The sequence below is a fragment of the Sinohyriopsis cumingii genome, chromosome 12, assembly GCF_028554795.1.
Source record: "Sinohyriopsis cumingii isolate HCF-2022 chromosome 12, ASM2855479v2, whole genome shotgun sequence".
Taxonomy (NCBI): Eukaryota; Metazoa; Mollusca; class Bivalvia; order Unionida; family Unionidae; genus Sinohyriopsis; species Sinohyriopsis cumingii.
Window position 1 is genome coordinate 122463739 of NC_142972.1, and position 265907 is coordinate 122729645.

Consider the following 265907-nt stretch of genomic DNA (forward strand, 5'->3'; position numbering starts at 1 on the left):
TTTAGTACTAGAACAAAAGGAATTACCGGAACAAAACTGAAATTACCTAAGCAAAGAGATAGTAGTCGAACATAAAAGATTAAAAATTTTGAAAAACTTATATATATATATATATATATATATATATATATATATATATATATATATATATATATATATATATATATATATATATATGGAGGGGGGTAAGGTCCGGGCCTGACGTCCCGCTTTCCAGGTGTAGTGATCGCCGCGAGACTACTGTCTGACTCTGCAGGGCAGGAGGTTACTTGCGTATGGCCTCCTCAACACTATTGTGTCCACAGCAGCACCTTCACGCGGGGCCCCCTGTTTACACAGAGCCTGCTGTGTGGCGCGACCGAGTGTCTGGCGGTGGGTGGACAGACTGGGCTCGTTAACCTTGACAGGCAGCAGTAGTGAAGGGGGACAGATTAGCGTCAATGGGAATTAGCATTACAGACCCCCCCCCCCCGGGACGGTTTAGCGTCAATGGAAATTTAACATGGAGAAAAATCGTGGGACTGTTTAGCGTCAAGGGAAATTAACATGGGAAATAGATTTTGGGACTGTTGAGCGTCAAGGGGAATTGAACATGGGAATATGGGACTGTATAGCGTCAAAGGAATTTAAACAGGGTGGGACTGTATAGCGTCAAGGGAAATTGAACATGGGATTTTTAAAAAAAAAAAAAAAAAAAAAATAAAATAAAAAAAGGGATAGGCAATCGAAAGTCAATCTCTTTTCGAGACCTATGAGTGGCCCTGAAAAGGGCCTTTGGGTTTATGTTAATGTATCCATTAACATAAGTGGCACCGCATTGGTCTTCTTCTTGTCCTTAGGCTGCGCCTCACTGTAGGACCGTAAATCAGCACTCTTTTGAGGCATCCTTGTCTTTCTACGTATATCCTACGTATCCACAGACTGGTGTCTGTCCTGTGGACAACGGTCCACTTGGATCGGACATACATTAGCATGTCTATCCTAAACATCATTGAAGACACAAGGGTGGATGATTCAACTGTGGTCCACATCTCGAGGCGACGAGAACAGGTGAATCAATGCAGTGAACTGCGCTTATTTATAGGTAGAGGAAGGATTGAAACGGATTGAGTTCATTCACCAATCCGAACACGCGTTACAAAATTCAGTCAGCCCGCATCCAATCCGAAGACAGCAGTCTGTGACGTCACGTGGTCTATATAGATTCGCTAGCGCCTGTGTGCAGTCAATCTATGCGACAGTGATTCAACATGACGGAAACTCAGAAAACGATCCATTGGGGTGCACCAGCAGTGGAGACCGCCCAAGGGAACCCGGACTTACTTTCAGAAGAGGTAAATTGGGATTTTGTGGATTTTCTTACCTCGCAAGAATTTGTTCCGGAACCTTCCTTGCCTTCTTCATTACCGCAAGTGGAGAATTTTAGACAGAGACAGAAAGAAGAATTGGAGAAATTTATACAACGACAAAAGGAAGCGGAACAAGCTTTTCTCCTACAGCAACAGCAGCAAGAAGAAGAGGTAAGAAAAAAACAACAACAAGAAGAAGTAGCAGCAAAGAAACAAGAGGGTGAAAATCAAACGGTCACGGTACTGTTGGACATTTTAGCGGAGTTAAGAAGTCTGAAACAAATGTATCAGACTTCTTTATTACGACCGAAGAGAATACGACCTTCCCGAGCTAAACACGTTAACCCTGTGACTAAGCTTGTTGTACCACCCTTAGTGATTTCAACCCAATCATCATCATCAACAGTACGCAGTCCAGAAGTAGGCCTTGGCCGTGGCAAAGGCTTAAGGCAGTTAAAGTTGATTGCTTAAACTCACCCCTACACCAAAAAAGGCCCTTTTCAGGGCCACCCACATTTCTCGAAAAGAAATACAATTTCAATTGCCAATAACTCAAAAAAAAAACAAAAACATTTTACCCCTATAGTACGTGTATATGAGTGCGTGAGTGTAGCTTCTTATTTTAAAATCAAAACTCAAAGACACTTACCTTATATAATTAATTTATTCTTTTATCCATAGTTACAATCCAATTCACAATTCACAACAGAGCACTTTAAAAAGTTCATTGACTTCTTCTATCTCATTGTTTACTCTCTCTGTTTTTTCAATTTCTTCACCGTCACAGTTTTTTCCTCCTCTTCCTCCTCACTTTCTTTCCTTCTTCTTTTCTTCTCCTGTTTCCTTTTCTTTACCTGGCTGCTTTCTTCCTCAGAAGAATCCCTCTCTTCCTCTGAAGAATCCCTCTCTTCTTCTGAAGAATCCCTCTTTTCTTCTGACTCCTCTTGTTTCTTTCTTGGGCAATCTGGAGACCAATGTCCTTTTTCTTTACAATAATAACAGGTATCTTGACTTTTGTCTTTTCTAGCCCCTTTTTTTCTTTTTTGATGGTCTGGACACTCTGAAGACCAATGCCCTTTCTTCTGACAGATATAGCAAGTATCTTGACTTTTATCTCGAAAGGAAGGACAGTAGTCCGTCGGCTGGTCTGAAGAGAATTTTCTAATGACCCCTCGCAAAGCTCTGATGAAACGTTCCATCTGGGTAGTCTCTTCCATCGTTGTACTCGGTTTGAGAGTGAAATGAATAGTGAAAGGACAAGACACACACCCTTTTATATACGCTGGTCTGCCATGACTATAAATTAGTCCATGGTGTTTAAACTTGAGTCATTTCACGTTTTTTACTCAAGATGAAACGATCTAATTCATTCGAGAAGAAAGAAGAAGAAAGTAAGAGGCAGAAACGTGATCTATCGCCTCGTACCAGGGCTGAAGTCTTGGCACAAATTCATGCCAGTGATTTTGAAGAGGACATGAGTGAACCAGAATCCGAACCCTCTAAACAAAGTTCACCACCCTTAGTCAACTCTGAAAAGTACTATTCCATTCGAGAGACGGAAAAGAGCTCCTCTAGAAAATTTAGAACCACGGCTTACAAATACACAGTGAAGTTTAAAGATTTCATGGCTGAAGTACCGTTAGAGAAAGCAGAAGGGTTCATCACTGGGGTGTGGGATTCTTTGCTCACCTCACTCAAGCGACAATGTCAACCCAAAGAAGACGATCGCTTGAGACTTTCCATACAACACGACGGTTTGAAATCCACTGTTTGGATTGAGTTTAGCACCCCTGCAGAATTGACCGCTTCCAAAGTCATGGACAAGATTCAACAGGTGCAACAATCTAATGACCAGTTTGACATCACCGATGGAAAAGCCGCACTGGACATGACCCACGTCTCTCCTCCCCAAGGGACCGGACAACGCAATAAGGTGTTACTGGTGAACGAGCTTCGCAGCACCAAAAAGAGTCTCGTCCAAATTCACAATTCTCAAGACCAGATGTGTTTAGCCCGAGCCATCGTGGTGGGACGAACCTATGCCAACAAGAACGACACGGCAGAATGGAAAAGAGCCTGGAAAACTATTCAACAATCGGACCGAGCCAAACAGCGAAACGAAGCAGAACTCCTGTTGCAACAAGCTGGCATATCCAAAGACACACCCTGTGGCATTCCTGAAATGCAAACATTGCAAGATGTCCTAGCTCCACGATACACCTTGAAAGTGCACCCTCAAGAAATGCGCGGGCCTCTGTTGTTTCGAGGGAAAGACTTTAAGGACGGAAAATACATTCATGTCTATTATCACGATGACCATTTCGATACCATTACCAGTATCACTGCATTCCTGGGATACGGTTATTACTGTGAGAAATGTGACCATGGTTATAATAATCGAGAGCAACACAAACATTGCGGATTCAAATGCTCAGGATGTTTGGCCTCTCCACCCTGTCTGAGCGAAGGACCAGTGCCTTGTTCAACTTGTCTGCGCACGTTTGTCAGCCCTACCTGTTACCAACAACATTTGAAGACGCAAGGTTCACAGCAGAAATGTGCTTGTCAACTGCAAAGATTGTGCCCTACGTGTGGACAAGGCATATGTACCAATAATGCCAAGGCACACATATGTTCAGGAAAGAAAAAATATCACATTTGTCATCACATCGTGGACTTGGAACACCAATGCTACGTGCAAATATACCAACCCCCACCAGAGAAAGAGGACGGTGAAAAGAAGAAAGGCAATTTCATCTTTTTTGATTTCGAATGCATGCAAGAGACCGGCATTCACGTTCCTAATTTCTGCGTGGCTCATCGAGCGTGCGAGAAGTGCATTCAAGAACCTATCTTCAGTCATTGCCCTCACTGCAGCAAGATTCCTGGAGGGCGTGAAAAAATCTTTCGAGGACCGAACACGTTAGCCGATTTTGCCCAATGGGTTTTAGACCCCATCAACAAGACGTGGAGCCAAGAGGACATCGAACGTTACGGAGATTGTCATCGTCATGCCACGGTGATGGCTCACAATTTCTCCGGATACGATGGACAGTTTCTTTTGAGATACTATACGGAACAAGGCACCGAGCGTCCTAAAGTCACTTTGAACGGAGCCAAAATCATTTTCATGCAAGTGGGACAAGTACAGTTTAAAGATTCGATGAGTTACTTGGCCATGCCTTTGAGCCGAATGCCTAAAACGTTTGGAATGACAGAAATGGCTAAAGGGTACTTTCCACACTTTTTCAATACGGAAGCCAATCAACATGCCGTTCTACCCCATTTACCTGAGGCTCACTATTACGACCCCGACAACATGCGTACCGAACAACGAGAAGCTTTCTACGCTTGGTACCAGGCTCACGCCTCAGACCCTTTCGACTTTCAGGAAGAAATGTTAAAGTATTGTCGTTCCGACGTGGACATTTTACGACGTTGCTGTGGAAAATTTCGAGAACTGTTCATGGAACACGGAGGGGTTGATCCTTTGAAAGAAGCTTGCACCATTGCCAAAGCGTGTTCCTTAGTGTACCGGCAACGATTCATGCCTGAAAACACCGTAGCTGTCATTAGTCCTCAAACGACCCACTATGTCAATCGTCAATACTCGGTCAAAGCCCTACGCTGGTTACATTACTTGTGCGACAAGGAAGACAAATGGATTCAGCATGCCCGCAACGGAGGGGGCGAAAAGACCATCGGAACGCATTCGGTCGATGGCTGAGACTTAGAAAACCCCAAGATCGTGTACGAGTTTAACGGTTGCTTATTTCACGGATGTCCCGTCTGTTACCCTGACCGTGGCACTAAAAATCAGTTTTTACAACGAACCATGGAAGACTTGTACCAGGCCACTTGTCAGCGACGCCTGAAGTTAGAACAGGAAGGATACCAAGTGGTGGAAATGTGGGAACACGAATACGATCACCGTTTGAAAACCGATCCCGAATTTAAACGCCTCGTGGAAGGTTACCAGTTCATGGACCCGCTGAATCCGAGGGATAGTTTGTACGGAGGAAGGACCAATGCCACCTGTTTGCTGTACCAAGCCGACGAAGAGAAAGGAGAAGAAATCAAATACTTGGACGCGTGTTCGCTCTATCCCTACGTGTGCAAATATTGCCGCTTTCCTGTAGGGCACCCACAATTGTTGACGGAACACATCGACCTGAAAAACATTCGACAATACGAAGGTCTGATCAAGTGTAAAGTTTTGCCTCCCACGGACTTGTACCATCCCGTGTTACCTCACCATTGCCAAGGCAAACTGATGTTTCCTTTGTGCCGTACTTGTGCCGAAACGTGCAACCAAGATCAGCCTTGTCAGCACACCCAGGAAGAACGGGCTTTGACGGGAACCTGGGTCAGCGTAGAATTGTTCAAAGCTCTGGACATGGGATACCAACTGTTAGAAGTGTACGAAATTTGCCACTTTCCCAAGACACAACAATACCACAAGGGTGACCCCAGTCAGAAAGGCATTTTCGCCGACTACGTGGATGCCTTTTTGAAACTGAAGCAAGAAGCCAGTGGCTATCCGTCCTGGTGTCACACTCCCGAAGACCAAATAAAATTCAAAGAGAAATACTATGAACAAGAAGGCATCTCTTTAGACCACATCGAGAAAAACGAAGGCAGGCGATCGTTTGCCATAGTGACGTTAAATTGCTTGTGGGGTAAAATGGCACAACGACCGTGTTTACCCAAGACGGAATATTTGACAGAACCTTCCCGCTACTTCCAGATGATTCACGACAAAACCAAATACATGAAACACGTGGACGTCGTTCGCGAGGATTTGATCTTGGTCAATTACGAAGAAGATCTGAACTTTGTCCAAACGACCCTTTTGGAAATGTCATCATTGCGGCTTACGTGACAGCTCATGCTCGCTTAAAATTGTACGAAGCTTTAGAACTGTTAGGGGAACGCGTCCTGTACTTTGACACGGACAGTTGCATTTACATCCATCACCCGAGTCAACAGCACCCTGACATCGAAGGAGACCGTTTAGGAGCCTGGACAGACGAGCATCCCGACGACAAGATTCTAAGTTTCGTCAGTGGCGGTCCCAAAAATTACGGCTACGAATACCGGGACCCACAAGGAGAAGTGCACACGACGTGCAAAGTGAAAGGATTGACTCTGAATTATCGTACCAGTCGAGTGGTCAACTTTGGGGTATTGAAAGAAGCCTTGCAATCCGGAGAAGATGAACACTTTAAAGTGACCACCTATCAACCCAACAAGATTGTACGTTTACCCACTCACCACATCGTCAGTCGACCCTTGGAAAAAGTCTATCAAATCGTGTACCAGAAGCGAGTGCGACTTCCCAATCATTTCACCCTGCCGTATGGACACGTCGGTATTGGTCTGTATATAAAAAAGAACCCTAGGCAAGATCGATAGTTCATTGTGACTACCAAGACCAAGCGAACAAGATGAATACTTTCAGAGAAACACAGAACAAGTTCAGACAGGTACACTTCAAGTGTGGGACTTCTGAAGTGGAATGCGATTGTGAGCCTTGCGATGGGTACGATGCTGTACGTTGTGACCTTAGCGATGCCGTAAAGCATCATGGGAACTTTGTTCTCACTACCCCTATCATGGAAAGGGATGCTGTGCGTGTGAAACCTGAGGGATGCGAAAGCGATGCCGCTCGTCCTCTTGGACATTTTACTGGGTTTCGTTTTAAAGGGGAATGTTCACCTTCACATCTACCCCCCTACGGATGTCATCCAGCTCTGAACAAACTCCTGTCCATGTCACCCAACCCTCATCGAAACGAACCTGTGAAAGACGAATATTCGTTTCCTGTGCGTTTGTCGGAATACTGCGACTTTGAAAATCGTCTTCAATCGTTCAAAGGAAAATGGCCTAAGTATCTGGGAGAACCAACCCCAAAGAATTAGCCAGAGCCGGATTGTTCTACTTGGCCGAAGGAGATAAAGTCAAGTGCTTCAGTTGCGGTGTGTCACTTCACCACTGGGAACCACAAGATTCGGCCTACGTAGAACATGCTCGATGGTCACCGAATTGTCATTACTTACCCTTAGTGGGACCGAGACATTAAAGTAACTTACCATGTCGTTGACGAAGAAGAAACCAGTTTGGCTAGGAGTCAAATGTTGGACATCACCGAGACCAGTATTTAAACTTCATTTCAAAAACGATATTGAATCATTACCTAAAGAACTGCAAGAGAAGATTTACAAGGAAGTTTGGCAGGGACTTGCCAGAGTGAAATCTCAATGGGTGACTGTAGAACTTTTGTGCCGTGAAATTCACAAGAGGAAAGTGAAAAAAAGTCAACTAGTGTGTTAGATTTCTTTGGGTCAAGTGTGCATTCGTCCTATTGTATTACTCTAGACCCTTTACATCAAAAGAGTTCAGTGACATTCTTGGACGTTACCCTGAATGGCAGTGGCCAGAAATTACTCACTATGTGAATTACTTTTGCTCTAGGAGAAGATTGTGAATTGTACGGACTGACCTATTCATGGATACTTCACAAGAGAACATTCGTGCTTTGCCTGTGGAGTTGAGAAAAAGGATTTACCGAGAGCTGGTGAAAATACAAGCCAAACGTAAAGACCAATTGCATCCGTTACGTCACCAGATCTTTAACCACTGGTACCTGAATGGTATAAGAGGACTGATTCGTCAGAAATTCTTTCAGTGGTCAGACCTTGTTGAACACTTTCAGTTTGTGAATGAACTAAACGTTCGTAATTTTGGTTACTTCGAGATTCACCTACTGCAACGTATTGAGGAAGACGAGTTAAAGGATTACCAACATATGTTACGTGGAATCTGCTTAGCGGAAGACGAAACATCTAGACAAACTCTGACGTTTCGGTTACAGTATGTAACATTTAAATTCCCTACTGGAGAACGAAGATGTCTAGTTAGAAATTACCTTTATTGCTTCCGAAACAAAGAGACTATAAAATCAGGCTGCCATGAAACGGATTATGTCACATATTATTGAACAGATTCCGTGGAAGGAACTCAAGGACCATATTCAAACCGTGGATCATTACCATCGATTATTACAAGAACTGTATCCATTCAATTTAGGTCGACAAGTGGTGTGTGTCTTAGTGACTTGTTTTCTGGGATTTCGTTTACCAGCCGATTCTTTGGGGACTCTTTACGATCAGTACTTACCACACCACCCATGGCCTTAAATGGTCACGAAAAACTCCTTCTGCTCAAAGCCTTGCGGTTTCATCTGGATACTTCTCGACCTCTACGGGAAAAAAAGATTCGTCAACTTTTAGCTACCCAAGACGTGTATGACGATGTGTGTGTAGCTTGTGACTTACACCCCCATTGGACAGGTGTCCGTGCCTGGAAAGAATGGGATTTTAAGGCATGGACCCAAGAAGTGGCCCAGTATGCACGAGAGTTGTTCAAGGAAAAAAGTTACTTTTCAACCAGTGTTAGTGACGGTGCCAGAAGAACCCGTCACCCAGGACGGGACTGTCGTGGACAGACCTGAAACACCCTTTCGGGAGGACACTTGTGTGACCTTACCCTCTACTATAGAACTGGTCAGAACATTACCCAAAACATGTTGTACAGACACTTGTGTTTATTCCACGTTAATGGTTATCATGTGCCTTTTATCCTTGTACTTAAGCCTTTGGCTTTTATGTATTTTTGTCTTTAGTATTCATGCTTAAAACATTCAATAAACGTGTTCTGAAAAAAGTATATAAACTCTCGTCTTGTTTGTTTTCGTGTCACAAGTGACATTCCTAATACTATGGCTACCTCTGCCGTCTCTGCTCCCTCTTCCTCTACTGTCAAAGTCATCGACGAACACTTAGATCGTGCCAGTTGGGAGGCTTTGTATCTTCGCCATCCCTTTAACATGCTCATTGCTGGACCTAGCGGTTCAGGCAAAACCGAATTCGTCAAACGTTTGATCGAACATAAACATCATTTGATCGATCGGCCACCTCAGCGGATCGTGTGGTGTTACAAAGAGTGGCAATCGGCGTACAGCCTCTTGCGAGAAAGTCAAAGCGATTCCATCGTGTTTGTGGAAAGAATTCCTAAAGAAGACGACGGCATCGTCTCTGACTCCCGTCAAACCCATTTGGTCATTTTTGACGACATGTTAGGAGAAGACGAAGAAGAAATTAAACTGTGGTTCACGCGCAAAGGGCATCACCGTAATGCCAGTGTCGTTTACATCACCCAAAATTTGTTTCAACAAAGTAAAGCCCATCGCACCATCAGTCTCAATGCACATTACGTGGTCTTGTTTAAAAGCCCTCGAGATAAATCGCAAGTGCAAGTCTTAGCCAAACAGTTAGGAACGCCTTGGCTGACTCAGGCGTACGAAGATGTCACTCAAACGCCACACGCCTATTTACTCGTCGATTTGAAACCTACGACCCCCGAGGATTTGCGATTTCGTACCCACTTGTTTCACCACTGGTGCCAAGACGGAGGGCCTGTCCTGTACACGTCTCCGTCTTCGACTTAATTTCACTCCACAAAAAAAAAATCTATAAAAACCTCAGACCCTTTTTCGTCTGTCTCACACAACGTCAACATGACGTCCCTTCAGTCGCATCTTCCCGTCAAATTGATTCGTGCCTTGTATGGCGTCAGTCGAGAAAAAAATCCACAAATACGAGCTCGTGTCTTAGAAGCTAGTCTCAAAGAAGTCTTACGGTGGTTCACAGTGACGGCACGTCAATTACTCCAAGGAATCATTCAGATTCCTCATCAAACCAAACGCTTTTTCGATCGAAACAAAGTCGCATTGACCCAACTGGCCGATCCCCGCATCGACACTCAAACCAAAAAACAAATCATTTTGAAACCTGGAGGGAGCGGTACTCTAGGAGGGGTCATCATTCGCTCTCTCTTAAGATGGGATCCTAATGCCCCAAACTTCTCCCCAAGAAAAAAGTCAAACGAAGCTCCAAGAAGAAGAAGAAAAAGACCAGGTCCCCAAGAAGAACTTTTCCAGTGGCGGGACCCTCCTCTTACCAGACACCACCCCAGAAAAACAAAAGAAGCCCCCAGAAAAAGAAACAGAAAAAGTCCCCAGGAAAAGAAAAGTCCACAGAAGAAAACTAGTCGCAAGAGAGGCACTTCTTCGGCCAGGACGCAACCTTACACTCGCAAACCACGACCTGCCACGGCGGTGACTGCGTCTCCGGCAGCCTCACGTTCATCCACTTCTCCGTTGATGACACCAAGAACTGAAGAGTACTTGGAGACGTTGATCACACCAAGAACTTCTCCGTTGATGACCCCAAAAAGAACTTCCCCAGTGGCAGGACCCTCCAATTTAGTGGCAGTGGCTGCTGCTCACAAAGTACCTTCTCCCAAAATCAAAGTCCAAGAAAGATCGGGCATGTTACAAAGTTTACTGGATTTGTCCAAGCAAGAACTGGCTCGATTTAGTCCGTTGCGTACCCCTGCACGACGTGTCATGCCTGTCCTCAAACTGATACGACGTAAAGACAATCAGTAGCGACGCGTTCCAGTATAAAAAGGCCTGTGACCAAGTCGGGGGTATCAGTGTTTTTGGTGCCCCTGAAGACTCAAAGATGTCACCCTCCAGAAAACCCCAAGGAAAGAAAAGGAAAGGACTGCCTCCTCGTTTAGTCAAACATGGGGACATGTTATCTATCCTGTCCAAAGCTTCTCCACCTCTACGAAAAAAACTCATTCAATCGGCCTCCAAAGAGGTCATCGATACCGTGTGCGAATGTTGTTTGAACGTCTTGAAAGGCACGATCCCTTTGTCCAAACACCAGAAACAATGCTTAGGCAAACATCGTCACGTTCTTCGCCAAATGGTTCAAAAGAAAATTCTCATTCGTCAAAAGAAGAAGATGTTGGTCCAACGTGGAGGCATTTTCCCCTCTTGTTAGGCCCCTTACTGCAAGGAGTCTTGGGAACCATGTTGGGAGGACTGGTGGGAGCAAGATAAAAAGACCCTCGGAAGTCCCAAGATCTCAGAATCGACCCCTGACAACCCCATGGAAGGACAAAAACTAGCTTTAGTGCCTTACAAACGATGGATGGAATACCATCGTTGGAAAGAACAACGCAACCCGCAGTTACCTCCCAATCCCCATTTGAGCGAGATGTCCCAGGTACAACACGAATTTCAGTCCTTGATGGATCGCCAAGATTTGTCCGAAACAGAAAAATCGCAAAAGTACGGTCAACTCTTGCAACGACTGCAACTCTTTCACCAGAAAGCTTTAGACGAAACAGCCCTACCCACTCTGAAAGATTTTAAGACCTTGATGAAAAGTCCAGCACCATCACCAGTACTAGTACCAGTACCAGTACCACCACTACCAGTGACCAAGACAGAAAAAGGAGAAGAAGAAGAAGAAGGGTTTCAAACTCCACCAGAAATAGTACGCAAGTTAACAACACCACCTACCTCCAGAATTGGCTGGATTAAAAAGATGATGGCCACCCCTTCTTCATCACAAGAGAAAAAGAAAGTGAAGACAGAAGTGAAGACAGAAGTGAAACAAGAACCGATATCCCCCACTCAGACATACTCCTCTTCAACACCTATTGCCGGTCGCACACGCAAAGCATTGCAATCCAAGAAAGTACCCCAAGAGAAAAAGAGCAGCATCTTCCAAGAGTGGGTGCCTTATTAACACACAAACACAAAAAATGGAAAAAGTCTTAGCCAGCATTTACTACGATCCCTCCCATCCTGCAGGTTACGCAGGAGTTCAAAAATTGTATCGTGCTGCCAAAACTCGACTGAAAAGTCTCCGTTTACCTCAAGTGCAACGATGGTTACAAGAACAAGCTACCTACACTTTACACAAACCCATTCGACGCAAGTTTGCCAGAAGTCGCACCCGAGTGGAAGGCATCGATCATCAATGGCAAGCCGATTTAGCCGAGGTCTCTCATTTGGCCAGCTACAATCGTGGCTACAAATATTTGTTTTGTGTCATCGACGTCTTTTCCAAATTTGCCTGGGTCGTTCCCTTGACTTCCAAATCGAGCAGCGAGTTAGTGCGAGCCCTGCAACGGGTGTTGAAACAAAGCGGTCGTCACCCTCTTCGATGGCAAACGGACAAAGGCACCGAATTTCTGAACCAAGCTTTCCAAAAAGAATTAAAGAAACGTGACATTCATTTTTTTTACCACCGAGAATCCTGAAACCAAAGCCAGCATCGTGGAACGTTTTCAACGCACTTTGAAAGAACGCATGTAGAAATATTTTACGCATCACCACACTCTGAAGTACATCGACATCTTACCGCACCTGGTGCAAGCGTACAACCAATCTTACCATCGAAGCATTGGACGTGCCCCGCAAGAAGTGACTCCCGAGAACGAAGTGTTGGTGTTTGAGCGCCTGTTTGGTACGTCCCCGACGAGGACTGTCCCCAAGAAAAGTGGAATGTTGGTTCGTAGGAGATTGGGTGCGCATTGGCAAAACTAAACGCACTTTCGACAAAGGTTGCTTACCTAACTGGACGACCGAATTGTTTCGTGTCACTGGACGAGTGCATGACCGTCATCCTGCCGTCTATAAATTGGAAGACATGAACGGAGAAGTGCTCAAAGGAACGTTTTATTTGCCCGAGTTACAACGTGTGACCAAAAAAGAAGACGACGTGTACGACATCGAAAGCATTCTCGAACGCAGAACCCGTAAAGTAGGCAAACGACGTGTCAAAGAAGTCAAAGTACGTTGGAAAGGCTATCCACCCAGTTTTGATTCTTGGATCGACGCTTCGCAAGTCATCGACTATAAAAAGAAGTGACCATCATGCCCTTTCACACAGACGTAGCTACTACGGCTACCAATCCTTCACCCAGTTCTTCTCTACAAGATTTGCAAAAACAACCCTTGTGGGTGTGGTGCGGAGAACGTGTGCCTAAAACGCAAATCGTCTTTTTCTGCCAAATCTTCGTGGTGTATTGTGTCATCGGGGCAGCCATTGCCAATTTGAGTTTGCAACAAGGAGACAAACAATTGTGGACCATTTTATTGAACAGTTGCATCGGTTACCTGCTTCCCAATCCCTCCCTGAAATTCTCTTCGATCGGAAACCACGGGAACCTTGTATCCAGTGCCAGTGCCAGTCACCACTCCAATAACAACAACAACGACCCCATTTTAGGCGGAGACACGCCTCTGACGTCCAGTAACCCCTCGGACAGCCACAGAACTCTGGAATTATGAGTCACCAAAACCAATTTTACTTAACCTTACCCAGTGACAGCTCCATGGAGGTGTTTCCCAACAACACGTTGTGCTGTTACACGGCCAAATTACCTCAGGCCATCCCATTAGATCACGAAGCCCATTGGGAAGTGGCTTTAGTAGAAATCATTCACCCAACCCAAGTCCTCAATGTCCTTCACAATCAAAATGTTTTTCATGTGGAAGTTCACGACGAACAATTGCAACAGTACTTGGATACCTATGGCAAATATGACAAGAAAACCCCTGGCACAAAAAATCAAAAGTACACCACCTATCACTTGTTCATTCCTCCAGGCTATTATTTTAGTGGTCAACATTTGGTCAGCACCATAGCCTCCAGGTTTAATGTCGTGTTTCTCAAAGCTTTGGAAAGTGTCAAAAAAAGTGTCACCATGGAATACCACAAAGCAGCTCGTCGCTTCTTGATGAAATTTGACGGGAGTAAAATCCTGTCCATTTTATTTTGTCCTGAATTGTTTGACATGTTGGGCGGAGACATGGACATGAGAATGGCGATGATCAAGAAAAAGGAATTACCAATCATTGACGACAACGAGTCTTTTAGCAAGTTATTTCGTGCCCCGGTAGAACTGAACCAAGGACTGAATTTGATGTTCGTGTACTCCGATGTGGTGGAGTACAACGTGGTGGGACACACCTCTGTGCCGTTACTGCGTGTCATTCCTTTCAAAGTGGATTCTGCCACGAACGCTGACGAGGAAGGTGGAAACACTTATCACGTCCACTGCGAATTTGTACATCCTCACTATTTGCCTGTCAGCAAGTCGTATTTGGACACGGTCAACATTGCTATAAAAGGAGATCTGGGACAAAATATTCCATTCACCAAAGGAAAAGTCACGGTGAAACTCCATTTTCGAAAACGGTTCTCTCACGACTCGTAAGTCATGTATCCAGTGTACTGAGGGGTTGCTCGACAACGAGGACACGGTTTTAGGAGATATGTTAAAATCGGCCTTTCGTTCGGTGGCCCCTGTGTTGAAACCGATGGTGACACGCGGATTGCACGCCTTGAAAGATGCGGCACTGACGCAAGGCAAAGAATTTCTCCAAAATGTCATCATCGACAAACAAAACCCTAAAGAAGCCTTCATGAGGGCAGGCAAAAATGTCTTGCTGCAAACGGGCAAAGACCTTTTGGGCCGCCGAGAAACACCTATAAATGCCCTGCACGCTACCGAGTCAGGCATTCAGCAAGGACAAAGCAGAAAGAGACGACGAAGAAAATACCCTTTCACCAGATTTCACACTTCTAAAGCGAGAAAGGCAAAGAAAAGAAGTACCGTTCGAGACTTAGACGTTTTCGATTATTGAGACACAGAACAAAATGATGCACCGAGAATCTTGCGCTTGTTCCAAGTCGGAACTGGATCTGTTTGCCATGCCCCCCACCATGATGACGATGCAAGAATCCCAGTGGGTGGAATTTCATCCCGTCTCCTCATTGACCGATTCCGCTCCCATCGAGTTTGAAATCAAAGGACAGCCCGAAGATTACATCGATCTGAATAGCAGTTACCTATACTTGAAAGTGAAAGTGATCGAACCACCCAACGCTAACCTAGACAATGATGATGCAGTAGCTCCCGTCAACAATTTCATGCATTCCTTGTTTAGCGAAGTGGACTTGTACTTGAATAACAAACTGGTCAGCAGCAGCATGGATACTTACCCTTATCGAGCGTACCTGGAAAATCTCTTGACGTACGGAAAGGAAGCCAAGAACACTCATCTGGATGCTTGCGTTCTATGGAAACCTGACAAAGCGACTAAGTTCAACGGCCTTACACTTGCCGGGGATGCTTCAAATACAACGGGATTTGTAGAACGACGAACGAAAATTCATCTAAGTCGTAGTTTAGAACTGATGGATCGCTTGCATTTGGACATGTGGTTACAAGAAAAGTATTTGCTGAACGGGGTGGATGTCCGCCTGACATTGAATCGCAGCAGTGCCGCTTTCCATTTGATGGCTGCTGATGGTTGCACTTACAAAACCATCATCCAAGAAGCCAGACTCTACGTGCGTCGTGTGGAAGTGTTACCTAAAGTGGGAAACGACGTCAGTCAGACGTTGAGCAGAACGACCGCCAAGTATCCGATACGTCGCGTGGAAGTGAAAACCTTCACCATTCCTGCTGGACAGCGATCCATGATCGAAGATCATCTGTTCCAAGGACAGTTACCCAAGCGTTTGATTGTTGGTATCGTCAAGAATTCAGCCTTCAACGGAGCATACCATGAAAATCCTCTCAACTTTCATCATTACAATGTGTCCAAGATTGAAGTCAGTCGCGATGGAAAGACCTTGTGTACCCGACCCTTTGAGCCTAACTTTGGTGACAGGAATTATTTGAGATCGTACTTGTCGCTGTACGAAGCCACCGGACAGTTAGGAACCAACACTAGTCACGGTATTACGTACGAGGATTATGCAGGAGGCTATGCTTTGTGGGGTTTTGATTTCACTCCAGACCAAGGCAGCGACGAGGGACATTTCCACCCTATAAAATACGGCCAAATTCGTTTGGAAATTCAGTTTGCGAGTCCACTGGATGCAGGGAACACAGTGAACGTCATCATGTATCCAGAATTTGATAATACGATAGAAATCAACAGTTTGAGAGAAGTCATTCTAGACTATTAGAAGCCATGGAAGACTGTTATCCCTCTTTACCTAGTGGAGAAACTTTGGACATGAAATGTGAGGAGACTGTGGAAGAAGAAGTTATCATGATGAAGTCAAGATGGCCAGAACAAGAAGCCCATTTAGTCTCCTGTTTTGCCAAACACTTGGTCGAAAAAATGACGGAATTGATCAAGAAAAATGGCTATGGATGTCAAAACGATCATCCCAGTCAAATTCAACACGATAAATGCCTGATGCTGAGTCAAGAAGAAAAATTGGACGAGTATCTGGACGAAGCTTGGAGTCTCATCTCGGACGAAGTCGTGTTGCATCAGTGGTATAAAGACTTGCGTGAACATTCTTGTCCACCATTAACCACTCAAGAGATCCATCGTATCGAAGCTCTCCTGAATCAGAGTGAGGAGACGAAGCGAAGAAACGGTTATTTGTCAGACATTTTCAAGCAAAAAGTCAGGATCGAATTGATGACTTATTATTACCTGTGAAGAAGAAAAAAAACCACACAAATGGATACCTGGGAACTTTATTACCTTTTGAACCACAGTTCGTACACTGCTTCTTGGAATCCTGTCGTCTGTGCTAAAGATGAACTCCCTCATCGCAAACCTCAAGACCATCTAGCTTATGTCATCAACACGGACGACAGCCATCTCCCAGGAACCCACTGGGTAGCCGTCTACTTTCCTCAAGAAGGATGTGTGGAATATTTCGATTCGTATGAATTGCCCCCTTTGGAAGACGATATCATTGACTTTATGAGAAGAAATGCTCAGACCACCCGATTCAATAATGTGAAATTAAAAGGCACAGATTCCTTGGTGTGTGGACAATATTGTGTGTATTTTCTGCATCATCGCAGCCTGGGGTATTCCTTAGAAGATTTAGTGACTCATTTTGATCCTCGTTCTTCTTCTAGAAACGATGTGAAAGTAGATCAATGGTTTTGTGACCGTTATGCTTATCTTTTGTCTCAAGCTAGGAAACGTAGTGTCCATCAATGGCCTAATGACTTCCAACAATGGAAATCACAATTTCATACACAACGTTCCCAACCCTGTCCAAAATAATGTGTAAATTGAAAAAAATGTTTGATGTTATATGGTTGGATTATTGTTAAAAATGTTAGAGTTGTTGGTTAGTGTTAAGTGATTTTGAATAAAAAATGTGTTTTGAAAAAAATGCCTTTGTCTTTTGTTTGGCTATAAGAATGTTGATTCATGCTCTTTGAGTTCTTACTATCCCTCTCATGACACTCATTGAACGTTGCGGCTCTAAAACCGTAGAGGGATGTTTTCCTTCACGTCCGCTCTTTGACTTTAAGAACCGGGGAAGTTTCCAGTCTAACCATCCACTGTCGACTCATCCTCCTACGAAGATGTGCTCCAAACTAGCTAAGCTAAACGAAGCCTACGTGAATTTGCATAGGGTCAGACACAGTCTGATACCGAAGCCAGAAGAGATAGAGAATGTGAGAATGTTAAAAGTCACTGAAGACCTGATAGAAGAGCTCTTCAGAGAAGAAGTGAACAGGGAGAAAGAAGAATGGACAGAGAAGTACAGACTTCAGAGACAGCAGCAACAGCAACAACAACAACAACAACAGCAGCAGCAGCAGCAACAGCAACAGCAACCTGAACCTGACAGAGGCTTTGTCGATTGTCGTATCGACACCAAAGAGTTCTTCTTCTCTTTCCGAAGAAGCAGACCTATCGTCAGAAAGTCTATCCTCAGAGGACGTCGCATTCTTAGAAACTATTTCTACTAACATACTCAGCCAAATCCAGGCAATGTTGGCAGACGACACTGAAGAATTTGAAACTTCCACGCTGGCAGCGGCCCTGGAAGTATCATCATCCAGCGGCGATGAAGCTGATGAACCTGCACCACCTAAACAGAGTGGAAAAAAGGAAGGCTCTGTCTACCGGAATATCGGACTGGGAAAGGCAATTGATGATATCAAAAAAGAGGGCCACTTCGTCAATGCCACAAGACCGGGTGTCCTAATGTGACCTCATCGCTGCCGACCAATCGTGGCGGGAGTCACATACTGCTTGGTTTGACACCTGGGGCATTTCAATCCAACTAAGAAACACGAGTGTGTGGTGTGACTATTCCCACTCATGTCTATTAGCCTTTCAGTCAGGTTGTTAAGGACTAGTTAGTCCTACACCTGAGTGGCTAAATTAAAAAGTACTCTTTGAGTACATAAAAGCCTGGGGGATGAGGCTCCTTTTCCTTCCCCCAGGAGTAATTAAAAATCACGCAGTGCGTGAATAAAAAAGTGGTACATGTTCAAAAGAACGAAAACCACTATAATCCAACTAACTAACTAACTATCAATTTTGTTTTTAGGGGGATGTTTTCCATCACGTCCGCGCTTTAACTATAAAACTAACAGTGTTTGCCATTGGAGCCCATTCTACGGAATAAGTAAACAAGAAGATGCCATCAGCTTCAGCTTTGTATAACAACCTTATGGGAAGTTGGTATTGGATGGTGGATGGATTGAATGTAGCAGAAAGGCTTGAACAGGAATGGAGGCATGCATTGTCAAAAGACTTCGTCTCAAGACAAGTAACCAGCCTCCACTTAGCCATCGATATTGTGAAATAAATGATAGAGGATGAGGAGAAGAGAATCAGAGGTTTCATTAACCCACCGTATGTGAAAGTGGGCAAGTTGAAAGAAGCCATAGTTTATGTGACGAGTTTAAGGTGTTTTTTAGAAGACATTGTAGAATGGACAGATTGGTCTTTTGTGAAGTGGGGCTTAGACAAGCTTAAAAAAGCGGAAGAAGTAATGAGGAATGTGCTGACCGAAGAGGTCAAGAAGATCAAAGAAAAGTGGTCAAAGGAAAGAAAAGAAGAAGAAAATAGAAAGAAAAAGGAAGAACTAGAGAAACTAAACGCTAACTGGATGAAAATCCAACAGAAGTTCCGAGCCATGGGTCACCCGGACTGGATGCCGGAAACAGAAAAGAAGAAGAAGAAAGGAATGATGGAAAAAATAAGAGAATGGTGGAAGAAGTTAAGGAGTTAGAAGAAGAAGAAAAAAACCCAAAGGCCCTTTTCAGGGCCACTCATAGGTCTCGAAAAGAGATTGACTTTCGATTGCCTATCCCTTTTTTTATTTTTTTTAATTTTGTTTTTTAAAAAAAAAATCCCATGTTCAATCTCCCTTGACGCTATACAGTCCCACCCTGTTTAAATTCCTTTGACGCTATACAGTCCCATATTCCCATGTTCAATTCCCCTTGACGCTCAACAGTCCCAAAATCTATTTCCCATGTTAATTTCCCTTGACGCTAAACAGTCCCACGATTTTTCTCCATGTTAAATTTCCATTGACGCTAAACCGTCCGGGGGGGGGGGGGGTCTGTAATGCTAATTCCCATTGACGCTAATCTGTCCCCCTTCACTACTGGCAGCCAGTCTAAGAGAAGGATAACTAGTTGTTAAGGGAAGAAAACAAACATACACACAAACATACAAGCACTTTTTTGTTAAGGGATAAGTTTCTTGCCAAGGGAAGAAAACAAACAAACAAACAAATACTATCTTACGAAGCCAGAGAAACGAAGTGTTTATAGGCACATTTATATTTTTTAACCAAAAAGCACAAAGACACACTAATAGTTTGGTATTTTGACTAGTATCTCCTTTCTAGATGGTTGCGGGTAGCCCTGAAAAGGCATGTTTTGTTAACAGGGTTATGACAATCTTTTATTGTCTAAGATTGTGTCCACGTCTGGCTGCAGGCTTTCCCACAGGATCTGCTTCTTGGGAAGGAGAAGGAGAACTCTTTTGTGTCCACACGGCAGTCTACCAAACCTCTGTCTGGCTCCTGCTGTTGTTGCCTCTGTTACTGTTTCTGAAGTCTGTACTTCTCCGTCCATTCTTCTTGCTCCTTCTCGATTTCGTCTTTAAACACTTCTTCTATCAGGATTGGGATGCTTTTAACATCCTGACATTCTCTATCTCTTTCTGTTTGGGTATCAGGCTTTGCCTGACACAAAGTAAATTCACGTAAGCTTCATTTAGTTTAGCTAGTCTTGAAGTCGTCTTGATAGGCTGATGAGACAACAATGGATGGTCAGACTGGAGACCGCATAGCTTTATATGGATCAAGCGCTCACGCGATAGAAAACATCCCTACAGTATTTAGGGATGGGACGCTATAGCTTATCTCATGGTGAGGGATAGAGAGAGAAGTCAAAAAGCATAGATAGTGATTAAAAAAAAATGTAAAACAAACCACCAACAATTATATTTTTCATAACATTTTATTCAATCAACCATTAACCAACACATAACATGACAATTCATACAAAATATTAAAAAAAAATATTTTTGACAAGGTTGACAACGTTGTGAGGTCAAATTAGACTTCCACTGATGGATACTTCCACTGAATGGACCCTTGATGTGCACTAAGTTTCCATGCTAAAGATAAGAGATATCCATAATGGTCACAAAACAATCGATCTACTTTGTCTTTGTTTCTCGAAGAGTCACGATCAAGTCTTCCATAACTTCTAATAGTCAAGAATGACTTCTCTCAAATTGTTTATTTCTAGAGTGTTCTTGAATTAGGCATACAAGATGACGTTCACCGTCCCGATTAGAGCTTCTGCAAACTGAAGTTCCACACGCAGTTGACTGGATTTTACGAAATGTCGTGGCTGCCGTTGGTCCCTAACTGTCCCGTTGCTTCGTACAGGAACACGTACGATCTCAAGTAATTCTTCTGTCAATCCTTTCACTTTACACTCGGTGTGCACTCCTTCTTGTTGGTCGCGGTATTTGTAGCCTTAACTTTTGGGACCACCACTAGCAAAGTTTGGACTCTTGTCGTCGGATTCCCGTCCGTCCAAGCTCCTAAACGGTCTCCTTCGATATCAGGGTGACGTTGACCCAAGCGATCGATATAGATGCAACTGTTCCCGACTCAAAATAGAGTACACGATCTCCTAATTGGTGTAAGGTTTCGTACAGTTTTAAGCGAGCATGGGCTGTCAGTAGTATATAGGGACGATTCAGGGACTATGGGAGTTATCATTAAAAACACCCCTGGGACGATATAGGGACTATGTAAATTTAACATGGAGAAAACCCCTGGGACGATATAGGGACAAGGGGAATTAACATTAGGGAATAGTTCGTGGGACGATATAGGGACAAGGGGAATTAACATGGGGAAAAATCGTGGGACGATATAGGGACAAGGGAAATTGAACATGGGAAATAGATCGCGGGACTCTCTAGGGACAATGGGAAATTTAACATTACGGAAACCCCTGGGGGATATAGCCTCAAGGGAATTTAACATGGGAAAAAGTCTTGGGCAACTCTAGCCTCAAGGGGAATTTAACATATGGAAATTGAACATGGTGGGTCTGTATAGCGTCAAGGGGAATTGAACATGGTGGGACTGTCTAGAGACAATGATGGTCGAGGGTCAAACACAACAGAGACAGAGACATACATACACTAGTACAAGCGTGAGATTTATATATAAAGCATTACCAAGACCTGAAATCTTGCTGCGGTGTTCAAAAATTTGCATAATTGTAATGATGCTATAAATAGCTATAATCACGGAAATGCTCAACGACAAAATGGATGTGACTAAAAGTAACTCTAAAATGACGAAATTGTCCCAGAATTTAAAGGAAAATAAACATATCCCCGAAAATTAAGTTACAATGGTTTAGACTAAAATGGATAAAATTAGTAACTACTTACAATATCAACTTGTGTGACGATCGTGGATAAGCACCCATGTATCTATTTATAGCTATAATCAGCTTAAATTCCTATGAAATCTCACTATCTATTTATACTACAACTTGTGGGTTATTCCTTTGGAAAATTCCACTATCTTTTTATAGCCTTAGCTTGAGTGACGTTCCTGTTTATGAACTCTAGTACATATGTATAGCTACAACTTGTGGAAATCCCCAAGTCCATATTTATAGTCTCGAAAATTCCAGCGTCAGTGACGTCACTGTACTGAACACTAGGGGATAAATGTCAACAGTGTTGCAAGTGGCTGACCTGAATACACGCTACTGCAGGTAGGTAGGTAGAGTGTATCTGATAGGGATAAAGTGAGTTTTATAGGGACAAACAGAGACCAATACACACACACCCACATACACGCAACGTACGCGCGCAGACATACGCACACACACACACACACACATACACACACACACACAGAGGGAAGAGGAAAAAACAAACCCCAAATATACTATCAACACAGAAGGGAGATAATACAAACCCCAAATAAACTATCCACACAACGTCTCTAACGCATACAAACCCCAAATATACTATCCACACTAGGGAGGAAGAAGAAAAAAACAACCAAATATACGATCTACACAACGTACGCGAACACACACACACACACACAAACACACACACACACACACACACACCACAGAGGGAAGAAGAAGAAAACCATTATACACTATCCACACGGAATGAAGAAATAACCCTTTATATATACTATCAGCAGAGAGTGAAGAAAATAACCCATTATATTCCATCAACACAGAGTGAAGAAGAAAAAGTGTTTTGAAAGCACCTAAGCCCTCACCTGCAATGACCAACTCTGCCAAACACCTACACCCCAACCCCCACTCCCAACACTACAAAACCCATTTAACCCGTTATTTTATGGCATCAGTGTGTGATTTAGGAAACATCAAGACACAAAATGATGGATGAATAGACTGACTATTGTTTACCGACTTGCATGCCTAAAGAGCGTGCGTGAAGGAAAACATCATTCTATTTCAATTCTAACTAAAACATGATCCAGAGGGATAGAGAGAGGTGAAAGAGCACAATTTCATAAAGTGTGAGTAAAAACAAAACACGCCATCCTTATTATACAATGTCAAGACCAAGAGACACTTACGTGTTCTTTCTGGTCTATTCTCTTTTAGAAGGTAGTATGAAATTTCACATCAGGGCCAACGCATCGGCTCACATTGTCAATTTTTCCATTTCCATGTCTTTACTGGCACAAGTTCTTCATCATCTTCAATTTCTTCTTCTTCTGAATCCCTCTTCTCTGTTTCGTCTTGTTTTTGTTTCTTCTCTTTTCTCGTAGTGCACTCTGAATTCCAGTGTCCTTTCTCCTGACAACGATATTAGGTATCTTGACTTTTGTCTCTCTTTCTTAGACGAAGCAGGTATTCTGGAGACAAATACCCATTTACCTTTGCAGATATAGCAAACTTCATTAGCACTTACACACTTTCGTATGACTCTCATCAAATCAACGACCAAAAGCGTAAGTTTTGTTGCCACTTTCGCATGTGAATTATGCTTTCGTATGACTTTTAGCAAATATTTGACCAGCAGGTCGATCTGTGCTGACTCTTCCATCTTCTTGATCGTTTGAGAGTGGAATGAATACTCTGACGCTAAGACACTCTCTTTATATACAGGGACCTGCTGCGTATGAAACCTAGTCAAATGTAATTTTGCAATAAGATGAAACGATTTCATTGAGGAAGTAAAAGGCAGTGATGTACCGTATCGCCTCACACAAAACCTGAAGTGTTAGTTCAAATCCGTGTCAGCGATTTCGAAGACGACATAACTGAGCTTTAATCAATGCTCTCCAATTATGCCACAAAACCACGCCAAAAGAAATTTCGTTCGGTCCATAAAAAATAGTATCACATCTGAGAAACGTAAAACGAACTTCCAGAAAACTCAGAACGACGGCTTACACCTACAACGTAACTGTATGAGTTCAAGTAGTGCGTAAAACTTAGTCAAATTAATTTTTTATAGTCAAGACGAAACGATCTCTTTTCGAAGAAGAAAGCAGACACCAAGCGACAATGACGATCCGTGTCACACAACACTTTTCAAAATGTATATTATCAGAGGTTTGTTCTAGCGATCTACACGGTTAAATTCAATGTTGATGTATTTTGCAATAAGACGGACACAATTTCCATGGGATCGCCCATGGTACGAATGTTCGTGCATTAGTTTAATTTTTAAAAATATTTTTTTATATAAATCGCCTATAGGATAGACCCAGTAAAGCATGGCCATTCTCGTCACTGTGTGAATAGCTACTCAAGTCAATTCGAAGCGAACGCGGTAAGAAAATAAGTATAACCAATGAAATGGCTTACAACGGGTGATGCATTGTTTTGTTCTAGGACTGTGTGGCATAATAATCCCTATGTTCTTGCGTTGTTACCATTACAGTGCAGACAGACTGAAATGTGAACTTACAAGCCCTCTTTGTGTGTGTTGTACCATTTCTTCTTACCACATCAAAATACTGAGCGTCACAGTATTGGTTCGCGTTTTCAAGCTGACCATTTTTTTATATCTCACTTAAACATTTTAACATAAAGACTCACACTCACATCGGTAGAGTCAGAACAGACGTGTTACAGTATTGAGGGGCATGTTATCTTTTTTTTTTTCTAACTAATAAATTTGGGGTTTGTATGAAGTAAAGAACCGAAAGTACAGTGAAACTCAAGGATGATGACCCAATCTGTCTGTCTATTGATGCGTGTATTTACTTAAGAAGAAATATGACCTCTAAAACACAAAGAGATACGGCAAACATGATTAGATTAAACACAACGATGTTTTCCTTCACGCCCGTGTAATTTAGAGTTTCAATCCTCTTTGAAGACAAACTTGGTCTCCTTTTGTAGGGCTTGAAATAATAAAAAAAACTGAAAAATCTTAAGCACTTTGCTATAGATAATTTCATCAACAGACTAAACAACATAAATACCGTTACAACACTAGAAAGCCTTAAATCTTCTATCAAAAAGAAATGCATCAAAAAAATTAAAGATTAACGATAACTAACCAATGAAACCGAATTTAACAAAGGCAATGACATGTGAAGAAATGCCTCTCACTTTGGAAAGGTAGGCGAATGTAATCTGTCATGCACCATCAACTTGAAAAAAATTATAAACAGAGAGAAACCTGAATTCAAAATTCAGTTGTTTTTTTTTTCTACAAAATTGTTTCGTTTCTTTTTTCTTTTTTTTTTTGTTGGAACAAATCTAAGCACTAATATAGAGTGGAAAAGGGAAAATGCACATACAAGCTTTGATATTTCTGAAAAAATGAGGGGATATTCCTAACGTTCATAACCACCTATATATGCTTGGACTTGTCTGTGACTTATCCACAAAACAAGATGTACATATTTCTGGTCAAGCTGCAAGTGTGTGCGTGTTTTGGAAAATGGTAAAAATTGGATATACAATTTTCTCGTGACACTTATAAAGTGAAGAGTCTGTGCAAGTGTCAAAAGCCAAAGTCATATAAGTTTTGTATTTTGTACGGCTTGTAAAGATTTCCACTTTAGAAAATGTGAAGTATCACAAGTTATTATCACAAACAGAAGTGGAACATAGGGGCTTGCAAGAAAGAAAATAACCCAGACTGTTGGTGTCATCAAGAGTGCTAGAGACGGTACCCGAACTTGCTTGCTTGCTTACTTGAATTAAAGTGATTTTCGCTCTAATGGAGCATGTATCACTGGTTTAATCACGCACCGCGTGATTTTTAATTACTCCTGGGGAAGGAAAGAGAGCCTCATCCCCCAGGCTTTTATGTACTCAAAGACTATTTTTAAATTTAGCCACTCAGGTGTAGGACTAACTAGTCCTTAACAACCTGACTGAAAGGCTTTAAACATGAGTGGGAATTGTCTCACCACACACTCATTTTTCTGTCCGAGCGTGGTAAAGGAGGAAAAAGGTGCTCAGCAAGACAGCCATGGATGTTAAGTACTCACCAAAACGCTAGCCCGTACTTATTTCAAATCAAGTCGTGTCACCAAAAAAGACGACGTGTACGACATCAAAGGCATTGTCAAACGCAGAAACCGTAAAGTGGGCAAACGACATGTCAAAGAAGTCAAAGTACGTTGGAAAGGATATCCGACCAGTTATCATTCTTGGATCGACGCTTCGCACGTCATCGACTATAAAAAGAAGTGACCATCATTCCCTTTCACACAGATTCAGCTACTGCGATCACTCCTTCACCCAATTCTTCTCTGCAAGATTTACAAAAACAACCCTTGTGGGTGAGGTATAGAGAACGTGTGCCTATAACGCAAATCGTCTTTTTCTGCCAAACCTTCGTGGTGTATTGTGTCATCGGTGCAGCCATCGCCAATATGAGTTTGCAACAAGGAGACAAACAATTGTGGACCATTGTATTGAGCAGTTGCATCGGTTACCTGCTTCCTAATCCTTCCCTGAAATTCTCCTCGAACGGGAACCACGGGAACCTTGTGTCCAGTGTCATTGGCAGCCACCACTCCAACAACAACTACATTTTGGGCGGAGACACTCCTATGACTTCCAGTAACACCTCGGAGAGCCACAGAACTCTGGAATTATGAGAAAAAAAGAAACGAAACAATTTTTTAAAAAAAATGAATTTTGAATTCAGATTTCTCTCTGTTTATAATTTTTTCAAGTTGATGGTGCATGACGGATTACATTCGCCTACCTTTCCAAAGTGAGAGACATTTCTTCACATGTCATTGCCTTTGTTAAATTCGGTTTCATTGGTTAGTTATCGCTAATCTTTAACTTTTTGATGCATTTCTTTTTGATAGAAGATTTAAGGCTTTCTAGTGTTGTAACGGTATTTATGTTGTTTAGTCTGTTGATGAAATTATCTATAGCAAAGTGCTTAAGATTTTTCAGTTTTTTTTTTATTATTTCAAGCCCTACAAAAGGAGACCAAGTTTGTCTTCAAAGAGGATTGAAACTCTAAATTACACGGGCGTGAAGGAAAACATCGTTGTGTTCATTCTAATCATGCTTGCCGTATCTCTTTGTGTTTTAGAGGTCATATTTCTTCTTAAGTAAATACACGCATCAATAGACAGACAGATTGGGTCATCATCCTTGAGGTTCATTGTACTTTCGGTTCTTTACTTCATACAAACCCCAAATTTATTAGTTTGAAAAGAAAAAAAGATAACATGCCCCTCAGTACTGTAACACGTCTGTTCTGACTCTACCGATGAGAGTGTGAGTGTTTATGTTAAAATGTTTAAGTAAGGTATAAAAAAATGGTCAGCTTGAAAACGCGAACCAATACTGTGACGCTCAGTATTTTGATGTGGTAAGAAGAAATGGTACAATACACAAAGAGGACTTCAAGTTCACATTCCAGTCTGTCTGCACTGTAATGGTAACAACGCAAGAGCGTAGGGATTATTATGCCACACAGTCCTAGAACAAAACAATGCATCACCCGTTGTAAGCCATTTCATTGGTTATACTTATTTTCTTACCGCGTTCGCTTCGAATTGACTTGAGTAGCTATTCACACAGTGATGAGAATGGCCATGCTTTACTGGGTCTATCCTATAGGCGATTTATTATAAAAAATATTTAAAAAAATTAAACTAATGCACGAACAATGGTAGCATGGGCGATCCCATGGAAATTGTGTCCGTCCTATTGCAAAATACATCAACATTGAATTTAACCGTGCAGATCGCTAGAACAAACCTCTAATAATACACATTTTGAAAAGTGTTGTGTGACACGGATCGCCATTGTCGCTTGGTATCTGCTTTCTTCTTCGAAAAGAGATCGTTTCGTCTTGACTATAAAAATTTAATTTGACTAAGTTTTACGCACTACTTGAACTCATACATTTCACGTTGTAGGTGTAAGCCGTCGTTCTCAGTTTTCTGGAAGTTCGTTTTGCGTTTCTCAGATGTGATACTATTTTTTATGGACCGAACGAAATTTCTTTTGGCGTGAATCAGGACTCGTGGTTTTGTGGCATAATTGGAGAGCATTGATTAAAGCTCAGTTATGTCGTCTTCGAAATCGCTGACACGGATATGAGCTAACACTTCAGGTTTTGTGTGAGGCGACACGGCACGTCATTGCCTTTTACTTTCTCAATGAAATCGTTTCATCTTATTGCAAAATTACATTTGACTAGGTTTCATACGCAGCAGGTCCCTGTATATAAGGAGAGTGTCTTAGCGTCAGAGTATTCATTCCGCTCTCAAACGATCAAGAAGATGGAAGAGTCAGCATAGATCGACCTGCTGGTCAAATATATGCTAAAAGTCATACGAAAGCATAATTCACATGCGAAAGTGGCAACAAAACTTACGCTTTTGGTCGTTGATTTGACGAGAGTTATACGAAAGTGTGTAAGTGCTAATGAAGTTTGCTATATCTGCAAAGGTAAATGGGTATTTGTCTCCAGAATACCTGCTTCGTCTAAGAAAGAGAGACAAAAGTCAAGATACCTAATATCGTTGTCAGGAGAAAGGACACTGGAATTCAGAGTGCACTACGAGAAAAGAGAAAAAACAGAAACAAGACGAAACAGAGAAGAGGGATTCAGAAGAAAAATAAATTGAAGATGAGGAAGAACTTGTGCCAGTGAAGACATGGAAATGGAAAAATTGACAATGTGAGCCGATGCGTTGGCCCTGATGTGAAATTTCATACTACCTTCTAAAAGAGAATAGACCAGAAAGAAAACGTAAGCATCTCTTGGTCTTGACATTGTATAATAAGGATGGCGTGTTTTGTTTTTACTCACACTTTATGAAATTGTGCTCTTTCACCTCTCTCTATCCCTCTGGATCATGTTTTAGTTAGAATTGAAATAGAATGATGTTTTCCTTCACGCACGCTCTTTAGGCATGCAAGTCGGTAAACAATAGTCAGTCTATTCATCCATCATTTTGTGTCTTGATGTTTCCTAAATCACACACTGATGCCATAAAATAACGGGTTAAATGGGTTTTGTAGTGTTGGGAGTGGGGTGTGGGGTGTAGGTGTTTGGCAGAGTTGGTCATTGCAGGTGAGGGCTTAAGTGCTTTCAAAACACTTTTTCTTCTTCACTCTGTGTTGATGGAATATAATGGGTTATTTTCTTCACTCTCTGTTGATAGTATATATAAAGGGTTATTTCTTCGCTCCGTTTGGATAGTGTATAATGGTTTTCTTCTTCTTCCCTCTGTGGTGTGCATGTGCGTGTGTGTTTGTGTGTGTGTGTGTGTGTGTGTGTGTGTTCGCGTACGTTGTGTAGATCGTATATTTGGTTGTTTTTTTCTTCTTCCTCCCGGGTGTGGATAGTATATTTGAGGTTTGTATGCGTTAGCGACGTTGTGTGGATAGTATATTTGGGGTTTGTATGAGTTAGCGACGTTGTGTGGATAGTATATTTGGGGTTTGTATGCGTTAGCGACGTTGTGTGGATAGTATATTTGGGGGTTTTATGCGTTGGCGTACGTTTGTGTGGATAGTATATTTCGGGTTTTTTCGTGTTAGCAACGTTGTGTGGATAATATATTTGGGGTTTTAATGCGTTAGCGACGTTGTGTGGATAGTATATTTGGGAATTGTATGCGTTCGGGTACGTTTGTATGGATAGTATATTTGGGGTTTGTATGCGTTCGTGTACGTTTGTGTGGATAGTATATTTGGGGATTTTATGCGTTTGCGTACGTTTGTGTGTATAGTATATTTGGGGTTTGTATGCGTTCGCGTACGTTTGTGTGGATAGTTTATTTGGGGTTTGTATTATCTCCCTTCTGTGTTGATAGTATATTTGGGGTTTGTTTTTTCCTCTTCCCTCTGTGTGTGTGTGTGTGTGTGTGTTTGTGTGTGTATGTGTGTGTGTGCGTATGTCTGCGCGCGTACGTTGTGTGTGTGTGTATTGGTCTCTGTCCCTATAAAACTCTCTTTATCCCTATCAGATACACTCTACCTACCTACCTGCAGTAGCGTGTATTCAGGTCAGCCACTTGCAACACTGTTGACATTTATCCCCTAGTGTTCAGTACAGTGACGTCACTGACGCTGGAAATTTCGAGACTATAAATATGGACTTGGGGATTTCCACAGGTTGTAGCTATACATATGTACTAGAGTTCATAAACAGGAACGTCACTCAAGCTGAGGCTATAAAAAGATAGTGGGGTTTTCCAAAGGAATAACCCACAAGTTGTTGTATAAATAGATAGCGGGATTTCATAGGAATTTAAGCTGATTATAGCTATAAATAGATACATGGGTGTTTATCCACGATCGTCACACAAGTTGATATTGTAAGTAGTAACTAATTTTATCCATTTTAGTCTAAACCATTGTAACTTAATTTTCGGGGATATGTTTATTTTCCTTTAAATTCTGGGACAATTTCGTCATTTTAGAGTTACTTTTAGTCACATCCATTTTGTCGTTGAGCATTTCCGTGATTATAGCTATTTATAGCATCATTACAATTATGCAAATTTTTGAACACCGCAGCAAGATTTCAGGTCTTGGTAATGCTTTATATATAAATCTCACGCTTGTACTAGTGTATGTATGTCTCTGTCTCTGTTGTGTTTGACCCTCGACCATCATTGTCCCTAGACAGTCCCACCATGTTCAATTCCCCTTGACGCTATACAGACCCACCATGTTCAATTTCCATATGTTAAATTCTCCTTGAGGCTAGAGTTGACCAAGACTTTTTCCCATGTTAAATTCCCTTGAGGCTATATCCCCCAGGGGTTTCCGTAATGTTAAATTTCCCATTGTCCCTAGACAGTCCCACGATCTATTCCCCATGTTAAATTTCCCTTGTCCCTAGACAGTCCCACGATTTATTCCCCATGTTAATTCCCCTTGTCCCTATATCGTCCCACGATTTTTCCCCATGTTAATTAGCCTTGTCCCTAGACAGTCCCACGAACTATTCCCTAATGTTAATTCCCCTTGTCCCTATATCGTCCCAGGGGTTTTCTCCATGTTAAATTTACATAGTCCCTATATCGTCCCAGGGGTGTTTTTAATGATAACTCCCATAGTCCCTGAATCGTCCCTATATACTGCTGCTGTCACATAGGCTGCAGTAATGACATTTCCAAATTCGTCGGCCTCTACAAACTACAGTTCTTCTTCGCAAGTGACTATGATCAAGTCTTCACGAAGGACGTCCACGTGTTTGATGGTTTGTGGTTTGTGGTTTTAGTTTAGTCGTGAAGCTTCTGAAAGTAGCGGAAAGGATCGGACAAATATTCTGTCTTGGTTAAACACGGTCGTTGTGCCATTTTACCCTGTAAACAATTTAACGTCACTTTTGCAAACGACCATCTTCCTTCTTAGGAATGTTGTAAATTTACACACTTGTTGTACACTTCTAGCAATTCGTATCCCAGGTCCAGAGCTTTTAACAATAACATGCTTACCTACGTTCCTGTCAAGGCGCGTTCTTCCTGGGTGTACTGACAAGGCTGGTATTGGTTGCACGTTTCGGCACAAGTACGGCACAAGCGAAACATCAGTTTTCCTTGGCAATGGTGGGGTAAAACGGCATGGTACAAGTCCGTGGGAGGCAAGACTTTGCATTTAACCAATCCTTCGTATTGTCGAATGTTGTCCAAGTCGATGTGTTCCGTCAGTAATAGCTGGTGCCCTGCGGAATAGTGACGATATTTGCACACTTAAGGATACAGCGAACACACGTTCAAGTATTTGATTTCTTCTCCTTTCTCTTCGTCGTGACAAGCAGAGTAATGCACTCCTTCTTGTCCTTCTTCCAGACAGGGTTTAGAGGCCAAACATCCTTATCATTTCTCACAATAATAACTGTATCCCAGGAATCCGGTGATACTGGTAATGCTATTGAAATGTTCATCGTGATGATAGACGTGAATGTGCTTTCCATTTTGAAATTTTTGCATCGAAACAACTTCTTAAGGGTGTACTTCCAACGTGTAGCGTGGAGTCAAGACGTCTTGCAGTTTTTGCATTTCAGGAATGCAGCATGGTGTGTCTTGGATAGGCTAGCTTGCTGTAACAGAAATTCCTCTTCTCTTCGTTGTTTGGCTCGGTTCGATCGTTGAATAGTTTTCCAGGCTCTTTTGCATTCTGCCGTGTCGTTCTTGTAGACATACGTTCGTCCCACCACGATGGCATGGGCTAAACACATCTTGTCTTGAGGGTTGCTAATTTGAACGAGGCTCTTTTTTCGGTGCTGCGAAGGTCGTCTACCAATAACACCTTTTTGCGTCTGGTCCCTTTGGGAAAAGACACGTGAGCCATGTACAGTGTCGCTTTTCCATCGGTGATGTGAAACTTGTCGTTGGACTGCTATACGTGCTGAATCTTGTCGATGACTTTGGAAGGTGTCAATTCTGATGGCCTGCTAAACTCGATCCAAACGGGGACTTTAGGCTGTCTTGATAAATGGAAAGTGTCAAGCGATCGTTTTCTTTGGTTTCACGTTGCCGTTTCAGTGCGGTTAACAAAGAATCCCACAAATCGGTGATGAACCCCTCTGTTTTCTCCAGCGGTACGTAGGACTTGAAATCTTTAAATTTCACCGTGTACGTGTAGGCTGTCGTTCTAAATTTTCTAGAGGAGCGTTTATCCGTCTCTCAAATGTAGTAGTAATTTTCAGGGGTTACCGGGGGCGGACTTTGGTTTGACTCTGACTCTCCGGGCCTGGATTTTGGCTCACTCATGTCATCTTCAAAATCGCTGGAATGGATTTGAGCAAAGACTTCAGCTACTGTGCGAGGCGATAGGTCACGTTTCTGCCTCTTATTTTCTTCTCATTTCTTGATTGCAAACTTGCAAATTACTAAATTTAAGACGCAGCGGAGTCTCTATATATCAGGTTTGTGTTTTGAAGCTATAAATTTACTTGGGTTTTTCCATATGAACTTTTGGTGGTGTAAGAGATAATCTTTTTGTGAGAGCTAACACAAGGCATTTGGAGTGTGTGAGTGTGTGTGTTTGTGTTTGTGTGCGCGCATACGTTTGTGTGTATGTTTGTGTTTGTGTGTATATGTGCACGCGTACGTTTGTGTGTGTGTGTGATTTATTTGTTTGCGCACGTACGTTTTTATGTGATTGTGTGTTTGTTTATTTCCTTTAACATAAAGGTTATCTCTTAACAAAATAGCGTGTGTATCTATGTGTTTTTATATGCACGCGTTCGTGTGTGTTTGTGTATGTATGTATGTATGTATGTATGTATGTATGACTCCTTAAGAAACAAAAACTTGTCCCTGCTCAATGTGTTTGTTTTTCTCTTTAAAAAAACTTTATCCCTGCTCAATGTGTTAGTTTTTTCTCTTAACAAAAGTCTTAACACTAAAGTTAGTGTGTGTATGTGTTTTTGTTCTCGTTCGTTTGTGTGTGTGTATTTGTTTGTGCGTGCACGTACGGTTGTATGTGTTTGTGTGTTTGTTTTTTTTGACTTAACTATAAAAACCTTGTCCCTGCTCCATGTGTTTGTTTTGTGTGAATGTTTAGTAGTGTAACTATAACCACTTACTCTTTTGCTGAGGTGATTGTATGTGTGTTTTGCACGATTTAGGTCAGCCCCTTACAACATTGTTGCAATATCCAGTACCGTGACGTCATCATTCCCATTTTCTCACCCATGCGACAGAGAAATCTACTTGTTTTGCTAACTTTACTTTTCTTGTCTCAGTCTAGTCATCTCAGACCAGTCGTCTCAGTCAAGGTGTCCACGCACTCAGAACTACTTTTAAAAAAAGAAACCCTTGTTGTCTTCTGCTGTGCCTGACGTAGTTGTACTACAATTATACAACAACAACAACAACAAATATATAACAAAAACATAGTAACCTAAGTTAAATCCATCTTTGAGAACACACCATACAAAAACAATTCGAGAGAGACAACAATAAACGCATATGATGTCGAGCTTTTTGGTATTATGCTTGTTCGTTCCACATAGCATGGTCAATTTTATCCTATATGCAGGCCTAGCTCAATACATTTTTAAATCAGCGTCATTAAATGTAGCTAAAGTTACCTAACTAGTTTTAAATACTTTGTGTGAAATAAATTATATACTGTTAGCTACATTTAATGACGCTGACCTGAAAATAACTGTGCTACAGATAGGATAAAATTCTCAAAGCTGTGTGAAATGAATAATATAACAGAAAACACTTATCCATGCATATATATATATACTATAGACCTATACACTTCATAGCTTCCCTACTCTCTTAACAACTACGAAAAACTTAGTAACAGCCAGAAAAGTGTTATATAAAACATGCTTTTTGTTCTAATTTTGTCAAGCATCTCCAGTGTGCCCCGGTTGAATCAAAAATATACCTACAATATTTAATGACAAAGAATGCACTTACCAGCCAGAAGGAATCATTTATCCGTCAGTACATTAATCCATAAGCAAATTTCACTGTAGCACTTGCCATATTTCCAGGACAGAAAAATAAATGTTCAAAGAATCCGTGAACTTGAAAGTTTAGCACATGTTTATCCGCTAGAATCCGTTTTTGGAGGGTCTATTATACACGGGAGTAATTTTATAATCAATATTAAGGACAATACAAGTATGACACACACAGTTTCACCTCCTTCAAAGAAAAGAATAGTTATATACGATTGTGACACAGATCTCTAATTACCCATGAATAATCTAAAGAAAGATGTTACTCTTCGTTACAGCTTGTACTAAGTATAAGTACAGTACAGCAGAGCTGAGTAGCCAATATCGTTTTATTATTTACAATATAACTTTTCAAAATTGGAACTGATGAAAATAAAACAGTTTCTTGCAATAAATATTAATTATTTATTGTCAATTTCATATAACATCCATATATGAAATGTGATAATACCTCATTATTATGTAACGTTTTATGTTGTTATTTTTCTTTGCTCACGCGAATAAACTGTGTACTTCGGACGCAAGTGTCACACCACAGCCCTCATTAACATATTTATATTATTGCGCCGCATGTAAACATTGGATGTGAGCGCTAGTGCAGAATTCTTTTTACTTTAAAGGAAACTGTTGAGTGAGAAAAGTAATCTGCGTTGGGGTTTGGACCGAGACAAGGAAATCCCAGTCGCGGGTTTATATTATATATCTCCCCATTCGGGTAAGCCTCGTGGGGAGACAAATAATATAAACCCTTGACTGGAATTTCCTTGTCTTGGCCTAAACCCCAACACAGATTATGTATGTCCCTATACAAACCCAACCTATGCTAAAGTCCCATTATCCCTAGAGTGGATTTAAAATTCCCTATGTTAAATTTCCACTTGAGGCTAGAGTGGATATACCCCTTGTTAACATAGAGGTCCCATCGAGGCTAGGGTGTCCCACTCCCTTGTCGCTATGTTCAATTCCTCCATTGCCTCTATGTTAAATTTCTCCATGTTAAATTCCCATTGTCGGCAGAGTGGACATACCCATTTTTAACATTAAGTCGCAAGTGTCCCACATTACTACTTATGTTTCAAACAAGTATACAAATGATAATTTCCGCGTATGTTGCGATATATACAAGGAGTGTATTTCGATGTATTTAGGGTTTCTTGAGTGTATTTCGGCGTTTCTATTAATCCCTTCGAAACGTCCGCAATATTTGTGCTAATTCAAAAATTTGTATTGCGTTTATGAAATATTTTAATTCTGCGATTATAATGAATATATTTCCTTTGTTCCCGTAATTTCATTTTTGTTAAGATAATTCATTTTGTTTTCTTTTGTTTCAGTAAATCTAGGACTAAATAAAATACAAATCAAACATTACCAGCGTCTGGCGCAGAGAACACAATAATGTTAAGAAATTTAATAAATAACGACACAAAGGTACAGTGTGTTCAAATCAATAGTTTCCACAGAGATTATATAAATATTTAATAAAGTTTAACATGAAAACAGCAGTTTCGGTATCAAGGTTCCATGCATTTGGAACATCCTCATCTCTTTCCGATGCAAACTCGGAAAGAAACTAGGAGCTTATTATAGTGATAGGTCCTGAACTGGTAGGTTTTTGGTGGAAGTACATTCGGCAAGATCTGAAAAGAACAGATTCTTCGAAGAATCTGTTCTTTTCAGATCTTGCCGGATGTACTTCCACCAAAAAGAATGACACAGGATGACTAGCAATAAGTGAATATCTGCATTTTGATATTTGATGTTATTCCTGCAGCTTTGTAAAAAAAAATGAATAAATCACTAAGTGTCAATATCACTAAACGATGTTACTGTTAATGAATACGTATCATATAGTCATGTGATGTTAATAAAATATTGTGTGACGTAACAACAATCAATAGCACGAGGGCATTTACAAAAAAAAAACAAAAAAAAAACAAACATTATTTATATCGGAGATTTGTTTGTGGTTTTTTTTCTTCTTTCTTTTTTTCTTTCTTGCGTGCGATAGAAAAGGCCCCGAGGATGTTCTAAGGATACTTGTTGACAAGTTTGGATAGGATAAAGCGAGGTCAAAGTTGTTGCTGTACATCCTTCAAGTTTGAAGATTACAATGACATCACTAACTGGTTTGGTTTATCAGAGTACATGAGTGGCTGATCAGGTCAATTCGTGCTCTGAACTGTGATAAGTACACCTAACAGCAGGGACGTCAGTTTTTTTTTTTTCGGGGGGGGGGGGGAAGGGGCATTTGCCCACCCACCCCCATTGGCATGTGCTGTAAAATGTAAAATTGCTGTTGCCTATATACGAAAATTAACAAGCCCGTCAAGTCCCCCCCCCCAATCAGTTTTTGCCTTAACAGGAGATGCCGCTTGGGTTTGCTTGATCAACAAGGCGTGCTGAAGTTCGAGATCAACACTGCTCGCACTTCTGCACTGCCTCTACAATACTGCACCAGGTAGAGCGATCCTGTGCGAAATCTTCTGAAGACTCAGGGTCACTGTTAAAGTGTTTCAAGGATGACTTGAGGGAATAGTTGAGGCGTTTCTTCTAACCACTCTGAGATCACTTTCCCTCATTTAATTCGTCGAATAAGATCTTTTTGTTTTTGGTAGATGCTCTTCTGACATCAAGGTGACATGGCCGGCTCATGTCATCTGTGATTTCATCAGCAGAGTGTGGATGCTCGTAATACCTGCCCGTGTGAGAAATGTCCATGTGACCCTGTTCTGCCCTCTTCCAATGCAGAGTTGGTAGTCCATTTGCTCTGAAGACTGTCTCTGCGCTTCTACTTGCTTGCCAAGGCCGTTGTTATGTATATTTGATTTAATTATATCTGATTTAATATATATTTATTTCAATTGAATTGTTTGTCAGTTTTACTTTTTTATTTTTCATTTTATGACATTGTAATGTAAATTTACTCACTAGAGATGATACCTTTTTTCAGAAAATAGTTTGACCTTGACTGTTAGTTTATAAACACCAGGTGTTGATCTAATTCCTGACCTTGTTTCAAAATTTGTAGCAACCATCGTAAACAAGTTCTATCTTTATTTTTAAATGATTGGTTCTTGTGGAGGTCATGATGGGACTTGGTCTTTAAGATGTAAACAATTGTTTTTATTTTTTTTATTTCTTAGAGTAAAATGATTGGTTTTCGTCAGGGTCACACTGGGTAAACGTGATTGTTATCAAGTATGTAGTTTCTATAGCCTTCGAGAAGATGATCACGTGACCCCTTGTTTATGTTTTTGAAGACCATATAGCCTCTATTTTGGAAAAGTATTCTCAGTAGAAGCTGGGCTGTTAAACTGTTAGCTGTATGTTGTGCTGTTTGGAGTTATTTCAAATTATTTGGTTTGGAGTTATTTCAAATTACTTGGATTCAAAAGGATTAAATATGTTTTTGTTTCTTGACAATACGTCTGGTCATGTAAAATTGTTCAACAAGGACAGTTTTTGTTATAAAAATGTATTCAGCTATCAGAAACCGGAGTGATAATTCTTGTTTCTACAAGGAACTGTAGACTTCAACACTACATATTACAGCATACGTCATCGTCTTCCATCTTGGATTTTCGTCGGGATTCGAACTTGAAATCAGTAGAACATTTTGTTATTAGGACTTAAAAATATTTATTCCTGGATTATTCGTGGATTATCTTTGGATTTGATTCTATAAAACTGTAAGTTCATATTTTTTAAAATATTTTTACAGAATATTTCCAGGGAAATTAATGTATTTTTCAAAGCTTGTTGTTTTCACTCTTTCGTGTTTTTACTGTTTATTCGCGCCTAAACAGGTAACATAAGAACCGTACTTACGGTATTGGTTTGATCATCGATGTGGACTGCATGTGACAGTTTACTGCCGAGATAGGTAAACTTGTCCTCTATCAGGAAGGTTTGGCCGTTTACCGTGATGGTAGGAAGACATTTACAAAATCCCTTCATTCCTTTTTCCTCTTGTGACATTTTCAATACAAGTGTATTTTATCCTCAATTATAGGTCCAGCTTCTTTTACCTGACCATCAAACTACTGCCTAGTGTGTACATCGATATTTCCTCAGGTCACTTTTAACTTTGGCTTGGAACTGCAATACCTTCATTTTGGTTTAATAACAGTGAGCTCTAGAAGATATTAACAGTGCATATCCTCCCCAGCTGGGTATGCATATTCAGTATCTTCATTCTTCAGCCTAATATGACCAATATCCCCTTTCCAGTCATTCAGTGTCTTCGTTCTTCAGCCTAATATGACCAATATCCCCTTTCCAGTCATTCAGTGTCTTCATTCTTCAGCCTAATATGACCAATATCCCCTTTCCAGTCATTCAGTGTCTTCATTCGTCAGCCTAATATGAACAATATCCCCTTTCCAGTCATTCAGTGTCTTCATTCGTCAGCCTAATATGACCAATATTCCCTTTCCAGTCATTCAGTGTCTTCATTCGTCAGCCTAATAAGTTCAATATCCCCTTTCCAGTCATTCAGTGTCTTCATTCTTCAGCCTAATATGACCAATATCCCCTTTCCAGTCATTCAGTGTCTTCATTCGTCAGCCTAATATGACCAATATCCCCTTTCCAGTCATTCAGTGTCTTCATTCTTCAGCCTAATACGACCAATATCCACATTCCAGTCATTCAGTGTCTTCATTCTTCAGCCTAATATGACCAATATCCCCTTTCCAGTCATTCGGTGTCTTCATTCGTCAGCCTAATAAGATCAATATCCCCTTTCCAGTCATTCGGTGTCTTCATTCTTCAGCCTAATATGACCTATATCCCCTTTCCAGTCATTCAGTGTCTTCATTCTTCAGCCTAATATGACCAATATCCCCTTTCCAGTCATTCAGTGTTTTCATTCTTCAGCCTAATATGACCAATATCCCCTTTCCGGTCATTCAGTGTCTTCATTCTTCAGCCTAATATGACCAATATCCCCTTTCCAGTCATTCAGTGTCTTCATTCTTCAGCCTAATATGACCAATATCCACATTCCAGTCATTCAGTGTCTTCATTCGTCAGCCTAATATGACCAATATCCCCTTTCCAGTCATTCAGTGTCTTCATTCTTCAGCCTAATAAGATCAATATCCCCTTTCCAGTCATTCAGTGTCTTCATTCTTCAGCCTAATATGACCAATATCCCCTTTCCAGTCATTCAGTGTCTTCATTCTTCAGCCTAATATGACCAATATCCACATTCCAGTCATTCAGTGTCTTCATTCTTCAGCCTAATATGACCAATATCCCCTTTCCAGTCATTCAGTGTCTTCATTCGTCAGCCTAATAAGATCAATATCCCCTTTCCAGTCATTCAGTGACTTCATTCTTCAGCCTAATATGACCTATATCCCCTTTCCAGTCATTCAGTGTCTTCATTCTTCAACCTAATATGACCAATATCCCCTTTCCAGTCATTCAGTGTTTTCATTCTTCAGCCTAATATGACCAATATCCCCTTTCCGGTCATTCAGTGTCTTCATTCTTCAGTCTAATATGACCAATATCCCCTTTCCAGTCATTCAGTGTCTTCATTCGTCAGCCTAATATGACCAATATCCCCTTTCCAGTCATTCAGTGTCTTCATTCTTCAGCCTAATAAGATCAATATCCCTTTTCCAGTCATTCAGTGTCTTCATTCTTCAGCCTAATATGACCAATATCCCCTTTCCAGTCATTCAGTGTCTTCATTCTTCAGCCTAATATGACCAATATCCACATTCCAGTCATTCAGCGTCTTCATTCTTTAGCCTAATATGACCAATATCCCCTTTCCAGTCATTCAGTGTCTTCATTCTTCAGCCTAATATGACCAATATCCCTTTTCCAGTCATTCAGTGTCTTCATTCGTCAGCCTAATATGACCAATATCCGCTTTCCAGTCATTCAGTGTCTTCATTCGTCAGCCTAATATGACCAATATCCCCTTTCCAGTCATTCAGTGTTTTCATTCTTCAGCCTAATATGATCAATGTCCCCTTTCCAGTCATTCAGTGTCTTCATTCTTCAGCCTAATATGACCAGTATCCCCTTTCCAGTCAGTGTCTTCATTCTTCAGCCTAATATGACCAATATCCCCTTTCCAGTCATTCAGTGTCTTCATTCTTCAGCCTAATATAACTAATATCCACATTCCAGTCATTCAGTGTCTTCATTCGTCAGCCTAATAAGATCAATATCCCCTTTCCAGTCATTCAGTGTCTTCATTCGTCAGCATAATATGACCAATATCCACATTCCAGTCATTCAGTGTCTTCATTCGTCAGCCTAATAAGATCAATATCCCCTTTCCAGTCAGTCAGTGTCTTCATTCGTCAGCCTAATATGACCAATATCCCCTTTCCAGTCATTCAGTGTCTTCATTCTTCAGCCTAATATAACTAATATCCACATTCCAGTCATTCAGTGTCTTCATTCGTCAGCCTAATAAGATCAATATCCCCTTTCCAGTCATTCAGTGTCTTCATTCGTCAGCCTAATATGACCAATATCCCCTTTCCAGTCATTCAGTGTCTTCATTCGTCAGCCTAATATGACCAATATCCCCTTTACAATCTTGTTTACTATAACTCAGAGTGCTAGCATTGTTTTTGATAGCTCCTCTTCTCAAGATATGAACTCTTTGGCCATCTGGTTTTACACAATATAAAGTTTTACTTTACTTTATATATTCTAAAATTGTCGTTGTCTTGTTCTATAGTTCTTTCTTTTCTTTCTTTTTTTTGTTTCTTTCTTTTGTATTGTTACATATATTAGATTTAATTTATATTTAATTTAAGTTGTGTTTGATTTGATTTGATTGTTGTGGGTTTTGGAATCTTTTTATTTTCTTTACATGTCAATATAATGTAATTTTGTTTACTAAGAATTTGATATTTTAAAGAAAATTCAGTTTGACCTGAGTTTTCCTTAGATAACTAATAACATAAACATTTGTTTCTATTTCTGACTTAGTCCCTGGCCTTGTGTGAGAGTCAAGTTGTTCAAAAAGATTCCAAAACCCACAAACAATCAAATCAAATCAAAGACAACTTAAATCAAATATAAATTAAATCTAATATATATAACAGTATTTTGCTTTCTTTTCTTATATTTTTTCATGCTGCACTGTAATTAATTCATGCCAAGGACTCTATTTATATTTGTACAAGTTGAGAACTTCACATTAAACACTGGGTCATCGAAATGAAGTAAAATCTTCAGTTGGTGATGTTTGACTGAAATCATATGCAAGATTTACAGTATCGTCGATTGTAAGTACAGCATCGACAATGTAATCGTTAACTTTATATAAAGGACTTTAAAATTTATAATCAACTCATTCAGCAATTATTCATTTATTATATCGCTCAGGAATGGACAAAGCACGGCTGAGAAAGGAACTGGAAATTTGTCGAAGACAATAAACAGCTCAAACCCCATTTCTTCTGAAATCGAAAAGTACAAACAGGAATCAGTTATGGCTAATGTATGGAGCATACAAAGAGATAATGGTAACACTTTAACTTAAGAATTAACTAAAAAAACAGATGAGAAATTAACCAATCAATCATTTTAAATCTTTGTCATTGGTACAGCTGCTAACTTTTTCAAATCACTCTCAGTTGTTGTAATTTATACAGGGGCATTATTCATTAGCATGTTTATTCCATTCAACAACCTTATTTAAAAATGAACTGAAAGAGGACTATAGTACATCTAAAGGTACCAGATACTTTGCTGTACTTTTGCCATTCACGCTAGGATTGCCTCTGTCTACATTTTATAACTTGACTTTGTTTAGTATGTATGTTTCATAATGTTGCTGGATGTAATCACCTACAATTGGGACCTGTTTGCTTTGACATGACTGGTGTAGAGTCTTAGCCTACCTCAAAAGGTATATCAAAGTAAAGAAATATCGACTGCTTATTTATGATTCCAAAATAATAAAGTGGGAAAATTACAGAGATTTCATTTCAGGAAAGAACGCCAAACACGATTAAATCCTACACTTGAAGTCGTATTGAAGTCAAATAATGCAAGCATACAAACGTTCTTATGTTGTGATTTTATTTTAATAATATTGACATGTCGTCCTGCGTATCAACATATACTGGGGACTGATTTATTGGACTATATTTGCTGCAGATCTGGAAGTAAAAATATCAATAGATATTTTATTTTCGAATTTTAGATTTTATTTGTGATTGATGTTCAGCGGAAGTTTAACTTTTTGTGATGTTCTTTTGTAGAGACCTAAAAACAAAAGATAAACTTTTTCATTACATCTCCAGTGACACTGTCTCATCTATGACAAAGGCGGAGGGAGGCGAGGATACAGCAATGCGGACTAAAACACAAGCACGAAACAACCGAAACATTTCCTAGAGTAAGTTTTCTTTACAGTTAGTAAAGCAGTTAAAATATGCCCTGGACATGCTTAGAATGCAGGAGCTTCCGGGGTCTCCCTGTCTATGTAGACCTACCGCCATTTCCTGTCCTCTAGCGCCGACCACAGAGCAACTGAAAACAGGACTGTCCGAAACTAATTGCCACTCTAACTGTAGGCATTACATTTAAAAATAGAAAATGCTTTATCATGCCTCCTCCTAAGACCATCTCTAGCATATTCAATGATGAACTAAATATTTCCTCGATAATTGTCTGTCTGAATCACATGTTTCACGCCAATCTGATTAAAATCAGATCTTCACTGTCCTCGCAGAGAAGTGATTTTAATCAGATTGGTTTCATCGCGTGACAATAGTAAACCGTTTCCTAAACCATAGCCAACCAGATCTCAGACTGAAGTAATCCGTATCATGCGATTTTTCACAACTGTAGTAAACTATACATGCGAATAATGTTAGATTTCCCATTAATTCTGGTATATTAGAGTGTGAAACACATTCATATTAACAATAACGTTGTACTTTGTGTGATCAACGCTGTAACAGCGGCGAATCCCCCCCCCCCACCTCCACCGCAAACAATTTAAAACAACTGGCATCACGTCGAATGAACCGATATTTCTGTTTTGCTCTTGGAATTCAAACAATGTTCGCCTTTCTTAGTGTAAGAAAGGCATTCGAAAAATTCTAAGAATCTTGTACAGAAAACGGAGAAAAGTTTACTTTCATACATGTCAAATTTTGTACCTAAGAAACCCGTATCTATCCGGAGTTAACCGAACCTGGCGGATACAGTTTACAGTGGTAACTACATGTACCATCTGCCCGTGGTTATTATAATGCGTACACAACTGTAGTGTAAGCTTTAATCTAATTAGCTTTTAAATACCACTTAACAGTAAAAGTAATCAGTATTCCAAACTGGAGCAGAACTGAAATATACTAACAGCTGGTTTATGTTATACATTCATTAGGGTTTATGTTTCATGGGAAAAATACTTTCAGGGCAGTATTTACTCCCCTTCCTAACTGTACTGGTGTTTGTATTTAATAAATAGTATAGTCCGCCTTCAGCTGTTATTCTTAAATACCAAAAAAAATTACATAATGGTAGCATTAAAACAGGGAATTGAAATTATCAGAGTTGAAAATGGCTTCATTTCAATTTACAAATCCGGACAAATTTTACTTTTCGAGACCTGAAACTTGCAAAAAGTGGTTTCAGCGATTTGTGCGCTTTCGTCAAGCATCAGAACTTAGTGAAAAAGAGGAAGAAATTCAAGTAAATACCTTGATTTATTCCAAGGAAAGTAAAGCTGAAGACATTTTGTCTTCGTTCAACCTGACAGAATAAGAAAAAAAGAAGTAGAAGCCCGTGACAGATAGATTCAAGCGATATTTCATTCCAAAGAAGAATGTAATTTTTGAATGGGCAAAATCTAATCAAAGAAAACAGGAAGAAGGTAAACAGTGGACAGTTTTGTTACAGCTATATATGTGCTAGCAGATAATTGTAATTTCGGGCCACTAGATGATGAAACGATCAGAGATCGACTTGTAGTTGGACTGCGATATTGAAAACGGTCGGAAAAATTGCAGTTAGATGCAAATCTAACTATAGAGTCAGCCATTAGTCAAGCTCGACAAATTGAGGCTGTGAAAAAGCATCAATCAACTATACAAACCACAGGAAAACGAATGACTGAAATTGATGCAGTAAAATCATCTTCACTGAAATATGGGAAGCAGAAACATAAAATCCCAAAACTGCAACAGAATAATGTCAGCAGAAAAGGATGCATGAAATGCGGAAACAAAGTTATTCATTCTCGAGACCAATGTCCAGCAAAAGAAGCAGAATGCTACAAGTGTAAGAAAAGAGGACACTATGCAAAATTCTGTCTGTCAAAATCAGCAGTTCGCACAATAGAATCGAGAGCGGAACCTTGATTTCTAGGGACTACTAGCACAAACAACGCGTCTGAGATTGAACAACGGTTCACTTTTATTCAAGTCTGACTGTAATTCCTGAGAGTAATTTACGAAAAATCGGAGACCAAAAACTATTGAAAACTGCGTTCAGAGTACAAGACATATTTATTGTAAATGGATTGAATCAGGTACTCTTAGGCAGGCCCGCGATTCAGGCTCCCAGTATAAAAACTCACAAAATGCAAGCAGAATTCACAATAAATCTATAAATTCAAATAAGGATTATCGCGAGAAATTCCAGAATTTGTTTAAAGGTCTAGGGAAAACAAAATGGTTCTTTAACATAACTCTGGACAAAAATGCCGAACCTTATCTACTCCGAGAAATGTTCCTATTCCTTTATTGAATAAAGTTCAAGAATCCCTTGCAAAACTAACAGGTGCGAAGTGTTTCACCAAAACGTGATGCAAACCCAGGTTTTTGGCAGATAAACCTGTCAGAAGATCCCCGCCGCCTTACAACTTTAGTTATTTCTTTTGGTTGGTTTTATTTTAATCTTCTTCCATTCGGAATCAGTTCCGCGCCTGAATTTGTTCAGAAAAGGATGTCAGAAACTCTGGAGCAACGTGGGGGAATACTCTGTCACATGGACGATGTTCTTGTTTTGGGGAAAACGTATAAACAGCATGACGAAAGACTAGAAATGGTCAAGAAATCAATTCAAAACGCAGGCGTCACCTTGAACGCTGTAAAGTGTGAATTTTCGAGACCATCATATAAGGTTTCTTGGGTTTGGTGTCGATGAAAATGGTTGCCGACCTGATCCGGATAAAGTCAAAGTTATAACTGAAATGGAAACACCAAAATGCGTAACAGAGATACGACGATTTCTCGGTATGGCAAATCAGCTTGGCAAATTTAGTCCAAATTTAACAGAAAAATCAAAATTATTAAGTGAGATTTTGAAAGGTAAAAACTCGTGGACTTGGGGTCCAGATCAAGAACAACCTTTTAAAGATATCAAGCAAGAAATATATCTTCAGAAACATTATGATCCAAACCGAGAAATAGTTGTATCTGCAGATGCATCTTCATTTGGACTAGGTGCTGTGCTACGGCAGAAGCACGGTAGCACTCTGAGACCGGTGGCGTTCGCATCACGAGGTATGTCAGAAACTGAGCTACGCTATGTTCAAATAGAAATGGAGGCCCTTGTGATCACTTGGGCTTGTGAACGTTTCAGTAGCTATTTAATTGGGTCACAATTCAAAGTTGAAACTGACCATAAGCCATTAGTACCATTAATGAGCACACAAATCTTGGGAGATTTTCCTCCCTAGAATTCAACGCTTTAGAATGCTTTTGATGATATTCAACTTTTGCGTAGTTCATGTTGCTGGCAAAAATCTATTATCTGCTAATCCGCTATCCAGAGCATCTTTAAGCTACCACTCTGAGGGTGACAGAGAACTTCACTCTGAAACTAACGCCTATATTGATTTCGTAGTTAGTAATTTGCCCGCATCAAATACTCGACTTGAACAAATAAAGTCTGAATATCGAAATGATTCGATTTGCAAACAACTTATACAATTCTGTGAAAAGGAGTGGCCAGATAAATCCGCTATTGACGGAAAACTTCAAACGTACTGGGCAGATAGAGGTGAATTTACAATTCAAAATGGTCTTTTAATGAAAGGTACACGCCTGGTCGTACCAGAATCACTTAAAAAGGAAATCCTAGAGAGAATTCACTATGGTCACCAAAGCATAGTTAAATTGCGAGAACGCGACAAAACGTCAATTGGTGGAAAGGACTAAGTACTCAGCTATAACACTTGGTAAATTCTTGCCAATATCGCATAAAAAAACTCAATCGATTAAGCTGAACCAATGATACCAAATGAATTTCCAAGTCGACATTGGCAAGGAGTCACTTCAGATATGTTTGAACTAAATGGTCATACATATCTCTTGGTGATTTATTATTTTTCACGATACATCGAAATAGCAAAATTGCAAGGCACAGGTTCAAAAGCAATTGTCAATCATCTCAAATCAATCTTTGCGCGACACGGTATACCAGAAGTAATAGTTTCAGATAATGGTCCGCAATATACATCCATAATATTCAATGAAGTTGCGACAAATTACGGATTCAGGCATATTACAAGTAGTCCAAAATATCCACAGCAATGGTAACGCCGAAAGAGCTGTTCAAACAATTTAAAGAATGCTTAAAAAGCAAAAGATCCTTACATAGCTCTTTTGACATATCGCGCAACACCATTACCGAATGGATACAGCCCTGACGAATTACTGATATGAAAAAAATTACTAACCATTGTGCATATGGCACCAAAAAACTTACAACCGAAATAGCCGGATTTAAAGAAACTGAAGAAATCGGAAAATCTATCAAAGGCAATCTCAAAAGAGAAATTATGATTGTCGACATTGCGCCAGAAATCAGGTAGGGAATAAAGTATGGATTAAAGATCATTTTTCTTCAGGCATTGTGAAATCTGAAGCATCTACATCTCATTCACACATGGTAGTACTAACTAGGGATATATACGGTGTAATAGGAGAAATTTAATTCCCGTGCCTACCACACCATCGGAGCCTCTCAGAGTGGCTTTTTCAAATCCTGATACGTTAAGGAACGTTTCACATAATCGGGAGTATTGTCAAAACCACCATTAGAGACTGAACTTGTAAAAATGAAGCTTAGGTAGCTTGTTTTGAAATGCGGTCATCAGATCACGTTTCGTTTTAACATTAACTTTCTCAGGAGGGGAGATGTAGTGTAAATGTAAGCCTTATTCTAATTAGCTTTGAAATATCACTTGACAGTAAAAGTAATCAGATATTCCACAATGGATTAGAACTAATATAAACAAATAATCTGGTTTATGTTATACATTCACTAAGGTTTATGTTCCATGTGAAAAATACTTTCAGGGCTGTCTTTACTCCCTATCCTAACTGTACTGATATCTTGTATATAATAAATAGTATAGAACGCCTTCTGCAGTTATTCTTCAATAACATTACAACAACCATTGAATATTATGACTATAGACTGTATGTAACCATGGTGACCTACTTTCTCTTATAGTTAGTAGTACCCTACAAGAACAACGTACCATTTAATGATAACTCGAGAGAATTGGTGAAGTGTGACTTGAAATTTCGTACATGAGATACCACCGATCTGATTTTAATTAGACTATAGATTCCGCAGCTCCATTTGACAAATTTAATAAAATGCAACAGTATACAGTGTATGTATGCTAAATACACAGTCACACTATCGCGTGTTTTGAGATAATGTGGTTGTGTGTGTTTATTACATGTCGATATTACCATTACAATGCAGCATGATGAAACTAAGCACAAAGGTATCGACCATTTAATTTTCGAGGGGGAAGGGGTAGATTGATGGAAGGGATCAAACCAGGAATTCTTTTAGCTCAAGATAATAGAAACTACGATAGATTTTTCACTCCCTGGTAACCATTTTTCAGTATCAACTCGGAGTTACCGTCTGTCCCGGAAAGATCTTACTTCACTATGATCAAAGGACTAAATAACCTTCTTGTGTTACTGTGTCGTGAAGCACCAAACAAACTGATGAAAGGATGCCTTCATCGCGGATTTATCTGACTTATTGTACGATTCATTGAAATAACAGTGCCAAGCTAAGATCACGATTGTTTGAGACTATCGCTGTCTCATGAAAGTTTATAATCTCTTGTGTGAATCGGGCTTAGTACACCTGGAGAATCCATTTCTTCCAAAGTCTTCGACAAAATTCAACACGTTTAACAGCCCAACGATGAGTCTGATATAACCGATGAAAAAGTTACTATTCATCTTCAAATGGCAGGGGACGGGTTTTATTAGTGGACCAACTCTGTAGTATCAAACAAAGTATCGTTCTAATGAACAAATATCAAAGTCATGTGTTTAGCCCATGCCATCGTAGTGGATCAAACTTATGCAGGGAAAAACGATATAGCATAGCGGAAACAATTATAGAGAAGCATTATCTAATCAGACAGAAACAAACGAGAAGTTGAAATTCTTTGGACCGAGCTGACATTTCCAAACAGACCGTGTGTGGCGTTCCCACTCAAGTCTGGAATGTGGTCAAACATCAAACCGCTTTTGTCGAAAATATAGTCAAAAAACAAGTCCAAGAACACTTGGACAAAAATTATCCTGGCTTTTACAGATCCAAAAACAATCAGCAACGGATCTCTGATTGAATATTTATGCAATGAAAAGTCCTTCTGCGTATATATATATATATATATATATATATATATATATATATATATATATATATATATATATATATATATATATATATATATTGAAGCTCGTTATCTCGTGAAAACGATTTCAACTATTTTCAATGATCAGTTTGGCAAAGAACGGAATAAACTTCACCTTAGTGTACTGATCGAGTACCATCCAATTTATCATCTCAAATTATTTTTTTCCATCGGCAAATCGCACTCCATTACTTTTTCTCCCTGTCTGTTTGCCATTCTGGATGGAAACATATCTTGTTCCAACCCAACACTCATTTTGTTAAAATCCCCTTTTGAATTCAATGCAGAACATAATCTGAGGTTTGTGTCGTCGAGTAGAACTTAGTAGAAAATATAGGCTGTTCCGTTGTTGAGAGTCATTTCATTCAAAGTGGATTCTTCCGCAGCTGCTTACGATGATGGAGGAATCATGTTAACCGAGAATTAGTAAATCCTCATTATCTTCCTGTAAATCTTATTTTGACAGTGCCAATATTAGTATAAGCAGAGGTCTTGGACTCAATGTTCTATTCGCCAAAGGAAAAGTCATCGTGAAACAACTTTCGAAGAAGATTGTCCAGTGAACTGTACCAGATCTATCTTGTTTACAGAGAATCTCGATAATGAGGACACTGTATAGGCGATATGTTAAAATCTGTTTTTCATGCGGTAGTACTCATCTTTATGGTCACACGAGGATTGCAAGTTTTAAAAGGTACAGATTGGACGGATAAACAAGAATTTCGCCTAAACGTATTCATCGACCAATAAAGTCCAAAAGAAGCCTAAATGAAAGCAGGAAACACATATTGATTCAGTCAGAAAAAGAACCCTTGGAGAGCCTAGACCCCCTAAAAGAACCCTTGGAGAGCTGAGACCCCCTAAAATTTCGCTTTACGCTCCAGTTGAAGCCTTTACTATTTCCTCTACGCTCCAGCAAGGACAAGGGAAAAAGAGATACAGATGTCGTAAACCCTTCAAACCTCATAAATACGCCCGGACAAAGAATAAGAAAAGAACAACAGTAAGAGAGTATGACGTTTTTGATTACTACAAGAAAACTATCCACAGGAAAAGAACTCCTGGGTTGTCGAGACCCCTATAAATTCGCTTGAACGCATTAATTCCTCCTCTTTCCCACAGCAAGGAAAAGGCGTATATGTCAATTGCGTTACGTGTTGTGGTGGTAAAAAAAAGAACGTTTGAGTTTGATTTAACGGTACGATACAAATTTTGGATTCCTCCGTAGCCAGCGGCATGAGCAATATGATAGTAAATGCTGACTGACTTGTATCTATTCGGTTTGCCGATACTGCCCTTAGGTTGTTCGTGTCGTATTTCGGATTGTGATGCTTGACATGTCCTTAGGTTGTTCGTGTGGTAATTAGGATTGTGATACTTAACATGTTCGTCGTAATTAGGATTGTGACGCTTGACATGTCATTAGGTTGTTCGTGTCGTAATTAGGGTTGTGATGTTTGACATGTCCTTATGTTGTTCGTGTCGTAATTAGAGTTGTGATGTTTGACATGTCCTTATGTTGTTCGTGTCGTAATTAGAGTTGTGATGCTTGACATGTCCGACGAGCGATAGGAGTAGAAGTCATCGGTTCTTTGGTTACTTTTTCTTGATTCCTTTTTCCACTTCTGTCTTTCCTTCTTTCGTTTTGCTGAAGTGGGTGTCGACATCATCTTTTTATTCCAAGCTTTCATTTCTTCTCGGCTTGGAGCACATGAAGGTGTCAACAAGGTTATTATTACGAGGAAGAGTACGAAAAGGAGCAGACGGAGTTTAAAACAATTCTTTTGTTATCTTCTTTTTCACCATATGGATGTTTCTGTCGTCATCGTTTGTTGCTTTTATATTTCGCTTTTTAAGACATTTTTGAAATCTCGCACTGTGTGTTTAGCGATTTCGTCTAAAACTTTCTGGTGAAAATGTTGATTATCTTGCAATAATTTTCCATACGGTGTGATTCTATTCTCTTCTAACACATGCTTGATCCATCGAGGGTTGTAATTTTTGTTGTATGTCTAGTGATCCTGTCAGCCTGGCTAGGAATCCTCCATGTTGAACGAGCAAATTGTTTTCTTCTTTTGATTAACAGGCATTTTCTTTTTCACCCCTGGGCGAAGAAGATGACAATACTTTCCTAATCGTTGTTTCCGTATCTTGTTCAAAGGCACGGTTCCTTTAAAAAAACATAAGCAACATTCACACATGGTATCGATTTCTTTTGGTGCTTTTTGAATGGTTCTGTTCTCATCCGAATATTAGATCTGTTAAGTACTGACAAAACATAATAGTGTTTGGCCAAACGAGTTGGGAATCTCTTTTAGTTTTCCTATTTGGAAGGAAGTTTCTTTGGACGTTGTCGATCATGATGGTGTAAGCTTTGTGACATCCTTGTTGAAGGAGGAAAAAAAACGAAAGAATCTTTCCAACACTTCTTAGTTTCGTATATTGGAATTCGTCTCCACTGATTGTCGGAACGTCGTACCAACTTAATCACGGGCACCATTCAATGATTCAACGGATTAAACGTTGCCAGTTCTTGTTTGGACAAATCCAGTAAACTTTGTAACATGCCTGTTCTGTCCTGTACCTTTGTCTTCATAGAGGCCACTTTTCTGTCTGCAGCAGCAGCAGTTAAAGCACCAGAATACGCCGACGGAGTAGACGTTCCATTTGAAATGGGTATCCGTTTTTTCATCAAATTGGGAAACACTGGTCCTAAATCAGGTTTGGCTGGCATCAACATAAACGGAGAAGAAGTGGAAAGAGTGGGTGAAGAAACCGTCACAGAGCGAGGTTGTATTGAATACGCGCACGTTCTAGCGACAATACCTCTTGTTTTGCAGATTTTCTTTCCTTGGGGCTTTTTTTTCTCTTTATTATTTCAGTGTGAACTTGCTGCATCATCTCTCTTAGGTTACTTGGCTTTTTAGCTTTATCATTATACTCGCATTTTAAAAGTGAACAAATAATAACACACACTAAAAACCCACTTTCACCATGACTATCGAACAAAGTTTGATTTGAGTTCAATTAAAACGTTTGATATATTCAGTTTTGCCCAACCGACTTGGTCCAGCATTCATTATGTTAAAGGGATGGCGAAGACACAATGCCTCCCAAATTTGACTATCTGACTCTTCGTCAGTCACACTGAAAACAGAGGATGCAGCCATAAGAATTGTGTTTGGAATTCTGAGATTTCATCAACGACACAAGACATTTTATACACGTTTCAAGTTTTATTGTCACAGTAGTGCAGCACAACAAAATGTATTTACATTTCAAAAACACACAAAGTTCATGTTTTATATTTTCTTTAATCAGCAAACCACACAAACACGTAATGAAATAACAGGGCATAAAGCAATACACAAATAAGATACAAATTAAAGTCACCAAACATGAATAAAAACAGATTCGAAAAATATTCTCCATCTATCTGCGTTACATCTAATGTAAACTCTCTAACTCAATCGTTCTAGTCTCTTTGGAGTTAATAGGAAATGACCTCACCTGGAATGCCATCCCATTATTTTCTATCTGCACAATCTCATTCTCGTAGATTACTAGTATTTCTTTATATGTTTCTTGTGCTTCTTTCACTGTTTTAAGTCAGATTCCATCAGCTATTGTTCCACTTAATCTGAACTAATAAACAGCACTGTAATTCCAACGAATGATTAAATAAAATAAATAAATTCCTCTCAATGAATAACTTCCAAGATTGGTGATTTAGTACTAAGAATGCCCAATTCAACATTATAATTATTCAATATAGACTAATAAAACGCAATAGAGGAATGTTATAGGAGGCATGAATGAATCATAGTTGCATTTCAAATCACTCTATCAGTAAGCAGAACGGCTATTTTAAAACCGACTAATCAGGAATTAGGTCAGCTTGACCTCTCACCAGAACTCATATCCTTGTCGGAGTATGTGATGTTTACTTGTATTATTAGTATGACTCGACCATGGAACTATATGAATTAATCTACGCACTTGATACATGTCTCATCTTTAAAGTGCAAACCACGATCATACGATATTTGTATTGAAGAACGTCATTTATTAACTAAAAGATCCTTAAAAAAATATTATTATGAAACTAATGCGCATAATATAGATATACATAACATTATACTCCCATTCACGGGTATTCACATTCACAACAGAAATACTATACTTGGTCTTCTCGTCCGAAGTAGAAAAATCCTGCTTTGCTTAAAGTTTTTGAAGTGTCTAGTCCATCCAAGTATTTGGGTTATTGCTTGAACGCGTTCAACTACAATAGCTAGAAAAAAGCCACAGGAAACGTGTATTCTTCCTTAACTGCAAATCTGAACGACCTATCGGTATCCAGAACAGTTGATGAGATTCACATGTAGGCTCACGAACGACATTAATTTCGCTAGTAAAACGGAAAGGTCGTACTATATTGATGATGTCGCTGTGAATACGTGGATGACATTCAAAGGTAGGTGCACGCACGGCGTCGCTTTCGATACTAGAACGGCAAGCTTGCGCTGCATCGCTTATGTCACAGGGTACAGCATCGTTCTGCTCGTATGGCACAATCGAACTGAGTTCATAGATCTTTGAGTCACGATTGGGTTCCTCACGCTGCTACGGTGTTCAATACATCATTCTAGGTCAGCGCTTTTACTTACAACGATATTTCTGTCTTGGAACTCTCCCCTATTTTATACTGGAGATCGGCATGTCATAGGTAACGTGTTGTGGTCGTAAAGTAGTATTCGTTTCTGGTATACAATCTTAAATATTTTCTCCAGAGGTCGACTGACGAATTAGTAATTATGCCAATGTATATTTTTATGAGGCTCCAACGTTTTCACGCGAATGTCTTATCTTGACCTGACTTTAAGGCTTCTTTTAGGATGTCAAAGTTAACCACTTGACTGCAAAGATAGCTGAATTTCAGCCTTTTCACTTCACATTTGGTATGAAGTTGTTGCTGTTTGTCTCGGTACTGGTAGCCGTAATTTTTGGCCCAACACTAGGAAAACTGTAAATAGTTGTTTAGGATGTTCGTCGGTCCAAGATCGTAAACATTTTGTCTTCAATGCGTGGGTGACAGCTTCCTGGGCAATATATGTACATGTAACTATAGGTGTCAAGTAAAGAACTGGATCTAATAAAGGTTCCAAGACAGAAGATTTTAAACGGGTATTGGATGTTACGTACTCTGCAATGATGACATTACCAAACTAACAGCGGGTGCAAACTCTTCAACATCTTCGCAATTCACTAAGATCAATTCTTCACGTATGATGACCACGTGTTAATTGTGTTTTCTGTTACGTCGATAATTTGAAAATATCGACTTGGATCTTCCAAATATTCCGCCTTTGTCAATATCGGATATTGAGCTAGTTTTCCCCACAAACCATTAAGCATAATTCCTGCAAACGATCGTCTTTCTTCGCTCTTTTCCACGTATTCCAAAGTGATGCCTTCTAAGTATTGTTCATTGAATGCCCCTTGTCTTCCTGAGTCTGACACCAAGAAGAAAATCTGCTAGCTTCTTGCTTCAATTTCAGAAATTCGTTGATGTAGCCCGAAAAAAATCCTTTCGCTGGAGTCGTCCTCATCATCTTGTTGGTATTGCCCTATGGCAGGAAATTACCAAATTTCTAATTTTTATCACTTCGCATCCACGATTAAGAGCATGAAACAATTCAACATCATCCACGTTCCTGACAAAGCTCGTTCTTGATCATCGTCACTAAAGATCTGATCTTGATAACATTAGATTATACGCTTCAACACACATGCGGTGTGACGGGAACAGCAGTGATGTGGACAACACGAAGATACAAGTTCGTTGGTGCCAAACCTTTGGATTTGATCAAACCTTCGTATTAGCAAGTATTTTCCATGATGACGTGTTCTGTCAAGATTTCATGGTGACCGGTGGTGGGGAATCTACCATAAGCACAAGGATACAAGAAACATCTATCGATATATTTGATTTGCTCTCCTTGCAATTTGTCCACTCCGTTAAATAGGGTGTTATTGGTTCGTCCTCCTATTAAACATGTTTAAAATATCAGTCGCGTAGATTTAATTGTCGTCATACAACTTTTCCACGGAGAACTGTGACTTTTAAGGACTGAGGAAAACATGTAGAACACCCTTGAAACTGAATATCTGTTGATTTTCTAAATATCGGCCATCTAAGGGCGGAGTTCCAATTTTCTTTTCTCCCTGTTCCTAACATGCTGTGTCCACGTGTCTTCAGTTTCACACAAGCGATGAAGCCAGCGCAAAGCTTTTGATATTTATCGACGGCAGACGGAAAGATAGGACCCAGGTGGGATGATGGCTAGTTTGTTCTCATCTATTATTAATTTTCGGCACACTCATCCACTTGGTTTAGCAATCGTAGAAGCTTCCTTAATAGATTGATACCTCCGTGATCCAAAAGTAGTTCTCGAAATCTTGCACAACAGCGTCGTAGAATGTCCACATAGGATCGGCAATATTTCATTTTTTCTTTTTGAAAGTCAAATAGTGTAAAGATTGGTGTTGGTACCAAGCGTTGAATGCCATTCTTTTTTATGTGTTGGGGTCGTAGTAACTAACTTCAGGCAATGAAAAATGTGTCATTATTTTTTCACCATTTTGTCATCTAAGCCTCATAACAAGGTCTACAATAACTGTTTTGCTGAGCTCAGTTATGTCATTTATTCTTTGCGTCTAGGACACGTTGCGGTATCCATCAATCCATCCTGAATTTTATTTCAATTAGTTCCTTCTTCTAACGTTGACTACTGTTATCTTGAAACAAAATTTAAATATATTTTAAATCGATATAGAGTTTATTTGAAATATGGTGTTGAGTAATTACAAACTAACCTTAAAGTCATGTTTACATTCATATGACGATTTAATGTACAATACATGGAAGTGTCGACAGAAATAAAATAAAGTAACGAGTAAATATAAATGAAAGTCTGTTCAGATATATTAGAGCGACTTATGATTTATCGATTACTAATTTAAACGACTAAATAAAATGGTTAGGGATCCGACTTTACAATTTCTCAAACATGAGTTCTGGAATAAAAATAAGAGAAAGGAGACAGCAAAGAATGTATTTGTCAAGAAATGATGATAATATTGACGTGGTATAAGGTATCATTGACGAAGTATACAAAAGAATCCAACGAAAGAGAAAAGATTATACGCCTATAGGACTTTTGAACATAAAAACAGTATCAAAATGCGTTACTATTAAATACAACAAATGGGAACAGCTGCAGTAATCATTTGCGGTGCAATAGATAACGATCTAACATTCACAGGAGGCAAATATCTGTTCAAGTGATTGTAATGGATCTGAGAGAGAGAGAGAGAGAGAGAGAGAGAGAGAGATGTCTTAAGCATCTTAGTCCAAGACAGCATTACATTAGAAACACTCATCCAGTAGCCTCAATCCTGAACAAATACTTCAAGTAGTTTATGTTTGAGCTTAGTGTCATGACTGTACCTGAATCATTTTTTCGTATCGTTTGATGTAAAGCCTAGTGTCATGACTGTACCTGAATCATTTTTTCGTATCTTTTGATGTAAAGCCTAGTGTCATGACTGTACCTGAATCATTTTTTAGTATCGTTTGATGTAAAGCCTAGTGTCATGACTGTACCTGAATCATTTTTTCGTATCGTTTGATGTAAAGCCTAGTGTCATGACTGTACCTGAATCATTATTTCGTATCGTTTGATGTAAAGGTTAAAGTAGATGCTAATGCAGTGGTATACTGTTTGATGCAAAGGTTAAGGTAGATGCTAATACAATGGTATACTGTTTGGGAAGAGTGCATATTAAGACATAACCATTTCTTATGACTGTGGTCTGTGACAAAAAAACAAACAAACAAGAGAGTAACTTATCATGAATGAAAAACTGAGAACGTTAAGTACATGAGCGGTTATTCCCAATTAGTAAAAAAGCAGTTCGATTTTAGTATGCAGAAAAAATGTTGAAGTACCTCTTGATTTGCAAATATCAAGCCAGCATCTGTTCTTCCTCAGGAGCTTAGATTGACCATAACACTGAAACGGCCTTATGAGTTATAAACGGTGCTAACCATGGCTATGAGTTTGAAAATATTTGTCTCCAGCGTGATACGATTACTTCTGGTTGAACAACACAACCAATGAACGAACAATACAGCAACAGATTTCCTGTTCATACAACTATGCCATAGGAGAGAGAATTACTGATGTCGTACCTAATGCAACTTTAAGAAATAACATACGTGATTCTCCATGAACGTGTTTAAAACGGAGTATTGATAATGATGAAGGTTGTAAATAAAACAAAAAGGCACAACATCACAACTTTGCTAAAAATTAAAAAAATACATATAACACAATGTGTTAACTTTAAAAAAATGCCTATTACACAAAGTGCTATAAACAGGTGTATAAATACTGTATAAGTAAAAGGGAAATGAAATCACAGAAGAAAGGTTTGCCACTTGTGCAAGTATTACAGTTATTTGCTGATTTTCTGAAAATCAGATCCGATGAACAAAATCATGAACTGTCCCTTTGTTTTAGACAATATATTATCTTTGTACGAATATCTACAACAAAAACCCATCCATATACAAAGAAGCCTATCATACGTCAAACTGAAACCAATTACTATTGGATGAATTTCATGATTATGATAAGGCGTGAAATACCACTTTTATGACAGCGAGAGAAACCAAATCATAGAGATTACTTCATAGGTCCCAAAAATTCTAGTTTAGGCACACTACATAATATTTCTTTGAAGAGTCCATGTATCTGTTTATTCATTTGTGGAACATCGAATATATTATTTTTTATTTAATCATAGAAGCCATTTTTAAAAAATCTTTCTACAAGTTATCTGTCCCTGTCTCTACACGAATACGTCATGAATCTGTATTTGTCATTAACAGCTAATTTTATTAATATATTGATCTGCAACCTTGTTTTATCAAAAGCCATAGATCAACCACTAACTTACTTCTAATACTATATAGCCACCATACATTTTGTTTAGATACAGTTTGCACGTATTGGGGTGGGGTTCTTCCAATATAATTTAATTAAATTATGATGAAAGTTCCACCCTGGCTCGTGAGGTTAGAAAGTTAAATTAGTGACGAGGTAGTTTTACAGCTCTGAGCCCCCAGTCAGCAATGCCGACGGTTAAATTATAGAGAACACTAAGATGAAATTCAATCAATAACAATTTAATAAATGTGATAATTTAAAACGATAACTTCCAATCACTCGTCTTTCCCTCGACCAAGTGACAGCCTAATTCATCCCGTGATTTACAGTGTGAGTTCGATTTTCCCCCTGTCCTTGCATCTACTCATCTATTTCTTTCCCGCTGATTCCTTCCTTCTTTCCGTTCCTCTAACTCCTCCTTTGTCTCCGTTTCCCTCTCTACCATCTCCTCCTACAATTTCGCTCCCAGACTTCAACTTCTCCTGACTTCTCTCCTTTCTTCTCCTTTCCTCCGTCTCTACTATCTCCTCCTCCAATTCGCTCCTAGACTTCAACTTGTCCTGAGTTCTCTCCTTTCTTCTCTTTTCCTCCGTCTCTCTATCTGAGACTACGGGACCAAACTATAACTGGTCTGTCCCTCAAAGCTTCCTTATTTGAAGCTTTCTACTTAGAATTTCCTGCTCTAAGATTTTCCCGCCAATAACGAATGGCTATTCGGAGTTACGCTAACCTCCACTCTGGGTAATTTCTCTCAGCGAACTAACTCTTGCCGGAAGACGCGGGGATAACATTCTACCCAAATCAAGTTCTCTCCCCTATCTCGATTCTGATTGGGTGGCGCTGTGCCCCTGTCCAGTCGTCTTAGCAGCCAGTTCAACCTGTCTGTCTGTTTGCAGGGAAAGAAGTTAAGACACTCCCACTTCTTCAGGCAACTTCTTTTGATCTTGGAAAACATTTCGACACCTAGGTGATAATTGGCTATCGGGCGGCCTCGCAACTCCTATGTCCGGCTCTTCAATTCTAGCCACAACAATCTTACGTAACGGATTAGTGCTAGCCTCCGGCAATGTTTGACATCAAACAATGGCCTGTCAAAATTACCTTGATTATACATGTTTCAAACTGGGCTACTCTGGGTCGGGGTAAACATGACACAGTACTTGGATTTTCTCGTTATTTAAAATGACTGACACCAAATCTATGGGCAGCCGTCGCCGCCAAAATTACATTAATCAAATGATCTAGTATGAAATCAAATGATTTAACCTAGCAAATGAAATGATAAATCCAGATTCCAAATGATGTGGTGTCACATGAAATGATTTAACGAACAAATCCGAATGATGCATTTAGATTTCAAATGACGTGGTATTAAATGAAATGATGTAGAGTGAAATGAAATGATTTAACCCATCAAACGGAATGATGAATTCAGATTCCAAATGATGTTGTGTGATATGAAATCATATAGCATGAAATGAAATGATTGAACCCCAAAAATGAAATAATGAATTCAGATTTCAAATGATATGGCGTTAAATGAAATGATCTGGCATTAAATAAAATGATTTAAAGAACAAAACGGAATGATGATATATGCTTCCAAATGACGTGCTATTAAATAAAATGATGTAGTCTAAAATGAAATGATTTAACTCAACGAATGAAATCATGAATTTAAATTCCAAATGATCTGGTATTAAATAAAATGATTTAAAGAACAAAACGGATTGATGAAATCTGCTTCCAAATGACATATTATTAAATGAAATTACGTAGTATGAAATGAAATGATTTAACTCAACAAATGAAATGATGAATTCAGATTCCAAATGATCTGGCATTAGTTGAAATGGTCTGAAGAACAGAATGGAATGATCAGCTCATATTCCAAATGATGTGGTATTAAATGAAATGTATGGAAAGTAAACGGTCTGATCAAAGTGTAAATCAACTAGCGTAAATCCAAACAAACACAGGGGGGCGCTGTTATCTATGACTTATGATGTCAGCACGCCGAAACATAATCGACGGGCGTATTTACAGCATTCGGCTGAGAATTTTGCAGACGACAGTTGGACAGCAAAGCAAGGGTAAGTGTTTTTTTTCGTATTTTATAAACAAGAACCATGTTTTCCAATTAGCATAAAGTGATTTTATCCACATTAATGAATGTGCGTGTATTTTTTTTTTTCAAGTTCTGCCCTGTACTGCGCGAGTTTCTTAGGCTTCAACAAAGCGAGATCTATCAACTAAAGAGATTAAATCTTGATTTTATTTGATCATTATTAATTACCATGTTTAATGACCTTACACACTAAGCCAAAAATGTGTTTCCCGTCACTTTTGGTATATTTTACATTACCGGCCCTAAGTGCATACGCATTATTCGTCCAAGGTCTATATGTTATCATTTCTTTTTCCGCCATTGAATCCAGTTTGCAGCGACATATTAGTGCTTTTTTTCTTCTTTTATAATTCCTCTTTGATATCGAATATAATTTTTCTTAGAATCCCTTATTCACGATTCTTAGTGTACCGCAAACACCCCACTCTCCTTTCCAAACGTATTGGAAATTGGGGGGGGGGGGGGAGGGAACTTGGTCATATATTTTGAAAGAATAATACGTGAACAGAAAACAGTGACCTCCTTTGGAGTGTTTTATGACGAAGAAGAAGCACAGATCATGTTTGAATAAACCCACACTTTAGCAAATGATGTATGAAAATAACAAGAAAAGGCTATGGATTCTATCAGAATTTTCACAGAAAAAACATCATCCGCGATTTGTAAGTGATACCACGTAGCCCTTAGGGTAAAGACGTTCTCTCTCTCTCTCTCTCTCTCTCTCTGCAATAGAACGGTCGAAGCTTGTACTTTCTGCTTTCTGCTGACTGCTGGACCAATGCTAGATTTTACCTTATATCCATCGATTTAAGTAGTATCTATTTGGTATTTATTTGTACTTAGCTCAATTGCCTGTTTCAACATAAAAAAATTTTCAAAAAGTAAACAAAAGAAAAATAATAATGGGATGAGCAAATTTTTAAAAAAAATTGAATTTAAAAATACAAAAAGGTGTTTAAAAAATTGCGACCTCTTGTTTGGCAGCCTGACACTTAGAAAGATAAATGTGGGTATCAATATAAAAAAAAGCCATTCATTTTCAAGATAAAAAATTTAAAAAAGAAAAATTGGGATGAGCGAATTTGAAAGAAATGTAAAAAAAGGCATTTGCAAAAAATTGGGATGCCACCGCGAGTTTCGAACTCTCGACATCTTGTTTTACAGAAGCGAGGCATATTTTATCACTTTTCTACTTTGATGTCATTGGCAGTGCCAACAAGAACAAAATATCAAAATTAATAATAATAATAATAATAATAATAATAACAATAATAATAATTATTTGTCATGTCAAAAGTAACAAATTGTCATTGCCACAAGAGCAATGTTTGTTTTAAAGCATAAATACATTCTAACTTTGCATGAAAGCAGTGGCGTAAGCAGTGGCGTACTAAAGGTAAATGGAGTCGGGACGACGATGATAGCCCAAGGGGGTTTTGGCGCCACAACACCTCTGGCGCCCATCCATGGTTTTGGTGCCCCAATGCCACTAGCGCACGGAGCAAACACTCCGTTCGTACCCCAAACCCTCCTTCACAACACTAATGCATGCAAGTTTATATTATCTACTTCCTTCTCCTGACATCATAGACCTAAAATCGACGTTTCTTAATCGTATGCTTCCAAATATAAGTCAAGTCCAATAGCTCAGTGGAGCCCACCCCCATCCCAGGTTTGATCTCCTTGTTATGCCACTTAATATCAGATAAAATGAATGAGCGATATTAGTTTATACTAAAATAGTCCATTTTAGTCAGAAGAGATTCAAACTTAGAACTAAAGTAGGACATTATCATCGTTGTGTATTCCGAGACGATGAAACGTAAGGTAGCTAGGGTATATCACCCTTAGCTGATGATGTGATAATCAGTGGAAGTGAGAAAAAATAATTGACACTTTTGTGTAATTGTGTCACAGATTCACAAATATAAAAACCAATTCCACAAAAGCACTGTACCTCTTCATCAAATATTTAAGCCCAATTTTCATCGGTTCCCAAAAGTGTTTTAGCAGAAGAGTTTATTTTTAGATGATCACAAATATATACAATCAGGTTAAAAATAATGTTGAAGCAAAAAATAAGCAGCCTCCAGCTCATCATCATTACCATTAGCAGCACTATCATCATTGTTGTCATCACCATACCATTATATCAGTTTTGATAATTCATTTTCTTCTTGTTCTTGCTCTTCTTCTTCTTCTTCTTCTAATAATAATAATAATAATAGGAAGAAGACGAAATAGATTTATTTATTTATTTATTTATTTATTGTCATGGTAGCTTATAACTTTTCAGTACTGACTAATTTTAAGATCAACCAATAACAGCGTTGTCTCCAAAATTGTATAATCCTGTCTGTTTTACAGGCTTCCACATATCAAGAAACTCTGTGTATATGTTGCTTTATTTCTTATTAATTGGTCACTATAAAGGAGGCTGTACTTTAGGCATGACATTGTTTTTTGGCTATATTTTAAATGTATTACCAGTAAACGGTAATAATATATGATGCATGTATATTAGAAGTAACACTGAAGAAACTATGGCCATTAAAATACTAAAATATTAAATTAAAATAAATAATTTAAAATAAAAATAAAAATTAAATTAAAATAAAAGTTTTGAAATGATATTAACATGGAAGTTTATAAAAGTTTATGATTAAAATTTAAACGAACCTTGTGCATGCAACATTCGTGCAACAAGTTTTATCAATCTGCATAATAATTAAATAGTTATTCTTTTGTAGTTTCTATTTCTGTCCACATTTCATCTTTTTTCATAAGCCAAACTTTTAGTCTTTTATCTTCCAATGTATATAAAACCTGGTACCAAAATAATAACTTTGTATTTTATAAGAATATCTAGTTTGAATGAATTATTAATGTCAGGTAGTTTCATAATTCCATTCCAGTTTCCATCTGCACATTATTTCTGGTGCGTCTACATTTTTAATAAAAACGAAGATGGAAGCTTCATGGTAATATATGGTTTTGTAAAGTTCCTTGAAAAATTGTGAAAATAAAATATTTTACAAGAATCATAGAGACATGATCCTTGGATAATTCAGAAAGAAGAAAAGAAATTGATTCCATTGCTGTCTTTCTTTCGATATATGTTTCAACACTACAAGGACTTCCATATTTGTAAAGTGGTATGTGATGAGCCCTTAGAAAGACAAACGGTCCACATCTCCAAATAGATCAAACAAATCAACATGGAACGTGTATCAACAATTAGCATCTCTTGATACTTTAAGTTTGGGTCTATATGAAGTGTTACAACTTTATAGTGTTAAACTAAGTAACAGAAACAAGCGAAACCGTAAAGTTTAAGAAAATCTAACTTTCTTCACCATCAACAGATTTATTATATCAAGTAAATTCTTCTTCTTCTTCTTCTTCTTCTTCTTATTATTATTATTATTATTATTATTATTGTTGTCGTTGTTGTTGAACATGACATTTGTGCTGCTGGTGTCTTTAATTTATTCTCTTTATATTGTTTTATTGTGGTGCTGTAGACACCTACAAGCACTTCTCCGCATTTTTCTGACATGACTGGAGGCGCCACCAGTTATTGGTCTAAGTGGTGCTAAATAGTGATGGTGATTGTAATGTTTTGTTATTGAAGAATAACTCCAGTAGCGATCTATAACTTTTCTCATAGATTTTATTCAATAAAATATGTATATATGTCAGCAGTATCACATGCGCAGGCGCGCACTGAGAAAATATATTGCGAAAAGGAGAGCGATAGATGCATTCCAATCAATATGTATGTACAGCAAGTATGACTTAGAACGAGATGAGAATAATGATAGCGTATGACATGAAATTAATATTACGTATAAATATGAGTGACAACATCATACGTGGTAATTTTTCTAAAAGAAATTTGTTAACAGTATAAAGACTTAGTTTCTAATGATTTGACGCCAAACTATATAAACAATATGTTCAGTAAAAGGACAAATAATGTCAATATAGTTTCTGGTCTATCGATACTACTCTCTATGCCAAATTATAACTTTCTTCTTTCTAAGCCCGAAATGGAATTGTATAAAATTAGTTTGGGTCCAATCATTTGGAACTGTCTACCTATAGATGTTAAAGAAGAACCATCAGAGCATTCCTTTCGTCACAGGCGCTTGAAATGGATACAATCTAAATAATGTCTATAACCGGTTATGGTCAGCTTTCCCCTATGTGTGTGTGTGTGTGTGTGTGTGTGTGTGTGTGTGTGTGTGTGTGAACGAAAAAGCTTTCAATCATGCATGTTGGTGTACACAATGCTTTCTGTGCTATATCAACACTTAATTGTTCCTGTGTATATCAATCAAACCTTTTCTGTATGATGTTTGTTTCTCAACTGTATTTTATATATTTACCTCTACATATGTAGATAATAAAGTGCCACAAGTGAGGTTAGTTTCGGTACTAATTGTGTTACCATCATCACATAAGACTATTATTATTATTATTATTATTATTACAAAATGCAAAGAGAAATTAACATTGAACCAAAGGTGGAAAACAAAGAGAAACGCGTGAAATTAATATGTAAATCTCAGGCGTGGATATGAGTTACGCGATCAGTGAAGTATGCAAGTAGTGAATAGGGATACCCTACGGACAATGGGAATTAGCATTACAGAACCCCTTGGGACAATCTACGGACAATGGAAATTTAACATGGCGAAAAATCGTGGGACAATCTACGGACAAGGGGAATTTAACATGGGAATAAATCGTGGGACAATCTACGGACAAGGGGAATTTAACATGGGAATAAATCGTGGGACAATCTACGGACAAGGGGAATTTAACATGGGATTTTTTTTTTTTTAAATTTTTAAAAAAGGGGTAGGCAATTCAAAGACTATCTCTTTTCGAGAAATATGGCTGGCCCTGAAAAGGGCCTTTGGGTTTTCTTCTTCTTCTAATTTCTTCTTTTCCTCCACCAAGTTCTTATTTTATCTCCTACACTCTTCTTCTCTTTCTTTTTTTTCTTCTCCTCCTCCTGTTCTTTCTTCTTCTCTTCCTCCTCTTCTTTCTTCCTCTTTTCATTTTCTTCTTCTTTTTCAATTTTTTCATTCCATTCTCTCATCCTTATCCTTTCCTCTTCATCCTCCTTTTCCTCCTTTATTTCTTTTAACAGATCACTGATGATTACCTTCATTTTTCGTAAATTGTTTATCTCCATCTTCACTCTATGGGGACTATATGAGTAGTGATCCTCGTTTAGGTTAACCAACATTTGCTCAAACATTCCTAAATTGTCCATGACGTTTTGCAATTTTTCCATTTTGTTAAGGTGGTTTGAAGCCATCTTCTTTTTTATTCTTTGCAGAATGGTTTGAACCACGAATACTGTGGGTTCTTATACAAAAAGCGCGGACGTGATGGAAAACATCCCCTAAAACATAAAATGGATCTTACCTATATCATAACCTAACAACGTGCGGACGTGAAGGAAAACATCCCCACTTTTCTCATTTCATATAATCAAACCCTAACTATACTCTCCACATACTCTAAGAAACAATAAAGAAACCCATAATCTACTATTCACACCAACCTACTTCATCATTTACAAACACAAACTCACAAACACATACACTTCCACTATTAATAAAGAGTTAGTGTTTATTTTCACACTACTCTACCTACACACATTGGCAAATCGATAGTTATTTCTTTTCTAGAGTATTGGGTAGCCCTGAAAAGGGCTGTTTTGTTTGGAACTTCATGGGCACCTGGTTAATGGTGGCACCTTCCAGGCCTGGCGCCACATACACATCTTATCCCCCAGTTACTTTTTACCTTTTTGGGGGAGAGAGCAGAGGCAGGATATGTCGCTTCAGAATCCCAATTTTCACTCTCTGGGATTTTGAAATTTCTTCTCTCCTTTTCCTCCTCCTCTTCTTTGTTTCTTCTTTCCTCTTTATATCTTCTTTCTTCTTCTTCTTTTTTTCTTCTTTCCTCCTCTCTTATCCTTCCCTCCTCGACAATGGCTTCCGCGGCCAGTTCATTTAATATGCGCCTGGCATATTCCAGATGCACATGAAGTTCCAACAGTTTCTCCAGTCTCGTGTTCATTTTTGGTGTTGATCAATCAACAAGGGTAGCTGGACTGCCGAACGAGTTTCATTTTATACTGAAAGCGCGGACGTGAAGGAAAACATCCCCTAAAAACATAAAATGGATCTTACCTAGATCATGACCAAAAAACAACAACAACGCGCGGACCTAAAAGAAACACTCACTCACGTTTTTATGCTACCCATCACTTCAATAGACTATCCACATACGCAAGGCAATCCAATCTAACCCCAAATATACACCTCAAGCACCCCCAAAAAAACAAACAAACATCATTTTAATCTACTATACACATCAATCTATTTTTTCACTTACAAACACTAACACACCAACACATACCCTCAAAATTTTTAAGAAAGAGTTAGTGTTTATTTTCACACTACTCTACCTACACACATTGGCAAATGGATCATTACTTCTTTTCTAGAGTATTGGGTAGCCCTGAAAAGGGCTGTTTTTTGTTTTGCTATGGCATTCTTTTTTAGTTTCTAAGAATGCGATGTCCTCTGAGGATAGACTTTCTGGCAATAGGTCTGCTTCTTCGGAAAGAGAAGAAGAATTCTTTGGTGTCGATACGACAATCGACAAAGCCTCTGTCAGCTTCAGGTTGTTGCTGCTGCTGTTGTTGTTGCTGCTGTCTCTGAAGTCTGTACTTCTCTGTCCATTCTTCTTTCTCCTTGTTCATTTCTTCTCTGAAGAGCTCTTCTATCAGGTCTTCAGTGATTTTTAACATTCTCACATTCTCTATTTCTTCTGGCTTCGGTATCAGACTGTGTCTGACCCTATGCAAATTCACGTAGGCTTCGTTGAGCTTAGCTAGTTTGGAGCACATCTTCTTAGGAGGATGAGTCGACAATGGATGGCTAGACTGGGAACAACCCGGTTCTTAAAGTTAAAGCGCGGACGTGAAGGAAAACATCCCCACACGGTTTTCGAGCCGCAACGTTCATGAGAGGGATAGTAAGAAATGAAAGAGCATCAATCCAATATTCTTATAGCTAAACTAACCACAAAGGCATTTTTTTCAAAACACAACATTTTTATTCAAAAATCACTTAACACTAAACAACAACAACTCTAACATTTTTTAACATTAATCCAACACTATAACATCTAACAATTTTTTTCAAATCACAAACATTTTTTTCTTCAAATACCATCTACTTTAAACAAGGCTGACAACGTTGTGAATGAAATTGTGATTTCCACTGTTGGAAATCATTAGGCCATTGATGGACACTACGTTTCCTAGCTTGAGACAAAAGATAAGCATAATGGTCACAAAACCATCAATCTACTTTCACATCGTTTCTAGCAGAAGAACGAGGATCAAAATGAGTCACTAAATGTTCTAAGGAATAGCCCAGGCTGCGATGATGCAGAAAATACACACAGTACTGTCCACACACCAAGGAATCTGTGCCTTGTAATTTCACGTTATTGAATCGGGTGGTTTGAGCATTTCTTCTCATAAAGTCGATGATATCGTCTTCCAAAGGGGGCAATCCGTACGAATCAAAATATTCCACACATCCTTCTTGAGGAAAGTAGACGGCTACCCAGTGGGTTCCTGGGAGATGACTTTCGTCCGTGTTGATCACGTAAGCTTGATGGTCTTTAGGTTTGCGATGAGGGAGTTCATCTTTAGCACAGACGACAGGATTCCAAGAAGCCGTATACGAACTATGGTTCAAAAGGTAATAAAGTTCCCAGGTATCCATTGATTTGTGTTTTTTTCTTCTTCACAGGTAATAATAAGTCGTCAATTCGATCCTGACTTTTTGCTTGAAAATGTCTGACGAATAAACGGTTATTCGTTCTGTTTCCTCACTCTGATTCAGGAGAGCTTCGATACGATGGATCTCTTGAGTGGTTAATGGTGGACAAGAATGTTCACGCAAGTCTTTATACCACTGGTGCAACACGTCTTTGTTTGAGATGAGACTCCAAGCTTCGTCCAGATACTCGTCCAATTTTTCTTCTTGACTCAACATCAGGCATTTATCGTGTTGAATTTGACTGGGATGATCGTTTTGACATCCATAACAATTTTTCTTGATCAATTCCGTCATTTTGTCGACCAAGTGTTTGGCAAAACAGGAGACTAAATGGGCTTCTTGTTCTGGCCATCTCGACTTCATCATGACAATTTCTTCGTCTTTGTCTTGGGATTCTCCTTCCACGGTCTCCTCACATTTCATGTCCAAAGTTTCTTCACTAGGTAAAGAGGGATAACAGTCTTCCATGGCTTCTAGTAATCTAGAATGACTTCTCTCAAACTGTTGATTTCTATCGTATTGTCAAATTCTGCATACAAGATCACGTTCAACGTTGGATCAGCAGGGTCTCGATTTGCAAACTGAATTTCCACACGAATCTGGCCAGATTTTATAGGGTGGAAATGTCCCTCGTCGCTGCCTTGGTCTGGAGTGAAATCGAAAGCCCACAAAGCGTAGCCTCCTGCATAATCTTCGTACGTAATACCGTGACTGGTATTGGTTCCTAACTGTCCGGTGGCTTCGTACAGGGACAAGTACGATCTCAAGTAATTGTTCTGGGCAAAGTTAGGCTCAAAGGGTCGTGTACACAAGGTCTTGCCGTCACGACTGACTTCGATTTTGGACACGCTAGAGTGTCGAAACTCAAAAGGATTTTCGTTGTGAAGTCCATTGAAAGCTGAATTCCTGACGATACCAACGATCAAACGCTTGGGTAACTGTCCTTGGAACAGATGATCTTCGATCATGGATCGCTGTCCAACAGGAATGGTGAACGTTTTCACTTCCACACGTCGTATGGGATACTTGGCGGTCGTTCTGCTCAACGTCTGACTGATGTCGTTTCCCACTTTAGGTAACACACGGCGTACGTAAAGTCTGGCTTCTTGGATAACAGTTTTGTATTCGTTGGCATGGGCCATCAAATGGAAAGCGGCAGTGCTACGATTCAGTCTCAGGCGAATATCAACTCCGTTCAGTAAATACTTTTCTTGTAACCACATGTCCAAATGCAAACGATCCATCAGTTCTAAACTACGTCCTTGCAAAATTTTAGTTCTACGTGTGTTAAACCCCACATTGTGAGGATTGTCATCTTCTGTCAGGGCTGTGTCGCTAAACGTGCCTGCACCTGCCGTGTCAGGTTTCCATACCACGCAAGCATCCAGATGAGTATTCTTGGCTTCTTTTCCGTACGTCAAGAGATTTTCCAAGTAGGCACGATATGGGTAAGTATCCATGCTGCTGCTGACCAGTTTGTTATTCAAGTACAAGTCCACTTCGCTGAACAAGGAATGCATGAAATTGTTGACGGGCGCTACCCTATCATTGGCTCCAGGATTGGTGTTGTCAGTTTTGATCACTTTGACTTTCAAATACAGGTAACTGCTATTCAGATCGATGTAATCTTCGGGTTGTCCTTTGATTTCGAACTCGATGGGAGCGGAATCCGTCAAAGAGGAGACGGGATGAAATTCCACCCACTGGGATTCTTGCATCGTCATCATGGTGGGGGGCATGGCAAACATATCCAGTTCCGTCTTGGAACAAGCACATGACTCTCGGTGCATCATTTTTTCTGTGTCTCAATAATCGAAAACGTCTAAGTCTCGAACGGTTCTTCTTTTCTTGGTTTTTCTAGCTTGAAGTCTGGTGAAAGGGTGTTTTCTTCGTCTCTTTCTGCCTTGTCCTTGCTGAATGCCTGACTCGGTAACGTGCAGGGCATTTATAGGTGTGTCTCGTCGGCCCAAAATGTCTTTACCCGTTTGCAGCAGGACATTTTTGCCTGCCCTCATGAAGGCTTCTTTAGGGTTTTGTTTGTCGATGATGACATTTTGGAGAAATTCTTTGCCTTGCGTCAGTGCCGCATCTTTCAAGGCGTGCAATCCGCGTGTCACCATCGGTTTCAACACCGGGGCCACCGAACGAAAGGCCGATTTTAACATGTCTCCTAAACCGTGTCCTCGCTGTCGTGCAACCCCTTGGTACACTGGATACATGACTTACTTACGAATCGTGAGAGAACCGTTTTCGAAAATGGAGTTTCACCGTGACTTTTCCTTTGGTAAATGGAATATTTTGTCCCAGATCTCCTTTTATAGTAATGTTGACCGTGTCCAAATACGACTTGCTGACGGGCAAATAGTGAGGATGGACAAATTCGCGGTGGACGTGGTAAGTGTTTCCACCTTCCTCGTCAGCGTTCGCGGCAGAATCCACTTTGAAAGGAATGACACGCAGTAACGGTACGGAGGTGTGTCCCACCACGTTATACTCCACCACATCGGAGTACACGAACATCAAATTCAGTCCTTGGTTCAGTTCTACTGGGGTACGAAATAACTTGCTAAAAGACTCGTTGTCGTAAACGATGGGTAATTCGTTGTTCTTGAGTATGTTCATTCTCAGGTTCATGTCTCCGCCCAACATGTCAAACAATTCAGGACAAAATAAAATGGACATGATTTTACTCCGCTCAAATTTCATCGAGAAGCGACGAGCTACTTTGTGGTACTCCATGGTGACACTTTTGTTGACATGCTCCAAAGCTTTCCCAAACACGCCATTAAACTTGGCAGCTATGATGTTGACCAAATGTTGACCACTGAAATAATAACCTGGAGGAATGAAAAAGTGGTAGGTCCACTTTTGAGTTTTCTCATTATAGGTTTTATTGTCATATATGACTTTCTTATTCAACTCCTGTTGCAATGACTCGTCATGAACTTCCACATGAAAAAAATTTTGATTGGGAAGGACATTGAGGACTTGGGTCGGGTGAATGATTTCCACTAAAGCCACTTCCCAATGGGCTTCGTGATCTAAGGGGATGGCCTGAGGTAATTTGGCCGTGTAACAGCACAACGTGTTGTGGGGAAACACCTCCATGGAACTGTCACTGGGTAAGGTTAAGTAAAATTGGTTTTGGTGACTCATAATTCCAGAGTTCTGTGGCTGTCCGAGGGGTTAGTGGATGTCAGAGGCGTGTCTCCGTCCAAAATGGGGTTCTGGTTGTGGTTGTGGTTGGAGTGGTGACTGGCACTGGCACTGGACACAACGTTCCCGTTCGAGGAGAATTTCAGGGAGGGATTGGGAAGCAGGTAACCGATGCAACTGCTCAATAAAATGGTCCACAATTGTTTGTCTCCTTGTTGCAAACTCAAATTGGCGATGGCTGCCCCGATGACACAATACACCACGAAGATTTGGCAGAAAAAGACGATTTGCGTTTTAGGCACACGTTCTCCACACCACACCCACAAGGGTTGTTTTTGTAAATCTTGCACAGAAGAACTAGGGGAAGAAGGACTGGTCGACGTAGCTGCGTCTGCTGTGTGAAAGGGCATGATGGTCACTTCTTCTTTTTATAGTCGATGACTTGCGAAGCGTCGATCCAAGAATCGAAACTGGGTGGATATCCTTTCCAACGTACTTTGACTTCTTTGACACGTCGTTTGCCCACTTTACGGGTTCTGCGTTCGAGAATGCTTTCGATGTCGTACACGTCGTCTTCTTTTTTGGTGACACGTTGTAACTCGGGCAAATAAAACGTTCCTTTGAGTACTTCTCCGTTCATGTCTTCCAATTTATAGACGGCAGGATGACGGCCATGCACTCGTCCAGTGACGCGAAACAATTCGGTCGTCCAGTTAGGTAAGTAACCTTTGTCGAAAGTGCGTTTGGTTTTGCCAATGCGCACCCAATCTCATACGGTCAACTCTCCACTTTTCTTGGGGACAGCCCTCGTCGGGGACGTACCAAACAGACGCTCAAACACCAGCACTTCGTTGTCGGGAGTCACTTCTTGCGGGGCACGTCCGATGCTTCGATGGTAAGATTGGTTGTACGCTTGCACCAGGTGCGGTAAGATGTCGATGTACTTCAGAGTGTGGTGATGCGTAAAATATTTCCACATGCGTTCTTTCAAAGTACGTTGAAAACGTTCCACGATGCTGGCTTTGGTTTCGGGATTCTCGGTGGTAAAAAAATGAATGTCACGTTTCTTTAATTCTTTTTGGAAAGCTTGGTTCAGAAATTCGGTGCCTTTGTCCGTTTGCCATCGAAGAGGGCGACGACCGCTTTGTTTCAACACCCGTTGCAGGGCTCGCACTAACTCGCTGCTCGATTTGGAAGTCAAGGGCACGACCCAGGCAAATTTGGAAAAGACGTCGATGACACAAAACAAATATTTGTAGCCGCGATTGTAGCTGGCCAAATGAGAGACATCGGCTAAATCGGCTTGCCATTGATGATCGATGCCTTCCACTCGGGTGCGACTTCTGGCAAACTTGCGTCGAATGGGTTTGTGTAAAGTGTAGGTAGCTTGTTCTTGTAACCATCGTTGCACTTGAGGTAAACGGAGACTTTTCAGTCGAGTTTTGGCAGCACGATACAATTTTTGAACTCCTGCGTAACCTGCAGGATGCGAGGGATCGTAGTAAATGCTGGCTAAGACTTTTTCCATTTTTTGTGTTGGTTGATGTGTTAATAAGGCACCCACTCTTGGATGAGGCTACTCTTTTTCTCTTGGGGTATTTTCTTGGATTGCAAGGCTTTGCGTGTGCGACCAGCAATAGGTGTCGAAGAGGAGGATGTCTGTGCAGGGGATATGGGTTCTTGTTTCACTTCTGTCTTCACTTTCTTTTTCTCTTGTGATGAAGAAGGGGTGGCCATCATCTTTTTAATCCATCCAATTCTGGAGGTAGGTGGTGTTGTTAACTTGCGTACTTTTTCTGGTGGAGTTAGAAACCCTTCCTCTTCTTCTTCTCCTTTTTCTGTCTTGACCACTGGTACTGGTACTGGTACTGGTACTGGTGATGGTGCTGGACTTTTCATCAAGGTCTTAAAATCTTTCAGAGTGGGTAGAGCTGTTTCGTCTAAAGCTTTCTGGTGAAAGAGTTGCAATCGTTGCAAGAGTTGACCGTACTTTTGCGATTTTTCTGTTTCGGACAAATCTTGGCGATCCATCAAGGACTGCAATTCGTGTTGTAACTGGGACATTTCGCTCAAATTGGGATTGGGAGGTAAATGCGGGGTGCGTTGTTCTTGCCACCGATGGTATTCCATCCATCGTTTGTAAGGCACTAAAGCTAGTTTTCGTCCTTCCATGGGGTTGTCAGGGGTCGATTCTGAGATCTTGGGACTTTCGAAGGCCTTTTTATCTTGCTCCCATCAGTCCTCCCAACATGGTTCCCAAGACTCCTTTCAGTATGGGGCCTAACAAGAGAGGCAAAATGCCTCCACGTTGAACCAACATCTTCTTTTTTTGACGAATGGGAATTTTTTTTCGAACCATTTGGCGAAGAACGTGACGATGTTTGCCTAAGCATTGTTTCTGGTGTTTGGACAAAGGGATCGTGCCTTTCAAAACGTTCAAACAACATTCGCAGACGGTATCGATGACCTCTTTGGAGGCCGTTTGAATGAGTTTTTTTCGTAGGGGTGGAGAAGCTTTGGACAGGACAGATAACAGGTCCCCATGTTTAGCTAAACGTGGTGGCAGTCCTTTCCTTTTCTTTCCTTGGGGTTTTCTGGAGGGTGACATTTTTGCTTGTGGGTTCCGGGACATTCACCGAACAGACACTAACGTCGATGACTTAACGCACACCCTTTTATCTTTTTTTGGGGCTATCGCTTTGTCATAAAGGTGACAATGTTTTTCCCAAAATCGCCAAGGAATCCTCCCCTTTGTTGACGCCTCTTTTTCTTGGAACGACTGTGTCTTTTCTTAGGGTAATGTCGATGCTTGGCTAAGCGCTTTGTCGGATGACGCGTCTGCCTTTGTCTCTTTCTTTTGTGGCTTCTTGGAGGTGACATCTTTTACAAGTTCACTGATACCCCGACTTGGTCACAGGCTCTTTTTATACTGGAACGCGTCGCCACTGATTGTCTTTACGTTTTATCAGTTTGAGGACAGGCATGACACGTCGTGCAGGGGTACGCAACGGACTAAATCGAGCCAGTTCTTGCTTGGACAAATCCAGTAAACTTTGTAACATGCCCGATCTTTCATGGACTTTGATTTTGGGAGAAGGTACTTTGTGAGCAGCAGCCACTGCCGCTAAATTGGAGGGTCCTGCCACTGGGGAAGTTCTTTTGGGGGTCATCAACGGAGAAGTTCTTGGTGTGATCAACGTCTCCAAGTACTCTTCAGTTCCTGGTGACATCAACGGAGAAGTGGACAAACGTGAGGCTGCCGGAGACGCTGTGGCAGGTCGTGGCTTGCGAGTGTAAGGTTGCGTCCTGGCCGAAGTGCCTCTCTTGCGACTAGTTTTCTTCTTCTGTGGACTTTTCTTTTTCTGGGGACTTTTTCTCTGTTTCTTTTTCTGGGGGCTTCTTTTCTTTTTCCGGGGTGATGGTGGTGGTGTCTGGTAAGAGGAGGGTCCTGCCACTGGAGAAGTTATTCTTCTTGGGGACCTGGTCTTTTTCTTTTTCTTCTTGGGGATTCGTTGGACTTTTGTCTTGGGGATAACTTTGGGGGCATTAGGATCCCATCTTAAGAGTGAGCGAATGATGACCCCTCCTAGAGTACCGCTCCCTCCAGGTTTCAAAATGATTTGTTTTTTGGTTTGAGTGTCGATGCGGGGATCGGACAGTTGGACCAAAGCGACTTTGTTTCGATCGAAAAAGCGTTTGGTTTGATGAGGAATCTGAATGATTCCTTGGAGTAATTGACGTGCCGTCACCGTGAACCATCGTAAGACTTCTTTGAGACTAGCTTCTAAGACACGGGCTCGTGTTTGTGGATCTTTTTCTCGACTGATGCCATACAAGGCACGAATCAATTTGACGGGAAGATGCGACTGAGGGGACGTCATGTTCACACTGTGTGAGACAGACGAAAAAGGGTCTGAGGTTTTCATAGATTTTTTTCATGGGGAGTGAAATGAAGTCGAGGACGGAGACGTGTACAGGACAGGCCCTCCGTCTTGGCACCAGTGGTGAAACAAGTGGGTACGAAATCGCAAATCCTCGGGGGTCGTAGGTTTCAAATCGACGAGTAAATAGGCGTGTGGCGTTTGAGTGGCATCGTCGTACGCCTGAGTCAGCCAAGGCGTTCCTAACTGTTTGGCTAAGACTTGCACTTGCGATTTATCTCGAGGACTTTTAAACAAGACCACGTAATGCGCATTGAGACTGATGGTGCGATGGGCTTTACTTTGTTGAAACAAATTTTGGGTGATGTAAACGACACTGGCATTACGGTGATGCCCTTTGCGCGTAAACCACAATTTAATTTCTTCTTCGTCTTCTCCTAACATGTCGTCGAAAATGACCAAATGGGTTAGACGGGAGTCAGAGACGATGCCATCGTCTTCTTTAGGAATGCCTTCCACAAACACGATGGAATCGCCTTGACTTTCTCGCAAGAGGCTGTACGCCGATTGCCACTCTTTGTAACACCACACGATCCGTTGAGGGGGTCGATCGATCAAATGATGTTTATGTTCGATCAAACGTTTGACGAATTCGGTTTTGCCTGAACCGCTAGGTCCAGCAATGAGCATGTTAAAGGGATGGCGAAGATACAAAGCCTCCCAACTGGCACGATCTAAGTGTTCGTCAATGACTTTGACAGTAGAGGAAGAGGGAGCAGAGACAGCAGAGGTAGCCATGGTGTGAGAAATGTCACTTGTGACACTAAAAACAAACAAGACAAGAGTTTATATACTTTTTCAGAACACGTTTATTGAATGTTTCAAATATGAACACGAAAGACAAAAATACATACAACCCAAATAGTGATGTACAGGAATATAAAACACAGCAAAACAATCAAAGTGAAATATAAACAAGTGTCTGTACAACATGTTTTGGGTAACGAAGATGTCCTAGGGACAGTGTGTAATGTTCTTACAGTCTCTACTTGAGGTATTGTCACACAAGTGTCCTCCCTGAATGACCTTTCAGGTATGTCCATGACAGTCCTGTCCTGAAGCGAGTGGTTGTTCTCGGTGACGGGTTCTTCTGGCACCGTCACTAACACAGGTTGAAAAGTAACTTTTTTCCTTGAACAACTCTTGTGCATACTGGGCCACTTCTTGGGTCCAAACCTCAAAACCCCCCTTTTTCCAATCACGAACATCTGTCCAATGAGGGTGTAAGTCACAAGCTACACACACATCGTCATACACGTCTTGGGTCGCTAAAAGTTGACGAATCTTTTTTTCCTGTTGAGGTCGAGAAGTATCCAGATGAAAACGCAAGGCTTTGAACAAAAGGAGTTTTTCGTGACCATTTAAGGCCATGGAGGTGGTAAGTACTGATCGTAAAGAGTCCACAAAGAATCGGCTGGTAAACGAAATCCCAGAAAACAAGTCACTAAGACACACACCACTTGTCGTCCAAAATTGAATGGATACAGTTCTTGTAATAATTGATGGTAATGATCCACGGTTTGAATATGGTCATTGAGTTCCTTCCACGGAATCTGTTGGATGACATGTGACATAAACCGTGGCATGACAGCCTGTTTTTATATTCTCTTTTTTTCGGATGCAATAGACGTACTTTCTAGCCAGAGATCTTCGTTCTCCAGTAGGGAATCTAAATCTTGCATACTGTAACCGAAACGTCAGAGGTCGTTTAGGTGTTTCCTCTTCCTCTAAGTAGATTCCACGTAAAATATGTTGGTAATCCTTTAACTTGTCTTCCTCAATGTATTGCTGTAGGTGAATCTCGAAGTAACCATAATCATGAACATGTCGATCATTAGCGACCTCAAAGTTTTGAACAATGTCTGACCATTGAAAGAATTTCTGACGAATCAGTTCTCTTATACCATTCAGGTACCAGTGGTTAAAGATCTGGTGACGTAACGGATGCAATTGTTCTTTACGTTTCACTTGTATTTTGACCAGCTCTCGGTAAATGCGTTCTCTCAACTCCACAGGCAAAGCACGAATGTTCTCTTGTAAAGTATCCATGAATAGGTTATACTAAATTCTCTTTGGTCTGACACAAGAAATGTACTCTTTGCACAAACATGGTTTCACTTCAGTGTCGAATTTAAATCGTTGAGTCACTAATCTACACATTACAATTCGTTCAGAAGTTTCCTCTTTCCCCAAGTTGACATTGTGTGAAAGATGTTGGTAATTCGTTAACTCTTCCTCTGGAATTCGATGCAGTACGTTTACAATGTAGTAGATAAAATCGTCAATACCAAACCATTCCTTTTTATAACCTGGAGGTCGTTGATCAATGTCTGTCCAATGGAACACTTTCAACTCAATCAGTCCTTGTATAGCCTTCAGGTACCAGTGGTTCAAACACCGGTGACGTATCGGATGCAATTGTTCTTTACGTTTCACTTGTATTTTGACCAGTTCTCGATAAATGCGTTCTCTCAACTCCACAGGCAAAGCACGAATGTTCTCTTGTAAAGTATTCATGAACAGATTATTATGGTAAAAAAAGTTACTTCAATGTCTCGGTCCCACTAAAGGTAAGTAATGACAATTCGGTGACCATCGAGCATGTTCTACGTAGGCCGAATCTTGCGGTTCCCAGTGGTGAAGTGACACACTGCAACTGAAGCACTTGACTTTATCTCCTTCGCCCAAGTAGAAAAATCCGGCTCTGGCTAATTCTTCGGGGGTCGGTCCTCCCAGATACTTAGGCCATTTTCCTTTGAACGATTGAAGACGATTTTCAAAGTCGCAGTATTCCGACAAACGCACAGGAAACGAATATTCGTTTTTCACAGGTTCGTTTCGATGAGGGTTGAGTGAAATGGGCAGGAGTTTGCTCAGGGCTGGATGACATCCGTAGGGAGGTAAACGTGAAGGTCGACATTCCCCTTTAAAACGAAACCCAGTAAAATGTCCAAGAGGACGAGCAGCATCGCTTTCGCATCCCTCAGGTTTGACACGCACAGCATCACTTTCCATGACAGGGGTAGGGGCACTAAAGTTCCCATGATGCTTTACGGCATCGCTCAGGTCACAACGTACAGCATCGGTCCCATCGCAAGGCTCACAATCGCACTCGTCTGCAAACTCCGTTACGCAATTACAATGGTAACCACATGGACAATCGCAGTTTCCTTCCGGACATTTTCCGTCGCAATGCATGGGTCTTATCCATCCAGTATTAGTCACACTAGAGGAAGATACAGCTTTTTTACAATCCCCAAACTGGAACGATGTCTTTTTCAAAGTATTCATCTCGTTCGCTCGGTCTTGGTAGTCACGATGAACTATCGATCTTGCCTAGGGTTCCTTTTTTATATAAAGACCAATACCGACGTGACCGTACGGTAAGGTGAAATGATTGGGAAGTCGAACTCGCTTCTGGTACACAATTTGATAGACTTTTTCCAGGGGTCGACTGACGATGTGGTGAGTGGGTAAACGTACAATCTTGTTCGGTTGGTAAGTGGTCACTTTAAAGTTTCCATCCTCTCCCGATTGCAAGGCTTCTTTCAATACCCCAAAGTTGACCACTCGACTGGTACGATAATTCAGAGTCAGTCCTTTCACTTTGCACGTCGTGTGCACTTCTCCTTGTTTGTCCCGGTATTCGTAGCCGTAATTTTTGGGACCGCCACTGACGAAACTTAGAATCTTGTCGTCGGGATGCTCGTCTGTCCAGGCTCCTAAACGGTCTCCTTCGATGTTAGGGTGATGTTGAATCGGGTGATGGATGTAAATGCAACTGTCCGTGTCAAAGTACAGGACGCGTTCTTCTAACAGTTCTAAAGCTTCGTACAATTTTAAGCGAGCATGGGCTGTCACGTAAGCCGCAATGATGACATTTCCAAAAGGGTCGTCTTGTACAAAGTCCAGATCTTCTTCGTAATTGACCAAGATCAAATTCTCTCGAACGACGTCCACGTGTTTCATGTATTTGGTTTTGTCGTGAATCATCTGGAAGTAGCGGGAAGGTTCTGTCAAATATTCCGTCTTGGGTAAACACGGTCGTTGTGCCATTTTACCCCACAAGCAATTTAACATCACTTTGGCAAACGATCGCCTGCCTTCGTTTTTCTCGATGTGGTCTAAAGTGATGCCTTCTTGTTCGTAATATTTCTCTTTGAATTGTATTTGGTCTTCGGGAGTGTGACACCAGGAAGGATAGCCGCTGGCTTCTTGCTTCAGTTTCAAAAAGGCATCCACGTAGTCGGCGAAAATGCCTTTCTGACTGGGATCACCCTTGCGGTACTGTTGTGTCTTGGGAAAGTGGCAAATCTCGTATACTTCTAACAGTTCGTATCCCATGTCCAGAGCTTTGAACAATTCTACGCTGACCCAGGTTCCCGTCAAGGCCCGTTCTTCCTGGCTGTGATGACAAGGCTGGTCTTGGTTGCACGTTTCGGCACAAGTACGGCACAAGGGAAACATCAGTTTGCCTTGACAATGGTGAGGTAAGACGGGATGGTAGAGGTTCGTGGGAGGCAAAACTTTGCACTTGATCAAGCCTTCGTATTGTCGAATGTTTTTCAGGTCGATGTGTTCCGTCAGCAATTGCGGGTGCCCTACAGGAAAGCGACAATATTTACACACGTAGGGATACAGCGAACACACATCCAAGTATTTGATTTCTTCTCCTTTCTTTTCGTCGGCTTGGTACAGCAAACAGGTGGCATTGGTCCTTCCTCCGTACAAACTATCCCTCGGGTTCAGCGGGTCCATGAACTGGTAACTTTCCACGAGGCGTTTAAACTCGGGATCGGTTTTCATACGGTGATCGTACTCGTGTTCCCACATTTCCACCACTTGGTATCCTTGCTGTTCTAACTTTAGGCGTCGCTGACAAGTGTCCTGGTACAAGTCTTCCATGGTTCGTTGCAAAAACTGATTTTTAGTGCCACGGTCAGGGTAACAGACGGGACATCCGTGAAATAAGCAACCGTTAAACTCGTACACGATCTTGGGGTTTTCTAAGTCCCAGCCATCAACCGAATACGTTCCAATGGTCTTTTCGCCTCCTCCGTTGCGGGCATGCTGAATCCATTTGTCTTCCTTGTCGCACAAGTAATGTAACCAACGTAGGGCTTTGACCGAGTATTGACGCTTGACATAGTGGGTCGTTTGAGGACTGATGACAGCCACGGTATTTTCAGGCATGAATCGTTGGCGGTACACTAAGGAACACGCTTTGGCAATGGTGCAAGCTTCTTTCAAAGGATCGACCCCTCCGTGTTCCATGAACAGTTCTCGAAATTTTCCACAGCAACGCCGTAAAATGTCCACGTCGGAACGACAATACTTTAGCATTTCTTCCTGAAAGTCGAAAGGGTCCGAGGCGTGAATCTGGTACCAAGCGTAGAAAGCTTCTCGTTGTTCGGTACGCATGTTGTCGGGGTCGTAATAGTGAGCCTCAGGCAAATGGGGTAGAACGGCATGTTGATTGGCTTCCGTATTGAAAAAGTGTGGAAAGTACCCTTTAGCCATTTCTGTCATTCCAAACGTTTTAGGCATTCGACTCAAAGGCATGGCCAAATAGCTCATCGAATCTTTAAACTGTACTTGTCCCACTTGCATGAAAATGATTTTGGCTCCGTTCAAAGTCACTTTAGGACGCTCGGTGCCTTGTTCCGTATAGTACCTCAAAAGAAACTGTCCATCGTATCCGGAGAAATTGTGAGCCATCACCGTGGCATGACAATGACAATCTCCGTAACGTTCGATGTCCTCTTGGCTCCACGTCTTGTCGACGGGGTCTAAGACCCATTGGGCAAAATCGGCTAACGTGTTTGGTCCCCGAAAGATTTTTTCACGCCCTCCGGGTATCTTGCTACAGTGAGGGCAATGACTGAAGATAGGTTCTTGAATGCACTTCTCGCACGCTCGATGAGCCACGCAGAAATTAGGAATGTGAATGCCGGTCTCTTGCATGCATTCGAAATCGAAAAAGATGAAATTGCCTTTCTTCTTGTGACCGTCCTCTTTCTCTGGTGGGGGTTGGTATTTTTGCACGTAGCATTGGTGTTCCAAGTCCACGATGTGGTGACAAATGTGACATTTTTTCTTTCCTCGACATACGTGTGCCTTGGCAGCATTGGTACATATGACTTGTTCACACGTAGGGCACAATCTCAGGAGTTGACAAGCACATTTCTTCTGTGAACCTTGCGTTTTCAGATGTTGTTGGTAACAGGTAGGGCTGACAAACGTGCGCAGACAAGTGGAACAAGGCACTGGTTCTTCGCTCAGACAGGGTGAAGAGGCCAAACATCCTGAGCATTTCAATCCACAATGCTTGTGTTGCTCTCGATTATTATAACCATGGTCACATTTCTCACAGTAATAACCGTATCCCAGAAATCCGGTGATACTGGTAATCGTATCGAAATGGTCATCGTGATGATAAACATGAATGTATTTTCCGTCCTTAAAATCTTGGCCTCGAAACAATAGAGGTCCGCGCATTTCTTGAGGGTGCACTTTCAAGGTGTATCGTGGAGCTAGGACATCTTGCAATTTTTGCATCTCAGGAATGCCGCAGGGTGTGTCTTTGGGCAATCCGGCTTGTTGTAACAAGAGTTCTGCTTCGTTTCGTTGTTTGGCTCGGTCGGAACGTTGAATAGTGTCCCAGGTTCTTTTCCATTCTACCGTGTCGTTCTTGTTGGCATAGGTTCGTCCCACCACGATGGCACGGGCTAAACACATCTGGTCTTGAGGGTTGTTAATTCGGACGAGACTTGTTTTGGTGTTGCGAAGGTCGTCTACCAATAACATCTTTTTGCGTCCAGTCCCTTGAGGAGGAGAGACGTGGGTCATGTCCAGTGTGGCTTTTCCATCGGTGATGTCAAACTGGTCATTAGATTGTTGCACGTGTTGAATCTTGTCCATGACTTTGGAAGCAGTCAATTCTGCAGGGGTGCTAAACTCGATCCAAACAGGGGATTTCAAACCGTCGTGTTGTATGGAAAGTCTCAAGCGATCGTCTTCTTTGGGTTGACATTGCTGCTTGAGTGAAGTGAGCAAAGAATCCCACACCTCGGTGATGAACACTTCTGCTTTCTCTAACGGCACTTCAGCCTTGAAATCTTTAAACTTCACCGTGTATTTGTAAGCCGTGGTTCTAAATTTTCTAGAGGAGCGCTTTTCCGTCTCTCGAATGGAATAGTACTTTTCAGGGTTGACTAAGGGTGGTGAACTTGGTTTAGAGGGTTCGGATTCTGGTTCACTCATGTCCTCTTCAAAATCACTGGCATGAATTTGTGCCAAGATTTCAGCCCTGGTACGAGGCGATAGATCACGTTTCTGCCTCTTACTTTCTTCTTCTTTCTTCTCGAATGAATGGGATCGTTTCATCTTGAAAGCAAAAAGTCAAATGACTCAAGTTCAAACACCATAAACTACTTTATAGTCATAGCAGACCAGCGTATATAAAAGGATGTGTGTCTTGTCCTTTCACTATTCATTTCACTCTCAAGCCGAACACAACGATGGAAGAGACTGACCAGATGGAACGTTTCGTCAGAGCTTTGCGAGGGGTCATTAGAAAATTCTCTTCAGACCAGCCTACGGACTACTCTCCTTCCTTTAGAGATAAAAGTCAAGATACTTGCTATATCTGTCAGAAGAAAGGGCATTGGTCTTCAGAGTGTCCAGACCGTCAAAAAAGAAAAAAAAACAGGGGATAAAAAAGACAAAAGTCAAGATACCTGTTATTATTGTAAAGAAAAAGGACATTGGTCTCCAGATTGCCCAAAAAAGAAACAAGAGGAGTCAGAAGAAAAGAGGAATTCTTCAGAAGAAGAGAGGGATTCTTCTGAGGAAGAAAGAAGACAGGTGAAGAAAAAGAAACAAGAGAAAAAAAGAAGAAGGGAAGAAAGCGAGGAGGAAGAAGAAGAGGAAAAGAGTGAGACGGTGAAGAAATTCAAAAAAGAGAGAGACTAAACAAGGAGAAAGAAGAAGTCAATGAACTTTTAATTAAAGTGTTGTGTTGTGAATTGTGAATTGAATTGTAAAAAATGGAGAAAAGAATAAATGAATGATATAAGGTAAGTGTCTTTGAGTTATGATTTTAAAATAAGAAGCTACACTCACGCACTCATACACAGACACGTACTATAAGGGTAAAATGGGTGGGTTATTTTTTTTTTTGAGTTATTGGCAAATTGAAATTGTATTTCTTTTCGAGAAATGTGGGTGGCCCTGAAAAGGGCCTTTTTTTCTTCATGGTGAAGGAGTGAGTTTAAGCAATCAACTTTAACTGCCTTATGCCTTTGCCACGGCCAAGGCCTACTTCTGGACTGCGTAATGTTGATGATGATTGGGTTGAAATCACTAAGGGTGGTACGGTAGGCTTAGTCACAGGGTTGACGTGTTTAGCTCGGGAAGGTCGTATTCTCTTCGGTCGTGATAAAGAAGTCTGATACATTTGTTTCAGACTTCTTAACTCCGCTAAAATGTCCAACAGTACCGTGGCCGTTTGATTTTCACCCTCTTGTTTCTTTGCTGCTACTTCTTCTTGCTGTTGCTGCTGTTGTTTTTTTCTTACCTCTTCTTCTTCTTGTTGCTGTTGCTGTAGGAGAAAAGCTTGTTCCGCTTCCTTTTGTCGTTGCATAAATTTCTCCAATTCTTCTTTCTGTCTCTGTCTAAAATTCTCCACTTGCGGTAATGAAGAAGCTAACGAAGGTTCCGGAACAAATTCTTGCGAGGAGAGAAAATCCACAAAATCCCAATTCACTTCTTCTGAAAGTAAGTCCGAGTTCCCTTGGGCAGTCTCCCCTGCTGGTGCAGCCCAATGGATCGTTTTCTGAGTTTCCGTCATGTTGAATCACTGTCGCATAGATTGACTGCACACAAGCGTTAGCGAATCTATATTGACTACGTGACGTCACAGACTGCTCTCTTCGGATTGGATGCGGGCTGACTGAATTCTGTAACGCGTGTTCGGATTGGTGAATGAACTCAATCCGTTTCAATCCCTCCTGTCCCTATAAATAAGCGCCGTTCACTGCATTGATTCACCTATTCTCGTCGCTTCAAGATGTGGACTACAGTTGAGTCATCCACCCTTGTGTCTTCCATGATGTTTCGGACAGACTTGCTTATGTATGTCCGATCGAAGTGGACCGTTGTCCACAGGACAAACACCAGCCTGTGGATACGTAGGATCTACGTCGAAAGACAAGGATGCCTGAAAAGAGTGCTGATGTACGGACCAACAGTAAGACGCAGCCTAAGGAGAAGAAGACCAATGCGGTGCCATTTATGTTTATGTTTATGAATACATTAACATAAACCCAAAGGCCCTTTTCAGGGCCAGCCATATTTCTCGAAAAGAGATAGTCTTTGAATTGCCTACCCCTTTTTTAAAAATTTAAAAAAAAAAAAATCCCATGTTAAATTCCCCTTGTCCGTAGATTGTCCCACGATTTATTCCCATGTTAAATTCCCCTTGTCCGTAGATTGTCCCACGATTTATTCCCATGTTAAATTCCCCTTGTCCGTAGATTGTCCCACGATTTTTCGCCATGTTAAATTTCCATTGTCCGTAGATTGTCCCAAGGGGTTCTGTAATGCTAATTCCCATTGTCCGTAGGGTATCCCTATTCACTACTTATGCAATAATAATAATAATAATAATAATAAACTATCTTTAACGAGGATAACACATTTGGTCATGGCTGACCCATCTGCCGTGTGGTCCTCAGTTTTTGTAATCGGCTTTGTTAAAAAATTTTTTAAATATTTAAAACAAAATAAGAAAGAAAAAAAATACACAAAATAAAAATATAAGATCATGCACATAACCAGGTATCGTCGCACGCTCATTCTGACTGTGTGACTATACTGGGAAACATACAACTATGAACAATATTCAATACACACAATACACAGGTACATACATTTCAGCACAAGTCTTATTATATATATATATATATATATATATATATATATATATATATATATATATATATATATATATATATATATATATATATATATATATATATATATATAGAATAAGATCTGGATATATCAGTCATGGATATGATTATAAAGTTTTCTATTCAGAGCTTTTAATATGTCATTCCAGCTGGTCTAGAAAGAATTTCTTTAATGATATTTTAAAAGAAGCGAGGGAAGTTGAATTACGTATCCTCATTGATAAGGAATTACAAACAGTAGGTGCTGATATAAAAAATGAGCTTTTGTAATGATTGGTTTTCGACCGAGGAATCTGGAGATCGTTGTTAGTCGTCGATCGGAGATTACGCTCAGTATTCGATGATCTTAGTTCAATTATGTTAGAGATATAATCTGGAGAAAGACCGTTGAAAGACTTGTATATCATGATTCTTTTAAAATAAAGAATACATTTTTGTATAGGTAGCCATTTCAGACGTGAAAACAAAACATTTGAGGAAGTCATAACAGAAAGTTTCAGTATTATTCGGGCTGCCCTTTTCTGGAGTCTATCAATTCTGGACAGATTATAATTTGATGTGTTTCCCCATATGGTACAGCCGTAACCTATCAGTGGTAGTATATAACCCGAAAAATAAATTTCAAGTGATTGTGGAGGTAGAAATTTTGAAAGCAATTTTAACAGTAATTGTTTTGACTGTCATTGCTCATAGGTTATCGATATGCGCATTCCAGCTGAGGTGTTGATCAATGTAGATACCAAGAAGTTTCTGATTTTTGACAATAGATACGTCTAAGCCATTTTGAGTTAGAAGTAAATCCATGTTAGTAGATAGACGCTGCCTTTTTCCAATTGTCATACATTTCGTTTTAGAGATGTTAATATGCATTTTGTTTTGATGACACCGAACTGATATATTGTTGAAGTCGATTTGAAGTTTATTTTTAAAGGAGTCTAGTGATTTACCAGATAAATGCAATGTAGAATCATTGAATGAAAGATGGGATATAGAATATGGGGCGATTATTAACTGGGAAGGTACGGTACAGTGTGAAAGAGGTAAAGTATGTGGTGGGGAATTATGATTTATTATAGGCTGCTATCAATTACTAGTTCGAAGTTATATATGAAACAGAATATTCCAGGTGAGCACCATTTATCAATGAAGGGTGAACCAGACTCAGTCGGTAAAAGACGTCTTTTATTCTGCATACTAACCTGGATGGTAAAAAGGATAACAGTGCCTTACTGGATATTTGCTTCCTTATGATAATATGAACTAATACGTTTAATCTATATGGCGTATTTGTATTAAACGCATACTAATTATTTATTAATTACAAGACACTAGTAAAGCTGCGGAGACATGATTGCCCTCAAACTATTTTTCTCATTGATCTTAAACCCTGTGAGGGCATAACATTAACCAGCTGTTGATGTAAATCAGTTCTAGTCCAGTGTAGAATGTCGGATTAATTTCTTTGTCAAGAACAGTTGAGTGATATTTAAAGCTAATTAGAATTAGGCTAGCGGTACATCTCAAATCCTGCGTATGTTAACATTTAAAATCAAACGTGACCTGGTTCTGTCTCTCATGTGGGTTTCACAGTCTTCCCAAACGTGTGAAATATCAAGTTTGCTTGATAGAAGCTGATTTGCTTTCATCAAGAGTCAAGTATCAGGGTTTTTAGAAAATCACTCGGACAAGCTCTGATACTGTTAGTAGGCATGAGCATTAAATGTCTATAGTTTTCCGATTTCTTCAGTTTCTTTAAATCTTGCCATTTTCTGCTGCAAGTTTTTTGGTGCCGGTGGCAAAGTAGCTAGAAATTTTCTTCCCATCAGTAATTCAGCAGGGCAGTATCCATTCAGTAATAATGTTGCACGATAATGTCAAAATAGTTTTGTAAGGATCGTCTGTCTTTTTTCAGCATTCTTGTCATTATTTGTATATGTGTTGTATACATACATACATACATACATACATACATAGTGTTTTGATTTCTTTCAATACCAACTTGTTTACAAGGAACAATTTACCATAATTTAATAAATAAGAAAAATATAATTAACAAGGCTAGGAATTAACCTTTCATTACTAAGTGAAGGATAATATTTATGAATTTCTTATGTATGCGATTTACTGTATGCAGTTGACCAACAATCTTTCTTATAAAGTTTAAATCCTTCGTGTCCACGTCTAATTATGCATAATTTCAGCATCAAGACCCGACTAACATGTTTTATAGGAAGAATCTTAGTAAAACAAATCAAAAGTCGCCGATGCCTTTACTCTGTGCATTGTATCAGACAACGCTACAACTTGTCCGCATCATTACATTATGCCTTAGGGTTCGACAGCATTTACACAAGATAGTTCATATGTACCTTTGTGTAACTGTCTTCAGGAGCTTTATTCATTATGTAAAGCATTTATATGCTGGTCTCCTCAATCGTCGAAAGTCGATGCCATTTTGTTCACTACAGTAACTCAGAGTTACCTACAGATTCCCCACTTCCAAGACCTCACGTTTCTAGCCATGAGCACTCCATTTTTGAAACTTTGTCTACACTATTCTACGTATTTACTATCCGATTTGATAGACATGACGCTACACACACACACACACACACACACACACACGCATGCACACACACACACATGCACACACACACACACATGCACACCCACAGACGTACATACATACATACATACATACATACATACATACATACATACATACATACATACATACATGCATACATACATACATACATACATACATGCATGCATACATACATACATTATTACGACTCCGTGGTTTTAAATATGTAATAGAAAAGTGCGAGAAGCAACAGACTGAAAAATTCAACAAAGATTTTATTTCCCTAGATTACAAAGTGAAAATAAAGAGAAAGAAATTATGGTATTGCGAATTAAATCGCAAACTAATCATATAATTGCAGACACAAGTTTCGACGATAAAAGGTATGAATAAACTTTAGTGGAAATCCAAATTAAATCCAACGCTGAAAGGGTTGATGTGCCTTCGATGGCTCGTAAAGTGTTGTTTTGTCAACAGTCTTTTGTTGGATTACAATAATACAATCCGGGATTATATCCTTTTTTTGTATTTCACTATAAATCCAAGTCTCTGTTTCCAAGAATGTTATCAGAGCACGTTTGTATTTCCAGAGAAGAAGTAATTGGAATAACTAAAATTCCAGCCCATATGAACTACTGGTCACAGCAATAATACAGACTAATTCTACTAAGATTTTAAATCACAAATGAATAATTTTTCCAGTGACAATTAATTATATAGTCCACTACTTGACCTCCGGTCACAATTAGCTTTTTGTCATACAAACCCTTACAGAAGGCTCCTAATGTTTACAAAATAAAATCTTAGTTGTAATTATGTATAACTATTTCTAAAATTATAATACAAAATGTAGTAAACAACAGGAAAACCTGGCAATTTATGGGGAATTTCCAATAACCTAGACCCAGACCCAAATAAGCATGTCTACTTCTATTATTGATAGGGATTTTAATATCAACCCCATACACAAAGAGAATATTTTAGTCATGTATTAGTTGTTCACAGTCTTTAAAAAAAAATCAGTGATTAAAGTCGAATATAAAATGAACTTGAATTTTTACAGGGATAAGTCCAACATACAATATTACATTACAATAGTATAAAGTGAAATACATTTTTTAAAACCAAACTAACAAGCAAACAATGCAAATTTAAACATACATACATTCATACACACATGCATACACACATACACATACACATACACACACACACACGTATTCCTCATTGTGACAACCAATTCACTGATATTACAGAACAGAAAACGATTCATACAAGCAGCTTGCAGGCAAGTACTGTTTATGGCGTTCGATAAATATTGCCAATTTTGTTCTTAATTCAGACATGAGTACAAACCTTGATGATGCCATATCTATCTTGAGGAGGGTCGCAGACCAGATTTCCTCCACCTCATCATCTCTTACATCCTCTGCATCTGGTTCATCTGCGAGTCAGACATCATCTTCATTGGTATCGGAGGAACACAGGTGCTTGTTTAGTAGAACAATGGTATATAATTTCAACAAACGTCTCCTTTTTGCACTGTTTAATTCCATGAGCTACATCATTGTCATCACGATGTTTCGTCTTTCTGTCTGTCATCCTGAGTTGTTGATGCCACGAAGATTTTAAAATTGAATTTTAACTTAATTTTATGCAACTGTTCCATTTAATCAATTTAATTAAGTTTAGTGGATTCAACAGCCACTAAACTGAATTAAATGCTATGCGAAAAACAATGAAACTATTAACATCGACTAACTTATAGTTTTGCCTTTCCGTAACTTGCTAATGTCCTATTGCTAATGTGTAAAAATATAATATCCACTAAACTTTAATTAAACGTTATGATTCATAAAGTGTGTTTCCGTACACATAAGCCCTATAACATTCATAGAAGCCTAGTGTATCAAATAGGTCTTATTTCAATAGAAGAGTAAACGAATATCACCATGAAATGTTATTGATTTCCCCCAAAATATAATGACCTAGGCATCATCTTTTGTTATATGAGAAAAACCCACATCATCTTTTTTTCTGTACATTTAGACTTGTCACATGTTCTTTTTGTTTTGCACAGAGATTAAATCCATATAGGTCAAGAACTGGTAGGACTGATAACAATTTGGTCAGGATTGATGGGAGAAGAAAAGGTACCCTTCATTATCACTATATATCACTATTTTATATAGTTGCTTTATTTCTGTTTTGTTTTGTTTTTTTGCCATATTAAGCACTCAAGACATCACTTATGAATGGAAAAATACATTTCATACAATGCATCTAATAGAACGTATACACACAGACACACAAATACTCTCACACAAATAGGTTATCCCATATATATAGTCAATATATAGCCTTTATTGTCTTGATGTGACACCAGCACCACATCACTTCAACATTCAAGTTAACCACTAGAACAAGGCACAATGTTTGTTTCTTTTTAAATATTCTGTACTAGTATTATTTTGAATATAAAATAAATACCCAACTATTGTATTGACTGTCTGCGTGATGTGTGTCTGTCTTACGATGCACAAATGTTACTATGTGTTTGTTTCTCCCCTCTTATGTTGTTGTTGTTTTTGTTCTGCTATGTCTTTTCGTTAGTGTGTTTGACGATTCACATTTTTACATTGCTCGATTTTGATGAAATGCCTACATTTAAAATTTACAAAATGGAATTTGTCACATTTTTTTCACACAATTGCAACAGAGAATATGAAACCTAAGTATGATTTATAAATACATGCATATTTATTTATTACTTGAATTTGTGTCCAACAGGAACGTGTGGGCATCCATGTCTCACAAACACATAGCTAGCTGCTTCACTCATGCAACATAAACTTATATAAATTTTTAGGAAATATTGCTTATTTTTATGTCCTGATTCTAGTCACCAAAACAAGTAAACTGCGGTGATACATATTTCTATTTTAGGTCGCACTATGACTCGATCTTTTGTTTGTCTGAGTTCCAATACTTCTACTACTATTCCACCTCTGGAAGAAAGGAGAATCCTACGTAAAAATGGCTTTGGGGAAAAGAAAGTTATTATTCCTGCTGATGCTTTGCATGACCAAGTGAGACAGGCCATACTAAGGTAATTATGTTTTCCAAAAAGTAATGAAAGGTGATCGGCAAATTTTTGAAATGAAGGAAACGAGTGAAGTGCATGTGAATAAATGCTTGTATGTTACGTTCTAAATCTGAAGAGAATGAACTGTAAAAAAAAAACAACAACAGCAGGTAGGCACTGTGCAACTCGGTTTCCGCCTCTAGGTTGCTCATCTAGTTACAGTTGAAGTCATAATAGAGAAGATACACCATCGCTTTTTGATGTGAGTTATATCTACTGTTTTTCTTGATGCAAATGTCTCTTTCAAATTGTATCTCTATGTGCACTTCTATTTCACAATATACAGATGTGTTGAGTCATAGAAATTAACTTCCTCTCAACAATGCGAACATGTACAAATTCCCATCTTCAAGTTGTTCCAAGCCTCAACATGAAAAGAATATTCCAGCTCGAAATGTTTTTCTCTAATGTTTACTTAGAATATTGTTTCTTGGTAAATCAAACAATTAAGTACTTATTGCTAAACCATCAAGCTTATGTGTGAGTGGGAGTGGTGGAAGCTAATATTTGTTGGACCATAAATTATGCGTTAAGCTCCTATTGCATTTTTAAATAGAATATTCCACAAAATAAAAGTTCAGAAACACTATGTAAAATTTGAAATGTACAGATTTAGTAGATATTGTCTATTTTATTTATAGACTTAACTGTATCCCTTTTTGCGATTAGTTTTAATACTGTACTTGTAAAACCAGGTGTTTTTCTTAACGTTTACGGGGACAAGTAAGATTTGGTTGAACAAGCTATATCCTACGGTTTACTTGTCAAAATCAAGTAAAAGTATAAACCAAATTTTAGATACGTTCACAAAACAATATTATCTGAGTAAAAATACTTGAATGATATTCAAGAAATTACTGAAATATAAGACTCGATGGCGATTCCTCTCAGTACTCAACATCATCCATTCAATATTTCCAGCCTGAACCAACCTTCTAAATAAATTTAACCATATCTTTATTCCTGAAATCCTAACGCCAAACAAACACATTACATAATTGTTTTAAAATTGAGTTTAAAAGTGAACATTGATATAAAACTGTTATCCGTACTCGAAAATAAAAAAATTTATTATTCATTATCTGTTTTCCAGCTCTTTTCCGGCTTTAGATCAGTGTGGTGGTTTTGAGCTGTTAACGCTAAAAAGCAACTCCAAAAAAGTTTTAACCACAGTAAGTCACGGAAGATGCAGTGCAGAAGACATTAGGGAGTTCGGTACAGGTCGCATATACATCAGGCCGATTCAGAAGAGTATCGCTATAATTGACCTAGAAGACTCCTTTGAAGAGCAAGAAAAGTGTTTGTCTTGTTCAAGCATGGTACCTATAAAGGACCTGAGAGAACACATGCAAACTTGTCAGGTAAGGTAGTCTGATTATCAGTTAATTGTATCAAGTATTTTGCTCATGTTAAAGCTTTAACATTAATCCAACAGTATGTTACCTCCGTTTATATACAATTCATGTATATTAGACAAAGGTGCAATTTCTAAGGGCTGTCACCTTCGCAAGGCAAGGTTCCGATATGATAACCTATCACCGCCTCGGCGTATCGGGCAGATATTTCTGTGTTTCATGTCTATGAATTTCACTGGATGCAACGTCAAGCCACCGCATCCAATCAAAATTAAGTTGTTCAAATGTGAACACTGTTCCTACATGATCGGGACAAGGGGAGCACACAGCTAGAATGGACATCTGATAAGTAAGCAATTTTCAAGTCCCTGTCCGTGTTTGCACAATTTCCTTTCTCTCAAATACAACTGTAATGGCTTCACTCTGGTATATAGTCATACTTTCGAGGTTAAACATCCAAAGTATCCTTTTAGGTCAATTGCCTCCATTATTTTCGGCCAATGTAGAATGCACCACGCTATTGGTTCCTTGGCATTATGTACGATGGGAGGCAGTTCAGGAAATCCAGTAGATGTCGCTAGGACAAAGCACCAGTATATATGTTCGATCCGCCAAGGTGTAGATAGGATTATCATATCGGAAGCTTGGCTAGCGAAGATGAAGTGCTGTGTAAATGAAGTTTTGCTTTGCTTTTCTGTTGAGAGAATTTTTTATAAACTTTACTGATGCCTAGACAGAATCAAACGGTATGCATTTCGTTTGGTTAGAAAGTGCCTGTTGTTTAGATCACTAAATTTATACGGTGGTATCATGTGTGCAGAGTATTTACGTAATGTTGGGGATTGAGAGTGTTACTGCTAAAAACGTCCCCACATACTTTTTATGATTTTCAGAAATCAGGAGAAGATGCAGATTGCATTGAAATTTTCAAGTAAGTTGTATGTCTTTGAACCTAGGTTTTAGATCTACTTGACTCAGGACTAGACAATTTGTGTCCATCCTTCAGAACTTGATTATTTGCCTTAAATGATTCATATTTGTGTAGAGTGTATAACTAACTCCCTGTACATTTGATAAATGATTCATATTTGTGTAGAGTATAGTATAGTTGCATGTACAACTGATATATGATTTACATTCGTACAGTTCCTGCAAACTTGATATGTGATTTACTGGAAGTAGACTGCATATAAATATATGGAATCCACTAAACATCACAATAGAGCATCACTTTAGTGAAAAAGAAAGTGAGGCTCCAGTGCAGATTGATCATGCATTATACATTGTCCCCTTTACTCAGTCCACTGGTCACTACCCATGTAAACTAACTAAATGTCCTGTTGGTGGATTTTTACGCGATGTTTTGCTTCATTGTCAATCCTCTTGCATGTTACAGAGTCTGCTGATGGAATTTAGTCATCCTTGATTAATAAATAGGCCACTTCACAGTCATTCCAGTTGTGTCCTACATAGATTTCAACTTTTACAGTACAGTTCTTATCTAAAATATATGTCTTGTAGAATGCTATGCTTTTTATGAAACTTACAGGACGACATAAATCTGAATCGATCTATGATCATCTGATTTGTCAAATGTTGTACATATATTTGTGCTTTCAGCGATGACCCAGCTAACGTTAGTGAGCAGCCTAGTGTTCTAACAACACACAACAACACCAGTACTGCAGACCCACTTCTCAACACTGGTGAAATGTACAGTAATGTACCCAAAATTCCAAATATCAGACAACAGGATACTGTCTTGGCTACGTTTCCCAGCTCTGGGACTAGCGAGCATGCTGGTATAGCAGCAATAGTACACCGTACCAGCAAAGAGCATGGTGCTGGATCAAGAAACACTGAACATCATAATGACGTGACCGGACATCCCAACATTGGTGATCTGCATCATACTGTAATGACAAATTACAGGTCTTCTTGTTTAGTTGACAACATGGCTGTGATTTTGGAAGAAGTGTAAGATGTTTTTAAAAAAATTTTATTTGGAAAGATCCAATTATGAGATGCCATGTTGTATGGTTGCTGTATACATTCATGCTTAGAAAATTTCCTTCTTGAGGCCAATCTGTGCCTTTTCAGCGATATACTACTTTATATGAGATAGTGGAAATTCTTTTGTCTAGATGGGTCATAATAACGCATAATAAGATGCAGGTAACTCTGATTAGTTCATTTTACATGCTGGACTATGTATTTTTGTGCCAAGTGACATGTTTATATTTCCATCTGCAAAAAGGTAATTATTTTCTTAATATTAAAGACTGGTTTAACACAAACACACGCACACCGATAAGCACCGATTGCTAATATATCTGTTAACTAGTTAATCTTGTTGGATATCTTCTGCTTTGTTATCCAAGTAAAATATATTAATTCATGTATATAGCTTGACTTCAATTACATGTTTTCAGTGGATATCTTTATTTCCCACTGCCACATGCATATGAATGAGTGTTTGCCCTTTGAATTAGGAAAGTTAGATACAACTGACAAATTTTAATATTCTTAGACTCCGTTGCTTTTCTTTTCTCTTGTTTCAGTATATATTGACGCCTTCTTAGTTTACAAAATTCCACCTGAATTCAGTAATTTAAGTACCTTGACTTGCTCTTTTTTTGTTGCTACAGCAAGGACATTCATGACCCAGTAGCTGTCTTGCGCTATTTTCAAAAATCTGTAATGACTGGAAGACAATTAGACCAAACATCATTAACAGAACCGCTGGAGAGTGAAACCCAACCCATCTATGTGTCGCGGATGAATATGTTTGCAACAGGAATGGAGGAGATCTTGGAAGTGTCAAACCTTTTGGTACCCCTTGAGATGACATATTATGGAGAAGAGGCTTCCGACCTAGGGGCACCAAGGAAGGAGTTCCTCACTCATATGATGCAAGAGATAATAAAAGAAGAATGGAGACTTTTTGAAATGACTGAGGAGGGTGCATACACACTGAAAGATGACTCCGGTGGACTTGAAAGGAAATACTATTTTGGTGCAGGACTAGTTTGTGGTAAGTGTTATATTTTCGTTACTTGCTGTAGATTTAATTTTTACTATGCTGGTCATAATTCGGCTATCAATGGACAACATATTTGCGATGTGAATATTAGGCAGAGCACAATATGCTTTCATGTTAATTTTTGTGGTAAATAGCTTTGGTCTGCAATTTGGTAAGCAATTGATAAAGCAAATCTTTTGTCGTGTAAATGAATGATATAGGTCTTTCATTATGTTATTGAATGAAAGTATACTCTCTCTCTCTCTCTCTCTCTCTCTTGGCATATAAAGCGATCCTAACTGTTTTAGCAAAAATATTTTTGACATTCTTTAACTCCTATACATCAGTTTCAGTTTACACGACATTGTTGCATGCATGGTCAATACATTGCTATTTTTGGCGTGCATTCATGCGTCACGCGTATTTTAACACCTAGTAAGATGTGCTTGTGATGACCCACATTTCTTGCTTAACAGGCTGTGACTCGTTTTTGGAGTTAATAAGCGTGAAACAGAAAAATGATTTATTTGGTTTAAATATATCTTTCATTTAATATCACACGCGCGTTATTCTATTCTTGTTAACAATATGTTTAGGTTTGTCATTGATGCAGAACGGGCCTCTACCATGTTTCCTAACAGAAGAAGAATTGGAAACGCTTCTGTCCCAAAACTTAACACCATTTCAGGCACAATTTAGAGATGGCTTAAATCGGCTTGGTTTTGTTGATGTAAGCATAAATGAGTATCTAAACTTTCCCAAACCTGTAACCCGGACCTATAAAACTCTTGTAACCTGTTATCATTATACACTAAAAATCTTGGCAGTGATTTTGGGACCACAATATACAATATAGCTTGTTTATTAAATAAGGATTGTAAACATTGTTAAGGTTATTTTAAAAGTATAAGTTTATCATGTATTAGATTATGTGAATATCAGCTAATCTCATCAAGCTTTATAAATTTAGTACCCCTCATATTTTCCAATTCTTGAGAGGTAAACTGAAGATGCGCATAACTGGATAAGAATCAAACTGATAATAAAGTCTTATGTGCAAATAGGAGTCATGGTACAAAGTCCCTTTTGTTATTGCAACCTTGCCAATGAAACAGTTTGGGTCAATTACAACTTTTTATGTATTGAAATGTTACTTTTCAGTTAATGCGCCGAAAGCCGTGTATTAAATATCTCTTCAGGCCTTCTGCAAGGTCAACTCTGGCACAGAGAAAATTGATCCATATCCTAAAACCAGTATTCTCTGATATCGGATCTAACAGAAGATTAAAGGAGGATGGTACATATCAAAAATTCTTAGCATGCCTTAAAGAAGTTTCAGGTAAATATATAACATCTGTAAAGATAACAAGAAAGAGGTCGTTCTGATTGCATAGATTATAAATATACATTTATCAAAATGAAATATGGGGTAAATGTTTTTCGTTTGCGCCATGGTTATAATTGAACTAGTTTCTTAAAGATTATTATTAATATAATGATATTACATGTTTACTCCTGAATTACTCCATACTATCTAAATTGTATCTGTGTTCAGTCCGTTGTACCTATGTTGTATTAGATTAGCATGATTACTAGGACTCCAATATATACACATTTTGAGAGACGTTCGATGCGTAAGGTTTATAAAGAGAGGTGGACATTTTCTTCTTTTACATTCACATTTCTACGACTTATTGTAAAACAATATGTTCAGTCATTCTTTGTGGCAGCTAGCGGAATGGCCACATAAAGTTGTTATATCAAAGAAGATCATGCATTATAAGGTTTGCATAAACGATAAACACACACACACACACACACACACACACACACACACACATATATATATATATATATATATATATATATATATATATATATATCCTTTTCTATGTTAATACCGGTTATATATCTCATTGTGTAGTATAAAAAAAAGTGACATTTCCATTTCAGCGAGCTTGAAGTCACATGTTCAAATATAAAATATATTGCTTTTTGTTTCACATGAAATATATTCGGTATTAACACATGAAAACAACATTTTAATTTTATTAAATACAAACTTGCTGTTATGTCTATTGTATGAAACCTACTCCTGAACAGAATACTAGAAGAATCACTCTTCAGCACGCAACCACCATCCCCTATTTTTGTATTCACCGCACTGTGAACGGCATTCAGGATCAGCGAGCGGCTATTGGCGCATCAGCACATTCAAAACTGGAATTACACTGTAATTCACTTCGATTAGTCTATATCTTTGGCCTTGTGATAAAACATTTATGACTATTTGGCATCCATTTCACTATACTGCAAGTTTTCTCTTTTAAATTTTCATTTCGTATTCAAGGGAAGTAAATTAGTTGTTAAATTTTACAAAACTTGCTGGTTTTCGCGTTGTTGTGTCACTTGGTTTAAGACAATATATATATATATATATATATATATATATATATATATATATATATATATATATATATATATATATATAATTCTATTGCTTTTTATAGGTGGTAGAAGAGGAACGGAGAAAGCCAAAGTTACATTGGAGAAAATAGTACAGTTTGTGACGACATCTGCAAAGATGCCAGTTTGAGGATACTACATGCCACCCGAGATTGAATTTTTTGATGATGGAAGTATGCTTCCTAGAAGTTCTACTTGCATAAATATCCTTTATTTACCTTTGGGACATTTACCAGATGATGCCGCATAGGATATATATTTTTAATAATATCCTATCTTCTTATACTTTCTACTTGGTGAAAGTTTTGCGTTATGAAATAATTCAATTAATTTGGAAAAAATGCACTACATGACTATATGTGGAATAAAGAATCATGCAAACAAACCAAAGAAAACACAGTTTCTCTTATAATGTACGGTGGTAAAAGTATCGATTGTAGAATATCATGTGAAGTCTTTGACAGTACTATGTATTAAATTTCAATACACGGTTCTTTAAGGACTAAAATATTCGTACATGCTCCCATTTATTTGCAAACCTCCCAACACACACACACACACACACACCGATGTTAAAACGAAAAGGCATCAAAGATAGCAAAAAAATTCACAAAACTTAGTCATTTTATTCATAATTTCTAACCTGATTGTCACCAAAGAGTCCCATGCACTGTCATTTTGTTGGCGTTTCGAATCAAACGGGAGTTTTGTAATAACATAGTCGCCATATTTGCGTAGGCAAGTCTATGTTTTTAGCAACAGGGGTAATGTAGTTCACCGTCTTTGATAATTTCAGTAATTCCGGAAATTTTTTGTGTTACATGTCTCATATGTGTATACAAGAGTTGTCCTTTTTATTTGCTCAATTTGGTCACGAAATATTAAACATAGACATTTTTAATGAAATGGACTGTTCTATAAACCAGAAAAGGTCGGTGAGCAATCTGTCGCTTGTTTATATCGAGAGATTCCGATTGCTTTGAAATGCCAATAAGTCCGCAGTGTTAGGGAACTATTATCAACTGTAAGTTAGAAATTTTAAATCAGTGAATGAAATTACTTAATTTCGTGCATCTTTATGTCCTTGATACTTTTTTTTTTGTAAAATTTGTAACGGGGTACAAACAAACGGGGTGGTGTGCGAATAATATACTCGGTGACATTACCTAACTGATGTTTACCATTTATCATTCCTAAGTGTTGTTGCATAAACAGCTTAAATACCGATACCTTATGATATTCAGGATAACAAAATCATTTAGCCAGACGGACAGATAAAGATACTCAAGAAAGAATGTCATGTCTTACAATATTGAAAACTATCAACGCTTTAAAATGACACCTCTATGATTTGCTTGCATACGGAAGCATTATCGAATATTGTGCATGAACATCAGAAAAATAAAGAAGTTGGAAGCAGTAAACACTGCTTATGTGTTAGGGGATAACAATGGAACATGTAAATATAATATACAGCATGTTAGTGTGTCAGTTGAGTTAAGAAATTATCGATGAAAAATTGTAGTTGTTCCTTTCTCAAGTCATAAAGAAGTCTGCCCCTATGCCCAGTATAGACTTGCGAGGCTCTGCACTGGTGGTCTTCGCTGACTGGCATAGAATTGATATCGGTTTTGTCAAGGATACTACGAACTTGTCCAAGTAGCTCAATCACTTCGACAGGCACTGATACATCCTGCAGGGTGTCCTCCATTAAAATCTCAATTCCACGTACCTGAGTCATTATAATGTTCTCTGCTTCCATCCTATTTGACATGCGCTCTTTACACTTTCTCAATTCTTCCATGATAAAATTTACTAACGACACCAATCCTGTTGAGCCAGAATACATTTTTGTGGTAACATATCATCAGAGTGAAATGGAATTCAAAAGTACCCCATTATCAAGAATGGCAAAACTGTCTTTAGAGTCGATTGCGTTCATTTGTCTTTTCATGCAATGGAGTTGTGTTGATTTGAAGAGGCAATGAACTGAAAGTGATAAAATGTTTAAATAGTTATAAAATCACACATTCATCGCAAGTAGTGAAGCTATTACATGTGGATAAAGCGTTGTTCCTGGAACAACGAGTGAATAATTGTGAGAAATGCTAAATATTACGGTGTTATTTCCAATTCAACATATTTAATCACTTTCGTATGTTATTTTTAAAACATCACTTTTAAATCACGAGATTGTTGAAAACATAACTCCAGACTATGCGAAATGCTATCTATGCTATTATACGTAACATCAATTGAAATTCTAAGTATAAGAATAAGACTAAATAGGAAAATTGAAGGTATTACAGTTCCAAATGTAAAAGACGAAATAAAAATGCTACAGCATGCAGACGATTGTACGAATTTTATTAAAGACTAAAATTCCTTTAAACACCTAGAGAAGGAATTTTAAAAATTTGGTAAGGCCTCTGGGTCAAAAATAAATCTTGAAAAAACTGAAATACTGAAAATAGGGAGCTGGAGAGGAAATCACTCAGGATTACCACCACGCCTAATTAAAGAAAGAGTGAATGCATTGGGCATTTATTTTGGGATAAGAGAAGAACAAGAAAACTAAAAAAATATGAAACAGAAATTAGAAACGAATGTGAACACCTGGGCACTTATGCCATTATGTCTAATGGAACGGGCCCAAGTGGCCAAAGCGTACATGTACGCGAATATAAATTTTATTACCAAGTCTATTGACATAGAAAATAAAAATTTAGAAAAACTAGATAAGGAGATTATTAATTACATATGGGATTTTAAGACCCACTACGTCAAGAGGGAAACTTTATATAGAGCAGAAGAAAGGGGGGACTAGCACTCTCCAACCCCATTTGGATAAAGACTGCAAATATTATAAATAGATTTAAAAAGATTAAAGCAATACCAACATCACCATGGGAGGGAATATACATCTACTGGTTTGGGTTCACATTGAGAAACAGGGGGGACATTTATAAAAATAATTAACTTGTAAAAAAAACTAGAAATACCAAGAAAATTTAGACATATCAAAGAAATACCAACCAAATATAGAGATATAAAAAGTTTATGGGACCAGGAGGAAAACTAACATATAGATACATTAGAGAGGAAATAACAAAAGAAAAACTAAAAGTAAAGTAGAACAGGAGAACATAGAGATTAACTGGAAAAGAGCATGAGGGCACTGGATCCAATTACGCTCCCTAAAAATGCATTATTCCTATATATGGTGCAGCACAATAAGATGTAGATACAGTACAGCACAATACGGTGTATATACAGTACAGCACAATAAGGTGTAGATACAGTACAGCACAATAAGGTGTACACACAGTACAGCACAATAAGATGTAGATACAGTACAGCACAATAAGGTGTAGATATAGTACAGCACAATAAGGTGTACACACAGTACAGCACAATAAAGTGTACACACCGTACAGCACAATAAAATGTACATACAGTACAGCACAATAAGGTGTACACACAGTACAGCACAATAAGATGTAGATACAGTACAGCACAATAAGGTGTAGATATAGTACAACACAATAAGGTGTACACACAGTACAGCACAATAAAGTGTACACACAGTACAGCACAATAAAATGTACATACAGTACAGCACAATAAGGTGTAGATACAGTACTGCACAGTAAGGTGTACATACAGTGCAGCACAATAAGGTGTACATACAGTACAGCACAAGATGTACATATAGGTGTATATACAGTACAGCACAATAAGGTGTAGATATAGTACAACACAATAAGATGTAGATACAGTACAGCACAATAAGGTGTAGATATAGTACAGCACAATAAGGTGTACACACAGTACAGCACAATAAAGTGTACACACCGTACAGCACAATAAAATGTACATACAGTACAGCACAATAAGGTGTACACACAGTACAGCACAATAAGATGTAGATACAGTACAGCACAATAAGGTGTAGATATAGTACAACACAATAAGGTGTACACACAGTACAGCACAATAAAGTGTACACACAGTACAGCACAATAAAATGTACATACAGTACAGCACAATAAGGTGTAGATACAGTACTGCACAATAAGGTGTACATACAGTACAGCACAAGATGTACATATAGTACAGCACAAGAAGATGTACATATAGTACAGCGCAACAAGGTGCACATATAGTACAGCACAACAAGGTGTAGATATAGTACAGCGCAACAAGGTGTACATATAGTACACCACAACAAGATGTACATATAGTACAGCGCAACAAGGTGTACATATAGTACAACACAACAAGGTGTACATATAGTACAGCACAATAAGGTGTACATGCAGTGCAGCACAATAAGGTGTACATACAGTACAGCACAACAAGGTGTACATACAGTACAGCACAACAAGATGTACATATAGTACAGCACAACAAGATGTACATATAGTACAGCACAACAAGATGTACATATAGTACAGCACAACAAGATGTACATATAGTACAGCGCAACAAGGTGTACATATAGTACACCACAACAAGATGTACATATAGTACAGCGCAACAAGATGTACATATAGTACAGCGCAACAAGGTGTACATATAGTACAGCACAATAAGATGTAGATACAGTACAGCACAATAAGGTGTAGATACAGTACAGCACAATAAGGTGTACATACAGTGCAGCACAATAAGATGTAGATACTGTACAGCACAATAAGGTGTACATATAGTACAGCAAAATAAGGTGTACATACAGTAGAGGACAACAAGGTGTACATATAGTACAGCACAATAAGGTGTACATACAGTACAGCACAACAAGGTGTACATACAGTACAGCACAACAAGATGTACATATAGTACAGCACAACAAGATGTACATATAGTACAGCACAACAAGATGTAGATATAGTACAGCACAACAAGGTGTACATATAGTACAGCACAACAAGATGTAGATATAGTACAGCGCAACAAGGTGTATATATAGTACAGCACAACAAGGTGTAGATATAGTACAGCGCAACAATATGTACATATAGTACAGCACAACAAGATGTAGATATAGTACAGCGCAACAAGGTGTACATATAGTACAGAACAAGAAGATGTACATATAGTACAGCGCAACAAGGTGTACATATAGTACAGAACAAGAAGATGTACATATAGTACAGCGCAACAAGGTGTACATATAGTACACCACAACAAGATGTACATATAGTACAGCGCAACAAGATGTACATATAGTACAGCACAACAAGGTGTAGATATAGTACAGCGCAACAAGATGTACATATAGTACAGCACAACAAGGTGTAGATATAGTACAGCGCAACAAGATGTACATATAGTACAGCACAACAAGGTGTAGATATAGTACAGCGCAACAAGATGTACATATAGTACAGCACAACAAGGTGTAGATATAGTACAGCACAACAAGATGTACATATAGTACAGCACAACAAGGTGTAGATATAGTACAGCGCAACAAGATGTACATATAGTACAGCACAACAAGGTGTAGATATAGTACAGCGCAACAAGATGTACATATAGTACAGCACAACAAGGTGTAGATATAGTACAGCACAACAAGATGTACATATAGTACAGCGCAACAAGGTGTAGATATAGTACAGCACAACAAGATGTACCTATAGTACAGCACAACAAGATGTACATATAGTACACCACAACAAGGTGTACATATAGTACAGCACAACAAGATGTACATATAGTACAACACATTAAGATGTACATACAGTAGAGCAAAATAATGTGTACATATAGTACAGCAAAATACATGTATTAAAGTTAGGAGCTACCACGACTAATAATAATAATAATAATAATAATAACATTAGAAGAAGAAGAAGAAGAAGCATAACAGAATTAGAAATAGATAAAGCGATTGACCAACTAACTAGGAATAAAGCTCCAGGGTTAGATGGGATAACGCCCGAGTTTTATCAAAAGTTCAATTCCAATAATGAAAAATCTCTACAATACTATTTATAAAAAATCAAGAAATGATAGAAAGGAGGAAAACAGGAGTTATTACACTCATCTTCCAAAACAAAGGCTAGACTTCAGACCTAAAATATTGGAGACCAGTCTCGTTACTTAATATTGAATGCAAAATACTCAGTAAATATTTAGCAAATAGAGTTAAACCAATACTAGGGTACATAAAAGATCCAAACCAAACATATGGTGAAGAAGGCAGAAATATGCAGAATAATATACTTCCAATAAAGACAATAATAAATTATATGGAAACATCTAATATTGATGGCGCTTTAATCCTCATTGATCAGGGGAACGCCTTTGATAGGGTAGAAATGAGTTATATTTTGCAGATACTGCATAAATTTGGATTTGGAAACGTATTCCAAAACTGGAACAAAACAATTTATAAGAATATAAAGTCATTGGTACAGACCAATGGTGCAAAAACCAATCCGTTCTCAATAAACGGTTCAGTAAGACAGGGTTGTCCACTATCTATGTTACTGTACGAAACAGGGATAGAGGCACTACATAATGAAATCCAAAATCATAAAAGAATCCGAGGAGTAAGAGTAACTAACATGAGGGAGGAGTGTAAAACCTTCCAACATGAGGACGATTGCTCCAACTTTATAACTTCAAAGCGATGGTATAAGTATTTAATGCAGCAGTAAAACCTTTTTGGATTAGCCTCGGGTTCAAAGATAAACCGAATTAAAACTGAAATACTACTTATAGGCAAATAGAAGGAGAATTATCAAGGGCTCCCTACAGAACTCATAAGAAATCAAGTTAAAGGACTAGGAATAAATCAAGGGAAAGTCAGTAAAATGCTAAATTTTCTACAAATTAGGAAAAAATTAGAGAAACATGCTATAATATGGAATGATAGGCAAATAAATTTATTTGGAAAAATACAAATTGCGAAATCGTATTTATACAACTCGATTTGGTACGAATTTGACGTATCGGACTTTGAATTTATATATCTAAATAAATTTGAATCGTTAATAATAAAATTTATGCGAATGGGATCCACAAATTACCAAAATACACATTATAAAAAGATATGAAAAAAGGAGGACTCAGTCTCATGGACTTGAGTTAAATAAGTAGTAAATTATACTTCCAGATTGAATAAACGTCAGGAAAATCCAGAATATCACTGGCAGGGCATATACCTTTACTGGTTTGGCTTTCTTCTATCCAGTAAGCCTGCAATTTATAGGAATAATAGCATGACAAAATTGCTAATTCACCCCAAAATAGCGTAAAGAATAACACAAACTATACAAAATTACAAAACAAGCAAAGAATATTGGACAATGTTTAATAAGAATGAATTGGAAAATATGATAAAACACAATACAAAGTAAAGCCAAAAAAGGTGGAAACACTAAATTTAGAGATTGACTGGAACATAGTATGAAAATCATTGGAAAAAAACAAAAGAGATAAGCAAACAAACGAACATTTACTAATATCTACATGATGTAGGGTGGACAGGTGAAAATGCCCACCAGAGACACCTTATCTCGAAGATCCCTTCTTGCCCCGTGTGCAAGGGACCACATAGTAAAAAGCATAATTTTATACTACAGATCTTTAAATAAATAAAGACAAAAATAAAAAATAAAAGTATAAGCAAACTAGGCAATTTTGAGCCCAAAAAATCATCCTTATACCCATAAAATAACACAAAATTTTGTACAGAGAAGTGATAGACTTCATTTTTAATGCTATGTAAAATATAAGATAACAGCTTTGGATTACTGAATTATATACTCTGGAAAGTCAATAAGCGGCTAGCAAAAACTCTACCAGAAAAACAAACTAACTTTGAGAAACTAACGCCCGGAAAAGCCACTTATAATGAGCTTGCTATAGGACACACGGTACTAATTATACGGAAGAACTGTGAACCAGTCTAGAAATGGGTGAAGAAATAATAGAGTATTTACAGGTTTGGTGGTCCATAATTGGTTAATAATGAAAATTAAAATTTTAGGAAAAATATCTTTTGAGAGCTTATCCTATGTGTAATGTAAAAAAAATATTGACAAATTTCTACTGATGCAATTTTAGCATTTTTACAGGCTTGACTCAGGAGTACTCAATACTGAAAGTAGCACCTGATTCATTTGGTGCAGAATCAATAACACGTGTTTCATGCACATGTATGTAAACAAATTGCCGCGGGTCATATGGTGTTCTCCACACATAAGCTTGCACCAAGGTTAGATGTGCAGGAAACATTATTGGTGTCATTATCAGCACCCATAAATTTTAAGTTATTGAATTTTGAATATGACAGTGTTTCCATATGTTTACCATTGGAGTGGAATTAGTACCGTGAGTCTTATAAGGACACCGACAGACGCTCCCCCCCCCCCCCAACTCAACAGGCAAGGACCCGACTTCGGCATTTGAAACCCAGCAAACCTTAATACATGTAACAAATGTAGCCGAAATAGACTCGTTAAACCAGACTATTAGAAATTAATTTCAGACAGAGAGATTTACCGTTCCTCTAAAACAAAGTGCGGGAGAAACTGGACCGAAATCCCGCCAGCTGATGACAGATAGAAGACAGCAGGCGGTGATTAAATTACCAAACAAGACCGAAAAGCGTGCCCACATAAACCTGCAACGTAATAAGAAACGGTTAACACAGAAGGGACTAACATAAGGACAAGTAATTCATATTAAATACCACAGGGGAGAATTAGCAGTAAATGACCAGGAAATAGAGCAAAAAAAAAAAATACAAAATAATTATTAAACACAGGGCAGAACAAGAGCTAATGAAACTTAGCCAAAATTTTTCCTTATCATGCCTACAAAGAAACAAACCAAAAAATCATCTTGTCTCCGGAAAGCCATCTTAGGTGGCTAGTAAAACTACACCAGAGACTCTTTTGCTATGCATATTTTCCATCACGTCGCGTGATGGAAAAATTTAATCCCGTCCCAGGGCAAAAGCAACCGAAGCTTGCTATCTAAATAGAACCCACATGAGTTGATGTAATTAATAACAATGTCATAGTGGCCAATTTGGCTCGTGCATAACTACATGCCAAGCAAAATATTTGAAAAATGAAAAATCAGGAGCAGGACTCCCCGAAAGTGAGAGTCTTGAAACTGTAATACAATAGAAGAAAATAAATGGTAAAATATAGAAATAAAGAAATAAAACAATTTGTGACATAATAGTAAACGGAAGCAGGACTCTACAGTGAACAAGCCACTTAGAAGTGGCACGCCAATGAGATTTTATGAAAGAATTCTGCAACCGTCCAGTTGAGAACTAATGCCATAAATAAGCAAAAATGACATATCTTCCCCATGACGATCTCAATATGGACATGACGACAAACTGATGACAATATCCACTTTAACAAACATTTTTTCCATCACGTCCGCTTGATGGAAAATTTCAATCCCTTTTCGGGGAGAAAGCAACGAAAGTTTTGATCTATAATAGAACACACATATGACGATTTATTAACGTTGATGTATTACCATAAGGGTATCACTTACAAATCGGTGATGCTGTTTTATTTTTAAAAATTTGATAGAATCCATCGCCTTTCGTTGTTATTTTCATACATCATTAGCTAAATTTTCGGTTTATTCAAGCATCATCTGTGCTTCTTCTTCGCCATAAAACACTCCAAGAAGGCAACTGTTTATTGTTCACGTATTAGTTTTTCAAAATGTATGACTAAGCCCCCCCCCCCCAGTTTTCAATACGTTTGGAAAGGAGTGTGGTGTTTCAAATGCAGTAAGAGTCACGAATCAGGATTTCTGATAAAATTATATTCGATCTCCCAGAGGAAAACTAAAAGGAAAAAAAAAACAAACAATAGTAATATGTTAATGTAAACTAGATTAAATGGAGGAAAAAGAAGAATTCTTACACACAGAACTTGGACGAATAATGCCTATGTACGTATGGCCGGTAACAAGAGACATACAAAAAGTGGCGGGCAACCAACTGTTGGTTTAGTGCGTATGCTACGTTAGGTCATTAAACATGGTAATTACTAGTGATCAAATAAGATGAAGATTTAATCTGATTTAATCTCCTTAGCTGATAGATCTAGCTGAGATGAAGCATTGAAAACTCGTGCAGTACAAGGCAGATTTTAAAATAAAACATACACAGACATTCATTAATGTGGATAGTCACTTTATCCTGATTGGAAAACATAGTTCTTGTTTATATCAAATGAGAAGAAACACTAACCTTAGCTGTTAAATGTCGTCTGCACAAATCTCAGCCGAATTCTGTAAATACGCCTGTCGATTTTAAGTCTGCCTAACAGCGCCCCCCCACCCCACCCCACCGTGTTTGTTTGGATTTACGCTAGCTGATTTACATTTTGATCAGACCGTTTACTTTCCATACATTTCATTTAATACCACATCATTTGGAATATGAGCTGATCATTCCATTCTGTTCTTCAGACCATTTCAACTAATGCCTGATCATTTGGAATCTGAATACATCATTTCATTTTTTGGGTTAAATCATTTAATTCTAGACTACATAATTTCATTTAATACTACGTCATTTGGAAGCAGATTTCATGAATCCGTTTTGTTCTTTAAATCATTTAATTTAATACCAGATCATTTGGAATCTGAATTCATCATTTCATTTGTTGAGTTAAATCATTTCATTTCATACTACGTAATTTCATTTAATAATATGTCATTTGGGAGCAGATTTCATCAATCCGTTTTGTTCTTTAAACCATTTTATTTAATACCAGATCATTTGGAATTTAAATTCATGATTTCATTTGTTGAGTTAAATCATTTCATTTTAGACTACATCATTTTATTTAATAGCACGTCATTTGGAAGCATATATCATCATTCTGTTTTGTTCTTTAAATCATTTTATTTAATACCAGATCATTTCATCTAACGCCACATCATTTGAAATCTGAATTCATTATTTCATTTTTGGGGTTCAATCATTTCATTTCATGCTATATCATTTCATATCACACAACATCATTTGGAATCTGAATTCATCATTCCGTTTGATGGGTTAAATCATTTCATTTCACTCTACATCATTTCATTTAATACCACGTCATTTGAAATCTAAATGCATCATTCGGATTTGTTCGTTAAATCATTTCATGTTACACCACATCATTTGGAATCTGGATTTATCATTTCATTTGCTACGTTAAATCATTTGATTTCATACTAGATCATTTGATTAATGTAATTTGGGCGGCGACGGCTGCCCATACAAATCTTTCTTTCTGATCTTTCTGCATACTTATAACAGTCACATAGTTCTTTCATCAGTTGATATTTTAACACTTTTTTCTGTGTTGACTATCCGCATACTTACCAAACACATACTTATTCATAAGCTTGAATAATCTTTTTCAAAGCCATTGATTTGTTTATTCTCTTAGAGTGCTATTTAGTTCTATGTAAGTTCTTAGCTAGAGTTCTACGGATCATTCGGATGTATGAATATCTAACCATGTTAAATTTAGTTGTAGAACTTGAAATCACGATAGTGGATAATATATCTTTCTTTGTTCTTTATCATGCACAATAACTAAGGTATTAAATGTTTTGCACCAGTTTTCTCCTCTATAAATTTCTTTTGTAACGGTGATAATTCAAATTCTTGTACAATTAGTTTTTCTTGTGCTAAAAGATGGTCTTTGAAAAAGTCGTATTTATATGTTGGTAAATCTACTTCTAACATACCACCAAAAACATTATCTTTATAATGCATCAGACTGTCTCGGATGACTTGATTTTATGTTCAGTTGCCACATAAATGTCCTAACAAGCATTAATAACACATGGCCCTAGCCTGCAAATGATTTATCCACTACGTATATGAATACGTGTGATCTATCGTATTCTCCATGAATTCTTATCGATCCATCTATATGTACGTTATTCTCGTGATTTCCTTCAGCATGTCTGTTTGATATCATACTAATTCCTACCCAAGTCCTGATTAAAGCATTAGGAACATACTAATATCATAGTTTATATGTATTTCTAACTCTACTTTCCTTATCACTAAACTAGCATCATGTCAAGGTGTGCTGAAATAATGTGCTGGATCTAGGTTGTAATTAGTCATGCTGTCGCTTGCAACTCTTCAGAAATATCACACATCATTATAATATTTTACTTTACGTCGTATTGAATTCAGTTACATCCTTTTCGTACAGATAATCATCATCTAGTATTGCCTGATCCTCAGAGAATGGTTTAAAATATATCGATCTTGGTAACTCCGTTACCTTGAGTGTTTTAATGGTATTCATGTTCTCGTATGGATAAATGTATTTTCTCCAGTGTTTGGGTTAATTTGTCATTATTTAGATTCTTTGCAAGTTGTTCTAACAACTGTCCCCAAAAACCGAAAGATATCTAGGAATCTGATTGTCACCTTTATGACAACTTCTTTCTTGTATTCCATTGCAAATGTATGAACTAGAACATCCTTACCAAACAAAACGTATTTCCTCTCATTATTTGGTACATCCTTATTCGGTATTTATCTTCAATTCCTGATCCAGCTCTTTTATCAATAAAGTCTCGATAATCAGATGAAAATCATATATTGTGGATACATATTAATATATACTTTTAATGTCTGTAAGGAAAATATTGGTATATACTTTTAATGTCTGTAAGGAAAATATTGGTATATACTTTTAATGTCTGTAAGTAAAATATTGGTATATACTTTTAATGTCTGTAAGTAAAATATTGGTATATACTTTTAATGTCTGTAAGTAAATAATGGTATATACTTTTAATGCCTGTAACTAAAATATTGGTATATACTTTTAATGTATGTAAGTAAAATATTGGTATATACTTTTAATGTCTGTAAGTAAAATATTAGCATATACTTTTAATGACCTCTGTGATTACCTATTAAATGACCATGATTTCTAACTTCGTCGGTTCAGATTCCTTCTCATAAATATGGCCTATGTTGGTGGAATTAAAATATGTATCTTCTTCTTGTGTGGCATTCAAATTAATGTAGCAGCGTTTATGGATCTAAATTCTTTGCATTCAGTTTATTCAATTTTAGGCAAATGCTAGTAGGGCTTTTGGACGCTGTCTCCCTCCCTGTTTATTATAGGCTCATAGTTTTGTGAACCGGTTTAATGTTCAGATAAAATCGTGATGATATATGTTTTGTATTGTTCACGGAAAGAGGCCTAGAAATAGGAATCTAATCAAGTACATAGCTATCAAAAACAAAGAATAACCCTAATTAAAAATTATAATGTATAACGATTTTCATCGCTGAGGGTCCAAGAGGTGTTCACATACAAACATGTCTTGTCCAGGAACTATTTGTCTTTTTTGGTTTTAATATACTTTTAAAAATCACAATTGTAGAACGTACTGAACTTTTAGATTGCAGTTTTCAAATTTAGCAACACAGCTCTCTTCTTGCATTATGCATATTATGTTTTCTACTTGATTGTCAAAACTTTTTTGTTCGTTTAATTTTATATAGATATTAAAGTATTTAGACACTTCTCGACAAGCATTTTATTGGTGTACTTGTTAACTTGAGATGACACTAATCTTGACAAATCCATTCTTCCACAATACTGGTATTTGTCTCCATCAAGAACAATGAAAATATTCACATGACTGTCCCTCTTTGTTTCTGCCACTTCAACTGGTTTTATTAGTATCTCTAGAATTTCATATACATTAATAGATACGTTAAATTCATATACATTAATAGATACGTTAAATTCATATACATTAATAGATACGTTAAATTCATATACATTAATAGATACCTTAAATTCATATACATTAATAGATACGTTAAATTCATATACATTAATAGATACGTTAAATTCATATACATTAATAGATACGTTAAATTCATATACATTAATAGATACGTTAAATTCATCTTCAAAGTCAGTAGCATCTTCTACTTCACTGTGTAACAATTTATTTTTGTTCCTGGGTAGTATTTTTGTTTCCTACTTGCTTATGCCTCAAAAGTATAGAAAATGTCGATTATTCCCCATAAACTTTGCTTTTGTGATCAGAACAGTGATATTTTGAAACTTACCCATTTTCCAGAACATTCCAGATAGATTCAGTGCTGAGTAAACTTGGAGTAACTTCTAGAACTTTCCAGTAATATAAATAGGACTATAAGTACAGTGACCTTAAGCCTCCAGTTCAGTTTAGTTTTAGCTGCCTAAGTTGATAGATGTCTGCATTTTTCTGAGATGGCATCAAAAGGCAGCATGCATCCGGGAGACGCATTTTGCTATGTCTGCGGACAATTTATGAAGACAAGAGCGAAAAAGTACTCCGTGGAAGCATCTGCTAAGATATGTGAGACCTACAAGACATATTAAGGCATGCCTGTCGGGCATCAAGACAATCCCTGAGCACCTCATTCCACCTGATAGCACTGCAAAAAACAATCTGGAAGGTATGATGGACAATTGTCACTCGGGAATTTTATGTTAAAAAATTTGTTAAAATTTTTAAAATTGTAAAAGTTTTTAGTTTTAAAAATCTTTTACAATTTTCAGTGTTATTGAAAAAATATACCATATATGACAAGTTTTGCGAGAATCTCTTCCACATTAGTCATGCGTGAAATAAATGTATTTTTGTAGGATGGTACAGAGGAGAAAAGAGAGTCATGAAGTTCACTATCCCAAATAATTTGGCGGGAAACCACTGACCACTCAAGCGAATGCTACTTCTGCATGGTGGACTCTTCCAAACGTAGGACTGGCAAGAATGCACATGCTATCACGTATCCGGACCTTCCTTCATCCATCGTCCTGGTGCCAAACTGCCCTGAGCTCCCCGTACCCACTCATCCGGAGAGAGAGTAGCCGTCTTTAGAAGAGATCAGCAAGTCAGAGAGCGAGGAATACGTTGTAGATCCAGATGACAATTTCAGAGGTGGAGCTGAAGAAAGAAACACATACTATCCCAACCAAAAAGACCTCAACGACTTGATCAGAGATCTTGGTCGCACCAATTCCAATACCGAGCTTTTGACGTCTAGGCTCAAGCAGTGAAACTTGTTGGATGAAAGTGTGCAAGTCGCAAATCAGAGGAACCGTCACCAAGCTTTTTTCTCCAGCTTCTTCACCGGTCATGATGGACTCTGCTTAAGCCACAATGTGACCAGTCTGTTCGATGCAATCAGAATCGCATGTAACCAGAATGAGTGGCGACTCTTCATTGATAGCTGATCCAGGAGCCTCAAAAGCCATGCTGCTACATAATGGTAACAAGTACCCGTTCTTCCAGTGGCTCACTCGGTGCACCTCAGAGAGGATTACAACAGCATCAAGACCTTGCTGGACGCCTTGAAATATGATGAGTATCGGAGACTTCAAAATGGTGGCATTCCTGGTGGGTCTCCAAGGCGGTTTTGCCAAGTTTTCCTGCTATCTTTTCCTTTGGGATGGCAGGGACACCAAGGCGCACAACCACAAGCGGTACTGGCCACAGCGGACTGACTTCTCTGTTGCAAGGAACAATAACATGCAGGAGCCACTTGTGGACCCCCGGAACGTGCTGATGCCACCACTGCACATCAAACTGGGCCTTATGAAACAATCTGTCAGAGCTCTAGATAAGGAGTCGGCAGCCTTCAAGCACCTTCAAGATTTCTTCCTTAGCTGTCTTAGGCAAAGGTCAAAGCTGGTGTCTTCGTTGGACCACAGATAAAGAAAATCCTGGAGTGCAATGAATTCCCCAAGAAGCTCACTAGTAAGGAGAAAGCAGCTTGGAACAGCTTTGCCGAGTGGCTCGGGGCTTATTGGGCAATCACAAGGCCGAAAACTATGTGGAGCTGGTTGAGACCCTGGTGAAGAACTACAGCACAATTGGCTTCAGGATGTCCCTCAAAGTCCATATCCTTGATGCTCATCTTGATAGGAGCGTACTCGGAGGAGCAAGGCGAGCGCTTCCACCAGGATATACTGGACTTTGAATGCCGTACAAACGACAGTATAACGAGAACATGATGGGAGGCTACATTTGGGGGCTGATTCGTGAAAGTGATTTACAGTATAATCGTAAATCTCGAAAAACTACTCACTACTAAATCTTTTGTGGTCATTTTTGTATTATTTTAGTATAAATACATGTTAATTTTGCTTCATATGGTTTTTTTTTCTGACTTTATGTGAACGAAAAGACATAAATTCGCCCGTTTTCTCACTGGAACGAAGTAAATTTCAAAATATCTCTGACCTGGTCACAAAGGCAAAGTTTCTGGGGAATAATAGCCATTTTCTATACTTTTTATGCATAAGTAATTACGAAATAACACTTTCTACACAGAATCATAAATTGTGTTGCATAGTGTTTTTGTTTAGGCAAATATGAAACTGATGTATATAGCAGTTAAAGCCACATGTTAATGGCCTGTACGGATATCTGTTGGTGGTTTCATGCCCGGCCTTATAGTTTGCAAGGTCCATGGCGCCACGCTGGCAGCAGAGTCTGTGCCCTAGAAGAAGTTGCGCATGCCTGTTCTAAACGATACGCATAGAGTATTTCCACATCAAATCCGGTGTTCGGCGACTAGCAAATCCGCGTGGAATAGCACAACTCTCTGTAGTGTGGCCATTTTGAATTTCGCGCTAGATAAGGTTATTACCAACTACAGGTGTTCAGACAGTACGCACGGGTGTTCCGAAAAGATTGGCATGCAGAGAAGTTGCACGTTTTAAATAAACAGATGATATCAGACCAACAAACGGTCTATCAGCATCAACACAGATTTGGAGGGATGACTTATCGGACTACGTGATACGTAACTCGGTATATTCAGAACTACGACGGTATTTCGCGGTACATGATTTTTCGTGGCCATGGTTCCGATAACCCTATGTTTAGCACCCAGCTATGAACAGTACTTTGTCACATACTTCCTGAAAATTATACCGTGGTAAACCCTTACACCAGTTATATCGAGTACTTCTAATGGATGATTCGGACCAACTTAGAGCTGATACGGACCAAGTGCCAGGTTGTTCGGACCATGTGAAAAACTGTATAATAAATTAAGAAGAAAAAACGGTGGTTTTTAGATGTATCATTTTATTTTATTGAAATTACTAACACTGAAAAATATCGTGGAAACAGGGCCATTGCAGTAACTTTTTTCTGTATATTGGTACGAATGTATTAATGCTTTTGTTAGATTTATGTTAAGTTATCTTTATCCTATATATTGTAATATTGACTAATATTGCTAAATAAAATTTACATACTAAAAATAATGAAACTTGGGTCCTGTCAAATTTATGATTTAGTTCGATACATTTTCATATTTGAATATCATACGTCTATATCCTGCTAATCTTGCAGACCTCGAGGTAATTATAACAAAGAAAACGATAGAGTAATGAAAATGGTGGTTTTATCTTAGTCCGATAAATCACCCCCGCCCCCCAAATCTGTGTTGATACTGATGGAGAGTAGTAAGGTGGGATACCGTAGCCTCAATGGGAATTAACATTACAGACACCCCTGGGAACGTATAGCCTCAATGGAAATTTAACATGGAGAAAAATCGTGGGAACGTATAGCCTCAAGGGAAATTAACATGGAGAAAAATCGTGGGACGATATAGCCTCAAGGGAAATTAACATGGAGAAAAATCGTGGGACGATATAGCCTCAAGGGAAATTAACATGGAGAAAAATCGTGGGACGATATAGCCTCAAGAGGAATTGAACATGGGAATATGGGACTGTATAGCGTCAAAAGGAATTTAAACAGGGTGGGACTGTATAGCGTCAAGGGAAATTGAACACGGGATTTTTTTTTTTAAATTTTTTTTTAAAGAAGGGGTAGGCAATCGAAAGTCATTCTCTTTTCGAGAAATGTGGGTGGCCCTGAAAAGGGCCTTTGGTTTTCTTCTGCTTCTAATTTTTTCTATTTCTCCACCAACTTCTTATTTTCTCTCCTACACTCTTTCTCTTCTTTTCTTTTTTTTTTTTCTTCCACTCTTCTTTCTTCCTGTTCTCATTTTCTTCTTCTTTTTCAATTTTTTCATTCCATTCTCTTATCCTTATCCTTTCCTCTTCATCCTCCTTCTCCTCCTTTATTTCTTTCATCACACCACTTATCATGTCCTTTGCTTTTCTTAAGTTATTAATCTCCATCTTTACTCGATGTGGACTATAGGAATAGTGGTCTTCATTTAGTCTCACTAACATTTGTTCCATCATGCCCAAATTGTCTAGGACGTCTTGCAATGTTTGCATTTTATCCAGGTGGTTTGAAGCCATCTTCTCTGTAGAATGGTTTGAACGACGAATACTGTGGGTTCTTATACGAAAAGCGCGGACGTGATGGAAAACATCCCCCTAAGACATAAAATTGATCTTACCTAGATCATGACCAAACAACGCGCGGACGTGAAGGAAAACATCCCCTACTTTTCTCATTTCATATGATCTACTATCCACATACGTGAACCATCAATAAAGAAACCCCTAATCTACTATTTACACACGCAAGTAGTAAGGTGGGATACCCTACGGACAATGGAAATTCCAGTCAAAACACCCCTGGGACACTCTACGGACAATGGAAATTTAACATGGCGAAAAATCGTGGGACACTCTACGGACAAGGGGAATTAACATGGGAATAAATCGTGGGACACTCTACGGACAAGGGGAATTTAACATGGGAATAAATCGTGGGACACTCTACGGACAAGGGGAATTTAACATGGGATTTTTTTTTAAAAAAAATTTTTTTTAAAAAAGGGGTAGGCAATTCAAAGACTATCTCTTTTCGAGAAATATGGCTGGCCCTGAAAAGGGCCTTTGGTTTATGTTAATATTCCCTTAACATAAAGGGCATTTGCGACATCTTCTTTTCCTCAAACTTCGTCTTACAGCAGGGCCATACATCAGAGTCCTCTTGAGGCAACCTTGTCTCTCTATATAGACTCTTCTTATCCACAGGCTGCTGTTGGTCCTGTAGACAACGGTCCACTTGGATCGGACATACATGAGCATGTCCGTCCTGAACATCATCGTTGACACAAGGGTTGAAGATTCAACGTCGGTCCACATGTTGAGGCTCCGAGAATAGGTGAATCAATGCAGTGAACGGCGCTTATTTATAGGGACAGAAAGGATTGAAACGGATTGAGTTCATTCACCAATCCGAACACGCGTTACAGAATTTAGTCACCCGCATCCAATCCGAAGAGAGCAGTCTGTGACGTCACGTAGTCAATATAGATTCGCTAGCGCTTGTGTGCAGTCAATCTATGCGACAGTGATTCAACATGACGGAAACTCAGAAAACGATCCAGTGGGGTGCACCAGCAGGGGAGACCGCCCAAGGGAACCCTGACTTACTTTCAGAAGAAGTGAATTGGGATTTTGTGGATTTTCTCTCCTCGCAAGAATTTGTTCCGGAACCTTCGTTACCTTCTTCATTACCGCAAGTGGAGAATTTTAGACAGAGACAGAAAGAAGAATTGGAGAAATTTATACAACGACAAAAGGAAGCGGAACAGGCTTTTCTCCTACAGCAACAGCAACAGCAAGAAGAAGAGGTAAGAAAAAAACAACAGCAAGAAGAAGTAGCAGCAAAGAAACAAGAGGATGAAAATCAAACGATCACGGTACTGTTGGACATTTTAGCGGAGTTAAGAAGTCTGAAACAAATGTATCAGACTTCTTTATCACGACCGAAGAGAATACGACCTTCCCGAGCTAAACACGTTAACCCTGTGACTAAGCCTACCGTACCACCCTTAGTGATTTCAACCCAATCATTATCATCATCAACATTACGCAGTCCAGAAGTAGGCCTTGGCCGTGGCAAAGGCTTAAGGCAGTTAAAGTTGATTGCTTAAACTCACCCCTACACCATAAAGAAAAAAAGGCCCTTTTCAGGGCCACCCACATTTCTCGAAAAGAAATACAATTTCAATTTGCCAATAACTCAAAAAAAACTTACCCATTTTACCCTTATAGTACGTGTCTGTGTATGAGTGCGTGAGTGTAGCTTCTTATTTTAAAATCACAACTCAAAGACACTTACCTTATATCATTCATTTATTCTTTTCTCCATTTTTTACAATCCAATTCACAATTCACAACACAACACTTTAATAAAAAGTTCATTGATTTCTCCTTTTTTAGTCTCTCTGTTTTTTGAATTTCTTCACCGTCTCACTCTTTTCCTCTTCTTCTTTCTCCTCGCTTTCTTCCCTTCTTCTTTTCTTCTCGTGTTTCTTTGCCTCATTTAAATAGAATTGTCTTTTTTCTTCCTCTTCTTCCTCTGAAGAATCCCTCTCTTCTTCTGAAGAATTCCTCTTTTCTTCTGACTCCTCTTGTTTCTTTTTGGGGCAATCTGGAGACCAATGTCCTTTTTCTTTACAATAATAACAGGTATCTTGACTTTTGTCTTTTTTATCCCCTGTTTTTTTTCTTTTTTGACGGTCTGGACACTCTGAAGACCAATGCCCTTTCTTCTGACAGATATAGCAAGTATCTTGACTTTTATCTCTAAAGGAAGGAGAGTAGTCCGTAGGCTGGTCTGAAGAGAATTTTCTAATGACCCCTCGCAAAGCTCTGACGAAACGTTCCATCTGGTTAGTCTCTTCCATCGTTGTGCTCGGCTTGAGAGTGAAATGAATAGTGAAAGGACAAGACACGCACCCTTTTATATACGCTGGTCTGCTATGACTATAAAGTAGTTTATGGTGTTTGAACTTGAGTCATTTGACTTTTTGCTTTCAAGATGAAACGATCCCATTCATTCGAGAAGAAAGAAGAAGAAGAAAGTAAGAGGCAGAAACGTGATCTATCGCCTCGTACCAGGGCTGAAATCTTGGCACAAATTCATGCCAGTGATTTTGAAGAGGACATGAGTGAACCAGAATCCGAACCCTCTAAACCAAGTTCATCACCCTTAGTCAACCCTGAAAAGTATTATTCCATTCGAGAGACGGAAAAGCGCTCCTCTAGAAAATTTAGAACCACGGCTTACAAATACACGGTGAAGTTTAAAGATTTCAAGGCTGAAGTGCCGTTAGAGAAAGCAGAAGTGTTCATCACCGAGGTGTGGGATTCTTTGCTCACTACACTCAAGCGACAATGTCAACCCAAAGAAGACGATCGCTTGAGACTTTCCATACAACACGACGGTTTGAAATCCCCTGTTTGGATCGAGTTTAGCACCCCTGCAGAATTGACTGCTTCCAAAGTCATGGACAAGATTCAAAACGTACAACAATCTAATGATCAGTTTGACATCACCGATGGTAAAGCCACACTGGACATGACCCACGTCTCTCCTCCTCAAGGGACAGGACGCAAAAAGATGTTATTGGTGGACGACCTTCGCAACACCAAAACGAGTCTCGTCCGAATTAACAACCCTCAAGACCAGATGTGTTTAGCCCGTGCCATCGTGGTGGGACGAACCTATGCCAACAAGAACGACACGGTAGAATGGAAAAGAACCTGGGACACTATTCAACGTTCCGACCGAGCCAAACAACGAAACGAAGCAGAACTCCTGTTACAACAAGCCGGACTGCCCAAAGACACACCCTGTGGCATTCCTGAGATGCAAAAATTGCAAGATGCCCTAGCTCCACGCTACACCTTGAAAGTGCACCCTCAAGAAATGCGCGGGCCTCTATTGTTTCGAGGCCAAGATTTTAAGGACGGAAAATACATTCATGTTTATCATCACGATGACCATTTCGATACCATTACCAGTATCACCGGATTCCTGGGATACGGTTATTACTGTGAGAAATGTGACTATGGTTATAATAATCGAGAGCAACACAAACATTTTGGATGGAAATGCTCAAGATGTTTGGCCTCTCCACCCTGTCTGAGCGAAGAACCAGTGACTTGTTCCACTTGTCTGCGCACGTTTGTCAGCCCTACCTGTTACCAACAACATTTCAAAACACAAGGTTCACAGAAGAAATGTGCTTGTCAACTCCTGAGATTGTGCTCTACGTGTGGACAAGGCATACTTACCAACAATGCCAAGGCACACGTATGTCGAGGAAAGAAAAAATGTCACATTTGTCACCACATCGTGGACTTGGAACACCAATGCTACGTGCAAATATACCAACCCCCACCAGAGAAAGAGGACGGTCACAAGAAGAAAGGCAATTTCATCTTTTTCGATTTCGAATGCATGCAAGAGACTGGCATTCACATCCCTAATTTCTGCGTGGCTCATCGAGCGTGCGAGAAGTGCATTCAAGAACCTATCTTCAGTCATTGCCCTCACTGTAGCAAGATTCCTGGAGGACGTGAAAAAATCTTTCGGGGACCGAACACGTTAGCCGATTTTGCCCAATGGGTCTTAGACCCCGTCGACAAGACGTGGAGCCAAGAGGACATCGAACGTTACGGAGATTGTCATCGTCATGCCACGGTGATGGCTCACAATTTTTCCGGATACGATGGACAGTTTCTTCTCAGATACTATACGGAACAAGGCACCGAGCGTCCTAAAGTGACTTTGAACGGAGCCAAAATCATTTTCATGCAAGTGGGACAAGTACAGTTTAAAGATTCGATGAGTTACTTGGCCATGCCTTTGAGTCGAATGCCTAAAACGTTTGGAATGACAGAAATGGCTAAAGGGTACTTTCCACACTTTTTCAATACGGAAGCCAATCAACACGCCGTTCTACCCCATTTGCCTGAGGCTCACTATTACGACCCCGACAACATGCGTACCGAACAACGAGAAGCTTTCTACGCTTGGTACCAGGCTCACGCCTCGGACCCTTTCGACTTTCAGGAAGAAATGCTAAAGTATTGTCGTTCCGACGTGGACATTTTACGGCGTTGCTGTGGAAAATTTCGAGAACTGTTCATGGAACACGGAGGGGTCGATCCTTTGAAAGAAGCTTGCACCATTGCCAAAGCGTGTTCCCTAGTGTATCGACAACGATTCATGCCTGAAAACACCGTGGCTGTCATCAGCCCTCAAACGACCCACTTTGTCAAGCGTCAATACTCGGTCAAAGCCCTACGTTGGTTACATTACTTGTGCGACAAGGAAGACAAGTGGATTCAGCATGCCCGCAACGGAGGGGGCGAAAAAACCATCGGAACGTATTCGGTCGATGGCTGGGACTTAGAAAACCCCAAGATCGTGTACGAGTTTAACGGTTGCTTATTTCACGGATGTCCCGTCTGTTACCCTGACCGTGGCACTAAAAATCAGTTTTTGCAACGAACCATGGAAGACTTGTACCAGGACACTTGTCAGCGACGCCTAAAGTTAGAACAGCAAGGATACCAAGTGGTGGAAATGTGGGAACACGAGTACGATCACCGTTTGAAAACCGATCCCGAGTTTAAACGCCTCGTGGAAAGTTACCAGTTCATGGACCCGCTGAACCCGAGGGATAGTTTGTACGGAGGAAGGACCAATGCCACCTGTTTGCTGTACCAAGCCGAGGAAGAGATAGGAGAAGAAATCAAATACTTGGACGTGTGTTCGCTGTATCCCTACGTGTGCAAATATTGTCGCTTTCCTGTAGGGCACCCGCAATTATTCACGGAACACATCGACCTGAAAAACATTCGACAATACGAAGGCTTGATCAAGTGTAAAGTTTTGCCTCCCACGAACCTATACCATCCCGTCTTACCTCACCATTGTCAAGGCAAATTGATGTTTCCCTTGTGCCGTACTTGTGCCGAAACGTGCAACCAAGATCAACCTTGTCAGCACAGCCAGGAAGAACGGGCCTTGACGGGAACCTGGGTCAGCGTAGAATTGTTCAAAGCTTTGGACATGGGATACCAACTGTTAGAAGTGTACGAAATTTGCCACTTTCCCAAGACACAACAGTACCGCAAGGGTGATCCCAGTCAGAAAGGCATTTTCGCCGACTACGTGGATGCCTTTTTGAAACTGAAGCAAGAAGCCAGCGGCTATCCTTCCTGGTGTCACACTCCCGAAGACCAAATACAATTCAAAGAGAAATACCGGGAACAAGAAGGCATCACTTTAGACCACATCGAGAAAAACGAAGGCAGGCGATCGTTTGCCAAAGTGATGTTAAATTGCTTGTGGGGTAAAATGGCACAACGACCGTGTTTACCCAAGACGGAATATTTGACAGAACCTTCCCGCTACTTCCAGATGATTCACGACAAAACCAAATACATGAAACACGTGGACGTCGTTCGAGAGAATTTGATCTTGGTCAATTACGAAGAAGATCTGGACTTTGTACAAGACGACCCTTTTGGAAATGTCATCATTGCGGCTTACGTGACAGCTCATGCTCGCTTAAAATTGTACGAAGCTTTAGAATTGTTAGGGGAACGCGTCCTGTACTTTGACACGGACAGCTGCATTTACATCCATCACCCGATTCAACATCACCCTAACATCGAAGGAGACCGTTTAGGAGCCTGGACAGACGAGCATCCCGACGACAAGATTCTAAGTTTCGTCAGTGGCGGTCCCAAAAATTACGGCTACGAATACCGTGACAAACAAGGAGAAGTGCACACGACGTGCAAAGTGAAAGGACTGACTCTGAATTATCGTACCAGTCGTGTGGTCAACTTTGGGGTATTGAAAGAAGCCTTGCAATCGGGAGAGGATGGAAACTTTAAAGTGACCACCTATCAACCGAACAAGATTGTACGTTTACCCACTCACCACATCGTCAGTCGACCCTTGGAAAAAGTCTATCAAATTGTATACCAGAAGCGAGTTCGACTTCCCAATCATTTCACCTTACCTTACGGTCACGTCGGTATTGGTCTGTATATAAAAAAGGAACCCTAGGCAAGATCGATAGTTCATTGTGACTACCAAGACCGAGCGAACAAGATGAATACTTTGAAAGAGGCATCGTTCCAGTTTGGGGATTGTAAAAAAGTTGTATCTTCCTCTAGTGTGACTAATATTGGATGGATAAGACCCATGCATTGCGACGGAAAATGTCCGGAAGGAAACTGCGATTGTCCATGTGGTTACCATTGTAATTGCGTAACGGAGTTTGCAGACGAGTGCGATTGTGAGCCTTGCGATGGATACGATGCTGTACCTTGTGACCTGAGCGATGCCGTAAAGCATCATGGGAACTTTAGTGCCCCTACCCCTATCATGGAAAGTGATGCTGTGCGTGTCAAACCTGTGGGATGCGAAAGCGATGCTGCTCGTCCTCTTGGACATTTTACTGGGTTTCGTTTTAAAGGGGAATGTTCACCTTCACGTCTACCCCACTACGGATGTCATCCAGCCCTGAGCAAACTCCTACCCATGTCACTCAACCCTCATCGAAACGAACCTGTGAAAAACGAATATTCTTTTCCTGTGCGTTTGTCGGAATACTGCGACTTTGAAAATCGTCTTCAATCGTTCAAAGGAAAATGGCCTAAGTATCTGGGAGGACCGACCCCCGAAGAATTAGCCAGAGCCGGATTTTTCTACTTGGGCGAAGGAGATAAAGTCAGGTGCTTCAGTTGCGATGTGACACTTCACCACTGGGAACCGCAAGATTCGGCCTACGTAGAACATGCTCGATGGTCACCGAATTGTCATTACTTACCCTTAGTGGGACCGAGACATTGAAGTAACTTTTTACCATAATCATCTGTTCATGGATACTTTACAAGAGAACATTCGTGCTTTGCCTGTGGAGTTGAGAGAACGCATTTATCGAGAACTGGTCAAAATACAAGTGAAACGTAAAGAACAATTGCATCCGATACGTCACCGGTGTTTGAACCACTGGTACCTGAAGGCTATACAAGGACTGATTCAATTGAAAGTGTTCCATTGGACAGACATTGATCAACGACCTCCTGGTTATAAAAAGGAATGGTTTGGTATGGACGATTTTATCTACTACATTGTAAACGTACTGCATCGAATTCCAGAGGAAGAGTTAACGAATTACCAACATCTTGAACACAATGTCAACTTGGTGAAAGAGGAAACTTCTGAACGAATTGTAATGTGTAGATTAGTGACTCAACGATTTAAATTCGACACTGAAGTGAAACCATGTTTGTGCAAAGAGTACATTTCTTGTGTCAGACCAAAGAGGATTTAGTATGACCTATTCATGGATACTTTACAAGAGAACATTCGTGCTTTGCCTGTGGAGTTGAGAGAACGCATTTACCGAGAGCTGGTCAAAATACAAGTCAAACGTAAAGAACAATTGCATCCGATACGTCACCAGATCTTTAACCACTGGTACCTGAATGGTATAAGAGAACTGATTCGTCAGAAATTCTTTCAATGGTCAGACATTGTTCAAAACTTTGAGGTCGCTAATGATCGACATGTTCATGATTATGGTTACTTCGAGATTCACCTAGTGCAATGCATTGAGGAAGACAAGTTAAAGGATTACCAACATATTTTACGTGGAATCTACTTAGAGGAAGAGGAAACACCTAAACGAACTCTGACGTTTCGGTTACAGTATGCAAGATTTAGATTCCCTACTGGAGAACGAAGATCTCTGGCTAGAAAGTACGTCTATTGCATCCGAAAAAAAGAGAATATAAAAACAGGCTGCCATGCCACGGTTTATGTCACATGTCATCCAACAGATTCCGTGGAAGGAACTCAATGACCATATTCAAACCGTGGATCATTACCATCAATTATTACAAGAACTGTATCCATTCAATTTTGGACGACAAGTGGTGTGTGTCTTAGTGACTTGTTTTCTGGGATTTCGTTTACCAGCCGATTCTTTGTGGACTCTTTACGATCAGTACTTACCACCTCCATGGCCTTAAATGGTCACGAAAAACTCCTTTTGTTCAAAGCCTTGCGTTTTCATCTGGATACTTCTCGACCTCAACAGGAAAAAAAGATTCGTCAACTTTTAGCTACCCAAGACGTGTATGACGATGTGTGTGTAGCTTGTGACTTACACCCTCATTGGACAGATGTTCGTGACTGGAAAAAGGGGGGTTTTGAGGCTTGGACCCAAGAAGTGGCCCAGTATGCACAAGAGTTGTTCAAGGAAAAAAGTTACTTTTCAACCCGTGTTAGTGACGGTGCCAGAAGAACCCGTCACCGAGAACAACCACTCGCTTCAGGACAGGACTGTCATGGACATTCCTGAAAGGTCATTCCGAGAGGACACTTGTGTGACAATACCTCATGTAGAGACTGTAAGAACATTACACACTGTCCCTAGGACATCTTGGTTAACCAAAACATGTTGTACAGACACTTGTTTATATTCCACTTTGATCGCTTTGCTGTGTTTTATATTCCTGTACATCACTATTTGGGTTGTATGTATTTTTGTCTTTCGTGTTCATATTTGAAACATTCAATAAACGTGTTCTGAAAAAGTATATAAACTCTTGTCTTGTTTGTTTTCGTGTCACAAGTGACATTTCTGACACCATGGCTACCTCTACTGTCTCTGCTCCCTCTTCCTCTACTGTCAAAGTCATCGACGAACACTTAGATCGTGCCAGTTGGGAGGCTTTGTATCTTCGCCATCCCTTTAACATGCTCATTGCTGGACCTAGCGGTTCAGGCAAAACCGAATTCGTCAAACGTTTGATCGAACATAAACATCATTTGATCGATCGACCACCTCAACGGATCGTGTGGTGTTACAAAGAGTGGCAATCGGCGTACAGCCTTTTGCGAGAAAGTCAAGGCGATTCCATCGTGTTTGTGGAAGGCATTCCTAAAGAAGACGACGGCATCGTCTCTGACTCCCGTCTAACCCATTTGGTCATTTTCGACGACATGTTAGGAGAAGACGAAGAAGAAATTAAATTGTGGTTCACGCGCAAAGGGCATCACCGTAATGCCAGTGTCATTTACATCACCCAAAATTTGTTTCAACAAAGTAAAGCCCATCGCACCATCAGTCTCAATGCGCATTACGTGGTCTTGTTTAAAAGCCCTCGAGATAAATCGCAAGTGCAAGTCTTAGCCAAACAGTTAGGAACGCCTTGGCTGACTCAGGCGTACGACGATGCCACTCAAACGCCACACGCCTATTTACTCGTCGATTTGAAACCTACGACCCCCGAGGATTTGCGATTTCGTACCCACTTGTTTCACCACTGGTGCCAAGACGGAGGGCCTGTCCTGTACACGTCTCCGTCCTCGACTTCATTTCACTCCCCATCAAAAAATCTATAAAAACCTCAGACCCTTTTTCGTCTGTCTCACACAGTGTGAACATGACGTCCCTTCAGTCGCATCTTCCCGTCAAATTGATTCGTGCCTTGTATGGCATCAGTCGAGAAAAAGATCCACAAACACGAGCCCGTGTCTTAGAAGCTAGTCTCAAAGAAGTCTTACGATGGTTCACGGTGACGGCACGTCAATTACTCCAAGGAATCATTCAGATTCCTCATCAAACCCAACGCTTTTTCGATCGAAACAAAGTCGCTTTGGTCCAACTGGCCGATCCCCGCATCGACACTCAAACCAAAAAACAAATCATTTTGAAACCTGGAGGGAGCGGTACTCTGGGAGGGGTCATCATTCGCTCACTCTTAAGATGGGATCCTAATGCCCCCAAAGTTATCCCCAAGACAAAAGTCCAACGAAGCCCCAAGAAGAAAAAGAAAAAGACCAGGTCCCCAAGAAGAATAACTTCTCCAGTGGCAGGACCCTCCTCTTACCAGACACCACCCCGAAAAAAGAAAAGAAGCCCCCAGAAAAAGAAACAGAGAAAAAGTCCCCAGAAAAAGAAAAGTCCACAGAAGAAAACTAGTCGCAAGAGAGGCACTTCGGCCAGGACGCAACCTTACACTCGCAAACCACGACCTGCCACGGCAGTGACTGCGTCTCCGGCATCCTCACGTTCATCCACTTCTCCGTTGATGACACCCAGAACTGAAGAGTACTTGGAGACGTTGATCACACCAAGAACATCTCCGTTGATGACCCCCAAAAGAACTTCCCCAGTGGCAGGACCCTCCAATTTAGTGGCAGTGGCTGCTGCTCACAAAGTACCTTCTCCCAAAATCAAAGTCCAAGAAAGATCGGGCATGTTACAAAGTTTACTGGATTTGTCCAAGCAAGAACTGGCTCGATTTAGTCCGTTGCGTACCCCTGCACGACGTGTCATGCCTGTCCTCAAACTGATAAAACGTAAAGACAATCAGTGGCGACGCGTTCCAGTATAAAAAGAGCCTGTGACCAAGTCGGGGTATCAGTGAACTTGTAAAAAAGATGTCACCTCCAAGAAGCCACAAAAGAAAGAGACAAAGGCAGACGCGTCATCCGACAAAGCGCTTAGCCAAGCATCGACATTACCCTAAGAAAAGACACAGTCGTTCCAAGAAAAAGAGGCGTCAACAAAGGGGAGGATTCCTTGGCGATTTTGGGAAAAACATTGTCACCTTTATGACAAAGCGATAGTCCCAAAAAAAGATAAAAGGGTGTGCGTTAAGTCATCGACGTTAGTGTCTGTTCGGTGAATGTCCCGGAACCCACAAGCAAAAATGTCACCCTCCAGAAAACCCCAAGGAAAGAAAAGGAAAGGACTGCCACCACGTTTAGCTAAACATGGGGACCTGTTATCTGTCCTGTCCAAAGCTTCTTCGCCCCTACGAAAAAAACTCATTCAAACGGCCTCCAAAGAGGTCATCGATACCGTCTGCGAATGTTGTTTGAACGTTTTGAAAGGCACGATCCCTTTGTCCAAACACCAGAAACAATGCTTAGGCAAACATCGTCACGTTCTTCGCCAAATGGTTCAAAAGAAAATTCCCATTCGTCAAAAAAAGAAGATGTTGGTTCAACGTGGAGGCATTTTGCCTCTCTTGTTAGGCCCCATACTGAAAGGAGTCTTGGGAACCATGTTGGGAGGACTGATGGGAGCAAGATAAAAAGGCCTTCGAAAGTCCCAAGATCTCAGAATCGACCCCTGACAACCCCATGGAAGGACGAAAACTAGCTTTAGTGCCTTACAAACGATGGATGGAATACCATCGGTGGCAAGAACAACGCACCCCGCATTTACCTCCCAATCCCAATTTGAGCGAGATGTCCCAGTTACAACACGAATTGCAATCCTTGATGGATCGCCAAGATTTGTCCGAAACAGAAAAATCGCAAAAGTACGGTCAACTCTTGCAACGACTGCAACTCTTTCACCAGAAAGCTTTAGACGAAACAGCTCTACCCACTTTGAAAGATTTTAAGACCTTGATGAAAAGTCCAGCACCATCACCAGTACCAGTACCAGTACCGGTACCAGTGGTCAAGAAAGAAAAAGGAAAAGAAGAAGAAGAAGAAGAAGGGTTTCAAACTCCACCAGAAAAAGTACGCAAGTTAACAACACCACCTACCTCCAGAATTGGATGGATTAAAAAGATGATGGCCACCCCTTCTTCATCACAAGAGAAAAAGAAAGTGAAGACAGAAGTGAAACAAGAACCGATATCCCCTGCTCAGACATCCTCCTCTTCGACACCTATTGCCGGTCGCACACGCAAAGCCTTGCAATCCAAGAAAATACCCCAAGAGAAAAAGAGTAGCCTCTTCCAAGAGTGGGTGCCTTATTAACACACAAACACAAAAAAAATGGAAAAAGTCTTAGCCAGCATTTACTACGATCCCTCCCATCCTGCAGGTTACGCAGGAGTTCAAAAATTGTATCGTGCTGCCAAAACTCGACTGAAAAGTCTCCGTTTACCTCAAGTGCAACGATGGTTACAAGAACAAGCTACCTACACTTTGCACAAACCCATTCGACGCAAGTTTGCCAGAAGTCGCACCCGAGTGGAAGGCATCGATCATCAATGGCAAGCCGATTTAGCCGATGTCTCTCATTTGGCCAGCTACAATCGTGGCTACAAATATTTGTTTTGTGTCATCGACGTCTTTTCCAAATTTGCCTGGGTCGTGCCCTTGACTTCCAAATCGAGCAGCGAGTTAGTGCGAGCCCTGCAACGGGTGTTGAAACAAAGCGGTCGTCGCCCTCTTCGATGGCAAACGGACAAAGGCACCGAATTTCTGAACCAAGCTTTCCAAAAAGAATTAAAGAAACGTGACATTCATTTTTTTACCACCGAGAATCCCGAAACCAAAGCCAGCATCGTGGAACGTTTTCAACGTACTTTGAAAGAACGCATGTGGAAATATTTTACGCATCACCACACTCTGAAGTACATCGACATCTTACCGCACCTGGTGCAAGCGTACAACCAATCTTACCATCGAAGCATCGGACGTGCCCCGCAAGACGTGACTCCCGACAACGAAGTGCTGGTGTTCGAGTGCCTGTTCGGTACGTCCCCGACGAGGGCTGTCCCCAAGAAAAGTGGAGAGTTGGCCGTAGGAGATTGGGTGCGCATTGGCAAAACCAAACGCACTTTCGACAAAGGTTACTTACCTAACTGGACGACCGAACTGTTTCGCGTAACTGGACAAGTGCATGGCCGTCATCCTGCCGTCTATAAATTGGAAGACATGAACGGAGAAGTACTCAAAGGAACGTTTTATTTGCCCGAGTTACAACGTGTCACCAAAAAAGAAGACGACGTGTACGACATCGAAAGCATTCTCGAACGCAGAACCCGTAAAGTGGGCAAACGACGTGTCAAAGAAGTCAAAGTACGTTGGAAAGGATATCCACCCAGTTTCGATTCTTGGATCGACGCTTCGCAAGTCATCGACTATAAAAAGAAGAAGTGACCATCATGCCCTTTCACTCAGCAGACGCAGCTACGTCGACCACTCCTTCTTCCCCTAGTTCTTCTGTGCAAGATTTACAAAAACAACCCTTGTGGGTGTGGTGTGGAGAACGTGTGCCTAAAACGCAAATCGTCTTTTTCTGCCAAATCTTCGTGGTGTATTGTGTCATCGGGGCAGCCATCGCCAATTTGAGTTTGCAACAAGGAGACAAACAATTGTGGACCATTTTATTGAGCAGTTGCATCGGTTACCTGCTTCCCAATCCTTCCCTGAAATTCTCCTCGAACGGGAACGTTGTGTCCAGTGCCAGTGCCAGTCACCACTCCAACAACCACAACCAGAACCCCATTTTGGGCGGAGACACGCCTCTGACGTCCAGTAATATCCCCTCGGACAGCCACAGAACTCTAGAATTATGAGTCACCAAAACCAATTTTACTTAACCTTACCCAGTGACAGTTCCATGGAGGTGTTTCCCAACAACACGTTGTGCTGTTACACGGCCAAATTACCTCAAGCCATCCCCTTAGATCACGAAGCCCATTGGGAAGTGGCTTTAGTAGAAATGATTCACCCAACACAAATCAAAAACATCACTGAAACTCAAAACACTTTTGACGTCGAAATTCTGGACCCAGCACTGCAGCAACAGATAACGGGCAGTCCTCAACATAAATCACATCTTGCAAAGGACCTATTACCCCGCAGCAGTGACTCTTCTCCTCCTCTTTTCGTTTATCACTTTAAAATTAATTCAGGCCATTATTTTAGTGGCCAACATCTGGTGGAAGCCATCGCTGACAAATTCTATGCAACCTTTGACAAAGTTCTGACCACAGCAAAAAAACGTGTCACCATCGAGTACCACAAACAGTCTCACCGTCTACTCATCAAATTTGAAAGTGAGGAAAGAAGTATACGTATTAAATTTTGCCCTGAATTGTATGACATTTTGGGTGGAGACCTCAATATGGTCACGGATAAGCAGACCAAAAAAATTATTAAAATGGCAGAGATTGACAACGACATGCATTTTGCAAGGTATTTTCGTTTCCCGGTAGAACTGAACCAAGGACTGAATTTGATGTTCGTGTACTCCGATGTGGTGGAGTATAACGTGGTGGGACACACCTCCGTACCGTTACTGCGTGTCATTCCTTTCAAAGTAAATTCTGTCACGGTCACTGACGAGGAAGGTGGAAACACTTACCACATCCACCGCGAATTTGTCCATCCTCACTATTTGCCTGTCAGCAAGTTTTATTTGGACACGGTCAACATTGCTATAAAAGGAGATCTGGGACAAAATATTCCATTCACCAAAGGAAAAGTCACGGTGAAACTCCATTTTCGAAAACGGTTCTCTCACGACTCGTAAGTAAGTAAGTCATGTATCCAGTGTACCGAGGGGTTGCTCGACAGCGAGGACACGGCTTAGGAGACATGTTAAAATCGGCCTTTCGTTCGGTGGCCCCAGTCTTGAAACCGATGGTGACACGCGGATTGCACGCCTTGAAAGATGCGGCACTAACGCAAGGCAAAGAATTTCTCCAAAATGTCATCATCGACAAACAAAACCCTAAAGAAGCCTTCATGAGGGCTGGCAAAAATGTCTTGCTGCAAACGGGCAAAGACATTTTAGGCCGACGAGACACACCTATAAATGCCCTGCACGCTACCGAGTCAAGCATTCAGCAAGGACAAGGCAGAAAGAGACGACGAAGAAGAAAACACCCTTTCACCAGACTTCAAGCGAGAAAGGCCAAGAAAAGAAGAACCGTTCGAGACTTAGACGTTTTCGATTATTGAAACACAAAACAAAATGATGCACCGAGAGTCTTGCGCCTGTTCCAAGACGGAACTGGATCTGTTTGCCATGCCCCCCACCATGATGACCATGCAAGAATCCCAATGGGTGGAATTTCATCCCGTCTCCTCATTGACCGATTCTGCTCCCATCGAGTTTGAAATCAAAGGACAGCCCGAAGATTACATCGATCTGAATAGCAGTTACTTGTACTTGAAAGTCCAAGTTCTAAAAAAAGATGATAAAGGAGTAGAAGACGATGATAATATAGCTCCCGTCAACAATTTCATGCATTCCTTGTTCAGCTCAGTGGATTTGTACTTGAATAACAAACTGGTCAGCAGCAGCATGGATACATACCCTTACCGTGCCTACCTGGAAAATCTCTTGACGTACGGAACAGATGCCAAGACAAGTCATCTCAATGCCTGTGTGCTGTGGGTAGATGACACACCAGACAAGTTCGACGAAATAGATCCAAGCAATTCCGGCTTTGAGGCAAGAGAAAGCAAAATCTTAGACAAGAAAAGTTTAGAACTGATGGATCGTTTGCATTTGGACATGTGGTTGCAAGAGAAATATTTGCTGAACGGGGTCAATGTCCGCTTGAGACTGAATCGCAGCAGTGCCACTTTCCATTTGCAGGCTGCTAATCTTGATAAGGCTCCTAAAAGCATAATCCAAGAAGCCAAACTCTACGTACGACGCGTAGAAGTGTTACCCAAAGTGGGTAACGACATCAGTCAGACGTTGAGCAGAACGACCGCCAAGTATCCCATACGACGTGTGGAAGTGAAAACGTTCACCATTCCTGCTGGACAGCATTCCATGATCGAAGATCATCTGTTTCAAGGACAGTTACCCAAGCGTTTAATCCTTGGTATGGTCTCGAATTCAGCCTTCAACGGAGCAATCAAAGAAAATCCTTTCAACTTTCAACACTTCAACGTGAAGAAAATCGAAGTCAGTCGCGATGGCAAGACCTTGTGTACCCGACCTTTCGAACCTGACTTTGCCAACAAAAATTACTTGAGATCGTACTTGTCCCTGTACGAAGCCACCGGCCAGTTAGGAACCAACACCAGTCACGGCATTGAGTACGACGATTATGACGGAGGCTATGCTTTGTGGGCTTTCGATTTCACTCCAGACCAAGGCAGCGACGAGGGACATTTCCACCCTATAAAATCTGGCCAGATTCGTGTGGAACTTCAGTTTGCAAATCCTCTGCCAGCAACAGTGAACGTCATCCTGTATGCCGAATTCGATAATACCATAGAAATCAACAGTTTGAGAGAAGTCATTCTAGATTATTAGAAGCTATGGAAGACTGTTATCCCTCTTTACCTAGTGAAGAAACTTTGGACATGGAATGTAAGGAGACCGTGGAAGGAGAAGAATCTCAAGACAAAGACGAAGAAGATATCATGATGAAGTCGAGATGGCCAGAACAAGAAGCCCATTTAGTCTCCTGTTTTGCCAAACACTTGGTCGACAAAATGACGGAATTGATCAAGAAAAATTGTTATGGATGTCAAAACGATCATCCCAGTCAAATTCAACACGATAAATGCCTGATGTTAAGTCAAGAAGAAAAATTGGACGAGTATCTGGACGAAGCTTGGAGTCTCATCTCGAACAAAGACGTGTTGCACCAGTGGTATAAAGACTTGCGTGAACATTCTTGTCCACCATTAACCACTCAAGAGATCCATCGTATCGAAACTCTCCTGAATCAGAGAGAGGAAACAGAACGAATAACCGTTTATTCGTCAGACATTTTCAAGCAAAAAGTCAGGATCGAATTGACGACGTATTATTACCTGTGAAGAAGAAGAAAAAAACAACACAGAAATCAATGGATACCTGGGAACTTTATTACCTTTTGAACCACAGTTCGTATACGGCTTCTTGGAATCCTGTCGTCTGTGCTAAAGATGAACTCCCTCATCGCAAACCTAAAGACCATCAAGCTTACGTGATCAACACGGACGACAGTCATCTCCCAGGAACCCACTGGGTAGCCGTCTACTTTCCTCAAGAAGGATGTGTGGAATATTTCGATTCGTACGGATTGCCCCCTTTGGAAGACGATATCATCGACTTTATGAGAAGAAATGCTCAAACCACCCGATTCAATAATGTGAAATTACAAGGCACAGATTCCTTGGTGTGTGGACAGTACTGTGTGTATTTTCTGCATCATCGCAGCCTGGGCTATTCCTTAGAACATTTAGTGACTCATTTCGATCCTCGTTCTTCTGCTAGAAACGATGTGAAAGTAGATAGATGGTTTTGTGACCATTATGCTTATCTTTTGTCTCAAGCTAGGAAACGTAGTGTCCATCAATGGCCTAATGATTTCCAACAGTGGAAATCACAATTTCATTCACAACGTTGTCAGCCCTGTTCTAAGTAGATTGTTAATTGAGAAAAAAATGTTGGATGTTATAGTGTTATATTATTGTTAAAAAATGTTAGAGTTGTTGTTTAGTGTTAAGTGATTTTTGAATAAAAAATGTTGTGTTTTGAAAAAATGCCTTTGTCTTTTGTTTAGCTATAAGAATGTTGAATTGATGCTCTTTCATTTCTTACTATCCCTCTCATGAACGTTGCGGCTCGAAAAAACCGTGTGGGGGATGTTTTCCTTCACGTCCGCGCTTTCACTATAATAACCGGGGTTGTTTCCAGTCTAACCATCCATTGTCGACTCATCCTCCTAAGAAGATGTGCTCCAAACTAGCTAAGCTCAACGAAGCCTACGTGAATTTGCATAGGGTCAGACACAGTCTGATACCGAAGCCAGAAGAAATAGAGAATGTGAGAATGTTAAAAATCACTGAAGACCTAATAGAAGAGCTCTTCAGAGAAGAAGTGAACAGGGAAAAAGAAGAATGGACAGAGAAGTACAGACTTCAAAAACAGCAGCAACAGCAACAACAAGAACAGCAGCAGCAGCAGCAGCAGCAGCAGCAACCTGAACCTGACAGAGGCTTTGTCGATTGCCGTATCGACACCAAAGAGTTCTTCTTCTCTTTCCGAAGAAGCAGACCTATTGCCAGAAAGTCTATCCTCAGAGGACATCGCATTCTTAGAAACTAAAAAAGAATGCCATAGCAAAACAAAAAACAGCCCTTTTCAGGGCTACCCCAATACTCTAGAAAAGAAGTAATGATCCATTTGCCAATGTGTGTAGGTAGAGTAGTGTGAAAATAAACACTAACTCTTTCTTAAAAATTTTGAGGGTATGTGTTGGTGTGTTTGTGTTTGTAAGTGATAAAGTAGGTTGGTGTGGATAGTAGATTAAAATGATGTTTGTTTGTTGTTTTTTTTTGGGCTGCTTGAGGTGTATATTTGGGGTTAGATTGGATTGCTTTGAGTATGTGGATAGTCTATTGAAGTGATGGGTAGCATAAAAAAGTGAGCAAGTGTTTCTTTTAGGTCCGCGCGTTGTTGTTGTTTTTTTTGGTCATGATCTAGGTAAGATGAATTTTATGTTTTTAGGGGGATGTTTTCCTTCACGTACGCGCTTTCAGTATAAATTGAAACTCGTTCGGCAGTCCAGCTACCCTTGTTGATTGATCAACACCAAAAAATGAACACGAGACTTGAGAAACTGTTGGAGCTTCATGTGCATCTGGAATATGCCAGGCGCATATTAAATGAACTGGCCGCGGAAGCCATTGTCGAGGAGGGAAGAATAAGAGAGGAGGAAAGAAGAAACAAAGAAGAGGAGGAGAGAAGATATAAAGAGGAAAGAAGAAAGAAAGAAGAAGAGGAGGAGGAAAAGGAGAGAAGAAAAAATTTCAAAATCCCAGAGAGCGAAAATTGGGATTCTGAAGCGACATATCCTGCCTCTGCTCTCTCCCCCCAAAAGGTAAAAAGTAACTGGGGGATAAGATGCGTATGTGGCGCCAGGCCTGGAAGGTGCCACCATTAACCAGGTGCCCATGAAGTTCCAAACAAAACAGCCCTTTTCAGGGCTACCCAATACTCTAGAAAAGAAAAAACTATTAATTTGCCAATGTGAGTAGGTAGAGTAGTGTGAAAATAAACACTAACTCTTTATTAATAGTGGAAGTGTATGTGTTTGTGTGTTTGTGTTTGTAACTAATGAAGTAGGTTGGTGTGAATAGTAGATTATGGGTTTCTTTATTGTTTCTTAGCGTATGTGGAGAGTATAGTTTGGGTTTGATTATATGAAATGAGAAAAGTGGGGATGTTTTCCTTCACGTCCGCACGTTGTTAGGTTATGATCTAGGTAAGATCAATTTTATGTTTTAGGGGATGTTTTCCATCACGTCCGCGCTTTTTGTATAAGAACCCACAGTATTCGTGGTTCAAACCATTCTGCAAAGAATAAAAAGAAGATGGCTTCAAACCACCTTAACAAAATGGACAAATTGCAAAACGTCATAGACAATTTAGGAATGTTTGAGCAAATGTTGGTTAACCTAAACGAGGATCACTACTCATATAGTCCCCATAGAGTGAAGATGGAGATAAACAATTTACGAAAAATGAAGGTAATCATCAGTGATCTGTTAAAAGAAATAAAGGAGGAAAAGGAGGATGAAGAGGAAAGGATAAGGATGAGAGAATGGAATGAAAAAATTGAAAAAGAAGAAGAAAATGAAAAGAGGAAGAAAGAAGAGGAGGAAGAGAAGAAGAAAGAAGAGGAGGAGAAGAAAAAAAAGAAAGAGAAGAAGAGTGTAGGAGATAAAATAAGAACTTGGTGGAGGAAAAGAAGAAATTAGAAGAAGAAGAAGAAGAAGAAGAAAACCCAAAGGCCCTTTTCAGGGCCAGCCATATTTCTCGAAAAGAGATAGTCTTTTGAATTGCCTACCCCTTTTTTAAAAAATTTTTTTTTTTAAAAAATCCCATGTTAAATTCCCCTTGTCCGTAGAGTGTCCCACGATTTATTCCCATGTTAAATTCCCCTTGTCCGTAGAGTGTCCCACGATTTATTCCCATGTTAATTCCCCTTGTCCGTAGAGTGTCCCACGATTTTTCGCCATGTTAAATTTCCATTGTCCGTAGAGTGTCCCAGGGGTGTTTTGACTGGAATTTCCATTGTCCGTAGGGTATCCCACCTTACTACTCACGCAAATCATTATAACTAAATCCATAATCTACTATCCACACAATCTTACGTGAGCTTTTACAAAACCCTAACTATACTCTCCACATACGCTAAGAAACAATAAACAAACCCATAATCTACTATTCACACAAACGTACGTGAGCGCTTACAAACACAAACACACAAACACACCCTCACACAAAAAAGAGTCAGTGTTTATATTCACACTACTCTACCTACACACATTGGCAAATTGATGGTTATTTCTTTTCTAGAGTATTGGGTAGCCCTTAAAAGGGCTGTTTGTTTTTGAACTCCAGATGCACCTATCTAATGTTGGCACCTTCCTGGCCTGGCACCACACACGCATCTTCTACTCCAATCTTTCCAGTTGACTCGTTTGACTGGGAGTGCAGAGGGAGGATGATTAGCTTCATCACCCCAATCCTCTGTCTCTGGTATCTTGTAAGCCATCCTCTCTCCTATTTTCTTTTCCTCCTCTTCCCTCTGTCTTCTCTCCTCCTCTTCCTTCTTTATTCTTTCCTCTTCTACTATAGCCTCCGCGGCCAGTTCATTTAACAAGCGCCTGACATATTCCAGATGTATCTGGAGTTCAAGAAGTTTGCTTATTCTGGTATTCATTCTGGTGTTGATCAATCAACAAGGGTAGCTGGACTGACGAGTGACTTTTAATTTATACTAAAAGCGCGGACGTGAAGGAAAACATCCCCCTAAAACATAAAATTGATCTTACCTAGATCATGACCAAACAACGCGCGGACCTAGAAGAAACACTCACTCACTTTTTTATACTACCCATTCCTATTCTAAAAGATTTTTCATTAATCACTTCAATATACTATTCACATACGCAAAGCAATCCAATCAAACCCCCAAATCTACTCTCCCCACACCTCTAACAACAAAAAAGACATGATCTTAATCTACTATCCACACCAACGTACGTTAGCACTTACAAACACACAATCTTATACACAAACACATACACTCACACTATGAAAAAACGAGTCAGTGTTTATATTCACACTACTCTACCTACACACATTGGCAAATTGATGGTTATTTCTTTTCTAGAGTATTGGGTAGCCCTGAAAAGGGCTGTTTTTTGTTTGCTATGGCAATCGTTTAGTTTCTAAGAATGCGTCGTCCTCTGAGGATAGACTTTCTGACGATAGGTCTGCTTCTTCGGAAAGAGAAGAAGAACACTTTGGTGTCGATACGACAATTGACAAAGCCTCTGTCAGGTTCAGGTTCCTGCTGCTGCTGTTGTTGTTGTTGTTGTTGCTGTTGCTGCTGTCTCTGAAGTCTGTACTTCTCTGTCCATTCTTCTTTCTCCCTGTTCACTTCTTCTCTGAAGAGCTCTTCTATCAGGTCTTCAGTGACTTTTAGCATTCTCACATTCTCTATCTCTTCAGCTTTCGGTATCAGACTGTGTCTGACCCTATGCAAATTCACGTAGGATTCGTTTAGCTTAGCTAGTTTGGAGCACATCTTCGTAGGAGGATGAGTCGACAATGGATGGTTAGACTGGAAAACTGCCCCGGTTCTTAAAGTAAAAGCGCGGAATTGAAGGAAAACATCCCTCCACGGTTTTCGAGCCGGAACGTTCAATGAGTGTCATGAGAGGGATAGTAAGAAGTCAAAGAGCATGAATCAACATTCTTATAGCCAAACAAACGACAAAGGCATTTTTTTTCAAAACACAACATTTTTTATTAAAAAATCACTTCACACTAACCAACAACTCTAACATTTTTTTAACAATAATCCAACATTACAACATCAAACATTTTTTTCAAATGACAAACATTTTTTCAATTTACAGTCTTCTTTAAACAGGGCTGACAACGTTGTGAATGAAATTGTGATTTCCACTGTTGGAAGTCATTAGGCCATTGATGGACACTACGTTTCCTAGCTTGAGACAAAAGATAAGCATAATGGTCACAAAACCATCGATCTACTTTCACATCGTTTCTAGAAGAAGAACGAGGATCAAAATGAGTCACTAAATGTTCTAAGGAATAGCCCAGGCTGCGATGATGCAGAAAATACACACAATATTGTCCACACACCAAGGAATCTGTGCCTTGTAATTTCACATTATTGAATCGGGTGGTCTGAGCATTTCTTCTCATAAAGTCGATGATATCGTCTTCCAAAGGGGGCAATCCATACGAATCAAAATATTCCACACATCCTTCTTGAGGAAAGTAGACGGTTTCCCAGTGGGTTCCTGGGAGATGACTTTCGTCCGTGTTGATCACATAAGCTAGATGGTTTTGAGGTTTGCGATGAGGGAGTTCATCTTTAGCACAGACGACAGGATTCCAAGAAGACGTATACGAACTGTGGTTCAAAAGGTAATAAAGTTCCCAGGTATCCATGTTTTTTTTCTTCTTCTTCACAGGTAATAATATGTCATCAATTCGATCCTGACTTTTTGCTTGAAAATGTCTGACAAATAACCGTTTCTTCGTTTCGTTTCCTCACTTTGATTCAGGAGAGCTTCGATACGATGGATCTCTTGAGTGGTTAATGGTGGACAAGAATGTTCACGCAAGTCTTTATACCACTGGTGCAACACGTCTTCGTCCGAGATGAGACTCCAAGCCTCGTCCAGATACTCGTCCAATTTTTCTTCTTGACTCAGCATCAGGCATTTATCGTGTTGAATTTGACTGGGATGCTCGTTTTGACATCCATAGCAATTTTTCTGGATCAATTCCGTCATTTTTTCGACCAAGTGTTTGGCAAAACAGGAGACTAAATGGGCTTCTTGTTCTGGCCATCTTGACTTCATCATGATCACTTCTTCCACAGTCTCCTCACATTTCATCTCTAAAGTTTCTCCACTAGGTAAAGAGGGATAACAGTCTTCCATGGCTTCTAATAGTCTAGAATGACTTCTCTCAAACTGTTGATTTCTATAGTATTGTCAAATTCTGCATACAGGATGACGTTCACAGTCTCAGTTAGAGCTTCTGCAAACTGAAGTTCCACACGAATCTGACCAGATTTTATAGGGTGGAAATGTCCCTCGTCGCTGCCTTGGTCTCGAGTGAAATCAAAAGCCCACAAAGCATAGCCTCCTGCATAATCCTCGTACGTAATACCGTGAGTGGTGTTGGTTCCTAACTGCCCCGTGGCTTCGTACAGGGACAAGTACGACCTCAAGTAATTCTTCTTGTCAAAGTTAGGTTCGAAAGGTCGGGTACACAAGGTTTTGCCATCGCGACTGACTTCAATCTTGGACACTTTGTAATGTTTAAACTCAAAAGGATTTTGATCGTGGACTCCGTTGAAGGCTCTATTCTCGACCATACCAAGGATTAAACGTTTGGGTAACTGCCCTTGGAACAGATGATCTTCGATCATGGATCGCTGTCCAGCAGGAATGGTGAAGGTTTTCACTTCCACGCGTCGTATGGGATACTTGGCAGTCGTTCTGCTCAACGTCTGACTAATGTCGTTTCCCACTTTAGGTAACACTTCCACACGACGTATGTAGAGTCTGGCTTCTTGGATGATGGTTTTGTAATTGTCACTATCAGCCACTAAATGGAAAGTGACGCTGCTACGATTCAGTCTCAGGCGAACATTCACCCCGTTCAGCAAATACTTTTCTTGCAACCACATGTCCAAATGCAAACGATCCATCAGTTCTAAACTCTGGCCATTTTTGATTTTGTCTCTTCGTTCTACAAATCCCTCACTGTAGTCTTTTTTTGTATCAATTTCCAATTTGTCAAACTCGCTTGCATCGTCAGCTTCCCATAACACACAAGCATTGAGATGAGTGTTTTTGGCGTCTATTCCGTACGTCAAGAGATTTTCCAGGTAGGCACGGTAAGGGTAAGTATCCATGCTGCTACTGACTAGTTTGTTATTCAAGTACAAGTCCACTCCGCTAAACAAGGAATGCATGAAATTGTTGACGGGAGCTACTGGCTCGTCATCTATTACACCACCTGTTTTATCAAGAACTTTGACTTTCAGGTACAAGTAACTGCTGTTCAAATCGATGTAATCTTCGGGCTGACCTTTGATTTCAAACTCGATGGGAGAGGAATCCGTCAAAGAGGAGACAGGGTGAAATTCCACCCATTGGGATTCTTGCATGGTCATCATAGTGGGTGGCATGGCAAACATCCAGTTCCGACTTGGAACAGGCGCAAGACTCTCGGTGCATCATTTTTTTGTGTCTCAATAATCGAAAACGTCTAAGTCTCGAACGGTTTTTCTTTTCTTTGCCTTTCTAGCTTTAGACGTCTGAAGTCTGGTGAAAGGGTGTTTTCTTCGTCGTCTCTTTCTGCCTTGTCCTTGCTGAATGCCTGACTCGGTAGCGTGCAGGGCATTTATAGGTGTTTCTCGTCAGCTCAAAAGGTCTTTGCCGGTTTGCAACAAGACATTTTTGCCTGCCCTCAGGAAGGCTTCTTTGGGGTTTTGTTTGTCGATGATGACATTTTGGAGAAATTCTTTGCCGTGTGTCAATGCCGCTCTTTCAAGGCGTGCAATCCGCGTGTTACCATCGGTTTCAAGACTGGGGCCACCGAACGAAAGGCTGATTTTAACATATCTCCTAAACCGTGTCCTCGCTGTCGAGCAATCCCTCGGTACACTGGATACATGACTTACGAATCGTGAGATAATCGTTTTCGAAAATGGAGTTTCACTGTGACTTTCCCTTTGGTGAATGGAATATTTTGTCCCAGATCTCCTTTTATAGCAATGTTGACCGTGTCCAAATAAGATTTGCTGACGGGCAAATAGTGAGGATGTACAAATTCGCGGTGGACGTGATAAGTGTTTCCACCTTCCTCGTCAGCGAGCGTGGCAGAATCCACTTTGAAAGGAATGACACGCAGTAACGACACGGAGGTGTGTCCCACCACGTTGTACTCCACCACATCGGAGTACACAAACATCAAATTCAGTCCTTGGTTCAGTTCTACTGGGGTACGAAAGAACTTGCTAAAAGAATCGTTGTCGGAAATGACTGGCAATTCGTTTTTCTTCATCATGGCCATCCTCATGTCCATGTCCCCGCCCAACATGTCAAACAATTCAGGACAAAATAAGAAAGACAACATTTTGTGCCCCTCAGGAAATTTCATCAGGAAGCGACGAGCAACTTTGTGGTACTCCAGGGTGACACTTTTTCTGACACTCTCCAAAGCTTTCAGAAACACGACATTAAACGTAGAGCTTATGGTGCTGACCAAATGTTGACCACTAAAATAATAGCCTGGGGGAATGATCAAGCGATAGGTCATCTTTTGAGTTTCTGGGTTATATATTTTGTGATCATATTTGACGTGGGTATTCAAGTACTGTTGCATTTGCTCGTCATGAACTTCCACTGAAAAAAAATTTTGATTGGGAAGGACATTGAGGACTTGAGTCGGGTGAATGATTTCTACCAAAGCCACTTCCCAATGGGCTTCGTGATCTAATGGGATGGCCTGAGGTAATTTGGCCGTGTAACAGCACAACGTGTTATTGGGAAACACCTCCATGGAACTGTCACTGGGTAAGGTGAAGTAAAATTGGTTAGTGTGACTCATAATTCCAGAGTTCTGTGGCTGTCCGAGGGGTTACTGGACGTCAGAGGTGTATCTTCGCCCAAAATGGGGTTATTGTTGTTGTTGGAGTGGTGACTGCCACTGGCACTGGACACAAGGTTCCCGTGGTTCCCGTTCGAGGAGAATTTCAGGGAGGGATTAGGAAGCAGGTAACCGATGCAACTGCTCAATAAAATGGTCCACAATTGTTTGTCTCCTTGTTGCAAATTCAAATTGGCAATGGCTGCCCCGATGACACAATATACCACGAAGATTTGGCAGAAAAAGACGATTTGCGTTTTAGGCACACGTTCTCCACACCACACCCACAAGGGTTGTTTTTGTAAATCTTGCAGAGAAGAACTAGGTGAAGGAGTGGTCGACTTAGCTGCGTCTGTGTGAAAGGGCATGATGGTCACTTCTTTTTATAGTCGATGACTTGCGAAGCGTCGATCCAAGAATCAAAACTGGGTGGATATCCTTTCCAACGTACTTTGACTTCTTTGACACGTCGTTTGCCCACTTTACGGGTTCTGCGTTCGAGAATGCTTTCGATGTCGTACACGTCGTCTTCTTTTTTGGTGACACGTTGTAACTCGGGCAAATAAAACGTTCTTTTGAGTACTTCTCCGTTCATGTCTTCCAATTTATAGACGGCAGGATGACGGCCATGCACTCGTCCAGTGACACGAAACAATTCGGTCGTCCAGTTAGGTAAGTAACCTTTGTCGAAAGTGCGTTTGGTTTTGCCAATGCGTACCCAATCTCCTACGGTCAACTCTCCACTTTTCTTGGAGACAGCCCTCGTCGGGGACGTACCAAACAGGCGCTCAAACACCAGTACTTCGTTGTCGGGAGTCACTTCTTGCGGGGCACGTCCGATGCTTCGATGGTAAGATTGGTTGTACTTCAGAGTGTGGTGATGCGTAAAATATTTCCACATGCGTTCTTTCAAAGTGCGTTGAAAACGTTCCACGATGCTGGCTTTGGTTTCTGGATTCTCGGTGGTAAAAAAATGAATGTCACGTTTCTTTAATTCTTTTTGGAAAGCTTGGTTCAGAAATTCGGTGCCTTTGTCCGTTTGCCATCGAAGAGGGTGACGACCGCTTTGTTTCAACACTCGTTGCAGGGCTCGCACTACTCGCTGCTGGATTTGGAAGTCAAGGGTACGACCCAGGCAAATTTGGAAAAGACGTCGATGACACAAAACAAATATTCGTAGCCACGATTGTAGCTGGCCAAATGAGAGACCTCGGCTAAATCGGCTTGCCATTGATGATCGATGCCTTCCACTCGGGTGCGACTTCTGGCAAACTTGCGTCGAATGGGTTTGTGTAAAGTGTAGGTAGCTTGTTCTTGTAACCATCGTTGCACTTGAGGTAAACGGAGACTTTTCAGTCGAGTTTTGGCAGCACGATACAATTTTTGAGCTCCTGCGTAACCTGCAGGATGGGAGGGATCGTAGTAAATGCTGGCTAAGACTTTTTCCATTTTTTGTGTTTGTGTGTTAATAAGGCACCCACTCTTGGAAGATGCTACTCTTTTTCTCTTGGGGTATTTTTTGGGATTGTAATGCTTTGCGTGTGCGACCGGCAATAGGTGTCGAGGAGGAGGAGGAGGAGGAGGAGGAGGAGAATGCCTGAACAGGGGATATTTTTTCTTGTTTCACTTCTGTCTTCACCTTCTTTTTCTCTTCTGATGAAGAAGGCGTGATCATCATCTTTTTAATCCATCCAATTCTGGAGGTAGGTGGTGTTGTTAACTTGCGTACTTTTTCTGGTGGAGTTTGAAACCCTTCCTCTTCTTCTTCTCTTTTATCTGTCTTGGTCTCTGGTAGTAGTAGTGGTGGTGGTGGTGGTAGTGATGGTACTGGACTTTTCATCAAGGTCTTAAAATCTTTCAGAGTGGGAAGAGTTGTTTCGTCTAAAGCTTTTTGGTGAAAGAGTTGCAGTCGTTGCATGAGTTGACCGTACTTTTGCGATTTTTTTGTTTCGGACAAATCTTGACGATCCATCAAGGTTTGCAATTGGTGTTGTAACTGGGACATTTCGCTCAAATGGGGATTGGGAGGTAAATGCGGGGTGCGTTGTTCTTGCCAACGATGGTATTCCATCCATCGTTTGTAAGGCACTAAAGCTAGTTTTCGTCCTTCCATGGGATGTCAAGGGTCGATTCTGAGATCTTGGGACTCCAGATGGCCTTTTTATCTTGCTCCCATCAGTCCTCCCAACATGGTTCCCAAGACTCCTTTCAGTAAGGGGCCTAGCAAGAGGGGTAAAATGCCTCCACGTTGGACCAACATCTTCTTCTTTTGTCGGAGGGGGATTTTCTTTTGAACCATTTGACGCAGAACGTGACGATGTTTGCCTAAGCATTGTTTCTGGTGTTTGGACAAAGGGATCGTGCCTTTCAAGACGTTCAAACAACATTCGCACACGGTATCGATTACCTCTTTGGAGGCTGATTGAATGAGTTTTTTTTTCTTAGGGGTGGAGAAGCTTTGGACAGGACAGATAACATGTCCCCATGTTTGACTAAACGAGGAGGCAGTCCTTTCTTTTTCTTTCCTTGGGGTTGTTTAGAAGAGGGATGTTTTCTGCAGGGTGACATCTTTGAGTCTTCAACACCAAAATCACTGATACCCGACTTGGTCACACACCTTTTTTATACTGGAACGCGTCGCCACTGATTGTCTTTACGTCGTATCAACTTGAGGACAGGCATGACACGTCGTGCAGGGGTACGTAATGGACTAAATCGAGTCAGTGCTTGCTTGGACAAATCCAGTAAACTTTGTAACATGCCCGATCTTTCTTGAACTTTGATTTTGGGAGAAGGTACTTTGTGAGCAGCAGCCACTGCCACTAAATTGGAGGGTCCTGCCACTGGGGAAGTTCTTCTTGGGGTCATCAACGGAAAAGTTCTTGGTGTGATCAACGTCTCCAAGTACTCTTCAGTTCTTGGTGACATCAACGGAGAAGTGAATGAACCTGAGGCTGCCGGAGACGCGGTCACCGCCTTTGCAGGTCGTGGTTTGCGAGTGTAAGGTTGCGTCCTGGCCGAAGTGCCTCTCTTGCGACTAGTTTTCTTCTGTGGACTTTTCTTTTTCTGGGGACTTTTTCTCTGTTTCTTTTCCTGGGGGCTTCTTTTCTTTTTCCGGGGTGGTGTCTGGTAAGAGGAGGGTCCCGCCACTGGAGAAGTTCTCCTTGGGGACCTGGTCTTTTTCTTCTTCTTGGGGCTTCGTTTGACTTTTTTCTTGGGGAGAAGTTTGGGGGCATTAGGATCCCATCTTAAGAGAGAGCGAATGATGACCCCTCCTAGAGTACCGCTTCCTCCAGGTTTCAAAATGATTTGTTTTTTGGTTTGAGTGTCGATGCGGGGATCAGCCAGTTGGGTCAAAGCGACTTTATTTCGATCAAAAAAGCGTTTGGTTTGATGAGGAATCTGAATGATCCCTTGTAGTAATTGACGTGCCGTCACCGTGAACCATCGTAAGACTTCTTTGAGACTAGCTTCTAAGACACGAGCTCGTGTTTGTGGATTTTTTTCTCGACTGATGCCATACAAGGCACGAATCAATTTGACGGGAAGATGCGACTGAAGGGACGTCATGTTGACGTTGTGTGAGACAGACGAAAAGGGTCTGAGGTTTTTATAGATTTTTTTATGTGGAGTGAAATTAAGTCGAGGACGGAGACGTGTACAGGACAGGTCCTCCGTCTTGGCACCAGTGGTGAAACAATTTGGTACGAAATCGCAAATCCTCGGGGGTCGTAGGTTTCAAATCAAAGTCAGCCAAGGCGTTCCTAACTGTTTGGCTAAGACTTGCACTTGCGATTTATCTCGAGGGCTTTTAAACAAGACCACGTAATGCGCATTGAGACTGATGGTGCGATGGGCTTTACTTTGTTGAAACAAATTTTTGGTGATGTAAACGACACTGGCATTACGGTGATGCCCTTTGCGCGTGAACCACAGTTTAATTTCTTCTTCGTCTTCTCCTAACATGTCGTCGAAAATGACCAAATGGGTTTGACGGGAGTCAGAGACGATGCCGTCGTCTTCTTTAGGAATGCCTTCCACAAACACGATGGAATCGCCTTGACTTTCTCGCAAGAGGCTGTACGCTGATTGCCACTCTTTGTAACACCACACGATCCGCTGAGGTGGTCGATCGATCAAATGATGTTTATGTTCGATCAAACGTTTGACGAATTCGGTTTTGCCTGAACCGCTAGGTCCAGCAATGAGCATGTTAAAGGGATGGCGAAGATACAAAGCCTCCCAACTGGCACGATCTAAGTGTTCGTCGATGACTTTGACAGTGGAGGAAGAGGGAGCAGAGACAGCAGAGGTAGCCATAGTGTCAGAAATGTCACTTATGACACGAAAACAAACAAGACAAGAGTTTATATACTTTTTTCAGAACACGTTTATTGAATGTTTTAAACATGAATACGAAAGACAAACATACATAAAAGCCAAAGGCTTAAGTACAAGGATAAAAGGCACATGATAACCATTAACGTGGAATAAACACAAGTGTCTGTACAACATGTTTTGGGTAAAGTTCTGACCAGTTCTATAGTAGGGGGTAAGGTCACACAAGTATCCTCCCGAAAGGGTCTTTCAGGTCTGTCCACGACAGTCCCGTCCTGGGTGACGGGTTCTTCTGGCACCGTCACTAACACAGGTTGAAAAGTAACTTTTTTCCTTGAACAACTCTCGTGCATACTGGGCCACTTCTTGGGTCCAAGCCTCAAAATTCCATTCTTTCCAGGCACGGACATCTGTCCAATGGGAGTGTAAGTCACACGCTACACACACATCGTCATACATGTCTTGGGTAGCTAAAAGTTGACGAATCTTTTTTTCCCGTAGAGGTCGAGAAGTATCCAGATGAAACCGTAAGTCTTTGAGCAAAAGGAGTTTTTCGTGACCATTTAAGGCCATGGGGGTGTGGTAAGTACTGATCGTAAAGAGTCCACAAAGAATCGGCTGGTAAACGAAATCCCAGAAAACAAGTCACTAAGACACACACCACTTGTCGACCCAAACTGAATGGATACAGTTCTTGTAATAATCGATGGTAATCATCCACGGTTTGAATATGGTCATTGAGTTCCTTCCACGGAATCTGTTGGATTACATGTGATAAAAGTCGTGGCATGGCAACCTGTTTTTATAGTCTCTTTGTTTCGAAAAGAATACACGTACTTTCTAGCCAGAGATCTTCGTTTTCCAGTGGGGAATTTAAATGTTGCATACTGTAACCGAAACGTCAGAGATCGTTTAGAAGTTTCCTCTTCCACTAAGTAGATTCCACGTAAAATATGTCGGTAATCCTTTACCTTGTCTTCCTCAATGTATTGCTGTAGGTGAATCTCGAAGTAACCAAAATAATCAACACGTGGATCATCGGGATCATGGAAGTATTGAACAAGGTCTGGCCACTGAAACAATTTCTGACGAATCAGTTCTTTTATACCATTCTGGTACCAGTGGTTAAAGATCTGGTGACGTAACGGATGCAGCTGTTCTTTACGTTTGACTTGTATTTTGACCAGCTCTCGGTAAATGCGTTCTCTCAACTCCACAGGTAAAGCACGAATGTTCTCTAGCAAAGTATCCATGAATAGGTCATACTAAATCCTCTTTGGTCTGACACAAGAAATGTACTGTTTGCACAGACATAGTTTTAATTCATTGTCGAATCGAAATCGTTTAGTCACTAATTTACACATTACAATTCGTTCAGAAGTTTCCTCTTTCACTAAGTTGACATTGTTTAAAAGATGTCGGTAATTCGTTAACTCTTCCTCTGGAATTCGATGCAGTACGTTTACATTGTAGAAGATAGAATCATCAATAGCAAACCAGTCCTTTTTAAAACCAGGGGTTGTTGATCAATGTCTGTCCAATGGAACACTTTCAACTGAATCAGTTCTTTTATAGCATTCAGGTACCAGTGGTTCAAACACCGGTGACGTAACGGATGCAATTGTTCTTTACGTTTCACTTATATTTTGACCAGCTCTCGGTAAATGCGTTCTCTCAACTCCACAGGCAAAGCACGAATGTTCTCGTCTAAAGTATCCATGAACAGATTATGGCAAGTTACTTCAGTGTCTCGGTCCCACTAAGGGTAAGTAATGACAATTCGGTGACCATCGAGCATGTTCTACGTAGGCCGAATCTTGCGGTTCCCAGTGGTGAAGTGACACACCGCAACTGAAGCACTTGACTTTATCTCCTTCGCCCAAGTAGAAAAATCCGGCTCTGGCTAATTCTTCGGGGGTCGGTCCTCCCAGATACTTAGGCCATTTTCCTTTGAACGATTGAAGACGATTTTCAAAGTCGTAGTATTCCGACAAACGCACAGGGAACGAATATTCGTCTTTCACAGGTTCGTTTCGATGAGGGTTGAGTGACATGGGTAGGAGTTTGCTCAGGGCTGGATGACATCCGTAGGGGGGTAGACGTGAAGGTGAACATTCCCCTTTAAAACGAAACCCAGTAAAGTGTCCAAGAGGACGAGTGGCATCGCTTTCGCATCCCTCAGGTTTGACACGCACAGCATCACTTTCCATGATAGGGGTAGTGAGAACAAAGTTCCCATGATGCTTTACGGCATCGCTAAGGTCACAACGTACAGCATCGTACCCATCGCAAGGCTCACAATCGCATTCCACTTCAGAAGCCCCACACTTGAATTGTGCCTTTCTAAACTTGTTTTGCATTTCTCTGAAAGTATTCATCTTGTTCGCTCGGTCTTGGTAGTCACAATGAACTATCGATCTTGCCTAGAGTTCCTTTTTATATACAGACCAATACCGACGTGTCCATACGGTAAGGTGAAATGATTGGGAAGTCGAACTCGCTTCTGGTACACGATTTGATAGACTTTTTCCAAGGGCCGACTGACGATGTGGTGAGTGGGTAAACGTACAATCTTGTTGGGTTGGTGAGTGGTCACTTTAAAGTTTCCATCCTCTCCCGATTGCAAGGCTTCTTTCAGTACCCCAAAGTTCACCACTCGACAGGTACGATAATTCAGAGTCAGTCCTTTCACTTTGCACGTCGTGTGCACTTCTCCTTGTTTGTCCCGGTATTCGTAGCCGTAATTTTTGGGACCGCCACTGACGAAACTTAGAATCTTGTCGTCGGGATGCTCGTCTGTCCAGGCTCCTAAACGGTCTCCTTCGATGTCAGGGTGCTGTTGACTCGAGTGATGAATGTAGATGCAACTGTCCGTGTCAAAGTACAGGACGCGTTCCCCTAACAGTTCTAAAGCTTCGTACAATTTTAAACGAGCATGGGCTGTCACGTAAGCCGCAATTATGACATTTCCAAAAGGGTCGTCTTGTACAAAGTCCAGATCTTCTTCGTAATTGACCAAGATCAAATCCTCGCGAACGACGTCCACGTGTTTCATGTATTTGGTTTTGTCGTGAATCATCTGGAAGTAGCGGGAAGGTTCTGTCAAATATTCCATCTTGGGTAAACACGGTCGTTGTGCCATTTTACCCCACAAGCAATTTAACATCACTTTGGCAAACGATCGCCTGCCTTCGTTTTTCTCGATGTGGTCTAAAGTGATGCCTTCTTGTTCATTGTATTTCTCTTTGAATTGTATTTGGTCTTCGGGAGTGTGACACCAGGAAGGATAGCCACTGGCTTCTTGCTTCAGTTTCATAAAGGCATTCACGTAGTCAGCGAAAATGCCTTTCTGCGTGGGGTCACCCTTGTGGTATTGTTGTGTCTTGGGAAAGTGACAAATTTCGTACACTTCTAACAGTTGGTATCCCATGTCCATAGCTTTGAACAATTCCACGCAGACCCACGTCCCTGTCAAGGCCCGTTCTTCCTGGGTGTGCTGACAAGGCTGATCTTGGTTGCACGTTTCGGCACAAGTACGGCACAATGGAAACATCAGTTTGCCTTGACAATGGTGAGGTAAGACGGGATGGTATAGGTTCGTGGGAGGCAAAACTTTGCACTTGATCAGACCTTCGTATTGTCGAATGTTTTTCAGGTCGATGTGTTCCGTGAACAATTGTGGGTGCCCTGTAGGAAAGCGACAATATTTGCACACGTAAGGATACAGCGAACACACATCCAAGTATTTGATTTCTTCTCCTTTCTCTTCGTCGGCTTGGTACAGCAATCAGGTGGCATTGGTCCTTCCTCCGTACAAACTATCCCTCGGGTTCAGCGGGTCCATGAACTGGTAACTTTCCACGAGGCGTTTAAACTCGGGATCGGTTTTCATACGGTGATCGTACTCGTGTTCCCACATTTCCACCACTTGGTATCCTTCCTGTTCCAACTTTAGGCGCCGCTGACAAGTGTCCTGGTACAAGTCTTCCATGGTTCGTTGTAAAAACTGATTTTTAGTGCTACGATCAGGGTAACAGACGGGACATCCGTGAAATAAGCAACCGTTAAACTCGTACACGATCTTGGGGTTTTCTAAGTCCCAGCCATCGACCGAATACGTTCCGATGGTCTTTTCACCCCCTCCGTTGCGGGCATGCTGAATCCACTTGTCTTCCTTGTCGCACAAGTAATGTAACCAACGTAGGGCTTTGACCGAGTATTGACGTTTGACAAAGTGGGTCGTTTGAGGACTGATGACAGCCACGGTGTTTTCAGGCATGAATCGTTGTCGATACACTAAGGAACACGCTTTGGCAATGGTGCAAGCTTCTTTCAAAGGATCGACCCCTCCGTGTTCCATGAACAGTTCTCGAAATTTTCCACAGCAACGTCGTAAAATGTCCACGTCGGAACGACAATACTTTAACATTTCTTCCTGAAAGTCGAAAGGGTCCGAGGCATGAGCCTGGTACCAAGCGTAGAAATCTTCTCGTTGTTCGGTACGCATGTTGTCGGGGTCGTAATAGTGAGCCTCAGGTAAATGGGGTAGAACGGCGTGTTGATTGGCTTCCGTACTGAAAAAGTGTGGAAAGTACCCTTTAGCCATTTCTGTCATTCCAAACGTTTTAGGCATTCGACTCAAAGGCATGGCCAAATAGCTCATCGAATCTTTAAACTGTACTTGTCCCACTTGCATGAAAATGATTTTGGCTCCGTTCAAAGTCACTTTAGGACGTTCGGTGCCATGTTCCGTATAGTATCTCAAAAGAAACTGTCCATTGTATCCGGAGAAATTGTGAGCCATCACCGTGGCATGACGATGACAATCTCCGTAACGTTCGATGTCCTCTTGGCTCCACGTCTTGTCGATGGGGTCTAAAACCAATTGGGCAAAATCGGCTAACGTGTTCGGTCCCCGAAAGATTTTTTCACGCCCTCCGGGAATCTTGCTGCAGTGAGGGCAATGACTGAAGATAGGTTCCTGAATGCACTTCTCGCACGCTCGATGAGCCACGCAGAAATTAGGAATGTGAATGCCGGTCTCTTGCATGCATTTGAAATCGAAAAAGATGAAATTGCCTTTCTTCTTGTGACCGTCCTAGTTCTCTGGTGGGGGTTGGTATTTTTGCACGTAGCATTGGTGTTCCAAGTCCACGATGTGGTGACAAATGTGACATTTTTTCTTTCCTCGACATACGTGTGCCTTGACATTATTGGTAAGTATGCCTTGTCCACACGTAGGGCACAATCTCAGCAGTTGACAAGCACATTTCTGCTGTGAACCTTGCGTCTTCAGATGTTGTTGGTAACAGGTAGGGCTGACAAACGTGCGCAGACAAGTTGAACAAGGCACTGGTCCTTCGCTCAGACAGGGTGGAGAGGCCAAACATCCTGAGCATTTCAATCCACAATGCTTGTGTTGCTCTCGATTATTATAACCATAGTCACATTTCTCACAGTAATAACCGTATCCCAGGAATGCAGTGATACTGGTAATGGTATCGAAATGGTCATCGTGATAATAGACATGAATGTATTTTCCGTCCTTAAAATCTTGGCCTCGAAACAACAGAGGCCCACGCATTTCTTGAGGGTACACTTTCAAGGTGTATCGTGGAGCTAGGACATCTTGCAATTTTTGCATCTCAGGAATGCCACAGGGTTTGTCTTTGGGCAAGTCGGCTTGTTGCAACAGGAGTTCTGCTTCGTTTAGTTGTTTGGCTCAGTCCGATTGTCGAATAGTTTTCCAGGCTCTTTTCCATTCTGCCGTGTCGTTCTTGTTGGCATAGGTTCGTCCCACCACGATGGCTCGGGCTAAACACATCTGGTCTTGAGAATTGTGAATTTGGACGAGGCTACGCTTATTGCTGCGAAGCTCGTTCACCAATAACATCTTTTTGCGTCCAGTCCCTTGAGGAGGAGAGACGTGGGTCATGTCCAGTGTGGCTTTACCATCGGTGATGTCAAACTGGTCATTAGATTGTTGCACGTGTTGAATCTTGTCCATGACTTTGGAAGCGGTCAATTCTGCCGGGGTGCTAAACTCGATCCAAACAGGGGATTTCAAACCGTCGTGTTGTATGGAAAGTCTCAAGCGATCGTCTTCTTTGGGTTGACATTGTTGCTTGAGTGTGGTGAGCAAAGAATCCCACACCCCAGTGATGAACACTTCTGCTTTCTCTAACGGTACTTCAGCCTTGAAATCTTTAAACTTCACCGTGTATTTGTATGCCGTGGTTCTAAATTTTCTAGAGGAGCGCTTTTCAGTCTCTCGAATGGAATAGTATTTTTCAGGTTTGACTAAGGGTGGCGAACTTGGTTTAGAGGGTTTGGATTCTGGTTCACTCATGTCCTCTTCAAAATCACTGGCATGAATTTGTGCCAAGACTTCAGCTCTGGTACGAGGCGATAGATCACGTTTCTGCCTCTTACTTTCTTCTTCTTTCTTCTCGAATGAATAGGATCGTTTCATCTTGAGTAAAAGACGTCAAATGACTCAAGTTTAAACACCATAGACTAATTTATAGTCATGGCAGACCAGCGTATATAAAAGGGTGTGTGTCTTGTCCTTTCACTATTCATTTCACTCTCTAACCGAGCACAACGATGGAAGAGACTAGCCAAATCGAACGTTTCATCAGAGCTTTGCGAGGGGTCATTAGAAAATTCTCTTCAGACCACCCCACGGACTACTCTCCTTCCTTTCGAGATAAAAGTGAAGATACTTGCTATATCTGTCAGAAGAAAGGGCATTGGTCTTCAGAGTGTCCAGACCGTGAAAAAAGAAAAAAAAAACAGGGGCTAAAAAAGACAAAAGTAAAGATACCTGTTATTATTGTCAAGAAAAAGGACATTGGTCTCCAGATTGCCCAAAAAAGAAACAAGAGGAGTCAGAAGAAAAGACGGATTCTTCAGAAGAAAAGAGGGATTCTTCGGAAGAAGAGAGGGATTCTTCAGAGGAAGAAAGCAGACAGGTGAAGAAAAAGAAACAGGAGAAGAAAAGAAGAAAGGAAGAAAGTGAGGAGGAAGAAAGTGAGGAGGAAGAAGAGGAAAAGCCTGTGACGGTGAAGAAATTCAAACAACAGAGAGACTAAACAAGGAGACAGAAGAAGTCTATGGACTTTTTAAAGTGCTCTGTTGTGAATTGTGAATTGGATTGTAACTATGGATAAAAGAATAAATTAATTATATAAGGTAAGTGTCTTTGAGGTTTGATTTTAAGATAAGAACGTACACTCACGCACTCATATACACGTACTATAGGGGTAAAATGTTTTTTTTTTTTGAGTTATTGGCAATTGAAATTGTATTTCTTTTCGAGAGACGTGGGTGGCCCTGAAAAGGGCCTTTTTTGGTGCAGGGGTGAGTTTAAGCAATCAACTTTAACTGCCTTAAGACTTTGCCACGGCCAAGGCCTACTTCTAGACTGCGTACTGTTGATGATGATGATGATTTGGTTGAAATCACTAAGGGTGGTACGGTAGGCTTAGTCACAGGGTTAATGTGTTTAGCTCGGGAAGGTCGTATTCTCTTCGGTCGTAATAAAGAAGTCTGATACATTTGTTTCAGACTTCTCAACTCCGCTAAAATGTCCAACAGTGCCGTGACCGTTTGATTTTCACCCTCTTGTTTCTTTGCTGCTACTTCTTCTTCTTGTTGTTTTTTTCTTACCTCTTCTTCTTCTTGCTGCTGTTGCTGTAGGAGAAAAGCTTGTTCCGCTTCCTTTTGTCGTTGTATAAATTTCTCCAATTCTTTTTTCTGTCTCTGTCTAAAATTCTTCACTTGCGGTAATGAAGAAGGTGACGAAGGTTCCGGAACAAATTCTTGCGAGGTAAGAAAATCCACAAAATCCTAATTTACCTCTTCTGAAAGTAAGTCAGGGTTCCCTTGGGCGGTCTCCACTGCTGGTGCACCCCAATGAATCGTTTTCTGAGTTTCCGTCATGTTGAATCACTGTCGCATAGATTGACTGCACACAGGCGCTAGCGAATCTATATAGACCACGTGACGTCACAAACTGCTCTCTTCGGATTGGATGCGGGCTGATTGAATTTTGTAACGCGTGTTCGGATTGGTGAATGAACTCAATCCGTTTCAATCCTTCCTCTAGCTATAAATAAGCGCAGTTCACTGCATTGATTCACCTGTTCTCGTCGCTTCAAGATGTGGACCACAGTCGAATCATCCACTCTTGTGTCTTCAATGATGTTTAGGACGGACATGCTCATGTATGTCCGGTCCAAGTGGACCGTTGTCGACAAGTCAGACACCAGTCTGTGGATAAGAAGAGTGTACGTAGAAAGACAAGGTTGCCTCAAGAGGACACTGATTTATGGCCCTCGAGTAAGACGCAGCTTGAGGACAAGAAGATGCCGCAGATGCGCTTTATGTTAAGGGCATATTAACATAAACCCAAAGGCCCTTTTCAGGGCCACCCACATTTCTCGAAAAGAGAATGACTTTCGATTGCCTACCCCTTTTTTAAAAAAAATTAAAAAAAAAAAATCCCATGTTCAATTTTCCTTGACGCTATACAGTCCCACCCTGTTTAAATTCCTTTTGACGCTATACAGTCCCCCTATTCCCATGTTCAATTCCTCTTGAGGCTATATCGTCCCACGATTTTTCTCCATGTTAATTTCCCTTGAGGCTATATCGTCCCACGATTTTTCTCCATGTTAATTTCCCTTGAGGCTATACGTTCCCACGATTTTTCTCCATGTTAAATTTCCATTGAGGCTATACGTTCCCAGGGGTGTCTGTAATGTTAATTCCCATTGAGGCTACGGTATCCCACCTTACTACTATGGAGGATAGGTCAATCAATATCATCATGGGAGAGGAGCTGATTTATCGGCCTAGTTTTATCTCTGCTGAAAGATTTTGAGAATGAAGAGGAAAGTGTGCTTTAAAGGGATGTCTGATTTTGATTAATGCCACTGTAATTATTGCATCATATTACTGTCTTACTGTTTAATGTTTTGCTTGATCAGTACGCCCTTAAATAACTACAATGCAAAAACTATAACAGTGAGGTCATCTGACCATCATTAAATTACAAAAGCAGTTTGGTTACTGCCGCTATAATTAAACATCATATTATCCCGTCTGTTTAATACTTATTTGATCAGTAGGCCTTTACATCATTTGACTGCAAACAACAATACTGAGCTCCCCTGATCATGAATTTGTAAAAGCTGTTCGATCAATATCGCTATATTTAAAGCACTTTTATTGTCATTTTCCAATTTACTGAATTTATTACCGTTGCAGAACAGAACATATAATGCTGACCATAAATAACTTTATGATCGTTGCTTACATGGAAATGTTATTATATTATATATTTGTTATTGTTGTAGGGTTTAACGCCATTTTATAGCACAATATAGCTATACATGGCGGCTAGTATAAATGGCGGAGGAAGAACCCGGGGAAACCCCAGAAAGAACCACAGCCCCATGAGAAGATACTGGCAAGCTTTCCCACATAACCACATTGGCCGAATCCGAGACTAGAACCCACGCAGGCAGAGGTGAGATCGCAGTGACCCGTAACGGTGAGCGCTTTTGACCATTCGGCCGCTCGAGGCCCCTATATATTTGTTAATATAATAAAATCTTTATTCAGAAATTCAACTTTTAATAGATTTAACACGTATTTTACATGAAATATTTACGTTTGTTAATATTTGCACAGATTTTAAAGGTGAGAATGAAAATAAATTAAGTTGGTTTACTGAATTTAGTAGCAAGATAAACGTTCAACTTTAACACTAAAGTAAGTTGTAATATTGTGTTACTCATCAATAACTCTTTTCACATTTTGGGGTAAATACAGTGTATAGCGGAAAGAAAACATGACTTCCCTGAAATTCAATAAAAGCTATAGGTCGGTTTTTATACATTACTGTTTGATAGTGCTGAAAGTCATCCATACTGGCCTGGTAGCATGACTCCTGATTACTGTTTGATAGTGTTGAAAGTCATCCACACTGGCCTGGTAGTATGACTCCTCATTACTGTTTGATAGTGTTGAAAGTCATCCATACTGGCCTGGTAGCATGACCCCTGATTACTGTTTGATAGTGTTGAAAGTCAGCCATACTCAGGGCCGCCGCCAGACCCTGCCAGACTATCTGGCGCCCTAGGCAAGGTTAGATTCTGGCATCACCCCCCACCACCCCGGAAAATATCAATTTCAAAATTTATAAACAATACAAAAAATTAAAAAATGCACCCACTGAAATCAGCGCCCTAGGCGGCTGCCTAGTTTACCTATATGGTAGCGCCGGCCCTGGCCATACTGGCCTGGTAGCATGACCCCTGATTACTGTTTGATAGTGTTGAAAGTAGGCCATAATGGCCTGTTTTTGAATTGCTTCAATGTTTTTCAAAGATTTCTTTCACATGAATAAATTTATGTTTTCTTTTTGTTAACACTAAAGCCTTAATTGGTTATTTAAAAAAAATCATATCTATTTTGTCCTGATTAGGGCTTAAAATTTACAAGGAACAATCTCAGGCAAATTTTCGAGCTGAAAAATCAGCCTTTCACGCATGCTTTTACTATGCTTGTGAAAGCAGCAATAACTACTAAAATAAATCAGGTATGCGTGTTCAGGGCCGGATCAGAACAAGTGGTTTTTTTTTTATTATACATTTTTGTACTTTTTTTTAATGTCAAAAGGGCCCCGACTTTCCTCGAAAGGGCACCAAAGCAAAAGTCTATGTGACTGTTTATTCAAAGTGTGCATGATACCCAATAAACGTGCGCAAAAATAAAACGATGATTAAATTCAAGTGACATTTGTGTTTGTATGTGCGTATACGTTTTTTTTTTTTTTTTTTGTTTTTTTTTTTTGTTTTTTTTTTAGCCTGGTGAAGTATGGGTTCCGGAAACTCTGGACCTCTCCACCACCCACATCCCCGATCCGGCCCTCGGGTTCCATTGTGTAGTCCGGCAATTGGTCTGAATGAGCCTATACATAAATACTTGGTTCAAATCAGTAACCATTCAGCGACCGCATTTAACCTGTTTGGAGCTCGTTGTAAACCATGCCTTAGAAAGAACTAAAAGTGCTTAATAAATACCTGCGGCATGAGATTCTACTTTGTTTCCACATCAAAACTACATGTTTTTAAGCATGGTTGAGAAAAGGACCAGTATACTGTTAAAATCACACGGATGTATATGACGGGATCAGAATAACTTCGCTGAGAAGCAGGTTTTACTAATCATGGAGAGGTCAAAAGAAGAGGCGTCGTTGTTTTCTAAAACTGACCAACTGGAACAAGCTTCATTCGCTCGGCCGGAGACGGTTAAACCGAGGGCTAGAGGCTCGCTGTCCCTCTTTAACGCGTGTTCGATACTTGTGTCATCTACAGGAAGTGCAGGAATTTTTATAATAATGAGCACTCTGATAGGATACACTGGGTCGATGGCTTTCACCTTGATAGCGTTGGTTGTTGCAGGACTTCTGAACTTTTCTTTGTCCCGTTGCTTCACAGAAGTTGCAGTTTGTTTGCCAAGCGTTGGTGGACCTTATTTGTTTCAACTTCATGTGTTTGGGTCCTTTGCAGCTTTTCTTTTTATATGGGGATTTTTATTTCTGGTAATTGTCCCCGCTTGGGGCCTCATGGCTTATACGGCCGCACTATATATAGTACAGCCTATTTTCCCAAAATGCAGACCGCCAGATGATGCTGTAAAACTTCTATCAGTTTGTATATTAGGTTAGTGGAAACATTCATATAAATATGTTTAACTCAGATGTTGAAGACATACTCAGTGTGCATTACTACTATATCGTCTTTGAATCCAAATGTTTGGTATCGTTAACTTTTGTAATGTTGCTGATTGTAACGGGTTTTCAGTTTGGTTTGGAGAATTTTTTTTTAACAACAATGATTGCGACCTAATGAAACTGAAACCGATTTCAAGACTGCTTGGCTCATAACAGAGTCAGTCCAAAACTAATTTTGACTACCCAAATCGGCCCATTTATGTACTCACTATATTTCATACTTGGATTATCTGTCCACAATTTATACAATACAATTTATATCAATAGTAGGACAATAAATTAGCCCCACATCTGTAATGATTATGAATGAAGTTTTAGGGGCTGATCTGGCCTTTTCATTCAGATCTGCAAATAATTGCAGACACTTTTGTCTGCACACATCATTTCTTGCAGCTGTTGAATTGCCATTGGTTAAAGGGTTTCTTTTGGTGATATGTACTTAATATGTCAACATCGAATCCTATGTTTGATGACTTGTACATTCATGTGGAATAGCACAACCCTTTGTCCTGTGGCCATTTTGAATTTCGAGCTAGACATGGCTGTTACCAACTACTTGTAACTGTCTAAACTGTATGCAGGTGTGTTACAGAAAGATTTGTATGTAGCAAATTTTTACGTGTTAATGAACATGTGATATTAGACCTGCACATTGTTGATCAATACCAACACAGATTTGGGGCTTTGATTTATTGGACTAATATAATAGTAATGTGGGTATTATGTCCTTTGTCAATGCTCATTTAATATTTTTTTAAAAACTTTGTATGTTTCTTTATGTTTCCTTTGTGTATAATTGCTAGTATCCAGTTAAAGTATAAGACGGAATAAATGCACATTCATGACCATGTTGAGGCTTTTAGTTAAGGATTCCTTAGTAGTAAGATAGAATCAAAAATAAAGGTCATGGAGCATTGTCTTGAAATCATGAGAATACATTAATTAAATTCTCCTTTTAAACTTGTTACTTTTAGCAAATATGTGTTTTTTAACATATTTTAAGTAAACAATAACACATGCCCACAGATCAAACTTCCTGGATCTGAGCCTGTCAGAGTTGAAAGAGAAATGGTTTTTATTGCCGTATTTATTTCTGGCTTGTAAATTTTATACATGGTCAAAATCAAGCACCTTCCATTAAAAATGTAATAATTTATTTGTTAAGTATTGAATATATTCAACCCAAATTTGTTCTTAACCAAGTGATTTCAGAAACTAGTATCAATCAATTTAGAAAACAAAGACAAAAAGTTTGAATTTTATTTGACCTGAGGCTGAATTTCAATTAAGTTTGTGATTAGTACAATAAATTGCAAACAATATCAGTTTATATATCAAATCACTTATTCATTATAACACTAAGATTGTCATATCTGCATTTGGCCAATATTGTTATGGATGGACCATGACAGGCATAATTTCAAAATTAAATATGTATTGGCCAGATCTGTTATGGGCCAACCCTGAAAGGGACCAAGAGCACCTGTCATCCTGGAAACAATACCAAACATTTGGAGTCTGAGTAGGTAAATACAGTGGTTAGTTGACAATGGCTTCAAACCTTTTTCTAAATTAGCTTTTTTTCCATTTGATTCCAGGTTGTGATGCTTTATTTCAAGATATGTATAGTATCATGCAGATACATTGAACCAATCCATTTTTAAAAAAGTTTTTTTCAAAATTCATTGGTTGAAAAATCAGATAATGAAAAGTTAAAGTCATTGCTGTTGAATATGTAACTGGTCCAGAAACAGAGCTATTGAAATATATCTGGTCCTGAAACAGCTCAAGGTAATTTTTTTATCAAATGAGTCAAGTACTCATCATTATGAAATTTAACAAGTAACAATCAGTTTATTCATGAGTATTGTATCCATTTATTAGTGCTTATTATACTCAGAAAACCCTAGGCAGTATTTGTTATCCTTATACTCAGAAAACCCATGGCAGTATTTGTTATCCTTATACTCAGAAAACCCTTGGCAGTACTTGTTATCCTTATATTCAGAAAACCCTTGGCAGTATTTGTTATCCTTGTACTCAGAAATCCCTTGGCAGTATTTGTTATCCTTATACTCAGAAAACCCTTGGCAGTATTTGTTATCCTTGTACTCAGAAAACCCTTGGCATTATTTGTTATCCTTATACTCAGAAAACCCATGGCAGTATTTGTGATCCTTATACTCAGAAAACCCTTGGCAGTATTTGTTATCCTTATACTCAGAAAACCCTTGGCAGTACTTGTTATCCTTATACTCAGAAAACTCTAGGCAGTACTTGTTATCCTTGTACTCAGAAAACCAGAGGCAGTACTTGTTATCCTTATACTCAGAAAACCCATGGCAGTATTTGTTATCCTTATACTCAGAAAACCAGTGGCAGTACTTGTTATCCTTATGCTCAGAAAACCCTTGGCAGTATTTGTTATCCTTATACTTGGAAACCCAGAGGCAGTGTCTGTTTTTGTTATACTCAGAAAATCCAGTGCAATACTTGTTTACTATTGTCAATTCACACTTTGGAAGGGTGAAGATAAGAAATTGTTAATTTTGTTGTTTTTCATTTTATTAAAGACTTTAAGAATGTTATGGTCTGAACACATATTACACTGGCTTTTATTTTTTGAGTGTGCATTAAGCATGACTCTGCACTCTACTAGACAACAAAAATGCTCTGCATTGTCACCATGTGCTGAATGCATTAGGGGCTGCCATAGGGGGCAATTCTTGCAAAATAGTTACCATCAAGTCTGTTATTTCATCAAAATACACACTACAAATGAGGTTCACTTTGACACCTTGTTGTGATTCCTCCCCTACAGCTTTTTGTTTCATTACAGTGCTATCAAAGTAAAATGTTAATATTATGTCAGATAGAGGAAGGTGGAATGCTTGAAAAATAAGTTTTTTCAATTGTAATTAATTTTGGTGCTAATTTGATGATTGTAAATGACATAAGTTACTTTGATATCTATGGAATTCCCACTGGAAATAAACACATGCTCCTTGTAAAAAAAACGAATGGAAATGTGAATTTTTGTAGTTCTTTCAGAAGTAAATTATGCCTGAGAGGACATATCCATGGCCATTACAAAAAAAGAAAAACAATTTCTTTGCCAATATTTCGTGCAGTTAACATATGAAAAGATCATTTCCACCATGGAAGCACTCACCAATTTTGTACTGTACTATATTCAAGTCTGTTGTAGGTATATTACATATAATAAGGAATGTTTTCAATTGTGTTCATTTTAAAAGTACACGTATTTCATCAGTAATACTCTGCCTGTCATGAACATATGCAAACATGGTTAAAGTGACAATTTTATCACACATTTCTACACTAACTTTTCCATATTTTTACCAACCTCACCCTATTCTGGCTGGAGAAAGAAGTCATTTTTCCACTGTATTGTACAGCATGAACCCTATGCATCCCATGATACTGTAATTGTACAGACCTCTCTTAAATGCTGTCAGGTACTGTAAGGCATCAGCATGTTGAGCTGTGTGATAAAATAAGCATTAATCACTACTTGCTTGTTTTGTCTGTCTTCATAACAAGAGCCAGTCCATTTGTGTATGACACCCTGTATATAAACTGTCAAGAATGATAGGTTTTATTATTCTGTCTGTTGAAGGAATTGATGGCATGGCAGTCTGAAAGAAATCTCAGCATATCATTAGCTGTGGTCATCTCCATCTACTAACAGCTGACATTTGTAATGTTGACCTTGAAATGATATTGTAAGAATTAAGTCAGATGAATCGTTTCAGATGCATTTAAATAAATGTATCATCCTTGAGACGTTTTTAAAATGTCAGACAGAATTCTCATTGATGCTTCAATCTCATACCTCTGGTAACACCCACCGCCACCGCCACCAAAATTCATAATTGATCTGACAAAAAAAATTTACTCGTTATTTCCCAACTGCTCCCCATGAACAACCCCACTGGAACAGTCGAAGAAATTGTAATAAAAAAGAAAATGTTAGGGTTTGTACCTTTTCTATGTAAGGCACAAATTGTGTCTCAACTGGATATGTTTTGTCTCACATTTGTTTAATTGAAATAGAAAAAGATAGATGCAAATAAACTTTACTGCCAGTAACAAATAAATATTCATGCATAGAAATTACCTGTTTTATCCTTTTAATGCTTGTGCAATGGAAATAATACTTATAATTACTGTTGTTGCTTTTGTTGCTGCTGTCATTGTTAATATTATTGTTATTATTAAAGACTTAAACTTATCCTTTCATCATCAAAATCACCATCAACTGCAATAATAACAACTAGAACACTACCACCACGAGTAAGAACACCAAGCACAACTCCCAAGTGTCTCAATGTGTTAAATATCACATGATGTTTTTATGGCATGTTGACCACAATATGTTTTTATGGCATGTTGCTGGGGTGGCCACAGGATGTTTTTATGACATGTTGCTGGGTTGGCCACAGGATGTTTTTATGACATGTTGCTGGGTTGGCCACAGGATGTTTTTATGGCATGTTGCTGGGTTGGCCACAGGATGTTTTTATGGCATGTTGCTGGGTTGGCCACAGGATGTTTTTATGACATGTTGCTGGGTTGGCCACAGGATGTTTTTATGGCATGTTGCTGGGTTGGCCACAGGATGTTTTTTTTGGCATGTTGCTGGGTTGGCCACAGGATGTTTTTATGGCATGTTGCTGGGTTGGCCACAGGATGTAGTTCTGGTTTGTTGTTTATTTGAATAAAAGATGACCACTATAGTCAGTCAAAAAGATAACGGTTTTTGTCATCGTGATGACTACACCACATACAGACATAAGCAAAATTGAAAGTAATCAGTCCAGAAGAAAATTGCACATTAGCTTCCTCGATTTCAGTGCCAATGTGCTGCACGTTTTTTGTGTGTATTAATCATCATCAGATATTTGATAATAAAATAGTAAAATATTGACAAATATAACTCTTTTGGTATTTGAAGGAATTGAACAAACAAATGCTGCTTTGATTACATAGAATGGAGAAAGATGTATAATCTTGGCTTGTACAAATTCTTTTTAGTAACAGTAATCCAAAAACTTGTTTTTTCATTATAGTATCTTTTTTTTGGCTTTAGTCCTCATTCCAATTACATTTTTCTGTCTTCCAAAGAATGAAAAATATGATATTAGTCCAATAGCTCGGAATATTTTCTTTCTTTTCCTTGGACATGGCGCAGTTCTCATGTCTCTTAGGCATTTAAGTCATCTGTGGGGATTTCTTGTCAGTTTTATCCTATATTGTATTGTATTCTCCACAGTCCTTGGTTATCTGTGTCCCTTTTAATTAAACTTTAGAGTTTTTAGTACCTCGCTATCAAAGTGGTGCTCATTTGTTTTTTGTCCCTCTATCAGTAACCAGTGTTAGGGTGAAGTTTACCTACCCAGTTGTTGTTCTTATTTATTGTTTAATTATTGTATTTCCTTTCAGCATTTAGTATGTCTCAAGGTGTGAGTGAATGCAATTATAAAGAGGCTGCTTGGACACAGATGATCTGTTCAGTATGTAATGTGCATGTGCACAAGGTTCTATTTCTCGTCTTTGGCCTGATGAGATGTGAGACTTAAAGTTGCACTTTAGTCTTTGGTTTTGGTTTACAGCTACAGGACTTATTTGCCTGCTTGGCCTTTTAAGATTCTCAGGTCAGGATTTCTGCAGAGACCTGGGCCCATCTACTGGTTTTGCTGGAGCACAGCAAAAGCAATTTGTGGGCTGCCCCTCTTGAAGCAGGGATATTATTTAGAAGACTGATCCCGAAATGGCCTCACAAGCAACACTGGTCCATGGCTCCAATACTGAAAATGGCTAAGCCAGCAAAGAAACTCCCCCATCCCAGAGAGTGCATGGCTCCCCCATCAATAGTTTATGCAGTGGAGCCAACAGAGTCACTCAGTTTAACTTAACTGTGACTAAGATACATGGGGTACTGCAAATCACTCACTCCCATCATGCAATAGGCTTTGTACCTTGTATAACCTTCTGGTAACAATCCCAATGCCTAATGTCTTTGTTATAATGAGTTGGCCATAGGGGCCTGGGGAGGAGGCCAACAGATGCCTGCCTTCTTTCCAAATAAGAAAGGCAATCATCCCTAGGGAGTTGCACCTTCTCATGTCAAGTCTCCCTCTTCTCAATATTCCATTAATTCTTTGTTTAGAGGCTTGTTTAGAATCAGATATGATGTGTTTGTCCTATAAAGGAGGGTTACTGGCTTCACTTCTGGTACCATCCACCTCTTCCAAGGACCTTCATGATTCCAACAGTTTAGACTGTTATCACTATAGGAAGAAGTGGTGCATTTGAGAGAGTGAAGAAAAGTCCAGAATTTTATTCCTGAATCTTTCTAGTATCAGAAGATGGGAATATGTTGATTCATTAAGGATCTTGTCCCCTTGAAAAAGTTTTCTTCTGGAAGAGTGTTTCAAGATGGAGATATTCGCTGCAGTCAGGGATGCCACCAGGCTGATTGACTTGGGCAGTATTCATAGATCTCCATGTTGCATGTGTTCACATCCCATATTCCCAGCAAACAGGAAATTCCAGTTTTGTTATGGGAGAAAAGATCTTCTAATTTCAGGCTTTTTCTTTCAGGATGGCTTTCAATAATGGGCCTTCACCAGAGTGATGGGTGTAATAGTAGCTCATTTATGGTGCTTAGGGATCCCATCATCCATTGTTCTGATGACCTTTTCATGGACATTGTCCATAGACATGCCTTTCAGAAGGGCCTGTCTCTGTTGGGAGATTGATTCATATAGGCCTGATTCCCATCCAGAGAAGTTGGATCTGATCCCCTCTTAGAATTTTATCTACATTTCTTCAGTGGCTCTTATTCTTATTTAAATTGCCCTTGTCTGTCATTTTTGAGCTGGGGATGATTAAGATAGGCTCCCATACCCATTTAGAGCTTTGTGTTTCTATCTATATAAATTTGTCTTCCTCTGAAAGGTACCTCTGATATTTCAGCAGCCACCATGTCCAGGTGGATTAAATTGGATCAATTTCTCACCTAGAGAATAATTTATCTTGGGATGATGTCATAAAATCTGCCTTCTGGCAGTCTCACCCCACATATCATTTTACCTTTGATTGCAAGAATAAAGGTATGTATGCATTGGGTCCATTTTGTATCAGCTTATCAAGCATTCTGCTGATAGCAGTGATAAATTCATTTTGACAGTTTATTTCAGGCTATCAGCCGCTCAGTGGGCTGTCAAATTCAGCAACACAATTATAACGGGTAATATATTACTGCTGTCTTGTCCTCATTGTTTTGGACAAAGTAAAAAAAGGATGATATTCTGGTCATTGGACTAAGATATCAAACTGGATTATGTTGTTTATTTTTTTATTCTAGACTTCCAGTTACTATCTGGAGGAGGGGAAATTCCATCAGGATAAGATACATTCATTATGACAAAAGCATAAAAAATATAGAAACCATTTTTTTTCAATGAAATAAAGTCAAATGAAGCTAAAATATCCTTTTGGCATGCAAATTTTTTTGTGATTTCATTCGGTCACAGTTGTTACATTTACTGGTATTACTCTCAAACTAAGTTTTGGTTTTGACACAGTCACATACAAATGGGACCTAAGTATTTTATTGCAAATAATTACAACTTTCAGGCAAACTACTTGCAGCAAGAGTTTTGTGCATCAAAAGTGGATTAAAAATGTGCTACTAGTGCCACATTCCTTTGCACATCCGGCATGTACTTCTGGCACAGATTTGTCTGCCACAACATTGAGGCATACTTTTCAAGTCCATAATGGAACCATTGGAAGTAGACTGTCTCGTTACAATTAGATCCTTGTCACTCTGACACCTATAAGCTCTTAGCAGTAGTGTTGGTGGTGGTGGTGCCTTTTTCCGCTTGCTTTGTAATGTCTATAACAGTAATAAATTCAATGAGCATTCTATAATGGCTTCTAAAATTGTTTCCTCTATCTCTGAGCTATACAACAACTTCATTGTCATAGCAGTTAATATCTATGTCTCTTTCTCTGTCTCTCTTGATTAAATGCTGGCTCCCTTTGAACTTGTTCACATTCATTGCCCTACGTTCCTGGCAACTATTATTGAAAGGAACAGGAAAGCAATCTAAAACTCCAATTTGTATAAAGAAAATAAAAATGAAATACTTAATTTATGTGCATTAAATGACACTAATCTAACCAATGCTAAAACTTGTTCTGTGTGTATTTAAACAGGAACTATCATCATCATCATCATCATCATTATCACCGCAAGTGAAGTGATGTTAATTGCCATTATAGTAATTGATTTCACCATAATTAATAATGTTTTTGTATGCCTGTCATAATTCTGGTGATAACAAGTTATGACATCCATCTGTCCGTTTGTCTGTTCCCCATTTTGTTCTGCACCATAACTGAGTTCTCTCCCATTATCATACTTTATAAATAATTTCCCTTTTGGGTAAGTAAGAAGCCTATTGATTTTGTGGTCAAATATCAAGTTGCTGACTGAAAAAAATGGTTTCTGCAAAATGACATTACTCTTACATCAAAGACCTGGAAAAAAATTTGAATAACTTTCACCTGGGGTAAGGAAACAGCCTATTGTTTTCAGGTTAAAAAAGGTCAAAGGTCAAGGTCATTGTGACAGAAAAAGAAAAATTGTTTCCTGAAAATAACTTTAGCTCTACATAACAGACCAGGACTAAACTGTAGATGGTTTGCAGTTGGAATAAGTTTGAAGTGTTTTGGTTTTGAGGTTAAAATGTTAAAGGGCATATTCTCTCGCTGGAAAATGAAAATTTGTTTCTGTAGAATACTATCAGTTTTTCCCAACCAAGTACCTCATGAAAGTTTGTGGATGTCTAAGAAAAAAGTTTGTAGAGGCCTGCACTTAAGATATGGAAGATGCAACTTAATTTGGGAGGTACAGGGTCAAAGATCAGGATCACTGTCACTCAGATATGGGATTTACATGATTTGTTCTAAAATGAGTACCACGACCAAACTTTGTGGATGGCTTGTACTTAGGGTAATAAAGAAACCTAATGATTTGGAGTGTCTAAAGATTATGGTAAGTCTAAAAAGAAATGGTTTCTGCACATTGAGTTTAGTTTAAGACACTATACATCAATGAGACCCATTGGTCAATTATCTCCAGTCAACCTTCATGAAGGACTGTTAAAAATGGGGAAGGCATATAATGTACCATTCATGGTGCACATGTCTCCAGTGTTTATCTGAAAATTGAAAGGTCTGCCTCATGGTAAACATGCTAAAAAATTTTGTAGTCTTTAGTTTTCCCATGATAATTTGTATTTGTCCATATTTTCAGTATTTTGTAAAACTTGGCTTGATCCTTTTACAGTCTAAGTTAGGGCTGATGATGGTGTGCATGCTGGTTTTATATCTATCTGTACATTAGTCCCAGTTTCAGCACTGTAAAGTGTATGTACCCAGAAGGGGTGGGGGTGGAGTAAGGTAGTCATAATTGGATCCCTTCACTTTGGTAGCAGGGAGTGCTGATTGGCTGTAACCTCTTTGTGAATTTATGTGTGCATTGGGATTGTTACTGGAAGGTTATACAAGGTACAAACCCTCTTGCATGATGGGAGTGAGTGATTTGCAGTACCCCGTTAATCTTAGTCACAGATCTATCTATCAATCTGTCAATATCATTTATACACGTGTGTATGTGTGTGTTCTTTATATAATCTTTCTCTCTAATTTGGATAATTAAAGGTAGTTTAACTGGAGTTGCTGTGTGATATATAGGTCACAGTAACATTCTTTTGACCCAGTCTTGTAGCTATACTTGAAGAGGAATTACCCAAATGGGATTTTTTTAAAATATGTGTACAACATTGCACAATAATCTTCCATAAGGTTTAGTAGAATTTTGTACAATTGAACATAAAGCAGTAATGATGATGGACCATGAACAACTAAAACATCTTGACAGTCATCTTCATCATCATCATCATTATCATCATGAATAATGCCAAATACATATCTCATTAGCAGTTAAAATTAATGACTTTAACAATAACTCCATTGTTCTTGATGATGATGATGGTGATGATATGAGGAAAAAGTATAAACATCAAAATCATTTTAATGGTGACCATCAGCATCATAAAGGACAGGAACAGTAGAATCTTAGACTATTTGAACAGAATACAACATAAATTCAGCAATTCAGGCTTAAGCTTACTTCCTTAATTCATCTGATAAGCATGTGTTGTAAATTATTCATATTAGAAAAACTTGCTTGATGGACCTAATACTTTTCCTGAATTAGTGTGACAATTGAAGAGAGAAAATCTTATTCCGGTTGATAGTGATATAGTTATGCAGTATGGGTATTGCCACTGGGCAAATTGGGTTGATATAGTTTTGCAGTATGGGTATTGCCACTGGGCAAATTGGGTTGATATAGTTTTGCAGTATGGGTATTGCCACTGGGCAAATTGGGCTGATATAGTTATGCAGTACAGGTATTGCCACTGGGCAAATTGGGTTGATATATATGCAGTATTGGTATTGCCACTGGGCAAATTGGGTTGATTTAATTATGCAGTACAGGTATTGCCACTGGGCAAATTGGGTTGATTTAATTATGCAGTACAGGTATTGCCACTGGGCAAATTGGGTTGATTTAATTATGCAGTACAGGTATTGCCACTGGGCAAATTGGGTTGATATAGTATGCAGTATAGGTATTGCCACTGGGCAAATTGGGTTGATATAGTCTGTAGTATAGGTATTGCCACTGGGCAAATTTGGTTGATTTAATTATGCAGTATGGTATTGCCACTGTGCAAATTGGGTTGATATAGTATGCAGTATAGGTATTGCCACTGGGCAAATTGGGTTGATATAGTCTGTAGTGTAGGTATTGCCACTGGGCAAATTTGGTTGATTTAATTATGCAGTATGGGTATTGCCACTGGGCAAATTGGGTTGATATAGTATGCAGTACAGGTATTGCCACTGGGCAAATTGGGTTGATATATATGCAGTATTGGTATTGCCACTGGGCAAATTGGGTTGATTTAATTATGCAGTACAGGTATTGCCACTGGGCAAATTGGGTTGATATAGTTTTGCAGTATGGGTATTGCCACTGGGCAAATTGGGTTGATATAGTATGCAGTATTGGTATTGCCACTGTGCAAATTGGGTTGATATAGTATGCAGTATAGGTATTGCCACTGGGCAAATTGGGTTGATATAGTCTGTAGTATAGGTATTGCCACTGGGCAAATTTGGTTGATTTAATTATGCAGTATGGTATTGCCACTGGGCAAATTGGGTTGATATAGTTATGCAGTATTGATATTGCCACTGGGCAAATTTGGTTAATTTAATTATGCAGTATAGTATTGCCACCGGGCAAATTGGGTTGATATAGTTATGCAGTATTGATATTGCCACTGGGCAAATTGGGTTGATATAGTATGCAGTATAGGTGTTGCCACTGGCCAAATTGGGTTGACATAGTTATGCAGTATGGGTGTTGCCACTGTGCAAATTGGGTTGACATAGTTATACAGTATTGGTATTGCCACTGGGCAAATTGGGTTGACATAGTTATGCAGTATAGGTGTTGCCACTGGGCAAATTGGGTTGACATAGTTATGCAGTATGGGTATTGCCACTGGGCAAATTGGGTTGACATAGTTATGCAGTATGGGTATTGCCACTGTGCAAATTGGGTTGATATAGTTATGCAGTATGGGTATTGCCACAGGGCAAATTGGTTTGATATAGTATGCAGTATAGGTATTGCCACTGGGCAAATTGGTTTGATATAGTATGCAGTATAGGTATTGCCACAGGGCAAATTTAGTTGATATAGTATAAAGTTTGGGTATTGCCACAGGGTAAATTGCAAAAATATTGTATCATAAATAACATACATTTTAAAAATTTGTAATAAGTTTTAAAAGTACTAAATTGTCCAGACACCAAGTATGTATTTTTCAAGCCAACACAAAACAATCAGGATGAAATGTAAACTAAGTAATGTTGACCTGTTCTAAAAAACGTGTTTGAATAGACAACTTTCAGGTCATGAAACTGCTTTGATAACCTGTATTATCATGTGGGTTAACTGAAGTTATCATTCATAGGAAGAAATACAAACAGCTAACACACTGTAAAGCTTGTGATTCCTCAGTGTGATATACCACAGTTTGTGATTCCTCATTGTGATATACCACAACTTGTGATTCCTCAGTGTGATATACCACAGCTTGTGATTCCTCAGTGTGATATACCACAGCTTGTGATTCCTCAGTGTGATATACCACAGCTTGTGATTCCTCAGTGTGATATACCACAGTTTGTGATTCCTCAGTATGATATACCACAGCTTGTGATTCCTCAGTGTGATATACCACAGCTTGTGATTCCTCAGTGTGATATACCTGATAGCTTGATATAGACAATTCACATTCTCAGTAAAGTGGAATAACTTGTGGCCTATAGGTGTTTAAACATTTATGTGGATTACTCTGTTTTCCCTTTTCTTTTAAGCTACTGGGTTGACATGTATTTGTGATAAGTCTGTCAACATCTCAAACAGTTTTACTCAGTGGCAGACATTTTCCCCTTAATTACCTCCTTTTGGATGCAGTCAGTTTGGCCTTTCTACCTTGAGTAGCATTATCAGGGAATGATATTCCATAAATGAATTCCTAAACCAAAGTGATTGGATTATCTACATATTTAGGGCAATCATTTCCATATTTGAAGATTTTGTGTTGAGATCTATTTTAGCATCTTTTAAGGAAAATATGAATAGTTTTTCATATTTTCAGCAGTAAAATAATATGAATACTGGTATGTATCTTTGATGATACAGTCTGTTGTCAAAGACAGTGTTTACATTACAGAAGTATATTGGTATTGGAACTAGCTCCAGCCAGTTCTGTGTATGTGATTATAATCTGGGTCACATTCATAGATAAGTTTGTAGGGATGATTGAGACTTATTGGGCTTTAATCAGTTAATGTTGTTAAAACTTTACACTTGACTGATTATGCAACAAGACATCCACCTTGTTTCCTTAACTTGCCCAGAGTTCACAAAACTGAAGTATGGTAGTTATTTAATTTGGGACTGGTTCACACTTATCACACTACATGAACACAAAGCTAAAGTATGTAATTATATAATTTAGGATTGGTTCACACTTATCACAGTATTTGTTGTTATGACTCTATGGTCTTAAACTAAGTAAAGAAAAGAGAGAAAACCAATATGTTTTGTAAAATTTGACAAACAATTTGTTTCCATACAATACTAAATGAAAATTTAAAATGAACTTAGAGTATTGTGAATTAAATCCAAAATCGTCCTTGAAGTTCTATCACAAGGCCATATGTATTAAGTTCCAATTGAATTCCAGTGGTATTCCAAATAAATTCCAATATTGAACATGTTGATGTACCTGAATTCTTGACTATTCTAATGTGTCAGGGTCCTGGATTGTGCTAAGAGTCTTTTGATTTATCACAATATAATCCAAAATGTCTTTCTCTGAATTAACTATAATTCCAAATGTTTCTGTCCAAGAATATTATTGAGCACTTTTTAATTCCAGTTAATAATAATTTTAATAAATTAATCCACCCAAATTAAATACTGAACACAGTGATGAGACTGATTCCACTTCAAGATGTTAAGGCAAGAATGAGTAATTTTTAGATACACAAGATAATATACCCCTCTGTTTAACCTAGGTTGCATATACCATTTACTGAAAATACTGTCACTTAATGGAAACTGCCATTCCAAAAGTTTCTAGGGTCAGAATCAAGACTATAAACCTGTTTACCGTTAGTAATGATCTGAATATTTGATTTATACACATAGAAAAATATTGGATATGTATTGTGTTGTTTAGAAAATAAATGCCACTGGTCTAGTACAACATGAACTGATTTTGGACAAGGTCAGGTATGAAATACAGATGTATATAACATATAATTTTTAAGAAAAGCCAATAAATAATACAAATTAAATATACATAACAATGTACACAAAACTAAAGTATGGTATGGCTGGTTTACACTTATTACAGTACATGTACCCAGATTGACATAATTTTTTTACAACAGAAACAGAATACAAATAAAGAATTCTGGTTATTCATTAACCAGAATTCTTTATTTGTAAAAGACTCTATGCTTTAACATTATTATGACAGTGTTCTTTAATGGCAGGTAATGATATACGGCAACCTAGTTTACCTAGACCACGTCGGACAAGCATAGGACTTGCTGGATGCATCACTATATAACCCTAACAGGAAAGATATTAATTTTGTGGAATTTTTTTGTGGAAATATTTCTAATTTTCAAAAGTATGCAAATTATCTGAACAAAGTAAAATGAATTTTTATTATTATCCAGATAGTTAGATCAGTGATAGTACAAGCATCTCAATTATGATTATTATTTGTTTTAGTAAAAAACTAATGTTGCTAAAATAATTTAATTTATAATTTACTTTATCTTAATTATGTACTATTTTGATAAAGTTTACACAAAATCTGTTTTGCAGTGCTTATTGTTGTGCTGAACTGCATGTATCCAAAGTATGTCGGTAGGGTGCAGACATTGCTTGCCAGTACAAAGATGGTGGCCTCGGTCATCATGATCATCGCTGGTGCCATCAGACTTGCACAGGGTAAGGTTTAATAACAGGATTTGTTTATGTATGCCATCAGACTAGCACATGGTAAGGTTTAATAACAGGATTTGTTTATGTATGCCATCAAACTAGCACAGGGTAAGGTTTAATAACAGGATTTGTTTATGTATGCCATCAGACTAGCACAGGGTAAGGTTTAATAACAGGATTTGTTTATGTATGCCATCAGACTAGCACAGGGTAAGGTTTAATAACAGGATTTGTTTATGTATGCCATCAGACTAGCACAGGGTAAGGTTTAATAACAGGATTTGTTTATGTATGCCATCAGACTTGCACAGGGTAAGGTTTAATAACAGGATTTGTTTATGTATGCCATCAGACTTGCACAGGGTAAGGTTTAATAACAGGATTTGTTTATGTATGCCATCAGACTAGCACATGATAAGGTTTAATAACAGGATTTGTTTATGTATGCCATCAGACTTGCACAGGGTAAGGTTTAATAACAGGATTTGTTTATGTATGCCATCAGACTAGCACAGGGTAAGGTTTAATAACAGGATTTGTTTATGTATGCCATCAGACTTGCACAGGGTAAGGTTTAATAACAGGATTTGTTTATGTATGCCATCAGACTAGCACATGGTAAGGTTTAATAACAGGATTTGTTTATGTATGCCATCAGACTTGCACAGGGTAAGGTTTAATAACAGGATTTGTTTATGTATGCCATCAGACTTGCACAGGGTAAGGTTTAATAACAGGATTTGTTTATGTATGCCATCAGACTAGCACATGGTAAGGTTTAATAACAGGATTTGTTTATGTATGCCATCAGACTTGCACAGGGTAAGGTTTAATAACAGGATTTGTTTATGTATGCCATCAGACTTGCACAGGGTAAGGTTTAATAACAGGATTTGTTTATGTATGCCATCAGACTAGCACATGGTAAGGTTTAATAACAGGATTTGTTTATGTATGCCATCAAACTAGCACAGGGTAAGGTTTAATAACAGAATTTGTTTATGTATGCCATCAAACTAGCACAGGGTAAGGTTTAATAACAGGATTTGTTTATGTATGCCATCAAGCTAGCACAGGGTAAGGTTTAATAACAGGATTTGTTTATGTATGCCATCAGACTAGCACAGGGTAAGGTTTAATAACAGGATTTGTTTATGTATTCCATCAGACTAGCACATGGTAAGGTTTAATAACAGGATTTGTTTATGTATGCCATCAGACTTGCACAGGGTAAGGTTTAATAACAGGATTTGTTTATGTATGCCATCAGACTAGCACATGGTAAGGTTTAATAACAGAATTTGTTTATGTATGCCATCAGACTAGCACATGGTAAGGTTTAATAACAGAATTTGTTTGTGTATGCCATCAGACTTGCACAGGGTAAGGTTTAATAACAGGATTTGTTTATGTATGCCATCAGACTAGCACATGGTAAGGTTTAATAACAGGATTTGTTTATGTATGCCATCAGACTTGCACAGGGTAAGGTTTAATAACAGAATTTGTTTATGTATGCCATCAAACTAGCACAGGGTAAGGTTTTATAACAGGATTTGTTTATGTATGCCATCAAGCTAGCACAGGGTAAGGTTTAATAACAGGATTTGTTTATGTATTCCATCAGACTAGCACAGGGTAAGGTTTAATAACAGGATTTGTTTATGTATGCCATCAGACTAGCACATGATAAGGTTTAATAACAGGATTTGTTTATGTATGCCATCAGATTAGCACATGGTAAGGTTTAATAACAGGATTTGTTTATGTATGCCATCAGACTAGCACATGGTAAGGTTTAATAACAGGATTTGTTTATGTATGCCATCAGACTAGCACATGGTAAGGTTTAATAACAAGATTTGTTTTTGTATGCCATCAGACTAGCACAGGGTAAGGTTTTATAACTGGATTTGTTTATGTATGCCATCAGACTAGCACAGGGTAAGGTTTAATAACAGGATTTGTTTTTGTATGCCATCAGACTAGCACAGGGTAAGGTTTAATAACAGGATTTGTTTATGTATATCACAGACCCACCTTTGAATAGCATCGACATAGATCTGATGTCATGATGTGTTGGCAAATCAGGTTCAGCATTCTTTTCTATTTGTTTAAGGCCCCTGTTGGAACATACCCCATTATAAGGCACCCTCACTTATAATATGGCCCATATTTATGACTGAACAATGGTAGAAAAAGAGGAGGGGGCATTGTAAATGGCAACCCTTCAATATTGGTGCTTTCCACTAGGTTTTCACATTTCCATTGGAAGGACCATTTGACCACACAAACCATTCAGATTGCTTCATATTGTCAGTAGTACTTCATGATTAAGCAGTGTCAAATAATAAAATGCATAAATCCCTCACAATAAAATTCCAGATTCTCACACAGTATTGATAGTTTCCATTTAATTGTCTGAATTTCACTTCATTTTACTTCCTGGCTAATGGGACCAAGGATAATGTGATTCAACATCATTACATGCCAAGTAATTATATAGAGTACAAACTAAAACTTCTCTAACATATATGATAGTATTATTTGTATTAATGATGGGTGCCGTTTAAAAATTATCTAACCTGTATGATAGTATTATTTGTATTAAAATATTAATTCTGCCTTCTATTATCAAGCATTCTTATATATATATATATATATATATATATATATATATATATATATATATATATATATATATATTTGCTATGAACCCATTGGCAAGTTGATACTTTATGTTGAATTCATTATTTGCCCTTGGGCCATAATTTTTGGAAACTTGAGGTCTCCATAATAACCATAAAAGCACTTTCTGAATTATGAAAAGATGAATTCATTTATACAAACAGAATTGTTTCTTTGATGCCTGCTCTGCTGGTTTAGTGGTAAAAACATCTGCCTCAGATGTGGGAGGTTGCAGGTTCGAACCCCAACTGAGTCATACCAAAGACTTATAAAAATGGTACTTAAGCTGCCTCACTAGGTGCTCAGCATTAAGAGGTTAGTGTTAGGACTCGTCAGGATAATGTGACTGGGTGGGACATAATAATACATGTCTGTGGCATGATGCCCCAGTCCTAGACATCACTATGAACTGCCACACTGCAGATATGTTTGTGATATGACTGCAGAATTGTTAAAGCTACGTTAAAAATCCATAACACATGCACACACACACATTTTGGGGACTGACCAATGGATATTAATTTGTTAACTATGAATAGCTATTTGTTTCACCTGTTATCTTTTGTTAACAGGAGATCTCAGCCCATAACGGAGTCAGTCAATAATGGAGTCGGCCCAGAACAAAGTTGTCCCATTATAGATTCGGCCCATGCAAATTTAATTAAGAAATTTCTCCATAACATACTTGAACCATTACGGAGTTGACACACAACAAAGTATGTCTTACCCTTGATCTTTTATGGCTTTGTAACACTTGGTGTTATTGTACAGGAGCCAATAATGTTTGTTTTGGACCAAAATTTGTATTTTTTGGTGATCTTGTATGGGATTGTCACATCTGTTGTTATTGAACAAGAAATATTTAATCCAAACATGTTATTTGCTAACTAATTAGTTAAACATTAATGAGTATGAAATTTTTTGGTGTGATTAACCGTGAGGAGAACATACCCCCAAAATTAAATGATCATATCAACACATCCATGGATACGGACCTTTGTGTGGAGTGTTCCAAAGTAATAATTGCAAAGCAGCATGCACTAGCTTGAGATTTCTGTAACTCATGGCAACAGAGTTTATAATATAGGTATGTTACAATCATTTTTTGGTACGACCACTCTGGTGGCTTAGTGGTTAGAGCATCCACCTCAGATGTGGGTGGTCGTGGGTTTGATCCCTGGCCGAGTCATACCAAAGACGTACAAAACTGGTACTAACAGCTGCCTCGCTTGGTTGGCCTGGTGTCAGGAAAATGTGACTGGGTGGGACATCATGCTACATGTCTGTGGCATGATGCCCCAGTGTTAGACATCACTATCAACTGTTACACTGCAGACATCGTAGCAATATGACTGAAAAATTGTTAAAGCTATGTTAAAAATCAAAACCACACACACACACACATTTTTTGGTACCCATATTTCGTTCACAATGATGTTTACAATATCTTTGCTCAATCATGTTTTTTAACTTACTTGAGATTCAGCCTTTGAATTCAAACCATTTGTCTTGATTTTATCAATTGAATAGTATCAATGTGCCAAGGAAGTATTGTACGTCTAAACACTATACATTTGTATAACTTATATGATCCAGTCATGAAAAAGAGATTATGCTAGAAGAACATATACACAGAGTTCAGCATACTATGTTTAAAGAAGTGGATGGCCAACTCTGTTTAAGGATGTGGATGTCCAACTTCACCAGTACTGGGCAAATTATTCCAAAGGGGAGATAAATGCGTCAAAACTACTGAGGCAGTGTGCTCATATCTATGGTCCTACCAATGACTAATCATGTGACTAATTTATTGTTATTGGTCACTGAAATAAAACCTAAAAATATCACGTTATTTTTCTTATTAACTGTTTTCTGTTGGAGTTAAAGTATACATCAACGTAGTCATGCAGGTGAACATACTCTGATTAAATTAAATATTACTTTTTGTTTTTCATATTTATAGTAATATATCTTAAATCAATCTAATCCTGATTTATGAAATTTCGGCAACTTAAATGTCATCAAAAACTTTTTACAACTGAAAATTGTTTTTCTGATGAACTTTTTTCAGGTACTAAATTGGGTCAGGAAAAGTGGATGTTGAATAGTTATTGCTGATAATAAATAAATACACCACTCCCTCGATAACTCGCGCACATCGGGGTCCATAAACATCGACCGCACTATAAGCGAGGGGCGAGTTATCGAGGGACCTATAAAATAAGCCCAAAACCAATAAAGTGATTGACGACATAACGGAAAAATAAGGGGGAGTAGGCAGATTATACTGTTGAATACTCACTTTATAATCGTTCTGAGATTAACTGTTAATAAATATCTCTTCATAACGGTGTACTTTATTATTTTCTCGTAGGACAACATTAAAAGTTTCAGGATAAATTACAGTATATTGAGGCGATCATCGAAAACATTTTTCCATGTGGTTTCCGTTCCCTGAACATGTGTACCACTTCACACATTGTGTACTACGTCACTAATTTTTATGTTGAATTGTATACATTCTAGTTTTATTGTTTGAGCCAAATTAGAAGTTTTTTTTATACACAAAAGATCGACTCTTTTCGAGAAACAGTGTCGATCGAACGATAGATAGATAGATAGATTTGAATGCGATAGAAGTAAAATGGAAAACAAAAAAAAAACAAGAGTTAATCAGTACTAACATATTTAATTGGTCTACAAATTTAAAACAACGTAAATTAGAACAAGTTAATACTTGCCGTTTGTGCCACGCTTGACAAATATCAATTCACTTTTTGAAAAATCAGTTAATTTTTTTTTGTGTGTGTTACTCCTTGGTTTCTCTGCCGCCGAGCAAAATCCCTCAGATTTCTCAACTGCATGAGCTTTACATTGTCAACATTTTGGGTCTCCAGCCACCTTATGGCAATATCAAAATATTTGATTGCTTCCTGTGCAGAGGGCCCACCTCCACGGGTGCAACATCTGCGTCTGCATCACTTTCAACACTTGTGTTACTCCAGTTAGAATCGTCTTCTGCTGCAAATTTGTTCGCTATAGAAATAATTATAGTTTCATCTGACAAATATTCGGCTGTAGAGCAATCATTGTCAGCACAAATCCACTCCTCCATCAAGAGAAACGCCCATCTCAGGACCATGAGTCTGTTCTATTTTCTCCCAAACAGCCTCGGCATTAATGACATCAGTTTCACTGAAACATTCGAAGTCACTATCGTCGTCGTTGTCTCTGTTACTGTTTTGCTTTACGTCAAAGGCAGCTCCAAGACCCTTAATCCAGCACCCGAGGTCTCTTGTAATCGATTTTTTTTTTTTAATGCAACAAACACTTCCCCAAGTTGTTGATCAAAACAAAGCCGGCATGTACATGTAATTAGGTTCTCACAGAAGTACTCACGGGTTTCGATGTGACGGTCGATTGACTCTTTTCATGTTTTCAATGAACAGACTATGTTGTGATTATAATGTTTACACTGAAACGGAATTAAAGGATTAGAACGTGACTTTCACACAGGAAGTCGTTTAATTGGTGTTTATTTCATTCTCTGTTGCCACCTGTTAACATTTACCAGAAGTTTTCATTGATCGCTATTTCACCAGACTGTTTATTTACAGTATAATGACAACTATTTATCCTAAAAACTTACATAATATATGATATCTTTAAACAGAGGTCTCGCTAGGATTTTAAAACTGGGTCTTTCTGCCTCTGAATTCAATCACTAAATATCAGTATATTTTCTCACTCGCCCGCCAAGTCAAAGCCTTTGAACTAGCCGCCTAGCTGTTGCATCATGTTCTTTTTTTTTTTTTTTAATGTACTCTTATGAAAAAGCAACAGTACATCAAAGAGTCTTTCAGTCACTGAATTCTGTCATTGTAAATATCAGCACAGTAAACTGATCAACACATTTTCCCACAAAGCAGGTGGCTGAAACAGGACCGGCAAATCTTTGAATTTTCCCGCGCACCTATTACATGCGTACGGAGGACTCCCGCCTCAGTGATTTTCTGCGTCCCAGATCACAAATTGGCGTCCAAATACGCGTAATTAAGCGTTTTCAAGATCTCAGAAATTAATTCTTCTCTAGAACTTGCAAATTTCAAAATATGGATTATATTTTTACGGGCATTAATCACCATTTTCGATGATAAAACGAGCAATGTATCAAAGTTTAATTTATCAATTCTTACCGTAATTTTTTTCATGTTCAGCATATTTTAAAGATATTTTAAATACATTTTCTCTGGAAAAAATCGGGAGCCAAGACGGACACCGCGTTATAAGCGGGATCGCGAGTTATCCGGGCGCGAGTTATCGAGGGAGCGGTGTACAAATAAAACATTTAATTACTGTTTGTATTGAGAGAAGGAATAAAACTGGTCTAAGATGAGCAAAGATACAAAATTTAATGCTAGAAAAATAAATGCATAAGAATTTGAAATGTTTGCTTTGTTTGTATGCTTATCTTTTATTTAAAAAAATTATAAAGTCAAATTAACATTACAGACTTTGAAGGACAAAGACATTTTAAACTTAGAATAATGGAAAATATTTACTGTTGATACAAAATTTACAGTATATGGATTGGAAGTGTAACTGTAATCAGATTCACAGATGTCAACACGTTTACTATTACAAATAGTAGACCAGACAAATGCTATCAAAAAACTCAATATTTAACAGCAGCAGGAAAAGAACAGTTTCAAAATGTTGATTATGCAGTTTATAATTTAAATAATCTGCGATTATGATTTTTTTCCACTACATTTCTGTTGCAGAAGAAATGACCATTGAAAGAAACGTACAAAGAATATAAAATATGAAATGGCTGTTGAACAAAAAGAACATTACTATTATATAATATATGGACTGTAAGGCTGACCAAACATAAAATTGGCCGAGTACATAATGGGCCAAGTTTGTTATTTGGACCAAGTAAATTATTGGTCAATTTGGGTACGCCAAGTTCATTACTGAGATGAATCTGTTATGTGCTGAGCAGTCCCAAAATATATCTTTCTAAAAAAAATTAATCTTTAAATTTCTAACACAATATAGCCAGTCTTGTGCTAACATTTAAACCCTAGACAGGCATGCATACATAATTGATGCAACTATTAATCCCTGAGTCTCTCTTAGCCTTGTGGTCATAACTTATTAACTGTTTATAGCCCCACCATAAAAATGCATGTACACTTACTTGGCATTACAAGTATCAAGTCATCTTGGGTCTCTTGTTATCCAGGGGGGACTTAGAAACTGTTTATAGCCTCATCTCAGAATTATAGATACATTAACTTGAGATGATAGGGGAATTTGTTCATTGTAACCAACAGAAATGCATTGGGTTCATGCCAAAAGAGAGAAGACATAGACCTCTGTGGAAAATTGTCACAGTATTTATCAGAATCGTTAAGAATTTCTTATTACCAGGCCTTAACTATAATATTCATTTTCCAGAAGAATGACTTCCCTCACAATGTACATTTATGATAAAAAATTAACAAAATTCTTATATATATATATATAAAATAATGTTACAACCTAGCCTTTGCCTTAGCTATAAATAAAAAAGTTTGATTGTAATATTTATATTTCTGTAAACCTATTGTACATATTAAATCTATATTTTTCTTCAGGTGAAACAGAAAACTTTCAAGATCCTTTTGAGAATACACACCTGACACCAGGAAATATTGCCATGAGTGTATTAGCAGGAATGTTTATCTATGGAGGATGGTAAGTCAGTGAATTGCCAGGGGAGGTGTAGCAGGTGCATTTGCACCCTTTGTTTTGCCCAACATTTAACTACACAAGCAGAAAAGTCATATTTCTGTACAGAAATAGATTTGACTTGTGTAACTTAAGTGTATTTAGCATTAGTGATCTTAGATGTGTCAACTTGAAAATCTTGTTATTGCTACTTTTCCTGGGCAGCTGGTCATGTTGGTTTTCATGAAGAGACTTCATATGATGCCTTGTCAATCCATTGTCCAAGCATATAATCAGGTGTTATGATTCTGACACCCACTCATGCCAGCCCAGGCCTGATGCATTGGTGTGTCCTTGGAAAAGGTTCTTGACTACAGTTTCCTTGCCATGATATATAAATTGCTGAAAGTGCTTTTAAAGTCCAACCAGCCAACCTAAATGAATTGGTGCAGGTTAGGCCTCCAGCTTTTAAAAACCAACCAACCATATTAAATGAATCGGTGCTGATTAGACTTCCATCTGGCACAAAACCAACCAGCCAACCTAAATGAACTGATGCTGATTTAGACCTCCAGTTGTTAAAAACCAACCAGCCAACCCAAATGAATTCGTGCTGATTAGACCTCCAGCTTTTAAAAACAAACCAGCCAACCCAAATGAATTCGTGCTGATTAGACCTCCACCTTTTAAAAATCAACCAGCCAACCCAAATGAATTCGTGCTGATTAGACCTCCAGCTTTTAAAAACAAACCAGCCAACCCAAATGAATTCGTGCTGATTAGACCTCCACCTTTTAAAAATCAACCAGCCAACCCAAATGAATTGGTGCTGATTAGACCTCCAGCTTTTAAAAACCAACCAGCCAACCCAAATGAATTGGTGCTGATTAGACCTCCAGCTTTTAAAAACAAACCAGCCAACCCAAATGAATTCGTGCTGATTAGACCTCCAACTTTTAAAAATCAACCAGCCAACCCAAATGAATTGATGCTGATTAGACCTCCAGCTTTTAAAAACAAACCAGCCAACCGAAATGAATTCGTGCTGATTAGACCTCCAACTTTTAAAAATCAACCAGCCAACCCAAATGAATTGGTGCTGATTAGACCTCCAGCTTTTAAAAACCAACCAGCCAACCCAAATGAATTGGTGCTGATTAGACCTCCAGCTTTTAAAAACAAACCAGCCAACCCAAATGAATTCATGCTGATTAGACCTCCAACTTTTAAAAATCAACCAGCCAACCCAAATGAATTGATGCTGATTAGACCTCCAGCTTTTAAAAACCAACCAGCCAACCTAAATGAAAAGGTGCTGATTAGGCCTCCAGCTTTTAAAAACAAACCAGCCAACCCAAATGAATTCGTGCTGATTAGACCTCCACCTTTTAAAAATCAACCAGCCAACCCAAATGAATTGGTGCTGATTAGACCTCCAGCTTTTAAAAACCAACCAGCCAACCCAAATGAATTGGTGCTGATTAGACCTCCAGCTTTTAAAAACAAACCAGCCAACCCAAATGAATTCGTGCTGATTAGACCTCCAACTTTTAAAAATCAACCAGCCAACCCAAATGAATTGATGCTGATTAGACCTCCAGCTTTTAAAAACCAACCAGCCAACCTAAATGAAAAGGTGCTGATTAGGCCTCCAGCTTTTAAAAACAAACCAGCCAACCCAAATGAATTCGTGCTGATTAGACCTCCACCTTTTAAAAATCAACCAGCCAACCCAAATGAATTGGTGCTGATTAGACCTCCAGCTTTTAAAAACCAACCAGCCAACCCAAATGAATTGGTGCTGATTAGACCTCCAGCTTTTAAAAACAAACCAGCCAACCCAAATGAATTCGTGCTGATTAGACCTCCAACTTTTAAAAATCAACCAGCCAACCCAAATGAATTGATGCTGATTAGACCTCCAGCTTTTAAAAACAAACCAGCCAACCCAAATGAATTCGTGCTGATTAGACCTCCAACTTTTAAAAATCAACCAGCCAACCCAAATGAACTGGTGCTGATTAGACCTCCAGCTTTTAAAAACCAACCAGCCAACCCAAATGAATTGGTGCTGATTAGACCTCCAGCTTTTAAAAACAAACCAGCCAACCGAAATGAATTCGTGCTGATTAGACCTCTAACTTTTAAAAATCAACCAGCCAACCCAAATGAATTGATGCTGATTAGACCTCCAGCTTTTAAAAACCAACCAGCCAACCTAAATGAAAAGGTGCTGATTAGGCCTCCAGCTTTTAAAAGCCAACCAGCCAACCTAAATGAATTGATGCTGTTTAGAATTCCAGCTGTTAAAAACCAACCAGCCAACCTAAATGAATTCATGCTGATTAGACCTCCAGCTGTTAAAAACCAATGAGCGAACCTAAATGAAAAGGTGCTGATTAGGCCTCCAGCTGGTAAAAACCAACAGCCAACCTAAATGAATTGATGCTGAATAGACCTCCAGCTTTTAAAAACAAACCAGCCAGCCCAAATGAATTTGTGCTGATTACACCTCCAGCTGTTAAAAACCAACCAGCCAACCCAAATGAATTGGTGCTGATTAGACCTCCAGCTGGTAAAAAACCAACCAACCAACCCAAATGAATTTGTGCTGATTAGACCTCCAGCTGGTACAAAACCAACCAGCCAACCTAAATGAATTGATGCTGAATAGACCTCCAGCTTTTAAAAACAAACCAGCCAGCCCAAATGAATTTGTGCTGATTACACCTCCAGCTGTTAAAAACCAACCAGCCAACCCAAATGAATTGGTGCTGATTAGACCTCCAGCTGGTAAAAAAACCAACCAACCAACCCAAATGAATTTGTGCTAATTAGACCTCCAGCTGTTAAAAACAAACCAACCAACCCAAATGAATTCATGCTGATTAGACCTCCAGCTGTTAAAAACCAACCAGCCAACCCAAATGAATTGGTGCTGATTAGACCTCCAGCTGTTAAAAACAAACCAGCCAACCTAAAAGAATTAGTGCTGATTAGGCCTCCAGCTTTTAAAAGGCAACCAGCCAACCTAAATGAATTGATGCTGTTTAGACTTCCATCTGTTAAAAATCAACCAGCCAACCTAAATGAATTCATGCTGATTAGACCTCCAGCTGTTAAAAACCAATGAGCGAACCTAAATGAAAAGGTGCTGATTAGGCCTCCAGCTGGTAAAAAACCAACCAGCCAACCTAAATGAATTGGTGCTGATTAGACCTCCAGCTGGTAAAAACCAACCAGCCAACCTAAATGAATTGGTGCTGATTAGGCCTCCAGGTGGTAAAAAACCAACCAGCCAACCTAAATGAATTGGTGCTGATTAGACCTCCAGCTGGTAAAAACCAACCAGCCAACCCAAATGAATTGGTGCTGATTAGACCTCCAGCTGTTAAAAACCAACCAGCCAACCTAAATGAATTGATGCTGATTAGACCTCCAGCTGGTAAAAAACCAACCAGCCAACCCAAATGAATTGATGCTGATTAGACGTCCAGCTGGTACAAAACCAACCAGCCAACCCAAATGAATTGATGCTGATTAGACGTCCAGCTGGTACAAAACCAACCAGCCAACCTAAATGAATTGATCCTGATTAGACCTTCAGCTGTTAAAAACCAACCAGCCAACCTAAATGAATTGGTGCTGATTAAACCTCCAGCTGGTAAAAACCATCCAGCCAACCCAAATGAATTGGTGGTGATTAGACATCCAATTGTGCCACCTTGAAAATCTTGTTGCTACTTTTCCTTAACAGATAGACTCAGTTACCTTGTGTTTTGTCTCTACTGCTTACCTTGTGTTTTGTCTCTACTGCTTACCTTGGGTTTTGTCTCTACTGCTTACCTTGGGTTTTGTCTCTACTGCTTACCTTGGGTTTTGTCTCTACTGCTTTTAGATTACAAGAGCACATGGGGTGGTCTGTTGTCTGTTAGAACAAGTTTGTTATCAGTACTCCTCCAAGACTACATGGAAAATTGATATGAAACTTTAAACACACACTCAACCCATGATATACTTGATCCTAAAGGAAAATGATGCCACTTGGACATCCAGTATAGCTGCCACAGTGGCCACAGTGAGAAATCGTGTTATGGATACTTCTTCTGAATAGATGGTCATATCAACATAATGTTTGCACTAAAAGACTTTTATGGTGTCTGGTTGATCCTACAAAAATAGGATGATGATATGATGTCCAATATGGCCACCACATTCCATATGGTATTTGTGTCAATCTAATGTCCAATATGGCCACCACATTCCATATGGTATTTGTGTCAATCTTTTGTCCAATATGGCCACCACAGTGCCCACCATGAAAATCTTGTTGCTTCTTGAGGAGAAAAATCATATCGACATGGGGTTTTCACTTAGACTTATTATGATGTCTTGTTGGTTTTGAATGAAAATAGTGACTATCTGATATCTATGTTGGCCACCACTGTGATCCTTTTGAAAATATTATCAATACTACTTCTGAATGAAAAGTAATATTGCCAAGGGGTTTTCACCAGACGACTTCCTCTGAAGATTTATTGGTCCCATTTAAACATTTAATATGGCCACCACAGTGGCCATCTTGAAAGTCGTATCACTATTTCTCCTGAATGAATGGTCATATCAGCATGGAATGTTTGATGAAAGACTTCTTAGTTGCTCATAAATGAAAATGGTACCATTCCAACTTTTAATGTGGCTGCCACAATTGGCAACTTGAAAATCTTGTCATCACACCTCTGCTTGATGACTGGTCATATCAAAATTGTGTTTTCACTGAAAGACTTCTTAAGATGTCTAGTTGGTACTCTATGGAAATGGTGCTAATTGGTTATCTGATATGGCCACCATGGTACCCATATTAAAAAGCTTGTTATTGTTGCTTTGTCAAAATAGAAAGTCATCAACAGGAGGTTTCCACCTGAAGACTTCTTATTATGTCTTGTTGATCCTAAATCAAAATGGTGCCAATCTGACATCTAGTATACCCACCACAGTAGCCAGTTTTAAAATCTTGCTATTGTTATTTCTGCACTCTTACATTGAATTCCTGGAAATTCACTTGTACCAGTAGAATGTCAGACCCTTTGAGGGTCTCTTGTTTAATAAAGACTTCTTATGACATGCAGTTGGACCTAAATGAAAATGACTGCCACCATCTTATTCATCTTGAAGATATTATCAAACAGATGGGTTTGTCACTACAAGATACATTTTTGTTCCAGTATTAAAGGATGCTGGACCAGCCTCCAAAATCCATGCCATAAAGCCATCCATGAAAACCTTGTTATGGCAGCTTCTCTTTAAGAGATGGTCATGGAGTTTTCACCCCAAAAAACCCAAACAAATATATAACTAGTTCTGAATGAAAATGGTGCTCATCTGATTTCCAGCATGCTGCCATAGAGGTGTTCTCAAAGTCTTCTAATTCCATTCTTCTTGCTTGTATGATGGTTTTGAGATGGGGCTTTACTAAACACTAGTGAATGCATTTTTGACTACCAACGTATACTCACTTTTGTGTGAGATTTTGAAAACCAGACCTAATTGATCTTGGCGTCAAGTCTAAGGTCATTGCTTGCAAATGCTTACTTGACTGAGTTGATGAATACGGTTTCTTAAATATTTACAAATGAACTGCCAGACATTGTACATTATTTACAAGTGTTGCAATAAATAATAATAATCAGTACTCTGATATTATTTTAAGGTCATAGGTCAAAGGGCTTGACATCAGATTAAAGTTCCAAGGTCATGACAGAATTTTTATACTGCACTTAAAAAATTTGGTATGCTGGAGTTTCTCTAGTATATTTGAGATGGTTTTAATGGTCAGCAGATATACAGAATATAGAAAGACAGAAGAGAGACTGATAATGGATTGCTGGAAATTCTTATTGGTCAGTGGAGCATCAGTTCTTTTGAGGTACTCTTTATTGTATTAAACCCAGTAGTATGAACACCAAACCCCAATCAGCATACTGCTAGATCATCCATAAATATCAGAGTCTATGCTTTTCATTCTGATTTGATTTAATGCAGACCATGATCTGCATGTTCAGTGTATGGCTGCAGAGTCTGCATCTGCCATGCAGATCAGTGTCTTTGCTGCTTGCATTTACATGCAAATTGTACATGGGTAAATACAGTGTACAATTTTAGTGCTTGGAAAAAAAGAGTCTTTTGATTGTCCACTTTTTCTTTGGGGATGGATATAAGATGATTCACTTTTTATACTGTAATAATCTATACTGTATTCATGGAAGATGCAATTTCATTTTGTTATGGGTAACAAATATCTATGCAATAAATTCATGTATTATTTACTGGCTTTTAAGGTTAATGGATTGACCCTAAACAAATTCTTCCTGTGAAATAAAACATTGACTTCAAAATTAAGATTTTATTCCCTTGAATATTTATGATTTATTTTGATGACAGTGCATGCACATATAATTATATTGATGCAGTTTTTAAAAGGGTGCTGAACACTCAATCTTAACATCACTCTCCAGTAGGGATTTTTGGTTCATTACATTATATTGGATGCTGATCAATGCTCATGGATGTATTTCATAAAGAACTTACTCTGGATGTTGTAACCACCATTTTACACTGGCGCTATTTTTTGTGTAAAAGCGTGATTTCCTTATTTCCTTCATCAAATCTCTTTTTTTGCTTATTGTTCCACATAATTATATTGTTGTTTGGTGTTTTTTTAATCAGTACTGTATTAGTTATTATTTTAATAGTTGACCACTGTCATTTATTTATTATTTATTTATTTATTTCAGGCAGATCATAACCTTTTTGCTAGAAGAGATGAAGAAACCAGCAGAGTAAGTATATGTAAAATTGTGACTCCGAGTTTGAAAAAGAGAGATCTTTGCTGGAAAAATTGGATACATCTTTGAGAAGCAAACAATAGATGAAATAATTCAAACCTATGATCTAAATTTCCATATACATTTCTCCCTCGATAACTTGCGCACAACGGGGTCAACAAACATAGACCGCACTATAAGCAAGGCGCGAGTTACAGAGGGACCTCCAAAAATTGAAAAACATCGCTTTGACATCGAAAAAACTGGGGGGGGGGGGCATTTTTTACAATCACGTCGATAATAATTTTTAATAATGCGCTTTTTCTAATGAAGTTGTTCGTTATTCTGTTTAAATAACATTTTTTTTTTCTCTCAAAATATCCAACATATGAAAGATCGTTCCAACTGGTTTGAACAACCATCATGTGTACGCGAAAAATCTGTGTATTACGTCACTGCTTTATGTTTTCTTGATGAGTCTGGTTCCCGTAATGGTATTTAAAAGTATCTTGCCAAATTGGTAGTACACAATTTGGGAACTAGACTACCTGTTGATACACCACCAAACAAGATTCCTTTTTTTTCAAAAACATGTGACATTTATTTCATGACACGTCTATGTCGAAACTCAATTATTTATTGTTCAGTTAGTACAATGTTAATGTCGTGATTTCATTGGAAGTAATAATGAAATTTCTTATCATCCCTGAGGATATCTCTAAATGCCAGTTTAAGAATTCTCTGAAACTCGCTTGCCCACAAAGGTCCGTATCTGTGAAATCAAGCTCTTTATTTTATGAAGTATTCTTTTCTCTTTGCTGCCTTGTTATCTTTGATCACAGTTATGAAAGAGTTGGTTAATTTAAGGTAGTTTCTGTTACATGCACAATAACATGAGTTCACCCAACATATGACCGAGGCCGCTAGATTTTAAGTTAGCCTGATTTTTGTGCCTTTTAACTTTTCTTTTATTCCACCTCTTTATTTTTATTCAAAGACATAATTAACGTGATAATATAAAGGAGGCCAGCTTTTATTTCAGTGCAACAATGCAACAAATACTTCCGCAAGTCATTTATCGAAACACGGTCGGCACTTTATTAGGTTCTCAGAGAAACGCTCGTGGACATAGCTGTTACGGTAGATTGATGCATTTTACGTTTAATTACAAGAGGACACATTGCACTTATGATGATTACACTTAAAAGAACTAAAAGATGAAACTAGAACACAAATTTCAATTGATAAAAAAAATTATTTAATTTGTATTTATTTATTAAAGTAGTGCCAACACACAGTGTAAGTGACATTTTCATTGATCAGAATTTCCTTACATATCATTAATTGCGGTGTACTAAGAATGTCGTTTGGAAAGAAAATTTACAAAAATTGTATGAGTTATTTTTAAATTTGATATTTCATAGTGTTGATTAAAATTTCCAGGTCCTATCTTCCGTTTTCAATGATAAAACGAGCAATACATCAAAGTTTCCATTTCAAATTTTAATCGCAATTTTCTTCAAGTTCAACAAATAGGGATACAATTTTTGGGTATTTTCGGGTTTAAAAAATGGGATCCACGCTAGACACCGTGTTATAAGCGGGTGCGTGAGTTATCAGGGCACGAGTTATCGAGGGGGTGGTGTATTGTTAAAATTTTAATTTATTTCAATTTTCTTTTAAATTGTTAAAGGTTACTTTTAAAGTTTATGCATGACCTGCCAATGTCATTCAGAGTTGCACAGCTGCAATTTCCATCTGCAAATATGTATGAGTTGTACAAAAATTGGCAGAATTATCTTGTTTTTGACAAACAGGTGTGGTTAGTTCAAACTTGTCCTGTTATTATTAATATTGAGAACTTTATTTTATGTTTGTCTTCATATATATATATATATATATATATATAAAAGCCTGGGTGCTTTTTACTCTTGAAGAGTCTTTTTCAAAGGCAAATACAAAACATAGACAAGACAAACAAAAATAAAACACAGAGCCTGTTGTGTTTGCAGAACTTTTCATGGCTAATTCTACAAAAATTAAACCTTTAAATTTATTATGTTTCAACTAGTTTATTTCAACTTGTTGTGGATGCTGGAAAATATTTGTATTGACCTAGAAATTGATGAGCCATAACGACGTGTTATTTTATGTAAATTATATCCCGATATTTCATTGTTATATTAGTAATTATAGGCTATTAGCAAATTTAGGGAATTATTTAAAAGAAAATGTCGGCTGCAAAAGATCATTTTATTTGTGCATGGCTGTCTTTTCTGTAGCCTTCGGTATGTCGGAGAAACTGCTACACAAAAGGATCAACTGTCATAGATGTGATTGGATGATAAAGAAGCTGTACAGAAGCCCGGTCACAGAACACTTCTCCTTCCCTGGTCACACTTTCAGCGATATAACACTTTTTGCAATTGCTCACAACACCAACTGGAGTTCTGAAACCATGAAAGAAAAGGAATCTTACTGGATACGCGACCTTAGAACATTGAAATCAAGTGGTTTAAACCAAGCAGACTAGAAAAAGACAACCATGCACAAATAAAATTATCTTTTGCAGCTGGTTAAAGGTTTAATTCCTGTAGAAACAGCCATGTAAAGTTTTGCAAACACACCGGTTTTTGTGGGGTTTTTATTTGTCTTGTCTATGTTTTGTATTTGCCTTTGAAAAAGACTCATTAAGAGTCGAAAGCACTCAGGCTAGTTAGATACTAGTTTTGCAATATTCATTGTCAGTTTATTGCATTTATCTTAATCAATCCCTGACATACGTGATCCCCTGCTGGATCCAGTGCACTTGAAAGGACTGTTATTCGCCATATGATTTATATTCTATCTATATATATATATATATATAAAACCTACTATGACTTTGCAGCTTTTAATTTTAAATTAATAAATTTCCTTATGCTTTCAGAAATTTGCCCAAAGCCCTGGGAATATCATTTGTTATCGTGGTCCTACAGAATGTCCTGACAGTGGCAGCGTATTTTGTGGTGATGACTCCAGCTGATATGCTACAATCCGATGCTGTTGCTGTGGTATACTTTGTTTATACACTACATTTTCTTGTGCATAATATGTCTAAAACAGTGAACAGTGTAGAACCAGAGATGCCATCACACAATGCACCATTAGATTAAGGTCAATACTGTTGGTTCTGCTCTTGATTTCAGGCAAACAGCACACACTGATCTGTCAGTGGAATACATCTGTTGTTGGGTGGAGCCACAGTTGTTCATTGGTTCTGGCTCATGACCAGACTTGTTTGATTTCCATCATCAGATTGGCAAGACACTTCACTTACCTCAACATATAACTTTCAAATTATTGCTGTGCCATGAAACCAGTTAGATTTTTGAGTGGGTTTCTTATATGGGTAAATGTAAAACAGACAGTTTCCCTTTACCTTAAAGCATAGGTTAAGAAAGTGAGCTGTAGGCTTGCTGTAGGTGATGTATTAGTAATATGTAGTACACCTAGAAGTGGGACATGGGTACAAAATGTTTGAGTAAAGTAACAGAAAAATTAGAAATAAAGAGGATGTCATGGCATACAGGACAGTTGAAATTCCATCAAGATCAATTAAGAACTTTCTTCGATATTTAAGATCTAACATTTTTAGGGATGCACAATTTTGTCAACTGCATAATTGTTTGTGAATTTTTGTTGATGTTATGGAAGAGACTAAAATATTTGTAACAGTTTAATCATTGCTTATAATATCTATTATTATGTTGCAGTTTTAAAGAAAAAATGTGTGATAAATAGTTTAACACATTTTGATAGTTATATGGACAATTTTAGTAGCGATGAAAATTTAATTTTAAAAGAATTAAATGTAAAAGTTGTAAAATTTCAGTATTTTATTTTTTAATGTGGATACAGAGAATATATTTCAAACTGGAGGTTTTTCTTATTCAGCTCTCATGAATCATCAATTTAAAAAAAAAAAATTTAAACTTTAATTTGATCAGTAAAATAAATTTTATATATTACTTATTTTTAACAACTTCTTTTTAACAAGTTTTTACAAAAGATATATTTTAAATTTAGATCTATTTATTGAAAAGATTTTAAAAATTAACTGTGTTATGTTTTGTTTTTAAATATATTATTTTAGACTTGTTTTCCTTGTCTGTGATGTCATAAAAATCAAGAACAGGTAATACTTTTAAAGAGTTACCTCCCCTGAAAAATATTATAATACTTGTAACTTTAAAACTAACCAACAAATATTTATCAAATTTTCACTGTTGTTTATGTTGAGATGTACTCCTCATTTTCACAATGTTTATTGTTATTCTTGGATGTTCCTTCAATGGCATGATTATAAAGTAACACTAATTCTTCATCCAGTTTACATGGGACATGCATGTGGCATAATATTTTTATAATATTCCAGCTTTCAGATATTTTCAATTCTTTTTTTTGGGCCAAACTTCAATGTAGACCATCAGGTTAGTTAAATACTGTATAAATTTTATTCATGTTATACCAAAAGTATTCTTCTGGTAAATGGAATCTACAAGCATAGATCTAACAAACTTTAATATCAATAATACATTACCTGTCATTATTGCATATCTACATAAAATAGACCAGTCCTGCTGCCCATGTCCTTGGCACATGCACCATCATCTTCATCTTGTTCTAAGATAGAATTTGCAATTACAATTTTGCAAAGTTGCCCTGAGAATTGTGCCTTCGGGTCATGTTAAATCATGCATAAGACATATTATTACAGCTTTCCACATTACTAAGAGGTTATTCCCTCAGTCTGTTTTTCTTGTTTATGAAATATTGAGTTCTTTTATGAATTTTCCAGTTATTTGTTGTTTACAATCTCAGAAGTGCTGAGTTAACGTTCACTCCTCCCCATGGTGTGTGGTGTGTATTTTTATTTATACTTTTTTAACTCTTTTTTTCATTCCAGCCTGGGGTAGGTACTTTCTCCGTTCATTGCTGGAACCTGATACCCCCTGATTAGGCATTCCTTTTTAGTTAATAGGATATCTATTAATGCTTGCTTTATTTGTATTATGTTGAGTTAGTCCTGCATTAGGGGGTTGCCCACCAGCTTTCTATTTAAATATTAAACCATTTACCTTGCTTAATTGATTTTGGATGCCTATACTGCATTCCAATGCAAGCACTTTCAACATATCAGTTCACATCCAAGTGATTTTGAATACCTGAACACCATCTGCATGCAAGCATGTCTGACATCAGCAGTAAACATCAGATATTTTGAGCTGGTTTTTGTTGTATTGCCTTTAGTGAAAACCCAATTTAGAAACTGTAGGACCTGAGGTAAATTACCATTATATCACATTATGTGGTTGCTATTTAAGATTTAGTTGCAATCTGCTATTTAAAATGACTGGGTCAGGTTCATCCACTATCCAAAATGTATGCCAAAGATCTTGATCTGAACTTTTTTTTTGTTTGGATGATTAGAAATATGAATATGAAGGCTTCAATAAGTCATATACAGGTTCCAGTATTGATGTAGACAGCAATGAGTTTTGATAATTTATTAAATTCAGATAATTTAGTGATACAGACTTAGACTAGTAGATTTAGAGGTTGAGAACAGCCAGCTACAGTTGGTCTCACAGCTTGCAGGTTTTACTTTTAGTATTGCCGTGTTATTAGTACTTCCTGAGAGGGATTAACACTGCTGTAATTTGTTACAGTTGAGTGAGTCTACTCAAACTTCATCAGGATTGGTTTTATATTTTCAGACATTTTTTTGCGTGCTTCTTAACTATTCATTAAGTAGCAATACTGGATTGATTAAAGGGCACTGCTAGATTGATTTAAGAGTGTACAACATTTGTGTTTCCAGGGTCACACACTACTCCATCTGTTTATAAACCCCTCATTGGCAGAGTTATCTATCTGCACTCAGGTTTAGTATTGTAATATTAAGTGTAGTTAACAGGTCTCACACCACTTATCATTAATTATATACATACAGTGCATTGCTTGACATTGTAAGTAATAACACTTTCCATCTTCTTTGTATTATTTATTTGTTTTCATACTTTGCTGGAAAAGTCTAAGCACAGCTTGAGAAAGTGTGAAAATAAAAAAAGTCATATGTGATTCCCATACCATCTGCCTTTTTGCACAAGATGCAGAGTGACAGATAGGTGTCTGCTCATCTGCCTTAAGAAGTTTGGGACCACAGGAGCAGTGTCTTCAGAAAAGGCCTGAGTGACTCATCAGATCATAAGTCTTTCCCAAAGGAGGAATGAACAGGGTGGAGATTTAAACAACCCTTCCCCCCAGAGGGAATAGCAGTGCTCTCTCCAGGCCTATAGGGTTGAAAGTGAGGCACAACATTTCCAAATCTATAAGTAGGAGAGTAAGACATGCCCCCACCCACCCACCCAAGAGTGAGGAGCAGTGCCCTCTCAAGCTCCATTGCTCAGTGGTTGTAGAGAGGGAGACCACCCTCCCCCTTGCTATGCTACTGGTAAATCAAATTAGGGATTGGGAATCAGTGTACAGATGCCCAATAATGGAAGGGGATCCGATTGACATTGTCCTCCACCCCAATTCCTCTCAGTCCCTATTTGATCCCTTCCTGGTAAGTGACTTATTCTGCCATTTCATACTACCATGGACTAATGGGCCCTGACATCAACTGATGTTGCCAGATTAAGCCTGATATCATCCTCTTGCAACACGTCTAAGATGAATGAAAGAGGCATGCCCCAAGAAAGATACGTCATCTTCGTCCTCCTGTTGAGTGTCACTCTACAGGAGGAGTCTCTTGATAAGGCTTCCTTTACCTCATGGTCTCCATAGTACTGAAGAGACAGGTCTCCCACACAGAGAAATGGTGTCACAAAGTCCTACCTCCTTGCAGCAGGAACAGGAGATTGATACAAGTACAAAAATATAGAATGTTCCAAATGAATTTCAGTAATCTTAAATGTCCTGATGTACCACAATGAAGCAATCCAGAATGTCTCTGAATGAATTCACAATAATCCCAAAATAATGTGTTAATCCAAAGTCAATGAGCACTTTGTAATTTTAATTAATAGTGAACACAACTGTAAGCTCTGATATCAAATGATTGATTCAAGAAAGTGTTTCATGATGGGAATTAATTATTTGTTTATCAAGACCTGTACACATTTTCATTTGACTAAGATGTGAGTCATTCCAATCAAATTGTAAACAAGTCTGGGCCTAGAATGTTCTGATCTCAAAAGTTATGTGTTATAAACATGTTGCTTAAATTATCTAAACTTATAATCATGGTATTTTGACTCTTTGGTCGTAAACTAAGTTGTAGGCAAGAGTGAAAACCAACAAGTTTTGTAAAATTCAACAAATAATTTACTTCCCTAGAAAACAAAGTAAAAAAAATGTGAAAAAAACTTATGGTATTGTGAATTATATTCCAAATAATACTAGAATTTATTACACAATTCCCAATGATTAAAGTTCTGAGTACACTTTAGTGGTATTGCAATATAAATTCAATGCTGGAGGTGTTGATGCTCCTGTGATGGTGTGTGTCATACTGATGTACCAACAGTCTTTTGTTGAATCACAATAATGTAATCCAAAAATATAACCTTATTTGTATTTCACGAATAATCCAAGTCTCTATTTCCAAGAATGTTACTTTTGATCACTTTGTATTTCCAGAGAGGAATTATTTGAATTTAATATTTTGAATAAATACATTCCATCCCAAATTAAATACTGGACACAACAATAATATAGCTGATTCTGTTCATAGCTTATAGCACAACTGAATAATTTCTAGATAAACAAGATTAAATAGTCCTCTGCTTGACCTTGGGTCATATTTTGGATTTTCTATAATAATAAAAAGCTATTACATAATGAGAAATTTCATTCTTGAAGGTTCCAAATGTTTATAAGATAATATTTTAGCTATAATTAGAAAGTCTGTTGCTAAAAGAATATTATAAAATGTGGTAACCAACCAGAAAATGATGCATTTAATGGGGAATTTCCAATGTTCTGGATTCAGATAAATGTGTTGTTTACAAAATCAAAATCAATGATTTGGTCAGGTAGAAAATGAACTTGATTTTAGACAAGGTCAAGTCCAAAATACAATTATCTATATCACATACAAAAAACTAACAAACAATGCAAATTAAATATACATAACAATGGACAAAAGTTAAGCACACAATTAAATATATGTGACAATGTGAAACAAGTAGTTTCAAGCCATCTATTAACCAGATCTTTCTGGTTTCCAAAAAGGAGGAAATTTAGACCTCCGTTAATCAAAAACCTTTTCACCTTAAACAAGTTTCTGCAGGATGAACCATTAAAGATGGAGACCACAACCTCTATAAGACTTAACATAATGACCATGTTGCTGGGTAGTCTCCTGATGAGTTACATCACATTCACATATTTCCTGCTCAAAGGAAGTACTCCTACTTCTGGTTTGATGGGGAGGTCTTCTAATTTCAAGTTCTGCCATTATGCCTAGTCTCTGGGTCCAGAGTATATCCAGGGCAATGGGAGTAGTTGCAATCAGTATAAGGTCACTGGGGATTCCTATCCTTTGATGACTGGTCAGTCTACAATGGCCACTTGAAGTCCTGAAGTCATGCTTTGACCTGCTGCTGGTCCATAGTTATCCATTTCAGAAATTTACCCAACCTGGAGAAATCGGAGCTTGCACCATCACAGGATTTCATAGGTACAGGGATGAATTTCCTCTCAAACAGGATTAGCCCACAGGACAGAGTGGACAGGAGCCTGGTCCTATTGGAAGCACTGAGAGCCATGAACTGGTTGTTGGCTCGCCTATATCTATGACTCTGGGGATCTTGAACTCCATGGTATACCTGGATTCCCAAAGGAAGTCTGTTTCTCCCCTCCCTCTGCAATTTGTTACCCTGGTAAACTGGGAATCTCACACAGACCCCATAAAACTAGTAACAGCTCCAATTTTTCTATGACTGGACTTTACCCATCACATAAATTAGTGGGAAAATTGAGACCAGTTTCAGACTGGAGTCCCCATCAAAGCTCCACTTCTGTCTTTTCATGGATATGTCAGGTGGTGCTCACCTTGAGCCAAAATGAAAAGTTGTTCAGGATTTCTGGTAGTTTAAAGAATTTATCCAACACATAATCTCAAAACAAGCAGTATTCATAGCACTATATGGGTGTATCAACACAATACAAAGACACTTTGGTCTCCTGACAATATGTCAGTCATAGCATACCTCAGGTGACAAGGTGGCACATATGCCCCTCCTCTGTTTGTGGAGGTATGGAACAGGGTAACCTCAGAGGGATTTCTTAGTCCTTGTATGAAGAATACTCTTGTCTAGGAAATGCAAGGTAGTCATCATGGAGTGGCCACTGCACACATCTGTAGCAGACCCCCTGTTCAGCATGTGGGGGAGACATTTGGTGGGCTTGTTTGCAACAAAACTGAACAAAAAGATCCCCTTTTACATCTCCCCAGTTCAAGATCTGGGAGTCTGGGCAGTGGATGCATTCAGCCTGAAGTTGAATTGTCTATTTGCTGATTCTGCAAAATGTGTAGACCTCCGCTGCTCAGTTCATCTTCATGGCTTCATTGTAGCCCTCCCTAGAAGCATCTTAGCAACACTGTGTAAAAAATTGTAGAGAAATTAAATTTTTTGAGGCATATTTATTTTTATGTGTAGATGACCTGATAGATTTTTAACTGTTCAGTTTATGAAAATCTTGTATGCACAATAAAAGAAAAACTTTTCTAAGTTTTCACTTTATTGGACTTTGCACTTTGGGGCTGCAGTGCAAATATATGTTTTGCAAAACAAATATAGTTGTGATCTGTGAGAATTTAATCAAATGCTGCCTTTTTTAAAACATTTTTGGTTGGTTTTTCAAGTTTATGCCCAAAAGAGAATGCAATCAGATTGTAACTGAGATCAATACAGTCGATTAGAAAACCAGCTTATCTTGTCAATAACAGTGAGTTTGTTAGATACTTAGTTTGCAAATGACTGCTTCAGTGGCCTAGTGGTTAGAGCATCTGCCTCTGAAGCAGGAAGTTGTGGGTTTGATCCCCAGTTGAGTCCTACCAAAGACTTACAAAAATGGTACTAACAGCCGCCTCGCTTGGCACTCAGCATTAAGAGGTTAGTGTTAGGACTGGTCAACCTGGTGCCAGGATAATGTGATTGGGTGGGACATCATGCTACATGTCTGTGGCATGATGTCCCAGTGCAAGGCATCACTATAAACTGACACTGCAGACATCGTAGCAATATGACTGAAAAATTGTAAAGCTATGTTAAAAATCCAAATCACACACAGACACACACACACACACAGAGTTTGCAAATAAATGTGTATCTTAATTTCAGATGTTCATGGACAGGGTCTACAGGCCTCTGACCCCAGTAATCTCTATTTTGGTAACTACGACATCAATCAGTGCCTTGAATGCCGTAATCCTGGGACATTCCAAGACCATATATGCTGCAGCCACAAGAGGTCATATGCCCAAGGTGTTTGCTACATTAAACAAAAGATATGGTACGCCTTGGGCAGCTATGATATTTCTGGCAAGTGTTTGTTGTATATATATTTATATATATGTATTTTGTTTTACCCAATGTATCTTATCCTCTTCCAAGGGTAGACCTACCAGACCTTGCAATTACAAACAGAAGTGGCAAAAATTACATTGAATGTACATCATGTTGTTTTGATCCAAGCACTGACCACTGCAGTAGAGATGATTGCTACTACCACTTTAATTTATGAAATATACAAAGATTACATCAAGTTTCTGAAAGCTGCAAAGGAGGCCATGAAGGTGAGAGTTTAATTTAGTTGATAGTTGAATGTCAAGTTGCTTCTGTTGGATCAGACCACAATCTAAACTGTTCAAATGCGTGTTGACAATAGCAGTGTAATGAAAATTGGTCATACTTAAGGTGAAGTATTGACAGCTTTACTGAGATGGCTTTTTATGATTGGCAGATCTGTGGGGGTGATAAGCCAGTTTCACATGATAGACAATGGCAAAGACTATATTTTGAATAGTTCCATGCAAAGGACAGCTTTTGGTTTACACCCACCATTAACACATTAACCCCTGGCGACGAGTTAATGTGGCAGGAGGTAACAACAACAACAAGCCGTGTCAATGGAAAATAAAGAGGCCTGTTGATTTCAGAGTCAAAAGGTGAAAGGTCATTGTCATTGATTTATTGTAGAAAAATGGTTTCCAAATAAGTTCATTATTGTGATATCACAGACCTGGACCAAACTTTATGGATGGCTTGTACTTAGGATAAGGAAGAAATCTGTTGATTTGGAGGCATCAAAAAGTCAAGGTCACTGAATGTAGAAAAATGATTTTCCATATGATAACATTAGTTCTGCATAATAGACCATAATAGACCTAAGCAAAACTTTGTGGATGATTTACACTTGGGGTAAGGACAATGCCTAATAACTTTTGGGGCCCAAGGTCAAGGTCACTGTAATTGAAAGAAGAAAGCAATAACTTTAGTTCTGGAGCAAAAGCTTAGAATAACCTTTGTGGATGGAATATGGCAGAAGCCTACTGATAACAGGGTTCAAATTTTAAGGGTCAAAAATTATTGATTTTAGAGCATTGTTCTACACTTTGTAGATGGTTTGCACTTAGTGTAATAAAAAAAACTTTGGCTTGGGGGTCCAAAGGTCAGTGATCAAAGTCATGGTAAGTCTTAAAAAATAATGGATCTTTCACAATAACTTGAATTCAAGACCACGTACCATGAACAAAGATCAAGGTCATTTAAACATGTTCTTCAGTAATCCCCAGATTCAATCATGCCCTCCTACTACTTACATAGAAGACTGTTAAAAGCAAGGTGAGTTTGCTGGTGTAGAATAACATGGAACAGATCAACACATCAACAGGCAGAAGGAGTAAATAGCAAAAAATGGTTTCTCTAGTTTCTTCTGTTTTATTTCACATCAGACATTACCAAACATTATTAAAGGCTAATAAATGTAATGGCTTTTTATTATAGGTTTTAAAGTCCGCAAGAGATATATGATTACATTTCTAGAGAGTTGGAAGGTCATTGAGAGCAATGTATGTAAATCTGAAATGAATAAGGTCCTTTATTTTTAGTCTATTTTAGGCATTGCTGTGATTGTGACTGGCAGCCTGAACCAGATGATTGAGTCGATCAGCTTCTTTGCAGTTTGTATGTCCATTTCAGTCTTGATGTGCCTTCTTGCGCTTAGATGGAAGCAGCCACAAAAAGAGAGGCCAGTAAAGGTCAGTGTGTGTAATTGTTACTGTGTTTACCCGAGTATAGCATACACACAGAGTGTTTGATTACAGAGGTCAATAAAGGTCATAGTGTGTAATTGTTACTGTGTTTACCAGAGTATAGCACACACACACAGTACAGTAAAGGTCAGAACCTGTAATTGTTAATCTGTTTACTTGATTGTTGCTACATTTACCTGGGTATAACACATATATAGCTGAGAACATAATAGACACAGATATGCCATCAAATAAATCACTGGTTGATCTCAGAGTCTATTCATTTTAACTGCAGTCTTTACTTTTTGATTGAAATATAAAAAAAATAGAACAATACATTTTGGGTGCAGTGTACCATTACAGGTCTGCGTGTAAGTTCATACTGGAGCAAAAAAAATAACTTGTCCACATAAATAATTTATTATTTCAAATGAAATTTTCTGAAACGAGTCAGATAATCTCTTTATTTGGACCACTGTTATTTTTAATTTACATTAATATCACTGATATTCTGTCCAGCGTAAGACAATTTGCAAATCAGACCATTTTAAGTTGTTTTTCAAGATTCAATCATGGCTGCTGGTGTGTTCAGTGAAGACCAAACCAGTCTCTATTTTTATTTAGCCTGAATTGTATTATTTGAAGGGTTTCAGAAATTTCATTTGAACCAGGACAGGTGTATGATTCTGTTTAAGAAAACAATGATTTTTTTTTTAATGAACTGCAGATTACAAGTGTAGTGTAATGAATTTGAAATTCATTCAGATGCCTGGGTCATTATGTCTTTGCCATTGATGATGTCATGAGGTATTACTATACATGTTACACACAGAAAATTAAAAACATAACAGTGATGTGGACATTTTTCAATCTACTGAAGAGATAAGGGGGCGCTCACCAGTTATTATGTACTTTTGAGAGAGTGATGTATGTAAGGTGAAGTTGTTCGCATTTAGAACATGCAGAATGGAGAGAATGTTGGCATACCTGTATGCTGTATTAATGTAATGTGGATGATATTTCTTTGGATATTATACTTTTGGAAATTATACATGATTTAAGCAAACTGCTAACTAAAATGACTGCTCCCTTGTGCTAAAAAATCAGCCTGAATTAGCCTAAAGTACACTATCCATAGCAACTATTAAAATACGGAAAATTAATTTTGCCAGACTAGACAATACCAGCTTCTGAAAGTGCAATGAATGAATTGCCAAATATATAAAATGTAAAAAAAGTTATCGGGTCTTTTTTATACAATTTACCTCGGAAGTTCAGGAAGTGAAACTGACCAAGTAGAGCTAGCACTTTTTTGAAAGGTGCACATCTGAAGTAAGGCCAAGCTGTATACTCCATAACCCATATTACACCCATCAATCATACATCAAAATAAAGGGAATTAAAGGTTCTTTTAATTATACCTAAGATAGACAAGGTCTTTTTTAAATAGCCAGTATAACCAGTGAGGAAAGCTGGGGAAATTCTTTTTCTTTAAAATTCTAACCCTATGCTAAATACGAAACTGTAGAGCGCCACCTAATGTGATGGCCTGTCATCTGGCATCCAATTTAGCACATGTTTTTTATTGCTGCTTCTCCAATACTATGGGAAGGAATGAAATGAAACTTGACACATGCATTCATTCCAAAGTCAAACTTGACACATGCATTCATTCCAAAGTCAAACTTGACACATGCAAACTTAAAGACTTAATGATGTTTCCTACCTGAAATATTCTCAGCATGGTTTTTAATTTTTAATGTTTTTTTCTAATTTCATGGTGTTTGTTTTTGTAATGATATTATATGTTTTTTATCTTACAGGTGTTGTCTAATGTTGTAAAGTGCTTAGAGCTTCTAAAGATTAGGCACTATACAAAGTCCTCATTATTATTATTATTATTCATTCCAAAGTCAAACTTTACACATGCATTCATTCTAAAGTCAAACTTTACACATGCATTCATTCCAAAGTTGGGGCCCTGAGTGGCTGAGTGGTTTAAAGCACTCTCTGTTACAGATCACTGCCATCTCACCTCTGTCTGCGTGGGTTCGAGTCTAGGATTCAGCCAATGTGGGTATGTGAGAAAGCTTGCCAGTAGCTTCTCATGGGTCAGTGGTTCTTCCCGGGGGTTTCCTGGGTTCTTCCTCCACAATTAATGCTGGCTGCCATGCATATCCTGTCGTGTGCTGAAAAATGGCGTTAAACCCCACAACAACAACAACATCATTCCAAAGTCAAACTTTACACATGCATTCATTCCAAAGTCTGGTTGGTCCTATATCGAAATACTGCTGATCTAACATCAGATATGGCCACCATGAGGGCCATATTGAAAATCTTTTGACTAAAATACTTCTTATAATATCCAGTTGGTCCTAAATCAGAATGGTGCTTATCTGACATACACTATGGCCTCCTTGGTGACCATCTTGTCATTGCTACTCCTCTTAAATTGAAAGTCATTTTTGGCATTGAGTTTTTATCAAAAGTATTCATAAAGATGTTTGTCCTGAATGAAAATCATGCAAATCTTGAATATATGGTTATTCTACTTCTCTCTCCCAAATGGATGGTCATATCAACATGGGATTTTCACAAATAGACTTCCTATAATCCCTAGTGTCAATCAATCATAATCCAGTATGGCAGTCTTGAAAATCTTGCTGTCACTCTTCATCTTGAATGAAAATTCTGATGTGAGTTTAATAATTGTCTCATCGTATCATAGTAAAAAAATCAATTCACCAAAATGCACTTTTCTCAGTGTATCTGTTATGAGAATCTGCAATCTTTAACCTGTCCAATTTTGATGAATTTTTAAATACCCATCCAGGTATGGGCAGTCTGTTACAGGGTACTGTTTCCTGTCCTTTTTTCATGTAAAGACCAATACATGGGGGTATAGACTTAAGTAAGTGTATCACTTGCAACAAATGCACATTAACTTCTGCATTTTTTCATGGCTTTGGATTTCTTGAACACATAACTGTATCTAAATATGCATTTTTTCAAAAACTTGAATAATCCAAGAGTTTAGAAGCAGTCATCCTTAAATGGTTATGCAAAGAGGGACAGAGTTGTGTGTGATTAAGTGATTACCTGACATTGGCAAGAAAAGGATGGGTTGATGTGATCCTGCTCTAGTACAAAGGTACTCAAACTTTGGGTCATGGCCTACATGTAGGCTAATGGCTTGCTGTAGATAATATATTTACAGTACATAGACTATCTGGAAGTGGGCCACAGATGTAGAAAGTTTGAAAACCATTGCTCTAGTACATGTTGAACATTTGGATATGTCTTAGCATGGACTGTATGTCTTACCATGGACTGTATGTCTTAGCATGGACTGTATGCCTTTGCATGGACTGTATGTCTTTGCATGGACTGTATGTCTTAGCATGGACTGTATGTCTTAGCAGGGACTGTATGTCTTAGGATGGACTGTATGCCTTAGCATGGTCTGTACATCTTAGCATGGACTGTATGTCTTAGTATGGACTGTATGTCTTAGCATGGACTGTATGCCTTAGCATGGACTGTATGCCTTAGCATGGACTGCATGCTTTAGCATGGACTGTATGTCTTAGCATGGACTGTATGTCTTAGCATGGACATGGACTGTATGTCTTAGCATGGACTGCATGCCTTAGCATGGACTATATGTCTTAGCATGAACTGTATGTCTTAGCATGGACTGTACATGTAAGTATGCTCAACTATGGTATTAGAATTTTAATTCACATCTGGGGATATTTTTGGATGTATGTTTTAAGAAAAGCAACCTATTTATCTGTATATCAATATGAACAGCATAGACCCAAATATTCCCAGCAGGTCAGGGTCATTATTTGCTTCAAATCACAAAAGAGCAATGTTCCATGAGGACTGGGTCTATACTCTTTGCAGTCTTGTATCTGTACTTACATGCAAGTCATAACCAACATGGACTTTGATCTGCCACCATGTAATGCATTGACAGATCAAAGCCTGTGCTGGTTGTTTTACTGATTATTCATAACAAACTGCATAGACCCATATCTACTTGTGCATTATGAATTGGCAGATCTGGGTCTACATGGTTTGCCTTTGGACTTGTTAGTAAGTACATATGATACACCAGAAAATATGGTAAAAACAAGCAGCTTCACTATGTCACAACTAACCACTTTATTTATTTATCATGTGCAGTGTGTGCTCAGCCATTTAACAACATCATCATCAGCAAGGCGCAGAGCCTGTAGTTCACCGGAGAACTTTGTCATTGGATAGTTGTTCACGGTGTGTGACATGGTCTGTAGAGCTCCACAGCTACAGGAAGAATCAGTGGCCTGGCCTCATCAGACAAGGTTGACTGTACAACGACCCTGTCCTGTCCGAAAGCGGTTCAGCATGGTCCACAGATGACATAGAAGATTGAAGACATGAGGGCAGACAGATACCTCAGCTACTAAGGAGTGGTTTACAACATCTGTTGACACTCAACACTCCATGCCGAAATAGCTGTCATATCCTCCAACAACAAACCTAACCAGATTGGAAGTCTCAAGATCAAGTGGACTGCTGGATGTGAGATGATGTCCATGTACAGTGGAAGTTTTTCATTGGCATAGACCTTAGCCAACATTTTTGTGGTTGCTTCCTGGCAATGCAGATGTAGTGGAGGAATGTTGCTAAGTACTGGCAGACATGGTAAAGGAGTAGGACGTAGTGTTTAAGAGATTATGCGCATTGTTGTGTTGAGCTGGACATCAATTACCTCAGCGTGGGATGATGAAGCCCAGACAGGAGTGCAGTACTCAGCTGTTGAATAACAGAGGGCCAGTGCTGATGTCTTGAGTGTCTGAGCACTAGCACCCAATGTTGAACCAGCCAGTTTGCGAAGTAGGTTGTTTTGAGTGCTAAGTTTTGCTGCAGTTTTCTTTAGGTGGTTGTAGAATGTCAGTCAGTGATTTGTTCAGAGTCACACCAAAGTATGTTGCTGTCAAGTCATTTTATTTGCTGCCCACTGAGGAAGATGCAAAGCTCATGGTTCACATTTGCATTGTGACGGTGGAAGTTACATTTTCTCCAGGTCCTTGTTCAATTCCTCCTCAGGTCCTGAAAGCAGTGTCATCTGCATACATGAACTTGGATGACTGTGTTACAGGTAAGTCATTGATATAGACATTGAATAAACTTGGTGAAAGAAAAGACCCTTGTGGGAGTCCATTAGTCTGTCGCCTCCACAAGCTACAGCTCTATCGGATGTGCACTCTGTGCATGCGAAGGAACATTTTGATAGTCTCAGCTATCCCATGCAGCAGTATTCTGGAAATTTTCAACAACTTGACAATTACAACTTACAATAGGTCTGTGTACGAGGGGAGTAAGCATCAACTGCACACAAATACATGATATTAAAACTATAATTTAATCTATATCAAATCATATACAAATTCACAATTCACATTATCAACACTTCATTTAGTACACAGGACATCAAACTATCACTAAATTCATGCTAAATTAATATGAAAATATGTCTATCAGATATTATGGTCTTCAAACATACAGGGAATATGACACGTCTACACTGGAGTGATGTATGTCCTCACACAGAACAATCCTGGTTGACACAGAGACAAATTATGCAAGCCAACATGAGGTTAAATAACTGCACCCACACAAAGAACAATTACATGTCCATACAGGACTGGAATATGTCTATCACATATTATAGTCTTCACACATGCAGGGAATATGACACGTCTACACTGGAGTGAAGTATGTTATCACACAGAACAATACTGATCGACACAGAGTGAAATTATGCAAGCCAACATGAGGTTAAATAACTGCACAGACATAGTGAACAGTTACATGTCCATACAGGACTGGAATATGTCTATCCACACAGGATATACTTCTGCATCCACACAGGAAAAAAAATACATGTCCACACAGGACTAGATTATGACTGCCCACACAGGATAGACAGCTGCATCCAGACAGGAAAATAAATACATGCCCACACAGGACTAGATTATACCTCTTGTTTATCCAGTTTAACATGGGGTAGTACAACACCTAGACTGTTCAGGTTTACACAAGTGGCATCCTGGTACCCTAATAACCAAGTGGCATCCTGGTACCCTGATAACCAAGTGGCATCCTGGTACCCTAATGACCAAGTGGCATCCTGGTACCCTGATAACCAAGTGGCATCCTGGTACCCTGATAACCAAGTGGCATCCTGGTACCCTGATAACCAAGTGGCATCCTGGTACCATGATAACCAAGTGGCATCCTGGTACCCTGATAACCAAGTGGCATCCTGGTTCCCTGATAACCAAGTGGCATCCTGGTACCCTGATAACCAAGTGGCATCCTGTTATACTGATAACCTAGTGGCATCCTGGTACCCTGATAACCAAGTGGCATCCTGGTACCCTGATAACCAAATGGCATCCTGGTACCCTGATAACCAAGTGACATTCTGGTACCCTGATAACCAAATGGCATCCTGGTACCCTGATAACCAAGTGGCTTCCTGGTACCCTGATAACCAAGTGGCATCCTGGTACCCTGATAACCAAGTGGCAGCCTGGTACCCTGATAACCAAGCTAGCATAAACTACTTAGTTTCACTAGGTCCAAACTCATAACAATCCCTACACTAGTTCATAACATTAATATAATATGTGAATCATTTGTTACAACTTCATAGTAATTTATTCCTCATGTAAAAATCTGACATTACAAATGAATAACTTCAACACACTATTGGTATTAGTGGTAGATAAAAAAAATATCTTGCAATCTGTATATCAGAGGTATGAAATATTCTACATGATAAACATTACAGACTCACGCATGTAATGATACCTCTGCAACACTTAAACTATTGCAATGAAGGACTTCAAATTTGAGATATTATTGTATTAAAATAAAAAGAAATAATAAATGCGAAGGGATACTCACATTTCGCTCATTGTTCATTTCTACGTGTTTAAAAAATTTGGTAAATGCCTATACTGCTTTTACCTCTGGCAATTCAGAATATCTGGTTGTACAAGTTAAAATCTTTATTTGAAAAGTTCGTGCTAATGCTCTTTCATGCAACACGTGCAGCACAAATTGTGTATTGTGTACCTGAAAAACTTGACAACTACTTGCAGGGCATTATCTATACTGCATAATTTAAGTATGATACCTATACAAATGTGCATTCATCTGCCAGCTATATTATTACATAAACATTGTAGGTAGATCAAGTTTTAACAATTATGAACTTTACTATTAATTTGTGTCACACTACAGATCCTAGATTCATCAATCATGGCTGTTTTATTATTTAGGTGTGGTTGGGAACAGCTGTTTTTCAGTTAATCCTAAATGCTGCGGTGTTGGGCCTTTGTGTCTACCGGAACCCATTACAGATGACAATACCTATAATTATTCTCTGCAGCAGTGTGCCAGCTTATGCTGTATTCATACTCTGGAAATCTAAACCTGTACCAGTCCAGAAACTCATAGGTAGGGCAAGGTTTGAGTGAAACATTGCTAATTATGATCATATTGTAACATGTATATACTCACCTGCATGAAATAATGTAACTCTTGTGTCATATTTGTTGGTGTTAACAAATTTACACTACATTTAGGTCAATTTGTTGGATACTGTTACACACCTGTCATGAAACTTGATGTTGTGCACAGTGAGTGACAGACTGTGGTGCACTGTGCCATGGTGAAAGTAAAGAAAAAAATTACTTCTAAGAGTCCAGGCATGAAAATATCCCACAAATTCAATCTCACAGCTCTGCAAAAAATCATTCTTAACAACGGACTAAATTTGGTACTGAGAAACCATTACTGATGTCATTATCAAAATACAGTTTCATACATGCAAAAGAAATTGATAAATCATTTTGTGAGAATTAAATAATGGGAACAAAACGTTTGGTTTATGTGTTCAGGGGTGCAGAAATTTTCAAAATCAACTTGTCCACTGAGAAGTAAATTAAACAGTTTACTTGTCCTCAGAAAAGACCCACTTGTCCATATTTTCATACTTTAAAAGAATAGTGTAAGACAGAACTGTTAAAATGTTTATTTTTATCAAACCACACTTCTTAAATGCATGCAGTGTGTAACCATGTCATACACTGGATATTTTGGCTTGTCTTAAATTTGGACGTTTATGACCAGGGCCTACAAATCTAACAAAAATGCATTGTTGGTCTATAACTGCTGAATCAGTACTAGCATCTGAAAGGATGGATATAGATTTAACACTAGATATTTTGTCCTTGATATTTTCAATATGATGTCTGTTGATGAAATCTATGCATGCAGTTCTGTTGATATGGTCAGTTCCAAGTCCAGCGCCTTTCTTGATTAGAACCTCACAAAGAAATCGTCTGAAACATTTTTTCTCTGCTTTGTTAAACATCTTTTAATGCTTGGTTTGGTTCATATTGTATTTATTGATCACTGTTTAAATCAATGACTCATATTTATTGATCACTGTCTAAATCAGTGACTCATTGATCACTGTCTAAATCAATGATTCATATTGTATTTATTGATCACTGTCTAAATCAATTACTCATATTGTATTATTGATCAGTCTAAATCAATGACTCATATTGATCACTGTCTAAATCAATGACTTATATTGTATTTATTGTCTAAATCAATGACTCATATTGTAATTGGGGCCCCGAGTGGCCGAGTGGTCTAATGCGCTCTCCGTTACGGATCACTGCCATCTCACCTCTGTCTGCGTGGGTTCGAGTCTCGGATTCAGCCAATGTGGGTATTTGAGAAAGCTTGTCAGTAGTTTCTCGTGGGTCGGTGGTTCTTTCCGGGGTTTTCCCGGGTTCTTCCTCCACCGTTAATACTGGCCGCCATGTATAGCCTATCGTGTGCTGAAAAATGGCGTTAAACCCTACTACTACTACTACATATTGTAATTATTATCTAAATCAATGACTCATATTGTATTTATTGATCACTGTCTAAATCAATTACTCATATTGATCGCTGTCTAAATCAATGACTTATATTGTATTTATTGTCTAAATCAATGACTCGTATTGTAGTTATTATCTAAATGACTCATATTTATTGATCACTGTCTAAATCATTGACTCATTGTATTTATTGATCACTGTCTAAATCAATGACTCATATTGTTTTTATTGTTAAATCAATGACGACTTCTTTTTTCTCAGCATTGGCCTTTTCATTATCAAATTTTATCTGGCATGTATTGTGCTTGGCACTTATTCGGTGTGCTAACAGTGTGTTTCCTTGTGATAACCTGTCCTGCAACAATGCAGTGGTTTTGTCTGCAGTTGAGGGGTATCTCTTACATATGTTATATAAGATGTAATTGTTTGATCTTCATTGGCCTTGAACCAGGGAAACTCCTGCAACCAAGAATCTTTGAACTCTTGTTTTCTTGTTTAATCATATTCCCTACTGTGGTCAAGTTTAGTTTTAGCTTATTTTGTTGACTTTTAATTTCACCATTCAGCCCCATCTCTGCTAGACGAGGTTCCGATATGTTAACCCTATCTACACCTTGGTGGATTAAGCAGATATTTCTGTGCTTTGGGTCAGTGAATTTCATCGGATGCAGCAACAAGCCACCACATCTAAACAAAATTAAGTCGTTCAAATTTGAACACTGTTCCTATATCTCCTAGGGCATGAAATTAACACAATGGGAGCTATTTGTCCTCCATTTATGTATCTCCTAGGGCATGAAATTAACACATAGGGGGCTATTTGTCCTCCATTGCTATATCTCCCAGGGCATGAAATTAACACACTGGGGGCTATTTGTCCTCCATTTCTTTAGGGCAGTTATGGTTTACAGACATTCTGAGGAGTATTTCAGTACCATACAGACCACTCCAGTGGCCTAGTGATTAGAGTGTCTGCCTTGGAAGTGGGAGGTCATGGGTTCAAGCCCAGGCTGAGTCATGCCAAAGACTTACAAAAATGGTACTAACAGCTGCCTCTTAGCAATCAGCATTAAGAGGTTAGTGTTAGGACTGGTCGGCCTGGTGTCAGGATAATGTGACTGGGTGGGACACGATGTTACATGTCAGCAGCATGATGCCCTAGTGCTAGACATCACTATAAACTGCAACACTGTAGACATCATAGCAATATGACTGAATTTTTGTAAAGCTGCGTTAAAAATCCAAATCACACACACACAGAGTACCATATAAAAATTAGGTCACTGTTATCTATAGTTCATGCTTCATTGATTATGAATTAGGTCACTGTTATCTATAGTTCATGCTTCATTGATTATGAATACCTTTTCATGATTATTTGAGTATTTCAGATACTGTTGCATGTAAGGTCATTAAATTTAATAAATCTTTATTTCCTGAGAACTACACTACTTTACCAAAATTTGGTCACTGAGATCTCCGGTAATGCATTTATGACTATTTAGACCTTTCATGTATAATTGTTTGGCAGCCTTCAAACTGTATATTTATTTACATTCCAAGGAGTGCACCACTGTACCAAAAGCAGATTTTTGTGACCTATTTTTCACACTTCATTGTCTATGTACATCTTTTCATGTGTAAGTTAGTTTTTTTTTAACAATGCTGCTTGTACAGTATAAAACTTGATATTTGCATACATATCAAGGGTTACTTCACCTCCATGGCAAACTAAGGCAAATGTGACCCACATCTACAACTTGACCTGTTTTCATCATCGCTTTTAAGGATCGGCAAACTTGTGTGTCTGCCTAAGATGATTTTATACTTTCATCTAATAGCTCTATTTTTTGGTTTTAAAGTTCACAGTGTATACTTTTGGGAAATAGACTGGAAAATTATATGGGTGGCAACAAATCAGCTTATAAGTGTGTTGACAGTTTAGCCGTCATAATAGATGGTTTTAAAAGCCTTTGTAAAAAATTCTAATAAATATTGGTGAAGGAAAGGTTAAGACCATCAGTAATAATTTGCTTTTTAAAGAGTTTGATTAGCATGTCACTCTTCTTTGTTTAGTACAGTATTTTAGTTAGGAAATATATTATGAAGATTAATCTATGATTTGTTTACTTTTTGGAATATTTGTATGTCTATTTGTAAACACTTGTTTTAACTTCATTATCTTTATGACTTTAACATCCTTTGTTTTTTTCCACAGGAAAAGTTACTCAGCTAGCACAGCAAATTCTTGTTCTGGAAATCTTTTGATTTACCAAGATGGAAGTTCAGTAAAACCTGATAAAAACTACCCCTTCTGTGAGTGACCACCTGCCAATTATGAATCATCATGCATATATCACCCAGGTTTAATTTCCAGCTCAAGCTCACTTACATTTGGAGAGTTACATCCAGTTTCAGGACATTCCTTAAACTGAGACCTTTAATTGGTTGCAATATAATCATGTGGTATATTGAAAATCGTCTGATAGAAGATGGAGTCCCCATGGAAATTATGCCAGTTACCTCAGCTACTTATATATCAAGAAATTATATATAACCAAGTATATAGAAAAACAAACACTCTGAATGAGAAAGATAAAAAATTTATTCAAATTTTATTTTTGTCAATAAATAAATTAATGAAATAGAATTTACATGTTCTCATGATTATGTTCACTCATTTTCATGACTTGTCATAATTTTCATGACTTGTCATAATAACCAAGTCTCAACAACTTTTATTAAATAATAATAGTGATTAAACACTTTACCTGTATGATTCAAATAACAGACAAATTCAAATAAATGGAATTACCGTGAGAAATGGATGACCATTTTTGTTATGATAAAATGATAGTCATACACATGTACTAAAATAGCTCAATTATAGCTTAGGTTTATGGAAGCCCAATATCCCAGTGTAAAATTACTCAATGCTATAATATTTTTCACTTTGATTTTCTTTAGTACCAAAATTTACTAAAAATTTATATTGCAGAAATGAATGTATATTTTCAAATGTCATTAAATTAATTTCTGTTTAGAGAATGATAACATTCCCTACCACTTTTAGAAGCTGATTTGCAAGATAGGAATACAGTACATATTTATTGTAATTGCACATGAACCCGGTGCCCAAGGAAAACTGACTGGTATGCACAGCACCCCTGTTAATAACTTTTGGTTGCATTACACCATGTAACACTATGCCCAATAGTACATATTGCTAACAGGTATTTAAGACAGTAAAATATTAACTGCCATTAAAATATTGTGATTCAAGACAAATATTGAATGAAAATTATAGTATTTCGCTTTTAATTGCAAATATATGATCAAACACTAAAATCTTTGTGTAAGACATATAAACGTAAACGTTAGCTTCCATCTTAGGATGGTGGTGTGAAAAATTGGAATATGACCCATGCATATTTGCAGGAGATGGTAAGTGCATTATTTTATTGTTAGGCAATAACTTATGCTATGTAAAAACTCGTTATATAAAATATTTAGTAATGTTCCATTAAGCTTACACATACCACATAGTGAAAACTGGAGATGCCTCTCATATACAAAACTGGAGGTGCCTCCAATATACAAATCTCCGAAGAAACAGATTTGGCAGACATTGTAAAATAAACGCCATTGAAGGTAGCCCAAAATAAAAATTGTTTGTCAGTCTTATAGAACATTCTTTAGTAAAACATACTTCACATAGTCTCAAAATACCCATCTGTGCAAATGTTTGCAGAATAATTATTATATTTGTAATTCAAGCAGTGTATAAAACAAATTATGTGAAACTGAATGCTTACTTGCTTTATATATACACATGCAACCAGAGAATGGTATATATATCAATTAATCACAACAAATCTTTTATTCGTGTAAAATTTTTAACATTATAAATGCACTGTTGTGAATAACCGCCTGCTGAATGTGACCAACAGTTATGATTTTTAGGTCCAATATAGTTCGTCACTACTATGAATGACCTGTTCACAAAATCAGTTTTACACTGCTGGTCTTTATTTAATTCTTTGTAGCAGATTGCTGAGGAGGGTCTGACGTGGAGTGTAAATTGTTCTGCCCCTACCCCAATAAAATGGTGTGCAGTGTGACATAGGCTGTTGACCATATGTAACTAAATGCCATTGTATCACAGAAGTCATGGAAATCCCCATTGCAAATAATCATTCCTTTAAAGAAAGCTGTCATAGACACATATAGTTTAAATGTTCATATGTTGTGAAAACATGAACACTGCCGATAATGTCTTGATAATGCATCTTCTAATCTAGCATCATTTGGAGTTAATTGCCTGGGGTGAATGAGGTCATCTCCTAATAATGTAATTTACTAACATTTTCTGGACGAGTTAATTCTGTAGACACTGCAATGGTTTATATTACATACCCATCTAATCTTACAATCTGGCATTTTCTGGATGTGTTACTTCTATTGTCACTGCAGTGGTTTATATTACATACCTATCTAATCTTACAATCTGGCATTTTCTGGATGAGTTAATTCTATAGTCCATGCAATGGTTTATATTACATACCCATCTAATCTTATAATCTGGCATTTGATACAGCTGTTTAGTCTGTATTTCTGTATCGCAAACCCAGATTTGAACTACTTAGTTGCCTTCTTTGAAGTCAGCAGATTTGAACTACTTAGTTGCCTTTGAAGTCAGCAGATTTAAACTACTTAGTTGCCTTCTTTGAAGTCAGCAGATTTGAACTACTTAGTTGCCTTTGAAGTCAGCAGATTTGAACTACTTAGTTGCCTTTGAAGTCAGCAGATTTGAACTACTTAGTTGCCTTTGAAGTCAGCAGATTTGAACTACTTAGTTGCCTTCTTTGAAGTCAGCACATTTGAACTACTTAGTTGCCTTTGAAGTCAGCAGATTTGAACTACTTAGTTGCCTTTGAAGTCAGCAGATTTGAACTACTTTGTTGCCTTTTTTATGTCAGCAGATTTGAACTACTTAGTTGCCTTTGAAGTCAGCAGATTTGAACTACTTTGTTGCCTTTTTTATGTCAGCAGATTTGAACTACTTTGTTGCCTTCTTTGAAGTCAGCACATTTGAACTACTTAGTTGCCTTCTTTGAAGTCAGCACATTTGAACTACTTAGTTGCCTTTGAAGTCAGCAGATTTGAACTACTTAGTTGCCTTTGAAGTCAGCAGATTTGAACTACTTTGTTGCCTTTTTTATGTCAGCAGATTTGAACTACTTAGTTGCCATTGAAGTCAGCAGATTTGAACTACTTTGTTGCCTTTTTTCATATCAGCAGATTTGAACTACTTTGTTGCCTTCTTTGAAGTCAGCAGATTGGAACTACTTAGTTGCCTTTGAAGTCAGCAGATTTGAACTACTTAGTTTGCCTTCTTTGAAGTCAGCAGATTTGAACTACTTAGTTGCCTTCTTTGAAGTCAGCAGATTTGAACTACTTAGTTGCCTTCTTTGATGTCAGCAGATTTGAACTACTAAGTTGCATTCTTTGAAGTCAGCACATTGTTATTTTAGACACAGTGAATCAGACTTTTATAAATCTTGGTTCATTTTCAATTTCATTGAGACTAAAACTGAAAATATTTACAAAGTATAAAAATGGGTGAGGGTAATAAATATAAAATATATAAAACTGCATTCATGTTTTGTAATGTGTCAGGAAAAGAACTTGTTCTCCTTTTCCAACTGAGAACCAAACACGTGCAGTTTTATGTATGTTGTTTTGTAATTATACATATTTGAGATAATATATTTTTTTTGTCTGTCAGTGTTACTTATACATTGATTAAAAATATTTGACTTGGATTTTTTTTTCATTCGGTCTTCTAATTGATCTTCCATATTTACTCAGTGTGTGATCAGAACTGCTTGAGTCGTTATTCTAATTATCATGTACACATCACCATCTTCACAAATGTAAATGTTTTAGATCTAAATGATAGATATGTTTGTATATGATAGGTGCATATCTTTGGGGTAACAGATGTATATAGAAATGGTGTATATCTATATGATAAATGTGTATATAAATGATAGAAATATTTATATACAATAAATGTATTTAGAAATGATGTATATCTGTATAATAAATGTATATCTAAATGATAGATATATTTATTATCATACATGTATATCTAAATGATTGATATATTTATATACGATAAATGTATTTAGAAATGATGTATATCTGTATAATAAATGTATATCTAAATGATTGATATATTTATATATCATACATGTATATCTTTATAGTTGTATTTAGAAATGATGTATACCTGTATGATAACTATATCTAAATGATTGATATATTTATATGATACATGTATATCTAAATGATTGATATATTTATATATGATACATGTATATCTTGATAGATGTATATTGAAATTATGTATATCTGTATGATAAATGTATGTCTTTATAGATGTATTTAGAAATGATGTATATCTGTATGATAAATGTATATCTAAATGATTGATATATTCATATATGATGCATGTATATATAAATGATTGATATATTTATATATGATAAATGTATGTCTTTATAGATGTATTTAGAAATGATGTATATCTGTATGATAAATGTATTTTAAATGTATATCCATGTGGTACATGTACATCTTTGCTGTACGTGGGAAAGCCTGCCAGTAGCTTCTCGTGGGTCGGTGGTTCTTTCTTGGGTTTTCCAGGGTTCTTCCTCCACCAGTTATACTGGCCGCCATATATGGCCTATCTTGTGCTGAAAAATGGCGTTAAACCCTAGAACAACAACAACAACAACATCTTTGCTGCTGTATAAAATTATTGGAGTTGAATACATTTGTTTTAAAAGCACTATAATTAGAAATAAAAAACATGTACACTAATTGTAGGTATTTTTACTTAAATCGATGTGAATTATAACCTTGAAAGCTGGCCTTCCAATATAGACCAGTTATGAAAGACCACATTTTATTGGCAGAATGGGTGGTCTCTCAACACAGGTAATATTGTGCCTTTATCAGGATGATGAGGATGAAATTGAATGACACTTTTAGAATTAAATCAATTTCTGGTGATGGTTCACAGTCCACAGGGTCCATTAGAAACTTGATCTAGTCACACAGTTTTATGTCCTCTTGGTCCCCAAACATTGCCCTCTGTCTCTAAAATCTGGTTCCATGGCACAGGGAGAGTTTTTTGTAGACAAGTGTGATTGATGTGTTGTGCCATTTTAATTACATTTACTGGTTTACCATCCATTTGGTCTAATGCAGACTTGGGTAAAACAATAACTAGCAAAGGTTTTAATGCCAGACTGTTAATATTGCATGTGAATGTCTTGAATGAACATCAGTTTTTAACTGAACAAACAACGGTCAGGTTGTAAAATAAAATTTCTTTTCAACAAAAAAAAATTGTAGATGGCATAAATTATCTGTCACTTTGTATATTTCTTAAACAAACTCCTAATGAAAGAAGCCTTACTCTACAATTCTAATCTGCTCATTCACTTTATCATTTTAACTCCATAATTCTGATCTGATAATTAACTCTGTCAATATTCATTTTGTGGAGCTATGAATTAACTCTCCCGACTGAACATCGACATTGCCTGCCTCCAGGAGACCCGACTGGCTGACAGCGGCACCATCAGGGAAGCCAATTACACATTCTTTTGGCAGGGGAAGCCCTTGGATGAACCTAGGCAGCATGGTGTAGGCTTTGCCATCAAGAACACGCTAATCGCCTTCATTGAACCTCCATCATCAAGTACTGAGAGAATCCTTGCCCTCCGGCTGTCAACATCCTTAGGCCCGGTCAACATCTTCAGTGTATATGCCCCAACCCTCTACTCCACCTACGAGGAGAAAGACAAGTTTTATGAGGCTCTGGATCAGGCAATATCCAGTATCCCCAACAATGAAAGCCTTTACTTACTAGGAGACTTCAATGCTCGATTGGGAGCTGACCATGAGGCCTGGTCCACCTGTCTCGGCTTTTACGGAAGGGGCAAGGTCAACGAGAATGGTCAGCGACTGCTGGAGATGTGCTGCTCCCACAGCCTATGTGTGACCAACACTTTCTTCAAATGCAAGGAGATCCACCAGGTGTCGTGGAGACACCCACGTTCACGCCACTGCCACCAGCTAGACCTTGTCATCACCAGGCGTGCAGAACTGGCCAGTGTCCTCCTTACCCGCAGCTACCACAGTTCCGATTGTGACACGGACCATTCCCTCGTGGCCAGCAAGGTGCGAATATTACCCAAGAAGCTGCACCAAGCCAAGAAGAAGGGTCACCCACGTATCAACACCTGCTGTGCAAGCAACCCAGAGAAAACACAGCAGTTCATCAGCAAACTGAAGGAAGCCCTCACCAAAGTGACACCTGATGACACCATTGATTCCAAGTGGTCCCATATCCGTGACTCTGTGTACAATTCAGCCATCACAGCTTACGGGAAGAGGGAGCGAAAGAATGTTGACTGGTATGAGGCAAACTGGGAGGAGATGGAGCCCGTGACTGAGGCAAAGAGGAAAGCCCTCCTGGCATACAAGGCTGCACCTAGCCCCAGAACACTACAAGCCCTCAGGATTGCAAGGAATAATGCCCAGAAGACCGCCTGCCGCTGTGCCAACACCTACTGGCTGAACCTTTGCAACAGTATACAGACAGCTGCTGACACCGGGGATACAAGAGGAATGTATGAGGGTATCAAAAAGGCGACAGGCCCCCCCAGCTACAAGACCGCCCCCCTTAAGTCCAAGACGGGCGAAGTCATCACAGACCAGGGGAAACAACTGCAGCGATGGGTTGAGCACTATCTCGAGCTATATGCAACCCAAAACAATGTCACTGGAACTGCCCTGGACGCCATTCCAGACCTGACTGTCATGGAGGAGCTAGACACACAGCCCACCCTGGAAGAGCTCGGAAAAGCCATCGATTGCCTTGCCTGTGGGAAGGCTCCTGGAAGCGACGGCATTCTGCCTGAAGTCCTCAAGAGCGGAAAACCAGCACTGCTCCAGCCCCTACACACACTCCTCTGCCTTTGCTGGGAACAGGGATATGTCCCACAGGACATGCATGACGCAAACATCGTCACTTTGTACAAAAACAAAGGAGACCGTAGCGACTGCAACAACTATCGGGGCATCTCCCTCCTCAGCATCATCGGAAAGGCCTTCGCCCGTGTTGCCTTGGTGCGCTTGCAGATCCTAGCCTCCCGCGTCTACCCAGAATCCCAGTGTGGATTTCGAGCCGGCAGGTCAACTGTAGACATGATCTTCTCACTACGTCAGCTGCAGGAGAAGTGTCGCGAGCAGCGGATGCCCCTCTACATTGCCTTCAAAGACCTGACGAAGGCGTTTGACATGGTTAGTCGGAGTGGACTCTTCAGACTCCTGCAGAAGATCGGCTGCCCCCCACGTCTGCTGGCTGTCATTATGTTGTTCCACGAGAACATGCACAGCACAGTGTGCTTCAATGGCGCAACATCTGAAGCATTCCCAGTCATTAGCGGAGTCAAACAAGGCTGTGTCCTTGCACCGATGCTCTTTGCCATCTTCTTCTCCATGCTTCTCCAGTACGCATTCAAGGACTGCAGCGAGGGAGTGTACATCCATACCAGGGCTGACGGCAAGCTGTTCAACATCGCCCATCTCCGTGCTAAGACTAAAGTCACAGAGGTACTCATCCGTGAATTGCTCTTTGCCGACGATGCAGCCTTGACATCACACACGGAAGATGGACTTCAGCAGCTGGTATGCTGCCTCTCCCATGCATGTAAGGAATTTGGACTGACCATCAGTTTGAAGAAAACGAATGTCATGGCACAGGATGCAGACTCCCCTCCCTCTGTCTCCATCGATGGGTACAATTTGGAAGTTGTCGAGAACTTCACATACCTCGGGTCTAACATCTCCAGCTCACTCTCCATTGATTCTGAGGTGGACGGCAGGATTGCCAAGGCAGCAGCAGTGATGGCCAGGCTTAACCAGAGGGTCTGGAACAACCCCAACCTCACAGAGAAGACCAAACTGCGTGTCTACCAAGCGTGCGTGCTCAGCTCACTTCTCTACAGCAGCGAAACATGGACCACCTATGCAAGACACGAGAGGAAACTCAACAGCTTCCACCTGAGATGTCTGCGGCGCATTCTGCACATCCAGTGGCAGGACAAAGTACCCAACACAGAGGTTCTAGAATGCGCCAACATGAACAGCATGTTCTCCATACTCAGCGAGAGGCGCCTTCGCTGGCTCGGCCATGTCAAGAGAATGGACCCAGGTCACATTCCCAAGGACCTGTTATATGGGGAGTTAGCAGAAGGTTCATGACCAACTGGACGACCACATCTGCGCTACAAAGATGTTTGCAAGAAGGATCTGAAGACAGCAAACATCAATGTCAACGACTGGGAGAGCTGTGCAAACAACCGTTCCAGCTGGCGTCTAGCTGTCAGGCAGGGAGTTCAAAACGCAGAGGAAAAGAGAAGAATAAAGCAAGCTGAAAAGAGAGCTAAAAAGAAGGATAAGCAAAAGCGTACTTTGGAGCTATGCCATCGTCTCTCATAGACGGACGGATGCCAAGAGATTCATTTTGTGTAGTTTGTTTTCTGGACATAGTATTCATTGCACTGAGTGAGCTGAGCCAGACCCAGTGGACTCAGATTCAAGTCAAGTGACTGAGTCATATTTGCATCACAGTTACACATAAGAGTCACCTATCCATAGCTGCTTCTATTCTCATTCTTGCTGCTCTTGGAAAGACCAATAAGCATGAATGACAGAAGAATGGAGAGATAATCTTAGGAAGTGCTTCTTGAGATTATTATGACTATTTCGAGTCATGATTTTCTTTCTTTGTGTAAAAAGTGGAATGAAAAAATTATGGAAGAAATATGTATATAATCTGAATATATGACAAATATCAATGATGCCATTTTTTATATCTTTATCTTTAAATAATACTAATATTAATAATAATCTTGAGAAGCTCTAATCACTTTACAATATTAGATAGCACAAACACAACGATAGGATTACAAAACAGGCAACATGAAATTACAAAAGAAAAACATGCTGAAAATAATTAACATTATCAAGTCTTACGAGTCTCTTCTTGTAATCAAAATAGGTGAATTTTTGGGCTCTGGTATGCAAAAGAATGTGGTCTGTACTATTTTGTTTTAACAGTGGGAACAGTAAGTTTCTAGATGGGATGTTACACATTGTTGAGGTCAGATAAGTATATTGGACCAGAGCAAGCCAACAAAATGTAGAATAGTGAATAGATTGTGTTTGATTCAGGATCAAATGGGTAGCCAGTGAAGGTTACTATCTGTTGGGGGTGGGGGTGTGTGAACTGATGTAACAAGTACCGGTATTAATCAATGTGATTATTAATTCAAACCAGACTGGAATATAAAGATGGGCTTTGTGGCTGCAGTTGGTCATTCTGAAGTATATTATGTAAATATTTGTCATTTTTACATGTAGTTCAAATGCCGATTGTCCTTTAGTTTAAAAAAATGTATCACAAATTTAGTAATTACCTAAACGTCTTAAGAATTTGAAAAAAAGTAATTGCAGTTTGTAGATTTGTGTTATTACTTCAATATATTTTAGTGTAATTGGAGCTGTTTTCATACAAGTTTTTGTAGCCATGTAGATTTTACTAAATAAAAATAATATAAAAATGTCATATATAGCATTACAGGAGAGTGTATGCTATAAACCCTGTGTAATCCTTCTTTATTGTTGGATTAGCAAATGTGCACCTTTATGGAGTCAACATCTCGCAAACTGCTGCCTCATCAATTTTGAAAACCAACTTGTGCATACATGCACAGGAGCACTACAACATACTAAAAGTATGTCACTGACCTACTTTTCAGACTACTAATACATGTACATTTTTCATATTTAAGACAGTTTTTGGAACACTATTGCTGGTACAGTAATTAAACTTTATACATACAATCTGGGGAGTACTAAAACACATCAAAATAAGGTCACTGTGACCTACTTTTCATGCTCCACTGATCATGTAATTTTTTTCAGCTTCTGAGATGCTCTTGTTTTTAGTGCAAAAAAAGATTGCACATTTTCTATACTTCAATCATTATATATAGTTTGAAGATTATGCGAGTAGCCATTAAACTGGATATGAGCATACACCCTTATAAGTACAGTATGAACATACAAAAGAAAGAGTATGACTAACCACATCATCATTGATCAGCTTCAAATACAGAATGACAAATAAATTTCTTGTTCATTTAACAGATGCAGATTTTCCTGTTCAATGGATGCAATGGTAACCGTATTGAAAATCATGTTATCACTACTCCTTCAAAACAGGAAGTCAAAAGTTTTCAATCACAAGACTTTCTATGCTGACTAGTTGGTTCTAAATTAAAATGGTGCTAACTGGACATATAAAATGGCCACCACAACAAATTTTTTTATCAATACTTTACCTGAATGGATGTCCACATTGTGCTTTTGCACATGTTTATGATATCTTATTGGTCCTAAATGAAAATGATGCCACTCCATCTTGAAAATCTTGTTAGTACTGCTCCTAACAAATAGAAAGTCACATAAATATGAATTTTTACCAGAAGACTTGTAATTATATTTAGCTGGTCCTGCTGCTATGGCCTCAAATAAGGCAACCACAATGAACATATTGAGAATCTTGTCACTATTTCTCTTGAAATGGATTGTCATATCAACATAGAATTTTCACCACAATTCTAATAGTCTAAATTTGTCCCAGATGAAAATGGTGCTGATCTTTCAACCTGTGTGGCTACCAAGAATATCAACAATAGTTTCATCACTAAACAGTTAAAAAGTAGAAATGGTCTCGTCTTGAATTCCTGTAAATTATTTTTGGACAGTAGAGTGTTGGTCCTTTCAAGAGACCCGTGTTTTGTGCCAAAGAATACTGTCTTAGCAGAAGTATTGTTGGCTAGTACTGAAACTGGTTTACTTTCAAAAAGGGTTCCACCAAATCTGGTATCACCTGTGACTTGTACAGTTACATATTCTCCTGTATCTGACAGGTTTTTGTGAAGAAAATAATGTAAAATGTTCTTAACAATGACTCTATCAATGTTGCCAAACTAAAAAATGTACTAAATTTGTCTTACCATGCTGGTACGATAAGTAGATAAGTAGAGTCTGGTTTTTCTGTTGTGAATTGGTTTTATTTGCAAAAACATTTTTGGTTTAGCCAACAGTATGGTAGGTTTTAATTTTGTGTCAACAGAAATGTACTTAACTACAAATACCACTTGACACATTTGATTTGTACAGTCACCGATATAAAAAAATATGAGGCTATTTTTAAATTGCTAGAATTAATTTACATGGTACACACATGAAATTACAGTTCTTTATTTTTTATATTTTTGCAGTGCATAATTCCAATTTGGGAGCAAACTTTACATACCTTTAGCTAAATAGTTTCCAACATAATGACTACTATAATCAATTTTATCCAATATAAGAAGTCCAGTCTGCAAAAAGAAATTACGAATGAACATTTTCCTTAGATTCTAGTACCAAAATGGCAGCCAGACCTGAGGGTAATTTCCAATTGCAGGGGTTTTCTCAGCAGGTGGCAAGACCAAGAACACATCACAGCATGTGTAATTCAACTTGAATACCCCATATATCCAACATGGATGCAATATGTAATTGTTTTTCTCCTACACTATGTGAAATGTGGGGTAATGCTACTAATCCAATCTTTCCAAGTTATTTATTTCTGAACTAGGTTAATTACCCATCCTAGGATGGGAATAAAAATTAAAAAAATTAGAGAGAATTATAAAAAGTGGGATGAGCAAGGTTAAAAGACAGTCTGAACATAAAGATGCAAGAATAAAAACAGTTGTGATGCTTCTGCGGATTTCAAACTCGCAACCTTTTCTTTGGCGGGGCCCCCGAGTGGCCGAGTGGTCTAAAGCGCTCTTCGTTACGGATCACTGCCATCTCACCTCTGTCTGCGGCGGTTCGAGTCTAGGATTCAGCCAATGTTGGTATGTGAGAAAGCTTGCCAGTAGCTTCTCGTGGGTCGGTGGTTCTTTCTGGGGTTTTCCCGGGTTCTTCCTCCACCATTAATACTGGCCGCCATGTATAGCCTATCGTGTGCTGAAAAATGGCGTTAAACCCCACAACAACAACAACAACAACCTTTTTTTTGGCAGCTTGGATACAGAAAGGCAAATGTTTATGGATTGTATATCTGATGTTGTTTATTACTAACATAACTAGCTCATATACATACACAATTATAATGGAAAAATACTAGTTATTAGATTGTGTACCTGTAAGAGCGGTTTAATTATTATTTGCTGGTTTAGCGAAATATAAATTGGTGAATCTGTTCAGATTAAAACAGGTTTACTTGAAAGTTATCCTCAAGAACCAAGTAATCTTATAGATCTTTGCCATTTCATAACAAATGTATATATTCTAGCAAGGGAAATTCCTCATGGCAACGGCCAAAGGCATTATTTTTTCCATGCCAGGCTATGTTGTCCGCTAATGCTTCAAAGGATGAATTCAAGAGTGGAAAACTATCAATAAAACGAAGTAAGCAGAATGAAAAACTAATTTATATGTAGAATATCAGCCTCTTTAAATTCTTTTGGATGGAAATTGATTGATGAATCTGTCTGAAAATCTGACATTTTACTGAATATAAAAAACAAGTTTTAATGATCTCGTGGGACAGAGGTGGGTTCTGAAAGGGCAGATGGGAGCTGCTAAAAGGGCATGAAGGACAGAGGGAAGAGTGCAAAGTCTGGTGGAGTGAGTGTGGGATAGTTGTTAGCAAGTTGTATAGTAGAGCACTGATTGATATCTCACATTATTAGATATACATGTATTTCCCTACCTTCTTTCTCAATACTGTTGTTTAAAATTGTCTTATGATATTGGACTGATAATCTACTTTATATTTAGGGTACTTCATACTTGGTCTTGGTCTAGCCATATGCTTCCTTATAGTATGGAGAGGCCATGTCATGTTACGTTCCATAAAAAATGTACCTCATGCTCAATAACTTTTGAAGGTTTTTATGGATTGAAATCAATATAGTACAATGCTTTACTTTATGGAGACCTAGGTAAATTTAAACTTTCCTCCAAATTTTAATGCACCATTTTGCAGTAAAATATGTACAGGGTCACATCCCCTGTTTAATTCAAAACTTTGCCTTCAATAATTGAATGAACTGAAATCAAATTTTTGATACAATGCGTTACATTAACAAGACCTATGTCAAGTTTACCATTCATCTGGAAACTGGAGTTATGGACCCTGTCTAACTTTGCATTCTGACTTTCAAATTAATCTCTTCTCAACAACTTTTCAAGACCTTCATTGACTGAAAATTAATTTGGCCCGAGGCTTAACATTAAGACTTAGTTCAAGGTTAGGAAAAGTTTATAGCCTCTGATTCTGCCGTTTGATTTCTGTTCAATAACTTTTGATCGACTTCACTGAGTTTGTGATTCATCTTAAGAAGACCTAATCAAGTATGATTGTTATTACTTGGCAACAAAACTGAATGGAATTATCATAGACTTAGAATTTTGCTCTTTAATTGAATTTTATTGGCAGGGGCATCCATAGCATATAGACAATATTTCATTTTTTTTTTTTACATGCCTTTCTTAAGGCAGAAAATATTATGTTATACTGATATCTGTAAATCACCAATTTCATTTATGTACAATTAATTCAGTTGTCTACCAGCTACAGTCACCAAATTTGTGGAGAACCTGAACTTGGGAATAAGGAAAAACCTATAAATTTTGGGGTCAAGGTCATTGTTACTTAAAGAATATGGTTTCTACATAATAAGTTGAATTCTCCACTATCTACAGTAATCAAACTTTGTGGATTGCTTGTACATGAGATGAAGAACAACCCTATCAATTTGGGATCAAAGGTCAAAGTCACTGACTAAAAGTAGAAAACTGGTTTCCATGCAATAAATGTTCTCCACCATCTACTATTACCAGGGGCCCTAAGTGGCTGAGTGGTCTTAAGTGCTCAATATCACAAATCTCTGCCATCTTAATTCTGAATGGGTTTGAGTCTTGGGCTCAGCCAATGTGGGTACATGAGAAAATTTTCCAGTAGCTTCCCTTGGGTCAGTGGTCAGTGGTTATCTCTGGGGCTTTCCTCGATTCTTCCTCCACCAGTTATACCGGTCACCGTGTATAGCCTATCTTGTGCAGAAAAACTGCGCTAAACCCCATGACAACAGCAAATCTATTGATACCAAAATCTGTGGATGGGCTTGCACTTGGGGTACAAAAGAAAAAGACATTGATTGTCTGGGTATAAAGGTCAAAGTCATTATGACTGAATGAAATTTGTTTTCCAAACAATAACTAATTTCATGTCACAGTCCAGGTATCAACTTTATATGGAGTTTAACACTTTGGGGAAAGAAGAAACCTAATGATTTTTATGTCAAAGGTCAAGATCACAGAAAGAAAGAAAAGTGGCCTTCCCCCCCCCACTCCAATCAGCTTCCTATAATTATGAGGATTTAATTATTAAACACAGAGTGGACATAGTTTGCCATTCACATTACTCATTTTAGTTTATATTCAGCTGCCAACAGATAAAATTGGATAAGTGATGTCCTTTGTATGGCATTTTTAATATCATTTTCACACATAAAAATTCTACACACAATAGATCAATTCATCCTTCTTTCTACAAAAACATTTCTTTTATGGAATTCTGTGCATGTGCAAAGCCTTCAACATATAGTTTCATCCAAAGAAGGCAAATTATCTACATCATGTCTCATCATCATCTGTATCATCATCATCATCACCATCATCTTCATTAAAAGACAAAAGTTTGGAATTTTTCACTTTCTTTGTCTCTGATGTCTCCAAAGTTTTCTTCTTTTCTTCCTTTTGTTTTTTAATTGTAGTGACATGCATGTCAGATTCCTGGTCACTACAGCGTTTGACTGGTTTATGGAACAGAATCTTCCCATCAACAGGAGGTTCATCTGCATTAAAGAAGAGCTTTGTTAAATACCCACATAGTCACACACAGAAAGTTTCTAGAATTTCCTAGAGTCTCCATCATTTTTCATGCTTTCTTAGAACTTCTGCAAGGAAGAACACTGTGTGTGTGATTAGGATTTTTAATGTAGCTTTAACAATTTTTCAGTCATATCGCTATGATGTCTTCACTGTGACAGTTAATAGTGATGTCTAGCATTGGGCATCATGCCACATGATGTCCCACACAGTCACATTAACCTGACACCAGGCCAACCAGTCCTAACACTAACCTCTTAATGCTGAGCACCTATCAAGGCAGCTGTTACTAAAAAATTTTATAACTCGTTGGTATGACTCAGCTGGGGTTTGAATCTGCAACCTCTGCATCCAAGGTAGGATGCTCTAACCACTAGTCCAGTGGAGTAGTCCACAAGGAAGAACACACATACACATCATTATCACGAAGGCCTTAAGAGTGACATTGAATATGAGCTTTTAAAACAATATTTAATAAACACCGTACATGGGTAGCTGTAGGTTAAAGTACCATCCCAAAGACTACCTTACACAAATTTTGATACAATTATACATATAAACAAAAAAGTGAATGCATGTTTTGATTTGTATTATTGAGTTCTAAGTTTTAAACGAAGCTTAATACTACTGTGGAAAAGTAAATTTAAAAGGGAGATAATAAATAAGAGAGAACATTCATATTATACCTCCAGTACATTAGTTGTCATCTATATCAATATTCAACTTATTATTCACTTTTTCTTGTAATAAAAGTGCATTAATCACTGAAAGAGATCAACAAAAACTGGAGACAATCTATCATACATCTTATATGATAATATATCTCTTATATTTTGCACATTAAAATAGCAAGCAAACAAACCTGAAAATTTTTATATCAATTCAACCTTCATAAGCTTCCCCTCTAAGACTGAATTTCTCCCAACTGCAGTTTTCATAGGCTGTACTATTTTCTAATTTATTCGTAGTTGATCTTTCTTTTTATAATTCCATGACTGCTACTTTATTGTGAATTTGTAATATGTACTTTTTGCCTAAGAATAAAATCAAATGTAAAATGATTATATTATATCTACTAATGTAGAAGGCATATGGATTTATTTTCATACAAGAACAATGAAGTAGAATTATTTGAAAAAATTTAAAACCATTTATGATAAGAATCTTTTGTAATCTCATGTACAAATAGATATTTTGTTCCCACTCGAATCAGTCATCTAACGTGAGATCCATCTATCTTGTGCCTTTGGATGTAATTATTCATTAAAAAAAAAAGTGATAAATACTTCGACACTCTCCTTTTGTCAAGTAGTTGTAGCATAAATGGCACAGTTGGTCTTTTGTTTCTAATTTTTGTACCCTCAAATATTTTTAATAGCACATATATTACCCTCATAAAGTAAACCATTTATTCTTGATAAAAAATAATTATAACTAATAAAATGATGGTTCCAAATGAAAATGAAAATTTGAGTCTTAAGGATATAATTGGAAACATAAATATTTTAACCGCCAAGTATACATTATATTCTTGATACAATCTGTTTGGAACCATAATGGCAGACATCATTCTTCTAGGAAGTACCATTTCAGTGGATAGTCTCTTTTCGTAAACCATTGATCAACTATATTCAGGAAAATATACAATTTGCATGAAAGCAGAGACTAGATATTACGTTATTACAGATTTTGCTTTAAATGCAATTATGTAGGTCATAAATATATGGGACAATGCTATGTTGTGGAATTTGCTGAGATGCTGTAAGGTCAAGGTTGTATTCAGAGTTTACTGATTTTTGTGAAAATATAAAGAAAAAAAACAAAACAACAAAACAGGAAAGCAAATACTATTTAACCAATGCCTAACTTTACACCAAGTATTTAGACAAATAATAGTCTTACATTTGCAATCCTATCATTGGACTGTTGTAACAAACCTATAAAGTGAGGGGTTACATTAAGAAACCCCTCTTTCTAAAAACAGAAGCAGCAGGGAAGTTCTACAGACCAGACCCCCAGACCAAAATAAACCTTCCTACGAGAACTTTCTCCGTAGAAGCCTCAGATTTCAAAAATAAAGCTTCCTGCGAGAATTAATTTGCGTAAATTCGTCACCGATTGCAATTTTTGTGTGCAAAAATCATTGATTTTGGACAGCAATTTTAGGGGCGGGTAGGAGAAATTTATTCCGTCGATGAAGTTTGCGAAGTTTGGCTGCTGATCCTAATTTTACCTCGCATTAAAACAATATATTTGAAAATAATATGAGTCCGAAAGCTAGTACAGTTGGAGAGCCTCATTCTGCTAGATTAGCGCGAGAGCAATTAGCGGCATTAAAGAAGCTTATCCCGACAAAACAATTATTTAAGAGAAATGTTCGTGGTTACGAAGATGTGCAACATGGAATTGCCGAGGAATCATCGAAATGGTTGAAGCCAGTTACCGGAACAATCGAGCAAGTTGTATTTGGTGACGAAAAAGATCCAGATACCAGGAAAAAGGGAATTTTTCCCATGTTGAAAGGTATTGAGGAACAATCACGAACATTACTCGATCGATTAGCAATAGCAGCAGCAGCACAAGGGCAACAACCTGCAATTGATTCTGGAGCAAGTAATGGAAAACCTGGAAGAGGAAAACCTGTAATGATAAAAGGGAAGTTTAGTATCGAGAATTTAAGAGAAAATTTCACCGATGAGGGATGGGAAATAATATCACGACCGCTCTCGACACTGTATACCATAGATCAAATTGGTCAATTTGCGGAAGATATATTTAGTATTCGAAATGAATATTTGACTGCAATAGGAAAAAAAAGATACGGAACTCGTGATAATTGGTACAACATGATATATAAAGTTTACTCGGGAAAAACACATGTGAGTATGGTAACGGATCCGCGTTACAGGAGATTTTTAGAAGCAGCAAAAGACACACAAAGATATAATAAGCAAGTAGCAGAAGAAAGAAAACAACAGGAGAAGGAAGAAAAAGCTAAAACACGAAGAAGAAAAGTAATACCACAGGAAGAGGATATTCAACCACAGGAAGAAGATATTCAACCACAAGAATTAGGAGCTAGACCAAAAGAAAGAATTCCACCTCAGAAAAAGGAGAGAAAATCAAAAAAGAAAAAAGATCAGAGTGATCAGGAATCAGTAACTCAACCAAGCGAATATAAACCATCTGTGGGTAGTAGTTCGTTTGCAATTGATCCTAACATATCCGCTGATAATTATTTGAAAAAGAACTTGTTGCATTTACTCAGTAACTATGATTCAAAAATTCAGATGGCTGCGGATGATTCTCCGGAAAATAAAAGATTTTTTTTGAATAAGGATATTGCCGATAAAGTCAAAGAAATTGATTGGATGGCGATAATTTATTTTGGTGGTTCAGGAAAACCAATAAAATATTATGATGAAAATTTTGCAAAATTTGTATTGGATGTTAATAAATATAAAGCAATGAAGAGAAGTACAATTTTGTCACCTACATTGGCGAGTGACACGTTAATCCCCATAATCCCCCTTCCTTTTACCTCCCTTCAGAACAATTACCTAAGAGTGATAGTTCTTCTTCCTCCTCTTTTGATCTTTACCATCCCTCCCTTTCTCCTACAATATATCCAAGGGGGAGTCCTGCAGAGCGCCCCATTTGGCGCCCCCCCCCCCTCCAGAACCAACATCGACAAACTATAAACCACAGGAACTTTCACCCAAAGAAAGACGGGATATCCCGAGAGATGAGCACCCTGCTGCTAGAAGCCGCGATCCTCAACAATTACCATATTCGCCAATGACGTCGCCACCGACGTCGTCAGGGACATCACCAGGGTCATCTTCAACGCCGTCAGACGAAGTATTCCGCGTAACGCCATTGCAATCTCCAGAACCAAAAACAGGAAGCGGATATACCGTTTGCCCTGACAGCGTTGTCAACGATGTATCTCGCCTTGAGGTATTAATCGGAGGAAAACGAGCCGGAAATAACTCTCGCGAAGTAATCAACGAAGCCTCAGATATTTGTCAGCGGTTATTCCGCGGTGGCATCATTAATTCTCACATTTACAAGGAACTTGTCGATGAGCTCATCGATTAAAACAACACAATTGAAATAACATGATTGTTCACAAACATCAGCGCAGACCCAAACAGGTCCGCATAGTAAACTCTAGATTGCCCGTGTACAAATATATCCACGGCAATGGATTCGGTGATATCATTGGAAGTCTCGTTACGCGAGTAATACCTAAAATCGGACCCACGATCAAACAATTCGCGTCAAAAGCAATAGGAAAAATCGGCGAGACTGCCATTTCTGGTATCGGTAATTTGGCCAGTAAAGGCTTCAATGCTGTCAAAAGTAAAATATTAAATTTAGTGCGCAAAAAACAACCCGTCAAATTACCCATCACCAGAGAAATGCCACCCGAAGTCAGTAAAGCCATAAACGACGCAGCAAATAAAAAAATAAATGATCTCGCAAAGGAAATTGCAAATACAAATCTCGCAAATGAAGTTGCAAATACAAGCTTCATTTCAGGCAGCGGTCTTCGTTTTAGATGATATTCTTAATAATAAATGTTCGCACAAGTGTCAAATGAAGTGTTCGACATGGACGAGCCTGTAGGCAGAGACACATCCGTGCGAGATTTCCAGTATTTCTCATACGATGCGGTTGAACCAAATACGCCTAATCGCTTGGAAATTCAAGTCCACGATACAACAAGATATTTTCTTCCATCCGAGGCATATATCGAAGTTACCGGGGAAATTGTTAAAGCGGATGGTACCAATTATGGGCCAGATTTTAGAGTCGGATTCGTCAATAACGGTATTATGGCATTATTCAAGAGCGCCACTTACATGATCGATGGAAGAGAGATTGAGTCAATTACTAATGATATTGACTTAGCAACAACGATAATAGGCCTAGCTAGATACTCGGATGATTTTACTAGATCAGCTGGCCCTAGTATGATGTTTGCCAAGGATAATACTAATCGTCCCGAAAGTAGGCCGTTCATTATCAGACAACCCAACGATCGCGCCAATCCTGCTGTTCCCGCTGCTATCGAAGATATGATCATTAAACCTTATCCTGATTATAATCTCGGATTTGCCACGCGAAAGTCTATGCTATCACCAGTTAACAGAAGATTCGCTTGTGCTATCCCGTTATCCCATATATTCGGATTTTGCAGACATTTCAGGAAAATTATCTACGGAGCAAAACACACCGTAACATTTATCAGAAAGGAAAGTAGCAACGATGCTATCTGGCGAGAAGGTGCCGTCGATTACGCTACTGGCGTGATAGGTCCCAATGATGCCGCGAATAATAACGGCATAGTAAGATTACTAAAATTTACCTTGTGGATGCCAGCGATAACCCCGTCAATAATCGAAGAAGAAAAATTATTGTCATTTATGAACCAAGGCGGTAAATCTGTCATGTCATGGCTGACAACAACAACAGATTCCACAACTACCAATATTAATGGTGATTTTACCTGGCGTATTGCATCGCAGCAAGGTACCTCCGCACCCAGGCATATCTTTATCGCGTTTTTGCGTACTGATAGATATCATCAATTATACAGTCATATGATATTTGATCGCATTGGAGCGACAAATGTATCACTGAGAGTAAATGGCCAGCAAGAACCATCGGAGGAAATATCAATTGATTTTGAAAATCATTCGACGGCTCGTGCGTATCATCGCTTGTTAAGTTTCATGGGTCGCGATCAAAATATCGATACGGGATTGCAAATATCGCAGCTAGATTTTAATACTCATTATCCTATCTATTACTTTTCCTTGGAGCATCTCGACCTGGTAAAACAATCCGTCGTTGATATCCATTTCAAAGCCAGAATTAACACAGCTGGACTTAATCACAAAGTGATCGCGGTAATTCTCAGCGATAGAACAATGATCTTGGAAGGCATCAGCGGCAGAATGAGAGTCATCGATGCTCCCGTCGAAAGAATGTGACAAATTCTAAATTTAGATTAAGCGATTATTAATATGCCATACGAACACGTCAGTGTAACTCTGACCCCAGGTCAGATGAAAAAACTCCAAACAGCGATATCAAAGCGATGCGGTATGAAATTAACACTGAAAAACGATCAGATTCACGGTGGACCTAACAAACTGTCGCTAACTAGAGGTCAACGTGAACGATTTACCAAGGCCAAATCAGCAAATTCTGGCGTTCATGTGAATCTCTCAATAGGCGCAATCAGAGATATGGTCAAAACAGGCGGATTTCTTCCTTTTCTCCCTTTGATAAAAATGGCCCTTCCGATTATTGGAAAGACATTAGGATTAGGCGCGCTCTCGGGCATAGGTTCCAAATTAGGAGAAAAAGTGATGGGAGGGAGATACGGTAAAAAAAAGGGGAACGGCCTTTATCTAAGACGCCCCCCATACGGATCCGGTCTAAGATTAGCACGGCCTATTCAAATTTAGATTTACTTAGCGAAGCAAAGAAAAAAAAAAAAAAATTTTTCAGAGGTGTATTTATGCGAGATCAACTACCAAACAAACCAAACCCTACCGAGACGGGAATAATTAATCTCGATAAAAATACCGGCCCTGGCACGCACTGGGTTGCATACGCGATTAATCCTCGCGAAGTTATTTACTTTGATTCGTATGGATTAGCACCGCCAAATGAATTTATCAACTATGTGTCTTCGCTGAAACTTCCGGTTTGGTATTCGACACTTCCAACGCAGACATTAGCGGATCCACCAATATGCGGCCCTGAATCAATTAATGTTCTTGACGCAATTTCAAAATCATCCGGTCCGTATCACAAAATTGTATTTGAATACGCCGTAGATAAATATCATGGTTGATATTTACGGTAGATTTATCTACAGGAAGGAAAAAGCAGAAGTGACTGACGTCGATCTATCAAAGTTCGCAACCAAGAGCGATATTAACAATCTTCTATCGCTGTCAGAGGTGGACCCTGGCGAAGTTGCTGTTTTTCAAAATACCGAAGGGCGATTACACACCAGCAATGTCAAAATAACTGATATAATCAAGCGAGACGAATATAATGATCATATCAGTCAATTTACTCGTCAATCGGAGATGGTATTAAAATCTATTGCTGATATTACCGATATTATCGCGGTATTACCACTAAAGGCCAATATCGCGGATGTGGAAAAATCCGACAAAGAGCTATCAGCGGCGATGCTTCTAAAGGCTGATAAAGCATTACACGACGATCTTCAGGACAGAGTGACAAAAAGATTTACCAAGCTAACTAACGATCTTAAAAAACTAGACGATACATCAAAAAATCTCAGTAAAAAACTCGACGAGGATATAAAAAAATTCATCGAAACCTCTTCAACTACACACAGCGATCTTACCGAGAAAACAAAGAAAATAAACGAAGAAATCGCCCAAATCAACAGAGAGATTGAATCGGCACGTGCATTAATATTTCAAAAAGCCGATAGAACATCACATAACGATCTCAGCGAGAAAGTAAAATCCATCAACGAGGAAATTACCAAAATAAATACCGCGATGGGTCAAAAAGCCGATAGAACATCACATAATGATCTTACCGAGAAAACAAAGAAAATAAACGAAGATATCGCACAAATCAACAAAGATATTGAATCGGCACGTGCATTAATATTTCAAAAAGCCGATAGAACATCACATAACGACCTCAGCGAGAAAACAAGAAAAATTGACGAGGATATTACTAAAATCAGCGTAGATATTGATGTGATGCGTGAATTAGTAAGTCAAAAAATTGATAAAACATCACACGACGAGAAAACAAAATCCATCAACGATGATATTAACGCGGTACGCCAAATCGTAAACGAAAAAGTTGATAAAACATCACACGACGAGAAAACAAAATCCATCAGCGATGATATTAACGCAGTGCGCCAAATCGTAAACGAAAAAACCGATAAAACATCACATAACGACCTCAGCGAGAAAACAAGAAAAATCGACGAGGATATTACTAAAATTAACGATGAAATTAAAGTGGTACGCGCATTAGTGAATGAAAAAGTCGACGGATTCATTTACCTCGGTGAAATATCAAAATTGAGCGGGGATCTTATCAATGCGACTAAAAAAATTGACGAAATCAACACAAAAATATCACCGTTGGATATTCCAAAATTAGAGCGTATTTCGATACCAGCGGAGGTAGAAACAAAAAATCTTCCCTGTTATGTACCATTTGTGCTGAAGACACAAAATATTACCTGGACACCCGATAATGATTCTTTTAACTTTACCGCGCCAATTCAGGGTGTATATCGAGTATATCTTATTACGGGGTCAGCAAAATTTAACGTGACGGTCGATCATCATGAAATTTATGAATACTATCCTGGATTTTTCGTTATTTCCATGGATAAAAATAACACTGAAACTTTTAAACTAACGCCACCGGATAGAACCAACATGGGACCAGTGTATTATTTTATAATTTTCGAATATTTATCTGATTGGGACATAACTGGCAACCACGAGCCGGTCAAAGTTGCCGAGATAGAGAATCCCCAACCAATTGGCTAGATAAATAACTAATAAATGACCGCATCGGATTACCGTTATAATCAGGCGCGATCATGGCAGGATTCACTAAAAAAACTTCTCGACGAGTATCAAACAAAAATAAAGAAATACCAGCGTAGATTAGTTATCATTGACGTCGCCGTGTACGCAGTATCCGCGGTAGTCGCTGGTGCTGGAATAATTTTATCCGCGGTAACAACGATAGCGCCAATCGTTGCAACGATAATAATCTCGTCAACAACGACAATCGCAGGTGTTCTCAATATCGTAGCGAAAAAGATATCCTCGTGCACGAGTGAGAAATTATCGTTGTACAAGAATAAACTATCCAAGGTCAACGACGCGTATTCGAGATTATCATCGCTGCTTTCGGAGAGTCTCAACGATGGCGTTATCTCCGATCTAGAATTTTCGGCAATGATCAGTATTTACTCGGAGATTGAACAAATGAATATTAATAATGTCCGAACTAGCTCAGATCGTGACAAACACGACACCGCCGACAACAACGTTAATATCGTTAAGCTCAACCAAACCTGAATTTAGCATCAATTTTCCAACACCAATCAGCGTCAAAGAAATTGCGTTAACACAATTGCGTGTCTACAACAGTTGGCCTAATGTTAGATCGACGTCATTCGGTAAATTATTGTCAAATAATTCACTTGTTTTTGCCAACAAAAACAAACCCGATGGAACGCCTGATTGGATCGTCGTTGGCATACCAACAGGCAGTTACGAAATTGATCAGCTGGATAAGGAATTTACCACCAGAATATCAAATATAACCGGCGATGCTACTCCGGGAATAAAAATATCTGCGCACGAGCCAACACTATCATCGATGATAGAAGTGAAATCACCTTACATGGTAGATATTTACCAATCATCGATTAGGACCATATTAGGTTGGCCTGAAATCGCACCTCTAGCAAAACCAAAAAAATCAGATTTTATTATTCCAGGTTGGTACGAGGAAGCTCCTCCAGAACTACCGGAACCAAAAAAAGAAGATTTTACCACCGACGAAGGATGGTATGGAGATATCAAACACAAACCTCTGATCGATAGCGCCATCAACCTCATGAATAACCACAAAATTAACCTGGTAATATTCGCTTTTACTTTTATTAACGAAAGAATTCTCTCGTGGTTGCCTCTTCCTAAAATTCCCCCCGGTGTGAAAATCTTCGACGCTACCCACATTTACAGGATAATAGCCCCCATAGATGGTATCTTGGTAAGAAGAACCCTCGACGAATTTATTCAAGATCATACAATACAATTAAATTTATTGCGGGAATCCTTTCATGAATGCATCTTAAATAAATCAGGCTCATGTAGCGAAATTATCAAACGCGTGAAGATTTTAAATCAACTCGCGAATGATGTTGAATATTACCATGGTATGTTTATTCAGGCGATAGTCGACGATATATCAATTGCCGATTATGTTCTTCCTATTAGTAAATTCGAGTTGATCAGAAATTCAGGAGAAAAACAAAAATTCATGAGAGTATTTGGATTAACCGAGGAAACGCTACCAAATTTCAAATTTCCCGATTATGACGTTGATAAAATGAGAAAATCCGTCACTGATACCATCGATGATTTATTTCCGAAGTTACATGCCGCGTGGACTAAAAAAATACAATCAGAATCGATTCTCAAACACGATAATGATCCCGCCGGGCAAGGTCGGCATATCTCGCCAGGTATCGTTAATATAACGGAAGTTATCGCGATTTATCTTCACGCGGATGTTGTCGAAGGCAGCTACAATGTTGATTCGTCAGAGTCAAATCAAGCGCAGCAGGGTTTTATCTTGTATTCGTTTTCACCTAGCGCCTCTCCTGGTTATTTGATAATAAAAGAGCCAGTGAATCCGTTTTACCTAAGATGTCATAATCGATTATTGTCAAGGATAAATTTCAAACTAACGGACCAGAATGGAAATTTACTTGATATCCGCGGGGAAACTGTTAGTATCAATCTGCTGGTGAAATCGTAAATCCGTCCGCCAGGGAAAACAGGCCAAAAAAAATAAATAAAATCCAGGGAATTTTTTAAAATTAATATATTTTTTTAATTTTTGTTTTTTTTGTTGTTTGCGGAAATATTCAGGAGGATATTTCCTTGGCCTTGTTCTCATCGACAAGCTTTTTCAGTTGTCTGATGCGCGAGCTTGTAATTTTTCTTGATTCATATTCGTCGGATAAAATCAATCTAGCTTTTTCAACCAGCGTCGATAATTTAACAAAATCCTCAATTTGATCATCGCTGACTGTAGCTAACGATTGATACATCGCAATTTGGATTTTCTTTATTAATTTGTATTCGGATGGTAGCGTGTATTTATATTCAAGTTTCCCCTGAACAATCGTCTCGAATTCGGATCGAATTTTATTCGTGTCCAACTCCGAGGGAAGATTTATTTTTTTCCTTAGATCATCGATGGCTTCGATGATGTTATTTATGTTTTTTTCATTCATGTTATATTAATTCTGTAATATTTAATTATTCTTCGTCGCTTTCCGAATCGAATATTATTGGTATATAGGAGAATTTGATCCATTCACCGAGATTGTAGGAAAACGTCGCATTGATTTTTCCTTCTGCCGCAAATTTCACCGAGCGTGAATTAATTTCATAATATTTTGCAGCGGCGCTCATCGATTCGAATATCATCTCCTCGCCCGTTTCCTGATTTATCGATTTGACGGCCTTGGCGTATTTAGGGTGTCGCCCAGTATTACCAAAGATGCAATTTACACTTTGAGATACAGCGCGTAGATTGGAAAGTTTATTGTTAAGTTTATTTCCATCGATATGATCAATGACCAAATTATTCTTGATGAGTCCGCGGAAACACTCGAATACAAACCGATGAAGGGCGTAATTTGTGGATCTTCTCTTTCCACCATTACTGAAGTTACATATCAAATAACCCGAATTGCCAACTCTACCAACATGTTTCTTCGTTCTGATATGTCTGACGGTACCATCGGATGATGCCTCGTAACCCTCGATCGTAGGATGAGATCTATACTCGTGTGTGATTTTCATTGCAGGAATCGTCGATTTCATTTCCATATACAATATTCCATTTGTTTAAATCATAATTTGCCTTGAATCGATTAATATAATCTTCTTCGCATGTTATCACCGAGGAAGATTTCTTTTTGTAATATCTGAGCAATTCCCGATAATTTTTCCCTCCACAGGATAAACACAATCGAGTCTTTCCTCGCGTGCCAACTTGACAAACTAAACACCGCTGTGGTCCTTTACTGCCTCGTCGAATCGCATATATGTGAGCACCACAATAATCGCCTCTGCAGGATTTGTCGCATGATTTTGTTGATCCGATTGGTATCCATTTGCATTGCATTATATAATTTAAACATTTGTCTAAAATATAATAATGGATACATTTGATCTTGATGAGGCAGAATATATCATTCCTGAGGTCGATCGCGCCAAGAGAGAATTCCTTGATGATGGAGCGATTCACACTTGGTCGACATGGAAAACTAACTCCGTTGATGCCACGATGAACCTAGAGCGGGCCAAGAATATAATCGAGCACATAAAATTCGAACACAAGGAAGAGCGATTTATCTTTGGGATAAAATTCATCGCACAAATGCCTGACGACACTTGGATTATTCGCGATAAACGAGATCCAATACGTGGCGGTAAGAAAAACGTCGTTCTTGATAAAAATTCGAAGCCAGGATTATTATTGGGAATCGATGGTCCTTATTATGCTAGGGCATATCCATCTAGCGCTGTTGTTTATGGAATTTATCGGTTGAATAATAATCCGGATGTGAAAAATCTACCTGCGATGAAAGAATCACCGATGATAAACTGCGTGGCTGAGCGTGTTATCGAGCACATGAAAAACGCTCGTCGCGGATCCGGATTGACACAGTTGAGGTTGAATAAAATTAACTCATGGGCGAAGACTGTTGTTGATGGCGCATCGATTGACGATGTTGCTGTGTTGAGCAAGAAACTTAAATTTCCTATCACGGTGAAAACGCTATCAGGAGAAATATTATATTCGTCGCCGTATAGATCTCGAGGAGTACCAATCGAGATTGTTGATCATAATTCACATGCGTGGTCGCAGTCGGTAATGATATTCCCGCGAGATCGTGTTGTTAAATTTTATCCTGTTGATGGTGCAAAGGACAATTCCGATGCAATGTTCCGATATATCAAAATATTAGCCGCGTCTGATCCGATATCAGTTTGGTTATTCTCGAGCGAAGAAAGGTATGATCAATTTATCTTGCCACGCGGAGATATTTACCGTGATGAAAAATTGCATGAATCGATGAAAAATATCGCGGTGAAATATTCGTCAAATCCTGATCAGTTACTGACAAATTGTTTTACGGTTCCGTCTGTTGCTGCTCACGCTGCCAGAGAAAGAAATTCGTGGAAACCTACAAGGAACGAATTTCTCACTGATATTCAACTTAGCTGTATCGAATACGGCCATGGCGGATTGTGGAATACCAAGTATTATTTCGAAGACATGATATCCGTTGATATGAGCGCGTGCTATCCTGGAAGTTTCCTAGGATACGGCGATTGTGCGGATTATTTTGCTAAATTTGGCCATCCCACCAGCGAGATGACGAGAGTGGCAATTAACGGACCGTTGCCAGATTTTGTTATGACCGGATTCGCTTATGTTACTTCATTCGAGTTTGCTGAAAATTTACATAAAATTTGTTATATTTGGTTCGGTCGGCATTTCTCTCAACGCAGATGGGTCCCTATAGTGTTATTGAGATATATGCTAGATTCGTCAATGTTAATATCGTTGACGGTTAGCGAGGCAATTATATCATACAGGAAACAAACTGAAGTGTGGCTACCGACGGATTGTGAAAACGCGAAAGATATCGGAAGAAAAATAATTGGTAAATTTACTCAAGGAGGATCCGTTGATCATAAACACCGACACGCTAGATTGTTTATCAACGATGCCGAGATGGACTTTATTATCGCCGATACAGTGTCGCGAGGAATATTCTGCAACAGAGAAAATATTATCATTGACGGAGAAAAATTGGGTACCGTAATTAGCTATCTCGACGGAGAATCAGCGCAGTATACGCATTTGAGGTCTTCGATGCTCGCTTATGTGAGCATAAATTTACTGTCGATGATAAATAAATTTTCTGATATCGCGGTAAGGGTCGCAACGGACTCGTTTTATATCGATAAGAAATATCAGTATAGGCTAGAAAATTTAATCGCTGATGGTTCTTGGGGCACTTGGAGGATAAAAAACGAAGATATCCTAGATTACTGTGAGGACGCCGATGTCGAAGATTGCGATAAATTTCATCGAGATAAATTTGAGGAAATATCGACGGCTGCATCCGCATTTGACCCGATTTCGCGTAACAAATTTGTCTACATGAATGGTCCTGGCGGTAGCGGTAAAACAACGCGAGCGATAAATTTATTTGCGAAATCTGATATGATAGTGTTGACTCCAACTCACAGATTAGCGCGAGAAATAAGGCAACGCGGCGTTGATTCTTGCACGTATCACAGTTATTTCAAATACAGCGGTGGATTATGGGATTCGGCTCGCATGGGAAATAAATATATCAACAGAATTATAATATTTGATGAAATTTGCACAGTAAATTTAGTTGTATTAAAATCTTTCCTGATCTGGCTGGAGGAGAAAAATACAGCCGTGATAATGTGCGGAGATCATGGCCAACCTGATCCGATTGATGGTGAATCTCCTCACGAATGGCTCAGGAACTTTGTTGACTATTATGAGGAAATCGACGCCGATTATAGATCCGATGATATTTTACTGACTGAATTTAAGAAAATAATTCGATTACAACCGAATAAAATTCAATGTGATGTGATGAGAAGAATAATCGACGAGACTCCGATGGATATTTTTCTTAATTTGTGGCGTCCCGATCATCTGATTGTTGCTAGTAGGAAAATTGTTCGTGATGTTATTCAGGAAATGTTATTCAAGCTGCATTGCGAGAAATTTCCAACATTGCAGGTGCCGTTGTGTTACAGGCCCGCTGATACCAGAAAACAAAATATCAGTGTTACTTTACCATGTGGAGAGGAAAAGATCTTAGTCTTGAATGATATTATTCTCGTTGATATTAATCTTGTCAATGACGCGATAAACGCAGAAAGATCACCATGGAAACTAGGCTACGCAACAACGATACATTCATCGCAGGGATTAACCGTGGATGGCCAAGTTTGGATCATCGATGATAGAATTTCCTGGTCAAATTTAGTTTATTTAGCCGTGTCGAGGGTAAGAAAATTATCTCAGTTAGGTAGAATTCGGTTTCACATTAATGACGCTGGCGGTAGTTGAGTATCTTTCGGTATTATTTGTAATTCCTCCTTGGTAAATCCGCGTTGTGGCGCTAGCGAATCTAGGAAATAAATTGCTGGTCTTCCCGATGATCTTGTTACGGCTGATATTTTGTGTGTTGTTACGCTCCAATTTGGATCAGTTGCTCTTTTTCTTCCTCCTTCAGCCTCGCCTTCCTTATATAAGTACCTGACCGTGACGTTGCCTAGCACAGGCGAAATTGTGGAATCTCGCTTTAGGGGTATCTTCGTTCTTGTAATTGCAATTGCGGGTTTCATTGCTATTGTTCTCGTTGTCTCGTTATTTAGTGCGTTAATCACATGAGGCAATCTTGATACCCAATCATGAGATCGATTATCTTGAATAAATTCACGCGCGTACTGATATCCGAATAATCTTTCCGCGAGAGTTTTATTGAATCTCTCAACGATAGCTTGATTGTGATGAACACCTACAATACCGCGACGGATTTTAACATTATTCTTTTTCATCAATGAAGTAACCGCACCAAGAAATTCTCGTCCTGGATCAACCTGAAGAAGCTTCGGCCATGTTAATGGAGATCGTGAATAAATTTCGCTAAACGCCTTAGCGATCTCCGTTGCTGTTTTATTCGATAACGGTTCTGCTTCCTTGTATCTGCTAGCAATATCAACAACCGTCAACACATACTTGTATGTGACTCCGTCGACGGTATCGTAAGGAAGAAACATTAAATCAGCCTGATGGACTTCATTAGGGACGCTGACAGAGAAACTCGCATACGGTATTCTCTTAGGCGGAGGAAGATAAATTTGCCAGACTGCCTGTTTCGATAACCACGATTCAGCGGTGGATTGTTTTACTTTTGCTGCCTTGGCGAGTTTGGCAATTGCTGATTTTCCTCGCCAGAATCCTCGCGGAGAATAATATATTTGCTCCATTATTATTTACCAGCGCCGAGTACTAATTTACCTTTCATCGCACCTTTTATCAACCAAGTTGCCAATTTTTCTTTGAAACTTTTGTCAGGAATCGCGTTTAGTGCGTGAATTAGCCTAATATCAGCGAGATGTCTTTGTTGTAAATCCCCGCTACGATACGCAAGATCGTGATAGTAACACGCGTTATCGATGGCGTTTACTGGATCTTCGCCGGGATTTGGTTGATTATTATCGTTGAGTCTTATATCGAGCCTTGTGCCGGGTCCGCAGTAATTGTATCCTGGCAGATGCTTTTCTCCGGGATATTTCGCCCAAGGCAACCCGGGTAGATTTTTCATGGAGGCGGTAATGTCTCCTCCGGTTCTTCTATTTTTTTTTTTACAAATTTGAATTTGCGTGTCTTACAAACTTCGCATTCTCCTGCAATTGCGTTTCTGTTGTTGCGTGTGACGATTTCGGTTGGATTTATCGTAGCTGTGCGCGTGCGACACTTAACACAATATAGATCCATAATATTCTAGTAACATGAATGTAATTGATTTTTCGGCCACGAAGAAACGTGAGCAGGTGAAACACAACGCGGCGTTACCAAATTCGATAAGGATGATAATTATTGGCCCGTCTGGTTCTGGAAAGACGCAATTGTTGCTAAATTTGATAATGCGATGGCTAAAATGGGATAAATTGTATTTGGTTGCGCCATCCGTTGATGATCAGCGTTGTTATCAAGTGCTAAAGGAATTTAGCGACAATACCGACGAAGGCACAATCGAATTTATCACAGACATCAATGAAACCCCATCCGTGGAAAATTTAGACGGCGATGTTAATAATCTTGTTGTTTTCGATGATGTTATGCTGGATAAGCAAACTAATCCGGCTAGGATATTCTCGCGTGGCCGACACAAGAATACCGATGTGATTTACGTGACGCAGCGATATACGCAAATTCCAAAGGTAATTAGGGACAATTGTAATATCTTATCGGTGTTCAATGGCGTCGATACTCACACGTTGAGAAATATTCATCAGACTTGGTGCAACGGCGATATGGACATAAACAAATTTAAAAATTTCTTCAGCCGCGCCCAGGCAACACCGCATGGTTTCATCACGATTAATCTTCATGATCCGCGTAGTAGATATCGAATCGGTCTTGATCAAATTTATTCATAAATTTGCAGCCAAATCCTTTGTGCAAAAACGACACCAGAATAAATTTCCCCCCCCCCTTTTTTTACTTGTCTAGAATCATTGAATTTGCACACAAAAAATTGCAGTCGGGAGTGAATTTACGCAAATTAATTCTCGTAGGAAGGCTTATTTTTGAAATCCGAGGCTTCTACGGGAAATGTTCTCGTAGGAAGGCTTATTTGGTCTGGAACCACTGGTCTGTACAACTTCCCTGCTGCTAACAGATGCACTTGCATGTTGGCCGAGTCGATTTGGTTGAAAAAAGGTTTAGTTCATTCATATACTGGCTTTAATTCTTCAGTGTGTTGTCACGGTAAAGTTTTATCGGCAACCAAAAAATTAAGATGAACAGTATGATCTGAAAGACGTGCATTTTCTGTCATGTATATGGTACTGGGGTTGTTTCAAATAAGTTTAGAAATCTTTTCAAATGCCATTTTCATAATGAACTTTCCGAAAGTAAAAAGAAAAAAAATTCTTGATTAAAGGTAGTTGATTAAGCAATTGTACTAGCTTGCAATTAAAATACAGTAATCTAGTTACTCAGTTAAAATTCATTACAATGTATACCTTCTGTTGTTCTCGTTTTAAGTCATATTGCCAAGATACACTGAATATGAATATGACAATTTTTAAACATGCACCCAATTTGTTTATAATAAAGATAGAACTCTGAAAATTTTCTATTTGAAAAAAGTTTTGCTTAAAACCAATATTAAATGCAGATATGCATACTGGGAAATAGATGGCATAATTCAAATAAGAGAATGAAAATAACAACACACACCCCCTATATATACAGAGATCTCGGAAACGCTTAACTACGCGTATTTGGACACCAATTTTTTATTTGGGACGCATAAAGTCACTGAGGCGGGAGTCCTCCGTATGCATGTAATAGGTGTACGGCAAAATTCAAAGACTTGCCAGTCCTGCTTCAGTCACCTGCTTTGTGGGAAAATGTGTTGATCAATTAGCTGTACTGATATTTACAACGACAGAATTCAATGACTGAAAGACCCCTTGATGTACATACATGTTGCCATTTTATAAGAGTACATAAAAAAGAACATGATGCAATAGCTGGGCGGCACGTTCAAAGGCTCTGAGTGGCGGCCGGGTGGGAAAATGTGCTGATATTTACAGTGATTGAATTCAGAGGCAGAATGACCCAGAGATGTACATGTGGTCATTATAAAAGTACATCAAATAAACAACTTTAGCTTTCGTTATTGTGTTCATTTCTGAATGTAGCGGAATAAGCAGTGCATGTGACCTCAGAATCAAGACATGTTGAAACTTAGACAAAATGCCATTCACAAGTGGGTGACAAGTCACCTAAAAATGTAAACGTTGCCTTCTTCTGTTAGGAAAGTAAAAACAACTTTGCCCTGTGATTATTTACGAGGTACATTGACTGACCATAACATATTTTTTAAAATGCCCCTCGCCTTAGCATGGTTAGTTCTAGTGTTGTAGCGAAATGTATTCATCAAGACATCAGTAGCTAGGCCTAGTTTTGATATGCATTACATTGACAAACAAACTCTTGCCCATTCACAAGCATATGTTTTGATAGCTGATTGACCATTAACCCTTTTCCGAGTAAGATAGCAACTATCAATTTCCTGCATGATATCCTTCGATGATAAAACAAACAAACAAACATGTGTTTTAAGATCAGAATCGGTGATCTGGATATATATTAACTGCCTCTTGTATACTATTTCATCACAAAATTAGTTTGAAACTGTAAGTGAACCAGTAGGCCTAACGGGAAATAATGGCGGACTTCGTTAAGTCCAGTTTATTAGATTGTCTGTTTTCATAAATCATCGGCCAAATATTTTCAGAAAAATATATAAATCATTGAAAGCAAAGCCAAGGTATTATTTTATTAAAGATTTAACTTTAAAATGCAAATTATGTAGGTCAGAAACGTATGGGACAATGCTATGTTGTGGAATTTGCGAGATGCGCTTTAAGGTCTAAGCTGTTTTCCGACTTGACACGTATTTGCAAAAATACGGGAAAAACAGCAAATCAGATACTATTTAACCATTGCCTAAAATTACTACAAGAATGTAGACAAATAAATAAACCATCAATTTGCGATCCTGTCAATGGACTGTTGTAATGAAGCTATATTAAAGTGAGTGATTACATTACGAAAACCTCTCCATCTAAAAATAGATGCACTCATGTCTCTGTTGATTGTAGGAAAGAAGGGACTGCAACTTTTGATGGTGGGACTCCTATTTTTACCAAAATGGGAGTCCTGGACTCCTAGTTTTAAAATCCTAGCGAGACCTCTGGGACTGTTCATACTAATTATGGTTTCCTCTTTAAAAAGAAGTGCTATCTGCATATAGTAAAATCAACATTGTGTAAGTTTTCGAAGATAACTTACAAAAGCTGCGTTCATACAATTCTACAAAAACAATAGTTCGATTGTCCGCTTTCAAGTTATATGAGACAGGTAAGAAGTATGATGCTAACACAAGCCTCTTGTTTTAAGACTCGGCAAATATAGCATTTATGTGGAATTCTTATGAAAGGTGGAAATCAATGATATTTGTGTGGTCTTTTCTATAAACTTTTTTGATGTATTTTACCAAATTTTACTCCTGATGCATTGATTATTTCTCATTCATTTCACTAAACAAGTCATGCTTTGCCTACATTTTTTAGATATCACTGGTATTAGCAAGAGTATAATGAATGGTATATTACATACCCACCCCATGTTTAACAGTCTTCTGTGTAGGTTTTTTGTGAATTTTGGAATTTGTTTAATAGTGTGCTGCCCTGAATTTAAGTCATAAAAAGCACTGCAACCTGAATCCTCTGTGTTTTTCGTCTGAGAATCTATCTTTTTCTGAATGGCTTCAGCTTCTTCTGCTGTCAAGTCTCCTTTCTTAAGAGTGACAACAACTGGCTTTTCATCATCTTGTTCTTCACAATCATCATCACTGTCAAACTGCAGTTCTTGCCTCTACAAAAAAAACAATCATATGATCTTGAATACTATACAATTCCTCTGATTTCAAATTAAAAGAAAAACAAAGGTCAACTAACAAACTTCATTTTTTTAAAAATATTCCTTTTTTCCCAGGTATGGTCTTGTTTAATTATTTTTCTTCCTATAACTCAAATTGTTAATCTACAAGAACTTCTGTTGTTGTTGTTGTTGTTCTAGGGTTTAACGCCATTTTTCAGCACAAGATAGGCTATACATGGTGGCCAGTATAACTGGTGGAGGAAGAACCCTGGAAAACCCAGGGAAGAACCACTGACCCACGAGAAGCTACTGGCAGGCTTTCCCTTGTACCCATGCTAGCTGAGCCTTGGACTCTAACCCACGCAGACAGAGGCAAGATGGCAGTGATCTGGAATGGTGAGCACTTTAGACCACTCGGCCTCTCTGGGCCACCAAGAACTTTTGTAAATTTACTACAAGGCGAGTAATAAAGTCAATTTTTCTACTAACGAATTCTCTGCAATATTTTCACCAAATAATATCTTTTGTTGTACAAGTTTTAGATAATGGATGTATTTTACAGGCAGCACCAATCTCCCAACCACCTTGTAGAGGACTAAAAGTCTGTCTAGTAGACACATACCTGTACTGGCATTAGGTCCTCTAACATCCCAGTTACCTGGCCAGCACATCTTTATTTACAATCACTGCCAGCCATTTAATGATGTACCTTTTCTAGTCAGACTAAATCAAAGGCCACTGAAACTGGTTTTATAAAAATCTTCAATTAAAAGTCAATTATAACTTCCAAACTCCTGCACTTTATTCAATATCAAAAATAGACACTAGCATATGTGCACATGACCTACAACCTCTCATCACAGTAGAGTGAAAGGTGTCTGTACCAAGCTAAACCTCTCATTCCAAAATTTTCAATAGGCCATATGTACTTGCTTATAATTTAAATTGCAAACAAACCTGCAGATCTGAGTCCATGTTGTTGGTTCTACTGATTACTCCTAACAAATTGCACAGATAGAGATCTACCTTTGCATAATGCACTGGCATATCTGGGTCTGTGCAGTTTGCAGTTGGACTCTTCTTATAAGAAAGTACATACAGTATTCATTCAGATACCCCATAAAGTAAATTAAGCTATATGCAGGTAAATGTCAGCCTTACCATTCTGAGCAAAGTTAAATCGTTTAAATTTAGTGCTTTTTACTAATGCATTCTGAAATGACCCTATGCTGATATTGAGTGACCACTTGATATAACAGTGTTTAACCTATAGTGCTGCTACTGAGTGTCTATCTGAGGTGGTAGTGTTTAACCTACAGTGCTGCTACTGAGTAAGCACTTGATGTGGCTATGTTTAACCTACAGTGCTGCTACTGAGTGACCACTTGATACAGTGTTTAACCTACAGTGCTGCTACTGAGTGACCACTTGACATGGCAGTGTTTAACCTACAGTGCTGCTACTGAGTGACCACTTGATGTGGCTGTGTTTAACCTACAGTGCTACTACTGAGTAACCACTTGACATGGCAGTGTTTAACCTACAGTGCTGCTACTGAGTGACCACTTGACATGGCAGTGTTTAACCTACAGTGTTGCTACTGAGTGACCACTTGACATGGCAGTGTTTAACCTACAGTGCTGCTACTGAGTGACCACTTGATGTACCTGTGTTTAACCTACAGTGCTGCTGAGTGACCACTTGATATGGCAGTGTTTAACCTACAGTTCTGCAACTGAGTGACCACTTGATGTGGCGGTGTTTAACCTACAGTATTGCTACTGAGTGACCACAACAAAATTAAAGAAAATAAAAAGAGCAAGCAGATTAACTCTTGTGTACATGGGGGTTCAAAGGATTAACTCTTGTGTACATGGGGGTTCAAAATGATTAACTCTTGTGTACATGGGGGTTCAAAAGGATTAACTCTTGTGTTCATGTGGGTTCAAAAGGATTAACTCTTGTGAACATGGGGGTACAAAAGGATTAACTCCGAAACTTATGAAAATTTGTGAATTATTAGAAACTTGTCTAAGACAATGAACTACATCACTACTTTTATATGAACAAAATATTTAAAAAATCGCCCATACAAATATGGATACAGTAAAAGTAAAGAAACTCCTATTTGGTTTGAAATTAAAACATCATGACAGTGTTAAGATCCCTGGAGGATTTAACTGAAAGTGTGATCGACATACCAAAGATGTAGCACCCACAAGCAGCATCTATGACCTGTTGTTTATATGATAATTACTTGAGACTGATACATACCTTCTGCGTGGCAAACAATTCTGGTTAAAAATTAAATGTTATCAATCCCAAGGTCAGCTTGTCAAATATTTTGTTGATTTCAAGGTGAAATGGTTAAAGTAAGGTGTTCACAAATCCTCCACTTATAAGTATAAATGAATTATTACAGTCATTATTGTTTACGTAGTTGAAGAGATGAGTCTGCTGTTACAGCTATGCACAAGTAAAGGAAACATGATGAGGTTTCTAGCTCTAATACAGAGATTTACAAATTTTATAACAGTCAGCTTGACCACTGCATATCAGCTAAAAGATTTAACTGTTTTTGCTCTTCCAAGTGTACAAGCGTTCTAACCCTTCATAATTTACATATTAATATACAGGTATTATTTACAGATCATGATATATTTTTATTTATTGGCATATGATTTTAAGGTGCCACCAAAGATAAAAGGCAAACAAAAGTTACAAAAAAAAACATCATGTGATTTCATTCAAATATTCCATAATTTATTTGTTCTAATGATTTTTTTCCCCACTCGTGTTCGGATACTATGTTTGGGGCAAGCTCATATTTCCAAAGGGAAAGTTAAATTTTCTAGTTGGCCTGCCCTGGGCAACTGACTTTTATAAAATGCATAAATGCCTGCACTGGAGCCTGCATTCAGAATCAATATACAGTAAAGTTTTTAGTCATGGCTGCCAGTGGATGCTACCAGTAATTTCCACAAATAAAGGCAGAGAACAACAAACAATCAGTATAACACTGAAGCAGCAACAGGGAGCATCACCTGAGAGCGCTGACAATCAATATTAAGATTTTCTCAAAATGGCTACCTCATTAGCCCTGGTAATTTCTCCACTTTTTGATGTAAAGAGCCAACGTTATTACATCAGAATGTATTAATGGTTGAAAAGTAATCAATGGCAACAATATGATAGAATTCAAAAACACAAGAAAACTTAATTTTATGAAAAATCTGATACTTATACCAAGGAATCATATTTTACAGACGTGTTGTCATTTTTTAAACTATATGCGTTAAAAAAATTGGTACAACTTTTGGAGTGTAATGTATTTCGAGATTAGACTCGGGCTTGAAGGGAAATACTGACACTAGTGATAGTTATAATGATATACATGTGATTGTGATCACCTAAAATAACAATCAGATCATCTCATGATCTGTTCCTGGTTCAATTCTTATCTAGAGACATTGGTATTTAAATTTAAACTTACATTGTAAGTATAGGTGAAAAAGGTAAAATTTAAACTTTAAATTTAAACCAAAGAAAATCAATTTATTTCATTTCTTGTGGATATTAATCTGAATGAATATTTCATTATAAAGAACAGAAAATCGATCTGTATCATTTCTGTTTAAAAGAATGAAAATAACAAGCTCAAAATAAAAATTTCTTGAGAACTAACTCAGTGACAGTTCCTTTTCTCTCTCTCCCATTTTACAATTTAACAAACCGCTCCGGTGGCCTAGTGGTTAGAGCATCCACCTCAGATGCAGAGGTTGTGGGTTCGATCCCCAGCCAAGTCATACCAAAGACTTACAAAATGGTACTAACAGCTGCCTTGCTTGGCACTCAGCATTAAGAGGTGAGTGTTAGGACTGGTCGGCCTGGTGTTGGATAATGTGACGGGGTGGGACATCATGCTACATGCCTGCGGCATGATGCCCCAGTGCTAGACATCACTATAAACTGCCACACTGCAGACATGGTAGCAATATGAATGAAAAATTGTTAAAGCTACGCTAAAAATCCAAATCACACTCACACACACGTACAATTTAACACTACTTATGAACTTTACAAAAGTGCTCAAAACTGGTCAGAATTATTAAGAAAATATCTCAAATATGGGGTATCCAAAATTTAATGTGGCAACATCCACAATTTACAACATAGAAAAGCTGACTTTCTCATACGACAAATTTGTGTAAACCTGTACAATATGAAAAGCTGAGTCAGGAATTTATATCTTATCATAAAGAAATTCTAAAATGGCAATTGCTACATAACCCTCTCTAAGAAATATGCAAATTTCAGCATGAAATATGGTAAAGTCAAGAATCTGCATAAAGTGACTAAAGACCAATGTTAACAATGGATAACAGTACATGTGTTTAAATGCTATCTGTCAGTTTATTTGAAACGATATAATAAAAATCTGTTCATTTTTTTAAATTCTGCAATACAAATTCTGCATAAAACATTTTACTGATGAGTAACGTATGATTTCAACATGTGTATGATTCAAGAATATAATATTTCATGCAAACATGGGTGGAGGGCACCCGATGTAAAGGCAAACAAAGGTTTCTGATACCTGGAACATGAATAAGTCTATTTACTCTTATAGCTGAATGTTCACAAAACATTTGTGATTTAACCGTATGAAAGAAATGTGCAAAATTCTGCTTGAAATAACACGAGGTCATTGATAGGATAACCAAAAGTCCCCTGGACTTCACTACATGATTTGGTCATGATTTTGCAAACTCTGACCCAAGGCTAGTCCTACAATGTAAGACAGCACATGTTTTTGTTTTAGTTATCACCACCACCACCCCCAGAACAAAAATATCGGGTAATGTGTCTTACGTTGTAGGACTAGTGATTAGTCCTACATGTAAGACATAGCACATGTTGATTTTGTTTAGGTGCTAAACATAAATATCAGCGTCAGGTCTAACAAGTAGGCCTAGACTAGTGATGCGTCTTATGTTGTAGGGCTAACCCAAGGCCAATATTAAAAATGAACGACGGTGCATGTGTTTGAATGCTCTCTGTGCATTTATTTGAAAAGATGTTATGAAGATTAGTTTATTTTTTAATTCTGCACACTCGAATTATGCAGAAAACATTCCATTTTTATTTATTCTATCATTCTCAAAAAGCCCTTCCCTGCTGCAAACGGAAGATGAAAGGTTTGAGATGAAGGATGATTATATCCGAATTCCTGTTCCTGATGAAATGTACCTTTGTCTCTGTTGTTGGACCTTCCTTATAACCCACTTTTTCCTTGAATTTCTTTATAAAGGATGGTTCATCTTGCGTAAAAGTTACATTTCTTCTAGACATGATTATTGTTTAAAATACCTCTTTGGTGAAGACTCATCATCGTCAAGAACGGCTACCAGGTTAACTTCCTGTTATGTTTATAGGGGCGCTATACATAGATCATGAGCTTCTGAGAAAGTGGTGGGTGTAAGGTGAAGTTGTTTACATGTACAACATGCACAATGGAGAGAATATTGGCATACCTCTATATTACTTTCATGAACTGTTGCTGAAATTTCATTGGATATTGTACTTGAAGAGATTGTAAATGATATAAGCACACGGCTAACTAAATGACTGCTCCCTTGTGCCAAAAAAAAAAAAAAAAAAAAATCAGGCTGAATTAGCAGTTATTAAAATATGGAAAATGAATTTTACCAGACTAGACAAAAACAGCTTCTGAAAGTGCAATGAATGAATTACCAAATACATAAAATGTAAAAAAAAAGTTATCGGCTCTTTTTTGTACAATTTACCTCTGAAGTCCAAAGGGAAAATGACCAAGCACCTTTCCATTTTTTTTTTTGAAAGATGCACATTTGAAGTAAGGCCAAGCTGTATACTCTATAACCCATATTACACCCATCAATCATATAACAAAATAAAGGGAATTAAAGCTTCTTTGAATAATACCTAAGATATAAAAGGTCCTTTTTAAATAGCCAGTGTAACCAGTGAGGACACCAGGGGAAATTCGTTTTCTTTAAAATTCTATAAAAAAAATACGAAACTGGTGAGGGCCACCTAACTCATATTTGCCGCATACTTTTAAGAAAATTCTTAAAGACTTCGCAATATATCTTTATCTTCTGTTTCTTTTAAACTAATTACACATTTAATTTGAATGGTAAATGTAACGACTTAATTTGTACTGGCAAATTTTTAAATGCACTACAAAATATACACGCTCTCTAACGGCGCTATAATTTATGTTACAAAATTCGGTCAATAGAAAGGTAAGAAAAAAGCCACTAATACATAATTTGCAGAAGTATTATAATGAAAAATATAGGATACAGAAATATACATGCATTCAGTATCCTGTCAAGTGATACGCATACATATATTTTCACTAGACGAACAACTATATCTCTTTTTTTTTTTTTCTTTCTCTGACATTACTGACAACATTACCAGTAATGTAAGTTGGAACATGGCGGGGTCTATTTGTTGGTCTGTTATTTTTGCATCATGTTGTTCGTCCTTCGAGTCTGAAGATGCTCATGGCATCGCTAACTGGTTCAGTTTCTGTGAGTACATACAGGACTTATCAAGTCAAGCAGTACTCTGAACTATGTGTTGCAAATTTGACTGGAGATGCCGCTTGGATTTGCTTGATAAACAGAGGAACGTTCAGTTTTTCTGTGATTTAAGCTACTCACGCTTTTTGCCTCTGCAGTTCTCCTCAGCGCAGAGTTCTTAGCTTCGCTATGAACGAGTCTCGATTCTTAGCTGCGATGTTGTCGCCGGGGTACTAGCATCAGTACTAGCTCGATCCTGTGCGAGATCTTCCCCAGCACAGGGTCAATTTTGAAGCTAGTCCAACATTAATTTCCAAATATGAAAAATGGTGTACACCCCAACATAAATGTCCAAATATGAAAAATGGGGTGGCAAGGGTCAGAGGAAACTCGAAAAATGTTGGAGCTTTTCAAGGATAACTACTGAATGAAGTGCTTCTTATAACCACCCTGTAATCGTTTTCCCTCCTCCAGGTTACTGTAGACTTTTTTGGTAGTCGCTCTTCTGATATCCCAATGATGTGGCATGCCCATCTCAAATGTGATTTCACCAGCAGAGTGTGGAATTGGAATACGTGATCTCTGAGACTGTCATGCCATCTTATCCTCATCGGTTTACTCACGCAGCCCATTAGTACTAATATTACTCCAACCACACTGAGGCTATGACATAGTAGTTAGCAGCCCATGTGAAAAAGGTTCAGCTTCTTGGCATGTTGCCTGTAGACGGTCAAGGTTTCGTAAGCATACAACAGAGTCAGCAACACATAGACTGGTACCTCAGCTCCCACTGTAGCCTGCCCAATACCAAACCGGCTTTAGCAATTCTAGTATTTAAGTAGTATGATACTGGGCGATTTCGATTTTTCTTATTTATGTCGGACACGGCCTTCTATTAATCATGTATATAACTTTCATTTTAATCAATCAAACGCGTATGGATGCGAAAATCGTATTCGATTCAGTAAAATATCAATATGCGACCATATAAGGGATATAGTCATGGAGTATAGAATGCGGTGATCTATGTATTAGTAACCGCAACAACTAGTATTATCACACTACTCATGGCAGATACTATTGCTTATTTTAATAATGATCATAATAATGATCTATATCGTAAAGTTTTCAGTTAGGCCTATACTACTGCTTGTGGCTACAAACAAACTTCTTTAATGCTACATTAAATAGGATAATTCATCGCCACTATATAGTGTGGATATTTTCTGTGGCAAAGAATATTTTATGCTGGTAGAGAATAATTTATACCAGCTGTGGCAAAAATATTTTGTATTGAAGAATTACCATGGTATGTAATGGCGAAACATTGACAGAGATCCGTATTGTGTTTAAAATAATTTATGAAAATACATATTCTTGGCATTATTTTCACAGATGAGTGGAGTGTACGCAATGTTACAGAAAAGATTACGGTAAATCGCTGTTTCTTTTGAATGCATTATACGGATTTTTCAAAGAAGCCCAAAAGATGTCATGACTTTTCAAACACAGAATCTCAGCATGCTAATAAATTAATCAGTTTTGGAATTACCATACAGCAGCAAGGATGTAGACTCGGCCAACATTAAAAAAAACAATAATATTACCAACAAAAGCAACACAAAAAACACCCAAAAACAAAACCGAAAAGAACTTTCTCGATATTGTGCAAGAAAACAAATTGGGGATAACGTTCAGTACTGATAATTAAATCGATGAATGGTGCAATGATACTATTGATATATCAATCGAATATAGTAGCCCAAGTAGTGGCCAACAAGGGCAAATCAATTAGAGAAATGAGTTTGGTATTACAATATGGATAGGTTAAAGTTTAATCAAATATTTAAAAATGATCGCTATTTATAACCCCGCCGAGTTTTCTCTGCATGTAGAAAGCCACAACGGTAAAACACGGAAGAATACTTTTTAAAATCCTATTTTGGTAAAAGCTAATTATAATAAATTGTCGAACAGTGATGGGCTCAGAATAAAATGTCTCAGTTACAATAAAAAGAATCACCATTTTTCGCATTACTAAGAAGACAAAGAAAAGATACTGAAGCAATTGAGGTAAGATACAAGATATTGAGGCAAATACTTTATTCAAAGAGTTAACAGGAATAAGACAAGAAATTGAAGTAACTAACAAGAAAAAGACGAGAGATGGAAGCAATGAAAGACTAAACATTCCATACATAAAATGTTCAATGGCATTGGAACGCAATAATTGTAAAGGTGAGTAGTGAAAGGGGGCACCCTACGGACAATGGGAATTAGCATTACAAAACCCCTTGGGCAAATCTACGGACAATGGAAAATTAACATGGAGAAAAATCGTGGGCAAATCTACGGACAAGGGGAATTAACATGGGAATAAATCGTGGGCCACTTTACGGACAAGGGGAATTTAACATGGCGATAAATCGTGGGTCACTCTACGGACAAGGGGAATTTAACATGGGATTTTTTTTAAAAAAAATTTTTTTAAAAAAAGGGGTAGGCAATTCAAAGACTATCTCTTTTCGAGAAATATGGCTGGCCCTGAAAAGGGCCTTTGGGTTTATGTTAATATGCCCTTAACATAAAGGGCATTTGCGACATCTTCTTGTCCTCAAACTTCGTCTTACAGCAGGGCCATACATCAGAGTCCTCTTGAGGCAACCTTGTCTCTCTATATAGACTCTTCTTATCCACAGGCTGCTGTTGGTCCTGTGGACAACGGTCCACTTGGATCGGACATACATGAGCATGTCCGTCCTGAACATCATCGTTGACACAAGGGTTGAAGATTCAACGTCTGTCCACATGTTGAGGCTCCGAGAATAGGTGAATCAATGCAGTGAACGGCGCTTATTTATAGGGACAGGAAGGATTGAAACGGATTGAGTTCATTCACCAATCCTAACACGCGTTACAGAATTCAGTCAGCCCACATCCAATCCGAAGAGAGCAGTCTGTGACGTCACGTAGTCTATATAGATTCGCTAGCGCTTGTGTGCAGTCAATCTATGCGACAGTGATTCAACATGACGGAAACTCAGAAAACGATCCATTGGGGTGCACCAGCAGGGGAGACTGCCCAAGGGAACTCGGACTTACTTTCAGAAGAGGTGAATTGGGATTTTGTGGATTTTCTCTCCTCGCAAGAATTTGTTCCGGAACCTTCGTTACCTTCTTCATTACCGCAAGTGGAAAATTTTAGACAGAGACAGAAAGAAGAATTGGAGAAATTTATACAACGACAAAAGGAAGCGGAACAGGCTTTTCTCCTACAGCAACAGCAACAAGAAGAAGAGGTAAGAAAAAAACAACAACAGCAACAGCAAGAAGAAGTAGCAGCAAAGAAACAAGAGGGTGAAAATCAAACGGTCACGGTACTGTTGGACATTTTAGCAGAGTTAAGAAGTCTGAAACAAATGTATCAGACTTCTTTATCACGACCGAAGAGAATACGACCTTCCCGAGCTAAACACGTCAACCCTGTGACTAAGCCTACCGTACCACCCTTAGTGATTTCAACCCAATCATCATCAACATTACGCAGTCCAGAAGTAGGCCTTGGCCGTGGCAAAGGCATAAGGCAGTTAAAGTTGATTGCTTAAACTCACCCTTTCACCATGAAGAAAAAAAGGCCCTTTTCAGGGCCACCCACATTTTTCGAAAAGAAATACAATTTCAATTTGCCAATAACTCAAAAAAAAACTCACCCATTTTACCCTTATAGTACGTGTCTGTGTATGAGTGCGTGAGTGTAGCTTCTTATTTTAAAATCAAAACTCAAAGACTCTTACCTTATATCATTCATTTATTCTTTTCTCCATTTTTTACAATCCAATTCACAATTCACAACTCAACACTTTAATTAAAAGTTCATTGATTTCTTCTTTTCTCCTTGTTTAGTCTCTCTGTTTTTTGAATTTCTTCACTGTCACACTCTTTTCCTCTTCTTCCTCCTCGCTTTCTTCCCTTCTTCTTTTTTTCTCCTGTTTCTTTTTCTTCACCTGTCTTCTTTCTTCCTCAGAAGAATCCCTCTCTTCCTCCGAAGAATCCCTCTCTTCTTCTGAAGAATTCCTCTTTTCTTCTGACTCCTCTTGTTTCTTTTTTGGGCAATCTGGAGACCAATGTCCTTTTTCTTGACAATAATAACAGGTATCTTGATTTTTGTCTTTTTTAGTCCCTGTTTTTGTTCTTTTTTGACGGTCTGGACACTCTGAAGACCAATGCCCTTTCTTCTGACAGATATAGCAAGTATCTTGACTTTTATCTCTAAAGGAAGGAGAGTAGTCCGTCGGCTGGTCTGAAGAGAATTTTCTAATGACCCCTCGCAAAGCTCTGACGAAACGTTCCATCTGGTTAGTCTCTTCCATCGTTGTGCTCGGCTTGAGAGTGAAATGAATAGTGAAAGGACAAGACACTCACCCTTTTATATACGCTGGTCTGCTATGACTATAAAGTAGTTTATGGTGTTTGAACTTGAGTCATTTGACTTTTTGCTTTCAAGATGAAACGATCCCATTCATTCGAGAAGAAAGAAGAAGAAAGTAAGAGGCAGAAACGTGATCTATCGCCTCGTACCAGGGCTGAAATCTTGGCACAAATTCATGCCAGTGATTTTGAAGAGGACATAAGTGAACCAGAATCCGAAACCTCTAAACCAAGTTCACCACCCTTAGTTAACCCTGAAAAGTACTATTCCATTCGAGAGACGGAAAAGCGCTCCTCTAGAAAATTTAGAACCACGGCTTACAAATACACGGTGAAGTTTAAAGATTTTAAGGCTGAAGTGCCGTTAGAGAAAGCAGAAGTGTTCATCACCGAGGTGTGGGATTCTTTGCTCACCGCACTCAAGCGACAATGTCAACCCAAAGAAGACGATCGCTTGAGACTTTCCATACAACACGACGGTTTGAAATCCCCTGTTTGGATCGAGTTTAGCACCCCTGCAGAATTGACTGCTTCCAAAGTCATGGACAAGATTCAACACGTACAACAATCTAATGACCAGTTTGACATCACCGATGGTAAAGCCACACTGGACATGACCCACGTCTCTCCTCCTCAAGGGACAGGACGCAAAAAGATGTTATTGGTGGACGACCTTCGCAACACCAAAACAAGTCTCGTCCGAATTGACAACCCTCATGACCAGATGTGCTTAGCCCGTGCCGTCGTGGTGGGACGAACCTATGCCAACAAGAACGACACGGTAGAATGGAAAAGAACCTGGGACACTATTCAACGTTCCGACCGAGCCAAACAACGAAATGAAGCAGAACTCCTGTTACAACAAGCCGGACTGTCCAAAGACACACCCTGCGGCATTCCTGAGATGCAAAAATTGCAAGATGTCCTAGCTCCACGATACACCTTGAAAGTGCACCCTCAAGAAGTGCGCGGACCTCTATTGTTTCGAGGGCAAGATTTTAAGGACGGAAAATACATTTATGTCTATCATCACGATGACCATTTCGATACGATTACCACTATCACTGGATTCCTGGGATACAGTTATTACTGTGAAAAATGTGACTATGGTTATAACAATCGAGAGCAACACAAGCATTGTGGATGGAAATGCACAGGATGTTTGGCCTCTCCACCCTGTCTGAGCGAAGAACCAGTGCCTTGTTCAACTTGTCTGCGCACGTTTGTCAGCCCTACCTGTTACCAACAACATTTGAAGACGCAAGGTTCACAGAAGAAATGCGCTTGTCAACTGCTGGGATTGTGCCCCGCGTGTGGACAAGGCATACGTACCAATAATACCAAGGCACACGTATGTTCAGGAAAGAAAAAATGTCACATTTGTCACCACATCGTGGACTTGGAACACGAATGTTACGTGCAAAAATACCAACCCCCACCAGAGAAAGAGGACGGTCACAAGAAGAAAGGCAATTTCATCTTTTTCGATTTCGAATGCATGCAAGAGACTGGCATTCACATTCCTAATTTCTGCGTGGCTCATCGAGCGTGCGAGAAGTGCATTCAAGAACCTATCTTTAGTCATTGCCCTCACTGCAGCAAGATTCCTGGAGGACGTGAAAAAATCTTTCGGGGGCCGAACACGCTAGCCGATTTCGCTCGATGGGTCTTAGACCCCATCGACAAGACGTGGAGCCAAGAGGACATCGAACGTTACGGAGATTGTCATCGTCATGCCACGGTGATGGCTCACAATTTCTCCGGATACAATGGACAGTTTCTTTTGAGGCACTATACGGAACAAGGCACCGAGCGTCCTAAAGTGACTTTGAACGGAGCCAAAATTATTTTCATGCAAGTGGGACAAGTACAGTTTAAAGATTCGATGAGCTATTTGGCCATGCCTTTGAGTCGAATGCCTAAAACGTTTGGAATGACAGAAATGGCTAAAGGGTACTTTCCACACTTTTTCAATACGGAAGCCAATCAACACGCCGTTCTACCCCATTTGCCTGAGGCTCACTATTACGACCCCGACAACATGCGTACCGAACAACGAGAAGCTTTCTACGCTTGGTACCAGATTCACGTCTCAGACCCTTTCGACTTTCAGGAAGAAATGCTAAAGTATTGTCGTTCCGACGTGGACATTTTACGGCGTTGCTGTGGAAAATTTCGAGAACTGTTCATGGAACACGGAGGGGTGGATCCTTTGAAAGAAGCTTGCACCATTGCCAAAGCGTGTTCCCTAGTGTATCGACAACGATTCATGCCTGAAAACACCGTGGCTGTCATCAGCCCTCAAACGACCCACTTTGTCAAGCGTCAATACTCGGTCAAAGCCCTACGTTGGTTACATTACTTGTGCGACAAGGAAGACAAGTGGATTCAGCATGCCCGCAACGGAGGGGGCGAAAAGACCATCGGAACGTATTCGGTCGATGGCTGGGACTTAGAAAACCCCAAGATCGTGTACGAGTTTAACGGTTGCTTATTTCACGGATGTCCTGTTTGTTACCCTGACCGTGGTACTAAAAATCAGTTTTTGCAACGAACCATGGAAGACTTGTACCAGGACACTTGTCAGCGACGCCTAAAGTTAGAACAGGAAGGATACCAAGTGGTGGAAATGTGGGAACACGAGTACGATCACCGTATGAAAACCGATCCCGAGTTTAAACGCCTCGTGGAAAGTTACCAGTTCATGGACCCGCTGAACCCGAGGGATAGTTTGTACGGAGGAAGGACCAATGCCACCTGTTTGCTGTACCAAGCCGACGAAGAGAAAGGAGAAGAAATCAAATACTTGGACGTGTGTTCGCTGTATCCCTACGTGTGCAAATATTGTCGCTTTCCTGTAGGGCATCCGCAATTGCTGACGGAACACATCGACCTGAAAAACATTCGACAATACGAAGGCTTGATCAAGTGCAAAGTTTTGCCTCCCACGAACCTATACCATCCCGTCTTACCTCACCATTGTCAAGACAAACTGATGTTTCCCTTGTGCCGTACTTGTGCCGAAACGTGCAACCAAGACCAACCTTGTCAGCACAGCCAGGAAGAACGGGCCTTGACGGGAACGTGGGTCAGCGTAGAATTGTTCAAAGCTCTGGACATGGGATACCAACTGTTAGAAGTGTACGAAATTTGCCACTTTCCCAAGACACAACAATACCGCAAGGGTGACCCTACTCAGAAAGGCATTTTCGCAGACTACGTGGATGCCTTTTTGAAACTGAAGCAAGAAGCCAGCGGCTATCCTTCCTGGTGTCACACTCCCGAAGACCAAATACAATTCAAAGAGAAATACTACGAACAAGAAGGCATCACTTTAGACCACATCGAGAAAAACGAAGGCAGGCGATCGTTTGCCAAAGTGATGTTAAATTGCTTGTGGGGTAAAATGGCACAACGACCGTGTTTACCCAAGACGGAATATTTGACAGAACCTTCCCGCTACTTCCAGATGATTCACGACAAAACCAAATACATGAAACACGTGGACGTCGTTCGAGAGAATTTGATCTTGGTCAATTACGAAGAAGATCTGGACTTTGTACAAGACGACCCTTTTGGAAATGTCATCATTGCGGCTTACGTGACAGCCCATGCTCGCTTAAAATTGTACGAAGCTTTAGAACTGTTAGGGGAACGCGTCCTGTACTTTGACACGGACAGTTGCATTTACATCCATCACCCGATTCAACATCACCCTAACATCGAAGGAGACCGTTTAGGAGCCTGGACAGACGAGCATCCCGACGACAAGATTTTAAGTTTCGTCAGTGGCGGTCCCAAAAATTACGGCTACGAATACCGTGACAAACAAGGAGAAGTGCACACGACGTGCAAAGTGAAAGGATTGACTCTGAATTATCGTACCAGTCGAGTGGTCAACTTTGGGGTATTGAAAGAAGCCTTGCAATCGGGAGAGGATGGAAACTTTAAAGTGACCACCTATCAACCGAACAAGATTGTACGGTTACCCACTCACCACATCGTCAGTCGACCCTTGGAAAAAATCTATCAAATTGTATACCAGAAGCGAGTTCGACTTCCCAATCATTTCACCTTACCGTACGGTCACGTCGGTATTGGTCTGTATATAAAAAGGAACCCTAGGCAAAATCGATAGTTCATTGTGACTACCAAGACCGAGCGAACAAGATGAATACTTTCAGAGAAACACAGAACAAGTTGTTTAGAAGGGCACAATTCAAGTGTGAGGCTTCGGAAGTGGAATGCGATTGTGAGCCTTGCGATGGGTACGATGCTGTACCTTGTGACCTGAGCGATGCCGTAAAGCATCATGGGAACTTTAGTGCCCCTACCCCTATCATGGAAAGTGATGCTGTGCGTGTCAAACCTGTGGGATGCGAAAGTGATGCCGCTCGTCTTCTTGGACATTTTACTGGGTTTCGTTTTAAAGGGGAATGTTCACCTTCACGTCTACCCCCCTACGGATGTCATCCAGCCCTGAGCAAACTCCTACCCATGTCACTCAACCCTCATCGAAACGAACCTGTGAAAGACGAATATTCGTTCCCTGTGCGTTTGTCGGAATACTGCGACTTTGAAAATCGTCTTCAATCGTTCAAAGGAAAATGGCCTAAGTATCTGGGAGGACCGACCCCCGAAGAATTAGCCAGAGCCGGATTTTTCTACTTGGGCGAAGGAGATAAAGTCAAGTGCTTCAGTTGCGGTGTGTCACTTCACCACTGGGAACCGCAAGATTCGGCCTACGTAGAACATGCTCGATGGTCACCGAATTGTCATTACTTACCCTTAGTGGGACCGAGACATTGAAGTAACTTCTTACCATAATAATCTGTTCATGGATACTTTACAAGAGAACATTTGTGCTTTGCCTGTGGAGTTGAGAGAACGCATTTATCGAGAACTGGTCAAAATACAAGTGAAACGTAAAGAACAATTGCATCCGTTACGTCACCGGTGTTTGAACCACTGGTACCTGAAAGCTATACAAGGATTGATTCAATTGAAAGTGTTCCATCGGACAGACATTGATCAACGATCCTCTAGTTTTCAAAAGGATTGGTTTGGTATGGACGATTGTAGTTACATCATTGTAAACGTACTGCATCGAATTCCAGAGGAAGAGTTAACGAATTACCAACATCTTGAACACAATGTCAACTTAGTGAAAGAGGAAACTTCTGAACGAATTGTAATGTGTAGATTAGTGACTCAACGATTTAAATTCGACACTGAAGTGAAACCATGTTTGTGCAAAGAGTACATTTCTTGTGTCAGACCAAAGAGGCTTTAGTATGACCTATTCATGGATACTTTACAAGAGAACATTCGTGCTTTGCCTGTGGAGTTGAGAGAACGCATTTACCGAGAGCTGGTCAAAATACAAGTGAAACGTAAAGAACAACTGCATCCGTTACGTCACCAGATCTTTAACCACTGGTACCTGAAGGGTATAAGAGAACTGATTCGTCAGAAATTGTTTCAGTGGTCAGACCTTGTTCAATACTTCCAGGCCCCCGATGATTCACGTGTTGATCATTTTGGTTACTTCGAGATTCACCTAGAGCAACCCATTGAGGAAGACGAGGTAAAGGATTACCAACATATTTTACGTGGAATCTACTTAGCGGAAGAGGAAACTTCTAATCGAACTCTGACGTTTCGGTTACAGTATGCAAGATTTACATTACCCACTGGAAAACGAACATCACTGGCTAGAAAGTACGTGTATTCTTTTCGAAACAAAGAGACTATAAAAACAGGTAGCTGTGCCACGACTTATGTCGTATGTAATCCAACAGATTCCGTGGAAGGAACTCAATGACCATATTCAAACCGTGGATCATTACCATCGATTATTGCAAGAACTGTATCCATTCAATTTGGGACGACAAGTGGTGTGTGTCTTAGTGACTTGTTTTCTGGGATTTCGTTTACCAGCCGATTCTTTGTGGACTCTTTACGATCAGTACTTACCACCTCCATGGCCTTAAATGGTCACGAAAAACTCCTTTTGCTCAAAGCCTTGCGGTTTCATCTGGATACTTCTCGACCTCAACAGGAAAAAAAGATTCGTCAACTTTTAGCTACCCAAGACGTGTATGACGATGTGTGTGTAGCTTGTGACTTACACCCTCATTGGACAGATGTTCGTGACTGGAAAAAGGGGGGTTTTGAGGTTTGGACCCAAGAAGTGGCCCAGTATGCACAAGAGTTGTTCAAGGAAAAAAGTTACTTTTCAACCTGTGTTAGTGACGGTGCCAGAAGAACCCGTCACCGAGAACAACCACTCGCTTCAGGACAGGACTGTCATGGACATTCCTGAAAGGTCATTCCGGGAGGACACTTGTGTGACAATACCTCATGTAGAGACTGTAAGAACATTACACACTGTCCCTAGGACATCTTGGTTAACCAAAACATGTTGTACAGACACTTGTTTATATTCCACTTTGATCGTTTTGCTGTGTTTTATATTCCTGTACATCACTATTTGGGTTGTATGTATTTTTGTCTTTCGTGTTCATATTTGAAACATTCAATAAACGTGTTCTGAAAAAAGTATATAAACTCTTGTCTTGTTTGTTTTTCGTGTCACAAGTGACATTTCTCACACCATGGCTACCTCTGCTGTCTCTGCTCCCTCTTCCTCTACTGTCAAAGTCATCGACGAACACTTAGATCGTGCCAGTTGGGAGGCTTTGTATCTTCGCCATCCCTTTAACATGCTCATTGCTGGACCTAGCGGTTCAGGCAAAACCGAATTCGTCAAACGTTTGATCGAGCATAAACATCATTTGATCGATCGGCCCCCTCAACGGATCGTGTGGTGTTACAAAGAGTGGCAATCGGCGTACAGCCTTTTGCGAGAAAGTCAAGGCGATTCCATCGTGTTTGTGGAAGGCATTCCTAAAGAAGACGACGGCATCGTCTCTGACTCCCGTCTAACCCATTTGGTCATTTTCGACGACGTGTTAGGAGAAGACGAAGAAGAAATTAAATTGTGGTTCACGCGCAAAGGGCATCACCGTAATGCCAGTGTCGTTTACATCACCCAAAATTTGTTTCAACAAAGTAAAGCCCATCGCACCATCAGTCTCAATGCGCATTACGTGGTCTTGTTTAAAAGCCCTCGAGATAAATCGCAAGTGCAAGTCTTAGCCAAACAGTTAGGAACGCCTTGGCTGACTCAGGCGTACGACGATGCCACTCAAACGCCACACGCCTATTTACTCGTCGATTTGAAACCTACCACTCCCGAGGATTTGCGATTTCGTACCCACTTGTTTCACCACTGGTGCCAAGACGGAGGGCCTGTCCTGTACACGTCTCCGTCCTCGACTTCATTTCACTCCCCATGAAAAAAATCTATAAAAACCTCAGACCCTTTTTCGTCTGTCTCACACTCAGTGCGAACATGACGTCCCTTCAGTCGCATCTTCCCGTCAAATTGATTCGTGCCTTGTATGGCATCAGTCGAGAAAAAGATCCACAAACACGAGCCCGTGTCTTAGAAGCTAGCCTCAAAGAAGTCTTACGATGGTTCACGGTGACGGCACGTCAATTACTCCAAGGAATCATTCAGATTCCTCATCAAACCCAACGCTTTTTCGATCGAAACAAAGTCGCTTTGGTCCAACTGGCCGATCCCCGCATCGACACTCAAACCAAAAAACAAATCATTTTGAAACCTGGAGGGAGCGGTACTCTAGGAGGGGTCATCATTCGCTCACTCTTAAGATGGGATCCTAATGCCCCCAAAGTTATCCCTAAGACAAAAGTTCAACGAAGCCCCAAGAAGAAAAAGACCAGGTCCCCAAAGAGAAGAACTTCTCCAGTGGCGGGACCCTCCTCTTACCAGACACCACCCCGAAAAAAGAAAAGAAGCCCCCAGAAAAAGAAACAGAGAAAAAGTCCTCAGAAAAAGAAAAGTCCACAGAAGAAAACTAGTCGCAAGAGAGGCACTTCGGCCAGGACGCAGCCTTACACTCGCAAACCACGACCTGCCACAGCGTCTCCGACAGCGTCACGTTTGTCCACTTCTCCGTTGATGTCACCAGGAACTGAAGAGTACTTGGAGACGTTGATCACACCAAGAACTTCTCCGTTGATGACCCCCAAAAGAACTTCCCCAGTGGCAGGACCTTCCCATTTAGCGGCAGTGGCTGCTGCTCACAAAGTACCTTCTCCCAAAATCAAAGTCCATGAAAGATCGGGCATGTTACAAAGTTTACTGGATTTGTCCAAGCAAGAACTG

The 265907-nt window shown here is 39.0% G+C and overlaps 4 protein-coding genes and 1 long non-coding RNA gene across 9 annotated transcripts; 3 read left to right on the forward strand and 2 right to left on the reverse strand.

The window, feature by feature from the left end:
- The first annotated feature begins 89273 nt into the window (after positions 1 to 89273).
- On the forward strand, positions 89274 to 93382 carry LOC149787371 (uncharacterized). The gene is made up of 5 exons (XM_089976094.1): positions 89274 to 89378; positions 89950 to 90022; positions 90816 to 90978; positions 92108 to 92375; positions 93326 to 93382. The coding sequence occupies exons 1-5, from the start codon at positions 89376 to 89378 to the stop codon at positions 93380 to 93382; spliced, it is 564 nt and encodes a 187-aa protein (XP_089832220.1). The 5' UTR covers positions 89274 to 89375.
- Positions 93383 to 95212: 1830 nt separating this feature from the next.
- LOC149787372 (uncharacterized) lies at positions 95213 to 96656 on the forward strand. The gene is made up of 3 exons (XM_089976095.1): positions 95213 to 95403; positions 95988 to 96121; positions 96591 to 96656. The coding sequence occupies exons 1-3, from the start codon at positions 95214 to 95216 to the stop codon at positions 96654 to 96656; spliced, it is 390 nt and encodes a 129-aa protein (XP_089832221.1). The 5' UTR covers position 95213.
- Positions 96657 to 98252: 1596 nt separating this feature from the next.
- LOC149787373 (uncharacterized) lies at positions 98253 to 162333 on the reverse strand. The gene is made up of 2 exons (XR_016425160.1): positions 161608 to 162333; positions 98253 to 99846 (listed from the first exon to the last, which is right to left on the reverse strand). It is a non-coding gene; the product is annotated as an uncharacterized LOC149787373 (long non-coding RNA).
- LOC149787374 (Y+L amino acid transporter 2-like) lies at positions 155875 to 215275 on the forward strand. 4 transcript variants are annotated; one of them, XM_089977955.1, is made up of 9 exons: positions 155875 to 155993; positions 172831 to 172956; positions 181284 to 181383; positions 188151 to 188195; positions 191110 to 191233; positions 198575 to 198775; positions 200344 to 200493; positions 207831 to 208008; positions 211669 to 215275. In XM_089977955.1, the coding sequence occupies exons 2-9, from the start codon at positions 172854 to 172856 to the stop codon at positions 211716 to 211718; spliced, it is 951 nt and encodes a 316-aa protein (XP_089834081.1). In that variant the 5' UTR covers positions 155875 to 155993; positions 172831 to 172853; the 3' UTR covers positions 211719 to 215275. The 4 variants fall into 4 exon arrangements, 3 of the variants coding, with proteins under 3 accessions (XP_089834081.1, XP_089834079.1, XP_089834080.1); XR_016425159.1 differs by lacking the exons at positions 155875 to 155993; positions 211669 to 215275 and adding exons at positions 156731 to 158169; positions 204682 to 205639 and having other exon boundaries at positions 207831 to 207934; XM_089977953.1 differs by lacking the exon at positions 155875 to 155993 and adding an exon at positions 156731 to 158169.
- A 10857-nt stretch (positions 215276 to 226132) lies between these two features.
- LOC149787375 (uncharacterized protein KIAA1143 homolog) lies at positions 226133 to 253766 on the reverse strand. Of its 2 annotated transcripts, none has more exons than XM_089977957.1 (3): positions 253116 to 253766; positions 246488 to 246644; positions 226133 to 226516 (listed from the first exon to the last, which is right to left on the reverse strand). In XM_089977957.1, exons 1-3 carry the CDS (start codon positions 253134 to 253136, stop codon positions 226296 to 226298), a joined length of 399 nt encoding a protein of 132 aa, XP_089834083.1. In that variant the 5' UTR covers positions 253137 to 253766; the 3' UTR covers positions 226133 to 226295. The 2 variants fall into 2 exon arrangements, with proteins under 2 accessions (XP_089834083.1, XP_089834082.1); XM_089977956.1 differs by lacking the exon at positions 253116 to 253766 and adding an exon at positions 251901 to 252063.
- Positions 253767 to 265907: the final 12141 nt, after the last annotated feature.

What these genes read in the sequence shown, in the direction of transcription:
- LOC149787374 (XM_089977953.1), top strand. Translation starts at nt 157,674, where the DNA reads ATGGAGAGGTCAAAAGAAGAGGCGTCGTTGTTTTCTAAAACTGACCAA. An exon ending in TGCCATCAGACTTGCACAGG is followed by an intron (nt 172,957 to 181,283) that starts GTAAGGTTTAAT and finishes ATTTTTCTTCAG; the next exon opens with GTGAAACAGAAAACTTTCAA. An exon ending in GAGATGAAGAAACCAGCAGA is followed by an intron (nt 188,196 to 191,109) that starts GTAAGTATATGT and finishes TTATGCTTTCAG; the next exon opens with AAATTTGCCCAAAGCCCTGG.
- LOC149787371 (XM_089976094.1), top strand. An exon ending in GATTGATGGGAGAAGAAAAG is followed by an intron (nt 90,023 to 90,815) that starts GTACCCTTCATT and finishes TTTCTATTTTAG; the next exon opens with GTCGCACTATGACTCGATCT. An exon ending in AACACATGCAAACTTGTCAG is followed by an intron (nt 92,376 to 93,325) that starts GTAAGGTAGTCT and finishes CTTTGAACCTAG; the next exon opens with GTTTTAGATCTACTTGACTC.
- LOC149787375 (XM_089977956.1), bottom strand. Translation starts at nt 252,002, where the DNA reads ATGTCTAGAAGAAATGTAACTTTTACGCAAGATGAACCATCCTTTATA. An exon ending in GTCCAACAACAGAGACAAAG is followed by an intron (nt 246,645 to 251,900) that starts GTACATTTCATC and finishes TTTTTTTTGTAG; the next exon opens with AGGCAAGAACTGCAGTTTGA. An exon ending in GAAAAACACAGAGGATTCAG is followed by an intron (nt 226,517 to 246,487) that starts GTTGCAGTGCTT and finishes TCTTTAATGCAG; the next exon opens with ATGAACCTCCTGTTGATGGG.
- LOC149787372 (XM_089976095.1), top strand. Translation starts at nt 95,214, where the DNA reads ATGACATATTATGGAGAAGAGGCTTCCGACCTAGGGGCACCAAGGAAG. An exon ending in TGGTGCAGGACTAGTTTGTG is followed by an intron (nt 95,404 to 95,987) that starts GTAAGTGTTATA and finishes CAATATGTTTAG; the next exon opens with GTTTGTCATTGATGCAGAAC. An exon ending in ATCGGCTTGGTTTTGTTGAT is followed by an intron (nt 96,122 to 96,590) that starts GTAAGCATAAAT and finishes ATATCTCTTCAG; the next exon opens with GCCTTCTGCAAGGTCAACTC.